Raw genomic sequence first — 288,358 nt, 5'->3', positions numbered from 1 at the left:
ATAAAAAGATTAATGATCAAATAATATTATAAAAATAATTATTTAAGAACCAAGAAATATCCGAGAATTTACTTCATGGATAGCAAAACTATCAGTACAGGAGTACTTTTTATGAAACTGTACAATTTTTTAGGACATTACATTATGTTTACTTACACACAACAAATTACCTTGTCTGTAAAGAAATTCACTAAGTTATTTTGTCTTCTGTATCTTCCTCTAGTAAAATTGTTGTCAAAGACACAGTCAGTCTGAAAAATAAGGTAATCGTAATAACATGCAAGAAAGTAAAGGACTGTATAAGGTTCAGCTGATTTTGGGGTGAAAAAGTATGTTCACTTCTCACTTTTTTACGAATTAGAGATGATTAGAATTTTTCCCGAGATCGTACGCTATGCAGATCAGCACAAAATTAACCAAATTTCTGGCAACAAACTTCAAAATTTATTTTTAAGTCTAAGTAAAGCTAAACAACTAAATATCAACAATGTAGGAAATATCATTCATCAAAGGATCAGATACAACGCATCTAGCCATAACTAAAACATTTACTTACAGAATGTCTGTGTGCCATTACTGTTAAAATGTTGGCCACATTACACCTAAATGTTAGTCAAAGCCAAAAGAAAATAACGAAAGACAAGAGCAGGAAAGGAAATCAAACGATTTTCCTTCGCCAACATAAACAACCAGACAATGAATATTTAACTACTTAAATATTTTAACATGTAAAATTAAAAATTTATTTCGAAGTTAATTTACTTTCAAATTCTGCTGGAAATAACATTCCATTTATCTGTTCTGCACACTTTGTTTTCAATTTCGCGTAAATATAAAAACCTAGCATCAAATCTTTTTTTGCTTCTGGTTCTATACGCTCTAATATTTCCCATGATATGTTCTAGAAAAACTATTCCAAATCTACGCACTGCAAATGCCACCACCATTCATAAATCATAAATAATTCAAATTTTGTCATGATGTATTTTAACAAGTTTATGACGTAGAGCCTTTGTTGTGTTTCCGAGATAACCCACGATATCAGTACTGCCTTGTACTTCAAATGTCCCCAACTAAGAGCCGCCATTTAAATCTAGACTAGTAGTATATAATAGTTACTCCGGCGCGAGGCTTCAGGCTGAGTAACCGAGCAGCCAACCACCATCTTTGATTGTGCAGCTTTCAGGATGCTGAGTTGTTAACAGGGAGCTGTGATATTTACAGGGAGCTAGGCTGTTTAGCAGAAGCTGAGATGTATGCAGGAAGCAGAGTAGTTAGCATGTAATTGTGGTGTTGCAGGAAGCTCAGCAGTTTGTAGGGAGCTGTGCCAGTTGCAGGGGACTTTGCTGTTTATATAGAGCATAGCTGTTTGCAAGGTCCTAAAGTATTTGCATGGAGCTGCCCTGTTTGCAGTAAACTGGACAGTTTACTGGAAGCCATGATGTTTACAGGGAACTGAGCATTTCTTAGGAACATGTGCTGTTTACAGGGAACTAAGCAGTTTGTAGTGAGCTGTGTTGTTTACATGGAGTTGAGCCTTTTGCAGGGTGCTTTGCGGTTTGCAGGGAGCTTTGTGGATTCTTGCATATTTGACGACCAACCTGGAATCCACTATAGTGTTTTCATTTTCTGTCATTGTAAGAGTGCAAATTTTGTGCCAGATTTTTTTTTGGATTGAATTTGTGGCATATATTATATAAAGATATTTGTTGTAGGAAGCCTACTATTAAAATAATATACTCATTTTTTTGGCCACTGATACTTTTTCTCCAGAAAAAAATGTCTTAAGAACGTTGTACGAGTTTTTGTAGTAAATAACATTTATCATTTATAATTGTTTATAGCAAAGTGTAATTAGGATGCAAAATTTCCAGCTTGTGAACCCCCGTGTCACTTCAAGTAATAATTTCTTTCTAAATGGTTTGTACAGTGCCGACGCAGTCACATGCAAGGTGGTCGTTGTGCGTGCTTGGAAACTTACTTAAAGATAACCGGTAGAATCGTGACCATTCCCGAAAACAAAATACCGCTGCAATAAATCATTTTAAAAAACCTGAGTTCACCTCTGTATCGTATTTATACGCTTAACCTTTACCTTGTCATCCAAGAAAAGTCTGATACACCGTTGCACGCTGTGCTTTATTTAGTTCTGTAGTTGATTTTTACCAGTAGATCTACAACAGCTATAGGTCAGTCACGACAATTTAAACATCACTTATTTACTACAGCCATAAGCATCAACGTGTTCTCAGAAAATATGGTGTCACAATAAAAAGCCAATGTTTTCATGTTCAACATGTACGCGCTTAAATGAAATTCTGTTATTTAAAGAAGCTCAACATAGTTTTTAGATATTACAAATAAAAGTATAAACAGTTTTTGTAAATGCGCTATTAATTAAAATTTCTTTAGGTAAAATAAAAATAAGATAACACTTAAATACATAGTTATCCAAATAATATTTAATATAAATGTGGGAACACTTCAGCCAAAACTAAATAAATGATTATTTTGCATTCCAGTGACTAATCTGTTTTTTGATAGTATACAGAAAATTAAATTGGGGTTTTAAGTGTGGTTAAGGGCTCCATGAAATATTGCGAAAACTAAAAATTAAGGTAACGTGTATTAAAATGCTTATACACATTTATAAATCTGGGAAAAAAATATTTACGTACTTTTAGAGTCAATACATTTATTAAAAAAAAATAATTCTCAACCAACAGTGACCTAGACTTGTAGTATTAATTCAACAAAGTAGATGTTTGTAAGTTAGTGGTTATATTTATGAATCACTACTATTATGTGATGTATGTCTAAAATACAACATGGCTCAGATTGCATGTTCAAATAAGGTAAATGCACAACGTCATAAAATAAACATCAATTTCTGACGGCCAAACTGAGCGTGGAGATACTAAATTCTGGTCAGAACAATCAAACACAATTAAGTGTTGTTGGTCAGTGGTGAGTCAGCTTTTACTGGCTAGAACTCAAGTGGTTATTACCATTTTAATAAACTTTATGATATTCGTATCAGTATCATTGCAAAACATAAACGTCAATTGTTTAAGAAGACATCATAATGAAAGCTTGATAACAGTATTAAAGATGCTACGTAGACCCAGAAACGCAGCTAAATTTCAAAAAAATTCGTGTGAACCACACAGAGAAAAATACACTTAGTTTGCACCAAAAAATATATTTTGTAAGAATTTGTTTTAAATGGTATTTATTGTCCGTTTTAGTACACAGAAAATAAACAGTGTTCTTGAATGTGTCTGATAAATTAGCTGAATGCTTTAAATCTTTCAAACACGTGAAATATGCAAGTTTATTTTGTGCTGAGGCAAGCGTAACCTGTCTTAAGACTAGCAATTATTTTATGCTCCCCATTGATCTTATTACCGAAATTAAACACATATTTCACTGTAAAACCAATATAGCAGGATGTGTATGAATAAAACATTCCGTGCAACATAAACATTTATGTTGAATACTTGGGAGCCTGTAGACACGCATTCGCCTCTCGGGTTTGCGTCAATGAATTTTCATACAAATAAATTTTATAAAGTATAATTACTACGGATATTTCATTAAATGAGCACTGCGCTCAGAGTTTCACAGCAAAATTGATTGCCAGATATATCTAGGTTACATCTAGGTTAAATATTAGCAAAAGTTCAGCCAAATATTCGTTTTTAAAGTTTTAGCTTAACTAATTGCGTCGTGGTCGCTCACCACACTTACATTTTCTGGTTCCCGCGGTTGATTAAAGCTTACAGAGCTGCTCCCAGTATCTCATTTAGGAAATCTGTATTTGGGAAGAAAACGAGACGGGAGTAGTACATATGTATTGGCCGGTCCTGCGGCAGAGTTCGTCGGGAGGAGCCAAGGAGACGGTCGTCATCTTGGATTGTGACGTCACGCCGCCATCTTGGATGACTTTGACCTTGACCCTTTACCATATTCCCAAATGTACAAGGGCTTCAAGTACATGTTGACGGTCATCGACGTGTATAGCCAACTCGCTTGGGCCAGACCTGTGTGACTGATGCAACCCAGACCATGGCAGACGTGTACCGTCGCACTTGCAAACGGATCTTGGCAATGAATTCTGCAATGAGACCTTCAAGGTTTTGAAAAAATAAAGTTTTGTATCGAACAGTGTTCTACATTTAGTAGCGTCAAAGCCTCCGTTGACGAGAGGTTTAATATGACTTTGCGCACCAAGTTGTGGCATCAATTCAAGGCTAACAAAAGTTACAAGTAGCTGGATATCTTACCGAAACGAATAAGCAAAAACAATTCCACTTTGCATCTTGTCACGCAAATGAAGCCCAAATATGTCAATTATGGTCGCCTGCTTCGAACAGTGTTTCCCAACAAGAAGAATAAATATCCACAAAATCCTAAAACTTACGTTGGCAACATTGTGTGGATCTCATTGGAATTATTTTCCAAATTTTTTGGTTAATAATTACAGATTTTCAATATGACAGCCAAAAAGTCCTACAAGGTGGTGGAGTCTACGATAGCTGATGATCTGGTGACTGACACTAATGCACTCTAGCGGATAAAAAATAAGCCAAGATGGTTGAGGCACCCTCTAGCAGACGAAAACAATATGGTGGAGCTAAGATAACAGCCATGATGTCATACTGGTTGGAGTCATATTCTTTGGCATTAGTGGGGGGAGGGGTCTACCAGCAGCCACTATGGAGGAAGTACCTATCATTTTAATATAATGACCTCGTCGTTACCAATAATTTCAAGGTCAATGATGTGTGTTTTATATATATATATTTTAAATTGTAATTAGTCTTTTTAAGAAATTTTACAGTTTAATCTAATATTGTGAGTTATAATCACGGATTTTTCAAAACTACGAACATTATGCCATTATTCAAAATGGCAGAACTTTCTAGAAAACAGTTAGTGGAATCCAAGATGGTGGAAAGTTCTAGAATTAAAAATGGTTGTGATATTATAACTCAAAACAACGGAATCAAAAATAGCGGCTGGTGTATAGGTCATCCTAGCGGGAGCTCGGGGTCAAGGTTAAGGATCAAAGTCATTCAAGATGGCAGTCGTGACATCACAATCCAATATGGTGGCCGGCTCCTTGGCTACTCCTGAAGAACCTTGAAGCAGGACCAACCAATACATACCACTGACCGGTGTGGACAAGATTTTAACCACAATACGAAATGTCGAAAAGAGCGAACCTTAAAAGTGGTGGATAGTGATGTGACAAAAGAATGAGTCGGCTTGACCTTTCAGTTCAAAAAACCATTGTTTGCTGGGTTCGCGTTGCCGAGGTTTTATTCCCTTCTAATCCACTCGCCGCAGGGAAGTCTTAAACGGTAAAACAAAAACATTTTGCTCCCCGCTGCCTCTTTTTTTTTCTTCCAGTGCACACGCACACGTGAAAACCCACACACGTATAAACTTAATACGTAAGCCGCTTTTGTGTAGCGAAGGATAGGGTGAAAAAAAAACTGTTTTCCGTAACACAAGAAAATCCTGTGCTACCGGGCATTAGAGTAGCTGGACATATTATCTGAGCGTTGTTTAATACCACCCGGAGAAGAAAGTAGGTATAAGCATGTGCGACATACAAGAAACGCTATGTAAGCAACGGAAAAGTTTATGTAAACTCGTGAACAGGATGCAATTAAAACCACAGACAGGCTTCTGGCAGTGGTAATGGTTTAAGATGTAGACCTAACTTGCAAAGATAAATAAATGAGCAAATCCATAGCTTATCGTTGAATTGTTTTTTTAATGCATTTTCTATAAACATTTTTGTTTCATTATTTTGCATAGCATTAGAGTTTCAGCTCATCACAAAACTAAACCTTTATATTTCCTGGTTTCTACCCGTGAAACAGCGCAGAGAGAAAAGCAAAATGGTTTGAAATGGTTAGCGTGCCACCGCTCATTCTTTACAGGCTAGCCAATAACCCCAATCAAATAACGATTCAGCGAGTTTCAAATTGGAATACGAAACTAAATCAAACGGAATTTCTTCTGGAATTTGTGTTTCATTTTCAGTTATAAAAAGAAAGTTTGTGTACATTCATAATTCATTCTGATTTTATTTGCAAAGCAAATAGTTCTGTCATTTTTTATTGTGCAATTATTTAATATTTATATGTATTTAGCTTTACATTCAATTTTTGTTTCATGACTTAGCATTAGTTATATTATAAATAACTATTCACATGGGAGACTACAATTTTCATAATACATTAGTTCACAAAAAGTTACATAGAAAAGTTCACAAAACTAGGCATTAGCACTTCCAAGTCCATAAATGCAATACGAATGCTTTATTGGAAGCTGCAAAAAACGTTTTAAGCATTCAAGAATACGCTAGCTATTTTTGAGTAGCACCTGTACGTTTTACCGTTGATTCTTCAAGAGAAATAAGACGATAATATTATAGTCTGCTTCAACTTTTTCTGAAAGGGAGCTATGCTTTCTTAGAAATAAATAATTCAAACACTTTATTTAAGAAATTGTAATATCACAGTATTACATAGTACTGAAACTTTGCTTATTTGGTTTATTTACGTTTTCAATCGTCATCGCTTAGTTACGCACGTCATAATGTGCTTCTTTAACAGTCCCTGAGAGTTTGTTTACATACTGTGTTATAGTTTTAAACGTAATTTAAAGACATTTAAAAAACTTTGCCACTAGAATATTTTTTAAAATTCTTATTTTATTTACATTTCAATTCGTTCAATTACTTTTTAGTTTGATTTCTTGGACCGTGCCTTGTGATTGCCGGCGCCTCCAACGAAGCTCCTGGCGCCAGGAATCACGAAAAAAAAAAGTTTTCAGACCGCTTGTCCTGGTGCAGCTTCCCGTCAGAAGTTTCTGACAGAAGCTAATTTTACAGTTTAAATTGCGTGCGTGGGCACTACGGTGTTATAGTGTCGGTCCGCGATATCACCACGAACAAAGTCTGATATAAATTATCTCCCAGCTCACCCACAATCGCCTACTGTGAGTAGTGAGTACATTTGCGTATGGTGCAGAGACAACATCAGGTAGGCCATATTGAGAAAATTCGTTGGTAACAAATTTTTAGTGACGCCAACCAGATTTAGGCCTATCAACACTATTAGGCAAGTGGAATTTCATGTGTATTGTGCGGCCTAAAGTACAAGCTACTATTTTCAAACTTTGTTTTTGTGCCCCAAGGTCAATTTTTATTAAACAAATACATACATTCAGACGAGCACTTACAGCCATTGGCCAGTAGTCTTGTTAGTACTGTCTATTTAACTACCGAATTGAACTAGCCATAAACTTTTAAATCAAAACCCTGAGAGATATTAAATTTGTTATAAAATTTGAAATTTTTAAAGTGAAATATGTAAACTTTTAAAAGAAATTCACTATTTTTGCATATAGTTTTTTTATCTCTCTGCCAAGTTTATGTCCGCGAATATGTGGTGGATTGGTCTTTGGTCAGTTTCAGTAATATTTTAAAATTGCAGATAGTAAAATTTTTCAATTATTTACAATTTAATATTTATTGTTACTGTATGTTTATCTACCCCTTACACAGTCATATTGTACTAATTATTTATTTTTATTTTCACGGTTTATTTTATTTATTGTCCAATCTTAACTTCTGTGTATTTCCTGTACACTATACAGAGTGTATTATTGCAGAAATAATAATTCACAGAGGTGTGAAATAAGTGGTGCTAGTTAAGATAGGGTATAACTATTCTGTGTGGGGCATTTCAATATAAAGGCAATAAATTTTTTACCAGCTGGGGAAAATTCTAGTGCAAAATGTTGAAAAATGATATCCTATACGTTTGAAACAATGTTTCATAATAGCTTTCCCCATCCCCAATAAAATGAGGAGTCTTTTTTTGCTAATGTTTTTTGATAGCAGTAAGCTACTATCAATTTTAGCAAATACATCGATATCGGGAAACCTTTAGCACGCCATTCTTACGAACCGCCAACTAAAGTGACAGACACTAACATTGAGTTGCCTGACAAGCAGGTAACAAGCACTAAAAACTGTTTGCAATGGTTGTAATGAATAAAGCGCACGGACGTGAAAGGCGACAGCAAACCTACATTCCGTACTCACAGCTTCACCGCGATGTTAACTGCGGCGCGAACAGGCATGGCTCGCATGCTGCGCCGTGTATCAGCGGGGCGACATGTCGAGCCTACACCCTGTGCTCGCGTGGCCTTGCGCGAGAGAATATTACGTGACTGCAGGTGGCGAGCACCATCTGAATCTACAAGCAGCCATGCACGTTGTGGTACAACAAGGCTGAAGAATACTGAAGATATTGTCCTGTCATAATCGAAGAAGTCTCCCTGAGAAATACCTCGTTAATGCCTCCTTTTCTTTTGGTAGTAAGTGTGGTTCCAAGGAAACTGTTAACAACAAAACTGTACCACACAATTAGTAGATCTTACCAGTTGACTGGACAATCGGTATCGGTGATCGTTAGAACTTACTGTACTTCTATTTATCAACTACGACACATCCTTGGTTCGTTACAATAGTAGTTTAACATGTGAAGTGCGTTTTGCCTACATGCCAAACAATTCAAATATGGCGTCTAACATTTATGCATAAATTTCGCTGCAACGGCGTGCTGAGAGTTTTCAGATGATGAAAACATTTTGTTGGTCATTATGGACATACTTGTTAAATGTATTCCATTGAAATACATTTTCGATGTAGTATTTTCAAATTTTTGGGCCACATTCAATCGTAAATATTGAGGAACGATATTGCACATACAGTTTTCACAGATATTTATCGCTTATGCATCTCAAGTTGTTTCCGATAGTTTTAATAAAAAAAAATTGAATAAGAAGAATAAGGGGAGAGAAATATTTTGAATACCACTTAACAGAAAATTTTTAAAAGTGTTTTTTTTCTTATTTTCTGGTAAGAAATCATATTAACATGTAAATCTAATTTAATTTAAGCATATCTAAATTCTCAAGGATAAAACGAGTTTTCAATTTTATTTCTTAAACAATATTTATGTATATCAGTCTTGACTTGTAACAAAGTAGAAATTACTATTAAAAGTCCTATTTTCTTTAAAAAAAATTAAACTTTTTCTGTATTAAAAGTGAGATCTCTGTCAAAACTATATTTTAGTAAAGTTTTTCTGCTTAAAATATTACTTTTCATATTCTATGATTTAGAATTTAATTTTTTTGTCACAGGTAAATTTGGGGAAAGTCGCAAGAACCAACCATTGATAGTTATCACTCCTGAAAATAGGTAGCAGCACTTTGAAGGCGTTCGTGAATAACTTTTACCTACATAGATCTTAGGTGACTGGTATCTGTGTTCAGAGTTTTGGAAACTATTAACAATTGAAGGTGTTAGTTTGCATTTCATGGATGATAAGTTACTTCGACGAAGGATTGTCTTGTAATCTACGTAGGGCAACATTTTCTGTTTCTTTTTGGCATCTACTTAATCTCTAGAGTATCATGTTAAATAACATGATATCAGTTCACTATATTACTTAAGATAAATAGACACATGGAATTAACGTTATCACGTTCCTGTCGAACAGTATCGACCACGCAATTGTCCAGTAATAACAAATAAAATTACTACTAAGAACCACATGTAAGCTCTTTTTTATCAGAGAAAATGGCTGAAAATGAGATACGTAAGACAGTAAAATGGACAGAAAACTTAACGAGATTGATAATACAATAGGTTATTTCAGACAAAATGACACAGCGTCAAGCAGCTGAGTGGTTTTCTGTTTAAAAAATACCTTTGGAGATACTTACTGAGAGACATCAAAGCTTGTAAAACCGTTAATCACAACTGCCTAAGTGGGCAGATTTCAAGAGACTTTTGATAGCAAAATGGAAGAGGAAGTTGTTTCATATGCAATATCGGGACAACAGATTCATGCCTCTTAGTAGAAAAAAATTTACAAAATTTTTATTCGATTTGGCCGAGGATCTTACCAGTTTAAGGAAAACAATTTTTCTGGGAAGGAGTTTTCTTATGACTTAATGGCTTGTCATCCCACCGAGCTTTCTTTATTAAATCTGCATAGTCTACAAGCTTTCAGAGAGCTTAAGGCTTGACCAAATCTTAAGTATAACTATTTTTTTAGAAGTACTACGAGCTAACTTATGAATACAATTTCTCAGCCAAAAGAATACACAACTGATATAAAACTGGGGTTTCTATTGTTAATGACAATGATGTCACAAAATGGTAAAAAGCAAGTAAGCATGATTACATCAGAAAAGTCACACTTTTACTTATCATTAATGCTGTTAATGATTTTTCCCCCTCCGCTCGTGGTTTCTAATAAACAACAAGAAGATATTGATCTGAAAAAAGACGCTCCTCAAGGAAGTAATTTTTCAGCTAACGAAAGTTGCTGGATCCCTGCTAAAGAATTCTTGAAATAGTTGAATATGTTTTTTGAGAGGACTCGTCCTCAGTTCACCTCATTCTTGATGTAATACAGGCAAATGGTAGTTACAAGTTGCAAAAAATCTAGTAGTCGGTTTTATTATCATTAAATATGTTAGTTGGGGTGCTGAATCCGAATCTGGAGTTATCCAACAACAATTACTAGTGCGTTTTGTGATACTTGAAAATAACAGCGAAATTGTCACACTTTTTTTTTTCGCTTATAATTTCTACAGTAGGTATATGGGGTAGTGAAAAAATAATTCTTGTAATTTTTAAAGTAAACAACATTTTACGCAATTTTACACAATTTGAGCTCAATTGAACAACATGTACATAAGGTAAAAATAGATATCTTATATAATTCAAGATATATTACATATTCCTATTTATAAATCACTTAACAAGGTAACAGTTTGCTGTCCGAAAATACGATATAGTTCTACCTAACTTAGGCTACCATTAAATACTTAAGTGGTTCTGTACTGTAAGACTCTCCCTAATTGTAAGTATGTTATTTTTAAGGCAATAAGTCACTCTCACATTTTATAAAGTAGACTGCTCTACGAATAGAAGTCTCACAACAATATAATATAACATAACTTAATAAAAAATAGAAATGGTGACATTCAGTCTGAAATCATTATATTTCGCAACTAATACCAACGTTGGTTTTTCCACTAGGTTTCAGTGATAGTTAGCTTTTCTTAATTTCAACTACATCTTGTTCAGAATGTAAGAAACCTTTCGATTATGTTTATGCAGTCAGGTGTTTTTCTTTGTTTCCACAGGGGTTTCGATTTGAATGTTTGTAACCCAGCACGTCCTCTTCAATGAAAGATGCAAAGAATCCTGAAGGCATTATTGTACGCTTCGCTCTGCGGCGGGGAGTCGAGCCACCGGAGAAGCCAGGCGTACACGTGTGTCCTGGACCGCGGCAAGAGCGGGGCAGCAGGAGAGGAAACTGCCGGCTGGCGCTTCCTTCTCCACGCGAGTGCACTAACCCTCTCTGTCACTCTGAGCGTGCAAGAGGGCGCTACGGTCGTAAATCACCAGCTGACTGATATTGTTGGTGATGATGATGGTGTTGATTACTATAACATAGATCGTGGTGATAAAGATAAATCATCATTGCCTAGTTTCTGTCAGTTCCTGGACTCGATGACGTGGGAACAGCGACTCGCGTGAGATATTCTTGGCAGTGTGAAATCGCACTTGCATTTTTAATGCTGCTTTCGACGACACAAAGATGAAAGGGCAGTGCTGGCCTCATTCTTAGAGTCAGAAAATAAGTTTTCCCAAATTTAAACATCTGTGATCCAGCAGAGACCAAATCCATGAACGTAAACACATTCAATTAAGATTTCTGAGCACTACATCACAATGGTAGGTGTTTTAGAAATCTTATTTTAGAAAAATAGAACTTGGATATTTTATTATTTATAGAAATTAGTCTTCTAGATATGCAATGTCGGAATATAAATCTAAAAAAAAAAAGTTGTTCTCTTTTCAAAAAATAAACTTATACGTTAGGATGATTCGTAAAAATCCCACTATTTCGCAATAAAATTTTAAGTGAGTAGCTACTAGTGTTGATGGCCGGTTTTAAGTATTGTTACGAATGCGAGAGACCAGACCGTGATGTCAGGTTCGGAACTGGCTGGCGATCCCGCATGGTCAATGACGTCACGCGCCATCTTTGACGTAAGGAATACCACGCATGCCTAGCCGGATTACAAGGGTCGTCACTAACCCCTCCCCTCTCCCGCTTCCTATGCAACGTCCTGCCTCGGCCCCGTTATCAATCGCTGAGCGGCCTTGGGAATTCCACTGGCCACCGCGTGAAGTCACTTTTGGGGCCACGGTATTCTCGAGGCTTCGGGCGTCGGGTCGGCGCGGGATGACGCGACTGGCCCCAGTTGCACTCGTGAGTTCTAGAAGGGCGCCAGAGATTACTTAAGCTGGGACGCCAGCCTCCGCGAGGGGTTTTGTGATCGTGAGTTCTTGGGGCGGCGAGAGTCCTGCGACAGTTTTGGTGGCGAGAGTGCCGCGGGTGCGGCGAGAGTTCGGCGACTGAGTCCCGCTGTGAGTTCGATGACAGGTTTTTGGCGAAAGAGTTCCGCAGGGTGTGCCGCGTGAGTTCCGTGACGAGTTCCGCGAGGAGTGCGGTCCAGTGAGGAGTGCGGCCCAGTGAGGAGTGCGGCCCAGTGAGGAGTGCGGCCCAGTGAGGAGTGCGGCCCAGTGAGGAGTGCGGCCCAGTGAGGAGTGCGGCCCAGTGAGGAGTGCGGCCCAGTGAGGAGTGCGGCCCAGTGAGGAGTGCGGCCCAGTGAGGAGTGCGGCCCAGTGAGGAGTGCGGCCCAGTGAGGAGTGCGGCCCAGTGAGGAGTGCGGCCCAGTGAGGAGTGCGGCCCAGTGAGGAGTGCGGCCCAGTGAGGAGTGCGGCCCAGTGAGGAGTGCGGCCCAGTGAGGAGTGCGGCCCAGTGAGGAGTGCGGCCCAGTGAGGAGTGCGGCCCAGTGAGGAGTGCGGCCCAGTGAGGAGTGCGGCCCAGTGAGGAGTGCGGCCCAGTGAGGAGTGCGGCCCAGTGAGGAGTGCGGCCCAGTGAGGAGTGCGGCCCAGTGAGGAGTGCGGCCCAGTGAGGAGTGCGGCCCAGTGAGGAGTGCGGCCCAGTGAGGAGTGCGGCCCAGTGAGGAGTGCGGCCCAGTGAGGAGTGCGGCCCAGTGAGGAGTGCGGCCCAGTGAGGAGTGCGGCCCAGTGAGGAGTGCGGCTCAGTGAGGAGTGCGGCCCAGTGAGGAGTGCGGCCCAGTGAGGAGTGCGGACTGTGGAACTTGACAGACACTGAGTGCCTTCAGAATAAACATTTTTAAGTGCGAGTAATTGGTGATTAAGCACTTTTAAGAAAGATTATTTATAAGTGATATAAATATCGGTAATCAATAAAACTTTGTAATAAAACTTGATTTGGTTATACCTTACGAACCCAGTAGTTTATTCCCCACATTATAAATCGTAACAGTATGTTAATATATGTTTTATTCGGGGGAAATTTGACTGGCGTATTTTATTGAAAAACTTAAGGACAAAAATATGTTCGTGTTTCTTACAATTATTCTAGATTTGTAGGTCAACAAAGCTCGTATAAGAGTTACTAGACGTAGTCAAAAAGATGGTAAGTCATAAGCAATTTTCCCTAGAGCGTTAATTCTAGCCTTAGCTAAACATACAACAAATCTTTAAATTCTACTTGTTTGTCAACCCTTAAATTCTACACGTATCCAGCAACATCTCAATATGGTATTAAGAAACATACATGTTAGCCAGTTCTTGTTTATAAAATTTAACTGAACTATTAAAGTGAAACTCCATTTCTGAGGGGGTTACAATTTTCGAGCATTATAAAAATTCCGATCGAATGAGGGGAATAGATAGGTAGGTGGTGAGGGAACTAGTAAAGCAGGAGAATACGTTAGCGGCGACGCCACTCCAATGCATGCGTCAGAGGTCGAATGGGAAGATGACAACGGAAGGGGGAGGGGATAGGTTCTTATCGTAGTTTGCTATATGCTTGTTGTAACAGCCAGAAGGATATACGGCAGCAGATATGTAGAAATGACGCAGAATTTATACTACGGAATTCTTGTAACGCGCTTTTCTACTCCGCAGTTTTCGTAACAGCTAACGAGCGATTAACGCTACGATATTTATTTTATTTTACTTAACGTACCTAACAACAATTTATTTATTAGTTTGGAAAAGAGTTACTGATTCTAGCAATCAATTTTATGAGTATAATTTATTTTTATGGGAAAAGTGCGATTGAAAATGTAAAAACGTCTTATCGACTTAAGAGTTCAGCTGTTCAGTATGTGAAAACTGTGATTTGAAGTGTCAAAACGATTTAAAAACTTGCGAGATAGACATTTTAAGTGTAATTTGTAGAAGTTGGGAGGTTTTTTTTGGTTCTTTCATTTTATTTAGATTGAGATCGTGATGTGATATAATACCTAAAAATATAAAAAGGCAACGTGGGAATAAACCACCAACATAGGTGCCAAAAAATGCCAGTGAACAGATGTAAGAGTACAAAGCGCGGAAAAGAACATTTTTTTTATTTAAGATAATGTCCGCATTCTTACTATTCTCAATTATTATCTCGTGGTCAATAAAAATACAAATAATTTATCTATATCTAATAAGCAATAAGCTTCACTTCTTTCGGAGGTGCACACCCCACACACATTTTTAACTAAAGAATGTTTTGCTCCACCTCCGGTCTTAGCTTTAAACGTGTGAAATTTTCGTGACCTTGTAAAAACATTAAACACGTCAGATGCAAAAAAATATGATTTTCGAATGGTTTTGTTATAATTTAAATAAGTTCCTGACAATTAGAGTATATATCTATAGTAATATTGGAATTAATTTCATACTTTTATTTTTATGATAAAATTTCAACAGTACCTTGCATTTACGCGAGTGAAGATGTGGGTTATTGTCTACAGTATAAATAAATTTATATATATATACATACACACACAAACCTTTGCATATGGAAAGCTAAAATTAACAATAAACGAAAAATTGAGACCTTGAACCTAACTTTAATATTCGTACGTGCACTGGGTATGTTTATTGCCAGTAGCAATACAGAAAACTTAAACTTTTTGGGCTACACACACGCGATAGATAATGTTTACTGCGCAAATGAGCAGAAGAAGAAAATACAAGTGCGTTATAGGTCTTGAAGAAAGCAGTGGCCAAACTTCAGTTCCACCATTATAATCATCTGTACACCTAACATTCTAAACCTTGATAGGTTTCAGTAAATAACATATGTTGCGCGAAAAAATATTATGATAGCAAAAGCAGATAAGATTAACGTAGCTATATTAACAGTCTATTGGTTGTGGGATATCAAAATTTGGCTCCATAAATAATAATTATTTTTTTTCCTCAGGGTGCGCAGCCGTGTAAAAGCCTCTCCCACTGCAGTCACTGCACGGGGCCGAGCACAGACTCGTGCGATTCAACCCCCCTCCATCCTCCCGGAACTTGACAACCCCCTCCACACGCTGTCCCCTCCCCCCCCCTTTCCCTGAGGGGAGGGCCCGCGCGTCCTGGCGCGGAAACCACCGAGGGTTGGGGAAGAATGGTTCGATGGTGGGGGGTGTGGTGGGGGGCTAGTTGGGGCGGAAGGGTACGCCGAGTCGTGCGGGAAATACGGCAACGAAAAAAAAAAAAGAGGGAAAGAACGAGAGATGTGAAGGGACATCCAGGAAACGAAATGAAACACAACAACCTGTGCTCGCGGTGAAGAGGCACACTGTTAAAAATGTGTCTGGACCACCGTTGCCAAAAAACTTTCTCGAGGTATTCGGAAAGCACTTTGGGTGCTCTCTCTCTCTCTATTACACAGTTCATTACTGACATAAAGTTTTATTGCTTGTTTATATTTTGGATTATTTAACTTTTCAATATAATTTTAAATTTGAGCCAATTTTTGTTTACATATTATGACCCCACGTAGGATTTTTGTAAATTTTCTCAAGCTCTCATAAATTTTTAGAAGAGGGTTTATCCCTCTATGTTATTAAATATTTTTATATGGTGTTATTTAAGGAAGCAGAAAAATATTAATAAGGTTCATACAACTTTTCGCACACGTAATTTTGCAGGTTGCGTTTCCACATATTTGATTCTCAATAATTAAGGAAAAAAAACTGTTTTGTAAATCTCTGCCACCCATTAAATTTAATACGATCGAGTTTTACACCTGCGACATGTAATAAAAAATAATTTTCTCTAAAAACCTTAAAATTTAGACTTCCTAGTTGAGGCTGGTCCCATCTGGTCCCAAACACTAACTGCAAGCCCTAACTCTTTTACCACCGCACAGATGGGGCCTAACTTGCATATTAAATTAAAAACATCTCAGGAAATAACCTAAAAGCTGAAAACTTTAGAAGGTAACCAAACATTAACAAGTCCAAATAAGTAAGCTAGGAAAAAAACTTTCCATTAACAATACACAAATAATCAGTCTGATCGTCATTAAATAATGTTTAGGTATAATGACGTTATTTTTATCACAGCAATAACAAAAAATAAGTTACCTTAAAAGTTAATTTCATCTAAAACCTATTTATCTGAAATTCATTCACAACAATTTTTTTAAGGGTTAAAGCGATAATATATTCAACCCTAAGAAATAAAACAATATACAATTATAAGTAACTAGCTGCAGTACCCGGCTTTGCCCGGGCTGAACACCGGGTGATATATTGTCCGCGAGTTACAGCAAAATGGATAGTGGTGGACATTAAGAAATGACACACAATTACTTTTTGTGTATCTGTGACCTATGGTTATCTGTTTACCCATGGCGATCGGTTGAAAGGTTTAGAAGTTGATGCGCTACAGCGCCATCTAGCGGCGAGTTACAAAAAAATGGTTAGCATAACATTCATAGCATAACAATTATAGTGGCAGATCACTTTGCAAAAATGAGTCAAATCTATGAAGACCTTCATCTAGCAAGTCATCCTGAGCGGATATACAAACATGGATGAGAAAGGTTGCCGCCTGACGATTCACCATCAACAGACAGTGCTGGCACAGAAAGGTGCCAAACGTGTACACTTAAAATCATCGGAACATGCAGAAAGTGTCACCATTGCGGGATGTGTAAACGCACTCGGTACTGCAATATCACATATGGTCATCACAAAATGTCGAAATTTTGAGGCTTTGTTCCCAGAGGGGGGCGGGGGTTCGAGGACCCTGAATGACTCGAAAACACTTAAAATCGAAAGAGATAGATTTTTAAAAAATTTTAAAATTTCGAGATTTTGGGGCTTTAACCACCTGGAGGGGGGGGGGTTATGTTGAGGACCCCGAATGGCTCGGAAACACTCCAAATCGAAAGAGATATAAAGGAATATAAGAATGTAGGCATTTACTGTACTCCTATCTACCATAATAACAATACTGACAAATAGAAAGCTTATTACCTACCTATGAATAATTATCTAAATAAATTAATAAATAACTGTATGTTTCAGAATTTACGTACATACATAATATTAAACTTCAAACTATACACACCAAAAAAAAACTAAGGATGTTTGTGAAACTATTTTTTATTTGTCAAAATGTTTAAAACATTTGTAGGATTTGTTTATATGTAAAACTGTGGTGGCAATATTCCGCTTATCCAAAGGAGCATAGAAATCAATAGAGATATCACTCCCTGTAAACACCAAAAATCTTTGAATAAAGTAAAAAAAAGTATAAATAACAACTAATTTGACAAAAAAATGTATACAACTGGAATGACAATGTAAACATCCGCCTGAAATTTAATAGAAGTAGGTAGGTAAGAATAGGTATATAGCCTATAAAAGAAATTAAATTAAATTAAAACATACATAAATAAAATTATCTCACACTCAACCAAACATAATGTTTAATATGAAATAAAGGAAGATGGCAATTACAAGTAACTATTCTAATAAATAAAAAAAATCAACTTTCCTGAAATAGTAAAATTAAAATTTTTCAACAATATATTACATAATTGATAAATATTTCTGGTCTTCGGTCTCAGCAGCCCTAAGACTCTTGACGCTCAGCAGATAAATTATAAACACTAAACCAAACTCCTTGCAAATAAGTAGGTACTGTAAAAAAATAACAATATTGACAAATAGAAAATATTAGTAGGCCCTACCTACCTATGAATAAATTTCGAAGAAATTTATAAGTTTAAGAATTTATGTACCTACATAATATTAAACTTGAAACTATCCACACAATAAAAACCTAAGAATGTTAGTGAAACTATTTTTTTTTTATTTTTCATAATACCTAAAATACGTATGATTCCAAAATGAAACAAAGTATAAATAATGACCAATTTGACCAAAAAAAAATTGTACAACTCGAAGACATTGAAAACATACACGTGAAATTTAAAAGAATTATAAGTGCCCTAGGTAGGGAGAAAAAATATATATAGAAGAAATTAAATTTAAAAAATGGGTGCGTGTACTTAGGTACGCGCATGTAAAGTTATACTTCTTTGGCATCATTAAAAAATAGTTTTTAATTGCATGCAAAAATATTGCGTGGAGTCCCTCCGCGTGGAAGATGTGAAACTTCGTAATGTGGAAATGAAAATAGGAAGGGGTAGAAATTGATTTTTAGTGAAATCATATTGTATAAAAAAAACTAAAAAAATAAAAGAAATAAGTTTGTAACGATTCATAGATTGATCTTCAGAGAGAGAGAGAGAGAGAGAGAGAGAGAGAGAGAGAGAGAGGACACCTATTCACTGTATATAAAACTAACTTTTTTATGAGAGCAGATTTTCATGAAATATATCATTAAATCATTCAACGATAAAAGCTGTTTATTTAAGTAAGCGGACGGGTTCGCCTGAAGGAGAAAATTGACGCGGCGAGACCTCGTGGACATAGAGAAATGGCACACACTCACTATTTATGTGTCTATGAAACATGATTTTTTTCTGCAATTTAAATTGTAATATACAAAAACGGTATTGAAAATTGAAACAAATATGGCGACACTACAAACTGTCAAGAGCTTTTTTTTTCTTACTCTCTACTTAGTTCCTTACAACAGCAAAACGTAACGTAATGGCTTGAAAGCTATTGCTCGGCAGACATAAAGGAATGACACTAACAGTTTGTATATCTATGACACACATTACATAAAATTAAGATATATTTTTTAACCCGTTTAAAATTTATTTTTTTTTAGACAAAAGATAACCTATGTCCATCCCCAGGATGTAATCTATCTTCTTGCCAAATTTCATTACGATCCGTTCAGCCGTTCAGCCGGGAAAAGGTAACAAACAAACAGACAGACAGACAGACAGACAGAGTTACTTTCGCATTTATAATATTAGTAAGGATTTCAAGGCTTTGGAGAGATAAGTTATTTTAAATTCTCTGAAAATATATGGCCGCTATAGTAAATATCAGTTAGGTGCAGAAAGTGCAAAGAAGTGTCGAGAGAAAACCAACTAGTTATTGGAACACCTAAAACTAACACTTATTTTAACTTTACCACATGCATCATACACAAAAATAAGTCCAAGGAAATAGGTGTTAGAAACCTTAGTGAAAAATACAAGTATCATTACACAACAATAGTCATTCAGACTTAAAAAAAATTACTGACCACTAAAGAAAATTAACATAAGACTTATACTTAGCTGTCCAATTACCTCCATACTCTCGTACCCCTCCCCTTCTTTCTGATGTCATCGATTCATGTTGGTGTCGTCTTGATGGTCCTTGCTGCTCCATTCTGAACTACCGCCGCCCATCCATCATACTGCCATCCGGGGCATTTAGTGTGTGCGAGACCAGGTACCGATGTTTCTATAACTCGCTTAATGCATTGTAAATCAGGTGCACCCCACACCTAAAACCCCGAGTAATTCTACCCTGATTTTCTTTCCACTTCATGAAAGCCTCTCAAATCCTCTGGGATATAACAGAATGTCTGGGACGGTTACAGAAAGTTCTAGAAGGTTCTTCAATGTAGTCCAAACAGGTGAGTCTTCCGGTTGTATTCTACTTCTTTCTAAGATCTCGGTTGGTACCCCTGAGTTTAAAACTGTTTTGGAAGAAACCCTCATGATTTTTCTTGAAGGATTCAGTTCTTAACAGAACACAGCAGTAATCTATATATGTCTTGTGATGCCACGAGAGTAATGATTCCACATGGTAAACAGGTATGGTTATTTTTCTCTCGTGCCCTTAAATGTTTTTGATGTAAAATATTAAAACGAAATGTTTCGTAACCAAACTCACGTTCACATAGTTATGATAACATGGCATAACAAATTATATTTTGCAAATACTACAAAATAATAGTAGAAAATGTATAATGTGATAAATTAAATCTTTTGGCAAATAAATTTTCCAAATATATTTTTGAAAACACACCATTAAAAATATTTGTAAATGAAACAAAAAAAACACGAATAAGTGTGGTTAATTGAAAAAATTTGCTAATGGAATTCAATGCTAACAATTACTCTTAAAGGGATAGTGAGTTAAAAAAAAAATGCAGATGAAATAGATTTCCGCTCATTTAGCCAAAATCATATTTTTATAATCATCAAAAATTATTAAGTGAATAACTGTAAAATTCAAATATATAAGAGAAATAGGTTTTTCATGTGATAGATTGCGTGAAAACACCAAAAAAGTAATAAAAGGTCCATAATCTGATAATTTTATTTATAACTTAACTAAAATTTCTTTGAGTGTGATAATAAATAACACTTATAATGGGTTGATTGTTTTACTATAGCACGGTAAAGAAATTGTGCTCATTTAGCTTAGTTTAACTTTTAAATAATCTACACGTTCTAATTTAAACCTATGTTACTGAATACCATCTATGGAGCAAATAATATATTTCAGGCATTAAAGCATATTGACTTGTCCAATTAAAAGCATAAAATGAAAGAATTGGGTAACCAGTAAGTTTAAAGTTTTTGAGGGGAAGTTTGATAATAACATATGGGAATAGCGTCATACTTGTATGTCAAATTAGAGTTTTAAAATGTGCATGTGATCGTCGATTAGTTAAAAGTTATGATGAAAACCATGGCAGCCATGACTTTGACATGTAAGGAAAATACACACTTGGAGAAAAGAAAACAATAGCCTACAGAGTGAACTGTAATGGGTTGTTTGACAACTGCTCGTACGCTAGTTCGCGCTGCTTGTTAGCTTGGGTAATACCGCTGACCAGTGTAACTTTTCGTCCGTCATCCCCGTCATGCTAACAAATAATTTTTCCCTTGCTGCTCACTCGCTAGCTCTCCTCCATTGCCAGTCATTGAGGCTTGGTCGTGGAAGTTTAAAAATAAAATAGGAGAATGTTAAACTGACTTCATAATTTTTTAGTTTTGAAATGCAATCAATACTTCTATACACATCAGAAAAACATAGTTCATCATTTGAATATTTCGCACCTAATAAAACTAAAACAAATACATTTTTATTAAACTATTTGTTTTTTATTTATTTGTATTTTTACAGCGATTCCAAAATATTTTCTTATTATATATCCCTACTGCCGGAAATTTGAAAGCTAGGAAAATAAAAAAAATATATAAAGTTTTTACTAACTCCTCTTTGATAGCATTGTAACATATTTTATTAATTTAAAATTTTTAAAAGATTATTTCTTAAAAACTATACACAAACTTTAGATGTATATAATTATTGATAATATAAATTAATTTAATATTACGTAACTGTAAAATCGAAAAAAAAAATTGTGATGAACAGAAATTTGAAGCGTAATCATTTACTAAAAAGAGAACACAATGAAACACATGTAACACACAAACAATGTAATTCATTCCGAGGACGCAACCTAACGCAGCACCTCTAGTCTAAATAGCCAGAAGTTCCAACCTGACCAGCTTCTGCACAATCGAGCTTGGTGAACTAGTCTTTTCAAGTTTGGTCATGAAAATTGTGCTAATACAACCCCTTGTTTATTTGCGTTAGGCACCTATTTGAGTACGCCCTAGCGTTGCTTATCATAAATGTTGAGGATAGCACATAAATTCTGTAGAACTGATACTTGCTATAATGCCTGTTTTCTGTGGCGATCAGTAATAATACTTGGATGTAACAATAGTGAGATGTTACGTAGCATATACAGGTAGGACAAATGAACATCCTAAAATAACAGCTATGAAAATAAATATCTGGCACTACACAATAAATAATACTGTACATATACGGTATCAAAGGATTTTATATATATATATATATCACATAACAAAATAGAGGAACATATGTACTGCAAATCACTGTTTGCAGTGAAATATATAAATTTTGGGCTAGCTTAGATAATTTAAACTTTAGACATAAATATAAACTTTTTTTTTTTAGTGAAAATCGTTAAGATCTTGTTAATCAAATGGATATTGGTTGGGCAACTCCGAATTCAAATGTCTGTATAACTATGCGATATTCAAGGTTCAGCTGTAATTTCACAACACTATATGTTTTGTGATAGTAAATTACTTCAGGCCAGCTAGATAGTTCAGTGGAGAGTATGAAAAGTTTGCACTTAAGACCACTGAGCTGTGGACTGTCAATCACGAATTAATGGTCAATTTATATGTTACTGTATCAATATATGTTTAACAATGTGTGTAAACCGTTTATATTTGCTAATGCACGTGAGAAATTACGTTTTAAGAGTTTAAATTCTATATACCAATTTGGCATCCGTTGGGAAAATTCATCATGGAAGCTATAGAAGAGCAATGACTTACTGTGTGTCTTCGATTGGAATCACTCCTAAAGACCACACGTTTGCGGATTACCCTTATTCGTCTAGATAGCTAACACATTCATAAGCGCCTGTAGGATGAATACTATCTGGTTGACAGTTATTTTCCACACGAATATACGGTACGTCGCACTGCCGTGACGTCACGTTCCAGAACTTCTTAGCCTATTAAAAATCTTAAAAGCGTAAGTCTTAAAATGGCGATCTCTGATTGGCTAATTGACATAGGCACCACGGCACCTCAAACAATTACTGCAACGTACCATTATTAAAATGTAAACAATGTTCGTAACTTCACTATATTCCAAAACATTAATTTTGGTGTAGTTCGTGTCCATAACAATAATCCAAATAAATAGTTTATATGCTGTTTCATTGTGCCCTAAAGGGGTCACGTTCACCTCGTAAAAATTGTTGGACTGCCTATAGTATGATGACTTTTGTTTGTTATGGCCAGTATGTTTCCTCATTAGGTTATCAAAATAAAATAAAAATAAAAACATTCTTTATTTCATGTATTCTTTGTTAGGTAAAATATTTTAACGTGACATTTGCAAAATTGATTATGTATTATATTAAATTTTTTTTTCGAAAACCAAGGCCCAAACATACGCGTAAAAAAACCTCACCGATGCTCTGGCATTGCGTCAACTGAATAAACATACTTGAATTGAATAGTGTTTTCTATGTACTTCTAGGCATGTCATTGCCTCTAAAACATTTGCATTCATGGAACACAGAAACAGTGATTTCTAGACAGCGGCAGCAAAAGGGGTGGGTTTTGTACGCCAGTTCATAAACATTACTTAAATTTATAAATATCCATAATATCAGAAGGTAAACTTAGTTTAATGCATGGATATGGTGCACACAATAATTATTTTTAATAACTGGTGTTGATTAATAACTTTCCAGAAAATAAATATATCTTAAAATGTGTCTTGTATTGAAAGAATCTATAATTATGTTGACAGAAAGTTTTTTAAACTGAATTTCAATTGAGCTTGGCAGTAAGTGGCCAAAATACAACTCATCCATGTTTCGATAGTAGTTCTAAAAACTCACTGAAAATATTTCAGGAGGAATGAATGTACAGTCATTTGATACTATATTATTCGTGTGAAAGAAATACTTATTTTTATAAAGGAAAATTAGTTTGCTGCTTTGCACAACAGCGATTGGTTCGCTTCGTGAGATTATTTCCAGGGTTTTTGCAAGTGAGGTTCCCTGTGATTCTGCGCACGCCAGCATCGCTTCATCGCCCAGCCAGGCGGCTCATCCCGCAAGGAAGCCTGTCTCTTGCGCAGAGACACGTGTCGAGAGCCCGGGCAGCCAAGCCAGGAGAACTTCGTCACAAGATCTGCAGGGGAATAATAATCACCTATCAGGCGGCGGCTTCAAACATTCTTCACCAACATTACCAAACAATTGTCAAGCGACCGCGAAACAGTGCATTATATTTTTTTAACGGTGTATTGAGTGAGGCAGAGGAACAGCGAGTGTTACCTCCACGGAGTGATGGGAGAGTACCTGTATTTTGCCGGTGGCTCTAGACGTGTGAGGTCCCGAGAGAGTCTGTTGAGCGAGAGCGAGAGAGAAAGAAACAGAGTCGTGATAGCGCTTTCACGTGAAAAACGTTCCGAACATCTATCCACCCACCTGCCAATTTCGCCCCTCCGCGGCAACGACGCCGGGCGCTTTTATTTCGCCTCCCTTCAAATCGCTCTTCGCCTCCCCTCGGGTGACACTTCCTGCTCTTCTCGCCTCGTCTCCCGCGGCGCGCAGCCTGCGCTCGGAGCTCGGGCTGACGTGGGTGGTTCTGGCTTTCACCACGTGCAAGCGTGAGGATGGCTTCTTGTAATTTGCCGCTAAAGTTCACTTACACTTTCAGATATATGGATCTTATTACTCTACATTTAAGGGGAAAGATGGTGTTTTTTTGTTTGCTTTTTAGACTGTTGGCAGGAAACCATATGAGTATTGAGGTATCTACCTCTACTTCTCTAGATACCATGTCAATCACTGGTCATTACGAAAGAAGTTATATCTCTTTACTAAGAAAAAAAGGTATGTATCTACTCCTATTATTAATCCCTTTCAAATTCAAGTCAAAATACGAAAATAATTTGTTTGACTATCGTTTTCAAAATAGTAAAACCATGCAAAACAGAATACGTTTATGAGATGACATAAAATAATCTTTAAAGTTTAATAACAAGGAAAAATATATTTTTACGGAACAAAAATCATGCAATGAAATTACTCTTCATGCACAAGTGTAAAAGTTATTTTATTGGTGACTGCAATTTGTTGTTAATATTAAGTTAACTTTTTTTGTAATTTACTTATTTTCAGCACAATACTGTAATTTTAAATAGGTTGCTACTTCTGATCCGTGTTGTACTGACTGCTGCTCGCGCACCTTCTTAGTCCCTAAGAAAAACTCTCGCGAGTATAGGCTCGCACACAATGTCCAACTCCTCGGCTATAAAATTCATGACTATTGATTTCCGTTCACGACAGTAAAAAAAAAAAAAAAAAAAAAAAGCCCTCCAGCACCTCGGTAAGGCTCGCCCTGAGTGCGAGTGTGCCCAGTGAAGTCCCGGAGAGGCCTGGTGCCTCGGGGCCGGTGTGTGGGGGGGGGGGGGAGGAGGGGGAGTGGACGGCGGTCTGCGGCGAGCCCAGGGGCAGGGGGCGGAGCAGGGGGTGCTGAGTGCTGGGGTGCATTCCAAGGCTTCTCTGATTGTGCCCGCCAGTGCCGCGCCTGGGGCAGGGGGTGGCAGGGGGTGGCTGGTGGCAGTCTCCCGCCCCGCTGCGCACTTCCTCAGCGACTTGCTGGCACGTCCTCTGCGACTTGCTGGCACGTCCTTGAGTGGCGTGCATGGTGCCTGCTGACGTATTACATGCTATTACTGCTTTCATATATATATAGAGAGTTTTTTTGCATAGCTTAATGGGAATGTCGCGTGCAACAAAAACGTAATTATAACTTTTCCATAAATAATATTTTTGACTTTCATGTTAAGAAATTTGGCACACTAGCTGAGTTAAAAAAATATCTTTAAAAGACAATAACTGCTTTATTTCCTAAGGAATATTGACCTCTAAAAGGAAAAAAAATTACCTCGGAAAGTTGAACGACACTGGGAAAATATATACATTGCTAAAAGTTATATCAGTAGATGTTTTTTCATTCCTTAGAACAATTAAATAAAAAACACATGCAACAGGTAAATCCAATTGAATTTTTATAAAATACAGGGGAAAATTACACCTATTAGAAATTCAACACAAACCCGATCAATCAATTAGCCATTAATTTATCCTTAGAACTGACATCATAGTTCACATGACATCTCAAATACAAATATTACATATCATACACTGAAAAAAATTTAAAATTAATATTAAAATATGCGTTAAAAATAATTAACATCATCTAGTTTTGCGCAAAATGTAGAAATTCCGTGAATCCATTTGACACACTGCAAATATTGTTTCAAGCCTATTACTAGTTATTTAAATGTAAAACCATTAAAATCATCATGACGCCACTTAAGATGAATAAACATAAATATTTGCAAGTTAAAGAAATAAGTATGTTTTAAATATTTACCTTATTAACTGTACAGTACAGTATATACTCACTACATCATAATATTTTGTTAATGAAGGTTTTGCTTGTTTATGTTTACCTCTACTATTTGATTGTTCGGGTCGTTGTTAAATTACTAAGTTGTACTTATATTTTTTCGTGTGTGTGTTTTTTAACAAACTTTTGTCGTGCCATACATGTGTTTTGGTAAAATCCTGTTAGACAATAGAAAACTAATATTTAAATTCTAATAGCAGAATAATTTCATTTTGGAAACATGTCATTTCGTTCTCAATAGGAGAATGTATATTTAATGTTTAAAAACTTTATTTTCATAAATATTTATTAAAGATATTCAATACACATTATTTTCTAAATATTATCGTGCAATTTATGACCATTTAATATCCTCCTTTTTAAACGATGTTTTATTAAAATGTTAACTGACAAGTTCAAAGTTCCAAAGTGGACATAATTAGATGCAAGGCCTATAACCACATGACTAAAAAAAACTATTTTTAACGCAAATATAACATGATGCTGTTCATTGAAGAAAAAATTAATTCAATCAGAATTTTATTCTTATAAGGTTATTCAATATGAACGAAATCTACAAATAATTTGAAAAACTATGGCACAGAAAACGTGAAATTTTTAACGTATACTACTCTCTGTTCTGGAAAAAACCTATTAACCAAGTTGTTAGAGTTTGAACATGCGCTTTCTAAACACAGGTTCCTCCGCACAACAATACGCAAAGTTTAAAATGAAAGAGATCGAATAAGGTAGTTCACGAGCTCATAGCAAATTAAGTCCTTTATCTAGCTCAGCCTATAACGTCCTTCACTAATACGCGAAGATCAGATATTTTTAAGCCGCAGTAAGCTCTTTCTGTAAGTTTTCACTCACTTCCAGCAGATTTCTAATTCCAGAGATACGCAAACAATAAAAATTTAATGTTCTTGCTTTACTCGTAGCTTATATATTTATTTTCGTACTGCAACCAAAATAATAGTAAAGAACTTTTAACGTTATGTGTATTATAAATCAAGATACAAAAAGTCTGGAATATTGTAATAACTCATTTAATTTCCATCTACCCTAAATCCCGAAATATTTATGACGAAAAATTTACATGCGTGGATTATTCATTGTTTTTACAGTTATACTTCTTTAAGCGTGTTATGAAAAAATTATAATAGTGAATTTTCACGATGCACGCGCACCATGAAACGAAATTTTCACATTAAGAAAAAAGGCTACATAAATAAAGCTACATATAAATAAAAATTATATATGTGCTTAGGTTCTATAATTCATTTGCATATTAAATTATAAATTAATAAATTAGTCTTTGACATTAATTATTAATAATAAGTATTTAATATATTTGTAAATGTAATATCACTAATCGAAATTCATCTGGATTAATTAATTAAATTAAGTGAATAATTTTATACATCTATTTATTTAAATAATGAATACTGAGCAGTAATTTTACTTTTTGAGTTGATTGAATTTACACTTAACTAACCATGTTATAGTATCTATCACTCTAGTCCTTTTATTATTTCATTTCCATTAAATATTTGCATGCAAAATTTTAGTTTTCTTTTTCCTTACGCAGAGTAAGTAAATTTTCTAACGCACGTAAATAAGTACACGCACCCAATTTTTTTTTCCAAACTAAAGAATCAAATGGCCGGGAGAAGTTCTGTTTCCGCGGAGCGCGTCGACGCCTCGCCGGCCCGGGGACTGCGGCCAGGTCCGGCAGCCCTTGGAGAGAGGAGAGGAACAAGTCTGGAAGTGGCTGACGCAAGAGGAATAGGTGAGAAGCGAAGAATGCTGGGGACGTCGGGCGGGGGTCGGGAGGGGGGCTGGTGAACTGAAGGGAAAGGAAGCGGTTGGAATTTATATTGTGTTTCCGGGGTGGGGTGAACGCCGGGCGATGAAGGGATGAGCCGGCTATGCGGGCCGGCTGCAGGAAGTGGCTGCGCAGAATGCCGGGAGTCCTGCAAGGCAGTGATGCCGGCAGTCACCTCCGGCAAGTCTTGCGCGGGACGTTATTTGAACAACTCCGCAGACACCGCGCGGACAGCCCTCCCCGCATCACCTCCCCCCTCGTCCTGGCCAGCTGCCTTCTGGACCCAGGGAAAGAATTCGCTCACCAAAACAACTTGCGCGGTCGTAGCTACTGTAAGACGACATCGTAAATCTATCAACTTTTGAACTTAACATGTAGGGTACCTCAAAATAAACGTGGTATGTTGAAGGAAGACCACACTTGATGTTCCAGGATAGTTATTTCATTTGCCATAAATTCATGAACATCAGTCGTATATAATAGTATGTCCTGGGTCAGGGGTCTGAGCTGATCTCCGCCATCGTGGATTGTGACGTCATGGCTGCCATTTTGGTGTAAAAAAAAAATTACCTCAAAATTCCTCAAAGATAATTCAAAATTCCTTAAAATCTTTAGACATTTTCCTGTTTCGCGACAAAATTACCGTTTTGAGAGAAAATATTTCATTTTATTCCTGAATAATGTAAACGGCTTGCAAATTCCTAAAAGCGGCTAAAGACTCCTAAAAGAAAGCCGCCCTAAGCCTCTTGTATCATGACCTCAGTCGTGATTGTTGCACTTTTCGTTACGGCCGCCATATTGATTATCTGTATATACTATCCAATTTCAACGGATATTTTTAAATGTAATTAAATTAATACTAAAATTTTAAGATATAAAACCTCCGCAATTTTGAAAAATGTTCGCCATTTTGATAATCCGTAATTATTATACGATTTTAATTGGAAAAATTTTAATATTAAAAATAATTAATTACAATTTATTAATTGGAGAAGTGACTTTTTACCCTGACCTTTACAATTAAACTTGGCCTTGATTTTTGTAACTAACCCTTGACTGACCTTGATCTAAGACTTTTACTTTGACCTTTGACTTCTACATTGACCTTTGACTTTGACCTTGAACTTTTACGTTGAACTTGACATTTGACCTTTAACCTCAAACTTAAGGTTTGATCTTGATATTGACCTTGGCCTTTGATCTTGAACTAACACTTGACTTTCGACATTTACCATGATCTTGAACTCTGATCTCAGATGTCATCTTGTATTTAACCATCTTCGAACCGAGCACTCCAATCCTGAATGTTGCAATTTTCGTTACAGTCGCCATCTTGAAAATCCATGATTATTATACGATTTTAATGGAGTCATCCGTTCGAACCCACCGAGGGTTATCGATTACAATGATGACGGATCCTTCCTCCACAGAAGCCACCGGCAGACTGATCTCATGCAACTAATTTCAAGGCAGACATTATGTCTGCATGGCGGCCATCTTGTTTTCGTCTTCTAGAGGTGGCTGCTGACATTGATTTCGTTTGATGAAGTGTGGTGCTGCCATATTAGTTTAATTTCTGCCCGCTACAGTGCAAAACTCATTTATTATCAGGGCGCCCGCTATCTTGAAATTTGGCCGCCATTTTGAAAATCCATAATTTTGAGCTAGCAATTCAGAAAATTTTTATTTTTTAAAATAAGTTAAGCAATTTATTTACTCGTTGATTTAATCACCACAGTTTGATCCTTGACTGGTGCAAAAAAGTTAATTTTTGGTAAAAAATATATGATTGCATTAAAATTACCAAAAATGCCAGTTTTAAGATAAAACAACAAAATTACAAATATAACATTAGTCTATTACATAAATTCTTTAAGTACAAAATCAAACAAAAGTACAAATGTTTATCGATGTCTACAGTAGTCCTTTGCATGACTTGACATGTGTTTTAGCGCATTTCCACATGTAAGTCGATTAACCCGCTGTGTCCAGTTGGTGACCATGCACATCAGTCGGTTGGCCAGACACGAACGACAAGTCGGATGGAAAGGCTATCACGTCTAGTTGGTAGACAGGTGCCCAGTAGATGGTTTCGACGATAGTCGCCGAACATATTAATCAGTTCATGTACTATGTTAGGCGTATAGACCAAGTATCTTCGAACCAAGAGGTGCTAATTGCCGATACGCGACCAACATTTTACACCGGTCATGTTCAATGTCAGGCATATAGACCAGGCATCCCTGAACCACGAGATCAATAATGGCCTGACTAAAGTCTTGACGATGCACATATAAAAAACGGAAGCACATAAAAAAATGAAGACTATTCAAAAAAGGAAGCACATTAAAAAAAATAAAGCACATTATGGAAGGATATTTAAACCCAAGGACGTAAATTTGGTGGAAAATTCAACTCAAAAGGATATGATCTCGTCGCCAGGATACGATAAAATAGCAGGGATACGATCTCATTGGAGGAATACATGTAGGGATACGATATCATCATAAGGATACAGCAAAGGGATAGATCTGATCGAAAGAAAACTATTTCATCGAATATATACGACACAGGGATACGACTGATAGGATACTATGACAACCCACTTTTAGCTAGAACTCTAATTATGAGAATAGAACAATCATATTTGAAATCCCAATAAATAATTTTTCTTTTTTGTACATAACATGGTAAATAAGTTTATTATTGTATGTAACTTGCATTTCTTAGTTCTTTGAGTTTGGTGACTACTTTTTTGAGGTGCGAATAGTTTCCTGCACTAAGCGAAGCCATTTGTAGTCTCAGACTATCGATCAATATGTTAGGATCTTCCCATAATGTGTAATCGATCTCTTATTCTGATTTTATCTTCCTTCCATATTTATTTCTTTAAAATAAATTTTTAATATCACTATCACCCCAGTGATCATTGTAAGATTTATTAGATTAATAATTTTTATCACGAATCATTTTGGTTTTAGTACATCATTGATATTTTCAATTTCTTGTATATTCTTCTCATTTTCTGTAATGTCGGTGTTGCTGTCCTGGTTTCTGCTAAAATAATTTCATCCTTAAGCTACTGTAATAGAAAATCCATCAGAGAATTCTGTAGGAAGATCAAATCCTTCATGGCTCATAATTGGAAACTTATCATTTTCTTCCTGTAGTGCTGTATTTTGCTGCCGTTTCATCGATACTGCTATGTCATTACATTTAATTTCAGGCGATGCAGATACCCAAGTGTGATAATTTTTGCCAATTCCACAAACATTCGTTCCATACGCAGACTACTTTTCAGTGGACAAAAAAAGTGCACCTTCGCAGGTTTTTATGTGTTATTTTTTTTTTAATTTATCACTTTGTTCAAACTGAAATTGGCCATTATCGCAACACACCACTTTCTGTAAATGACTCTGCACAATTACCTTTCTCATGACGTCGAGCATTGTTGGTTTTTGTGAACGAAATGCCGCAGTACCGACATTTATATGCCGACGATGACATTGCTGCTTTTGGAACCACGTTTTTTATATTCCATCAAAATCATCTTCCATATTTTAAACAGAATATTACCCAGCCAGTAACTAATACACTCATTTTCGAAATAGCTTCTGTGACTAACATCAGAAGTATACTGAGATTTTTAATTAGAAACCGATACTTAACAATAACTTTTATTATTTAATCAGCGAACATTAATTTGCAATTTGAAATACTCGTGGCTTAGAAGTTCTGCTTTTCAACAACAGATGTCACCAAGTGTTGTGTAGCGATAAGTTTTATTTATTTTTTATGTGGGATGCAGGATGCTCACTCACAAAACCCAAATTGGAGTGCTTTACTATACATCAAGGCGAAGGAAGTTAGTCTTGCATTATAGTGATTCTCAACCATCTTAAGGCATATTATATGAAAAGTAATTTTTTTTGTTTGAATTCCATCTAAGAAAAATATTATAAGTGCTGATTTAGTAACATAAATTCAATAGTATAATGTAAATCTGAATGAAAATTAATTTATCATTAATTTAAAAAATTTCACGCAGAGATTGAGTTCTCAGAAATAACCGATCACTTGGAGAATATCAGCAGAAGTCTCGCCTGGAATAACCAGGAGCACACGGAGAATACCAACAGAAGCATCGCCATGAATGATCATAAGAACTTGGAGAAACCAACAAAATGTTGACAGGAATAATCAGGAGCACATGGAGAATACAAACAAAATATTGTGATGAATAATCAGGAGCATACGTAAGAAAACTAAAAGACAATTTCCTCAATCAAGATCGGATTTTTGACACGCCCTGAAGTAGTCGAAACCAATAACAAACCATAAGCCACTGAAAGATCAAACGGTACCAAAATTAATTTTCTTGATGGTGGCACCCAATAACAATTTTTGGATGTTATCTAACATAAAGCACCATCAAATCTAGCTTACAGTTATTTGAACACTTGAAATTTACGCGTATCTACCCATGGCTGTAACATAAAAAAAAATCTATAACTTACATTCTATCCTGCAATGAAGCTCTGAAGAAGGTGTGAAGAATGGTGGTTGGCAATGACGAGGATCATAGAGAGACAGATTTTTTTCGTGATAACTATATTAAATATTTCCAGTCAGTATCAGAATATAATTGACCATTAAAATAATGAGTTACGTAGTCAATACATTTATCGCCAATATATTTATTTTTACTTTATTACGAACAAAACACATTACAGTATTTAAAAAAAAAAAACTTTTATTGATAGTACTTACGAATGGGTTTAATAGGGTCGAAGAACTCATCTAATATTTTTAAGAGAGTCCGAGTTCAATTTGAAGTTATAATTTAGCGTTTCTCGAGTTTACACGGGATTTTTCAAAGTTATGTGACCTGAAAGCTTTAAAGTAAGCTGCAAATTTTATAATTCCTGTGGAGCATCATTGTTTAAAGCATTGTGTAGAAAGCCGAACAGGGAATGTAAACAAAAACATTCTCTGATTGAGGGTGACTTTTCAGACAGAGAGTCTAACCGTAATCGAATACCATTATACAAATAGGTGCATAATATTTTCCTTAACGAAATTCTCAAGAGATCTAAGCACAAAAAAATATTAAAAAACTTGTATCAATCAAATGGGGAAGAGATATAATGAAACAAAAAACAGGACTTATTAGGAAATAAAGTGTATCATGATTACCTAAACCATACACTTTTAAAATAATCTATAGTTAATACTAAATTGCCTAACACAGAAATTCTAAAATAATACTTTAATAAATCGTCTTAATCAGAACTAGTTATTTTTTAAATCTCCAAAACATATCACATGTTTAATTTTCAGATAAAAGGAAAGAAATATAAAAAAAAAGATATCGTTAGTTAGTGACCATATGAATATCTTCTGTTAGGTTTATGATTACTGTATGTGCAAATTAAACCTTAGTTTTCTTTTAAACTTTATTTTATAATAAGCACGCAATTCTGGATAACTTATTTTTAAGGCCACTGCAGTCGTGCATGCATATAAAATTTCAAGGAAAAAATAAAATACTCATAAAAAATATCATGAGTTTGGTTACATCTAGAGCATGTTTATTATTATTTTAAGTTTTGAGTTATCTTTTAACCAGGCAATTTCAGGTGGATACTTTACGTAGCCAGTAACATAGCGGTATTGGCCAAGCAAGGAAACTCAATTGGACGAACTCTTTATTCTTCTTATTTTAGCTGGCTGGAATGGAATGTCAATTAGTTCGTTGCTCCTTTTAAATGTGTATTGATAGATTATTGGTGCGCCAATAAACCATATCTCAAATTAAAGCCACAACATTAAAATACGCCTGATTATAGGAAATGTAAATCAATAACTGTATTTTTCCTAACATATAAATTTTTCCGTCCTTGTGTAAAACTTCCTACTTAGGTGTTCTTTTTCTTCGCCTTAAAACTACAGAAGTCAACGGCAGATCCTGCAGAATCACTACGTTATTAATACTCAAGTTGCGATGTGATATCCCTCACTTGTTGGGAGCGTGATTAGACACGAATATCAAGTAATCATCATTACCACACATTTGGTAGTTTCCGCAATTGTTGTACATTATTTAACAAGTTATGCACAATTTATTATTTTCTCTTTATGGAAAATAGAAATATACAAATACCTCCGGTTGGGCGATATATATTTTCACAGTTTTAGACAAATTTTTAAATTACTCTGTTTCCCCGTTAATCTGCATACTAACGGGTTTAACTGACAGATATATGCAATGATATTTCCGTAGTCACGAGTTTCCTGTTTGTAACTTTACTTTCTCGCAAATATTTAAACTGACGTATGACTGCATAAATCCCAAGAGTTAGGTAAAAAGTAATCTCGCGCAGGAAATGGCACCAAAAAACCACTCACGCCACAGCCTCAGATTACATGGAACTTAAAATGGTTGTAATTGCGTGTAATGCGGCGTAAAAAAATCTGTGGCGTAAAAAATGACTTTAATTCACTGAGTACGTGACTTGGAACGCGAGAGCGAGTAAATATCAAGAAGTCTTGGCGTTAGCTACTCGCTGCACGCGACACCTATGTTTGCAAAGGTTACAGGTTACAATGGCAAGGTCAGGTCACCTGGGAGGGGAAGGTGACTGCAGGAAGTCCCGCAGCCAGATAGGGAAGGGCGATTACAACATATGTTTATATATATATATATATATATATACCTATATATTGGTGATTGGCTTCTGGTCATTCTAGAGTATCGAATATACAGTGATCCAGTGAGTGCCGAAGTGTAAACACTCCTGTGTTCTTTCCGATCACTAAATAGTAACGTTTATTTTTCATAACTATTTCCATTACTACTAGTGCTTTTATATGTATTATAGTGATTTAAGTATTCTAGTGAATTAAGGACTTAACATTGGGAGAGTAGCCTTCGTAAAACCACTGACGAGTTGACTTCGCCAGTTCCATGTGCAGACCGCGTGCTAATGCAGGTCCCGTTGTGGTTGTATGTAGAAGGGGTGGAGTGGTGAAATTCTTGAGGGGGTGTCAGGAAGTCAGAGAGGGGGGTCGCTTGTGAAGAGGGGAAGCTTGCAAGAAGGGGCAGGGGGGAGGCACCTGCTGGACCGAGGCGCAGCGCTGCAGGTGGAGGTTAATATTAGGAGTGTTTGCTGCGGTCTATAGTGCAACTGTTGCTCCCAGCTCGGCTTAATGCCGAATGGTATTTGTGACTTAGGTACATCGAAAAAAATTTTTTTTTTTTTATAATTTACAAACCTGACATGTAATAACAATTATGTTAATGGCTATTGTATTGACATTGAAATATATGCCTATATTTTGTTGTTTTGTTTCTGAGGATGCCAGTACCTTGAAAAAAATCCTTCCCCAGTTTGAGACCTTATGTGAGCCACGCCACGTACTCTTACAAGCTTCCTCGAAATAAAAATAAAATTGCATGCCACACTTTGCAATCTAAACTGTTAACATTATAAAAGTTTTAAATTTAATAGGAAAAGGCATTTCCTTGACATTATAACCTTTTTGAAAAAATGAAACTACTAAAAAACCTTTTTTTGATGCACAATAGTTCACAAAATTAAGCATTTTTGCCACTGGTCTAACAAACGAGCTTTAAGAAAAATTTCTCAAACCAAGAATGAGGAATGAAATATACGAAAACTCAAAAGAAAATTTGCGTGCATCACTAACACTGTTCTTTGGTAAAAAATATATATATATTTTTTTCTACAAAAGGCAGAATGCTATTTTCCAGCCAGAATCATGATGGAAAGGAGTATGATAAAAAATCTGAATATAAATATAAACTCATTCAAATATCTTCGATATTGAGAAAATTTACTGTTCTTCCTCGGTTTTCTCGCCATATGAACGTTCCCAGAGGCAATAAACTATAATTTATGACTGTTCCCGCACATGCACTCGACGCGGTTCCATTTACTTCCAAACTAACACTTCTGAAAGTATTTTTATGTCGATTTATAAATCAGAAATTTCTTTTGCTTTTCCTTTTAACGTTTTTTTAATAGCTGTTTTCAAACACCATTGAATTAACAATTTTAAAGAAGAATCAAAGTTAAACTTTATAGCATACGTTATAGCAACAATTAATCAAAAGCTATAGTTTTAGCATAACTATTTTTAAGGAGTTTAAGTATTAAAAATCACTTCACGAAATCGTACATATTTTTAAAATTGAAAAATATATAAATTTCAATAGAAAACAGACATTGCAATGAATAAAAGGCAGAGCCTATCGTAATCAATGCATATTATAGAAGAAAGTTCTCCCGCGCGTCTGTCTGTCTGAACGCCATTAGTTCAAAAACTACAAAACAGATTTTCACGCAGTTTTCACCAATGGACGGTTGGATTCATGAGGAAGGTTTGGGTGTATAATTCATTAAGGTTTTTTTTGTAAATTGGCTTTGAATGTGTAAATATTTTTAATGCAAGATTGCCGTCTGGTATGCATACAACCTGTAAGTGTAATTTCTATACGGCCACCAAACCATTATACTTTTTTGTATCACTACCCCTTCAACGGTGGTTATCGCAACTACACAAAGAGAAAATAAACCCAGCTAAGCAGATTATTCTCTGCTATGACGATGATTGTTGACTATGTTGACTGGGATTGTTAGTTTAATTTTTAGCCGAGCGGTAAATCGCGCGTATCCCTATAGTAAACTGACTTTCGTAGCGAGTGGACTCATCGCACGTGGTCTATCTTTGAGTATTACACATGAATTTTAATATTCGCTGTTGGTTACTATTATTGTTGTATGCATTATTTTTTTTTATAATTAAGAAGTGGTGGAAGTAGTTTTTTGGTCTGTTGTATTTAAGTAGACAGGTACTAATTATAAGAATAAAATTTTTAATTTTAAACCTCCTTTTGTTTGAGTAAATTTTATCTGATTTTGGTTTGGTAATATTTTTAGGTTCACACGAAGTAAGCATGCCTCCACGAATATCGAATATAGGACGCAGTTATTCAACTGCCAAAAGACTTAGTTTGTTTCGAATTAACGAGAATGATGAAGAGAGGGAAGACCGCTTACCGCTGGACCGTGAATGACATGCTTCCCAAAGAGTTCGAGAGTCGTTTGTGGAACGTGACGTCCATTTATCCTTAGACCGTGATTGGCAATTTTCTGAAGTCTTACTCCGAGTAGGTGATGGCGAATTTCATCCGTAAATGTCAAGTTCAATCTTAATAACCTATGTGTTTTGGTGCAAACTGTGGAGGAATTGAATGAAAATGTATATCACAATATTAGTAACTTAACCACTAAGACAGAATATTGGTTTCAAGAAAGGGCTATACTATCACCTACAAATGAGCTAGATAATAAAATTTATTATTTAATTCTTTCAAAAATTAAAGTATTATCACTCATCTACTATTCAGTTGACACCGTCGTGAATAGGGAGAAGGCAGTACACTATCCATCTGAATTTTTGAATTTTTTGACGCCTCCCGGAAATTCTTCCTCACAAATTAATATAATAAGTACGTTAACCTATTATATTACTAAGAAATTTAAACTGCATATACTGTTCAACGTTACGAGACTGAAAATAGTTAATTTAAGAAATTTTTCAATCGAATGTAAAATATTAACTGGCTACGGAACGGGTGAAACTGTTTTGATACCAAGAATACCTATCAATGATACCCTAAGAATTTGCCTTTTCAGTTCAAACGGCTCCAATTTCCAATACTAGCATTTGAAATGACTTTTAATAAAGCACAACGTTATAATTTGAAAGTTGCTAGAATTGACTTAACCACAAAATGCTTTACACACAGCCAATTGTATGTTGCCTTGTCATGTGTAACATCTATACATAATATGTTCGGGTTTACCCATAATACGGCAGACGTTATCAATCTTAATATTACCCTAATGCTCAACGCAACAGGCTGATACGACACTACGACAGAAAACAAAATGTAAGCGTATATGCTCGGCTACCCGTGCGAGGCCGGGGAGGGTCGCTAGTGTACACTAAAACTGGGTTGCCGTGGTCTAACTTCTGGGATGTGCAACGTCATAATAATTATTTTCTTCCATTGGTTATGTCCATTATTTCACAAACAACAATCACCACTGAATCATTTAGGTGTATCTGCCACACAATATTTTTTTGTTGGATTTTACAGCGGTATTTTTTCTGTGTGTACACTACTTTCGTTACCACTAACAAAAGGTTTTGTGATAACTTAAGAACCATTCCTATTTCATCACAAATATTTTGCAAGGTTTGATGTCATAAATTATCTTGAAGCGTCAACCAATCTGTTTTATCGGTGAGGTATCGGGACCCATGTCGCATCGAATTAGGTTTGCATCGCATGAGAACCAGCGTGTGTTTCTGCTGCCACCCTGTCACATAAATGCTGGTGGATGTAACTAATTATGCGCTAGAAATTCCTTTCCTAACGGCCAGAAAGCTTGATTTTTCAGCAATAAGGATAGTAAAAATACATCAAATATTGGATAGGTAAATCTCTTTCATCCAAACAACATTAGGAACATTAACGAAGTGAGAACCACATAAGTAAAATAGTTCTCTATTGGAGAGCAATTGTGCTAAATTTTCAGTACGTACTTTATGCACAGTAGTCATATTTAATGTGTATAAAAATAAAAAAGTTAAAATAAAAAGCTAAATCAGATAACTTTCTTTAAAACAGTTAAAAACATATTTTAGTGTTAAGTTAAATAACTATTCATTTAGTAATTTCAGTCAAAAAGTTCCACGTGTCTAGCATTGTATTATATTGGTCACAATGAAATCTAATATCATGATTAAAATTTATTTATGCATGCAAATTATAATTTTTTCTACCTGAGTAGCCCCGAACTAGATCGTTTCTTTGATTCATAGGTTTTTCTTTTTAGCCAACATGAAAAAATAAATTGACGAACTCAAGTCATTTGAAGTGAAGTAAAATTAATAAATAATAACCTTAGCTTTAACGCATAAAACATCCATCAAAGAACCCAATTTTGTATCCGATTAAACTGCACAAAAACTAACTTAATTTTATTTCCTTAGTGAAATGCAAACATAAAATACATGGCATACAGCCGGATAATCTTTTAGTGAGAATGTGTGTGTGTGTAAGGTCATTATACAGATGTTGCACTATATTGCAAATACTTTTTTTAACTTCGTCCATAAGAAGGTATAATTGGATTAATGTTATGAACGATTTATCGTAAAGAGTAATTTCATGTCTTTGCCGGGAAACTGTCTGGTTGGATTGGCTTCGCTTTGAATAGAACTTGCTCCATTAAGACTCTTATAAAATCTTTTGTAAATTTTATTCTAAGGCACTTTTAAGGCTTAGATACTGTGACCACCACGTTAATAACTTTACATTTATTTATACTAATATAATTACATTTTAATGAATAATACTATACAATAAGGAAACAAATATTATTATGTAATTCAATGAAAAATTATGTGTTGAAATATTAAGTGTAATTAGGGCAATTGAATGTTACAATTTTTTTAATGGTTTCACTGGACTTTACACAGAGTACGTAAGTTTCTGTAAAATAAATTGTTAGATTGCGCATATAATATAGTATGTCCATAAAATAATGCTCCAGTTATAAATCGTAATAGTATCAACTGTAAGCGTTGTAGAGTTTTGGTTCAAGGTCACATTTAAATAGTAACTCAAACAGTTTTAGATAAGCGCACGTTCGAGTACTGCTTTGTTGTTTTCTCTCCTACAGCGCCACCTACGCAAAATGGTGACTCATGAGCGTAAAGCGTTTCTTCTTCTGCAATTTGCTGAGAGCGAATCTGTAATTTCAATTCAACGTGCTTTTCGTTTAAAGTGAAACTGTCGAAGTGTCTGACCTTTGGATTGGTCGTAACGGTCGGGACCATAAATCTTTTTTTTTTTTTTCGTTGGCTTTCACGTTTACCTGATATAACGCCATGAAAATTTTACATTTGGATTTTTATAAAAGATCGTGTATGCGTTCCGCCGCTACCTAATTATTTTCCAGAGTCGAAACAAATACATTTAAGAGTCTATTGCTTCCGTTACTACGGACTTGTAAACCAAAGTGTGGGAAGAATTGGACATTAGGTTGGATGTGTGCCGTATAACTAAAGGTGCATATTGACAATTTGTAAGAAAAAATAGTTGAGCTACCATTCGGTTTGATGTATGATCTGTTGTAAATAGTCAAAATTAAAATTTTATAATAGTTACTTTTGAAATTTGGACATTTTTATGGACATCCTATATTAATTAATTTGTATAATTTTTAAGTAAATCAATGCTTGAGATTTAGACATGTAGTTATTCAATTTGTTTATATTCATGGGAAATGGTTTGCATAGCAGCTGTGGACATACCGCAGGCTCCAGTTCGTGCGCCCGGCATCGCGTGTTCTTGTGCCGGGTGGAGTGACGCGTGAGAAGCGTCAGTTGACGGTTACGTCACATTATTTAAGCGTGCTTTCATAGTGGTTGAAGGGTAAAAGAAAACCATTACAAACATCAAACAGCCTTCATCTTCAAAACGTTTTTTTAAAATGATTCATGCAATGGGTAATTCTTATTTCATACCATTTCTGGGACATACGCCATTGCAGTTTTGCACTGTTTGTTTGTCGTGGGAAAAATTCAATAACGCAATTAAAGAAATAAAAAGGAAAAAGTAAACACTCAGTTTGTGCCTGATGACGGAAACAGGTGCCAGTTCCCTAAATGTCGTTAATGTTTTGTAATAGGAGAACCTACTGATTTCGTCGGTTTGTCATCTTTGTGTTGTCCATAATATCTGTTTAACTTCATCGCTGTGTTCATATATTTGCAGTGTTGACCATATGTTGTGTTCTGCCAGCATTTACTCAAATGTTTGGAACTGTCTCTTTACTAGCCCAATGTGTCCGTCTGAGCTGTTAATATATTTTTTTCATGTCTAAATTACTTCTACGGAATTCTTGTGGTGTGATATTTAACTTTGAATGTGTTAGTCTGTGCTATCATCCTTTTGTTGTCCATTATATATATTTTTAGGTTCATCGTTTGGTCTATCTGTTTGACATCAGCTTATGTATACTTGTTTTCTGTTTGTTTATATTTTCATTTTATTTCATATTTTGAGTTCTGGAATTTTTTCCATGACAAAAAGTGCAAAACTGTAAAGGTATATGTCCAAGAAGTTGCATTAAATCTTTATCTTAAAATCCCTTAAATTACCGAAAAATATTTCCCATGAACTGGTTCAGGCCTAAATTAAGGTTATTTTTTCAGAGGGATGTAATGCCGTTAGCCATCTCCCCAGACAGAGTTTGCTATATATACGAGTTTCAAACGTTTAAAGGCGGGGAGTGAAGGGAAGTACGCACATGTATACTTTATCGCCAATAAATCTACCGAACCACTGGGAGTATCAGTGGCTTTGTTGCCGAGTGATTTATTTACTTCTATATTAATTTTTTTGCTGAAGAAAAAAATTCATTTCACAATAAATCACCACACGTTATTTCCCAACAAAAATACACGTAAGAGAAAAAGTTGAAGCATTTGCAAAAGCTTACGTGTATCACAATTGGTCAACAGTGATTTACTAGTCGTTGGTTGTGCCGATGTTGTAGCGTTACGGAATCCCTCTGACACATTCTTTTACAAAATGTATAAACCAAGAGTTTAAATTTTTTACAACCATCAAATATATTTAACGAAAAAAGGATAATGAATAAAATAGTTAAACATGAGCCCAATTATCTTGCTTCATAATAAAATTCATTGAGTACATTTATGTTTCGTATTTTCAGCCAACGATCATTATAAATGCAGAAAGAGACACTAAAAAAAACTAGCTGACTTTTTATAATGAACCAGAAAGATATAATTGTTTGTAATAATCATGCAAGTAATTCAAATTTTCCTGGTTACATTTTACTGTTCACAGTAATAAGCTTACTTTTGAAACGAATGCCTTAAAATGGGTGTTTTAGGATGTTTTTAATCAATTATGAACATTTTAATAAGTATTTAATTTTTTAATGTAAAATTAGTAAATAATTTTAAAAATATCAAACACATTTTTTATTCATAATTTTGTTCGTCTTTATTAACCAATATTATTTCTACATAAAACAATTCGTAATTTTTTTAAAATTACTATTTATTTTTTGTAAAAAAATTATATAATGTTTCATTAATGAAGACATTTAACAGTTGAATTTTTTGTTGTGGTTGGTAACTATGTGTGTCAGGTTGTGTTCCTTCAACTTCATGCTGCGGAAGGATACGCGAGCGATGAATTCATTCGATATATTTATTTGTAACCGCTTGGAATTTTTTTATACAAAAATACCTATTTTTCTTATTATTTACAATTTAAAATTGAATACAATATTTTTATGTATTTTGAAAATATTGTAGTATTAAATTATTTTATTTACAATATAAATTATTTGTTACGAGAAAAAATAAACTTTCTATTGTGAAATAAAACAAAGTAATTGATTACTACAAAAATTCACATATTGAAATGCTATTAATATTCTAAAAGTGAAAGTTTGGATATTGGATGTTGAGATGTTTGGAAGTTTGAATGCTTGTTACTTAATTACACCCAAACCGCTGAACGGATTTGGATGAACTTTGTCACACAGCAAGATTATATCCTGGATTAACACATATGCTACATATAATTATAAAATTCCATACCTAAATGACTAAATATTGGGTAGGTGCAGTTTTATAGTAGTAAATAGTAGGAGGTAAGAGATAAACAAATAAACAGTGTGTGTGTCATTTCTCTTTGTCCACCACAAGGTCATATAGTAAGGTATGTAAACTTTATATCCTCATTGCCAAAACCCATTCGTTTAGTGAAGGTCGCGGTGGGTAGCGAACAAACAGCGCTAATAACAGTTTAGTTTTGAACTTGTAAATAAATGGCTTTGCAATGAAATCCAAAAGTGCTATCGTTTAGCGCATCCGTAAATAAAATAAACCGATATTAGACGTGTTATTCGGCGAATCGAAGATATGGCCAGTGACAACAGTACGGTTTATCACGTGGAATTCCTGAACTCATTAAATTAACAGGTGTACTTACCCACAAAATAGGGCTGATACTAAACTCGATACATCGAGATTGTGCAGCGGTACCAGGCTGAGAATCACAGAGCTTGGGAGAAACATTTAAAAACGGCGACTTTTCTCTCGGGGGAAGCTAAAGGAGCGAACGTATTCATCGCATCCTAATAATTCCCAATGATTTGCCATTACAATTAAAGAGGCTGCGATTCCCGCTAAAGTAAGTATTTAGATTGACGATTATAAGTCCCAGAGGCCAAACATTAAAAGGCAGGAAATAATTTGTGTAGTCCACGCTTCTCGCATGGTTAGCTGTATGCTGGTTATTTAGGAGTACCGAGTACCCAAAACTAACACACACACTGTTGGAAAATAATAAATCATGTAATGTTGTATACATAAATATATAGTCTTAAAACATAAGTGTCATGAAAACAACTTAATTTCAGCGTCACTGCCATGTAAATGAATCGCAAAACTGCACTACAGAACAGACTCATTTTTTGTTTTTTATAGTTAATTTTCCCTCTTTATTCATTCCCCTCTGGGACCAGTCCTCAAGTCCTCGCGGGCGAAGTCGTAGGAAATAAAGGCGTTTTAAAGAGGCCGAGGTGACATGGTGTCTGTCCTGATATTAAGGGCAACGCCAGAGACTGTCTTAAGAGCACTGAGCCCAGGACAGCGGGCAGTAAAGCTGCCAGGCCCAACTGGTCGAGACGTGTAGCTCGAGACATCTCAGCTCCACCGGCAGGTTTTTACAAGGGTAAGTGTAGAGCGTAGCTCAACGAGGTGCCTATACTTGGCAACTCCTTGCAACTCCCTCTCTGTTATTGATAATATATAACCCATACATTGTTTTTGCGAGTGGAGAAAACGGGTTCGTAAGAAAAGCCCAAATAATTTTATACAGATTTTTTTTGTGATGAATATTTATATAAATAATTAAATCACAATCACTAGATAGCCGTCAATTCCACAGTTCACACTCCTCACTGGAGCTAGCTCGCGCTACTCAGTCACACACGCACTTCACTCACTCGCAATTTCGGAACTCCCGCGGATACCAGCGTCACTTTTTATATACCCGTTGGCCGTCTTTCTGGAACTGACTAGAATAGTTGTGACGTCTCACGTCATCCCGGGCCGACCCGCCACTCGAAGCATCCAGAACAGTGGCGCTTATTCACGCCATTATACGCAGTGGCCTGTGGAATATTCAGGCCGCTTAGGGATAGAAAAAATCGCTGATGAAGGAGGGCACTGTAATGGGGGGGGGGAGGCAAGGCTACTCTTATCCCCGAAAGTATGCTTGCGTGACGTCAGTGGCCGTGAGGACCTGTCAAGCACAACCCGGGTACCTGGCGCGCGTCGCGCCTTGCCTCCCACGTTCGTTACAATATATTGTATAACATCCATCCGTAGTACAACGATGTATTTATTATGATTCTTATTTACCATATAAAATAACGAAAACCTCTGTGTGTTGCTTCCTCATAACATGCCATAAGTTATAAGCATAAATCATTAAACATAAACATGAAATCTTAAAAGCTTGTTATAAAATCTAATACTTAGTAAGTATATATTAAAAATTGAAAAAAGGCTTCCGCATAGCGATTATAGTAAGTATCATTCTTAAAAGTTTTTTTTTTTAAACGGAATCATTTATACACCTGACAAATTAGTTAAAATGTTGGGAATTGTTCATATATATTTTTCACAATGGTGAAATATAATAATACCTGCCAAGCTAAGAGTTAAAAACTAGTATAAAATAGTTAGAAGCATTAATGACAGCGGTTACTATTATTTTTTTTCTTTTTTGATTGTGTTAGATTTTTGATTACCTTATTTTAACTGCGTGTTAGCAAGAAAAAAGGCGATTTGATTGTTATTTGAAATTAACTAGAGGCTTTTGATGACAAGACGTTATCGTTTACAATTCAAACAAACTGTGCTTGAAACAAACATAAACCAATAAGCGTTTCGACTCTTGCGTAAATTATTCATTTGTAAAACTTGTCGATACCCCATACTAAAATAATTTTAGTTGAATCGCCTTTTTTACGTTGCTCAATTTTTGAGGCATCAATATAAGTGTAAACGATTCTGACCTCAAATTTTGGTTAAGTAATATTTAATATTCCCTCGCCACAACTTTAAGTCCCGGCCACGCTAATGTATCTCTAACATTTGTTCAATTTTGTTATTTTTGAAGTAATATTAATATAAAAATAGTAGAAGCTGTTTTGTACAAAGTTTATACTATGTAAGTATAAGCGATGGCCCGAAAACCATATACTTTATTTAAGAATTTATTGGTATAGTTTGTTCTCAGTTAAACGAAAATTACATAAAATGGAATTCCGCTAAGAAAATAAAAACCAAAATAGTTAGAATTTCTCTGTTCTGACCAGCGAGCGTGTCTACGATCCTGAACCAGACTGAAAGCCGTCAGCATTTAATATTTGGTCCACGCGACGAGAGATCGCGCGCGAGTAGGTAATTCCCCCTTCGTTCGCGCTCTTCCGAAAACGTTACGTTACGTTCCGACGCGTATTCGCCCCGGTTATCGATCTCCCTCCCACTCGCGCGCGGGCGCGTTCCAATAATAGAATAAGTTATTCACGCCGTCGCGATTGCGCGGCGCGGTATAATGTTTGTCGGTGTGGGTTTGGCGTGGAGTGATCTAGGAGGGGGGTGGGGGGTTGCGTGGATGCGGGTGAATCATTCACGCGGCCTTCTAAATGGCAATATTCCCAAATATAGTCAGCTGCGGACGACCACCTGCCACCCCTCCCCCGCCGACATGGCCCAGTGAGCACGGTCAGTGCAGGACGGCGATATTTCAGCCGAGCGAGTAGGCGCGGTGTGACGGAAACGAACGCCCGGGAGCCGACATGAGTGTAGGGGAGGGAGGTTTGGAGCCTTTTCATCGTTCAGCTGTTCGATCCTCAATACGCGCGGCAGCGGGCATGGGCATAGAACAGATGCAGAAGTGTGGCTCTTACAGTTGAAACAGTAACAATACTATTGCGCGGAATGTGACGCTATCTGTAGGGTGGGCCCTTAACTACAAAACAAAAATAAAAACTTGTGTTAGAGGTTTGAATAAAAAAATTTAGGTTTATAATGTTAATTTAACTATTTAAAGTCTAAAAAGATTTGAAAAAGTGCGAAAAACACTTAATGTCTTTTGCAACAAAAAAGGCAGGTTATAGGCTACATAAATGAGTAGAAGATCAAACATTTCTGGTATGTTACACCACAAAATATATGGCAACCAAAATAAAGTTTATGTATTATTTCTCACAGATAATATAGCTATGTTAGAAATATATTATGAATGCTACTATATAGCGGATGGACCCAAAGCAACTTCAAAAAACTATGTCTGTCTCGACAATTAGAATTTCTCCCCCGTGGGCGCCGGTTCCACGGGGCAAGTCGCGCCTGATGTAGGAGAGATGGCATGAGCTTAATCTGGTGAATGTGACATTCTGTGATAGTGGCACCAAGGCGAATTGGCGGGGCAGTTGGCATGACACGTCACCAGGTTTCACCATCTCTCAGAGACTCAAGAGTCCATTCACATCAGCTCAGCGGCACGGTACTGACTTTATGAAAACGCGGAAACATCGCAAGTAAAAATTGTTGCGAACGTGCCAAATTGTTTATTGGAGTAGGTACTCCCACCCCCCATCAAAGCATTCCCAAAATAATTCATTCTCGCATTTCCTCCTCCTAATCCTCCTTAGAGACCACCTTTGTCAACGAGATATGAAGGCCCCTGCCTACCCGGGCACACACACGGTGTGCGGTTACAGAATAAAACCACGCTATTTAAAAACTGCTCAAGATATGCGAGTGGTGTCTGCTTTTCGAAAAGCATTTAAGAATAGGCACACTGAAGGCGGATGGGTAGTTCTGTTTCCATATTATGTTTCTAAACTGTATTTTTGTAAGAGTGAAAATGAATAATTTTTGGCTTCAAACGTCCGTTAAAAATTCTTAATTTTTTTGAAAGGACTTGTAGTAGGCCTACACCTTTATTTTAATTTCCCTGCCATCAAATATTTACTCAAATGACTTGCATTACAGCTTTATCTTCATTTAATTGCCATGTAATGTTTACTCAAAGGTCTTGCATTACACATTTATCTTCATTTCCCTGCCATAACATGTTTTGGTTACCGCTCAGATCTCATATTTGCACTGTACACAACCAGAAGACTGCGCGCCAGTTCAGAGCCTTGCGCTTAGAGGCGACACCGCGCCAGAAGCACCAGCGAGCCTCGCACTTATCCCGCCCTAACTAACACAAACACACTCCTAACTAAGCGGGACCCGTACCACTGAATTCACTAGTCCTGTACAGCATCTAGCCGGACTGACTTAAGAACGCTCTATTGCGGAGTAATTTGTTGCCGTTTTGAAACACTGGTGAACAGGACTAACGCATTACGGCTTTAGCCAATTTTTCCAAAATCACGAACGAAATAATTAGAAAATGTCCGTAATTAGAATCAATAGCATTTATAACACGTAAGTTTTCTGTTTCTTGTGATAACTCTATCAGCCAGACATTTAGGTCATTAAAAATTATCATATCATGTCAAATATCATCTAATAAGTATGCCAAATAAACACAAAATTTTTATTCATATTACTTACCATAAGTATCATTTTTAATAATTTAATTTTTTTCTCATAAATTTTTGATCGCTTTACATTTCATTTTGTTATTGGCGTTATACTTCAAACTCTCTTACTAAAACCAAATGCGCACGGTTTCTAGAGTTATATGTAGACTGCGTGCATGTTTTGAGGTCAGTCTCCTCTACAGCGGGTGGGGAAGTTGAGCTATGACTTCGTTAGAGAATACAGCATGCGCGTATAAGTAACAAAGCTATCAGAGCTAACGAATATTGCTTGACGTCATGGGATGTAGGTTATCGTCGCCATGTTTGTTATAATTATGGTGAACATTCCTTTATTCTTTATTATTTGATTTCATCGTTTAAGAGATATATTGGCTATTTTGAAAAGAAACATCACAGCTGGTAACACATAGTTTTGTTTGTTCTAATTGTAAGCATCCATTTAGAACGTTCTTTTCTTTTATTTTTATTAAAAGTAGTATAATTATGACGATTCGATGACAGCTATAAGGCTGATTATACGAGAAATTGACCACCATACAGAATTTTGACGTTACGACGGCCATCTTGGATGACCTTAGCCTTTGACATTGACACAGGCCAACATATTAGATATGCCATTATCTTTTCCGCTATCTTGGACCCCATTTGGTTTTCCACCAACTTGGATTCTAGAACTTTCCGCCATTTTGAATTATGACATCATGGTTGAAATTTTCGTAATGATCGCCATCTTGAAAATATTTAATTATTATCCTACTTTTATGAGAAAATAATTACAATTTACAAAAATAATAATTAATTTAAAAAAGGCTCTGCCATTTTCTTTTCAACAAATTTAAATAATGATGTTATCGTTGCAGTTTTCGTTATGACCACCATCTTAAAAATCTGTAATTTTGATTTAATTTAAAGGGATTTTTTATTTATAAGAAATTAATTAAATAAATTGTAATGAAAATGTACTTGTACCAATGTTATGTACCCTTCGGTTCGAACCCGGCGAGGGAACTCGATTCAAATGGCGACGGATCCTGCCTCCACGGGAGCGACCGGCAAACTGATCTCACACCACGTTAATAACAAAGTAGAAATATCGCCAGCTAGTACGATTTCATGGCAGCCGTCTTATTTTCGTCTGCCAGAGACCACTATCTTGGTTCCGACATATTTTTTTCGTCTACTAAAGGGCACTGCCAACATGTTAAATTAACTTTTACCCACTATAATGCACTAATCATTTATTGCGAGGGCGCCTACAACCATTAATAATAATTATCATCTTGGAAATTTGTAATTATTTAGCTAGAAATTTGGAGAAAATTCCAAAATTTATCAATAAAATCTACAATTAATATACTGATTGATGTGATCGGTTTCTGCTCTTGGTTCGAAACTTGTATGATGCAAATGAAATTAGTTTTATATAAAAATTATTTATTTCAATAAGTATGGTGGAAATTCCTTAAATAGGCTTAAATTCCCCCTTAACCAGCCTCCAGTAAGCTCATGATGACATATTATTCGCTAAATTGGATATTTGTAATTATTAAGATAGAAATCTGAAAAATAACATTATAAAAATCATTTAAAAAAACACCTCATTAATTAACTGATTTAATCGACGGTTTCCTGTTCTTGCTTTGATAGTTAGTAAAAGCAAAATAAAATGTACTTAAACAAAAAATACCACAAACATAACATTTTCAAGAAATAAAACATAAAAAAAAAATTTACATAAATTCTCCACTACTACAAGTAAAAGAAAAAATACTAGCATTTCTCGATTTTTACAGTTTTCTTAGAGAATTAACCAAATACTTACATGTCTTGACTCTTGACATGTCTTTTCAGGGCAGTTTGACATGGCAGTTGATTACCACATTTTTCACACAGCACAGATTTCTCAGTTTCGGTAAATGGATAGTGATATATTTCATGATGCCTTGCATGTTTTATGTATTCAAATGTCTTGTCACAGATAATACATACAGATTTTTTATGATGAATTCTCAACCAGCCTGTCACAATTACTGATGTGTCTCTTTAATCTTCCGTAGAATATAAACTGACTCCTACAACACATGTTACAGTGATATTAAATGCGCTCAGAGTTATTATTATAAGAATCGTGTATTATGTAATTGCGAATCTTCAGGTTTTGGATGCTGTCACCGTACGTACAGTAGGTAATGGACCACTATCTGTTTCTGCCTCCTTAGTTATTGATTTCACTGCTGCTGAATACACTGCAGGAATTAAAATCTCCTGCTCTGCTGTAACAGAAGGTGCAACTGCTGACGCCACTGCCAAAAGGATCTGCATCGTCGTCGTCATCGTTGTCATCGCCGATGCCAACGGGATGTGTGTCACCGTCGTCCTCGCTGCCATCAGGGATAACGATGTCGATGGTGAAGTTTACATTGAGTTCATATTTAACTATGATAATGATGCCATCGAGGTCTTCAACTTACAAGTCCGAGTACCACTGCTAGTAAATGTTCTCACCCTTCCACAAACAAAGACTGAGAGTCACGCCCAAGGCAAGCTAGTTATATATTTATATGCAACAATCGTGTGACACTTTATAACCAATCATATTTCAGTTTGCATATTTACAGTACTCGAAATGAACTGTAAAATTTTCAGGTCATCGGTGACAAATGTAACGACGCATTCATTGGACAGTTCAGTTTTCATGACGCCTAGCATGCTGTGCTATAACAAAGGTTTTGCCACAGTATTTGCTAACCGGTTATTGCTTACACTTAACAGAACATGTGCCGATTTAATAATGCTCTTCTGAGCTATCTAGTCGTGAAATTAATTTATTGCATTTGCTGTACTGAAACAATATTCTTTGTTCGTTATTTGGACATCCACTTCTTACATGAGGACGGGCAGTTGATGGATTAGTGAATGAAGAATTATAGTATTTGCATAGGTGCGATAAACAGCACCTGCTGATTTCTCTTCTGCGGGTGAAGCCACTGCCGGAACCTCTGCAGATAATGGTACAGATGATGGGTTGTATAAGACCATCGGCGACACTGTTATCAGGTTCTGCAACGTTGATGGTAGACCATTCATAAAAGCCGACATTGTAACAGCTACTAAATCTTACAAAACATACTGAAGAGAGCCGATCTGCACTGCACCGTGGTCAGAGGAGTACTGAGGGTTTTGTCCGCTGCTATTTGCTTATATTGCCACGGTTCTGGGTATAATACGTGAGTCAAAACAACAGCTTTCTTTAATAATTATATATTAGGTTAAAATGTAGGTATCTTAAAATCTAAAAATAAAAACACATAAGTAAGAAATATGACAAATTAAATTTAAAAAATACACCAAAACATGTTAGTTTAAGGCATTTAGCAATTTCGTAAGCAAAGTCTTTAACACTGCACGGAGTGCCTGGTCGACTCCAGGAACCGACCCATTGAATCCGGTTTCATCTGGTTCACTGGTCTTGGGCAAAGGAACACGCGTATCCAAATAGTCATCTTCTGCGGCGACGACTGCTTTAGTAAGGCATGGACGACGACGTCTGAGTAGTATAGTTTGGTGGCTCCGGGCGCACGGGTCCTGGGTGTTGAGCTGTGTGTCCGGTCCACCATCTTGGATTGTGACGTCACGGTGGCCATCTTGGATGAGCGTAACGGGACACAGCGTAACGGGACAAGTAGGACATTGACCTTTGATTCTCAAAATTCGCCAAAATTGGCCAAAAATTGCCCGAAATTCCTCAAAAATCGCCAAAATTTACATTTCTTAGGAAAAAAAATTCTCAAAAAATTCCACAATCCAAAAATTAGGATTTCGAAAATCCTCAAAAGTCGTTTTGCCCTAGAAAGAACCCAAATTCCTAAAAACGGCTAAAGCATCCATGTCTACAGCCTCTGGTAAGCCATTTCTAGGAATAAGGATACCATGACCGCCATCTTGGATGATGACGTCACCGTTGCAATTTTCGTTACAGCCACCATCTTTAACTTTTTTATTTATTATCCGATTTTAATGAAATTTTTTTAAAATTTATAAAAAAATGCAATTAATAAAAATTTAATAAAGTATTTATAGAAAACAAAGATTTACGACACGGAGCTCGGAGTCCTCGGTTCGAACCCGGTGAGGGCAAAAAATAAAAATGGCGACAGGCTCCTTCCTCAATGGTGGATGCAGCAGACTGACCACCACCACTTTTTTCAAAACATATATATCGTCACCTAGCATGACGTCATGTCCGCCATCTAGTCTTCGATGCTGGAAGCCATCATCATTGTATCGTCGGCGAGAGTACGCTGATGACATGTTAGTTTAATTCTTATCCGCTAGAGTGCAGTAATCATTTATTCCTGAAGCACCCGCCACCTTGAAATTTGGCCGCCATCTTGAAAATCCGTAATTATTTAGCTATAAATTCGGGAAAAGTTCCAAAATTCATTGAATAAATCACTCATTAATTTACATATTGATTCGATCGATTCCCGTCCTCGGTTCGATACCCGATCGATGCAATAATGTTTAATTTTATGTAAAAAATAATAATTTCAATAAACCATGTTCAACATTCGTAAAAAGACTCTAAATCCTCTACAACCATCATCCTATCAGATGTCAAGACCACCATATTGGAAATGCGTAATTTTAATGCTAGAGATTCGGGAAAAAGTTCAAAATTCATTAAATAAAATTGTAATCCATATCATGATTGATTGGATCGACTAAGGTCCTTGGTTCGATCCCTGGCCGATACAAAACAACTTTAATTTAAAAAAATACTAAAAATTGTTAGGTTTGAGAAAATTAAAAACACCACAAGTTCTTTTAAAAAAATTTTTTATTACATACATACTACACTACTACAAGTATTAAAAAAACACTGACAAATTACTAAAGCCTTTTGGATTCCTCGATTCAAACAATCTTCTTATTGCACGGACTAAGACTTTTACATGACTTTAAATGTCTATCCGATCCGTTCATCACCGCAGCCAGAGACGGACTGAAGTTCATATACCTTATATAGTCTCATTAGCCGGTACAACACATGAGTCAAATCAATAACTATGTTCATTATACATCTCGGAGCCCTTTTTATAATGACGATGTAAGCTATCGAGATGTGAAATTCGTTTATTGCACTTATTGCACTGAAAGTGCATTCTTTGAACATTATGAGAACAACTGCTTCTTTCATGTCTGCGAGCATTTGAGGTGATAGTAAATGATGTGCCACAGTATTTGCACTGATTCGAAGTCCGCTCTTCATTAATTGAAGTATTCAATGCTGCTGAAAATTCAGCTGATGGTGGAACAGCACATATCGAAGTCTCCTCCAGTGTTGTCAGAGGCGTTGCCAACGGGATCTGCACCTTCTCCGTCGTAGCTGTCGTAAAGGTTCCCGAAGACGATGGTACAACCTCCGAGTTCGACTTTAACGTCGGTAAAGATGCCATCGAAGTCTCAAGAACAGGCAATTACACGACTTATGCACCAGAAGAAACAAACTAGGCGATCCGTACACCATCGACGACAGTACAAACAGAGCGTCCTGCTGTCTAGGACACGTTTATATACATGCACCGGATGGAATAATACGCTAGTGAAATCAAGAACAATTTACTAAATTACTAGAGTCAAAACACCATTTAAAAAATAGAAGCACCATTAACAAAAAAAAGGAAGCACATTTGGAAGCACCATCGACGAAAAGGCAGCACATTTGGAAGCACCGACAACGAAAAGGCCACACATTTGGAAGCACCGACAACGAAAAGGCACACATTTGGAAGCACCGACAACGAAAAGGCAGCACATTCGGACGCTGTATCGAAAGAACATAGGTGTAAGTTTTGCAGCAAAGAATTTATCTTGAGAAAGAATGGAAGACAACACGAGAAGTATGACTCTGTTAAAAATCCACTACGCAATATGATAAGTTGTGTTCGATGTAGCAAGTCGTTTACGCAGAGAGAGAGCTTAAAAAGACATGGTAGAACTTGTAACGTCAAGCCTGCGTACAAGCTAGAGGACAACGATGAATCTACTAGACTACGGAAGAGTGATCAGCATTACGATAATAATGTTCCTGGCTCTTCCGATCTCGACAAAGGACTTAAATTGAAGGAGGTTGATGATTTATGGAAGAATTAAGACAATGGAAGAATACTTAATGTGAAAAGTGAGACTATATTCCAGCCGAATTCAAGTATATCTTTCATACTTTGTAAAAATGATGGACTCCTAAAAAGGAAGCATGAAGACGAGGAAGACACTACGACATCAGCAACATCGAATTCTTACGGTAATCTGGGTGAAGACGATGTCTTCTACGGTGATTGTAATAGTGACTATGAGTCTGTTGACAAAGACATAGACTGTGATGAAGCACCTAAAGCTGCCAAGATTGAAGAATGTGTCGGTGTCCTGAGACCGAAACGATGGAAACGTCGTGATATATTAAATAAATCTGATCAAGCTTGTGATGATAACTGTCTCGATAATGAAAGTTACCCTGAGGTTGGTGTTAAAACAGAAGACACAAGAGGTTTTAATATTTATAATAACCAAGCAAGTAAGATCGTGGTAAAAGAGATTGATTACACATCATGGAAAGATCCAAACACATTGGTTGACTGGCTAAGACTTCTACATGGCTCGCTTTGTGCAGGAAACTATTCGTGCATCAAAGAAATATCCTTCATACTCAAAGAACTGAAGAAAGCTGGCTACATACAATAATGACTTGTTTTACTTGAATTTGTTTAATGTAAAGAAATAAATAATTGTAATTATAAAAATTTAATGTTTTTTTTCTTGTATTCTGATTTCTAACTAACACTTAGTTCACGTCACTTGTGCTTTCAAATGTGCTTCCTCTTCGTTGATAGAGCTCCCAAATGAGCTTCCTTTTTTGATGGTGCTTCCAATATGTGCTTCCTTTTCGTTTTCGGTGCTTCCAAATGTGCTGCCTTTTCGTTAACGGTGCTTCCAAATGTGCTGTTTTTTCATAGTCAGTGCTTCCAAATGTGCTGCCTTTTCGTTGTCGGTGCTTCCAAATGAGCTGCCTTTTCGTTGTTGGTGCTTCCAAATGTGCTGCCTTTTCGTTGTCAGTGCTTCCAAATGTGCTGCCTTTTCGTTGTCGGTCCTTCCAAATGTGCTGCCTTTTCGTTGTCGGTGCTTCCAAATGTGCTGCCTTTTCGATGGCGGTGCTGCCTTTTCGTTTTCGGTGCTTCCAGATGTGCTGCCTTTTCGATGGCGGTGCTGCCTTTTTGTTGTCGGTGCTACCAAATGTGTGTCTTTTCGTTTTCGGTGCTTCCAAATGTGCTGCATTTTCGTTGTCGGTGTTTCTAAATGTGCTGCCTTTTCGTTGATGTTGCTTCTATTTTTAATGTTGTTTTGACTCTCGTATTTTAGTAAATTATTCTTGATTTGACTAGCGTATTATTCCATCCGGTGCATGTATATAAACGTGTCCTAGACAGCAGGACGCTCTGTTTGTACTGTCGTCGATGGTGTACGGATCGCCTAGTTTGTTTCTTCTGGTGCATAAGTCGTGTAATTGCCTGTTCTTGAGACTTCGATGGCATCTTTACCGACGTTAAAGTCGAACTCGGAGGTTGTACCATCGTCTTCGGGAACCTTTACGACAGCTACGACGGAGAAGGTGCAGATCCCGTTGGCGACGCCGATGACAACACTGGAGGAGACTTCGATATGTGCTGTTCCACCATCAGTTGAAGTTTCATCAGCATTGAATACTTTAATTAATGAAGAGCGTACTTCGCAACAGTGCAAATACTGTGGTGCATCATTTACTATCACCTCAAATGCTCGCAGAAATGAAAGAAGCGGTTGTTCTAATAATGTTCAAAGAATACAATTTCAGTGAAATAAGTGCAATAAACTAATTTCACGTCTTGATAGCTTACATCGACATTATAAGAAATGCTTCGAGAAGTATAATGAACATAGTTATTGTTTTGACTCATGTGTTGCACCGTCTAATGATACTTTATAAGTGATATGAACTTCCGTCCGTCTCTGGCTGCGGTGTTGAACGGAATGGATAGACATTTAAAGTCATGTAAAAGACTTACTTCGTCCATTAAGAAGACTGTTTGAATCGAGGAATCCAAACAGGCTTTAGTAATTTGTCAGTGTTTTTTTGTACTTGTAGTAGTGTATTGAATTTATGTAAAAAAATTCTTTTAAAAGAACTTGCGGTGTTATAAATTTCTCAAACCTAACACTTTTTTAGTATTTTTTTAAATTAAAGTTGTTCTTTTTATTCGCCAGGGATCGAACCAAGGACCTTAGTCGATCCAATCAATCATTATATGGATTACAAATTTATTTAATGAATTTTGAACTGTTTCCCGAATCTCTAGCATTAAAATTACGCATTTCCAATATGGTGGTCTTGATGTCTGATAGGATGATGGTCGTAGAGGATTTAGAGTCTCTTTACGATTGTTGAACATGGTTTATTGAAATTATTATTTTTTAATTAAAATTAAACATTATTGCATCGATCGGGTATCGTACCGAGGACGGGAATCGATTGAATCAATATGCAAATTAATGAGTGATTTATTTATTGAATTTTGGAACTTTTCCCGAATTTCTAGCTAAATAATAACGGATTTTCAAGATGGCGACCAAATTTCAAGATGTTGGGTGTCACAGCAATAAATGATTACTCCACTCTAGCGGGTGAGAATTAAACTAATATGTCATCAGCGCACTCTCGCCGACGATACAATGATGATGGCTTCCAGCATCGAAGACAAGATGGCGGACATTACGTCATACTAGATGACGATATATATGCTTTGAAAAAAAGTGGTGGGAGTCAGTATGCCTGCAGCTACCGCGGGGGAAGGAGCCTGTCGCCATTTTTTTTGCCCTCACCGGGTTCGAACCGAGGACTCCGAACTCCGTGTCGTAAATGTTTGTTTTTTAATTATTTTTTATTAAAATTTTATGAAATGATTTTTTTACTAAATTTTTAATTTTTTTCATTAAAATCGGATAATAAATAAAAAAGTTAAAGATGGCAGGCGTAACGGAAATTGCAACGGTGACGTCATAATCCAAGTTGACATATTCCATGATGACATCAGAGGCTTATCGGAGGCTGTACGAATGGATGCTTAAGCCTCTATATGGAGATTTCTAGCCGCTGGGATTTTTAAGGACTAAAAACGGGAAATTTTCCCTCGAAATGGGAATTTTTCCCTCAAAAAGAGAAAAGTTTGAATTGAGGAATTTTTTGAGATTTTTTGGCTGCATTTTTTCACACAGAAATGGAAATTTTGGGCAAATTTTGGGCAAATTTTGCCCAATTTTGGCGGATTTTGAGGGTCAATGGTCAATGTCCTACTTGTCCCGTTACGCTGTGTCCTGTTACGCTCACCCAAGATGGCCGCCGTGACGTCACAATCCAAGATGGTGGACCGGACACACAGCTCCACACCCAGGACCCGTGCACCCGGAGCCCCCAAACTCTACTACTCGTCTTCAACCACGGCAGCGACTTGGATTTGGCTCAGTGCTAGTTGAGAAAGGAACACTGACACAGCTACGGCGAGATGTACTTATTGTGGTATTCTGCATAGATGCATCTCAGGCCGTAACAGGTTGTAACACGTTAGCGTTTGGTAAAACACATGCAGACGAGGCGACTACCTATTCAATGCTGGCTGAAAGTATCGTGTGCGATGTTATGTGATACATGGAACATTTTCCAGGTTCACAGCAATCTAACAGTTCATGAGTCGGTTCGCAGGACACAGGAAAGTGCAAAAACCACCCGCGCTGAGCACCTCCATTCTAGTAGCTGTACTCGACACTGCTTAAGCTACGTCTTACGCTCACATATACGTTGGCAAGATGGAACGAAAACATCATCTTGCAGGTCGGAACACAACTGCGGGACCGAACTATTGCATGCATTTTATATAACAGGCTCAGAACAGTCTATGCGCACCCAGAAAACCATTTCCACATTAGCTGCGAGTTTGTACAGGCACACACTCGTTCAAACTTGTCGTGTGGCTGCACGCCATACTTTGCACAAATTTTGCGCAAGGAAGGACAGCTGTAGTCAGCCTGAAGATCAACAATTTTTGCTGATGCTTCACACAACTTGCTTAACCATTTCTTTTGCTCAAGTCCGGCGACATAAATTACCAACCACATGAGAGAAGTTTCTGCGTACTTCTTGCAATATGTTTTCCATCAGTACAATGTCATACTTGGCCAGTGATCTTCATCAAGCTTTACAGTCTGTTCGTGAAAAATATCTACTTGCATGTGCAATGTTAAATGAAGATATATTTAAACCAATCACTACGCGTCTCCACAAATTTAAAAATAAGGAATATCTACAAATCATAATAAAGACAGAAGTTGATTACGAAATGCCAACTGAAAAAAAAGGGAAATATGAGCTGGATATATAAGAAGAGGACTTTACGAGTACAGAGTCTATGCACAAAAAGAAAATTATGGAAACGAGGATACCAAGTAAATTCAATGGTCCGGCCATACCTGAGAACGTTTATGAGTCGAAATAATGACCCGACCTCTGGAATGTACAGAAATATATGTGGTTCCTCGGTGCTAAAGAAATAGACTTTATACCAGGAATTATCGTGTGCATAAATGAGTTTAAAACTCACGGGACACGAGGTCTGTACGAATTGCTGTTTAGCAGGGAACCTAAAGGCTATTCCCTTGAGGATTTGCAAGAGTACAGAAGTCTTCTAGAAATAACTTATGCACATTATTGCGATAACGATCCAGAAAGTGGAATTTATAAAGTTGAAGATCATGAAAAAATCTACATTCTCGCTAATCTCTTCAATGAACTAGCAGTACATGGTGAAGGTTTAAAGAAACTAGAAAGTGGTCAGAAATTTGGTTATGAGTATTAGGACGACCCAAACGAATTGTTCAACAGGTTAAGACTTCTACATGCTTCGCTTAGTGTATGAAACTATTCACTCATCAACGAAATAATCTCCATACTCGGAGAACAGAGGGGAGCGGGATACATACAATGAATCGAACCGGAATCGTTTGTGAAATTCGTGATCCTGCAAGACGGAAATATATTCGGCACAATTTCATAGTCTGTGAACTTGATCATTTATTCAAGATGTAGGCCTACCTTTTTGAGTAAATAAAGGCCTTGAAGTTTATGTTGCGGTCATCGATATAGAAAGTTCGCTTGGGCCAGACATGTGACATGGAAGACTGCAACAGACATAACCAAGACTTTGACCAATATTTTGCGTGATGTATGTGTACCATCGCACCTGCCAATGGATCTCGGCAAATAATTATACAATGCAACCTTTAAGAATCATACAATGTTGATGAAACAGTATGGTATCAAATACTACTCTACGTTTAGTAATGTTCAAGCATCCATTGTTGAAAGGTTTAAAAGAACTTTACGCGCCAAGATGTGAAGACAATTCACAGCTAATGGAAATTACAAGTTGCTTGATAACTTGTCGAAACAAGTAAGCGAATACAATTCCACTAAGCATTCTACCATAAAAATTAACCCTAAAGACGTAAAGGATGATCACCTCCTTCGAACAGTGTTTTCAAAAATGAAGAAACATTATCAACGAAAGCATAAAGTTAATGTCGGTGATATTGTGCCAATCTACAATATCAAAGGCATAGAAAGACTTCGCTGCGAATTAGATTCCCGGACTTTTCAGTGAGACATATGTTCGTGAATCGGAGCCTAGGACCTACTTCTTCGAAGATGTGGACCTCAAGCTTATACGTGGTGGCCTCTATGCCGAAGAGATTCTGCCTACGATATATCGCGATACAAACTTACTGGAAAAATGTTTCAAACGAGAAATGGTATACCCTACGTCAAGTAGTGGGGTTTCCTACCTCGGTTTAAATCGTGGGTAGCAGATGCAGAAATCTATAAATGCTAGTAATTAGATTTTTGTTATTGCAGTAGTGTAGAATTTATGTAATAAATTTTTTATTTGCAATTTGGAATGTATATTTCTAGAAAATTTCACTTTTGTGGTATTTTTATTAAATTAAATTTTTTTGCAGTGACCAAGGATCAAAGAAAGGACAGGGAATCACCGATTCAATCAGTTAATAAATAAGTAATTTTTTTAATGATCTTGGAAATGTTTCCGCATTTCTAGCTACTTTATTACAAATTCCCAAAATTATGGTTAATTTGTCATCATTGGCTTACCGGAGGCTGATAAAAGTGTAATTTAAATCTATGTAATTACTTTTCACAATACTTATTGAAATTAATATATTTTTACATAAAATTATTATTTTTGCATTTATCAAATATCGAAACAAGGACAGAAACCGATCGAATCAATAATTAAAAAAAGTAGATTTTTTTATAAATTTTTTAAATTTCTCCGAATTTCTAGATAAATAATATCGTCAGTGCCCTCTAGCAGACGTAAACAATATGTCAGACCCCATATGGTGGCCTCCAGCAGACGAAAACAGATTGCCGCCATGAAATCATACTAGCTGGCGATATATCTACCTTTGTATTAGTGGTGGGAGGCCAGTTTGCCGGTGGCTTCTGTGGAGGAATGATCCGTGCCATTTTTAATCGATTGCCCTCGCCGGGTTTGAACCGAAGACTCCATGACATTATTACATTTATATTAAAAGTTATTTCATTTTTCTTTAAATGTAATTTTTTTCCAGTTAAAATCAGATAAAAATTACAGATTTTCAAGAAGGTGGCCGTAACGAAAAGTGCAACGATGACCTCATAATTCAAAGTTGTGAAAAAAATGGCAAAACTTTTCAAATTAAAGTATTATTAATAAATGTTTTATAAATTTCAAAAATGTTTCCATAAAATAAGGAATACTTACGGATTTTCAAAATGACGGCCGTAACGCAAATTGCAACGAAGAAGTCATAATTCAAAAAGGCGGAATGCTCTAGAATTCAAGATAGCGGAAAACAAAATGGGGGATTCAAGATGACGTATACAAGATGGTGACAGGGGTCACGTTAAAATTTCAAGGTTAAGGTCACCTTAGATGGCTGCCATGAAGTCACAATTTAAGATGGCGGTCGACTCCATAGCTCCTCAGCCTTAAGCCAGTTTTCGTATTGGCATATTTATATTACTATTTAAAATTTTGAAATATTTCTTTACTGCCAGTAGCACAGATGGCAGAGGTGTTAAATTTAATGTATGTCATGCAGTTTTATGTACTTTATGGCTGTTGCTGTAATCAATGTGCAACGACATAAATAATAATAATAATATTTTATGGCTGTTTGAAGGTTTTATATAGATTATACTAGTTTTGAATGACTCTTGCATGCGCATAAAATTTTATCAGGCCATGTGTTCTCTTAAGCCGTGTGAACGTTTGGTTAGGTTAGCATTAATAATTTATGTTTAAATGGTGTGAATGAGTGGATAGGTTAACGGCGTAATTCTGGGCAAGTAAATAATTCTCAAAAAAAAATAGTGGAGTTTTTTTTACAAAATAGCACCTACTCTATATAAAAAAAATTACCAAATAAACTAGTGTTTAGGCCCAAATTAGACTTGAGCAAAGTTAGTTTAAATGAAATATTTCTGCAGCTGATAGAGTAAGTGGCGCAATGAAATCAGTGTGTTGGAATCGAAAAAATTTTTTTCATTATAAAATTTACTTATTTGTGCACTTGCATATTTATAGGTACTTGCATGTATGCTTACTCACGCTCTCTTTCTCACACACATACTTACTCGCATACTTTCTCTCTCGTATACTTATTGACGCAGCATTCTTCTAATGATTCTTATACATTCTCCTACATCTGTCGTGTGAAGTTTTACATCTAGCAAGCAATCCAGCCACGCACCCAATGTATTTTTTTATTATATAAATTAGATTATATTAACTTACATAAATTCGAACACAATACTCTAGTTGTGAATAAAGTTCACTGATAGAACGAATAGCGAATGAAGACACAATTTTTATAGCTTCTGTTGTTAAAAACAAAAATTCTGCACGAATTTGATCGCTGTCCACACCACACTACAGTCCATGAGGTTCCCAACCAACAAAAAAGGTATATTTTAATTGCTAATTATTTCGTTCTTGGCCGCTGCGTATTTCCACTCGCCCTAGTTTGCCCGGGTTTCACGCGCCGCGGCGTCCGGCTACATTAACATGCCATTTCCATGTCAAAGTGAATATCACGTTTGCTGCAGGATTTAATCATACCCGCGCGAGCGGTGGTCTTTGTGGCCAGGACGTCTGACCGGCGCGGGGCGGGCGGGGGGCGAGCTGGGTCGAGACTACAAAAAAATAGGCTGTCTTAAATTACATACGCAAATGTTAAGGGATTTCACATTTTGGTTCCGTGATTTAGAATAAAGATATATAAGTTATGTAAATTTATATAAATATTTATATAAATTTAAATAGTACAAGTACATGCGTCTGTTACATATCGTATATATATATATACCTATATGTAAATGATCGTTTGTACAAAATCTTAAATTTCCGAAAGTTATTCACCGATTGCTTTGAAGTTTTGACACAACGTTGCATTAGAATACGCGCGTGTTTTTATAAACATATGTCACAACTGTGACAGGTAAAAAATATATAAATTAATAGATAGGTAAAAAATATATATAAATGAATGTGTCTTCTGTTTTGTAAAGATATAGATAGCATATTATAGACTAGATATATATAGACAGAGGTATAGAGATGCATAGAGATATAAAGGTATATAGAAGGAGATATACAGATAAATAGCGATGTAAAGAGATAGAGCGATGGATATATATAGATAGATATATAGATAGATCTAGAGAGATATAGATAGGGAGGTAGATTGAGATCAATTTAGAAACATAGATACATAGAGAGATAGTGTGATATGGAGGGATATAGATAGATATATATATATGTATAAAGAGCTATAGAGGTGTATATATATGCTTTGTATAAGTGTACCTACTTTAAATTAAAAAAAAATGGAAAGTGACAGAACTATGTTTCTGTCTGTTTATCCACTTGTTCTATTAAACCACACAACGGATTTTGATACGGTTTTCACTAATGGAAAGAGCGTTGAACGAGGGAGGTTTGAATGTATAATTTGTAGATATTTGGTACAAAATAACAATAAAGCTGCGCCTCATCCTATAGCAACCTACGATTAGTAAATATAAGAAAAAAATCCAATTTTGTTATTTATTTACTATCTAAAATATTATTAATAAAAGTTTGTGTATATTTGCTGTCCCTATTGTAGATAATCCTAGTATTAGTTCTTTTTTAGAAGGTAGTTAAGTTGAGTTTATGTTTTTTTTTTTGTTTGTTTACAGCGTCTAACCCTATAGTAACGAACTTTTAGTAAAGATAACACGAATTCTATTTTTTTTTTTACTTATTTACTCTCTAAATATAATACAAATGTCACTGCATATTTCATTATCCCTGTTATGCATATTTCTTGTATTATCACTCGAGTATTAGCTCTTTTTTTAGTACGAAGTTAAGTTGAGTTTATGTTTTTACTTTTCTTTTACTTCCTTAGTAAATTTTGATTATTTGTGGATTTAAGTTCTTTTCTTACAATGATAATTTTCTAATTTTAAAGTTATAATTAAAAGTTAAATTTAAAGTTGTAATTTTAAAGTTATTATTTTTTCAAATGTAATCATGCCATGAAGAAGTCGTCCAAATATAGTTCGTTGTACCAGAGATAGAAGCAGAAAACGTTTATGTCTTAATGATAAACCCCAAAAAGAAAAGGAAATCAGGTTGTCTAATAGAAGAGAAAGTAATTCTATGATAAGAAATAGAGAAAAGTCTGTTGAACGTGAGTTACTTCTTAGTCTTGACAGAGATAGACATAGGTCACAGAGAGCCACAGAATCCTCCATTGAACGTGATGTTCGTCTAAGTCGTGACATGGATAAATATAGATCTCAGAAGGCGATTAATTTGTGAACAAATGAATTGAATTCAGCTAAGAATTACGACTCTCATATTGAATACAAGAATTATCCATTGGTTTTAATAGTTACAATGTCTGTTTGTGAATATTGCTCTTCTTTGAAATGGAAGGATGAATCCAAAGGCCTGTGTTGCTTACAAGGACAAATAAAATTAGAGGAAATTCTTCCTCCACCCGAACCACTACACACTCTACTTAATGGTGATCATCCTAAATCGAAATCATTCATTCACAATATACGCCGATATAAAAATGCTTTTCAAATGAATTATTTTAGGAATACACAGGTTTTGAGCGAGGTTTTATACCTACATTAAAAATTCAGGGTCAAGTATATCATTTAGCAGGCAGTTTGCTACCATATCGGCCCGATGATCATACATTTTTGCGGATCTGTTTTATTTCAGATTCAGAAAAACAATCATCAACGCAGTTGAATAGTGTCGTACAATCAATTGATAATAGTTTGGTAAGATCTCTACAAGATGTGTTACATTCACATAACAGCTACATTCAGTCTTTAAAAACTGCTATTGGCAGCGTTCCACCGGGCATAGCCGACATCAACGTCGTAATCCATGCAAATAAAGTGCGGCTGGAGAACACAACGGCCGTTATAATGCCCCATCCACGAGTGAAGTAACAGTTGTGACAGTTGGTCAACAATTTCATAAAAGAGATATTTTTTTCCGCAGCCGTGACGACAACTTGCAGAAATTATCAGAACTGCACCGATCTTAGGACAGTTTACAGTATCATTTGATGCTATGTCGGAAAGAATATGGATACACTATAAACATTTCTCAAATTGATCCGGTTATTGGAGCAACTCTACCTAAAATGGTTTCATGCAAGATCTATTCTTGCTACCGCATAATAACAAGGCATTCTAATTTTAACACCCTACTTAGTTATGGAATGCTAAAAATTCAATACTTAGTCAATCAATATGCAAAAATAGAATCGGAGCGATTTCCTTATATTCGGAACCATCAAACACAATAGAGAGTAGAAAATTAGGTACATCTTGATGATGCTTTACACTCGAATGAGCACAGCAGTGACATTGTACAATTGTTTATAATGCCTTCATCATTCACGGGTGGGCCTCCGTATTTACATGAAAAATCGCAGGATGCCATGACTTATGTCAGACATCACGGTAAATCTAACCTCTTCATAACTGCAACATGTAACCCGAACTAGGCAGAAATCAAAGACATTAACTATTTTTATTCAAATCCACAAGACAGGTACGACATTGTGAATAGAGTATTCCATTTAAAATTACAGAATCTCCTACATATCATAAAGAGGGCTCCCATATTTGGTCCACCCCGATGCCACATGTACACTACAGAATGGCAGAAGCGTGGAATACCATATGTACACCTGCTGGTATGATTATTGAATAAAATTAAACTGGATCAAATTAATAGCGTTATTTCCGCGGAGTTACCAAATAAAGAAGAAGATCTAACATGTACGAGATTGTAAAAAAGCACATGGTCCACGGCCCTTGTGGAGCACTGAATACTATTTCTCCATGTAAGCAGGCAGGCAACTGTTCCAAAAAAGTTTCGAAGTCAATCAATAGCCAAACATCTAACAATGATGATGGATATCCTAAATGTCTTCGACGATCTCCAGAAGAGGGTGGACAAGCTGAAACTGTGCAAAAACACAAGATTGACCACCGGTGGATCATTCCCTATAACCCATTGCTTACAAAAACATTTGAAGCTCATGTCAATGTTGAGTTGTGCAGATATATTAAATCAATACAATACGTCAATAAATATATTAATAAAGGTACCGATCAAGCTACATTCAGTATACAATCACCAAAGGAAGTAGAGGAATATAAATGTGGTCGTTTCATTTGCAGCTCCGAAGCAGTTTGGAGGATTTTACCATTGAACGTACATGACCGAGCACCTACAATTACCCATCTTGCCCATCTTTTAGAGAATGGACATAGCGTTTATTTTACTGAGGACAATATTAGAGATGTTACAAAGCCGCGAGATACAGTTATGTGTTCAAGACGATTTTGCAAAAAACTTGTGAATATAAGTGATAAAACTGGGTTCATGAAATTTTTCAAAAGTAGTTTGAAGTGTGTTTATATAAATGAGTTTGTGAACACGTATGTATAATATATTTTCATTATAAATATAAAATAAATTATATTAATATGCAACAAATAATTGTAATTAATAAATCAGTATTTAAATTCAGAGTATTGATTGCTTTTCATTATTAACTAAAATATATTGTGATTATTTTACTAATATTAATTATTAATATTATAGATGTGTTCTTATTATTTTGAATTCTGAGTATTTATTAACATTTTTAAATTTTTGAATTTATACTTTACGAACCATATTTAAAATATCACTTCAGTCATTTTATTATTTTATTTATATTAATTATTTGCATGCAAAATTAAAGTTAGTTTTTTACTACGATGGGTATGTTTGACTTCTAACGCGCGTCCATAAGAAAACGGGTCTATTTTTATTACTTGAATATCTCATAATTGAATCTTCAGAAATATTTTTAGAACATGCTCCTAGGGCCGATGCGAATATTATTTTCCTGAACTAATTTTTTTGCTATTTTAAAGCTTAACAAAAGTTGTTTTCATAACGTTATAACTAAAACGTCCAAGAAAAAGTAAGTGACAAACTATGTAATTTGAAATGACACGATCCCTCCCTCCTATGTTCTGTAACAATTAAAATGTGCGCTTAAAACAAAACTATTACGTATCGTCCCACGTCCGCCTGTCACCAAGGGCGAAGACGTGGATAGTAATAGCGTGTAGGTCGACCTTGTGGCTATCCTGCTTGGTGCAAGGTAACGTGCTCTGCTCACTCTGCCGTCTCTCTGAGGCAGTGGTTGAGTGATCAGATCACTACCATGTGTGCATCTTTGTGTGGTTGGCGTGAGCAAGTGGGTCTCTTAAGGGGGTGGCAGAATAAATTATTTTGCTTCTAATATTGTGGCTATTTTCACACGCATTTTAATAAATTTATAATATAGCCATATTCAAATGTTTATAAAGATTTTTCTACTAACAAGTATTTTTTTAATGGTTTTCATGAACTTAAAGACAAATGCTATGTCAATCGTAGCAAGTACTGGGAGTTTTAAATCGTGTGGTATACAGTTTTGGATTAACCGTTCGTATGTAGCCTTAATTTACAAATCATTGTTTTTAATATGTCATTCATTATATACATAAAAATTGGGTTCTCAAAAAATACTGGACTCTATGGGTTTTTTTAGGTACTAGAGTAATTTATTTGTGGAAGCCTCTAAAATTTTCTAATGCGAGTTTTTAATCAGTTGGCTAAGATAAAAGGGGAGAGTGAAGGTAAATGGTAGCACGCTATTTTTGATATCACTTAAGCTCAGTAATAATCTTCTGTTACATTTCTGTCAGGTTCGGCTAGCGCCTAGGGACGAGCTATCGATGCACACGGTTGATGCTGAACCGTTGCATGTTACGACTGAGTGTCTCGAGCACAGGCCACGTCGCGGGGGTATCAGCCATGACGTCCCGCTGCTTGCCAAGGCAGGATGATACTGCAGTGGTGTGCCCCTTGCCCTCCGCGGGGTGAAGTTGAAAGGTACCTACATCTCAAACCCCCAGGTCTGAACCCCTCGCATGGCCCACCAGCCACCAGGCGCGCTAGCCACTAACCGAGTGGGCGGCTTGATGTACACTAAGGCCGTCTTGCACAGTCGTGACGTGAGGCCAAGTAAAGTACTTCTCCATTTGATTAACCTGGAAAGTTGTTCTTAGACTTTACTTACCTGACTCTGCCAGCGGCCCTAAGTGTGTCATATTTCATGAAATTAATATGCGGGGAACGTAGGCCAGAAATGCGCTTTGAAATAGTGCTCAAGAAAGTAATTCTTTCGTCGTACAGCCAGGGTAGGACAAAGGGTGAGTATCGGTTTTGAAGGGCTATTTAAAAAATGGAGCAACTTCTAGAAATTATGTTTATTTTAATGGAATCAGAGTACATCCTCATTTCTTTTATTAAGTTCTGAAGCTGATATCAGAAAGATGGTGCCCATGAGGAGCGATGCATTGGTGAAGGCGTATTTCGGAACTCTTCGACAGCTCTTCAGCACATTTTGAGAAGCATAGCGGTGATTTCTTCCCGAATTTGCATCATAAATTCTTGCTAGTTGTGAGGACGATGTTTGAAAACCTTTTCCTTGTGGTGACCCCGCAGGAAGAAGTCTCAAACGCTCCAGTCCGGTAAGAGCGCCCACGACCCCCTCAGAGAAACAAAGTGCGCAGAGAACACCCGTCTAAGTTTCCCCATTGAAACACCAGCGGCGTCAAAATGGTAGAAAAATATGTAAAATGTGCCAAAAAGTGGCCTAAGATTTCCGAAATAGCCTTCATCAATGCATCGTTGCTGATTTGATCTTCAAAAATTGAGAGTAAAAAAATGGGGATATATACTGATTCCAGTAAAGTAAACTTCGTTTCTGTAAGTTGCTCTATTTGAATTTTTTATTAGACCTTGAAAATAGTAACAAACACATTGATCCATCCTGTATAAATCCTTTTATTTTCCTAATCGGTAGGTACGGTAAGGTAACAACCTACTGATGTTACAGAAGGTCTTCGTGCGGTCCAACTAGTCTGACGTTAGAAGCTGCCCTGACCGGTCGTGTCTCGCGGCGTCTCACCAATAACGTTAATTCAGGAGAGATTATGCAGCGCTTGCTGATCCGGGTCAAGCCGCAAAAAACATTTCCGGAAATATGATCTAACGTTTGTTTTTGACGAATGTCGGCTTTCGAGACCCACAGCGACCGCGGATCTTTCATGCAGCAATCGCCCCAGTGACCGAATACCTGGCTCGCACCCACTACAATGAAGCAGCGGACCTTCCAGCTGTTTTATTTATTTAAATACCGAAAACCCGTACAAAAAAACTTATTTTAAAATTTCAGAAATTTTTTATTAATTTATAATCTAGGGTGATCAAAATTGCAAGTATGTTATAAATTTGTATTATGTCTGGTTGCCTGGTAGTGCCAACATATAATGAATAAAGCCTGCTCGAACATTTTTGTGAATTTGCCACATGTCAGTAAAATGCTCTTGTGTACTCTAATCTGAAGTGTATATGCATAAATATACACACATATAGAACGAAAAGGAGAAAGAGAGAGAAAAAAGAAGAGAGATAAATTTAAAGTCAAGAGCAAAACGGTTGTATTTATCTATAAAATTTCAGTTAACTCAAAAAAGAAGCTCGTCGCTATGGAGACATCAGAATACGACTCAGAAATGTTTAAAGTTTAGTTTCACTGAACTGTGTTTTATCGTTTCAATTGGCCGGTGTGATTAATGATGTTCGCTTTACGCGTTATGTTCTGCTGCGGTGTTAGAGGCGGTGTATAAGCGTTGTCGCAGAGTTTTTCTTTGAGGCGGACACAAAGCCAAAGAGAGAGAGAGAGAGAGAGAGAGAGAAAGAGTGAGTGAGAGAGAGGCGTAATGAAAGAGTTCAATGCCGTGGTGATGGCGAGAAAGGGGGTTGGTCTTTGTCGCGGAAACAAAGCGCGTCCAAAAGAAAGAAACGCCTCCTCTCTCCAGAAAAAAAAAAAACTGTAGAGAACTTTCACGCAATCTTTCGGCCCTCGCTCGCAGCATGTCTATGGGAATATCTTCCTTTTTTTTAAAGCGGTGATTGGCAACTCGCAAGGGTTCTCTCGTAGCACCTTCCGTCTTCCTCTTCTCTTATTCTCGTGCTCTCCATTCTACCCGCCTTCCTCTGTCTCCTGATCTGGCCGGCAAACGAGAACTATAATGGGGAAGTTCCATCAGGACGTACCACGGAAAACGTTCCACGAGGCCCCGTCGCCTTTTGAACGGCCGCCTGGTGAAAATGAACAGACCGTAAAGCGGTGACAAAGAGGAGGCAAGTGAGGACGGCGACAGTCTTTGGCAGTGCATTTCCACGAGACTCCTTTCACGAGAATGCTCGAGGCAGTGGCATTTTCTAGCTGGCGTAACACGTTTATGAGCGTGGGCAGCGGGACCATGGAGTAAAATGCAGTAAATGGTCTCCATAAAATCTGCCCAATGGAACTTGGGATAGCTTTCTTAGAATTATTCTTGCAATGAGGACGATTGATTTAACGTACCTACGCAATTTATGGTTTCAGAGAAAAATAAGTTCTTTAATATTGTTACATTTTCTGTAAATAGTTAATGTTTTAAACTTTTCTATCCATTTAGTGCAGTGAACGGTTATCAAAAGTGTCGTTTTCGTAACAAAATTTCGGAAGTTTTTTTCTCAGCGTATCAATATGATTTTCGGGGTGCTAAACCCGATTGTTAAGAAGTTGTCCTCACAACTAAAAACGCAAAAATCTCACATTTTTGTACGTTTTTCAGTTTTCGCTTGTGTTTTAAAAACTATGCGTTTTTTGAAGATGGTCACTCTATACAATATTAAATAAGACAAAATTTCCTAACAAATAACTTCCACAGTCAATTTTCAGTTTCTGACGAATGTTTTCAGCTCTAGAGCGCACTGATAAACAAATATTTTTGGCCCTACTGGGAAAACCTCAATAATGTTTACTCCCACCCCTACAACTCTAAAAACAGACATGTTATCAACAAAAACCCTTTACACCACGTGAAATAACATGAAATTCGCCCTCATAAACGGTGGCGGACTTGCCTTAATGCCGACTGGGCCCAGGCCTAGGGTGGCCAGATATAAGGGTCGGCCAATCGGCACGATACCTGTTCGGCAATAGTGAGCTCTCAGCGATATAGCTCAATTAATGTTAGTTAAGTCAATAACTCATTGATAATGTTTTGGCACAGTATAATAATATGTATAAATAGAAACACCAAATGGAGAAATTAAATATATGAACAGAATGCAATGGTTACTTAACTTTACATTCACACAGTCCACCTCTCCTCCTAAAACGTAATGGCGCATTATTCCCTTATGTCCGAATATCTGTGAGCCGAGTCAAAGTGCACTTTCCTGTCCTCCTCTGTCTGTTCCGCGCTAACCCAGTCCCTTCCTCCTAATGGTGCGGTCCTTTCATTTCTTTGTTGCTCACATTACTCCAAGGTTCTCCCTTCCAGGCCCTTTCGAGCATCTCGCAACCCATCTGCTTTTGTCGATGGTTAGTCAGCTCTGAATAACCAATGTTTCGAAGTCGAATCGTTAAAGCTTCAATATTTTCTCAACATTCAGTGGCTTTTCCAGGGGTTATTTTGTTATGTGTGTGTATAATGTCTCATTTGGAATGTTAATTTGTAACAAATTGTTAGAAAATGGGATACAAATGAGTGTTGCGAGAGAAAAGTGATTGAAATCTTTCATTCAAACCAGTACGAAAATACATGAAAGTTAGTTTGTAATATTTAGGAGGAACACTGAAATTGAAGTTCATAACAAGTGCAGGAATAATTACATGACAGAAAAGTTTATAAATCCTCTTATTTGAAGAGGGCTAAAGAAAATCCTGAATTAAAACCGCTGCGTTCAAGTATCCCTGACTTTACCTTTAAAACTCACTGTTCTTTATTAAGAGAGGAGGAAGCCAAGAAAAAAATTAAAAATCCTCTCTCAAAACGCAATTTGGTATACCCTGTGAGGAAATTAGCTGTTAGAGAAAATGTGCTCAGAGCGAGAAACCGAAATTTGTGCAATCTTTGGGCAAAGTATAGTACAGCGTGTAAAGCCAGTTACTGACTTGGTAGCAGCTGATTGGCAGCACTATTTTCTGTGCATGAAAATTCTGCACCAGCCCCCACGGACTCTTCATGAAGTTTAGGTGAGATCAAAGATGTTACATAAGCAGATTACAGTTTTCTATAAAATGGTGACGAGGAATGTCAACTTACCATGGAAGGTGATTTCCGTCCGCATCCGAGCCGTATCAGAAAACAAACCCTTCAGAAATGCGACGACGATATTTTGGTAACAATAGTCAAACATTATGTTGTATGTTTCAAAGCTACTGGACACAAAATCATTTATGAATCCTGGCATAGAGAAGTTCAGAGCCTACCAGAACAAGAAGAAAAGTGTGTCATAGTTGAAGCAGCTGCTGCCATAATTGAGGAAGACATAAAATCGCAAGTATACAATTTGAATTAATATCCCCCTTCAAAACGATATCTAGATGAAACTAAGGATCTTATTCCCGAGAGACTTTGAGATTTTATGGAAGCTCTGGTGCTCAGAATAATGCGAGGACATCTGGAGAAATGAAAGAAAATCAGCAGCCTTTGTATAAAATGTTCTTAGTGCTGTGCGACCTTTATCACTCCTCTCATATCTTCAATTTGGCTTAGCAGCATTTCTTTACAAAATATATTATGGTCCTCGCAAAATGATATATGTCCTGTCTTCCATGGAGTTTTGATCCTCGTACAATGAAGCAACTCGATATAAGTATCATCAATTTTGCGTCCTTCCCTGGGTGTTATCTAACCAGCATTCGCCAGATAGTCTAGTAAAATAAATGGCGATTTCAACATTCCAACTCTGGATGAACGAAACGCATTCCACACAATGATCCGATGTGTCACCTCAAGAAATTCTGTCGTTCTGTGCCAAAAGGTTGCAGGCCTGAAAGATGTACCATCAGCATAAATCTTTGGAAGCTTAAAATCTGTACCACTGAAACATTTTGAAAAGAGAAACAATATCGGCTTAGCTGCTATTCGCATCAATGACCTAAGCACATCGTTCCCTCATACGCGTTCCATCAGTACCACTCCTGCTGTGGCTGTACAGCCGTTGTAAGTATAATTTGTTAATATTTTCATCAAATAGGCTTGGCCATTAGTTCATTCAAAACAACCTCTTTTAAGCGTAATACATCGAAAGAATAGCGCCGATGAGTGATAGACTGGTAAGAGGTTTCGTTTTGGCTGTAAGGCGCAGAAGGCGTTAGTTGTAATGTTCACTCTCCCCTTATGAGAAAAAATTATATTAAAGACGTCTATTGTAGGAAATGTAATGTACTTTCATGTGGTATAAGGGTTTTGGTTCATAAAATGTATGTTTTTGGAGTTGTAGAGGGTGGGAGTGGGCATTTTTGATGTTTTTGCAGAAGTCAAAAAATCGCTGTTATTCAGCACGCTCTAGTGTTGAAACCAATCGCCAGAAAATCTAAGTTGACAAAATAATTTTGTAGGAAACTTGGTGCACTTTAATTTTGTGTAGGGTGTTCACCTTAAAAAAAAGGCATAATTTTTCTAGATAAAAGTGAAAAACTGAATATCAAAAGTGAAAAAAATTATGAGATTTCTGAAGCCGACCTTCCTACATGGCAGAAAACTTAAAATTCAAATTCAGCAGCCAAAAAAAAAAAAAAAAAAAAAAAAAAAAAAAAAAAAACATATAGACCGCTAAGAAAAATCCTTCCACAATTTTTCTAATGAAAGTCCATCATTTGACTGGACTTATACCTGAGGGATTTTCTGTGAAAACCATCGTAAACCAGCGATGGCGTTTATCAAATTTACAGACTGTCAATAAGAGAATGTCCCCGTTTCAATGGTATATTATAACAGTTTAATTTAGACAATTTACAAAAATCATAATCAAATTGAAGGCAAACTTAACTACATTTTTTTTAATAAATTTTCAATATGTAGGTAGACCTTTGGTTATATGGCACACATCTAACCTAAAGTCCGATTCTTCCCACACTTTGAATAACAAGTCCGTAGTAATGAAAGCAATACCCTGTTCAATTCTCTGTCTCAACTCTGAAAATCATTAGGTAGCGGCGGAACGTACAAGATAGTTTATAAAAAATCGCATGTTGTTATGTCATGTGAACGTGAAGGCCAGCGAAAAAGAGCTCTGTCGTCTCGACCATTACTACGACCAATCCAACGGTCAGGGACTTCCACGTTTAACCATTTTTGTTCAAAGAGATTCAATTGGGGAGGGGCTCCAACTTACCAAACAAAGTTTACAGGTTCACCTTCTTCTAATTGTTGAAAGATCTATTCTTTCACGCTGCAAGTGAGAAAACAACAAAACAAAAATCGCGCATGCAATTATCTAAAACTATTTGAGTAACTCTTTAATTGTGACATTGAACCAACACTCATCAATACTTACAGTTGACACTATTTATTTTTATAAGTGGGACATTATTTAAGGACATATTGTATTAGTTTGAATCAATGTGTAGCATGTGCTTTCCTTGTAGAGACAGTACAAACGCGAGTCGCCCTACTGTAGCTACACTTGAAGTTTTCCCTAGGGTGTATTCGTGGTTTGTTACTTGAACCCACTCCTACTATCCAGTGGCATTAATACAAACTATAGTCTTTAAAATTGGTCATTTTACCAGTGTGCTGTAATCTTGTGGGAATGTTATAGTTTTTAAAACTATTTCTTATCATAATATTGCTAGTGTAGAATTTTATTTACACGATGTGCATTCTTTAATTGTATTAGTGGATATGATATGTGTGTGATAATTAAACCAATTGTTTGGTGTAGCAGTAAAGGTGAGGCGATTTGTGTCTTCAAGCTCAGCTATTTTTTAGGGTTTCCACACGTAGTAATGCTAAAACTTATATATATATAATTTATCGCTTGTTGCTGGATATTATTTCTTAATTCATTTCCGTTGAACGTGCCTTCGACAGAGAGGTCGCTGGAGGCGACAACACGCCGCTACACTGAACAAGGATGCAGAACGGGGGTGGGGGGATAAGCCATGGACTGTTGTAAGAAGAACCATCCCAGTATGTGCCTGGGCTAATTTCAGGAAACACTGGATCACTGAAATAGCGATAATTGAACTGTGAATTTAACCCGAGTTCTCTGGAATACGAGTTCATTCTCTTGGTCCTACAGTACACCACATAACCTTAGGTTTGGATGTTAAATCGTGCCGTTGATAAAGTTATAATGGAGCAGCCAACTTGAGTGGCAAAAATTACACAATTTAATATCCTATATATATATATTTCAGCTTATGCTCAACAATTATTATTTTATTACATTTTAATGTAAATATTTAGTCAGTTAAAACAAAATAATTTTAACAAAAATTAAATATATAAATGTATAGTCAGAAAACATCTACTGACACTTTCTTTTACTCTCACACTATGTCGCTCTCTTTCTCTCTCCGTATAACTTATTTTCCTTTCATTAGAAAACCTTATCACCACCTCTGGTTATGGACTAAATATATTTGAACAAATTTTGCTTTATTAAGTGCACTACTCACTAGAAACAAACAAAATAGCCTGTGTATTTGATATTTTATAATACATTTGTCTACAAAAAATTATTTATCGGGGTGAAACTAAATTTTGTTACTATCGGAAAAAAAAAAATTCTTTAACATAAAGTAACTGGCTCTGATCGAAAAAAAACTACCTTCTACTACTTAAACATGCGTTGTAAAAAATATTTATTCTGTCTATTAGATGAAGAGAAACAAATTAATAAGGCTATACTAGTTGTACATTATTCTCTTTACAAATAAGTAAAAACGTATTTTTGACATGTGAATATCGAAAAATAAAAATATTAATGAAGATATATATATGTGTGTGGATATATATATATGTATGTATATATATATATATATATATATATATATATATATATATATGTCTACACACACACACACACCCTGCTATAAAACGGACCAGTGAAGACACCGAAAAGCTATAGACTTCTCTGTGTGACCCAGTCCTATGCAACATGGCCAATATAAATCGCTCAATAGTTGTGCTCGAGACCACGTGCTGTGCTGTGGTCCATCTCCGCCAGTCTACGACTGCCAAAGACGAGCCGTGCGAGGACACCCTAGCGCAGCGGGCTCTATGACATTTCTTCGACTCGTCAGCTGTTCGACCGTTCCGCCGCCTGCACCCCCACCACGTTGCCCGAGGCCAGCGTGTCGGTGGCGAGGAGCGGACCTTGTATCGGAGCGAGCGGCGATCAGCTGAGTTCTGTGTGACGGTTAATATCTACAACTAGCGACATATGAACGTGATAGGATTCTTAAATGTGCTTTATAATGTAACAAATAATGGTATAATCTGTATATAGAAAAGAGAATTTACGTATTTTAACACAAAATCTAATAAAAATTATCTTACAAAAACATTACATACGCCAGTTTTTAATCAAATTAAGTTAAAATACTAGATTAAAAACGTTTGTAACTTCTTCCTGTATGTATGCATGTATATATATATGTATATGTATATATATGCGTGTGTGTTTGTGTGTGTGTTCATTTTTATGAGGATGTTTGGACTCTTATCACAACTTGACTAATTAAATGTAGGTACTATAAAATACTAACATTGAAAAATAATAACGTATTAATTTTTAATTTTAGAATAGTTTTATTTAGTTTAAAGGGAAAGCCAGATTTTTTAGATTTCCCGAACTTAAACTTAAATCATATTGTTTTAAATAATGTTTTCTTACTTACAACAATATATTATAATAGTGAATTAATAAATACACGTATATTTTACACAAAAAATTTTAAATATTGTTTTTATAACAAAATGACATATTCTATAGTATATTTTTAAAACGTTTCGTAGGTATGTGTTTCACATATGAATTTAATTGTATTTACAAAACTTTCTGTTGGCAAGCAATTCAACCAAGTTTGTTGCTGAAATTTAATAAATTAATTTATGCAAAGTCACTTTCCATCTTAATAATTAATTTTCTTTTTGTTTGGCATTACTTAACTTCTGTAAAATAATTTTCAGAAGAGTGCACACGCGAATATTGGGGGTTGAACATAGAATGGGTTTTGGACAAAATAACTTCCAAAACAACGCGCAAAGTAGTAAGCAATAGTGACATTGCTCAATTTATTCAATATTCTAGCAACTTTAGTTTTGTTACAGATTGAATATGAAATTAAGCTGGAAGATAATGTTAAAAATGTCTGTATATATTTTAGTATTAAGTTAAAATAAATAAATTGAAGTCTCCATTTCGATATTATATTATACTAAAAAAATTATTTAGTGGCATTTATTTAACGTTTCATAAACAGTTGAAAAGGTGTTAAGTAAAATGGTAAAGTATGACGGGTAAATTGCAGGGGAAAATAATCTGCCTCCTTTTAAGATTTAGTATCTCCTTATGGTGAAACACGATCTCGTTGTTACTGTTCCAGTTAGATATGCAAGGATTTATGAGTTTTATTTTCTCTTGAAACATTTGTCAACTTCAATTTTAAAAAAAAACTTCTAGAATCTCAATAAAGTAATTTCTTTCAAGAGTAACGCGTAATAACTAATAAAATATTTCCTTTGTAACATAGGCAATGGAAGAAATATTATTACCTTTTGGAACAGATATGTATTAAATATTCTATAAATAATATAATTCGTGGGAGGAGTGATAAAATACTTGCGAAGCAAGAACCGAAATGTCACAGATATAAATGTGACTGACTATCCTATTTTATCTTAATTTCTCAAAACCATTACGTTCAATATAACTGTAGATTTTTCTGAAAATTTTATGTTTGAAAAATTTCAATGTCATACATAATAATAGTAGATGGATCATGTTTATGGCAATTCTCATTTTAATGATCGCATGGTTACAATTTAAACGTAGAATAATCGTCCTGTAAATAGCTACACATGATCTTACTAAAACTTTCCCTATCATAATTTACGATTGGGTTAAGTTAGCTCTAAGACATTTGTTTGGTTTAGCCTACATAATAAAACGGTTCTAAAATTCAATTACTTTCTGAATTTAATTCTATGATACAAGTTTGTTACTTAATTAAAATTAAATAATATCTGAAATTCTGAAAACTTATGAATTTTAAGTTACATTGTAGTAAAAGTAATATTTTATAACAAATTTATTAAATTATAAATTTTTACGTGGATTTATGTATAAAAAAATACGAATGAATTAAACTATATGTGTGAACACCAAGGAAATAAAATGTTTTAGACATTCCACACTTGGGGCAAATATACTTTTAAAACCAAAACTATTTTTTTCTTTATGGTTATTAAATGCTTTGGCTTACGTACTTTGTGTTTTGAAAGAAATCCATGTAAGACAAAAACCCACGCTCCCATTTCTTAAGAAGTACTAAAGTCCTAAAATATCTAACCCATTCATACAACTGTGCCATGAAGTCAGTTTATAAGTATGTACTACTCACTACTTCACTCCAAAGACAGTATTCTTCTATACTTTCGTTTTATTGTTTCAATCTTACCATAAATATCATGTTTTGGTTACCTACAATATGCTTTAAAATACTAATCATGGATCAAAAAAATAAAAGACGATTAACTCATAAAATGGAAGATTTCCCGCATACAATTATTTTATCAAGATACGTATAGATCCATAACGCTACCGCTCAGGGCTTTGCTACTAATACGGCGTCCATGTGTTTTTAGACCACTTCGCTGTGCGCTTCCGATTACGCGTGAAAATATATATTCTCTCTTAGTCTCTCTCTCTCTCGCGTATTAAACTCAGTTCTGTGATAAAATAAACAAAAACGTACGTAATGAAAACATTAAACCTTTTATCGTGCGTAATAGGACAAGAGATTGCAGCATAAAAGTGTGAAAATCTAAACACATTTTTTATAAACTATTTGCGTGCATATGGAGGATATATATAGCAACATATTTATTGTACATCCACGTAGGGATTTGGAATTAAAATAAAACAATCTAAAATATACACGGGAATTTAAATGCACAGTGGATTTATTGGCAGTTTGCAGCAGACACATACAATAAAAAAACACGATGAGAACGTGATATAAATACGTTTTTACAGAAAACTTTAACAAAATATTAATAAATTGGTTCAATTAAAAAAACTTGATTTCATCACATTTTAAAAAAAAAAAAACTTCAATCCAGGCAATAAAGATGGCAGCATAAACTTATTACACATAAAAAAAATATTATTTGCATTCATTTTAAAGACTAATAAAAATTAATGGAATGCGTTAAAGGAAACCAGAAAGATTTATAGTGCCAAATAATTAGTTCCCTTATCTTAAATACCTAACGCAGCAAAGAATAAACTGGTAAACTAACCAATATTCACTTGAAATATTTTCGAAATAGTTTCTATATGAAAGCAAATTTGGTGTTTTATTTTAAACTATAATTTTATACCGATGAGCCTGACAAGAATATAAAGACCAGAGAATAAGTTTAAAAAAAAGTTATATCATAAGGAAAAATTAGTTTTTTTTTTAATTTAGACATTTATAATTCATAAAAAAATTCTATATTTTTAACGTTGACTCTCTCTTGTAATAATTGGTGTCTCTCTCTTAAATTAAGAGCTTAAGAAGAAGTTGTTACTTTATTCAGGAGAGTAAGAATATTATAAATATGACAATTTATTAACTTTCTTGAACTCAAAAGTAAAAGCTGTTTTCCTGCAGAAAATTATTGATAAAATACATTACTATTTAAGAATACTAATTTATGCTAACTAAAATGAAATATATATTTTTAAATCAAGTTTAATAATTAACCAATACCCTTTAATAAAGTGTGTTTATCTATAAGGATTGTATGTTAGTTGATTAAACACTAATAAATGTTACAAATAATCATTACTAAATTCATTTGCAGAGCCAAACAACAAAAGTATTAGGCTGCATGTGAATAATTCCACTTTTACAGCATTTACGTAACTATCATTAACATCTGGTATTGTATAAATCACAAACAATTTTCAAATGACTAACAAATTTAGTATCAATACCTACATGTGCTTTTTACACCATTAAAAATATAAATGTCTTAATACTAAATCTGACTGATTTAAACTCACCTTATATTGTGTAGCATAATGATCGAGAATAAGGCCAAACTTTACCTGAAACAACAGAAACACTTGAACTAATATTTTTACAACGTAGATAAATATTCTTAGGACTATTCTTAGCAAAAGAAAGGTTTTAACATAGTATATTATATATTATAAAATATAACACAAAATAAAACTCAAAAAAAATTTTCATTTCTATCGTAGCACTCATATGAAAATAAACTTTATTTCATAAATTTATACATCATACATTTTTGTCATGTGTGTAGAAAATAAAGGGTTTTAGTGTAAACAATTTTATAAATATTTGGAGGGCAAAACTTACATTTATAACGTAAAAATTGTGACATTAAAAACCGGCATGATAAGTTCTTAAGTCAATTAATGTATTGGATTTGAATAAAAAAGTAGAATATTATAAAATATTATTTATCAGAAGAGAAAGTTATTACAATTAATAATTTATTTACTAAAAAATTAATAATGCACTTAAAGATATTTCAAATAGACAAATGCATACTTAGTTAACTACTGCGTTTTGACTTTAAAATTTATGCAAAACATTAAAATAAACAACTAATAAAATGAGTCATGCCTTTAACTTTATTATTTCCTCTCATTAGTAACTTATTTGAAACAATTGTAAACATGTTAACAGTCTTTTTCCACACACAGACATAGTTTGTAGTATTTTTACCATTGTAACATTTATACATTTTGTAACATTTGAAGCATAACTTATATTAAATTGAATACAATGCATTATTTTAAAGTTTATAATTATAAGCAATATTTATAAACTATTACACGTTTTAACAAGAATTCGAAAAATCCCTGTCGACACAGCCTACAGGCGTAGGTAGACTTTGAAGAACCTATTTCTGCCATAAATGATTTGGAAACTTCTTTAAAATTCAGAAACAAGTTATGAACTTAATGTAAATACATACCGCACTATATGTTGTTCAATAATCAAAATAATTGGTTAAATATTTTCTCATATTCCATAAGCAAAAATGTTTTGAATATTTTTAACTTACTGTATCCAGCATAAAAAGCTTTTAAAGAATGTCATATTATGCACACTAAGGTAGTCATGAGTTGTTTTAACTTCAAACACTAGTTTTCATTCTTGGCACTGATACGTAACCGTATAAGAATTTGCTTTGGACCAAAGTTTAAGATGAAATTAAGATGGTTTAAAATAAATTCGAACAAATTTTATAGTTGGGTATTTTTATTTTATTTATTTTAACACCTATTTTAACGCCTTGAGAAATTATGTTAATCGTCATGAGAGGACTGAGTGAATATTTTGTCTCCTTATCAAAAACCATTAACTGAAACAGGTATCAGACATCATTTAGGCATAGAAATATCATGAAAAACCATCGTAAACCTACACAAGCAAGATTAATGATGACGAATTACTCAACGATGATGCGTCTACTAAATCAATGAAGGTGAATGAAGACAAAATATTAGACGAATATTATGTATGATATTGAAAAATGTGAAATGCTGATGCTAACAACACTATCCAAGCTCTCAATATTTTTTTTTGGAATTGAAGGCTTACGACGAAAGAAGCATCTTCAAGAGAAAGAAAAAAAATTATAACAACAAATTTTAGTCGCCTCCGTGAAATTTATAAAAATTTAGAACTGAAGCTGACAAGACCGAAGACTGAAAAAAAGCTGTGGGGCCAAACTGGTGGAAATGTTGTGATAAAATATATGTAAATAATAGTGCTAGGAGTTGTGAAAATGATGATAAAATGAAGCTTTTATCTAAAAACAGTCATGAACTTGAGAACAATATAGAAAGATATAAATTATATAAGACTAAAGAATTTTGTGAAGATCTAAGACCACAAATGTGCAAACAGCGTGATAAATTACATTTAAATAAAATTGATATTTGTTATAACAACTATGTCGATGATGATAACGATGATGATGACGATTATTATGAATATGAGTCTAGTGATAGATATGAAAACTCTAAGGAATTAAAAAAAAAATGAATGCAGATGAAAGGGTTAATTACAAGTCGTGTGGAGATCCACACGTATTGGTAGACAGGTTAAGAATTCTACGTGCTTCGCGAAATTTTGAAAATTTATCGATCATAAGAGAAAGATGGAAAATATTTAATAAATTAAGAAAAGTTTGATTGATAAAAATGACTGTTAAATATTGTAGTAATGTAATTAAAAAATTTTAAAAGATTAAAAAAATATATATTGAAAAAGCAATTTTGGCTTATTTTTAGAAACATTCCTAAATATTAACAATCTAGTAAAAACTAACTCTTCGTTCGCCCTAGTGTGATTCCTACTATTCACTTCTACAATCTTGATACAAACTGTATAACTACAATTGAAGTGGCTATCAACCTCAAACTAACAAACTTACAACACACGAAAAAGTGTACTAGAAAGAAAAAAATTGCTCGTAAGAATGCTAAAAACGAATTAAAAAACCACGAGAACTTCTTACAAGTAACTAGGACTGTACGCAATGAAAAAAAAAAACAGATTTAATAAATGTCGGAGATAATTAATAAAAAAATACTATTTTTGTGTGAAAATTATTTGTTAAATTAAACGTTATTATGGTAACCTAATAGTATTTACTGTGTATGTATGTGTTCTGGATCTAAATAATGTTTAAAAGAAATCCGATTTATTATTACTTCCTAGCATGACTTTAACAAGTATTAACTCGCAGTTTAGCTGTGAGCGAGTCATGTCTACTGCCGGAGCGCCACTTGGCAACACGAAGTCGTGAATTAACACCCTGTGGGACAGGCTCATGCTCTCAGACATTCTTGGACGATGGGTCGTGATACTACAGTACCTAGCCACGTTACCTCTAATCATCTTGGTCATTATTTGTTTAGACTGTTTAAAATAAGAGCATGTTTGATAGTGTACATGGTACAACAATTTTTATTTTGTTTACTTCCCACCACTGTATTTTTTTCAAAAAACCTTGTAGGGATAATTCTTCTTTTCAAAAATTGTTTCAGAAAAAAGTTTAAATTAAAAATTATACTGTTTACAAACAATTTGAACGTATTTTATGACGTGCATAATAATAAGATTTATTTTTTTGTCTTTGACACCTGTTTTTTCCCACCCTTTGCAATATGGTTGGTTATATCAAAAATTGTTTCAGACAAAGTTTTAGATAATATTTATAAAGTTAACAAACGATTCTGAGGGATTTGATATTGTGCTTACTTATTTCAGACAAACGTTTTAGATAATATTGTTACGAGGGTTACAACCTGTTGAAATAGGATAGTCCAATATTTAAATACATTTAAATTTATTAATTACTATTTACACTAATAATAAAATGAAAATGCATAAATTGACTGTCTAAAAATTAATCGCTTATTTATTTAGTCCACAGATTACTCTCCCCTAACCTTAAGTTAGTGCGGCAAGTCCACATTACAGGAGTATTATATACGTTTAATAAAAGCTTATTTTTGAGTGAAGTCAATAAATGTGTTGTTTGAACCTTTTGTGTTTTGGCACATGAATACTCTCGCATATCCCAAATCCCGATCACCGTAAGTGATAGCATAGATACTTTTTGATGGATACTAAGCTGACCTGGCCATATAAAATAATCATTCAGCCACAGTTTTAGGTGAATCATCAATTTAACTGCCGTGTAAATTACAATAACATATACTAAAAAACCTTAGGAAAAATTTCAACTGTATTTTAAAATTATCATTACCATAACATGTGATTGCTAGTAGGTGAAACACATTGTGATTGATTGATATGGTATACATCAAAATTATGGTTTCGCAGATTGTACTTTTTGATTTATTTCGATGAATAATTTATTTTGCACTGCAACTCTGGAATTTACGGGCTTGACGAGCACTGTTATGGAGGTCTGCAACTGACACGATTTCGAGTGGATAAAAAAAAAAGATTCGCGATCCAGTCATCGTTTTGATTGGTGGGCCAGACGCCCTGGTGGAGTACGGGGTCAGTGAGACGTGACAAGGAGGGGGTGGTGAGGGAGGGATGGCAATGAGGTGTAGCGAAATGACACATCAGGCCCACCCCAGAAGTAATAGGAGCGATAACTTCCGCATGGAGAACCCCTTTCCCCGCCCGCGACAGTGAAATCTGGAGAAAGGTGGTGGTTGAAAAGAGAAAGGGCCATCTCGGCGGCGAGGGTGAGTGATGGGCGATGAAGGGCAGGAATGGGGGTGGAAAGAGCGGAAAGAAGAGGGCACTAGGGCGTGTTAGAGGGCCAGCGACCATCCATAAACGTCGCTCGCGAGTTGTGTCGCGACACGGCGGAAGACAGTTTGTTAATACGCCTGTCACTTAGGACGGACTCCCCCAGAAGGGAATAGCATCTTCTAGCACAATGACCGAAAACACGTTCCCTTTAACCGACGTCGCTGTTCTAGTTAAGGAGAAAATACCTCCATTTCTTAAAGTAGAACACGGAGGACGGTTTGACAAACAATTCGGTCACGTTATTGCATTGGTCCATCACATGTGACTTGACTGCCTTGTGCACAGGTTGATGTTCGATGATTCAAGCTTAAACACTAAAATTCAAAACCTACATTTTTATATCTTCATTACATTGAGGTATTTTTGCAAAATTTGGAAATATATTTTAAAATCTGGTGTTATTATTTCTTTGTTTTACTCGATAAATTTTACATTTAGCTTCACCATCCATTACCTAAAGCACCTCACGTTCATCGTGATCCCATTAGGTGGATGAACGAGAGTATTTCTTCTACGGGTATGTTTAACTTTGTCTTGCATCACTTGTTCGTCCCTGCGCTTAGGTTCATTTGCAATGTTGTGAGACACTGGGAGTTTACTGAGACATCTATGGCATAGACAATTTTACTTGAAATTTCTGCATTTTTAAGTAGTTTTATGAGATAATTATGTGCGGAAAAATTAGTATCAGCATAATATTCTTCTTGTAAAAGCTATAATCTGTGACTATTACAATTGTATCTATTTAAAAAAACTTATTTTGATTTTGGTGTTAAATTGAAAAATGACTGAAGATGACGAAGAATGTAAAAATGATAATGCTAAATATGATATCCCAGATCTCGCTAATTATTTAAAACTGAAAAGTATCGAAGAAGTAGCATCTTCATAGGAAATCAAAATATGTTTACCCCAAATTTTAGTGGCTTTCAAGAAATTTTCATCAACGGAGAAAGACCTTAAGCGAACAAGAAACACCTGAAGCTTACAAAATCGAAGACTGTGATGGCACTTCTAAGGCTGACACGATCGAAGACTGTGATGAAGCATCTATAGCTGGCAAGATCGAAGACTGTGATGTAACCCTGAGAGAAAAACGATGGAAACGTCGTGATAAAATAAATTATTCGGATAAAGCTTACGATGATCAATGGAACGATAGAGATAATAAAAAAATATTAGTAACAAACATTCCAAGAAGATAACAGCAGAAGAGATTGATTATACGTCATGGGAAGATCCTTGCATATTGATTCATCGTCTGAGAATACTAATGGCTTCGCATAGGGCAGTAAACTTCTACGAAGTAGCCACCATACTCATAGAACTGAGGGAAGCTAGCTACATACAATAATGACTTGTTTTACTTATATGTCAATAAAATTGAAAAATTAATTGTGATTTAGATTTTAAAAGTGATTTTTCTATTTCACGAAATTTCATTTTCAAGCGAAGAATGAGTTCTTGTAATTCACCTTCTAACTTAAATATACAAAAATCATTACCAATGACTAACTAAATGGAAAGTAATCGTGAAGTCGTTCCAGCAATCGGGGAAAATTCTATCAAAATGCAATTGGAACATCTAAGCAATTGTACCTTTGGAGCATTTGGAGCATTGGGAGCTTTGGGGAATTTGGAGAATTTGGAGCTTTAAAACACTTGGAGCTGTTGGAGCTGGCAGCAATCTCGAAGAATTCAACAAACGAAGGACATTCATCGTGCCAGTGCAAATGCTATGGTACATCGTTGACTTCTACTTCAAATGCTCGCAGGCACGAAAGAGGTGGTCGCCGGAATAACACACGAATACTGTTTCACTGCATCAAATGTAGTACACTACTTTCACGAATAAACCGACATTATTAAATCTGCACTGGGTCATTTAAGTGCAAATATGAACCTGTTGTTAAAACTAAACTGCAGATGTTTTGACTCGCGTCTCAAATCTGTTGCTGCGAGTATATAGGCGAGGCCCAGGCGATGAGACTCTCATTCCACATCTGGCAGTGGCGCAATGCGGATCGGTTTGTTTGACTCATCTCACATATCAGTCCGGTATCAGATAATTCTTGAGAACTTGGTGGCATCATTAATATCATCATTGCAGACCCCGATGGCAGTGTTGCTGACAGTTTCAGAGATCCCGACGGAGGTGACGATGGCGACGACGAGGCAGATCCTGTTGGTAACGGCGTCAAAAGTTGCCCCTACTGTTCCATCAATGCAGTGTCTTCAACAGCGGAATAATGGATTACAACAGTGTCATTGACATCCATAAAGGATGCTGCAACTATCAGTGTTCCATCACCTGACTCTGCTTACTGTAACAACATTAATACTTGAAAATTCGTGATTACATAATACACAATTGTAATAATAACTCTGAACGCATTAAATGTCAGTGCTACTGGTGTTGTAGTCATTTTATACACTACGGACGATAAAAAAGACACAACAGGAATTGTGACAGATTCGTTGCACATTCATCCGAATGAAACTTTACATTCTGCGGCAAGGCATTTGTATGTATAAACCATGCAAGGCATCATGAACTATATAACTTTCCTTTTAACGAAACCGAGAAATCTATGCTTGGTAAAAAATGTAATTGCTCTGAAAAGACACGTGAAGACATACATAGGACTTGCTTTGTACTCTAAGACTGTAGTAAGCGGGAAATGATTATGATTTTTATTGTTCTTTTAGTAGAGTAGAAATTCTGTAACAAATTTTTATTTGTAATTTTGTTGTTTTCTTCCTCAAAACTGTTATTTTTTTTGTAATTTTATATAAATATCACACAAATTTCTAGCTTAATAACTACAGAATTTCTGTATGGCGGGTGCCACAGTAATAAATAATTACTTTACTCTAGCTGGTAACAATTTAACTAATATGGTGGCAGTTCCCTCTAGCAGACGAAAACAATATTTCGGATACAAGTTAGTACAAGTTAGTGGCCTCCAGTAGACGAAAACAAAATGGCCACCATGACATACTTGTTTACATATATCTTCCTTGGCATTAGTGGTGCAGGAAGTATCCTCATGCTATATTTTAATCGAATGTCCTCGCTGGGTTCGAACTGAGGACTTCATGAGGTAAGTGCAAATATTATATTAAAATTGAATTATAATAATTAATTTTTTTTCCAATTTTTTAGCATTAAGAAGACAAATTTTTAAGACAGCGGCAAAAACGAAAATTACAACATTGACTTCATAATTAAAATAGCGAATTTTATATTAAAATTTTATTAACCAAAATTTTTATTTAATTTAAAACTTTTCTGGCAAAATCGGATGAAAATTATGGATTTCTAAGATGGCAACAGTAACAAAAATTACAATGTTAATAAGTGGAGCAAAAGATGGCTTGAAAGTTTTTATTAATATTTATTTTATTTTTTAATTTAGAATTTTTCCCATTAAATTTCGATAATAAATACATATTTTCAATATGAAGGCCTTAACTAAAATTGCAACGCTAGAGATTAGGGCGCTCGATGTCAATATGGCGGAATGTTCTAGAATTAAAAATGGCAGACAACAAAATGGCGGAATCCAAAATGTCCAGAAAAAAGCGGATCCAATATTGCTACCGTGGACAAGGTCAATTTCAAGGTTAAGGGCATACAAGATGGTCGCCGTGACGTATCAACCCAAGATGGCGGTTGGCACCACAGGCACCACTTTCTGTACCCTGTGCCAGATTCGCCATTTACACACTGCTGTAAAATGTTGTATACTTGCCTAAATTACATGAATTTAGATTAAAAAAAAGCGCGAGACTTAAAATTGTTTTGAAAATAACCAACGAACGTTACATGTATTACATTTTTATTTAAATTAAAAGATAAAATTATTTAAAAAAAAGTACAGATGAATAAGTGTTTAAAAAAAATAACCACAAATACTTGTGAATTTATTTGCGTGTCTGAAGAGAAATTCCCTTATCACCACTGGAAATTATTAAATTGGATCTTATAACGTTGCCACTGAAATTCCACACACTTTAGTAGGAAATGATTTGTATTAAAATTGGTTTTTCTTGAGACGGAGCTAATTAAAACTAGGAGGAAATCGAAAATCCGTTAATTACTGGAGTATGAAGGCAAGATAGGAGTTGGCTGTGGACGGGGTGATAGATAACAAGGAGTGAATTCTCGGAAGAGAGTAGGGTTTCTTGTGCCCGACTCCCGACTTCGGAAAGGAGGGGAAGATGAAAGGCAGAGTGCGTGGACTTGTGAAAGTCACCCTTATCATCCCCTTGTAGGCTGCAGGGTAGAGAGGAAGTTGCCGCTTGCGAGTATATCCACCCCCATTGCTGTCTCCTACCCCAGCCCCGGGAGCATTGTTTCAGCAAAGTGATCATAAGCGATGCCGAACTTGACTTTGCTTTTAAGTGATTATTGATCGCGGACGACGTTGACTGAATGCTGCCAAGCACTTCCCCCAGCCATCAGGCACGGCCGGGCCACGCCTCTTCCTCCGCTCCCAACGACAAACAATCACTTCCGCTTTCCACAGCCGCGGAGTGATACCGCCAGAGGTGTTCCACCCCAGCTCCTCTCCTGCCGCAGCTACCAGGAGCTCACTCTTCACTCCCGCGCACTGGCAAACAACACGAGCACTCTCGCGCCGCCTCGGGCCGTGCCTCTGCGCCCGGTAGTGACGTCACAGGTTTGCCCCACCACACGAGGGACGTGCCTCTGCGCCCGGTAGTGACGTCACAGGTTTGCCCCACCACACGAGGGACGTGCCTCTGCGCCCGGTAGTGACGTCACAGGTTTGCCCCACCACACGAGGGACGTGCCCCTGCGCTCGGTAGTGACGTCACAGGTTTGCCCCACCACACGAGGGACGTGCCTCTGCGCCCGGTAGTGACGTCACAGGTTTGCCCCACCACACGAGGGACGTGCCTCTGCGCCCGGTAGTGACGTCACAGGTTTGCCCCACCACACGAGGGACGTGCCCCTGCGCCCGGTAGTGACGTCACAGGTTTGCCCCACCACACGAGGGACGTGCCCCTGCGCCCGGTAGTGACGTCACAGGTTTGCCCCACCACACGAGGGACGTGCCTCTGCGCCCGGTAGTGACGTCACAGGTTTGCCCCACCACACGAGGGACGTGCCTCTGCGCCCGGTAGTGACGTCACAGGTTTGCCCCACCACACGAGGGACGTGCCTCTGCGCCCGGTAGTGACGTCACAGGTTTGCCCCACCACACGAGGGACGTGCCCCTGCACTCGGTAGTGACGTCACAGGTTTGCCCCACCACACGAGGGACGTGCCCCTGCACTCGGTAGTGACGTCACAGGTTTGCCCCACCACACGAGAGACGTGCCCCTGCGCCCGGTAGTGACGTCACAGTTTTGCCCCACCACACGAGGGACGTGCCCCTGCACTCGGTAGTGACGTCACAGGTTTGCCCCACCACACGAGGGACGTGCCTCTGCGCCCGGTAGTGACGTCACAGGTTTGCCCCACCACACGAGGGACGTGCCTCTGCGCCCGGTAGTGACGTCACAGGTTTGCCCCACCACACGAGGGACGTGCCTCTGCGCCCGGTAGTGACGTCACAGGTTTGCCCCACCACACGAGGGACGTGCCTCTGCGCCCGGTAGTGACGTCACAGGTTTGCCCCACCACACGAGGGACGTGCCCCTGCACTCGGTAGTGACGTCACAGGTTTGCCCCACCACACGAGGGACGTGCCTCTGCGCCCGGTAGTGACGTCACAGGTTTGCCCCACCACACGAGGGACGTGCCTCTGCGCCCGGTAGTGACGTCACAGGTTTGCCCCACCACACGAGGGACGTGCCTCTGCGCCCGGTAGTGACGTCACAGGTTTGCCCCACCACACGAGGGACGTGCCCCTGCACTCGGTAGTGACGTCACAGGTTTGCCCCACCACACGAGGGACGTGCCGCTGCACTCGGTAGTGACGTCAGAGGTTTGCCCCACCACACGAGGGACGTGCCGCTGCGCCCGGTAGTGACGTCACAGGTTTGCCCCACCACACGAGGGACGTGCCCCTGCGCTCGGTAGTGACGTCACAGGTTTGCCCCACCACACGAGGGACGTGCCTCTGCGCCCGGTAGTGACGTCACAGGTTTGCCCCACCACACGAGGGACGTGCCTCTGCGCCCGGTAGTGACGTCACAGGTTTGCCCCACCACACGAGGGACGTGCCTCTGCGCCCGGTAGTGACGTCACAGGTTTGCCCCACCACACGAGGGACGTGCCTCTGCGCCCGGTAGTGACGTCACAGGTTTGCCCCACCACACGAGGGACGTGCCTCTGCGCCCGGTAGTGACGTCACAGGTTTGCCCCACCACACGAGGGACGTGCCCCTGCACTCGGTAGTGACGTCACAGGTTTGCCCCACCACACGAGGGACGTGCCCCTGCACTCGGTAGTGACGTCACAGGTTTGCCCCACCACACGAGAGACGTGCCCCTGCGCCCGGTAGTGACGTCACAGGTTTGCCCCACCACACGAGGGACGTGCCCCTGCACTCGGTAGTGACGTCACAGGTTTGCCCCACCACACGAGGGACGTGCCCCTGCGCCCGGTAGTGACGTCACAGGTTTGCCCCACCACACGAGGGACGTGCCCCTGCGCCCGGTAGTGACGTCACAGGTTTGCCCCACCACACGAGGGACGTGCCTCTGCGCCCGGTAGTGACGTCACAGGTTTGCCCCACCACACGAGGGACGTGCCTCTGCGCCCGGTAGTGACGTCACAGGTTTGCCCCACCACACGAGGGACGTGCCTCTGCGCCCGGTAGTGACGTCACAGGTTTGCCCCACCACACGAGGGACGTGCCCCTGCACTCGGTAGTGACGTCACAGGTTTGCCCCACCACACGAGGGACGTGCCTCTGCGCCCGGTAGTGACGTCACAGGTTTGCCCCACCACACGAGGGACGTGCCCCTGCACTCGGTAGTGACGTCACAGGTTTGCCCCACCACACGATGGACGTGCCTCTGCACCCGGTAGTGACGTCACAGGTTTGCCCCACCACACGAGGGACGTGCCCCTGCGCTCGGTAGTGACGTCACAGGTTTGCCCCACCACACGAGGGACGTGCCTCTGCGCCCGGTAGTGACGTCACAGGTTTGCCCCACCACACGAGGGACGTGCCCCTGCGCTCGGTAGTGACGTCACAGGTTTGCCCCACCACACGAGAGACGTGCCCCTGCGCTCGGTAGTGACGTCACAGGTTTGCCCCACCACACGAGGGACGTGCCCCTGCGCCCGGTAGTGACGTCACAGGTTTGCCCCACCACACGAGGGACGTGCCTCTGCGCCCGGTAGTGACGTCAAAGGTTTGCCCCACCACACGAGGGACGTGCCTCTGCGCCCGGTAGTGACGTCACAGGTTTGCCCCACCACACGAGGGACGTGCCTCTGCGCCCGGTAGTGACGTCACAGGTTTGCCCCACCACACGAGGGACGTGCCTCTGCGCCCGGTAGTGACGTCACAGGTTTGCCCCACCACACGAGGGACGTGCCTCTGCGCCCGGTAGTGACGTCACATGTTTGCCCCACCACACGAGGGACGTGCCTCTGCGCCCGGTAGTGACGTCACAGGTTTGCCCCACCACACGAGGGACGTGCCTCTGCGCCCGGTAGTGACGTCACAGGTTTGCCCCACCACACGAGGGACGTGCCCCTGCACTCGGTAGTGACGTCACAGGTTTGCCCCACCACACGAGGGACGTGCCCCTGCACTCGGTAGTGACGTCACAGGTTTGCCCCACCACACGAGGGACGTGCCCCTGCGCTCGGTAGTGACGTCACAGGTTTGCCCCACCACACGAGGGACGTGCCCCTGTGCCCGGTAGTGACGTCACAGGTTTGCCCCACCACACGAGGGACGTGCCTCTGCGCCCGGTAGTGACGTCACAGGTTTGCCCCACCACACGAGGGACGTGCCCCTGCGCCCGGTAGTGACGTCACAGGTTTGCCCCACCACACGAGGGACGTGCCCCTGCGCTCGGTAGTGACGTCACAGGTTTGCCCCACCACACGAGGGACGTGCCCCTGCGCCCGGTAGTGACGTCACAGGTTTGCCCCACCACACGAGGGACGTGCCTCTGCGCCCGGTAGTGACGTCACAGGTTTGCCCCACCACACGAGGGACGTGCCCCTGCGCTCGGTAGTGACGTCACAGGTTTGCCCCACCACACGAGGGACGTGCCCCTGCGCTCGGTAGTGACGTCACAGGTTTGCCCCACCACACGAGGGACGTGCCTCTGCGCCCGGTAGTGACGTCACAGGTTTGCCCCACCACACGAGGGACGTGCCCCTGCGCTCGGTAGTGACGTCACAGGTTTGCCCCACCACACGAGGGACGTGCCTCTGCGCCCGGTAGTGACGTCACAGGTTTGCCCCACCACACGAGGGACGTGCCCCTGCGCTCGGTAGTGACGTCACAGGTTTGCCCCACCACACGAGGGACGTGCCCCTGCACTCGGTAGTGACGTCACAGGTTTGCCCTACCACAGGAGGGACGTGCCCCTGCACTCGGTAGTGACGTCACAGGTTTGCCCCACCACACGAGGGACGTGCCTCTGCACTCGGTAGTGACGTCACAGGTTTGCCCCACCACACGAGGGACGTGCCTCTGCGCCCGGTAGTGACGTCACAGGTTTGCCCCACCACACGAGGGACGTGCCCCTGCGCTCGGTAGTTACGTCACAGGTTTTCCCCACCACACGAGGGACGTGCCTCTGCGCCCGGTAGTGACGTCACAGAGTCGTCCGCGCCGCGTCAGGGACGTCTTCTAGCGCTCGGTATTGACGTCTTATGTTTCTTGCGCGGACATTGCGAGAGTCAATGAGCTGCATGTGCTCCTCCAATTGTTTCCTTCTCCGTGTGGTACGTGTGTGTTCCACAGCGTGATAGATCAAACATTGCTAAGTTATGTTTATGCATGAAGAAAAGTTTCCATTAATTTCTTCGTTTCGTATACATATATACAGTTTTACTTAGATTGCTATGAGATTTTGCACACTTTACCTTCGAAACCAGAGGAATTTTACTGTCTACGTGAGATTTCGGGAAAACTATCCCTTAAGGAATAATTTTGACATTCCATGAAGAAATTTGTCTTTGAATTGTTGATATTTTCTTCGCATCCTGACAACGACCATTGCACAGTTTTAGTTTTATCCGTATACTGGATAAGTAAACACTCATTTTAGACTTAATGTTTTAAGATGGAGATAATATGGTGAAAAAAGTGTTTTTCTTTATCACAATGTAAATTTTAAAAAATTATTCAGTACCAAATTTATGTGTTCAATGTTCAATGTTCAATGTTTTTTTTTACTTACCTACAACCAAAGTCATACATATTTTTAACTTACAAATTTGAATATTCTCAATACACAAATGGCTACCATAAATTAGGGGAAAATGTACGAGTGAATGTCGTCACGCACCCTCTATCTCAACATATCACTACTTAGTCCACACAGCGAGGTAGTACACTCCCCGACGTCGAGACTGAGCGAGAGAGATCCTTCTCAATGAGTTCCACACGAGCAGCGCCTCAGGCAGACGGAGAGGAATGTTGGTATATCGTTACTCTATGGCTACTTTACATGCCAAAGAGAAAATTATTTATTTTATAACCCCAGGAGGGTAGCAAAAAAAAAAACCCGTCAAATTTATAGGTTTTCTGTTACTTGTTTCAAATTAGACAGGTTTCAATAAATGTACTAAGCATACCATGTATATTTTTAAAAAATTGTTACGCGAAAAATTTTAAATAAAATTTTGACAGGACATAGTTGGTAAAATGCTACGTAGTCAACTGATAATAATTTGAGAACATTCTTCATTAAGAAAGTTATACACAACACATGTCAAATAGAGTTCATTATTTTTTTCTCTTTTGGATACTGCGTGTAGTCTGAAAAACATTACTCACAACTCAAAATGCAGTGAGATTTTTTTTTACTTACAGGAGTGATAAAACCTGATAAAATATTTTAAATCACACATTTATATTATATTTATATCTAGCAAAACAGGAAATATATCACTATCAAATTAAGTAGAAAATATTTATAATATCACCATAATTTGCATTAAAATTTGTTACTTCAGTGTTATTCTCTAGAGGCCCACAAAAATCCAGAGTTTCTGTTATCAAAGGTCATTGTGAATGGCTAATTTTTTTTATGGAGAATAAAGATTTACAATAGACAAACATGTTTTTTTGGCAAATTAATTTTTTTAAATTTTACTAAACATAGGTATATATTTAAAACCGTAAATTCTATTTAAATTTAAAAGTCTCATAAATTATATATATTCGTGATTTTACCTAAAGCTGAAGACTATCTTTAGTATGTTTTTTAGTATATAAACACAAGAAGAAAGAGTGTATTAAAAATGTAGCTGTGAAGTTATTAAAATTAGTGAATTCTATGGCGAAACTTTCTTTTGTAAGACTATGTACTGCACTGGATTATTTGGCATAAAATTCGCGACACGCCTGAACTTAGGATATCTCTCCTATGTAAGAAGTTCTTCTGGCTAGTTTCATACTTGCAGGCGTTGCACTGACACTATATTATAAAGCGTTAGAAAAGAACACTTAACACTTCTGCCACAAATTTTATGAATGAAGATGATGTTATATTATACCCAGATATCATGCGGTTTCTTCGTCCCAATTAAAATTAAAACAACTTTATCTGTAGATAAATTTTCTCTAGTTACATACACACTTTTAATTATTTTGTTTTCTAGAAATCATAGTAAATTTCCGAAAAAGACATTTTTGTGTAATTACAAGAATGGCTACAAGCACTCCATATATGATTAATCCTAGTTGGTCCGATATACATATGTATTTCTTGCCAGAGCTTCTTTGTCAGGGCATAACTAAACTATTAAACTCAAGAACAGATCCCCGTTTCCAAATTAAAAATTTATTGGAGTTTTCTTGCTTTTTATAATTGAGAATTAATGCATATTTAATGATTTATATTAGATAAATTGTTATGAATCCTATATTTCAACTACCAAATTTAAAATGTAAAAAAAATTATAAAAAATTAAAAATTAACTGATAGTCTAAAGTAGCTTGTATAAACAAATACTTATGGTTGTATATTATTTTATTTTGTGACATTATTATAGTTATTAAAAATTTTAAAAAAATATATTTTTACTAACTTTACAGCGACCTTTAAAGTCGCATGGACATAAAATATGTCTTCAAACATGTCTACGCTTTGTACAGCTGCAGAGTCGGAAGCGAAAGATACTTGTGGATGTTAAATCTCTGAAAAGGTAGAGGATTGATCCTTTTAAATACGGCCACTGCCAAAGGCCCCTCTGCGGAGGCGTGTCCCTGGGGGATGGCAGCCATCGCCACCAGTGCCGTGACGTGGGCGTCTTGCAGCCGAGCTGACGCGGCGCTGGACGCTGCACTGGACCCCTCTTCCTCGGCCTGAACCCCAACCCCCTCCGTGGTCATGTTGTTTTAATGGCTCCATCCACCATTTCCCTAATCGCCGTAATTTCCGACTTGGAGGGGATATCTCTCGCCAGTCTCTGGCCGCCCGCCTCCCTTCGGCGAGGCCTCGTCCGACTTCCGGTTCCTGCCAAATCCCCGCGGACCAGACAGTGACGTCCCTTCCGCCGTGGGTGCGCCCCAACTTCCCCTACCCCCTCCCTTCCCCGCCCTGCTTTCCCGGCCGGCGGCGGGGGTGGACACGCGTCCTTCTCTTACGAAACATTCAGACCAGCTCTTAAACCTGTTTGAGATCAGCAATTAGTTTCAGGTAACTGGTGAACAGTTTTCCCCGTTAACACAGAGTATACAATGTTATGGAATGCTTTAAGTTGATTGTTTATTGAATGTTAGAGATAGATTCCACTGCTTAACTATTGGACTATCAGATATTTAATTTTATAAATATACTTATTTTTGCAGTCATATTTACGGGTGCTCTCAATGTTAACAAAGGTGAATATTAACTAATTAACCATAAAAAATGTATTACTTAAAATTCGTTGAAATTAGTTTAGTACAACCGATACATTATTATGATTCATATTTCAACCATAATTACGTTTTTTTGGGGCTATCTACATAAAAAAAAGTACAACACCCAAACAAAATTCATTTCCATTGCTAGTTTGAACGTCGTTACCACAATTATTGTCTATTGTTATTTATTTTTTTTGCGCAGACCATTGATATTTTTCATATTTTACATTGACGAGTTTTAGATCTACTAACTTTATTAAAAAGGCAGATACTATTTTTTAAATATATATTTATGTTTGTGGAAAGATATAAATAAAAAACCGATAGTTCAGCATATTTACAAATTTTATTGTGTTCTTTATAAAAAAATATAAACCGGCATCTCCTTAACATATTTTTTTATTATATTTAAATAAGGAAGTAATTTTTGAAGAAGTTCACAAACATTTTTTTAGAATATATTATTTAAACGTGCGTAGCTAAAGAAGCATAAGATTAAAGCTATACAATTAACATAAGTTTTATCAATTACACATGTTGTCACACACCATGTGTGTGTCCATTTGTGCCTAGCAAAATATTAAAGCGTCGAAAGAAGTCAAGGTTCTGTTATATTACAGAACAACTGGCTATTAAATAAAGTTGATTAAAAACGGCAAAAAACATTAAGTGCCACACTCATTGTTGTCTTTAATGTTTCACAAATATGGGGAACAGAAATGTCAGTTTAATAAGGAGAAAAATTAAAGTATGAAAATATATTACATGAAATTGAGTTGGGACACAAAATAATTATCTACTGATGGACGAGTAAAAAAAAAAAACACCGGAGAGCGTAGTTAACAAGTTACATCTTGGAACTCAAATAATAAACTTAATTATATTTTAATACATAAATACACGTTTACGTCATATTTAATACAATAATACTAGCATAGCTATATACATTTTATGCATTTGCATATTTGTAAAACATATTTGCGAGGCATATTATTCTACTATATATATATATATATATATATATATATATATATATATATATATATATATATATATATATATATATCGTCAAAATTTAACATTCACGGAGATATATTTTCAAGACTTCTGTTGGTTTTCTTAGAGTGCTCCTGAATATTCGTGACAATATTTGGTTGGTTTTATACGTGTGCTTAAGTTTATTTCAGGCAAGATTGTTGATGCTATTAGCGTGCTCCTTGTTATTTTTGAGAAAATTTTCGCTACATGAAATTGTTTCGTTTAATTGGTGAATTACTTTTACCAAATCAGCACTTGCCATATTTTTATAAATTTTATTTTGAGGAATTCAAACAAAAGTTATTAATTAGTGATTCCATTACTATGTATGTCTTGAGTTGACTAAGAAACATAATCATGCAAGACAAATTTCCTTCTCCTTGAGGTCTACCAAAGCCCTACTTCTCTTACTATCGTGAGTGAGCATCCTGCATCTCACATAAAAAATAAGTATTTACCTCAAAACAACATGTGGTGATATCTGTTGGAAAGAATAGGAACTACTTACGACATTTTTTTGCAGGAGATATATTGACTCTCGCTTATTAAATATTAAAAATTATATTTAAGTAAATGTTATAGTTCTAAAACTCTCAGATGAATATGGTATTGGTTACAAAAGCTAATACGGATACCGGTTCGATGCCTGTAGCATTATCGAAAGGACACCCATGTTGGTACTGCAGCAAGGAGTTTACCTTGAGAAAAAATGAAAAACGACTTGAGAGGACTGATTATATTTTAGGACCTTACAAAATAAAAAAAAATAGTTACAGTCAGTGTCAGAAATCCTTTGGTCGAAGATATTTCTGGAATAAATATCGTAAGATTGTACAACTAAACTGACTATAAATAACGACGACAGGTCTGCAACACAAAATAAGTGGAATGATGGCAAAATATCAGTCAACTATAATGACGAAGAATGAAAAAAATGCTATAGCTAAAAATACTATCCCATATCTTGCTAATAATTAAAAATTTTTAACTAACAAATAAATAAGCATCCTTATGGGAAATGAAAATATATTTACACCTAATTCTAGTGGCCTCCGTGAATTTGCAAACAACAGAGAACGACCTGAAAGATCGAATACTGCGATGAAACACCTGAAGTTGCAATGATCGAAGACTTTGATGACACATCTGAAGCTGACATGATCGAAGACTGTGACGACACATCTGAGGCTGACACGGTCGAAGACGGTGATGACGTACCTGAAGCTCGCAAGATCGAAGACTGTGATGAAGTGTTGAGACCAAAACTTTGGAAACAACATGTAAACATAAATTATTCTGATCAATATTGTAATGATCACTGGGTCGATGACGAAAGTGACCTAGAGGCTGGTGTTAAAACAGAATACTCCAGAGATCTTAATAATATTTATTATAAACATGCAAAAAAAGATGACATCAGCAGAAGAGATTGATTATGCATCATGGAAGATCCTAACATATTGGTCGACTGGTAAAAAATTCTACCATGCTTCGCTTTGTGCAGGTAACTATTCGTCAATCCAAGAAGTAGCCTTCATACTAAAAATAACTGAGGAAAGCTGGCTACATACAATATTGGCCTGTATTATTTGCATGTGTATAAGTAGTATAGGAAAGTATTTCCGGGGACAGGCGCCAGGCGGTGGAGCCGAGAGCCGGCTCCGCCATATTGGATTGTGACGTCACGGCGGCCATCTTGGATGGTTGTGACCTTGACCTTTGACCTTGACCTTGAATTTGATCCTCAAAAATCGCCAAAATCCGCTAAAATTGGGCAAAATTTGCCCAAAATTCCTCAAAAATCGCCAAAATTTCCATTTCTGTGGAAAAAAGTTCCGCCAAAAAATCTCAAAAAATTCCACAAATTAAAAATTTCTCTTTTCGAGGGAAAAATTTCCCGTTTCGAGGGAAAAATTCCCGTTTTTAGTCCTTAAAAATCCCAGCGGCTGAAAATTCCTAAAACTGGCTTAAGCATCCTTAACTCAAGCCTCAGTTAAGCCATTTCTAGGAATAAGGATACCATGACCGCCATCTTGGATTATGTCGTCACCGTTGCAATTTTCGTTACGGACGCCATCTTTAACTTTTTTATTTATCATCCGATTTTAATAAAAAAATTAAAATTTATTAAAAAAAATCCAAATAATAAAAATTTAATAAAAATATTTAAAAAGCATACTTTTTCGACACGCAGCGTGGAGTCCTCGGTTCGAACCCGACGAATGCAAAAAAATAAAAATGACGACCGATCCTTCCCTCGTGGTGGGTGCTGGCAGACTTGACTCCCACCACTTTTTATCATCATCTAGTATGACGTCATGGCCGCCATCTTGTCTTCGATGCTGGAAGCCATCATCATTGTATCGTCGGCTAGAGTGCGCCGATGACATGTTAGTTTAATTCGTATCCGCTAGAGTGCAGTAATAATTTATTACTGTGACACCCGCCCTCTTGTCATTTGGCCACCATCTTGAAAATCCGTAATTATTTAGCTAGAAATTCGGGAAAAGTTCCAAAATTCATTAAATAAATCACTCATTAATTTACATATTGATTCGATCGATTCCCGTCCTCGGTTCGATACCCGATCGTTGCAATAATGTTTAATCTTATGTAAAAAAATAATTTAAATAAACCATGTTCTACACTCGTAAAGAGACTCTAAATCCTCTACGACCACCATCCTATCAGACATCAAGACCACCATATTGGAAATGTGTAATTTTAATGCTAGAGATCCGGGAAAAAGTTCAGAAATCATTAAATAAATTTGTAATCCATATAATGATTGATTGGATCGACTAAGGTCCTTGGTTCGATCCCTGGCCGATACAAAACAACTTTGATTTAAAAAAATACTAAAAAAGTGTTAGGTTTGAGAAAATAAAAACACCGCAAGTTCTTTTAAAAAAAATTTATTACATAAAATCAATACACTACTACAAGTACAAAAAAATACACAGACAAATTACTAAAGTTTTGTGGATTTCTCGATTCAAACAGTCTTCTTATTGTATGGACTAAGTCCTTTACATGACTTGAAATGTCTATTCAGTCTATCAAGTCGACATATTGGTACACCACAATTTTCACACAAAGACGAATTATCGACTTCATTAAAAGGACAGTGATATATTTCATGTTGTTTTGCACTTCGAATAGTTGCTAATGTTTTGTTACAAAATATACAGCTTTATTCTGATGAATGTACACCTAGTCTATTACAATTCCTGAGGTGTCGTTTTAATCTTCCATAGTGTATAAACTTGCTTAAACACCTGTTGCACTGATATTTAATGCGTTCAGAGTTACTACTACAATTGTGTATTACATAATCACGTAATTTCAAGTTCTTGATCTTCTCGCAGTACGTGCAGTCGGGTGATGGAACACCGTTGGATGCTCCTTCCTTCATCAATGCCACTGGAACTGTTGACAACCATTGTAACACTGCTGACAGGTTAACTTCTGAAGCCGTTGAGGTCTGCTCTGCGGAAGATGTTGCACGCGTCGAAATCTCCTGCTGTGCTGAGAGAGCAGGTGTAGCTGTAGACGTCGTTGTCATCGTGCTCTGCACTGATGATGGTAGACCTTCGATCCAGGTTGGTGTTGATACTGGTAATGATGCCATCGAGTTCTCAAGAATAGCTAGATACTGGTCTATTATGTTATACAAGTCTAACTATCCGAGCCGTTCATCACCGCAGTCAGAGACAGACTGAAGTACATATCACCTGGGGTCTCACTTATATAGTCTCATTTGCTTGTTCAACACATGAGTCAAATCAATAACCATGTTCATTATACTTCTCGGAGCATTTTTTATAATGATGATGTAAGCTATCGAGACGTGAAATTAGTTTATTGCACTTATTGCACTGAAATTGTATCCGTTTCAGTATATTATTCGGACAACTGCTTCTTTCATGTCTGCGCGCATTCGTAGGTTTAGTAAAAGATGCGCCACAATATTTGCATTGATGCGCTGTACGCTCTTCATGAATTGAAGTCTGGAATGCAGATGGTGAAACTTCAGCTGATGGTGAAACAGCACGTATCTTTGTCTCCTCTGCAGCAGGTATCGGGATCTCCACAGCTGTCGACACCTCAGCCATTGAGCTCTCCGCTGCCGTGGTCTCCTCTGCAAATGGTATCGGAATCTCCGACTCCATCATCATTGCTGCCATCGAGGTCCCCGCTGCTGTCGGTAAACTTTCTATTCCGGTCGACATAACTAAATCTCACGAAACTTACTGGAGAGAGCACGTCCGTACTGCACCGCGGCCAGAGGTGAACTGCGGGTCCAGTCGTCTGAACCTCGCTTATATACCCGTGGTCCTCTGGTATACTACATGAGTCAAAATATTGTCTGTATTTAAATTTTTTTATTAGGTACCTAAAAATTGTAGAAATAAAAACACACGAGTTCAAGTTTTACACATTTATTTATAAAAAGTACACAAATACATATTAGGTTAAGGAATTAAGCATTTTCACAAGCAAAGTCTTTAATGCCGCACGAACTGACTCGTCGACTCCGGTTCCAACTGGTTCGTTGACTCCGGTTCCAACTGGTTCGCCGGTCACGCGATCAGGAACACAGGTTTCCAGCTGGTCATCTTCTGCGACGTCGACAACTCCGACAAGACATGGTCGGTGACGTCTGTGACCACGTCTACGCCTGGGCTTAGGCTCAGTGCTAGTTGGGACAGATTCACTGCCTGAACTGCGACGACGAGATGCACGCCGTTTGGAAATCTGCGTAGAAGCATCACAGGTCGCAACAGGTTGCAACACGTCCATGTTTGGTGTTGCACGTGCAGACGAGGCGACTACCTCAGCGATGCTAGCAGGAAGGATTGTGTGTGGTCTCATGTGATAGACGGCGCAGTTTCCAGGTTCGCAACAATCTACCAGCTGCTGAGTCGGTTCGTAGGACACAGGAAAGTGCGCAAACCGACAATGCTGAGCGCCTCCATCGCAGGTTTCTGTATATGTACGTAGATACCCGGAATCCCAGTAGCTGTACTCGACACTGCTGAAGCTAGGTCTTGCGCGCACGTACACGTTAGCAGGATGAAACGTAAACATCTTCTTGCAGGCCGAACGTCAACTGAAGGCACGTACGGATGTAGACCATTTATATATATAGGCTCCTACTAACACTGTGTGTGCCATTTCTGCATTAACTGCGAGTTTGTACAGGCACAGACACGATCAAACTTGTCACATGACTGCACGTCATATATTGCACTAAGCTTGCGCAGGGAAGGACAGCCGTAGTCGGTCTGTAGGTCTACAATTACAACTGACGCATCACACAACTTGCTCAGCCATTTCTTCTGTTCAGGTCCGACGACGTAGATTATTTCGTTTTGCAGTAGTAAATCTTGAAGTGTGTTTTTGACTTGGTGGTACGGAAATTTTCCTTCGTCCCACTCTAGTCCATGATAATATTTACATAGCCATGCATTCGACCGTTTACTTTTTTCGTCTAGTAGTTTCCACGGATACGGAGGTCGGAAAGTGCGTGTTCGAGTCCGGCCGTCGTGAGTGACGGCAATTTCCTTGAGCACGAATCCGTTTTGGCTCTGGAAACCTTGCAGGTTGCAGTACATATTGTGGCTAGCAATGCTCGGTCGTAACTAAATTATTATCGAAAACGAAACAGTATTTATGTCAGAATTTTCACAAGTTTGTCTAGACAATTGTACGATGCAAGCCGATCGTGAAGTATCAGACAAAAAGCATAGGTGTTTGGCGGAATATTTCCGCTAGTCGTTATCTCGATTCTACAGTCGATGATGTTTGAATTTAATCGATCATTCTGTTTGGAAACGTCAAACACCATTAACGGAGCCTTGTTCTTGAAACTGTCGGGACTCAGTATCGGTGACTGTATCCGCCCAGAGTAAGCTTGCTGAAACTTGGCATACATTTGATATGCGAGAAGAAATCTTCCACTTTCAAAGTCCATGTTCATATCAACGTACGGGTAACTTTCGCTGTTTAAAAATATTTTTACATTACGTAATTGACAGTTATCGAATAAGGAACGACTTACTCCTGCATTGAGCTGTCTTCCGGTCTGAAGCCCGACGATGATGTATCTTGGTTTTTCCGTAGCGAAGCTGGACTTTACTATCCAAATGATACGCTGACTATGAGGCAAGCCAGGATAAGTTTCCAGGCTCCAGGATCGGAATGGCACATCGAAGTTCTTGCCATTTTCTATGTTCTTCAACATCTTGACTCGTTCAACGGTGCTCACTTGGATGTGGGGCAGCATCCACTCGATAGACTGTAGTGTTAGCGAGACATCTTGAGGGTTTTCTGCAGCGGCGACAATTGCATTAATGTGCGTGTTGGCTAGAAGCAGTACGAGCTCTTGTTTCGAATTAATGATTATATGCTTGTAGTCCTCAGCGAATCCGAGAAGCATGGACAGAGGAACACAAACTTAGAACTTCCCTTCGGCATAAACCGGAAGTTTATATTCATCCTCGAGAGCCCAACCGGCCATCTTTGCAGCAGACAGTTCATTTGGCGTGAGCGAAAGGTAATTTTTCATAGCAGATGTTATGCCTACATCTCTCGTCTGGTCTACCTCGACACCATTGAGTACATAAGTAATGCGCTCGATTAGGTGAAGAATACCATTGCAGGATATTGATGTCGTTGTCGGGTGCGTACCATCCGCTTTTGTCAGCGTGCCTCTTATACGTAGAAATGACTGCGAAGGTAAAGTACAAATATCTTGGTGCTGTACAGCAATGCGTACTTCCGATGGAAGTGCGTACGGTCCGAGCAGGAAAGGCTGGTACTCGTGCAATTCCATTTTCGTAATGCTGTCATCAAAAATGACCGGATCTTCCACGTTGAGGATTTCGTCTTCCATATTTATTCGGCACTTGTCTAATACTAAGGAGATACTTTATGTTGTCGGGTGTTAACGCACCGATGTCTGGTAGAGAACTGTTTTTATTCACGACAATACGATTTCTTTTATAATTGTTCGGTGTTACGAACTTTATGCCCATCGCTTCAAGTGCAGACGTAATGTAATTTCCTCGTCTTGAAAATTCACCAATCGTCCTCGCTGGTCAACGATTCGGACGACGACTTCATGTGCGCACTTCACGACGACTGGAACGTAAATGATACTTTGCGGTACTTCTACCAGTTTATATCCTGGCGGGACCATCGGCGAAAACTCGTGCAGCATGTTGCTTAGTCTTCTGTTGAGATACGTTCCACTTGCCAAATTACAGTTTATTCTTATGACATTCACAGGCAAAATGTTTACTGCGCGCGTAGATTCGTACGTTCTTCCCGTATCATACACCTTTGATTCGAATCCGAGCATCGTACCTATGGTCCCAGGTTTCGTAAAGTCGACATTTTCACTGCATGTTAGAATGCTTTTTTGAGTGTTTGGATTTCCACGCAGTTGAAAGTCTACATCCTGTGGTAACATATCCCTGATGTAATTTGCAATGTCATCTATTTCGTAAGAGCCAACAGGTAACCGTATTTCATGAGCGGTCCCATCGCTTTTCAGGAAGCAGATCTTGCAGTTTTCCTCGTCGATGTTCGGTATGGCATTATACGTTTGAAAATCTACGAGTCCGATACACCATTCTCCGTCTAAATCCAGAGGCGGGAAATGAACCGCCCGCAGCTCAGATGCGTGACCTGTCAAGGTAAGTGTTATCGACATGACTAATAAATTATCGTCACTGCACAACCTTTAAGTAGCACTTTTTATTGGTCAGCTAATTTTTGTTTGTTAAAAAGCGAAGACACAAGTGTCCGCAGTTTGTTTGATTAGGCCTCTGTTCCGTTTCGTAATTGTAAAACAACGTAGTGGTCCGGCCCAGGTACTGTCGCAGTTCGGGCGGAGGGCGTAAATTACCAAAACTATCGTAGTAAGTTGCTTTTTTTCCAGACTTTATGTACGCCACCCAGTGCGTGCCGCGACCCGCCGACGTGTCTAAATTAATTATAGCGCACTCACGTGTGTTTGGCTTGCTGGGAAAAAGTGTCTCGCATAATCACGCCACGGAAGTTTGGTATTTTAAGTTTGCGTGCGTACTTTATTAAATCTACGTTGGTGAGCGGTCGTTTCGGTAGTGAACTTAGGATTTTCTCTTTACTCGTTTCTTTTTCATGCCTCGGCCTGATTTGTGCGGCCGTAAGTACAGTCCTGCACCGTTTTTTTTACCGATGGCAATGGCTTCCATGCTGGCATTATGTCGCTGTGCTTCTTTTAACTGCTTGCGTTCATTCTTCGAAGTGTTGACTGCCCGCACTATACCGCTCGTTGCACCGATGAGGCCGCCGAGAGTACCCAATGCAGGCAAAAGCAAAGGAAGAAATCCTCCTATAATCTTCTTGTCGAGAGTCTGTAGTTTTTGCTTGGCTTTTTGCACGCCTGCACCAGACTTGCGTTTGGTCTTGCGTGAGTTAGTCTTTGACTTGATGGAGCTGGTTCGACGAGCACCCAGTCCTAATTTCGTCTTTGCCTTCATGATTTTAGATACGCCCCACGCTGCGATTTTCTCTCCTAGTCCCACGTCCGGCGATTTGCTTATATCTTCGGCTTCCTGTGCCAATGTCTCGTCGGCCCGGTGCCTGGATTCCGGATCCTTGCTTAATGAATATGCGATATCGTGCTGCTTGCACTGTTCGTCCAGAGAATTAATGCCCACGTCACCGCGAGCTAACCTTTTCGCTAGTTTAGTCCGGGGGCCGCAAAATCTGTAGCCGGGAATGTGTAGCTCGAATGGTAGGTTGTTTATCAGCGAGTTTACGAGTCCTGCACCGATGTGTTTTTTGTTCTTACCTCTTCGAGTCATTACGCACAACTGACCAGAAAGTATAAATATGCTTCTTTTATACAATTACTTTAGTACAATGCAGGTCGTCAAGCAAGACGTGTGTTTGCCCGTGCGCATTACGCAAGACGATGTATTTAGTGCGCGTGAATCACGACATGGCTTACTGTTGCCTTCTGCCGTACGTTGCATCATATCGGGACCGTCAAACTGCGGCAAGACGTGTGTTTTACTGAGTTTACTGGAGGAGCCAAACGGTCTTCGGTTCGAGAACGTCTACTTGTATTCCAAGTCGTTGCAACAGCCAAAGTACCGGCGCCTAGCTACTGTTCTACGATCTGTGGATGGTCTGGAGTATTTTCCGTTTAGCGCTAATACCGATGTTGTACCCCCAAGCGAAGCAAAAGCCAATTCCGTGTTTGTTTTCGTTGATGTAATGTGCGAGAAACAAGGCATAATACAAGAGTACTTTTCCATGGGCAGACACGCCAAGGTAGACTGTGTTTACCTATGTCAGACGTACAGTCGTATTCCAAAACATCTCCTACGAGACAACGCAAATGTCATAGTTTTGTTTCGCATGGACGAACTTAATTTACGCCACGCTTATGACGATCACGTAAACACCGACATGACGTTTCAGGAATTCAAAGACATGTGCTCCTTGTGTTGGAAAGAAGAACACGGATTCCTAGTTATAGTCAAAGACTGGCCTCTATATAAGGGCAGGTACAGACAGGGTTTCGATCAGTTTATCGTCAAACATGAATCATAGCATTTCTAAATTTGGACGCAGCAGTCGAGACTTAGGTACTGCTCTCAAGTCTCATGACGACGTTATCCGCAAATACATTTCGCTACTGGCTCAAAAAGTAGACGGGGTGAAAAAGGAATTACTTGAGTACCTCGTAGCCATAGACCAGCGCGTGGAAGCTTCGGATTCTCGCATTCGCGACATGATCGAAGTATCGAATGCACAAAGACGCGACGATCTGAGGACTTTTCAAAGTAGTCTGAAAGCATCACTATCTCAATCGTCAACAAATTCAGATTTGGCCAAACACAAGAAAGAAGTTTCTGCGAACGAATAAAAATGTATATAAGGAGGTCTTGCAATAAGTTTTCAGCCAGTACAATGTCGGACCTGGCCAGTGATCTTCATCGAGCTATACAGTCTGTTCGCGAAAAATATTTACTTGCTAGACGAACCAGACTTGCACGTGAGATGGAAAATGAGGATATATTTAAACCAATCACTAGTCGCCTCGACGAACTTAAAAACAAGGAAGAACCAGCCTTCATTGTGAAGACAGAAGTTGAAGATGAAATGCCGACTGTAAAGAAGAGAAAGTATGAACCAGATCGAGAAGAAGAGGACTTAACAAGTACAGAGTCCATGCACAAGAAAAAAATACCGAAAAAGGGACATCAAGTTAATGCAATGGTCCGACCATACCTGATATCGTTTACGAGCCGGAATAATGACACGACCTACGGAGTGTACAGAAAACATAATAAGTGGTTCCTCGGTGCTAAAGAAATAGACTTTCTACCAGGAAACATCGTGCGCGTAGCAGAGTTCAAAACGCGCGGGACTCCGGGTCTGTACGAATTGTTGTTTCGCAGGGAACCTAAAGGATATTCTCACAACGACTAACAAGAGTACAAAAAACTGCTAGAGCTAACCAATGCACATTTTCGCGATAACGATCCAGATAGTGGTGTATATAAAGACGAAGATCATGAAAAAATGGACATTCTCGCTAATCTCTTCAGTGAACTAACAATACACGGAGAAGGTTTAAAAAAGCTAGAAAGTGGTCAGATATTTGACTATGTATATTGGGACGACCCTAATGAATTAGTTGATCGCCTTAGAATTCTACATGCTTCGCTTAGTGTAGGAAACTATTCGCACATCAACGAAATAGTCTCCGTACTTGAAGAACTGAGGGAAGCCGGCTACATACAATGAGTCGAACCGGAATCGCTCGCGAACTTCATGCTCCTGCTAGACGAAAATACCTTCGTCGCAAAGTCATAGTTCGTGGAATTGATGATTTATTCCAGGCGGACCTTGTTGAGATGATACCGTATTCCCGATTGAATAAAGGTTTCAAGTACATGTTGACAGTCATCGATGTTTATAGCAAGTTCGCTTGGGCTAGACCTGTAAAATCAAAGACTGCAACTGACGTAACCAAGGCCATGAACAATATTTTGCGTGATGGACGTGTACCGTCGCACCTGCAAACGGACCTCGGGAAAGAATTCTACAATGCAACCTTCAAGGCTTTGATGAAGAAGTATGGCATCAAACACTACTCTACATTTAGTAACGTCAAGGCCTCCGTTATCGAAAGGTTTAACAGAACTTTGCGTTCCAAGATGTGGCGACAGTTCACGGCTAACGGAAATTACAAGTGGCTTGACATCTTGTCGAAACTAATAAGCGAGTATAATTCCATGGTGCATTCTACCACGAAAATGAAGCCAAAGGACGTAACGGACAATCGCCTGCTTCAAACAGTGTTTTCCAACACGAAAAAGAAAGATCCACGAAAGCGTAAAGCTAACGTCGGTGACATTGTGCGAATCTCCAAGCAGAAAGGTATCTTCGAGAAAGGTTTCACTGCAAACTGGAGTCCCGAACTTTTCCGTGTGACTCATGTTCGTGAATCAGAGCCTAGGACCTACTACCTCGAAGATTTGGACCACAAACCTATCCATGGAGGCTTCTATGCCGAAGAGATTCAGCCTACGTTGTATTTCGATACGTACTTGGTGGAGAAGATTATAAAACGAAGAAATGGACGGTCCTACGTCAAGTGGTGGGGCTTTCCACCTCGCTTTAATTCGTGGGTGGCAGATGCAGATGTCGAGAAATCCACAAAACTTTAGTAATTTGTCTGTGTACTTTTTTGTACTTGTAGTAGTGTATTGAATTTATGTAATAAATTTTTTTTAAAAGAACTTGCGGTGTTTTTATTTTCTCAAACCTAACACTTTTTTAGTATTTTTTTAAATTAAAGTTGTTTTGTATCGGCCAGGGATCGAACTAAGGACCTTAGTCGATCCAATCAATCATTATATGGATTACAAATTTATTTAATGATTTCTGAACTTTTCCCGGATCTCTAGCATTAAAATTACACATTTCCAATATGGTGGTCTTGATGTCTGATAGGATGGTGGTCGTAGAGGATTTAAAGTCTCTTTACGAGTGTTGAACATGGTTTATTTAAATTATTTTTTTTACATAAGATTAAACATTATTGCAACGATCGGGTATCGAACCGAGGACGGGAATCGATCGAATCAATATGTAAATTAATGAGTGATTTATTTAATGAATTTTGGAACTTTTCCCGAATTTCTAGCTAAATAATTACGGATTTTCAAGATGGTGGCCAAATGACAAGATGGCGGGTGTCACAGTAATAAATTATTACTGCACTCTAGCGGATACGAATTAAACTAACATGTCATCGGCGCACTCTAGCCGACGATACAATGATGATGGCTTCCAGCATCGAAGACAAGATGGCGGCCATGACGTCATACTAGATGATGATAAAACGTGGTGGGAGTCAAGTCTGCGAGCACCCACCACGAGGGAAGGATCGGTCGTCATTTTTATTTTTTTGCATTCGTCGGGTTCGAACCGAGGACTCCACGCTGCGTGTCGAAAAAGTATGCTTTTTAAATATTTTTATTAAATTTTTATTATTTGGATTTTTTTTAATAAAGTTTAATTTTTTTATTAAAATCGGATGATAAATAAAAAAGTTAAAGATGGCGTCCGTAACGAAAATTGCAACGGTGACGACATAATCCAAGATGGCGGTCATGGTATCCTTATTCCTAGAAATGGCTTAACTGAGGCTTGAGTTAAGGATGCTTAAGCCAGTTTTAGGAATTTTCAGCCGCTGGGATTTTTAAGGACTAAAAACGGGAATTTTTCCCTCGAAACGGGAAATTTTTCCCTCGAAAAGAGAAATTTTTAATTTGTGGAATTTTTTGAGATTTTTTGGCGGAACTTTTTTCCACAGAAATGGAAATTTTGGCGATTTTTGAGGAATTTTGGGCAAATTTTGCCCAATTTTAGCGGATTTTGGCGATTTTTGAGGATCAAATTCAAGGTCAAGGACAAAGGTCAAGGTCACAACCATCCAAGATGGCCGCCGTGACGTCACAATCCAATATGGCGGAGCCGGCTCTCGGCTCCACCGCCTGGCGCCTGTCCCCGGAAATACTTTCCTATACTACTTGTATAACATTAAAAAATTAATTTTATTTTGGAGATCAACCGTGATTGATTTATTTCTCGTTATCTGATTTCTAACTAATACCGAGTTCTCGCAATACAACTTATAACTTAAAGATGTAAAAATCATCACCAATGACTGATAAAATGGATAGAAATAATAAATTTATACCAGCAATCAGGTCAAGTTCAATCAATCCAATTGAAATCAATTGGAGCCAAATGTAGTTGGAGCAGTTTGGAACACAAAGAGCGATTGGAGCATTCGATCAGTTGGAACTGAAGGAGCATTAGAGCACTTGGAGCTGGTAGAGCTTTTGAGCTTTAAATCACTGGAACATTTGGAGCCTTGGAGCATTTGGAGCCTTGGAACAATTGGAGCATTAGAGCTGTTGGAGCAATGGAGAACTTTGAACTGTTGGAGCTTTAGAGCACTTAGAGCCATTGCAGCACTTGGAACAATTGGAGCAGTTGGAGCTTTAGAAGTTTTGAGCATTTGGAGCAATTTGAGCAACCGGAGCATTGGTGCACTTGGAGCTGTTAGAGCTTTGGAGCTGCTGGAGCTTTGCAGCAGTTGGAGATTTGGAGCTTGAAGCATTTGAAGCAATCGGAGCAATTGGAGCTTTGGGGGATTGGAGCATTTGGAGCCTTGGATAAATTGGAACAATTGGAGCATGTTCGTCATTTTCGTTGATTCTGGATCGTTAGGTCTGTAGTTAGGTAGATTGGTCTCGTGATTCGGAGACGTCTGGTCTATACGTTTGACGTCCTACACGACTTGTTTGAAATGTATGCTATGTATAGAAAAAAAGGCATCTTGGCTACTGACTGTATGTACCTATCCACCAACTGGATGTGGATGGCAACCAACTGGTCATGTTAGCCTGACTAAGCATAAGCAGTTGGTTAGGTCTGGTCATCTAACTGCGCGTGCTTTTTTGTTGACTGTACTTGCCTGGTTAATTGACTGTCATGTAGAACTGTCCTTAAAAACATGTCAAGGCATGGTAAAAGTCTCGCTTCGCCTTCTAAGACCTTAGAAAACAAGAAATTCTTACGACTTTAGTAATTTTTCTTGTTTGTTTGTACTTATAGAAATTGTATTATTTTTTTGTAATTTTATTGTTTTATTATTTGAAAACGTCACATTAATATTAATTTTAATTAAATTCACTTTTTTGCACTATCCAGGGATCGAACTGAGGACATTAATAAAGCAAAGTACATTATTAGTGATTTACTGGTAATTTTTTTGGGAGATTTTGTGAATTTCCAGGTTAAATATTAACCATTTCAAAAATTGTGGTCAATTTATCATTATTGGTTTACTGGAGGCTGGTAGACTAGGAGTTTAAGTAAAAATTTAGGGGTTTTTACCACAATTTTTTAATAAGTGATTTTTTCTAAAATTATTTGTTTTGCATCGTCCAGGGATCGAACCAAAAACAGAAATCGATTTAGTCAATATTTATTATTAAAAAAATTTTTTTTATGAATTTGGGAATTTACACCAAATTTATAGCTTAATAAGTACAGATTTACAAGATGGTGGCCAAGACACCCGACAAGATGATGCACGCGCTGGCATTAAATAAATATTTACTGCACTCTAGCGGGTAAAAATTAAATCAATATGGCAGAGGCGCCCACTAGCTGATGGCGTGTGTACTATGTGACACTAGCACGCCTATCAATTACTTAAACAACATGGCGGTAGCTCTCTCTAGTAGGTACTGTGAGTTAATTACCATTTCTGGTAGCACGTATTAAAAAAATAAATATGGCAGATAGGTCTCGTATTGATGATAATAATTTTTATTCCTTCAAATTAAAAAAATACAATTTTGGATATGTGCGTTATTTATTTATATACATTATTTAATCTCAGTCTGGTAATTGTCTCGATGACCGTGCGGTTAAAGAAGTATTTTTTCTAGCCCAGAGATCTAAGCTGTGATGGTTAGAATCATAGCGCTCCGATTTATTTTGTATAAAAAATTAAATTAAATATGTCAATAAGGATTATAACAACATTGGTATTTAATGGAACATCTACATTATGGGCATGAGACAGAGCGATGCTGGCGATATCTAGGAACAAACACCAAAAATAAAGCTGATGGATTCCAAGATGGCGGCCTCCAGCACAACAGAAAAAAAAAACAATTTGGCGGCCGTGACATCATTCAAGAAGGTGACCTCTAGTAGACTGAAACAAGATGGTGGAGATGATTTCAGAATCGAAAAAAAGGTCTGTAAATTCATATTCACGAGGTGAAGGTCAAAGGTTCAATGTCAAGGTAAGGATCAAAGTCAAAAGTCAAGGTTAAATGTCAATTTCCCAGGTCAAAGTTCATCCAATATGGCCACCGTGACGTCACAATCTAAGATGGTGGACATCGGCTCCCGGCTTCACACCCAGAACCCAGATGCAGGTCCTACCAATCTATACTACTATAATACATTCCCTTGATTATAATGCCTATAAATTTTATTACATGTAAACTAAGCTCTTGAATATAAACGACTTAAATTTAAGGTATCATCCATTGGCTTTTAGGTTAAAACCAAACAAAACGAACTTCTGCTTACTTTCATTAAAAATAATTACTGGATCCCAAAAATCACTTTTGAAAGAACTAGCACTTGCTTAAAGATCAAAATATCTAGGAAACTAATATTCTTGATTTAAACACGCATTTAATAATTAAAATATTACATGCTTTCTTATGGGAGATCCCAGTTTGTCTGGTGCTCGCATTCTCAACTTTCAACTTTAAAATGACAATTGCGGCCAAGATACAAGTATTTGCTATGCATCGAACCCCTACAATAAACTAAAAATCCTAAAACGTAAAATAAGTTTTCAAAGAAAGAGACTATTTAAAAAAACTCCCCTTTTATACGAATCTCCCATTAAAAATTACGTTAAGACCGACTGAACTACCGCTAGCACCGTTAGTTCGCAGGCCTCCGCAAGCTTCACTAAGCGGATGGAATGAATGTAAGTTGCTAGACCTGTCTATATTGCCTTGGTCATGACGATCACTGCAAATATTTTAAAAATAAATAAGTGACCAAATTTAAAAATGTATTTACTGGAAGAAACATAAATAATTTTCATAAAATAATAAAGAAATAAATAATATTTTTTCCCTCAAATTGTATGTACTACATTCTTTGAATTTGGTTGTAATTGTCAAAGTACATTTTCAATTCGTCAGTTTCCTTCTTTCCCTGTGTTTTAAAATTTAATAACGCCAAAATTGAATTATTATAAAGGATATATTTACCATAATAACACTGTAATTGTTTTAGTACGTGTGAAACTTTAGGTGACAAATTATTTTCGACCGTTTTAGTATATTTCAAAATCATGCTGCTTAAACTATCAGAGTAATTTTATTTAAATTTTACAGTAGACAAAATTTATTTTTTTTCCAGGGAAAAAACTATAAATTGTCGTATTTGACACAAAAACGCAAAGAAAAAAAATATCGTTGGTAAAAATCACAGTTTCATGTAGTTCTGTATTTGATTAAGAAGTGTTAATATAAAATTTTACAAGAATGTTAACATTGTTTTTTCTTCTATTGTCCATTGAATTAACTAATTTAACATTTATAATTAGTTTGTTAAAATTTCGGTGAGCCTCTTTATAAGATACTGCTATTTAATACATAAGCTTATTCCTGGAAGATATGCAGTCAATAAGAGTCAACAAGTTTTTGCAAATATTTTTTTTTTTTTTTGGAAACTGGAATATGTTACGTAAATGTTTCACTCTCTGATGTAACTTTATAACCACCGGGGGTGGAGTGAAACATGAGCTGAAGATATTCCAGGAAATAAACAGCGTTTAAAGCTTTTTAATACGAATGATGTGAATTCAGTGGGTGACATAGAATAATGAGTGAAAATATTATAGACAGTGGTTACGAAAGCAGACTTTCGTAATGGTGTCAGTGGGTCAAGAAATTTAGGTTTCCTTACTTGGTATATAATGAATAATATATGGTAAGAACTATAAGAAAGTTTAAACCCTCAAAATGTGCGACTTATAGCATAGAATAAAAAGGATATGTTAGATAACTTAAAGTGGAAAAATCATCAGAGCGAATGACAAATGTATCAAACAAAGCTGGGTACTGATTACATGAACTTTTTATGGTGCAATTTACCTCATATTTCCAAGTACAAAATTAACAAAAACATGTTCCCATGCGAATTTAGTGTTTCACTTTTATAACTTTTACCTTTAAATTTTACAACGCACAATGGTTAAATAACATCCAGTGAAATTTTCAATTATCTTTGTCAAGTAACAGGAAGGGTGTGTACTTCATTTGACCACAAAGTCACTAGTCATCCTGGAGAACCAAAAATCTCAATAAATTGTTAAGTATCTAGTGAAAAACCTCTTTTCTCTTACCCTTTCATGCCCTTATGTTGTCAATGAAACCATTAACTAAGAAGATATATTGTGGCCTATATTCAACAAAAATACAATTATTTCTAATTTATATTATTTGCATTATTTGTTGAAAAGTATGTAATTTTAAGAGTTTTTTTTAAACATATCAAAAAATACATTAAACGTTGTTTATTTTAATCCTCATAGATAAGGTGAGGGTTTCCTCTGCTCCAAACGATGTCTTATCCGTCAGCACAGAGCATGTTCCCGCAGCAGACAACACTCGGATCTGTTATCGCGCGCTCTGCGAAGTGTGAAGTGTAAGAGGACGGTCGTTACCGGGGGAGCAGCCCGGAGTGGGAACTGCGAGACACAGCGGGGTCGGGGGAGGTCCCGCTGGTTTGCTTGTTTCGACTCGCCCGGGGCTGGCCGCAGAGTTCCCGCCCCGAGGACGCCGGCTCGTCGTCGCTAAATGGCTGCAGTTTGTTCCTCGGCGGCGGGAGAGGGCTGGCGATAAACCAAGAGGGCGGGTGAGGGGGAAAAAAGAGGAAAACGTTCGCGCGAGTCGTAACGAGGTTTCGGGACCCCGCATGCAAAGTGCCGACATTAGGTTCGGGAACAAACAAGGAGGGATGGGAGTGCTGCAGTGAGTCCTAAGACGCCACGTGAATAATTTCTAATTGGCTGGGACCATGATATAGACCTAGCCTGGTCCTCTGCGCGTCACATCGTTATATGTCAGAAGAACGATCTAAACCAGCGGATGTAAAAGTTAACATGTGCGTTTGTTTACAAATGGCAATCGAATTAATTCAGGTTTTCCCTTGTAGAAAGTGGTTCGAGGTAAAATAGTATGTTAAGCAGTTCATTATATAAATGTTGTTCTGTATTTTGAGGTGCCGTTGACGACTCTAGTTATCTGAGACATGATCAAACAGGTCCACGGAAAGGGTGCATCGAAGAGAATGCATATCCTCTCGGTACTCTTGGCAATCATCTGCCTCCTCGTACCACCGGTATGTGACGCTAAATAGGACTCCTCCTGACGTATCCCTGCCTAGGACATCCTCAGGTGTCTGAATGGTAACTAGAAATGGTGAACGGGCTGAATCTGCGAGCACCAGTTATTGCGATTAAAACCTTTCTGGGGGGTTCGACTACGGAACTCTGGTGGCCGTCTTGTTCCGAAGGCCAGTCTCGCTAAGGCTAGTGGGTCATAGACCTGGGTGCTGGGCCCTTAATCGGCTGTAAACCCTCTGGGCCGAGGTATAGGGACTTAAGTGAGTGGCCGCAGCACGCGGAGATCTTCCTGCATATCTGGCAATGGCTCTGACTGTTAGTTACAGCAAAGCGAACAGTCTGAAGCCTGCTAGCGCCACTGGATATTGGCGTAGGACCCACACTTGGCCTTGGAGCCAGCTCGTAGGGTTCCCTGGTCCAGAGAGGAGCGGCAATACAGCTTCGGTTACTAGCATGGACAGCTAGGAGAGTTTGGATATGTCTCCACCGACCCACGGGTTCCCCGGGTGACTGAGGGGTCCCAGAATGAGGTGGTATATCGGGGTGGGCACCAGCAGTACTGATAAGGTCTAAGGACAATGTAAACTGTCTGGTGAGATGAGTGAGCTAGGGAGTTCTTTGTCTGGATAATACTGAGATAGGTGGAACTGACGGCTTTCCCGATTACGTAATGTAAGGCATCGGCTAAGAGCGTTGGATTACGAAAGAAAAACTTAGATAAATCCCTGGGATGGATTACACAGCTTACATGTATTTATATAACTAATTTACATATTATCAAACACTTAACTCCATTAATACTGGGACATGCTAGTCCATGAATGAATTTATAAACTCAATTTTATGTTATCATCGTCCACCGTCACTCATGGTTTGAAAGTTCTGCATTTGTAAATAAGCTCGGCCTCTGTTACTAAGTCGTGTCTCTGATTACCCTGCTAAACTCCACATCCTTACGCACCTTCGATATCGGTAAACTGTTCATTGACATAAGTTATTTCAAAATGCCATATTTCACCTACGCCACACGGAATTCCGTATATTTGCAGCCGAATATATTTCTATCACGTACAAGAAGTTTTTTGACGCATGATAAATTGATAAAAGTTCGTACATCTGCAGGTGGCATGATAAAACGTGAAATGATATAGTCCCTTCATAAGCCGTTTATTAATGGAACTACAAAATATGTTATATTCTAAATAATTTATAGAGGGAATGTTATACGCAGTGGCCAGAATTCTCAGGAAGCACGAAATATACGTAAATCTCAAACCTATAAACAATATTAATGGGTCCCTGACATCAGTGAAAGATAAAACTCCAACCGAAAATCTAGCTGGTGTGTACAAGGTTCCATGTTTAAGTGGAAAAATATACATATGACCAACTGGCAGAGGAATAATCATTATTGTAAAAAAGAACATAACAGCAATTATAATACTGAAAACTTTCGATCAGCTATAGCAGAACGGTCCTTGGAAACTAGGCACAGCATTGAATTCAAGCAGTTCCACACCATACCAAACATACCACAAAACAAGAAAAGATACATTCAAGAATCAGTAGAACTATTATAACACTTATCGAACATAAATAGATATGGTGGAGACAAATTAAGTAGATTATCGAAACCACTATTCAGAGATCCTCAAAACTTAGCTCTGCATCCAATAACGGACAAATAACCTCTGGTTGACCAAATAACCCAGCCACCAGAAGAGAAGAGGCCATTAATTGGCCAACACTCCCAGCCAATCACAGAACCTCAGCTCCGATTAGCCTAACCAACAGGCCAACCAGAAGAAAGGAATTCTCTGATTAGCCTACAGCTGCAGCCAATCGGAAAACACTCCTCTCTCAGGCGAGAGTATTAAAAGGCAGGATAATTTTTATTAACCTATATAGGTAACTGCTCGTTGATGATGGCGACTGCAACATTGACCGAAACATCGGTGACATTTTCACCTTCGACGTGGCTACAACCCAGAAGCCAAGCAACTCCATATTTGTATAAATTCATTATTTTTCGTTTTGGTCGTACGTGTGTAACAGGCTCTTGTGTGGCTACGACGTCACCCGCAAATAACCAACTTCATTGCTAAGGGGCGTTCTAATAATTGTTGTATGATTTTCCGAGATGTTGAGTTCGCAAATAAAATGTTCGGTGCATTCATCCAACTCGAAAATTCATTTCCATTCACCACTACTACACAATCACCTAACAAACCTTTTACTTACATAACAGCAATAAAAAAATACGTATACGCACGAACGCGCCATTCGGAAGTCCGACTCGGGGGTCAGTGAGTAGGTTTTCCTCGTGAATATCGTCTCTTCGCCAGTCTAAGGTCGGGCCGGTGGTGGGGCGGCGACCGCGGAACTCGATTACCGCCTCCTGCGGGGCACCCAAGTGCGAGGTTGGTGGCCCTGCGACGGCACTCCCGCGCTGCAAAGTCACGTGGGCCATGGTGAGTTCCAGCGGCGCAGCCCTTTGCGTCGACCCATACAGCAGCTGCGGTCACGTGGCGCTTTGAGGTCTCCTCACCTTCGGCCTTCGTGCAACATAGTGCGACACGAACTGTTCGTCAGCAGCCACTCTCTCTGCGTGCTATAACCACTCGCCTCCCGCCGAACCGGACTTACGTCAACGTGTGATCGAAACTTCGCGAGAAAGAAACGCGGCGGACTTTGCATCACTTTCCAGCGCATTCTTAGTTCCAGATGGCCCTATCTACTTTATGAGCCATTCATCACCGATGTTGGAAGAAGCTGTATCATAATGCATTATTTATTTCGCATTAACATTACACTGGGAGCTACAGCTTCACATTAAGGACATCCGGGTTTGATTTACAGATCGTTGAAACCTAGGTTCTTCTTTATGGGTAAAGTAATGGATATGACCTAGGGCCTATGTCAGAGTCTCTTACTGTTTGCCAGCCTGCTGCGTCTAAGCGTGGTATATTATCACCATTACCCTAGGTTACCAAATTGTTGCTCTACAATGAATTTTTTTTTGTAAACCTGTTGCTGAATTATAATTTTTTTAATATACAGTTAGAGCATTGATTTTATTACAATACATTTCTGTAAAGCTTATCGGCAGGATTTTTTTCACGACAAAATCTGAGCGGTTATTTGACCGAAATTTAGTATCCTCGTTCCAGTTGTTTCTACCTTTTAATTCCAGGCCGTCAGCAAGAGAACCTGTTGTCTTTTTTCTTCAAGACATTTAGGATGCGTTTGTGAGCTGACAGTTGGCATTGCCTGAAATAAGCTCAACCAATGTCCAAACACAGACGTTGTTACATTATATTTACATAAAGCTAGACTAGAAATAGTTCATAGAAAAACACATGACCCTACTTACACATTGTCCGAACTAGAAGCCTCGTTGGTCTCCGAGATTATAATAATTACGGAGTTAGCAAGAATAATGTCGTATGTTCCGCAGCAATAACCTTGAAATTGTAACATAACAATAATAGTGTGAATACGTTTCCGAAGGCTTCATAAACAAAAACCAAGGTTTTACATTGAAAGTCCATTTAGAATGACACGTGTATATATCGCGAGCGGTTTATACAATCTTGGGGTGGCAGACTGTGTTTGAACTCGCGTGCGGCAAAATATTTTGAAGCACACTTTAGCAATGTTGCAATAACATTAGAACGTTTGAGAGAAGTGGCGTTACGTTTGTTACGTGTAGGCACTTGGAACGCTGCGTGCTGCGCGGGCCGACGTCGAGGGTCATCGCGGGGGAGGGGAGCGCTCCACCCCGTCCCTCATTACCCGGATCTCCGCCAGGAGCGCTGCGAGCGTCCTCCACTTCAGCGATCAAGCGGCGCCGACACCGAAGAAAAATATGTACGTGGAGTCCACGCGAGTCATAAATGAAAATTCTTGCTTATTATATAATTAGGAATAAGAAAAATATTCTCTTTGGCTTAGTTCGCAGAGGAAAAATATACGTATATGCAAAAATGCAAGCACTAAATTATGTTATTGCGCAAGTATACAAGTGTGTAAGTGTACAAGAGTGCAAGTGTGCAAGTATGCAAGTGTGATGCGTCATTTCTACCTCTTCGCTGCCGTCTCCTGCTCTACCGGTTCCTCCCACACATACCTTAATATTCTCCTCATGCGATCGGAATTTTAGTAACGCATATACGTTTCACTTCAATATTAACATTTTTTGTATCATTATGTAACATTAATTGAAAGATATAAATCATTATATTTGGTTCATGAGTTTCCCTTGAATCTATCATCGAATAGACTACATTTGATTAGTAAATTTCCCGTACAATTATTAGGTTACTATGAAACATTAAAAACCCAACGTAAAATATTTTGAAAGTGTTGGAGAACCCGAAAATGAGGCGTGTAAAGTTACGTATGGGAGAGTCCAAACAAGATACCTGTCCCACGAAATAAATACGTTGTCGCTGTGCTACCATGGAAGTCGAAGTCTAATTTTTCGATACTTCGAATACCTTCCAACAAGGTATTTTACAAAGTTAAGTGTGTAATCATGCGTCTCCGAACCAAGATATATATTTCGATGGCACTCGAAAAACCTTTTGAACAGACCCTGTCCAATTTTAGATATTAAGGCCAGATATCTCCAAACAGCGAGGTCAATCTTGACCTGACACATATTCAACCAAAACAAAGAACACACAGTACACAAAATGGACACACAGTACACACACAGGACACAGCACACACACACACTGGTCACACAATGAACACATAGTACAAAAAATTACACATAATAGGCACACAGTACATGCAATGGACACACAGTACACACACTGGACATGCAATGGACACAAAGTACACATGCAATGAACATACAGTACACACACAATCAACACAAAATACATTCATACAGGTCACGCATTGGGCACACATTACACACACAGGACACGTAATGAACACACAGTACACTTGCGGTGAACACACAATACACACAGGACACACAATGGAAATACAGTACACACATTGGACACGAAATGAACACCGGACACGCAAATGGACATTCAAAACATACACAGGACACACAATGGACACACAACTCACACATAAAATGCAATGAACACAATACACACACTGGACATGCAACAGACATGCAATAGACACACCGAAAACACAATGAACACATAATGCACACATAGAAAATTCAGTCTCGAGAAATCCGTTTAAGGAATCAGAAATCGGAGAATAAAACAATTATTTCTGAAAGCCAATATATAATTTTTTTTATTTTTATACAAATGCAGGTTAAAAGAGTCATTATCGTATTTAGCCAGCTTTCCTCAGTTCTTTGAATATGAAGGTGCAAATAGTTTCCTGCCCTAAGCTAAGCCATCAGAAGTCTCAGACGATCGACCAATATGTTAGGATCTTTCCATGATGTATAATCAATCTCTTCTGCTATCGTTATCTTTCTGAAATGTTTTTTACTTATATTTTTTAGAGCACTTTTGTTATCATTCGTTTTTTGAATTGCCTCCCACTATGGACGCAATTTTAAAGATGTATTCACCTCAAAACGAATGATAACGAAATCGGGGGATACAGTTTGGTGTTCCAGCTACATATCTATAATCTCCATCCAACATTTAATTATGGGGTACACATCGTTTGCCCTACAGGCGTTTGCCCTAAACGTAGGGCAAATGCCTGTAGGGAAAACGACTTTAGGGCAAATGCCGTTTAGTGCAAACGACTGTAGGGCAAACGCCGGCAAGCACTTATGTTTTGGATTAACGAAACCATGCCAACTTTTAGGGCAGACGCGTGTAGGGCAAATGCCTGTAGGGCAAACGACTGTCGAAAAACTTATTTTAGGGCAAATGCCTTTAGGGCAAATGCCGGAGATTGGTCCGAATGGGATTATCAAACATTTTGTGCAAACGCCTTTAGGGCAAATGCCTGTAGGGCAAACGCCTGTAGGGCAAATGCCTTTAGGGCAAACGCCTGTAGGGCAAATGACTTTAGGGTAAACGAAGTTTAGGTTATTTTGGGAAATGTAGGTTTTTTCAATTATGTATCTATTCAAACAGTGTTCTTGTAGTTTATATTTCCTCCGCAGGTGGCAGTACCTAAATAAATGTTTTCCCTCTAAATGCAAAGTTTACAAAACCGTCGCTAGATGGCACTTATGTAAGCCTATATCGAGGTTTGGTGGGAATTCATGTGGTATTAACTTCCTAGATTTACCAACAGATGGTTCCCTGCGCTAAGTTCAATGTTATCGAATATTTTTTCTGTAAAATATTTCGGAACATTAGGTGATGTAAGGTCTTCGACCAAAAAAAAATCGTATAATAAAAAAAAACATTATTGGTGATTTAACAAAAATATTGCTGGAAAAAGGTTCAACTTTTTTTCCGGGGCTTTGCTTATTTCAATTTCAGCTGTCAGACGCGCATTACGCTATGATTACTTAAAATATTACGAGCATATATAGTTAAATAATGCGAATACTAGCTGTTAATTAGCATAATAGAACTAATGCGGTTAAACTCCTACATATTGTTCATACTATTTTATTCTGGAATGTATACACAACACAGCTGAAATACACAATGAAGAAGTACCTATTCCAGTTCGTTTTGTTCTGGGTTTTCCATAATTTGCATTTAGTTTGTAATGTTTGTGTTAGATCATTTTGACGTTCAGTTATAAGAGTTGGCCGATAATAGTCATTGGTTGGCATGATTCTTAAAATAAGCTATATCCGTAATATAATATATATTTAAATATATCCATAATATTTCCCATATTTCCATAGTGGATTCCACTTATATTCCCAAAATAAAATAATGAAGATACGTAATGGTATTTCTCAATAATAATAATGTGACTTTAGCCCACCGCACACAGAACGACTTTCCTTGCGGGATTGTATGCATATTTTTTGTTCCACAATATTCCTTCCTTCTTCCAAAGTGACTTGCAGTGACGCGATGTAATGTTTACACTTACTTAATAGTTCATTTTCAGGAAGATCACACCCTTGTACATCAGTAACTTGCCCTGATGAGGATCCATAGTCAACATTTGGTTTAGTCGATTGGAGTTCACGCCGTTTTAGTTTCAACCTACTATCTTCTTGGTAAGCCAGTTTACGCCGAGTTGTGCCGTGTCGAATCTTTTTACGAATGACTTTCTTGTTTATTGAACCAGGGCTCCTACCTGACATTTTTTTGAAAGGACTCTTCTCACAAGCTAAACCTTTTTTGAATCTTGTCCTGCCATGTAACATTTACGCTGAAAAGAGCCTCGCTGTGTCTGTGTGTAGGTAATTTCTTATTTTGCGTCCATTAAATTTGGCAACGAGGCTCGTATAGAATTCTGCCGAATTACTATTTTGTTTTCTTTGAGATATCTGTCACAAAAAATGTCTTATTAAAAAATTAAAAACCTTTCGTTTGAACAAGATTGTTTTAGATATGAAGCGTCTGTGTGCATAATAGTGTGAAATCATGTATCCCATAATTATAAATGAAAAATCCCCGATGGCAGCCAGTCGGAAAGGTAGATTTCGCCGTGCGGCCTACCAATATAAAAATAAACTTTCTGAACAATTGCATAAGTTTCAATAACTATGTAAAATCTTATGAATATTTCTAGAATATCCAATGTAACAATAAATTGCAATTTAATTGTTGGCTCAACAATATGTATGGGACATAAATCCAATCCAACAATACATTAGACATTCATATTTACCTAAATTAGAAATTCTGAAATTCATAGGACTTAGATCGGAGAAAATATCGTGATATTTTCTGTAAGTCACTCTGCGAAATCTACCTAAAAACGATCTCAGGAGAAAAAAAATTATAGTCACGTACAAACTTAATTTGTGGAGAAGAACTGCGCGTGCACAACCAATACTATTTTTGATACATGATTGTTATACTAACAGTTTTTGTTATGTTTTGCTGTCCTGTAAGCCCGCCCCACACGACGCCCAATTTCTGCTTTATATTCTATTATACCCATGGGTATAAAAGTGGGTATATAAATTTCATTAGCAGAAGTGAAGAAAGAATTCATTACTCCATACACACGATACCCAGAGTTCTAACAGAGAAAACAGCCAACATATTTGCCGACCAAGGCTAGCAAGTCGGGTTGGATAAACCTATTGCGTACATTTAACCAAATACTGAATATACATATATATATACATATATATCGTGCCCACTGTTAAAGTCGTAAGACTGTGGGCATGTGACAAATATGTAATTAACTAAAATTGCAACAGTTTATATTGAAAATTATGTAATTCGGTGAATTATTTTTTTAAATATTTATTTTCTAAGCTTCACTTACAAAAAATATAGAGAAGTTTATTCAGTGTTTAAAAACAAGATCATAGCAATTTTGAAACTAAATTTTTTTGAAAATATATTAACTAAAATTGCACTTTTTTTGCTGATTCATTAGCATCTGAAACAGAGTTATATTTAATGATATTTCTTTGTGTATTATACTTTTACGTAATTCATTATTGTACATTCCACGATATATCAAAATCGTTCCTAGTTTACACTCATACCTATGACATTCATTCAAATATTGTGGCAATATGGATGATATGATTAAATGCATTTTGAAAAGTTGTACATTTAATTGGCTGTCACACATAAAATCAGTCTTTATTATAGTTCACTTGTTCCCATAAAACTTATTAGGGGTTAAGCTATAGATCTGCTGGGTGAATTAGCAAAATATGCACACTCTCGATGGAAGTATTTTCACCGCATTCTACAAACATATTAATAAATCGACAGATTCAGTTGGGCACATGGTATATAAAAATTGAAAATAGGCATGAAGGACTCGGAGGCTATTTTAACAGTAACTTTTAAACACTGAAAATGTTTTTATAAATGCATATGTATAATCTTCTGCCTTAAATTATTTTAGGGTCATCGTTTTTAACACGACTTTAAGTGAAAATTCCAGCAGGCAAGGATAATAAAATTTAGTAAGCTCCTTTTGTTAACGCTTGTTTTTATATATAGCAGCAATATTAAATTAAGTTAATTCGTTCGCTAGTTAACCCCCCCCCCCCCCCATCTTGTAAAATATTACATCAACCTCTCTGTTAAAAAATGATTTAAAAAGTACAATCCAGTCACTGAGATTGGCGCACCATCTGTTGTAAGGTTCAATTACCAGCTGAATTCTTAGACTTCAACGTTGGGAAAGCAAACCGTATGTGCTGCCATCTAATTTGTGAATTTTGTACTTTGTACTCATTTGGAGAATGGTTCCAACATTTGTCAACAGGGGCGACACACGTAAGGATTTCTATCTTCGAAATGGTTCGTAGGGCAAACACCTGTAGGGCAAACGACTTTAGGGCAAATGCCTGTAGGGCAAACAACTGTAGGGCAAACGCCGGCAAGCATTCATTTTCGGATTATTGAAAATTCGCTAACTTTTAGGGCAAACGCCTGTAGGGCAAACGCCTGTAGGGCAAACGACTGTCGAAAAACTTCTTTTAGGGCAAACGCCTTTAGGGCAAATGCCGGAGCTTGGTCCGAATGTGATTATCAAACATTTTGTGCAAACGCCTTTAGGGCAAACGCCTGTAGGGCAAACGCCTGTAGGACAAACGCCTGTAGGGCAAACGACTTTAGGACAAACGCCTGTAGGGCAAACGCTTTTAGGGCAAACGCCTGTTTGGAATGAGGAATGCGAGAATATGCTTCGAAAATGCGTTTAGGGCAAACGCCTGTAGGGCAAACGACGCACTCCCTAATTATGTACATCACTGGATAGCTAAAGTACCAAAGAACTTCTTACGTTAAGTGAGGACTGTGACGCATCGCACGTGGTGGACGGGGAATCCCCGCCATTTTGAGGTCATTTTTCTGCGTTTCGATATTGCCATTTAGTATAACTTTTGACTCGCAGAAGCTACGACGTACATTTGATTTTAAATCGTCAGTTCTTGTAAAAATCTATCGATTACATATATAAAACAATAGTGTAAAATAATTACAGTGAATATATATGGTGTTAAAATAAAAAATATATAATCCAAAATATATAATGTCGCCCTATACGCGTCAAGAAGCCAAATCCAAATACAGAGTTCGTACACGGTTGGAAAGGGCTTCCCAAAAGCAATCGAATGATACAATAAAACACCATATGACCGAGTGAAGCAGTGCCGGGAACGTAAAAGAATGATTGCGGCCGAGCGGATCAACGACGGTGCCAGTACATCTGCAGCTGGGGCGGTTGAAATTATGGAAGTGAATGACGACTTCTTAGAGTTCAAACGTGATTATAACATACATAAAATAGCGTATTTTATATTTTGTATAGAAAATATTACCTGTTACGTACACGTATTTACGTACAACACACAACTGTGTCCATGGGACAGCAACACCCCATTTTTTTTGTACACCTATGTCACATCCTGTGACAGTTAAAAATATAGTTAAAAATATAGATATGTAAAAATACCGATAGTTAATATTTTCATTTGCTACACAGATAAAGGAATATAAATGAGAGAGATATTTGAGATATAAATATATAGATAGAGAGAGAAATAAAGAGAGATAAGAGTTAGATATATATAGAAATGTAGAGAGATAGAGAGGTAGAACATTAGAGGGATAGAGAGATGTTTTGTATATGTGTACATACTTAAAACATATTACAAAAAAAAAAAAAAGATTGTGATGTTGCAACGCATCCCGGGAATTAGGTAGTACGTACACAAATTTCCGACGCTCCCTTGACAATTTGCAGCCGGGTCCCGAGGCGACCTGAAGAGACCGCGCAGATGTTCAAGGAGACGTCGACCAGGAGGGAGTGTGTATGAGCCAGCCGCCTCGCCGCGCCGTAGTTCACAATTAGCCGGGCCCCGCCTCGCAGTCTCTCCGCTCATTACCGCTTAATGGCGACCAGGCTCGCGAAATTATGTACTTCGCTTCCCTCCCCCTTCCCCCTCCCGCTAACTCAAGATGAAGAACCGTCGCGCTTGCCGAAACTTCCAGCGGGAGGCCTGCTCGAATAATCCTCGACGCAGTCAAAGTTTTCACCTGAAGGCAAAGTTTCATCCTACGAGTATTTTTAGGCCAGGCAAACTACTTAATAAAAAATCTGCACATGAAATTTTAATACTAAGTTAACAAAAAATATTCAATTTAAATCTTAGGGACCAAAATATTAGCAAAACATAGATGCGTGGTCTGTTATCCATATGTTACCAGTAGCCTTAACACAAATATGGTGGAGGGGGAGAGAAAATAACAGCTTACGCTCTAATTTACTCCTAAACATAAATCAATATGCACCGTCACATATCCTGATTCAGCAGTAGGTATCTCAAACACTGAACAAATATCCTGTTGAAGTTGGCAGACTCACCAACCCATCCCACCACAGTGGTCAACCGAAAGGTTTTTAAATGTGCGTTAGATTTTTTAATGTCAACCCGATTCTTTCTTCGTATTTCCTACCATGCCTACATAAACATTGATGAAAAAACTGTTAAGACAAAAGGTTAAAAAAAAGTAATTCTGAAGTAAAACTATTTTTGTTTAAAATTACATATACATATATTTAAATAATGGTGTATGAACATATAATCGATGGTTTCATAAAGTAATTATGTAACCATTTATAAATGAAATAACCTAATATATATTTAAATTTAAGATACAATGCATGAAAAAATTAGTAGTAGGTAACTGCTCCATGATGATGGCGATTGCAATGTCGACCGAAACGTCGGTGAATTATTTGCCAAGGACACGGCAACAACCCAGAAGCCAAACTACTTCAGGAGTAAACCTAGGTTTATCTGGGTTAACTTAACGTTATTCAAGGTATTCAGAATAATCACTAAAATAAATTTGAATCTGGCGATTACCCGTGTAAACCTAGGTATACCAAACGCTGGTTGTGTAAAGCTAGGTGTTGCATCATTTTTAAGCATGGTAGGTGAGGTTACGTTTAAAGATTATTATGACATTGGAGTTGCAGTTGGTACAGAACAAGGTCTTGTTGAGCCTAGTTAAGTGATAGGTTAGTTTAAATATCATTGAACTGAAGTTTTGTTAATATTACCCAGCCAACGTAGGATTATGTGTACGCGGTTAATCGCAAAATTCAAATTTATTGAAGTTGTTATTCCAACTTTACCCAACAAACTTGGATAATGCTAAGTTAACCCGGGAAAACTTAGGTTTGCTTGTTCTCCTAGTATCACTCGTAACCCGCACACAACACAGCCTGCCAGCACGTCACGGCCGCGAGATTGCACTCCCGCTGAGACAAGGTCCTCGTGTTGAGATGACGTCTCGTCATTTTGGAGCAGGAGAGGGTAGGGGAAGAACATCCAAGAGGTAGGTCCCCTCATTGCCCAGGACTTGTGTGCGTGGCGCCTTCAGTTCGGGTGTCCCCCCAGCTGCAGGGAAGAGAGGAGTCCGTGGAGGCGGGCACATCTAACACCACCGACACTCGGCGAGAGCACTGCGAAGCTTCCACGCGGCGCCCAGAGAGAGCGCTGCGCGACGTGTGACGCTGTCTTGTCAGGTGGGCCCACATATTCTGGCAAGGAGGTTCAAGTCAAAAGTGTTAGGTTTATACTATTGACTTAACTACTTGAAGACGAATTGCTTAGTAAAAAATCCGTAATTCTGTTTTGTAAAAAAAAAGCGTTTCAGTTATGTATTAGTAGGATACTTATAAAAATTTCTGGTATGCCACACCCAAAAACATGTGGCTACTAAAATAAAGTGAATTAATTATTACTGGTTTTGTTTTTCCAGAAAATAACTTATGCAATACTTCTCACAACCAATATAGCTATGCTAGAAATGTGTTAAGAAAGCTGGTAATCTAGCTGGTAAGCCCAAAACTACTTCAGAAAACTAGGTGTGAAGTCTCGGCAGTTTGAGCTTCTCGCCCAGGACAGCGCGCCTTGGTGACGCCGCGCACAGCGTGTTGCTGATGTTTAGGTGAGGGGAGGACAACTTCCCTTCTCTGCCGCGTGCCCCGCATGGCAGTGTGCAGAGGATCCTACACCCCCCCCCCCACCCCCGGCACCAAGGCGCTGGTGTACCTCTCCGCGCGATGTTTGGGGAGACGTTTCCCGCTTCCGCGGAGGACAAATAGTTCCTCCCTCCTCTTGTTCTTCCCCTGTGGCTATGACGGAGCGCGCATAGTCAACACAGGATAAATATTACGGCCAGAACTATGGCGCTTAAAAATATTCGACACGTTGTTGTAACTTCTCAACATAAAGGAATCATATACTAAAATTTAAAAAAAAAATTAATCTGTACATATCAAATAGGATGATGGTATGTATGCATGAAATTGATGAACTTCGACACCAGTTGACTGATCACAATGAATGTTGGAACATCGAAGTGTTTTTTTTTTTATTGGGAAGGTTTTTATGCTATCAATTTTTTGTAACTCGCCACTAGATGGCGCTACAGCGCATGAACTTCTGAATATTTCTACCGATCGCCATGAAAATTGGTATAGTGTTGTTTAATGTCCTTAATCCTCAATAAAAACAATTAGTGATTGTAACTACGATAAATGAGTTTAAAATGGAATAAAATTACAATAGCTTTATTGATTCTAGATTACAAACAAACCATTAATTTAATGTATATAGTGGTAAATAAATAAACACTGGCAGGACAGCGTCTGCCGGATTCTGCTTGTATATATTTTTTTACGATTTGTATAATGTGGGGAGAACTGGCTTTGTAAGGGATAGCCCAATTAAGTTCCATTACAGTTTTATTGATTACTAATATTTACTTCAATGGTAAATAATTGTACTTAAAAAGTCATAATCACCAATTACACGCACTTAAAAACTTTTATTCTCAAGTCAGTCAGTCTCTGTCAAGTTCCACAGTTCGCACTCCTCACTAGAGCTAGGCACAACAGTGGTTCGCCCCTTACCAGACGCCTGTCCACACACACAGTCTCGCGCCACTCAGTCGCACTCTCAATCCCGTCACTCAGGGGAGGGGGGGGGGGGTTTATCTAACCCCTTCTGATGTCGCACTTCCCCTCACTCGCGGAACTCTCGGAACTCCGAAAATGTCACGAAACTCACTGTCGCGGGACTCCGTCGCCCCAAGAACTCCGTCGCCGAATTCACCGCAGAACTCCGTCATATTCGAAACGGTCGTGAACTTAATGGTGATATAAATTTTAATGATATGTAAGTATTCCACTTACCAACTACGTGGGCACGGCAGACGTACTCAAGACATAGGAAGCAGAATTAGATGCAGCCCAGGAACACACAAAGTTGCCATGTAGGTGCAGAACACAAAACACACACACACACGTGAGGTTCCGAAATTAAACTAGCAGACCAGTAAAACTACTTAAGTTGAAGTATAAAGTATTTTGGGTGAAATTCCCGCAACTACGTGACTACGTCGTATTTAAGAAGATAGAACATGAGGTCTCGGTGTCTCGGCGGGAGCCAGAGGACCCCGACCACGCACAAGTCCTTCCGCTTGAGGGCGAAAGTAGTCTGGAACATAGTGCAGTTCAAAATATGCAATTTGAGGATGGATTATCCGTAGAAATAAAAAAAAAATCCTTTTCGGCACAGCGTACAGGCGTAGGTATATTTCGAAGTTACTATTTATTCTGAAAATATTTTGGAAAATTCTATAAACTTCGGGAAAATTTTAAGAACTTAACGTACAAAACAAATTTAAGGTTTCCAACATTAGAAAATGATCGATTAAATTTTTGCTTATTTTCCGCGCAAAGAAAATATTACGAATATTTTTAACTCAATGTGTTCAGCATTGAATAGCTTAGAACGAATTACATATCATATGCCAACTAAGATATTTATTTAATTTTTTGGCAGTCAAACACTATTTTTCATCCCTTGCACTAATAACATGGTGGTATAAAAATTTGCTTTGCACCATGGTTTAAGATAATTTTATGTTGGCTTTAAAAAATTTGAAGAAATTCTATACTAAGAAAGTTTTTGATTTTTTTTTTAATTTCAAGCCCTGTTTTTACAGTAATAATTCGTTTCATCAAAAATTGTTCCAGCCAAAGGTTTAGATGAAGTTAAGGATTTATACAATAAATTATAACTGATTTTATAGTTATACATATTAATAAATAATGATTTTTTTTACTTTCAAGCCTTGTTATTTCCATCCCTTGTAGTAATGGTTTGTTAGATATAAATTTATTTTAACAATATGTTTATACAATATTTATAAAGTTAAACCAAAATAATAATCGATTCGATAATGTACATGCTAGGGAAGTTTTATTTATTTTCTTATTCAAACACCAGGTTTTTTAACCCCTTGCAATAATGGTTTGTATTATGAAAACATTTAGAGACAAAAACTCTAGATAAAAATTATACGATTTACAAAAAATTTGAATGGATTCAATGGTAAGCCTACGAATATAGTTGTGATTTTTTGGTCCTCCAACCCTGGTTTTTCCACCCCTTGCAGTTAAAATTAGTCGTAGCGAAAATTATTTAGACTAAAATGTTTGGTATTACTCCTTAAAGTTATAAAACGTTCAAACGGATGTGATGTTCAATAATTTATTTGAGTTATAGCGATTTGTCTTTTTCACAAAACCTTCCCCATTTCTAACCCTTTTATCGGATATTGCCCAGTAACGAACTGGGCCGAGATTTTCAATCTTTATACATTGTTTATCAATTTGGAAGTGATTTGTGTAAGATTATTTCAGTTATTTGTGTCCAAAATAATGATATATATTTATATGTATATGTATAAACTTTTTAGTTGACAATGGTTTTGGGGTCTACGAACCAAAAACTGTAAACCATATCTAAACGTATTCCGGAAGTTTCACCATGGAAACATCTAGATAGATTTTTTTTCCTTCTGCGAAATCTACCTAAAAATGAGAAATCGAGCGGAACAATACTTGTGCCAGAGCAGGGAAGCTGCATAATTGTGGAGAAAGAGTAGCTGATGCAGAGTGCAAACTGCGTCAGCAATAAGTAGGCGGGAAAATGGCGTGATGCTGAGGCTTGGTAGGACGGGAAGTGCCTACGAAGCGCACTGACAAAAAAAGAATCAAGAACTACCAACGACTAGTCAGGCTGACCTAATGTAGGATGCAACTTTCAGATGAAACGACTGGAAATAATAAAAGTTAAAATACCCGAATTAAAAATAAAATAAAAATACAAATTAAAAAAGGTTAAAATCAATGAAACATTAAAAACTATAAAAAACAGTCATAATATAATCCTAAACGTAGCGAAGTTGCTTAAAATCAATAATTTTATAATTCTATACTGGATTAGTTATATTTTAAACAGCTTTTGAGATCAATGAAACTTGACAACATAAATAATACAATAACAATAGCTTTAACATGTGGTGAAGTAAGGAACTGGTAGTTAATACAATTTTAACTAAATTCACACGAACGATTCATTCGAAAAATTTAACTTCTTCGAAAACGCTTTGAAAATTTGGCCACTAAAACCTGTTGACCTACGATTTGTACTGAAAATATTTGATTTATAATGAACAAATGAAAATTCCTAATGTGCCGAGTAAACTAATAGATTATCGAGTCCACATAAACTAAGAAATTCTAGCCTAACTTTTAGGCCTATCAAACAAATACACACCAATATTAATAAACTTGTGTGAATAACACTTGTAAACATAATGTCTAAAATTTGATTTTCCAACAATAATCGTATGTTAAACAATATAAATGTTTTTAATATCCGTATGAATTTTTGCAGTTACCTGGAATTTGTAAATTTACTGTGACGTATGTTATACACTTTTGCAACGCCATAAGATTATTTAAAAAAAACTACAGCGTTAAGGTAGAAAATATAATTACTATAAAATATAATTTATTGCATTAGGTAATATTTTTAAATTTTAATTCAAATATGAGATTTTAAAAAAAAAGTCATTGTAGTTAAAGTTTTATGTTTTGTCATTTAAGCGATGGTTTAAAAAAATTTAGATTTTCTGTAGATATTTGTGTTCAATTACAGAGTTTCTACTAATTTTAAAAAAACTGAATTTTTATGTACCTATTACAAAACATTTTTATGGTTATTTCTACAAAATATTTTTACAGTGCAGGTAACCAAGTGCATAAACTGCGGCGTCGTGAGAGGAAGATGTGAGAAATTAAGAAAGACCAACACGAAACACTAGAAAAGAAATTTATTTAGTTATCAAAAGTTTATTAACTTGTAAATATTATACAAATTAATTTCAGATACTTGAAAGTTTATAATTAATTGGTGTGTATCATTCCTCTCTGGACTTGTACATTTGTACGCTATAAACACGGACAATTGTAAACCAGCCTGGAACTGAACGATACAACCCAAAGCTTGTAAAACGAACTTCGAGAAACAAATTACATGCCTTGCGTGGGCACACTGCAAGGCCACTCACCGCCTTGCGCATAGAGGCGACTAGCCGCTTTGTGTAGTGTGCCGCAGTCGCCCTTAGCGCTTCCTGACATCTGTCTCGAGGCCAACGCAACGTGACGTTCTGCAACAACGGTCGCGTGCGAACTCCTTGTTGGTTTGTCCGCGGGGCAGGAGGTTAAGCCCTCCGTCCGAACTGAAGCATGTGTGGAGTCTCTGTGAATGTTTACAACCGCAGGCAGCGCGTCTTCGTTGTCCGCTGAACCCGTCCGCCTGCTTGGGAGAAGTTTCCGCGCCCTGATTAACGGAACCCCCCCATTCCCCTTTCTCTAGCCTCGAGCACAGAAGGAGCTTCGCCGCCCAGCCAGCGCTGTACCTGTCGCTGTGGCGGAGTTGCCTTGCGAGCCGCGAGCGTCTCGAGGGAAGCCGGCCTGTGTCTGCCGTCGAGGCGCGACTGCCCGGGGCTGCTCGGCGCGTTTCAAGCGCGGAAACAAAGGAACAGCGACCGCGTCTTCCACGTGCCGAGCCCCGAGACCACCATCGTCATCACCATCATCGTCACTGCAATCCATTCTCAGCAACCAAACACTGAAATGTATGCACATACGTTTTATGCGAGTTTATTTGAAATGGTAGCTGTTTAGTCGTGACTTACAACAAACAGTCAAAGTTTAGAAAAAAAATTGGTTCAAAATTATTATTCCACAATTGAAGGCTTTGCCTCACCAGGTTGTGATATTGGTTTCCCCCTCCCCTTCTATCACAGTTAAATTATTAAGTCTCTATTATTGTTTCACTTCATAAGGATTACATAAAAATACTGTGGTAAAGGTTTTTTCAAGATCAGCTCTGCATCACACAAGTTATTTATAAAATTAAAGAATGATTTATGAGTAACATGTTATTCTTGTTTAATGGCTGCTCGTGATTTATTTTGAAAAAAATTTCTTTGTTATTAATCCTGATAAATTATTATTACGACTACACTACTGTAGAAAAAATTTTAAATTTTGTTTTGTAAAAATATGAAAAGTGCAAAAACAAATCTTACATGGCCTTAAATATATCGTCTGTGTTAAAACTATTTTAACTCAGTGATGCACGTAAAAGCAAGGAGTGTCATGTCTAAGGAAGATTGATGACTGGAAGAAAACACCTTGCATTAACTCGAAAATGTTCTGGTTGGTTGCAATGCGCACTGGGAGCCGGAACTCTCTCTTGGACCTGAGGAACGAGAGCGAGGGGAATGGAGGAAGCGGGCGGACCAAGGCCACACGTGAGTGAATGTCTCACGCGCTGATCTCCCAGGATAGCCGTCTGCCGGCCAAGTGCATGGACCTGCTTCCCGCGCATTAGCCCGCTTGTCTGCGAGCCTTCTTTAACACCAAACTATTGGTGTCCGTAGAAAATTAACATCAATATCATTCATTACTATTTATATTTACATTACCGTGATCTTAATGTTACACTGAAATGCTATACTTGATGCTATTAGTTTATTTCCCCTGAACTTTAGAAATTAATTGGTTGAAAGTATTGTTTTAAAAAGTGAATTAATACTTTTTAAATGCAAACTATAACCTTGAGATTCTGAAATATTATTTGGCTATACGCAAATCCCTAAAATTAAATTTACTTATAGATAGCTATTTATAATCCAAATATTTAATGACATAATATATATCACATAGTAATTTGTACTGACAACTATTCAATATTCTAAGAAACTGCAGCAGCATTTACCATGATAAAATTTGAATCCCACTTTTAAGGGGAAAAAACTAGAAGCGAATGCACATCTTATAAAACGGTAATCAGACTTGCTTCCGTTAGGTTACAACGAGTAAATCTAGGTTGGACTGAACACAAAAACAACAGTGCACTTTGCAGTTTTGTTTCTGGAACAAAGAGAAGACATAGGTGAACAATGTGAAGAAGGAGGTAAACAATGTAAAGAGAGAGGTTATTATCGAGAAGAAAGAGGTGATCAACGTAAAGAGGGAGGTGAGCGACGATAAGAGGAAGCCATGACACAAGAAGAGGGAGTTTGAAGAAGCGAAAAGGGTAGTAAACAATGATAAGAGTAAGGTGAACAACATGAAGAAATAGATTAACAGCGAGAAGTGGACGTTACAAAGAGAATATGGAGGTGAATAACCAGAAGAGAGAAGTGAGAAATAATAAGATGGAGTTGAACAACGAGAATATGGAGGTGAACAACAACGAGAATACGGAGGTGAACGAAATGATGGAGGTCAGCAACGAGAAGAAGGAGGTGAACAACGAGAAGTGGGAGGTGAACAACGAGAAGAGAGAGGTGAGCGGCAAGAAGAGAGAGGTTAACAATGAGATGCTGGAGGTGAGCAACAAGAAGAGGGAGGTGAGCGGCAAGAAGAGAGAGGTTAACAATGAGATGCTGGAGGTGAGCAACAAGAAGAGGGAGGTGAGCGACAAGAAGAGAGAGGTTAACCATGAGATTCTGGAGGTGAGCAACAAGAAGAGGGAGGTGAGCGGCAAGAAGAGAGAAGTTAACCATGAGATGCTGGAGGTGAGCAACATGAAGAAATAGGTTAACAGCGAGAAGTGGAGGTTACAAAGAGAATATGGTTGGTGAACAACGAGAAGATGGAGGTGAACAACAACGAGAAGACGGAGGTGAACGAGATGATGGAGGTGAGCAACGAGAAGAGGGAGGTGAGCGACAAGAAGAGAGAGGTTAACAATGAGATGCTGGAGGTGAGCAACAAGAAGAGGGAGCTGAGCGATGAGAAGAGGGAGGTGAACAGCGAGAAAAGAGAGATGAGCGATGCGATGCGCAGCGAGCACAGGCGAGTAATTCCCCGGGTACACCAGCCAGCTCTGGCAGGAACTTCTAACAACTGAAAAGCGCACCACCCGAATCTCCCATGGAGTCGCGCTGCGAAATGTTGAAGCGAGGGCGTAATCTGTTTTCACAACTGCTTCTCCGCGCGCGTTTTAAACGGCTCGCGGTGGATATCGCGGGAAAGGGGGGTGGCGGTGAGGGGGGAGACGGCTTGAAAAGGGTCGCTGTTGCAGACTGCCCGCCCACACTCAAGGCCACGGAGGGAGGGGCTCGCGGTGAGAGTGAGCGAGGGTAATCTGCTTATCTCAGGCGGGCGTGTTGTGTGCTCGTCGGCTCATTGGGAGCGCGGCCGCAAGTTCGCAACAAACCATTACAGAGATTTACAAACGGTTGTGCGAGTGGGTCGTGTTTTTTCTATTTCATTCTAGACCTTCCTTCTCCTCTTCGCCGCCCGTGAAACCCTTTTTTTCCCGCGTCCTCTCTTCACCGAGGCATGCGCGCCAGAAACACGCCGCTGGCTCAGGCGATGGGAACAAAGCTAACAAGTCCTTCACCAAAACTCTCAATCCGCAAATAGACTCCAAACCACCCGGAAAAAAAATCAGAGCTTGGGTTTACGCCACCTACGCGAAACACATATCCACAAAACTGCCGTCTCAATTCCTTGCAGCACAACCTTACATCAATTCACTTTAGTTATCAGAAAATCAACGCAGAGGAAAAAAAAAAGTTATTTTTTACACGTAACTAATGTATCTGAGCTCATGAAATATGACTGACCAATACTTGAGCAAAGAGAAATCTCTCATTGTGTATCAAATAATAAGTTAAAGATAAATGGAGATAAAGTGATTGAAGAAAGTGATTACTACTTTAGTAAGAGGAAAAGAAGCAATGACGCCATATTGGTTACAAATTAATTTAGACAATAGCCATTTTGCTATTGTTTAATATTTAATATAAGGTTTCGTTATGCCAACATTAAATTTAAATACATTTTCAAATACAGTAAAATAGTTTCTGTGTATAGTGTTATCTCAGTTGTAGTCATTCTTAAATAATAATCATTTATAACTAAGCTCAAATGACTTCATACAATTAACTATTTTAGCAGCAGTCCCTGTTAACTTCAGGCGCCCCGTTAAATTATGTTTTATGGTTTAATAAATCCATATTTACTATGTTAGACTATCTAAGTGTAAATGATTTAAATATGCAACGGTACGCAAGAGCCAGAACATAAAATTATAAAATTATATGTTTATTTATTGACACGCTCCACAAGGCGACACTAACATACAATTTACTCCAAATACAAATGACATTTTCAGCCTTGCGGATTCTGAATATTACTTCACTATTTCAAGGATTTTTAAGTGGATTTTTATGAACATAAATACAATATAAGTAAAAATAAAGTTTATGCAAAATTAACTTTTAAAACACTTAGTATGAAAAAAATAAGCATCGCTTATTAACAAAGGGTGCTGGACCCTTACTCCAGTTCATACATCATAGCGATATAATTCATTATAAATTGGCTCCGGTATAACTGATATATATTCAAAATTATTAGTTTCAAAATTCTCATAATCAGTTAAAAGAAAATAAATTCTACATTACCGTTTTAATTCGTATGTGCCTGCGTACATTACAAACAGAGCTTAGCACTATGGGATTGCAATTTATAAGCGAATATATATCCTTTGTACATTGCAAAGAGAGCTTATAACGTTATAACGTTTGAACAAAATAAAAAAGTTATAGAGGATAAGACCACCACCGACGTAACGTAACTACTCGCCTCAATCTTATCGGGGCGTCTGATGTTCCCGCTTTGACGTCTTCTCCGACGAGCGCCGAACTCGCTGTCTTACACGCTGCAGGCGCGAGTAGACACACACTTCAGGCCACTGTAATTCTGCACAGCTGTTGTGGGCATGTGCTCACCTTTTCTTTCATTTGTTTTATTTTTTCATTGCAATCTGGTCATCACTCTGTAATATCTTGATTTATTTTATTATATATGTATAGAATGTAACCATAATTATTACTGAATGTTTATTAATATAAATAAATATTTTAATTTAATCAGGGAAATTTTTAAAGTTTTCATAAATGATGTTAGGTCATTGTAAAGTGTTTCATTTGTGCATCAAGAAACTTTATATGTGGACAGAAGACTGTTGGTTAAAAAAAAAAATCTTACTGTTATACAACTTTTAAATTATTGTTACTGATGTTAGAGGAATATGATTTGCTCATAAATATTATTAAGTTTTGTCGCACATTCCTCTAGGAATCATGTTTTATATGTTTCATTTGGCCTGATGATTAATATTTTGTTATTTTTTTTTTGTCAGTTACTGTCCAAGACCCTGGCCATCAGACAGTCGTGGTTAGTGGACACCACTAACTTCTGGACTGTGGATTTTCCTCTCCTACCTGCTGTCATGGTAGTCCGTGAAATTAACAATCAGGAAAATAAAACAAACTGGAATATTTTACTTTTAGGCATGCAGTATGAGTAGTATCAACTTCATTTCCATGGCCTCTTTCAATTACGAATCTACTTTTGTGACATTTAAAATGCGTTGTTAAAGAAAATAAACTTTCGTTAAAAAAAAGTATAAATTTTTTTTATATACCCTAATGTTAAATTAAATTATTTTGTAAATGTTTTTTGCTACCTAAAATAAGAGGCTCGTACTTATAAATATTTTGTGTATTTTGTATAATAATTAGGTATAAAACTCATTGGCTTTTTTTTCGTTACTGAATTTTAAATAAATAGGACGTGCTAATTGGTGATTGAAATTCAGCATGTTAAAATATATTGTTTTAAATAAAGTTAAAGTTTAATCATTAAATATTTTTGATACAGCCCTTAAGCATATTTTTGGAATCGTCTTTTGTAATAGCCTATGCCCTTTTCCAGTAGGTTTTTTTTAAACGTTTTTACCCTGCGCTGAAGGATGAGGTACCTTTGAGCCTTAGGATTTGGTAGCTTCCCTTTGTGAGGGGAGGTCGCCGACTGGTCAGTCTGTCACCACCACCTGGATGTGCTCGCCGTCCTGCTGGTAGACTCCCGCGGGAACTCGCACGGAAAGGCCTAAGCCAATGCGAGCTGGAACCGGGCAGTATTCGGAGGTCAGTAGCTCGCTACTAGTAAGCCAAGCGAGTGTCGTTAGTACTTGATGCGTAGCTACAGCTCGGCCACAGTCTGCAATGTGGCTGGGGCGGACTCGTCTTCCTCGACGTGGTCATGGTTACTCGCCGCCATTCGTGAATGGTTCTGCGGTCGCCAGGTCGTCAATACTAGTATCCACGCTCGTCAAAATAGTGCGACCATGCCATCTGGACGTCAACACAGTTTGTGGCAGCTGCTCGCCTCTCTCTCTTGCCTTCATTTCGCTCGTCCACGCACTAACTAGCTAGACAATATTCCCAAGTCCTTACTCGCCGAGCGAGTATCTTCTTGGTGTCGACTGGACTCCCACCTGCGACCCATCATACGGGTGACGTCACAACCAAACCTCACACGTGGTGCGTAGCCTACCCCTACAGCGGTGATGTGCATCGGTCGGCGCGGCAGGTAGTAGAGGGCTGCACGATGTGTGAAGCTCGCTCATGGGGTCCTACTGTTCTCGTTGATCTGCGTTTTGACGTGTCGCTTCACAAGGGGAAGGGAGCCCCTTGTACACCCAGCAAGTATATGCTGCTCGCCCCAAGTGTGCGGGCAGCCTATGCATCAGGCGCGAGTTCCGGTGCCACGTCGAGGCCAAATAAGCGAGGAAGTTCTTGGAGAACCTCGCTACAGCTCCACGGGTTCCCGAAGCCACTGGCAACTTGAGGAGGCTCGGGCATGAGTGCTGCAGGTTGAGTCCAATCAGGGTCACGTCACGATACACATGGAAGAAGCGTGACGGGTCTGTGAAAACAACACGTAACCACTTTATTAGGAGGAAAAAAAATTACATATACTGTCTGACATGACGTCTTTTGTTTCCATCTCCCTTGCTTACACGCTGAACTCTGATTTGTTGATGAACATGTAGGAAAGGAAAACCAGCTATATGAGGGTAGAGATAGAACCAGTTCCTCAATTTTGATTTAGGGCAGATGTGTCCTAAAAGCTGTTGCCTCATTCATCTAGCAGAAAGTAGGGTTCTCGAGAAGTTAATGCGCGTCATATGCAGCTAAAAATGTAGGTGGTAAAATTTCCAGGATATCTATAAGAATTCATTTTCCAGAATATTTTTTTCCCCCTTAATAAACATATATTTCCGTTATTCAAGAAATGTTGATATTCATTAAACGATACTTAATTTTCTGTAGATATAAATATTTACCTTTAAACAATAAATGTTTTGTTACTTTCAGCTGGAAAAATATTGGTCTAACCCAAATCCCAAATGTTTCCAAAGACCAGTGAAGTGTTAATTCGTTCAGTTTATAACACTCGTAAAATTTTACGTCATGGAATTTGAGAAAATGTTAACAAAATAAGTGTGTCTTTAGGGGATGTAAAAATACATAATGTCGGTTTTTATTTGTTTGTGTTTGTCTAAAAAAAATGAGATAAGATTTTTCTGTGTGTTTTTGTTAATGTTTAAGTCGTTGAAAAATATTTTTTTTCCCAAAAGTACGTTTCCTGAAACCTTTCATATCTATTTGCAGCTCAACTTGCGCCGTAGGCTCATTTCTATTGAACCTCGGTCAGGAAACATTCAGTGAAAGTAAGGTTGCTGCTTCTGTAAGCACATATCGTAAATTGCATTCGAGAGTTTACAGTGACGTACATAATTACATTTGGCCGAACGGAGTGTGTATCGAGAGCTCGCGAGAGGTGGTTCAGCGATCAGAAACACGTCTCTTCCCCAAGCTCATCAGCATTTTCCATGTCACAGCGAGATTCAAGGTCTTGGTTTTGCCAGTTTTTTTTTTATATATTTTAACTTCATCGCGGCATTAATATGCAGGTTGTGTCTGAATACGACCGAAGACCTTTGGCTGCAGATTCATTACAATAAGTTTAAACATCTATACAACTTATGGTATAATGTGCTTTCCCAACAGGTACACGACTTTAAATTTGGAGCTGAACAACAATTGTATTGTAATATAGTTGATATGCACGTGCGTCGCTATGGAAAGCTACAAATATAACAGTCTACAATGCTCAATATACATGCATGGGGCGAAATAACAGTGATTATGTGCCTATGCTATCTATTAAAACATTTTTTTGGATATGCCGTAATCAGTCAGTGATTAAAATTCCAAGCTTAAAGTCTGCACTTCTTGTGGGTGTGCCATTGCCCTTCCTCACACGTCCACCACTTCCCCGCTACATCAGTTCCTCGTGGATACGTCATTGCTGAGCTTGTTAAGTCCCCTTATGCTCCTTCTCGTTGCTGCACGCAACATGCTTACACACTCGTGGGCTGTACCACCTCGTTGGTACGCCACTGTCCGTTCTCGTCGGGACATCGCTGTTCCTCCTCGTGGATACGTCACTGCCAAGTTTCGGCCCTTTCCGCACACCGAATTAAAAAAATATATCAAAATTTAAAATCAATTTTATAAACAACAAATATATTTATATTAAGAATGACTTGAATAATTATAAATCCAAATATGCTCTCTTGGTTATAACGTATTAAGGGTTTAAAAATATCAAGCTAATTATTTTACACATTTGCCTTCGTAAAGGCAAAAAGAACGCACTAATAATTTACACAAAAATTATAAAGAAGACATATTTAAATATAGATTGTTTTATTTCAAACCTTTATGGAAACTGCTTTGTTACAGCCACCCACGACTGCTGTAGACACTGATGTGTTAAAATGAAAAATGCCGCATACAGAAATTCACAATTGGAACAAACATGACAAAGATGAACCAGCAAAAAAACTGACATTTGTTTCTTTACTTAAAGCCTTGCAATGAATATTTAGAGACAAAAATTAATACTAATGGGCAAAAATTAAAAAAAAAACATGTGTGCGTGGAGTTGACGCGCGACAAAAGTGAAACTTTTTTCTTATTAGTTATAGATAAATTAGGTACTAATATATTTTTATAATAGAAGGAGAGACAATAATTGAGAATAGAATGGACACGGGTATGATCTCAAATTAAATAACTTTTTTCACACGAATAAATAAATTATAAATTCTTTCAATAAAATATGTACAAAATTTTTTCTCGTACATTTAAAACAAACTTTGATATTAAAATTTTTTTAACTCTAAGTTTAGCCGATAGTTAGGTAGTTTATGCCGCTTAACTAATTGTGCAAATGGACGTGTGTAGTCTGAGGTAGGTATCTGACATATGAAAGTGACAACATTCCATACGAATATGACTTAGCTCAATGCTACTTAGTTGACCCACAGTCAGCCACAGCTACACTCCGATCAAGAAATATTGAAGCCATTTAGTTGAACATAACATATTTACACACTCGTGGGCTCGTAACTATGACGCGGTGAATTATTTAGCTAATCAAATAATAATTCATGCCAAATGTCAAACTAAAGCGTGAAATTCATTATACCAGCAGAAATATTTAATTACACAACTAAAACAATACTCACATAACACTGTTTAGCAATACCTGTTTACTAAAGTATTTAAATTAATAATGCATACATGAAAGAACCATATTTTCTTGGGAATATTGCCCGTGGCGTGGTGCACAACAATAAGCTCGAACCCCGTTGTGTTGCTCTCTGCCCAAGCCGGGTGGCGTCAGGCGCTGGCGGGTCCCTACCGGCGCGACACGCCTATCCCTGCAGCATGGCGGGATTCAACCTGAGCCGCACGCCGCCACGTGGAGCCCGCTCAAGGCTGCTCCAGCGATCACCGAGCGCGCTAACGGCCCCGGAGTGGGGATAGCGCGACCCGCCTATCCCTGCAGCATGGCGGGGTTCAACCTGAGCCGCACGCCGCCACGTGGAGCCCGCTCAAGGCTGCTCCAGCGATCACCGAGCGCGCTAACGGCCCCGGAGTGGGGATAGCGCGACCCGCCTATCCCTGCAGCATGGCGGGGTTCAACCTGAGCCGCACGCCGCCACGTGGAGCCCGCTCAAGGCTGCTCCAGCGATCACCGAGCGCGCTAACGGCCCCGGAGTGGGGATAGCGCGACCCGCCTATCCCTGCAGCATGGCGGGGTTCAACCTGAGCCGCACGCCGCCACGTGGAGCCCGCTCAAGGCTGCTCCAGCGATCACCGAGCGCGCTAACGGCCCCGGAGTGGGGATAGCGCGACCCGCCTATCCCTGCAGCATGGCGGGGTTCAACCTGAGCCGCACGCCGCCACGTGGAGCCCGCTCAAGGCTGCTCCAGCGATCACCGAGCGCGCTAACGGCCCCGGAGTGGGGATAGCGCGACCCGCCTATCCCTGCAGCATGGCGGGGTTCAACCTGAGCCGCACGCCGCCAAGTGGAGCCCGCTCAAGGCTGCTCCAGCGATCACCGAGCGCGCTAACGGCCCCGGAGTGGGGATAGCGCGACGACCACCGCCAAGAAACACCCACGCACATGAAAGTTTGCAAGTGCGCAAGTGCGCGAAAGTGCAAGAGAGCAAGAGCGGAAGAGCGGAGGTATGCTGCGTCATTACTACCTTTCCCTGCCGTCTCCTCTCCTGGTTCCTGCTATTTCCCCTCATGCGACCGCAATTTTTGTAACGATCAAAAATAACCATTATTGTTACCTCCTCAGCAAAGAAGTTTTACTTTAAAATAAAATCAACAAAACTCAGTCTAATATTGAAAACATCCCTTCGAGGGGCAAAAAAATTTAATCTCCAAATTTCTGGGCTACGCGTAAAACAGACGGACAAAAATGTTCCTTTATTATATAAATAGCTATAATAAAGTCTTTAAGATAGTACCCTGATCGTCTGGTTTATGTTTAGTTGAATGACTTTTTACAACCACCGTAAATTTGGTTGCTGTAGCAAAATTCGTGGTGTTTGTATAACTTCGTTCAATTAAGCATATTCCAGACACTCACTTTTTCAGTTAAAATTATTTCTCGGCTATTTACAACACAACTGTTGTTCAGCTCCAACTTGAAACCGTAAGTCGTATAGATGTTTTCAACTTATTTTGTCGTGATGAACCTGCAGCCGAGGTTTGCCGGTGGAATCCAGACTCATTTTGGTTACATTTTTATGACTTTAAAATATAAGTTTTTACCAACTGAAATTAATTAATTTCTTTGGAAAAGGGAATTGTCAATTAAAATTGAAATTTGTAATTACTTCAAAATAGTTTAAATAACCAAGAAAAGCATTCTTGTTTTAACTTTCTTTAAATGTTTATGACTTTATTGTTTTTGTATTTAATAACTAGTTGTGCTACCGGCTTAACACCAGTAGATAATTAATCTTAGCAAAGCTAGTTTATATTAAAATAACTATAAATATTTTTATGTAAATAATGTAATGTTTTAACTACGTTCTTGGAATCTGGCCTTCAAATTCATATTGTATTTAACCAATATTGTTTTGATATAAAGGCAGAAATGGTTTCTGAAGACAGAAAGATATGCGTATGCGTTACGTGATGGCTCGCGCAACAGTGCCGGCGCTACGTGGTTATTTCGTTATGTCTGTAAATATTTAATCAGGGCAAATAAAGAAAGTTGTTAGTCAAGTAAATTTGTCTCCTCTTTTAGTTAAAATTATTTATATATCTATAAAAGAAACTAAATAAAAAAATTGCTTGATTCCATTTGATATAATTTATCTCTCTGAGAGAGAATTGATATATTAAATTGTTATTGTGATTTTTGAATGTACCTCTCACAAAAAAAACTCATATTTCTGTTATGTTTAAATATATTTTAATATGCTATAGTTTTTCACAAGCATTTATGAAAATAAACATGGGAATAGAAATGGTATGAATAATAATCGTCTTACCCTTTATTGTTTTCCCGTGTATTCAGTTGAAAAACTTGAAAAGTGTGATCAGTGTCGGGCCTCTAGGTGCGCAGACCACTGGAAGCTGCTCACGAAAGTGCAGAAAGTGTTCCGCGTCTCGAACATGCCCGGGCACTCGCCGCCGCCGAGGCAACTTGCGGCCCGCCCGGGCGGAGCGAAATAATTACCGGCGACAGCCAGGTCTCGCCCCACGGCATAAGGATCGGGCAGGGGCGGGCGGAGAGGGTGGCGAGAGGAATTACGCTGTCAGTCAATAATTTACCGCGCGACCCACTTCACGCTTCCGAGAAACGTCAATAGCAGGCTGTTCGCCATTCTCTCTCTCCTGGGGCCAGCGACCCGAGGCAGCCGCTGGGGCGCCCTCTGCCCGCGCTAAATGTTGCACGGCCTTCTGGCGAACTCCACCCCGCCTCCTCCGCCGTCTTTCCGGCGAACTTCGCCCTCCGTCCTGTCAGTAACGAAAGGGTATTAGCTTTTCCCCGTGGAGGGGATGACGGGCAGCAGTGACGTCTCATTCGACTCGACACGTCAATGTTCGCTTCTCACCCCCCCCTCCTCCTCCATCACTGACCGTCGTACAGACTCGCTCCAGGTATAGACAAGCGCTCGAGCGATGTCACTTGGCCCGTGTGCTGGCGTGCGCTTGCTTCCTCCCTTCCGAGCTGCCCAGTGAAGTATGTCCCAGTTATAAATGTCAAAAGTATCAACTGTAAGCGTTCAAGGTCACACTTAAAGACTAACTCAAAGATTTTTAGATAAGCGCATGCGCAAGTACAGCTTTGTTGTTTTTTCGCTTGCAGCGCCACCTCTGTTAAAGGAATGGCTTTTCCCCAATTAGTGGAGAGTGAACCTGTAAACTTTTTTTGGCAACACGATGCCGGCCCTCCCCACTGGAATATCTTTGCACGTCGATGTCCCTGACCAACGACAGACCTCTTTTTAGCTGGCCTTCACGTTCATCTGACATAACACCATGAGATTATTTTCTTTGGGGCTTTATAAAAGATCTTGTCTAAGTTCCGCAACCTACCTAATTATTTTCCAGAGTCGAAACACATATATTAAGAGGCATTTGCTTTCATTACTCCGGACTTGTTAATTAAAGTGTGGGAAGAATTGGACTTTGGTTGGATGTGTGACGTATAAGAGATGCACATACTGAACATTTTAAAGAAAATCTAGGTTAGTTAACCTTCAATTTTAAGTATGAAATATTTTAAATAGTTTTAATGAAACTTTTATAATATACCATTTAAATTAAGTCATTCTTTTATGGAAATCCTTAATTTCTTACTTGCCAATACCTTCAGACGAGAACAGACTCATATTCTACCATCAGCATTCCAGTGCACATATTTACGAGATGTCGCGTCTCGAAACAACGTTCCCTCGCCACATGAGCATGATGTAAGCAACCGCAGACAACAAGTACCCTTTTGTAACATGTTGTGTGCTGTGCCGGGTCTCACTCTTGTGTGAACCGAGGATTAAACCTCACGCAATTTACAGCTGGCCTCAGGGATGATGATTATGGAAACACACTCATTCTAACTAAAACAACAATCAATGGGAACTGTCTCTCTAAAAGACTATTTTTTTTTCTTTCTGAGGTTTTGCCAGTAGCATTTAGTAAGCTGTGAGCTCCACAAACAAATTGACCACGTAAGTGGGCCACAACAGTCTCTTACTAACGGAGTTTTTTTTTTTCTAATTTTTTTCTTTTCATTAATTGTTTGTAGGTAACTTTAATTCAAGTTTTAATACTAAAAATAAGTTATAGTTTTTGCTTTAAAGAACCGTTTAAACCAATTTCTATTTAAAACTGAGCATGAATTTTGTGCATTAAATTGTGTGTAATATAATTTTGAATTATCTTTTGTGTGTAACAAATAACAAAACTTTTTCGTTAAATCTTTAATTCATTGGTAAAATGTTTTTTTTTTTACAAAACTTTGAATGTTTGGGTTTGTTGGCTTTCTTTAAACCAAAATATGTTAATTTATGAACGGTGTCTTGAAACTATATAGTTTTACGTCAATCGCTACCTACAAACATAAAAAACTCTATTTTTCAAAATAACATCCTTTTCTTCATGCTCGAATGGGATGTATACTGGCCGTAAGTCTCTTAAAGTTATTCATTGAAGACCTTTTTCAATTAATAAAACTATTTAGAAAGCAATATTATATTTTTAATTTGTTTACAGACTTGAGGAAAAACACTGTTTATGGAATCGTAATAACTAAGAATACTATCCACTTAACCTGATCTGACAATATCCTTTTACGTAACAGTACAGTTTGTAACGTTGAGCGCTTATCTTGGGGTCAATATCTGACACCATGTCTCCTTACACTTTCGCTTGACTTATTTGATCCTTTCGTTGACACCCGTGGAAGCATTCACTTTTTTTTTGTATTTTAAACAGGCCGGATAAAATTTGTTTGTTTTTCTACGTATTTTAAATAATAGGATAAATATTTGGCAAGGAATATCCTTAGTCTCTTAAAAAACGCAATCGTATCGTTTACTTTACTGTAGTAAAAGCTTTAGCAAATTTGTTCGATAAATACATTTCGCGTTCCATTTTATTGGTAGAAAGTAGTCTAAACTTGGTATGGTTTTAGTAATCTTTTGCTTTTTAGCCATATGGAGGACACCGCATTTTAAAAATTTAGGTTTTCGTAACGACAGAATAAATTAAACCAACTTCCTTCGTGAATGCCAATTACCAGTGTGTGCATATATATATATATATTAATTCTGCAACTCTGAAGTCACGCTAACACGAGGTGCAGTGACCCAACTGGATAAGGTTTACACCCAGACGACAGCATTACTAACAATTTATAAGAGTCTAGCAAAAATTCAAATTCATGTAGGTAAGTCTTGAAGGTCAGAAGGTTTCCAAGCCTTTCTCTGCATAGCCATAGGAAAATAGGAAATAAGTATTTATAGTTAAACCAGCTACTTACTTAGATGCAAAAACTTCCACTTTAGAGAACCAAAAAAAAAATAAATGTTTGAAGATAAAAACAATTGGCGTATTGATGACATATCTTTTGATAACTGCCACTTATTTTATTGTTTAATTACTAACAACTGACGAGGTAATGTACTAAAATAAGGCTCCCAACACAATAATTTGTATCCACGCCTCAGTGAATTAGGGCATTTTAACTAGAGGGAAATCACCGAGGTAGAGGATACCAATGGACGAAGTGATTGTTCTTATTTCCATATTTCCCACCACTGTCGCGTTCCGAAGAAGTACATCTGTGAAGAAGTCAAAGTTTATCTTCGGTACTTCAGTAATGAACTATCTCTGAACTTGCTTGAAGCCATTTTGAAGTACCAATTTGCGGAATTCGAAATAAATAATTTTAATGTAGATAAACTGATTTACCATTGTACCACCTGTGTAATATAGATTTTTGATTCAAATAAGCTTATCGATTCTCATTTATAACAAGAACTGCATGCATTGTGTTGGTTCCACGTGAAATGACCTCGCCATTGAAAAGAGACGTAAAGTGACTATATAAAAAAGAGCGCGTGTAATTGATTACACGTGATAGAAGTGAAACTTCTTTGGCAATTCAACCCTTAACTCGTAAGTATATCGTAAGGGGTAAAACGGCACAGAGAGAGAGAGAGAGAGAGAGAGAGGGAGAGGGAAAAAATAAATGAAAACAATTTTAAAAATCTTAAAAAATAAATAGGATTTTAAGAAAGTAATTAAATGATCAAAATGAAAACATTATAGTCAAACAATCTGATAAATTTTGGAATTTATTTCCTCGATATTTACACTAACGTAGCAACCGTTCACAATGTTTACAATATAACGTAGCTAACCTAACCTAACCTAACCATGTGTTTACACATATATAGAGTACTAGCTGCCCGACCCGGCTTCACACGGCTATACTAATGGAAAATAATTAAGCCACATCTCCCATTTACAGTAATGGTAAATAAAAAAAATTCAGTGAAAATTTATTACAATGCAGTTTGATGTACCGGAGAGAAAATCAATAGCACCGATGGTTTCCCGACTCGTGCACGCAACGTACAACTGATGTACCCGTACTTCGCTACGGCAGTCTACAGGCAGATCACTCTTGCGCCGCTCATTATACATGCCCCTCCTTGTGGGTACGCCACTGCCGCGCGATGCCCGTTGCCATGGAGACACAGAAGGCATGAACAATGCAAAATCCTGTTCTCATGCAGACAAAGTATCTACTGTTGCCTGGTTTTAACCACCCATGGGATCTAATTTTCGGAAAATGTCATCCTGCGTAACATAAGGAACATTACTGTGAAATTTCAAGTCTGTAAAATATATATATTTGAAAAAGGGCAATAAAAAACAAATTTAACACAGAGAGAGGGAAAAAAAACAATATTTTAAATTTGCGATTTAAAGTGATAAAAAGTATTTAAATACTAATTGAACTCTTATGAGGGTACTGATTGCTTCGTTGTTAATATCACACGGGTGTTTTTTACTTGTATGGGAAAATTAAGAATGATAAGGCATCTAGTGCGTGGCAACAATGATAATAGGCAATAGGAAATAAACTTCTAGCGCCTGCGGCATTGTCAACACACACTTCGTACGTGTACTGCATGTTGTATCTAACCCCCTCCAACGCATTTGATTCTAAATTGGACTTTTAGTAAGGATCCTTAATGTTATTGATAATATAATATAGCCTATAGTCTTCCTCGATAAATGTACTATCCAACAGTGAAATAATTTTTTAAATCGGACTAGTGGTTCCTGAGATTAGCGCATTCAAACAAACAAAGAAACAAACTCTTCAGCTTTATAATATAAGTATAGATTTGAATTGTCACTAACCTAACATAATCAAATAATTAAACTCTATATTATAGGTTTACTACTTAAAATATTGAATTGCCACTTAAAACTATTTATTAGAAACAATTTAACACAGCGTGGTTTTTTTATGGCTTTCATTTCAAGTTTAAAATAATACTAACTTTTATATTAATTAATTATTAAACATGTACTTACAAAATTATTAATCACGTCAAAATAACTGTTTAGGGTATCTATTAGTATTGATCAATCAGTAACGTTATAATTAATTAACAGTAAATATTACTCACTGTTGAAATACTCACGCCAAAAAAGAAGAAAAATGTGCGTGTAACTATTCCTTCAAAAAATTCTGCCATTTGGAATACGCCAAATTTGTGAACAAAATATGACACTCAAAACATGTATCGCTATCTGCGGGAAATGCAGGGACTGTCTCAACAGCGCTCTCTACGCTGATGGTTGAACAAGGATGAACTAGAGCGGGTCGGTAGCAAATATAAAATTCAAGGCATCCACAGCTGACTGTATAGGATAAAATTATCTATAATCTGAAAACATCAAATGCACACACGCTTTGTAGAATTATTCTTTCGTTAATCTAATTCTCTCGGTTCTATTTTTTATGGGGGGAGGGGGGTGAATCATCGCAAAAAGAGGAAAACAAAAAGAGCTCAGTCAACGTTTATAGTGTTGCGAACGGGTTCGTAAAGGATAGCCCAATAAAAGATCTTACTATCACACAGTTTTATTTATTCTCACTATTTATTTCATTAACAAATAATATAAAAATGCCAAATAAGCAATGGCACTTTAAAATGTTGCTTCCCCAGTCACTCGTTTTTACACACCGCACACCTCGCTGGGACGCACCTCTGGCGCAACTCTCGCCGCAGCACACCTCGTGGACCTCCGTCGCAGGACTCCGTCGCAGGACTCCGTCACTTCACTCCGCCATCGCCGTTGCACCTCCCTTCACTGAGGACCCACTCGACGCCTCGCTCGGAACTTCGCTCGGAACTCCGCCGCACCCGCGACATTATCGCCCAGAACTGAACTCTCCACCTGGAACCTTCGTCCAGGGACTTCGCTGCTCTAGCCCGGTACTCCGCCGCGGGAAAACTCCCGACTCCACCGAACTGATCCCTGCCCTGGAACCTTCATCCAAGGACTTTCCGCTCTGACGCACTCGCGGCACTATCACCCCGGAAGCTCCGCCGCGGGAACACTCCCAGCTCCCAGCTGAACTCCATTTGAAGGCCGGCATCCTCGGCTTATATATCACAGGCGCCACTTATAGAATTTAAGAGCGCGGCTGGGGCCAGTCGCGTCATTCCGCGCCCACCCGACGCGAGAAATCTCTAAACACGCGTCGGCAGCTGCCTGGTGGCTCGCGGAACTCCCCAACTGTCAGGTGTCAAGTGTCAGGTTATCGGCGCCGCGCGAGGAGTTAGGAAAAGTTAGAAGGGGGGAAAGCGGCGCCCCCTGTAAACTATAGACGCGCAACATGTCTCACGTTACGGCGGCCACATTATGTCAGCCAGCTTGCATCTGCGTGCCGCAGCTCTGATTACGTTCGTAACAATAGCATAGTGCTAGCTTTATATATTTTCAGCCAAGAACCTATTCTATGTCTTTTTTGTGTCAGAAAAGTTGAAATTTTACGCTTTTTGCGCCCAAAGAAGTTTCATTAAATTCTGAAATAATTATTAGTTTTAGGTTGTTATGAAATACAACTTCTCTTAACAGCATGCATTAATAAGGATTCAGGAAGCTACCCTACCGTACAACGAAAAATTTTTGAAGACCAAGCAATAATGTTAAATTAATGCTTTATGATTTTTTAAGGTTGAGCATCCTACACCATAATGGGTTTTGGCATGTTCGGGCCATATCTGCAAGACAACGTGTATTTGTACTAAGTTATGCAAACAGGAATAACTCAAAATTATTATATGTATAACTGAGTCATGAACACTCAAAATAAATCAGTTTCTGAGTTTCTCAAAGCTGGAAATTACCTACGTGTTGATGTCCAATTTTTATTTTTAAGTAACTGATTCTTTATAAAACAATCTGTAATCAACGCATATACTAACATACCAGGTGAAACCTAACCTTGAGATATGTTTCCACCGAACTTTATCATTTAGTAAGAACTCCCTGGTTCGATTTTTTTTCCGGAAGTGAGGTGCTTAGGCGGTGATGGAAAGGGAATAGCATTCACACAACGACGAGTGGTCGGTGAGAAGCCCACGAGTGGCAAGAGAATGCCATCCACACAGCGACGAGTGGTCCCTGAGAAGCCCACGAGCGGCAAGAGAATGCCATCCACACAGCGACGAGTGGTCCCTGAGAAGCCCACGAGTGGCAAGAGAATGCCATCCACACAGCGACGAGTGGTCGCAGAGAAGCCCACGAGCGGCAAGAGAATGCCATCCACACAGCGACGAGTGGTCCCTGAGAAGCCCACGAGAGGCAAGAGAATGCCATCCACACAGCGACGAGTGGTCCCTGAGAAGCCCACGAGCGGCAAGAGAATGCCATCCACACAGCGACGAGTGGTCGCAGAGAAGCCCATGAGCGGCAAGAGAATGCCATCCACACAGCGACGAGTGGTCCCGGAGAAGCCCACGAGAGGCAAGAGAATGCCATCCATAGAGCGACGAGTGGTCGCAGAGAAGCCCACGAGCGGCAAGAGAATGCCATCCACACAGAGACGAGTGGTCCCTGAGAAGCCCACGAGCGGCAAGAGAATGCCATCCACACAGCGACGAGTGGTCCCTGAGAAGCCCACGAGAGGCAAGAGAATGCCATCCATAGAGCGACGAGTGGTCCCTGAGAAGCCCACGAGCGGCAAGAGAATGCCATCCATAGAGCGACGAGTGGTCGCAGAGAAGCCCACGAGCGGCAAGAGAATGCCATCCACACAACGACGAGTGGTCCCTGAGAAGCCCATGAGCGGCAAGAGAATGCCATCCACACAGCGACGAGTGGTCCCTGAGAAGCCCACGAGCGGCAAGAGAATGCCATCCATAGAGCGACGAATGGTCGCAGAGAAGCCCATGAGCGGCAAGAGAATGCCATCCACACAGCGACGAGTGGTCCCTGAGAAGCCCATGAGCGGCAAGAGAATGCCATCCACACAGCGACGAGTGGTCCCTGAGAAGCCCACGAGCGGCAAGAGAATGCCATCCATAGAGCGACGAGTGGTCGCAGAGAAGCCCACGAGCGGCAAGAGAATGCCATCCACACAGCGACGAGTGGTCCCTGAGAAGCCCACGAGCGGCAAGAGAATGCCATCCACACAGCGACGAGTGGTCGCAGAGAAGCCCATGAGCGGCAAGAGAATGCCATCCACACAGCGACGAGTGGTCCCTGAGAAGCCCACGAGCGGCAAGAGAATGCCATCCATAGAGCGACGAATGGTCGCAGAGAAGCCCATGAGCGGCAAGAGAATGCCATCCACACAGCGACGAGTGGTCCCTGAGAAGCCCATGAGCGGCAAGAGAATGCCATCCACACAGCGACGAGTGGTCCCTGAGAAGCCCACGAGCGGCAAGAGAATGCCATCCATAGAGCGACGAGTGGTCGCAGAGAAGCCCACGAGCGGCAAGAGAATGCCATCCACACAGCGACGAGTGGTCCCTGAGAAGCCCACGAGCGGCAAGAGAATGCCATCCACACAGCGACGAGTGGTCGCAGAGAAGCCCATGAGCGGCAAGAGAATGCCATCCACACAGCGACGAGTGGTCCCTGAGAAGCCCATGAGCGGCAAGAGAATGCCATCCACACAGCGACGAGTGGTCCCTGAAAGCCCATGAGCGGCAAGAGAATGCCATCCACACAGCGACGAGTGGTCGCAGAGAAGCCCACGAGCGGCAAGAGAATGCCATCCACACAGCGACGAGTGGTCGCAGAGAAGCCCACGAGAGGCAAGAGAATGCCATTCATAGAGCGACGAGTGGTCGCAGAGAAGCCCACGAGCGGCAAGAGAATGCCATCCACACAGCGACGAGTGGTCGCAGAGAAGCCCATGAGCGGCAAGAGAATGCCATCCACACAACGACGAGTGGTCGCAGAGAAGCCCACGAGCGGCAAGATAATGCCATTCACACAGCGACGAGTGGTCCCTGAGAAGCCCACGAGCGGCAAGAGAATGCCATCCACACAGCGACGAGTGGTCCCTGAGAAGCCCACGAGCGGCAAGAGAATGCCATACACACAGCGACGAGTGGTCGCTGAGAAGCCCATGAGCGGCAAGAGAATGCTATCCACACAGCGGCGATTGGTCGCAGAGATGCCCATGAGCGGCAAAAGAATGCCATCCACACAGCGACGAGTGGTCCCTGAGAAGCACACGAGCGGCAAGAGAATCCCATCCACTCAGCGACGAGTGGTTGCAGAGAAGCCCACGAGCGGCAAGAGAATGCCATCCATAGAGCGACGAGTGGTCGCAGAGAAGCCCACGAGCGGCAAGAGAATGCCATCCACACAACGACGAGTGGTCCCTGAGAAGCCCATGAGCGGCAAGAGAATGCCATCCACACAGCGACGAGTGGTCCCTGAGAAGCCCACGAGCGGCAAGAGAATGCCATCCATAGAGCGACGAATGGTCGCAGAGAAGCCCATGAGCGGCAAGAGAATGCCATCCACACAGCGACGAGTGGTCCCTGAGAAGCCCATGAGCGGCAAGAGAATGCCATCCACACAGCGACGAGTGGTCCCTGAGAAGCCCACGAGCGGCAAGAGAATGCCATCCATAGAGCGACGAGTGGTCGCAGAGAAGCCCACGAGCGGCAAGAGAATGCCATCCACACAGCGACGAGTGGTCCCTGAGAAGCCCACGAGCGGCAAGAGAATGCCATCCACACAGCGACGAGTGGTCGCAGAGAAGCCCATGAGCGGCAAGAGAATGCCATCCACACAGCGACGAGTGGTCCCTGAGAAGCCCACGAGCGGCAAGAGAATGCCATCCATAGAGCGACGAATGGTCGCAGAGAAGCCCATGAGCGGCAAGAGAATGCCATCCACACAGCGACGAGTGGTCCCTGAGAAGCCCATGAGCGGCAAGAGAATGCCATCCACACAGCGACGAGTGGTCCCTGAGAAGCCCACGAGCGGCAAGAGAATGCCATCCATAGAGCGACGAGTGGTCGCAGAGAAGCCCACGAGCGGCAAGAGAATGCCATCCACACAGCGACGAGTGGTCCCTGAGAAGCCCACGAGCGGCAAGAGAATGCCATCCACACAGCGACGAGTGGTCGCAGAGAAGCCCATGAGCGGCAAGAGAATGCCATCCACACAGCGACGAGTGGTCCCTGAGAAGCCCATGAGCGGCAAGAGAATGCCATCCACACAGCGACGAGTGGTCCCTGAAAGCCCATGAGCGGCAAGAGAATGCCATCCACACAGCGACGAGTGGTCGCAGAGAAGCCCACGAGCGGCAAGAGAATGCCATCCACACAGCGACGAGTGGTCGCAGAGAAGCCCACGAGAGGCAAGAGAATGCCATTCATAGAGCGACGAGTGGTCGCAGAGAAGCCCACGAGCGGCAAGAGAATGCCATCCACACAGCGACGAGTGGTCGCAGAGAAGCCCATGAGCGGCAAGAGAATGCCATCCACACAACGACGAGTGGTCGCAGAGAAGCCCACGAGCGGCAAGATAATGCCATTCACACAGCGACGAGTGGTCCCTGAGAAGCCCACGAGCGGCAAGAGAATGCCATCCACACAGCGACGAGTGGTCCCTGAGAAGCCCACGAGCGGCAAGAGAATGCCATCCATAGAGCGACGAGTGGTCGCAGAAAAGCCCACGAGCGGCAAGAGAATGCCATCCACACAGCGACGAGTGGTCCCTGAGAAGCCCACGAGCGGCAAGAGAATGCCATCCACACAGCGACGAGTGGTCACAGAGAAGCCCACGAGCGGCAAGAGAATGCCATCCACACAGCGACGAGTGGTCCCTGAGAAGCCCACGAGAGGCAAGAGAATGCCATCCATAGAGCGACGAGTGGTCGCAGAGAAGCCCACGAGCGGCAAGAGAATGCCATCCACACAGCAACGAGTGGTCGCAGAGAAGCTAATGAGCGGCAAAAGAATGCCATCCACACAGCGACGAGTGGTCCCTGAGAAGCCCACGAGAGGCAAGAGAATGCCATCCATAGAGCGACGAGTGGTCGCAGAGAAGCCCACGAGCGGCAAGAGACTGCCATCCACACAGCGACGAGTGGTCCCTGAGAAGACCACGAGCGGCAAGAGATTGCCATCCACACAGCGACGAGTGGTCCCTGAGAAGACCACGAGCGGCAAGAGAATGCCATCCACACAGCGACGAGTATTCGCAGAGAAGCCCATGAGCGGCAAGAGAATGCCATCCACACAGCGACGAGTGGTCCCTGAGAAACCCATGAGCGGCAAGAGAATGCCATCCACACAGCGACGAGTGGTCCTTGAGAAGCCCACGAGCGGCAAGAGAATGCCATCCACACAGCGACGAGTGGTCCCTGAGAAGCCCACGAGCGGCAAGAGAATGCCATCCACACAGCGACGAGTGGTCCCTGAGAAGCCCACGAGCGGCAAGAGAATGCCATCCATAGAGCGACGAGTGGTCGCAGAGAAGCCCACGAGCGGCAAGAGAATGCCATCCACAGAGTGACGAGTGGTCCCTGAGAAGCCCACGAGCGGCAAGAGAATGCCATCCACACAGCGACGAGTGGTCCCTGAGAAGCCCACGAGCGGCAAGAGAATGCCATCCATACAGCGACGAGTGGTCCCTGAGAAGCCCACGAGCGGCAAGAGAATGCCATCCACACAGCGACGAGTGGTCCCTGAGAAGCCCACGAGCGGCAAGAGAATGTCATCCACACAGCGACGAGTGGTCCCTGAGAAGCCCACGAGCGGCAAGAGAATGCCATCCATACAGCGACGAGTGGTCCCTGAGAAGCCCACGAGCGGCAAGAGAATGCCATCCACACAGCGACGAGTGGTCCCTGAGAAGCCCACAAGCGGCAAGAGAATGCCATCCACACAGCGACGAGTGGTCCCTGAGAAGCCCACGAGCGGCAAGAGAATGCCATCCATACAGCGACGAGTGGTCCCTGAGAAGCTTACGTGCGGCAAGAGAATGCCATCCACACAGCGACGAGTGGTCCCTGAGAAGCCCACAAGCGGCAAGAGAATGCCATCCACACAGCGACGAGTGGTCCCTGAGAAGCCCACGAGCGGCAAGAGAATGCCATCCATACAGCGACGAGTGGTCCCTGAGAAGCCCACGAGCGGCAAGAGAATGCCATCCACACAGCGACGAGTGGTCCCTGAGAAGCCCACGAGTGGCAAGAGAATGCCATCCACACAGCGACGAGTGGTCCCTGAGAAGCCCACGAGCGGCAAGAGAATGCCATCCATACAGCGACGAGTGGTCCCTGAGAAGCGCACGAGCGGCAAGAGAATGCCATCCATAGAGCGACGAGTGGTCGCAGAGAAGCCCACGAGCGGCAAGAGAATGCCATCCACACAGCGACGAGTGGTCCCTGAGAAGCCCATGAGCGGCAAGAGAATGCCATCCACACAGCGACGAGTGGTCCCTGAGAAGCCCACGAGCGGCAAGAGAATGCCATCAACACAGCGACGAGTGGTCCCTGAGAAGCCCACGAGCGGCAAGAGAATGCCATCCACACAGCGACGAGTGGTCCCTGAGAAGCCCACGAGCGGCAAGAGAATGCCATCCATAGAGCGACGAGTGGTCGCAGAGAAGCCCACGAGCGGCAAGAGAATGCCATCCACACAGCGACGAGTGGTCCCTGAGAAGCCCACGAGCGGCAAGAGAATGCCATCCACACAGCGACGAGTGGTCGCAGAGAAGCCCATGAGCGGCAAGAGAATGCCATCCACACAGCGACGAGTGGTCCCTGAGAAGCCCACGAGCGGCAAGAGAATGCCATCCATAGAGCGACGAGTGGTCGCAGAGAAGCCCACGAGCGGCAAGAGAATGCCATCCACACAGCGACGAGTGGTCGCAGAGAAGCCCACGAGAGGCAAGAGAATGCCATCCATAGAGCGACGAGTGGTCGCAGAGAAGCCCAAGAGCGGCAAGAGTATGCCATCCACACAACGACGAGTGGTCGCAGAGAAGCCCACGAGCGGCAAGATAATGCCATTCACACAGCGACGAGTGGTCCCTGAGAAGCCCACGAGCGGCAAGAGAATGCCATCCATAGAGCGACGAGTGGTCGCAGAGAAGCCCACGAGCGGCAAGAGAATGCCATCCACACAGCGACGAGTGGTCCCTGAGAAGCCCACGAGCGGCAAGAGAATGCCATCCATAGAGCGACGAGTGGTCGCAGAGAAGCCCACGAGCGGCAAGAGAATGCCATCCACACAGCGACGAGTGGTCCCTGAGAAGCCCACGAGCGGCAAGAGAATGCCATCCATAGAGCGACGAGTGGTCGCAGAGAAGCCCACGAGCGGCAAGAGAATCCCATCCACACAGCGACGAGTGGTCCCTGAGAAGCCCACGAGCGGCAAGAGAATGCCATCCATAGAGCGACGAGTGGTCGCAGAGAAGCCCACGAGCGGCAAGAGAATGCCATCCACACAGCGACGAGTGGTCCCTGAGAAGCCCACGAGCGGCAAGAGAATGCCATCCACACAGCGACGAGTGGTCCCTGAGAAGCCCACGAGCGGCAAGAGAATGCCATCAACACAGTGACGAGTGGTCCCTGAGAAGCCCACGAGCGGCAAGAGAATGCCATCCACACAGCGACGAGTGGTCCCTGAGAAGCCCACGAGCGGCAAGAGAATGCCATCCATAGAGCGACGAGTGGTCGCAGAGAAGCCCACGAGCGGCAAGAGAATGCCATCCACACAGCGACGAGTGGTCCCTGAGAAGCCCACGAGCGGCAAGAGAATGCCATCCACACAGCGACGAGTGGTCGCAGAGAAGCCCATGAGCGGCAAGAGAATGCCATCCACACAGCGACGAGTGGTCCCTGAGAAGCCCACGAGCGGCAAGAGAATGCCATCCATAGAGCGACGAGTGGTCGCAGAGAAGCCCACGAGCGGCAAGAGAATGCCATCCACACAGCGACGAGTGGTCGCAGAGAAGCCCACGAGAGGCAAGAGAATGCCATCCATAGAGCGACGAGTGGTCGCAGAGAAGCCCAAGAGCGGCAAGAGAATGCCATCCACACAACGACGAGTGGTCGCAGAGAAGCCCACGAGCGGCAAGATAATGCCATTCACACAGCGACGAGTGGTCCCTGAGAAGCCCACGAGCGGCAAGAGAATGCCATCCATAGAGCGACGAGTGGTCGCAGAGAAGCCCACGAGCGGCAAGAGAATGCCATCCACACAGCGACGAGTGGTCCCTGAGAAGCCCACGAGCGGCAAGAGAATGCCATCCATAGAGCGACGAGTGGTCGCAGAGAAGCCCACGAGCGGCAAGAGAATGCCATCCACACAGCGACGAGTGGTCCCTGAGAAGCCCACGAGCGGCAAGAGAATGCCATCCATAGAGCGACGAGTGGTCGCAGAGAAGCCCACGAGCGGCAAGAGAATCCCATCCACACAGCGACGAGTGGTCCCTGAGAAGCCCACGAGCGGCAAGAGAATGCCATCCATAGAGCGACGAGTGGTCGCAGAGAAGCCCACGAGCGGCAAGAGAATGCCATCCACACAGCGACGAGTGGTCCCTGAGAAGCCCACGAGCGGCAAGAGAATGCCATCCACACAGCGACGAGTGGTCGCAGAGAAGCCCACGAGCGGCAAGAGAATGCCATCCACACAGCGACGAGTGGTCCCTGAGAAGCCCACGAGCGGCAAGAGAATGCCATCCATAGAGCGACGAGTGGTCGCAGAGAAGCCCATGAGCGGCAAGAGAATGCCATCCACACAACGACGAGTGGTCGCAGAGAAGCCCACGAGCGGCAAGATAATGCCATTCACACAGCGACGAGTGGTCCCTGAGAAGCCCACGAGCGGCAAGAGAATGCCATCCACACAGCGACGAGTGGTCCCTGAGAAGCCCACGAGCGGCAAGAGAATGCCATCCACACAGCGACGAGTGGTCGCAGAGAAGCCCACGAGCGGCAAGAGAATGCCATCCACACAGCGACGAGTGGTCCCTGAGAAGCCCACGAGAGGCAAGAGAATGCCATCCATAGAGCGACGAGTGGTCGCAGAGAAGCCCACGAGCGGCAAGAGAATGCCATCCACACAGCGACGAGTGGTCCCTGAGAAGCCCACGAGAGGCAAGAGAATGCCATCCATAGAGCGACGAGTGGTCGCAGAGAAGCCCACGAGCGGAAAAAGAAAGCCATCCCCACAGCGACGAGTGGTCCCTGAGAAGACCACGAGCGGCAAGAGAATGCCATCCACACAGCGACGAGTGGTCCCTGAGAAGACCACGAGCGGCAAGAGAATGCCATCCACACAGCGACGAGTGGTCGCTGAGAAGCCCATGAGCGGCAAGAGAATGCCATGCACACAGCGACGAGTGGTCGCAGAGAAGCCCACGAGCGGCAAGAGAATGCCATCCACACAGAGACGAGTGGTCCATGAGAAGCACAAGAGTGGCAAGTTAATGCCATACACACAGCGACGAGTGGTCGCTGAGAAGCCCATGAGCGGCAAGAGAATGCTATCCACACAGCGGCGATTGGTCGCAGAGATGCCCATGAGCGGCAAAAGAATGCCATCCACACAGCGACGAGTGGTCCCTGAGAAGCACACGAGCGGCAAGAGAATCCCATCCACTCAGCGACGAGTGGTTGCAGAGAAGCCCACGAGCGGCAAGAGAATGCCATCCACACAGCGACGAGTGGTCGCAGAGATGCCCATGAGCGGCAAGAGAATGCCATCCACACAGCGACGAGTGGTCGCAGAGATGCCCATGAGCGGCAAGAGAATGCCATCCACACAGCGACGAGTGGTCGCTGAGAAGCCCATGAGCGGCAAGAGAATGCCATCCACACAGCGACGAGTGGTCGCAGAGATGCCCATGAGCGGCAAGAGAATGCCATCCACACAGCGACGAGTGGTCCCTGAGAAGCACACGAGCGGCAAGAGAATCCCATCCACACAGCGACGAGTGGTCGCAGAGATGCCCATGAGCGGCAAGAGAATCCCATCCACACAGCGACGAGTGGTCCCTGAGAAGCACACGAGCGGCAAGAGAATCCCATCCACACAGCGACGAGTGGTCGCAGAGATGCCCATGAGCGGCAAGAGAATGCCATCCACACAGCGACGAGTGGTCCCTGAGAAGCACACGAGCGGCAAGAGAATCCCATCCACACAGCGACGAGTGGTCGCAGAGATGCCCATGAGCGGCAAGAGAATGCCATCCACACAGCGACGAGTGGTCCCTGAGAAGCACACGAGCGGCAAGAGAATCCCATCCACACAGCGACGAGTGGTCGCAGAGATGCCCATGAGCGGCAAGAGAATGCCATCCACACAGCGACGAGTGGTCCCTGAGAAGCACACGAGCGCTGCAAAAAGAAGCTGGTTCTCTGGCGCGCTAAATATTGACGCGGTGAGGCGAAGTTAGTTCTGTCGGAGGCACGCCCCCTGTTTGCCGATACCAGGGTCGCTCGCTGTTCGTAAACAAGCGCAGGCTCCGCTCAGCCGCCCGCTGATGGAGGGGGGTGGGAGGCGGGAGGGCGCCTCGGTTTGCGAATGGGGCTAGTAGAGTGAGGGGGAGGTTACTGATCGGCAGGTAAATCAGACCGCCTTGCCATGCACACAAACCCCGGTCGTGAAACTTGAAAAGGGTGGGCAGGAGGTAATTTATCACAGCGCACCTCCTCGTCCAAACACCTGCACCAGACTTCCATGGGTATAATGCCTCAGTGGTGTAAAAAAACTTTACGTACACTACTTTCCTGCTACTCTACGTAACTCTTCCCGAAAAATACGCAATTATAATAATTATTTCAAGCTCATTTTAAATGTTTCTTTAGTACAGTTTGTCAATAAAGAATGTCTCAGTTTCTATGGTATATTATAACAGATTAGTTTTAACTATTTAAACTAATCGTACATCAAATAAAAGATAAAATAACCTTGTTTTTCTTTAAAATGTTCAATATTTTCACCTTTAGTTATACGGCACATCCAACGTAATGTCCAATTTTCCCACCCTTTGGTTAACACGTCCGGAGTAATGAAATCAAAAGCCTTTTCAGTTCTGTGTTTCAACTCTGGCATAGCGTTATATCAGGTGAACGGGGAGGCCAGCGAAAAAGAGCTCTGTCGTCTCGACCAATACGACCAATCCAACTGCTAGGAACCTTGACTTTCATCTACTCCCGTACAAAGAGGTTCTAATATGGAGGGGCTCCATCATGTTTCCAAATAATGTTTAAGGGTTCACCCTCTTCTAAATTGGAAAATTACGCCAGGGGTCACAATTTTGTTGCATGCTAGAAAACGACAAACTGTTTGAGATACTCTTTGATTGTGATCTTTAACTAAAACACTACAACGCTTACATTTAATACTATTAAAATTTATAACTGGGACATTATTCTTTGGACATAATGTGTCATGAAGACATATTTTTTCAGTGTGCCTACTGAAGCTTAGTTGAATCTATTCAGTTTCCAGTGTGAAAACTATGGAAATATTTGTTGAGAGTAGCCTTGACACAAATGGCAGTCCACGCGAAGCACATATATGGCGAGCAAGTCAGCAAATAAACATTAAATATCACGACTGTATCGTGAAGTATTAATAAGATTTCTATTTCAATTCTACTAATTTTAAATAAAATCAAAAACGCAACATGAGGACAAATTGACAGGGAAAATCGACACAATATGCATGCTGAAACCGAAAAATTACTTTCAGATCGTGCAAATATATCTAAACATCGAAGTCACAGTCAAGTACAATTGAAAGTAGTGTACTCGGCCATGTAGAACATGACACCTGTTAAGTGCATAATAAACTAATGCCTTGCTGTATAACACAATTTATGCACATTTGTGTTGAATGTTAGGCCTCCAAGTTTGCTGGTGACTATATAGTGGCATAAAGAGACCATTCTATCTGTGAACAGACAGAAAATTATTCGCTAGAGAGTCGAAAATAAAACCTAAAGTTTTTATCTATATATATAAGTCCATTTTAGTGCATTAATGTAAAAATTAAACAATATACATATTATACGAGATTGATTTCTCCGTCCAATATATTATTAACATTAAATATTACTGAGTATAATGTTAATATTTATTCATGAATACTAGTAAGGATTGGAATATGTGTTCAAGTTCTTTGTATTTATAATATATACTTTCGCGCATAAGAAAAAAGGCCCATATTATTGTGCTTGATTCATCATGACAAGCCCAAACACATATTGATTTCATAACCATGTAATTCATCAGCTGACGTAAATTCCAAATACAAATATATACTAGTATACTGCGTGGACCAACGATGTCAGTGGCACATGGTTTCGCTAATACAGAAACAATAAATGTCAGACAATTCGAAATAAATTATAAACTAATGTTTCCAGTACATTTTTTGTTTCAAACGATTTTCCCATATATTGTAGCATATACAAAGTAGTACGATAAACTGCATTATTCGCACTAAACTACTTAACCATACTAAACGTCGTGTGTTTCTTATTACCCTCGCCCTTATCAACAAACTCAGACAAACCTGTGAAATATGAGTAAATTTTTTCTTTACTTTAATTTTCTTGATACTCTATGATATGTTTAAGAGGTTGAATAACAGAACATGACTTTTAGTTTCCTTTATCGTCATAGTTCTTTGGTATTTCCATTTGCCGTTAGTCAGACCGGGACAAGCTCTCGCACGGGACTTAAAAATTTCTCCGTCTGTGCTACACTAATAACATATAATTTATAATCCAAATAAATTTTACATTCGTGAACATTATCTCGCTTATTTAAATATACTTTAAAATAAAATAGAAGTATTTGATTTAAAAGCTCATGTACTATTTTTATTTGTACACACCCTGTTTTTATCATTTAATTTTTGTTGCATTGTGCAAGCACATAGTAAAAATTCACTCTCGTAGTTTATTTTCATAACGTGCCTAAAGAAGTATTACTTCAATAAACATTATTCTGGGAATTAATTCCTTACGGAAAAGTCTTGCATGAATTTTCACTCCATGACATTTGCAGACTGGCAAACGAAACATGTCACGGTCAGGCGTAGCGAGTGACCACGGATCTCGTCCCTTCGGGTCGTGTTACCCTTTAGCTGTGATTGCATCCACAGTTGGATAGTTATTATTTTATATTTTATTTTATTTTACGAAAACCCCGTTAAACAGGTTAAAACTGAAGCATGAATTTCCACCTTTATAGCAACAGGTAGGTTCCTGTTATACCGGCGTGATTCGCTCTTGGGTAATACTTCGTGTAACTTGTGGAGAATAGTTGACGCCATAAAACATTTGCATTCGACTAATATTTTTCCAGGTGAAATATCCCAACGTACAAAGCGCGCTTTGAACTGGCGCAGCGCCGGTGAGAGTGGAGGTAGCGTGTGCGTGTTATCGTCATGCTAGCTATCTCACCTTTGGAGCCTTTGTTGCAAAAAAAATGTTCTGATATGCACGTCTACTGCAGTATGTTTCAATATGGTAACCAAAGCTATGTATTTTTACTTCTGGAACTACGATTTGGTGGTGGATTATTGTGGTGGATTGCCAAACGTAAGTATTCGTTTGTGTTCGGGGGTGTCCTGCGCTCGATGCCTATGATCAGGGGGTTGGCGGCCATTTTATATGACTCCACATCCGCCATTTTGAATTCACAATTTTTGATAATCTGTAATTATTTAGCTAGAAATTCGAAAAAAATTCCAAAATCATCATAAATTCGTTTATTAATATTCTGAATGATTAAATTGAATTCCTCCCTTGTTTCGATACTTGCTAGATGCAAAAAAAAAATGTTATTTTAGGCAAAAAAAAACATATTTCAGATTGACAAGTCCCTATTTCCGTCTACGTTGTAGAAATTAAAAATAAATATATATTTTTAATATATAAATGGAACACATGATTACAAATAATAATTGTTTAGAACAAAATGAGATTTTTTTCTGAAAAAAAATTGACCAGGGCCATGACAAAAAATAATAATTAACGTATTTATGATTTTTTATTTAATTAATGGTTATGACTTTCCAGTGAAAAGATCTTCGTTAAGACAACTATGACTTTCTGATAGTCTTTATGTCATCTGGACAATCAGACAAAATGTTCAAATGTAGTCATTTACACCGTTTGAACACTTCAGAAGTACATACTACTTAATTATGTTATTTGAATTCTCAAAAAAATTATACACATTAAAAGCCTGGACTAAACCAAAAAAATTGCAACTTGAGCCATCTCTATTATATAGTCGTTTCCTCAAAATAAATGCGTGCGTGCGCCAATCAAAACGTTTTCAATAATCACGAATATGGACAACTATTGTTCTGATAATATTGTTAACATTTTTCATTAAAACTCTTTAGTATTGGAACATGTGATCAACTCTCGTGTACTTTAAATATTTACTTTCATGCGTAAAAAAGAGGCCCATATTACTGGGCTTGATTCAACACGGCACCCTTAGCATTTACTGAGAGTTGAATACGTACCGTGATTTGCATCGCGCATGGCTGAGCACATGGTCATCTTGGGCTACTGACAAATAGTAGGTATGTATTGGGATAAGATAGGCTGTCGTGTCATGGTGTCATTTGACGCAGGTTCCCGAATAGTAGAAACCTTGCAAGCCAACATTTACTGCATAGGTGAAAATCAACCGGTTTAGATCTAAGACGCACTTTAATTGACAAAAAAAAAAACTTCATTTTGTAGAACCTCATAAAAAATATTTAAATTTTTTGCTTTTAATATCATATATTTTCTAATTGATTTGGAAAATAACATTTTGTTTGCCTATCCCGACAAATGGATGAATTTGGGGAAACTTAATATATTTAGAAAATGTGTGCTGAGCTTACACAATTTATATCAATACTGTAACGAGCACAAAATACTGAATAGCAAACATAAATGAAAGTAATCTTCTTGCTTGACAATAATCATAAGCTGAACAAATATTTTTACGATCGCAACATATGGAGGGTGATGTAACACACAGAATGTTTTCATTATTACCTAAGCAATAAATAAAACATAATTTTATAACACATAACCCAACATATATGGAATTTAAACTAAAGATATGCAAAATATATTTCAGAATAAAATTCTAAATAACTGGTACTTTGCAAAGATAAACAGTTATTTAAAACATTAGAAAAAAGAATAACATTTGTTTCAGGTTAACAGCTCGGATTTTACTTAATAAAATAAAATTTATTACGTTTATAGAAACAAGAATTATATTATTTACAAATTATAAATATTTAACTTTAAATTATTTCCTTTTAATTTTTTTCTCTCAGTCTCTGAGTACACACTCATACCAATGACTAACTTGATTTGGCCGGTAATCCAAAATCACCAAACGTTCATCATTAAAAAAGTTTACTTATCGAATGTAGCTGAAACTCTGATGTAACCAGGTGCGAGAGCGAGTCCCACTCGCTGTGTCTCGCAGAACTCGTGCCGCGCCTGAGCTGTTCGCGGGCGAGTTCGGCAACGAGGAGATCTGCTGTCTCGATCTCTCTGGGCGAGTCTTCCCCGTGCTTCACGTATCCTAGCTTCTCCCGCTGTTACGTTGCGTAAGGTCGAGCTGCCACGCAGACGTAAATGTAAGCACATGCATTTATAACACATTTAATTTCGTAACATCTCGCTCACACTCATTCATCGTCATGTACAGCAAAGCGTACGATAAATGCATCCAGCGTATCTTCTGTGCAGTCGTGTTCTTTCTGGGACGAGTGCCTCGTAAGATCGTAACCGATTGTAAACACTGTATCTGCAACCTGGAATTTTACACAAAGAACCATATTTCCATTAATGCCCTCGTGTCCTGGTAGATTGCAAAATAGAGACTTTCGGTATACGTAAGCGTAAAACCTGTTACGCAACATATGTATCTTTACGTATGTCCACAGTTTTTTTCCTACAAATAACTAAGTAAAATCCAGGGTAATAGCTGCCCAATGCATCCAACCACCGACAAGCTCTACGACATCAACCACTTTCTGATGTACATACTTCGTCAAAGTACCTACGTAAATACGTATACGTAAAGTCCCTAGCCGTGCTGTCCATAGAAAAAAGTAAATGTTCCAACCGGACTTGGAATAATTTCCATCTCTTCCTGCAGCGATCCCGTCTGATAATAGTCCATCACCAAACTTAGGTTAGCTTGAGGCGGTCATACCAGGTCTGAAGTTCCAGAGACGACGGGCAGCATGGCGTTGTGTGGCGAGTCGGGGCTTCTAGGCGGCATCGCCATCTTCTTCCGGCGGGCGACTGCTGCTGCTCCTCGGAATCAGGCCCTTATATACTCGTCTTGAGCAGCTATCGAGACAGCCTAGCACATTCTCCTATAACCTTCTGGTTGTTCACGACAACGGCGGACTTCCAGTTACGTATAATCGCTGTTGATATTGGAGGATATTTATTTCCTGTGACAATTTTTTCTTGGGTGTACGGTGGATTGCCTACACCGTAGGCTTCAGACTTCCGAAGCACCGAGTGGTGCCTACACCGCAGATTTCAGCATCACTAAAGCTGGAACTAGCGACACAGCAGAGGACACATCCAAGCATGTTAGGCGGGGAACACTATAACGTCATCTGTAAAGATGCAACAGCAAATTATTTGATTCAATACAAAATGTTTATTTCGCTACTTCACAAATATTTTGTGAGATCTATATCAACAAAATTGGTGTAGTCACAGAAACATAATCTCACCTAGTGCCGTTCTTAACACATTTGTTCTGAAGTTGTTAATTGGTCCGGGAGTATGAGAGGCTGTCGAGGCCAGGAGTCACCCGGGGCAGTAGCGACAGCGAGGCGGCGACGCGAACACTCCCTGTCGGCGTAGAGGCGCACTAATGCACCGCGCGGGCGGATATTACAGCCGGCGGATCGCTTCTCATTAATTATGAGCGCTCGCGAGGAAATAAGGGTTCGCTGGCTCGGCTGAGGGTCGAGGGAGGGAGAGCTGTCTCCCCTTCGAGCCCCTCCGTGGATAACGAAGACGTTACACTGCGCCCTTTCCGACCCCTTCGCTTCCTGTGCACGCGCGCCTTCCACGGCGAGATTGATCCTAATCCACGCGAGAAATAATTGATGCTATCCCCTACCTCTGTAGCCGGGGAACAATGGGAGTACCTGGCAACATCACCCAGGTACCTCCAGCAACTTCGCCGCTGCCTCCACGGCGACACCCGCCCATGAGGACGAGACCTCCGAACAACACGCCTTTGTTCTTCCCGGCACAACCGACCCCCGACCTCGCTGTCCTAAGCCTGTCCCTCGGATAAGTGTTGGCCCAGGGAACAACGGTTTCAAGCTGTCCAAAGCTGACTTTTTGTGCAGTGGCAGTCAACTAAGTTTATTCACATACGGAAAGTTTACCGCTGTAGAGTTTGTGCGCATCACCGAAAACGAAGTAAGTTCTAGATGAAAGTGACTTACTGCAGTGCATTAAAACTAACCCCATTTATGCAGTTTTTAACGCAGTCTCTCCATGATTTTATCAAAATAATATAGATATATTATTATTTATACTTACTTTGAATAATATTCCGATTATTAATTTTAAATTTAAGAATTAAATTAATTAATTAACGAAATATTTTTTTAAATATAAATAAAGGACATAAAATAATTCACAAAAAATTAAGCGACCGAAGTAAGAATTATTTTTACAAAAGTTCTTGCATATTTTGTAAGTTTTAAAATGACATTTTTCAAGAAGCTAGTTTAGTTTACTGGGTCGCTAGGGCGTTACGAGCGTAGCAGTGTTGTATACGTACTGCGACAGAGCTACATCATTAAGCGATAGGATGATTTTCGCTCACAGGAAAACGAAATTTTTTAATATCTGGAAAATTTACTTTAAACTAAATTTTTGGACAGTAGTAATATCAACGTTTTCTAGTAACACGTGCAAAGATTACCTCCGCAAACAAAGCGCGCTACAATGGAAACATGCAGTTAAGTATTAAATATAATAACATTTTGAACGTTCGAAAATATTACATTTCTTAAACTTTATTAGTAGTATATAATAGCCGGTCCGGAAATAAGCGTCAAGGCTGAGGTGTCTGTGGGGCCAACCGCAATCTTGGATTGTGACGTCACGGTGTCCATCTTGGATGACCTTTACCTAGACCTTTCGCCTTGACCATAACCTTAAAATTTACCCAAAATTACATAAACTATACCAAAAATTTGACAAAAATTCTTCAAAGTTTGCATAAATTTTGAATTTTTAGAGAAAAATTCCACCATAAAACCTCAACAAATTTTGGGGAAAAAATTCCCAATTTCAAAAGAAAAATTAAAGTTTTAAGGAAAATATTCCTTTTATAGTCCTCAGAAAATTTCAGACGCTTAAAATTTTCCATTGAGCCTCCAATAACACTCTGAAGGGAAGCTTTGACCTCGATTTAACCTCGGCCGTAACGTTTGCACTTTTCCTTAAGGCCGCCACCTTGAAAATACGTAATTTTTAAGCTATAATTTTGGGGAAAACTTTAAAATTTATAAAAAATAATGAAACAAATTTAAAGAAGAATTTTCGACATTTTAAAAACTGTCCGAAATATTGAATAAAACGTAATTTGTATCCGATTCTAATGGAAATTTTTTTAATTGCATTATACATTAATTAATTAAATTTAATTAAAAATAATTAAACTTACACCATGGAGTCTTCGTGTCACACCCAACGAGGGCAAAATAAAAAACTGTGTTGTATCCTTCCTTAACAGAAGCCACCGGCAGACTGACGTCCCACCACTAATTCCAAGGCTGATATTACATCAGTAAGTACATCGTCATTGCGGCCAACTTGTTTGCGTCTGCTGGAGGCCTCCATTTTCTTTTTATCTTCTAGTTCGCACTGCCACCATAAAAGTTTAATTTTTGCCCTTTAAAGAGTTGTATTAATTTATTTCCAAAACACTCAGCAATCTGGTACGCCTTATTGAAATTCTTTAAATATTAAGCTATAAATTCGCAAAAAAAAACCAAAATTCTTCAAAATAATCACATGTAAAAATAATGATTCATGCGATCGGCTTCTGTCCTTGGTTCGAGAACATGTATTACAGCGTTAGTTAAAATGATTAATTTTATATTAAACAGTCGAAGGTCCGGGATACAATAACAAAAAAAGTAATATTACATGAAACAGGTAGTCACCTTAAGTGCCCGCCACTTATGTAGTTAGAACCACGCATTCATTACATATCAGTCAACTTTGTATTTATTTTTCATGTCTAGTTTAGAAAAATAAATTCCAATATTTGATGTTAAAATTATTCACGTATGACCTTTCAAAGTACCTAAATTCAAGCATGTTTACCACATAGTTTTTAGATAATTCTCAAAGCTAAAGGCTCGTCAAGAATCGTCTACCGGCGCGTGGGGAGAGATTCACAAGCTTGCAGAAGTGCGGTTGATGATCGTTGGAGCAGCCTTCAGCAGGATCCATGGGGTGGCGTGTGGCTCAGGTTTAACCGTACAATGAAGTAGGGATAAGCAGGAAGCGGCGGTAGGAACCCGCCTGTGCCTGACGCCACCCCGACTTAAGGGAGTATTTAGGCAGATGGCAACAACGGGGTTTGAGCGTAATGTTGTGCACTGCAACAGGGCCATATTTGCAAGAAAATATTTTTTATGTACGTATTAGTATTTAAATTCGTTGTATAAATCAGTATTGTTAAACAGTGATATGTGAGTATTGTTTAAACTGTGTAACTTAAATTTCAGCTGGTATAATGCTTTACACACTTTAGTTTGACATGATTAATTATTTTTCAAGAATTATTATTTGTTTAACTAAATCACACACACCATATTATAGTATTGAGAAAATAAGCGTGTAAATATGTTAAGTCCAAACTAAGATGTGCGAATATTTCTCGATCAGAGTGTAGCTGTGGGTGACTGTGGCTCAACAAAGTAGCACTGAGCTAGGTCCGGTTCGCATGACATGCTGTCACTTTCACATGCCAGATACCTACCTCAGACCCCAAACGTCCATATGGAGAATTAGTTAAGTTTCATAAACTACTTAATTATCAGCAAGCCTTAATATTAAGAGTTATTTGAAATCAAATTTAATTATATTTTGCGCAAGTATGTTTTAAATGTACGAGAAAGAATTGCTATTATTTTTTTAAATTTAAATAATCTACAATGTATTTATTTGTGTTGAAAATAAATATTTCATTTGAGATATTACCCACATCCTTACTATTCTCAATTAATTCATATTGTTATATAAAAAATGCCGATAATTTATATCTATTTATAATTAATAAGCAAGAAGTTTCTTTTCTGTAGCGCGAGAAATCAACGCACTCATTATTTTAACATAATTTACTTTAAGCTGTATTATGTATGTTTATAGATTAATATTTTATTAGTTTTTAAATAAAGATATAATGTGCAGTGCTGCATTATTTAAATGTGAGATAAAAACTCCTTTGCTACTTAATATTATAAGTGAAGAGCAGGTCCCATTTGAAAAGTTACATTTCATTAATATGATATTTTTGTGTCACATGTACGGAGGAGATAGTTAAAAATAGTTAAAATAGTTAATACCTATAGATATGTTTATAGATTATTTAAAATATTTTGTTTTAAAGTGTTTTTATTTAGTTTACAAACGTTACAAATAGTCACAATTCTAAATTACTGACGGGTAGATATGTTAGTATATTTATAATTGTGTTTTAACACACATCATTTTTAAATGTTTTACAAAGGTTTATTAGAGAATTTGAATTTTTTTTACCCATGTTGTAACCCTGCGGTGTTTTACATCAAAAGATTTTAACAATGTGATAATATGGGGCTGTCCTGTCAATTTTCGAAAGTATTTCACTTTCGCCGTTACCATAAAACTTGGAAAAAAAAACTGACAACAAGTGAGTGTAAGCTAGGCCTCGCGCAGTTACGCTACAGTCCAAGAGACCGGTGGACGTGGAGGAGGGGTTGGAGTCGCAGATATCGCTCTGTGAAGCCGTGTCCCGTGTCCCGTGAAGCCAGCGCCACCTGTGGCTCCCCGCGCCTGGCGGCCGGTGGCTATGCCATCCCGCTGTACCGCGGTGCGAAGCAAATAGCCTGTTCGCGCCTCTTCGAGGCGGCGGTTCGCGGCAGCCGGCGCCGGATAAGCTCGTGCCTTTCAGGGGAGGCGCTGGCAGAGGTGAGCAGGAGTGGTATGGGTAAAGATGTACTCCTCTGCTGCTCCCCTGACACGCTCGCAACAAGACATTCTTTCCATTAACCACCCGAGAGTTGGGGGCGCGAAACGGTCGGTGTTCCCGGAAGGGGGGAGGCGGGGAGGCAGTACACGGCAAGGATGTCACCTGGAGAAGGGGGAGGGAAAGGAAGGGGAGAGGACCCGTGCGAGAAGGGCACAAAATTAAACCCGTAAACAACGCGACGGGGTTTTCACGGCACAACTAGCGACGCCTCCGGTGACAGGGTTTCTCATTAAATGCGCGTGTCACGGACAACTCCAGTTTGTGCCTCTTTTCATTAAAATGTGGCGGGAGCAAAAACCTCACAAACGTGAAGGGGTTCTTTTTTTTTTACAACACCACATCGGCGAAAACAGCTCAGTCCTCAAATTGTTCGTAGTACAACCGCGTTCACTGTGTCCCCCGAGGAAAGATTCTTCCGCGTTTTATCCCCAGATACCCGAAATGTCGGTGAAAACAAACCGCAAAGAGAGAAAAAGGGACGTTAAAAACAGACGCCACGTTGCACGATAAAGTCACAAATTTAAAACACACACGCGTGAGTTATTATTATTCTGGCGAAACTTGTTTGTGTGCCCTGAAATTGTTTGCGTCAAGTAATAACCCTGACAACAGGGCGATAGCGTGCCACTCTTCAGTTCTTCTCAAAGTACTAACCCCGAGCCATCTGGATCTGGATGACTAGGGTCAACTAATGTTTTGTGACTGGAGGCACCGTAAATTCAGACTAAGTAATAGAAAAGCAGAAACGTGATACCTAACATTTTTATGATTTAAATGTTAGAGGGTTAAGGACTAAATCAAGTATTAAAGTATAAAAAATTTTTAGCTTCTAATATCTCCTTTATTTGTTTAATAAAACTAGGTTAAATGAATATTAATAAATTCGCATTATTTTATTGATAACTATAACATTTTCCGTTAGTATCGTAATTACGATGCAACAACAATCAAAACAGAGGTAGAAGCATTAATAACTGTTGACAAATTTAATATATTCAGCTAGAAATTTTTTGTGATGCCTATAAATTTCTACCCGAAGAGCATCAATTTCAGGAATATATAATCCATTTTATAGTAAACTCGAGGTCGTACACGACATGTCGTCCGACCATTTCCCTGTTCACTTACATTTCGACAGTGCAAACACGGAAACCAACACGCCTCGTAAAATTCGGGACTACAAACACGCCGACTGGGAAGGATTTTAAACTCAAGTCGCGCAAAATTTGTCAGACATCGTGGACATAAATAATAGTGAAAGTTTAGACACCGCAATAACTAAATTTACTGCGGAAATCCAGGATGGTATAATCCAGTGCATCCCAGAAAAGGAGTTTAAGTTAGTGCACGACGAGCTGCCAGTATACATACGCGACTTTATATCGTGCAAAAACAGACTGCGTCGTGAATACACACGACGACGCACTATCCAAACAAAACAAAGAATCAATGAATTACAAATAATTATTTCAGACAAAATTTCACTGTGGCGAAGCAGCCAGTGGGAAGCAAAAATCGCTCGTTTAAATATTCAGGACGGGAGTGCTTGGACTATGACGAAGCGATTTTTAAATAAATCTAAAAAAATTCCGCCCCTTCAAACCAATAATGGCCTAGTCTTCAAACCCCTCGACAAAGCACAAGCATTCGCAAATACACTGGAAACAGCCTTTCAGCCAAACATAGTGCCTTGCGATAGGCAATACACAGCGCAAATTTACCGCGAATTGCGCGAAAAATTGCGCCAGCCCACTATTTCTGAGCCTCTATTAACTCAGGCACAGGAAATCAAGCGAGCTATTAGGAAAATGAAGCCGCGTAAAGCACCTGGGAATGACGGCATACAAGCTCTCGTTCTCAAACAGCTCCCAGATGTAGCCCTGGAATATTTAGCTGAATGCATTAATGCAATGCTCAGGCTCAGTATTTTCCCCTCCCAGTGGAAGGAAGCTAATGTAATAGTTTTCCACAAACCAGGCAAAGATAAAAAACTGCCCCAAAATTACAGACCAATAAGCCTGCTTAGTACTGTGTCAAAAATAGCCGAAAGCATAATATTGCATCGACTAAATTGCCACATACACGAAAATAACTTGCTGCCAAATGAGCAATTCGGCTTTCGCGGTGCTCATTCGACCGTTCACCAGCTAGTGCATCTCACTGAAGAGATTACTAGTGCATTTAACGTGCAAGACTATGTTGTCGCGACGTTCCTAGACGTAGAGAAAGCCTTTGACAGAGTGTTTCATGCAGGGCTTCTCTATAAATTATACCAAGCTGATTTCCCTGACTGCTATGTCAAGCTAATCACGCCATACCTAGCAGGCAGAACCTTCAGAGTATCAACTGAAGGAGCCACATCAGACCTAAAACATATCAGAGCAGGAGTGCCACAGGGCAGCATCCTAGGCCCTGTTCTATTCAATGTATATGTGCGTGACATGCCACGCCCCGCACATAGACTCGTCAAGTTAGGCTGCTATGCGGACGATACTGTCCTATATAGCAGATCACATAACCTACAGCTGGCCACGACTATGCTGCAAGTTGCGCTCACTGAAATAGAACAGTGGTGCACAACGTGGCGCATTGAAGTGAACACAACGAAGTCAGAAGCTATTGTGTTCACTCGTAAACACCTCCAGCTAATAGACCACAGGCCGCAACTGAGTCTGTTCAACGAACACATCCCGCATAAAGATGTGGTTAAATACTTAGGTGTATACATGGATAGGAAATTAACATGGCGCCATCACATCGACACTAAGCGAGCACAGGCTCAGACTAGACTGTGCTCCTTGTATCCAGTTATGAGTAGACGATGTGGCAGCAGAGTCAAAACCGGCCTACTGCTCTACAGAGCCCTCATACGACCAATAATCACGTATGCAGCCCCTGTATGGGCCACTGCAGCAAAGACACACTTAATAAAATTACAGCGAATTCAGAAAAGATGCATTCGAATCGCCACAGACGCCCCAGTGTAGGTACTGCCCTGTCGAAGCATTGCATCGTGAAACCAGATCGGAAACTTTGCAAGACTTTTACATTCGCACAACTCAGACTTTTTACGATAAATGCGTAAATAGTCTGAATCCACATATTACTTCTCTAGGAAACTATGATCCGGACGTAGATCAGAAGTATAAACGACCAAAATCACTCCTGGTGCACCGGCCGCTGTAGTGGCCTGCGATTGGCTGGAGGCTCCGGCCAATCACAGCGCAGCGCGCGCGGCCGAGGCCAGACCCCAACACTGCGGTTGCGGACTGGTGAGAAAATTCTGCCTATGCTGTAGCACGCACAGAGACACTCGTATTTCTGGCAGCTCGTCCAATTTAATTTTAAAAATATTACTATTTTCAGAATATTATTATTAGTTATAGCATTAAGTATTAATCAACAGGCAACCTGAAGCTATGTCCTCTCCAGAGTGTGTCCCGACTCATCAATTTGCGGGTAACACAATTTAAATTAATTATTCGTAGCTTCCTAGAGTAGATGTTGCGGCTAGGGTCTTGCAATGACGGATCAGATGGTTTCTCTAACTGCCGACTGCCCTTGCTGGCGACTGGCGATATGAGCTGTGTCTGTTCTGGAGCATGACCCAGTGCCAATACTCGCGATAATTAATGCAATTAACAACATCGTGCGTACACTACAATTACAATACATCCTTCCTTTAGTTTAGGTACGCGAGCTGACTGGCAGCTTGGTGGGAACAACAATATGTTGCCCCTAAAGACCAGTACCAACCAAACCAAATGCGGACAAAATGTCCAAGCTCCTGCCCATTTGCATAGTAGCATTTCTACTCTGTCCAGCTCTTCTTCCAGAACCATCCTTCTGTTCCTGTAACCAACCTGCTTGTAATTAATGCATTAAATTTTGCATCCCGCATGACAGTGCCCAGGGTTTTCCCTGTGTCTATGCAGGTTTTACCTGGGCCCATCTTATCTAGTTATAGTCTAGAATAGTCAGTGAGGGGAGTTAGTCATGGCTAAAGTGTTGCCATGGCTGGCCAATCCCCTCCTAGCACATGATGCATGCTTCCTCTCCTGCATGGTTCATAACATGCATGCTTAGAGGGTATAGGCTTCGGCCTGAGACGCACTTAGAGTCTTCCCTACCCAGACCCCGCCCAAATACACCTAGTAATTAGTTAGGTTAGGAAAAAAAACAATGATCACATATGCAGCCACTGTATGGGCCACTGCAGCAAAGACACATTTATTCAAACTACAGCGAATTCAGAATAGATGCATTCGAATAGCTACAGACGCCCCTTGTGTACTGCCCTGTTGAAGCATTGCATCGCGAAACCGGGTCGGAAACATTGCAAGACTTCAACATCCACACTACTCAGACTTTTTTACTATAAATGCGTAAATAGTCTAAATCCACATACTTACTCACTAGGGAACTATGATCCGGACGTAGAACAGAAGTATAAACGCCTGAAGTCACTCCTGGCGCACCGGCCGCCATAGTGCCGCGTGATTGGCCGAGCAGTCTGTCGGCCAATCGCAGCGCGCGGCGCGCGACCACACTACAACAAAACTAGTTCCGCTTCCCGCGCGGAGCTAGTTATGGGAACGTAATAGTTCCCGGTATCGCTGTCACACGCTCCCGGCCGAGCATATGAGGAAACGGCGGCGGCTGCGGCGGCGCGGAGCTCAGTGGCCCGCTAGCCCTGGGCGCGTGTACACGCGCCAGACCCACGCCAGTCCGCAAAAGAATCGTCACGGACTGGCGGAAACATATCTGCCTATGTGCTTCTCCCAAGGAGAGGCAGTGTGCGTCCAATTGTAATACAAAATAACATGCGCACCACACACATGTATGCTGGCAGCTCAATTAGTTTAAGCTTTATTTCTCTTATATTTAATTTAAGGCCCCCCTCACCCCAATCGTCCCGAATATTTTCACACAACCGTAGCCTACGATTGCGTAGATGCTGAGGCCAGGGCCTCACGATGAAGGACTGGATAATTTCCCTAACCGACTTTGGTCAACCTGATTCTCTATCCACTCCTGAGTGCAGGCCCGATGCACCAGCTCGCGAAAAAGCACGATTAAATTAAAGCTACCAAACTAAACATTATTTAATGTTTATTTTTATGTTAATTTAATTTTTCTTTACATTTGCTTAAATTCAACATCGTACACGTATTTTTCCCCTTCTTAACTTAGTCTAGGCTGGCTGGCAGCCTGGTGGGAAACGACAAAGTCGCACCCGAAACAACCAGTGCCACCAAACCAAATGCGAACAAAATGTCCAAGCTTCCGCCCATTTGCATAGAAGTCTTTCTACTCTGTCCAACTCTTCTTCCAGAACCATTCTTCTGTTTCCTGTAACCAACCTGCTTGTAATTAATGCATGAAATTTTGCATCCCGCATGTAAGTGCCCAGGTCTACGCAGGTTTTACCTGGGCCAAACTTATCTAGTTTTTAACCTAGAATAGTCAGTGAGGGGAGTTAGTCATGGCTAAAACGTTGCCATGGCTGACCAATCCCCTCCTAGCACATGATGCATGCTTCCTCTCCTGCATGGTTCATAACCTGCATGCTTAGAGCGTATAGGCTTCGGCCTGAGACGCACTTAGAGTCTTCCCTACCCAGACACCTCCCAAATACACTTAGTTATTAGTTAGGTTAGGAAAAAAAATAACTTTTCACAACAATGTTTCACTATATCGTTGCAATAAACGTCGGCTTTGAAATTTTACTCCCATCGTGCCCAAAGAAGTTCCACTACAAAAATACACAATTTGTAAATATATATTTAGTTGCTAAATGTTGACTGGTATCACATAAAGGTTTAAGGAATGTGGGAATCCTTCTCATGCGTGGTCGGCCTGGCATACGCTATAACGTGAGTTTGTTTATCCGGCCCTCAGACTTGCCGGTGGCTTTGTTTCTGAAGGATCGGAGGCGCAGTTCTGATCCGGCCCAGCGGGTGACGAGTACGCGGCAGTGACGGATGCTGACAACCCAATCTCTCCCTCGATTCCATTTCCTCGGGCCGCGCGGCGGGACTCCAGGAACACGTGATAGGTCCGAGCAGCCGGCCCACCTCGTGCTGAGGACGAGGAGACTGTATCACTGTATCACAATGCTGTGATTTTAAAACTAAGGTAAGTGCAGTTAAAGAAGTCATATATTTATCCTCGCCAACGTTTTATTTTTTTTATATTACGTTGTTATTTCAGGAAGAGGAGCGAGGTATGAATTGAAGTTGTTGCCGTTCAGTTATTTGTACAAAGATAGCTTTTCTCGGCCTAAATTAATTGGTTGTTTACAACAAATTATTTAGTAAAATTTTTAACTTTTTAAATTAAAGGTCATTTAATAAATTATTATAATAATAAATTATACATAAACATATTTCTTTTCATACATCCCATTTAATAGCGGATAGTCAACACGGTTTCGTACGTGGTAAAACTACGATCACAAATTTATTTGCCTTTTTTTAATTATACGTACGGCGAAATTTTATCCCGCTAACAAGTGGATGCTATATATTTCGATTTAAGTAAAGCATTTTATACATGGAAGCACTCTCTAATTGTAGATAAATTAACTAGTTTTGGTTTGAATACCTCCTACACTAATTGGTTCTGTAACTATCTAAATAAAAGATCCTTTGTTGTTCGTATTTCTGTAGCACTTTATCTTCATCTTTTAATGCACCGTCAGGAGTGCCTCAGGGTGGAACCTTATCACCTTACTTATTTGTAATTTTTATAAACGACATAGTTAATGTTATTCAGCATTCGAGAGCTATGCTCTATGCGGATGATCTAAAAATATATACAGTACCATTAGAACACCAAGTAATTGTATATTGTTGCAAGAAGATATAAATAATGTAACTAAGTGGTGTCAAACTAAAGGAATGAAATTAAATGTAAAGAAAATTAAAATAATATCATATTCTAGGAAAACATATACAGAAAATTTTAACTATGTAATAAACAACATGATACAGAGAACTTATTGTATGCGTGATCTAGGTATTCTCTTAGATTCAAAATTTTAATTTAATCACCACGTGGATAATTTAATTGCAAGTGAAAACAAAATAATAGGGCTTATAAAATATTTAACTTATTTGGCTAGCTGTCTTGATTCTGTAATTAGTCTTTATTTACCTTAGTAAGATCGAGATTAAGTATAGCTCTGTCATCTGGAACTCTATAACTACCACTGACTCAAATAGACTTGAAAATATACAAAAGAAATTGTTTTGATACAATTTTAACAAACATTTAATAGATGATAATTCAGAGAATTTTAACTACGACTTAACCCTTGAAACCCTGAACACGCATACACTGCAGTTTAGAAGGAACGTTTCTGATACTGTTTTTGTAATAAATTGTTTTATAAATGTTTACCACAGCACTGAAATACTAAACAAAATTGGTCATCGAGTTCCTTCATTCAATCATAAAACAATACGACCCTTTCGAACGTATCACATAAAAAATGAGCTATCAAAAGGGTGTACTGATAATTGTAATGATATTTTGAAAGATGTAGACCCTTTCCAAAGGGCAAAAATCTCAATGAAAGACATTTTGAATTCTTAATTTTCTTGCAGTTAAGATAACTTCTGATGTAAATAATGTATCATTGTTATTTCATTGATAAGAATTAATTTAAAATTGACAATTTAGTTATTATAATGTTTTAAGTGTCTTTTGTCATGTGTTTATGTTTGTGTTGTCCCATTTTTATTGTTTTTATCATTGTGTTTTGTGTATATTATTGTTATTTTTATGTAATATATGTTAAGTGCTCATCTGTTAAAGGGTTTGACTGTTGGTAGGCACTCAAATAATAATATGGAAGAAAACCCACACGTTATATTTTAATTCTGTATTATTTACAAAAAAATATAAGTAAACTAGGCATATTAACGAAGATAAGCCAAATGCTATAAATAAAGCCTGTAAAATATTTCTTCACAAATGTATTCAAGTCGTATTGGTTAAGAAGGCTATTAATCAGACTTTTATCTAAAGCGCAAACATTCAGATACGTCAACTTTCCAACTATCCGCTCACAAACTTACTTACTTCTTAGTTTTATTTATCATTTAACAATGCAAATTTGTTATTAATAAATTAACTATATTTGCTGAAAAATTGAATAAAAACTTTTAAACCATAATTGAGAAAATTATTTTCATTCCTAAACGTCCGGATACGAAAATACGTACGTTTGATGTGTACAGATTAAATACGTGTAGCCTACACCTGCCTTAGTTAAGTATATACTTTGGTCATTAAAAAGAACGACTGGATTACGAAGTAATTGATGGTGTTCTATATTATTTATTTACGGATTTCGGCTTAACGTACAAAGTGCCTTATAAAAATATTGTAACATAAATTTTACGGGGTTAAAGCAAATAAAAAAGAATTTTTAAAAAAAAATTAAATTTTCATTCAAATTAAGCAAAAATAAAACCAATTAATACTACACGTGTCATATGTTAATTGTTCGTATTATATTTTAACAAAAGCTTCAGCGCTTTTAATATAAATTTCACTAAATTATCTGTAGTAAAATTCTAAAAATATGTGAATTTAAATTTAATGAAACAAAAGCTTTAACACGCCCCATATTTTTGGGGCCAGCAGTTATACGCAACAGACAGCATATCACATAAAAGATTAAAAAATGTTGTTAACTGGCTCGGTGCACTCCCGAGATACACACGTCACAAGAGGCTATGGACTGTAAATTATTCAACGAGGCGTTTACTTGAATCAGGTTTCAAATCGGTCGCTGCATAACGGAGAATTCCCTCTCGTTATGGCCGCTTGAACGATCAGTTTCACCCGGAGAAGGGAATCGAACATTTTCCGGGACGATCTCCTTGCTACATCAAGCATCGACACAGCGACATGTTCATATACATTTTTAGTGGCTTCTGCCTGTTACTCTTTAGAACTTATAAAATGCTAGAGCTCGAATTTTGCAGGAAAAAAACATATCAATACAGCCATTTCGAAGTCTTTCACGGCAATACGGTAGCGGTTTTAGAAGTTTGAAATAGCAGCGAGTTATATGAGTTACTGATATTTAGCTTCACTATGGTCAAGCCATTGGTCTTAAAAAATTGTGAAAAAACTGACAGTATTTTAAATTAATAAAATTAACATATTTAAAAAGTACGGGAAATATATATTTCAACACGAAAAATAGATAGATAATACCTTTAAAAAAATTAGTTTCAATGAAAAAATTATTTTAACTTTTTTATTAGAATCGAGTTAAATTATATTTTGAAAAAGCCAGAGAGCTTACGTTACTGAAATCGCATGCACTCAAAAGTTAATAAACGTTCAAACTAATCAACTTATGTTATAAAACAACGAAATTCCAACCGGAGTACATTTTGAATGTTTCGCATGTTTTGAATGTTTCGAAACATGTAAACCATGAACTACGATATTTACCGCTTGCATATTGCACAGTTAGGCTGTGGCTACGGGACGCTCCAATGAAGAAACATGAGTGGACATGTTTGAAGCGACTAGCACAGACCGAGCGTGGCTGAGCCGGGAGCCAGTGTGGCCAACCTATGAACCGCACGTCGCGAGGTAATGCTCGCAGTGTTGTTGTTGTGGTCGTGCAGGGGCGACAATGACCATGCGGTCGGAAAAGTTCCGCCCATTTATACCGGCTGTGGTCTGGTCACTGTTAATCAGTGGCCGTGTACCACTTAAATCATTATCTAAATCTTGCACAATTTTTATGTGGCTAGGATATTTCGTTGTCTGACATGCTCCATAGAGCTGTGGTTCCGGGGTTTGTGGTTTAGTGTACATGTTAAGATATGGGTTTTAATTTAAGTGGCCTTAAATTTGGTCAACACTATGTCAAAGTCAATTCAACAATTAAATGTTAAAATGTCGGGTGTAAGTAAAAAAAATTGATTATTTACTCATTTGCAATAAAAGTTGCTATCATCCGGTAAGATATTAAAATTATAGAGGATTAAGCAACTTCATGTTGAGCAAATGTTTTTTCCAGTTTTAATTTTCAGTCGTATCGGAGAATTTCACTAGTAATTAGTTTTCCTGCCTGTGTTATGACTGGATGATGTGCAAATACTCGGAGCTGTTTTATAACTGGATTCAAGCGGTTGCCCAGAGTTAGTATATAGTGAAAGTAAATCGGAAAAACGGAGCCAGTGCTGGCCAATTGTGTATCACCAACGCTAATATCAAAGTGTAGTTATCTACAAGTACTATATAATAGAGGCTCCGAGGACTGGCTTCTGGCTGTGGTGACTTGTGCCAGGATTCAGTCTGTTGATCGTGAGGTGACGGTGTCCGCCATCTTGAATTGTGACTTCACGGCGACTATATTGGATGAACATGACCTTGACCTTTGACCTTGATCTTATAAATGGATCCACCATTTAGTTTTCTAGAACTTTCCGCCATAAAACATCACTTCTTAATGTTGCAATTTTAGTTATGGCCACCATCTTTCAAATCCGTATATTTTATGCTAGAAAATCGGCAAAGATTTCGAATTAAAAAAAATATTAAAAAATATAGTAAAATAATATTTCAAAACACCATTGAAATTTTCGTTACTCTTGCTATTTTGATAATCCGTATTTTTATGATTGAAAATGGGGAATAAATTAAGAATTTACTAAAAAATATCATTAATGAAAATTTTAAGAAATATTATTCAAAAACATGGTTACAAATTACGTTACAGTCACCATCCTGAAATACAAGATAATTATAAAATAAAAATAATAATCAATCAAATTTTGATAAAATGTTATTTAAAAATTAGTTGCTCATTTCGTTACGGCTGCCATATTGGTTTCTAGAAACGTTGCAAGTTTCGTTACATACACATTATTGGATGTGCATGGTGGCATCGATGCATATTTCGTTACAGCCGCCATCTTGGAATCTACATTGTTGCAATTTTCGTTACGACCGCCACTTTGAAAAAAACTATAATTCTAATGTTAGAAAATCGGGAAATATTTTAAAAATTATAAAAATATATATAAAAATTCAAATATACTCTTCACCAACTATGATTATGACATCATGACAGCCATATTGAAAATCCGTTATTATTATTAGTTATTCATGGGAAAAGATTTAAAATTAATAAAAATTAATCAATAAAATGTTGATAAACCATTATTTTAAAAACGCACTTCCGTCCTCGGTTCGAACCTGGGGAGGCCAGAAGACACCGACATACTGACATCCCACCACTAAATCCAATGTACATATTTCAACCAATAGTATGTCGTCATGTCCGCCATATTGTTTTCGTCTGCTGGAGGCCGCCATCTGGTTTTCGTCTGCTAGAGTGCACTGCCACCACATTAGTTTAATATTTACTCGCTAGAGTGCAGTAATCATTTATTATTACTGTGGCGCCCGCCATCTTGAAATTCTTATTCTATCTTGAAAATTCGTCATTATGTAACTATAAATTTTTTCCTAATTTCTAGCAATATAATAAAATATTTCCAAAATTGTGGTCTATATGTCATCATCGGCTGACTGGAGGTTGGTAGATGAGGAATTTAAACTTATTTTAGGACTTCGTACCGTATAAATTGAAATTAATGTTTTTTACATAAAATTAAAGTTTATGCATCAATCAAGTATCGAATCGAGGAGGGAATCGATATAAACAATCAATTTTTAAACAAATTATTTTTTAATAAATTTGGGAACTATCACGATTCTAGGTAAATTAAAATAATATGAGAATTTCAAGATGGCGGCCAAGACTACTGACAAGATAACGGGCTCCAAGAAAATAAATTTTTGCTGCAATCTAGCAGGAAAAAATTAAACTTACATTGCGGTTGTGGACTCTGGCAGATGACATAACATTAAAGCTCCTGGTAGAAAGTACAGACAATAAAATTGTCTGCCTCCAGTAGACGAAAACAAAATGGCGGACGCGACATACTAGCTGTCATAATATATGCATTGATATTAGTGGTGGGTGGGCAGTCTAGCGGTGGCGTACATGGAGGAAGCATCTGTCGCCATTTTTATTTTGCCCTCACTGAGTTCAAACCGAGGACTCCGAGCTCCATGACGTAAGTGGGTTTTAAAATAAAATTTTTTATTAAAATTTATTTAATGTAATATTTTATAAATTTTTAACTTTTTCCCAATTTTTTTCTGACAATAATCAGAGATTTCCAAGATGGCGGCCGTAACGAAAATCGCAATGGTTGTTATAATTAAATTGGCAGAATGTTCTAGAAAACAAAATGGCAGATGTGATATCATAGTACAACATGGCAGAATACAATATGAGGATACAAGATGGTGGATCCAAGATTGTCGTCGGGGTTAAGGTCAAAGGTCAAGGTCAATGCCATCCAAGATGGACACCGTTACCTCACAATTAAATATGGCGGACACGACACCCACACCACACTCATACTTCTGCCACCGAACATATTATTATATACTAGTACTTACGTTTATACATTTAGGTTAATAAATAATAATAGCATACACAATTAAATATTATCTCATTAAGTTTTTTATTACTGTGGTAATACCAAACCATTAAAGCAATTTTTTTTTCAAAACAAGTAACCTACAGAACAACTAATATCTCACTCTCTGAAAGTGTTTAAAGACTAAAAACCACGTAAAAATCTTTTGATCAAAAATCAATCAAGACATTCGAAAGTGTGACAGTTCATGTGAGAAACGTAGTCTAAATGAAGAGTAAAATATGTATATTGCAACACTGATGTTAGCGTTGGCGTATACCGCTGAATATACGCAATTGGCCAGCACTGGATCCGCTTTTCCGATTTCTTTTCAAGATAAACAAATAGTGGGTAACCACCTAAATTGATTTTTTGATAAATCTAGGGGAAGTGTGTATTCACTCGCTCGCTGAATGTGTCGCGATCATCGTAATGGAAACCCGTGGCCGGCGTACCATTCTGGCAGTCAGAGTCAGACGTAACGGTTGAAAAAAGAAACATAAATTGCCGCACCCGATCCACACATTGAGATCTGTACGAATATTCATCTCCTCGACCTGCGACATTGCTGTATAAACACCAGAATGGCTTACAGTGATGTGATTAGAAGTTTTGTCGCTAAACTAACAGTTATAAAAAAAACAGCTGTTTTAAATTCTTATTGTTTGGATATCACTTTGGTTGAACGTTTATGTGCGTTTCTTATAATGTTTATGTGTATTATGCTGTATACATACATATATATTTCTTTAAAATATTACGGTACAATTTTAAAAAACAGATATTATTCTATACTAAAAATTAATAAGGCCTACGGAAAAATACTTTAAGATATATCAATATTAAACGGTTTTGTTATTAAAATATATGTTATGCTCCTGATAATTTATTGTAATTTTTTTATTTAGTAAAAATGTTTGAAATAAACCACCAATTTTTCATTCAATAGTAAGATATCGGCAATACCATGAAATTGCGTGAGCGGAACTGCGGGTTATCAGTTAGTATGATTACAAGTAGTAACAGGAAGTTGTAAACGCAATTTAGCTGTAATTTTATCATCGTCCTTCTTCACTGTTAATGCAAGTAGTGTAACTACGATGATACTGGAACTGTGTATTTAATGTGGGACAATAACGTGAAGCTTGAGGCTTTAAGCTTACCTTTCGTGAGGTTTCGGCCATGTTTTGGCGTGTCCGCCGCACGATGCCTATGATCGCGAGCTTGCTTTTGGCCTCATTGGTCCTCTCAGCTGTATTCAACTACTCAATTCACATCTCTCCCGATAGATTCAATGACTGTGTACTTATAAGGATATGCTGGTGTTTCTTGTAGGGTGAGCTACTGTTGTAAGCACCCATATATAAAAATTTTTAACACTATTGGCTAATAGTTTCACCAACATGGTTTCATATTAGACCTAACGTGGAATTTATTGGAAATGTATAAAGGGATTACATTTTTTTATTGTGGAAAAGCCTGAAATGTGTGTAACCGTAATTTGAAACCAGAGACATTGGCTTAATTTTTCTTTTATTTCCCAAACTTGTAAATCCAAAGCCAATCGGACTTGCAGCTTTGGTCATCGACTATATCCATTCACTTGACTGATATTTGATATCAATTCCCCTAGGTTTATTTAATACGTGAATATTCCATTAAAAATGCCACTTATTGTGAAAGCAGAATTGTTCTGACGAATTCCATCACCAAAATGCAATGTTCAACACGGCCTAAACATGCAGAAATCTGGAGTAAGACTTGTCAAAAGTTCAACTGGGCAAGCCATGTAGTGCTAGAGCTGGGCGGGCCCAGTGGTGAATTTAACAAGTGACAGCAAATACAAAGCGAATAAACCCTTAGCAATATATAGAAGCATGGAAACCTGAAAACAGAAGTACCTAAATAAAGTTTTAAATATATCCTTTTTTATAAGAATTAACTACGTATATAACAGTACCTCTGAGTCTTGGGTGCTGGGTGAGAGCTGGAGTGTCCGCCATCTTAGATAGTGACTTCACTGCTGCCATCTTATGAACACCTTGACCTTGACATTTGATCTTGAGTTTCAACATTTTCCAAAATTAGCCCAAATTTACTCAAAATGTGTTAAAGCTGGATGAAAATTTCATAAAATTACTCAAAATTTCCGGTTTTTAGGAAAAAATTTCGATAAAAATATTTTAAACAATCTAAACATTCAAAAAATTCAATTTTCGAGGAAAATTAACTGTTTTGAAGGAGAAATATCCATTTTATTCTAAAAAAAAACGAGGGGGGAAAATACTAAAAGAGGGTTAAATTCCCCATATACCGGCCGCAAATTGGATCTGGACCTTGACCTCGGGCACCCTATTGAATGACCTTGACCTCGGATGCCATTTGGATTCCACCGTTTTGAATTTATGTGGTAACTTGTACCTACCATTTTATTTTGAGAATTTTACTACAACTTAATTCCGCCTTTTTTAATTCCACAAATTTGGATTAAGATGTCACACATGCCATTTTCAAGTTCCGTAACATTTTTATCCAAAAAAAGTGTCCGTGCGAAATAAAAAAAAAACTTTTATTTTGAGTGCAAATAATCAATAGAAATAGAAAAAGGACTGGCATCATTATATAAATATGCTTCCGTGTAGGAGTAAAAGATAGAGAGAGATAGTCGGTGAGTGATTGCTCGATGGCGCAATACACGAATATTTCTCGATGGCGCGGGGTTACTGACGGCAGCAAGAGCGTATGATTTCATACACATTAAAAATTCTTTTGTAAAAGTTTACACACTTTCTCAGACTTTTGCATACTTTTACCTACTTTCACATACTTTGGCAACTCGTAATTCGCCACTATAAACTTTTAACTCTGAGGTCGTATCCGATGTTAGCATTAAAATTGTGACAGTATGTATAGTCATTTACAATAGGGTTTTTACTATTATTTTAAGTTTTCTTAAACCATCTGATTCATTCTTAGATTCATTTGAAGACATGGACGAACACAAGTAAAATTTTACTTTTAACGAGTGTTTCAAATATGTATTACTTACAGTAGCCTAAATATTTCCTATTCGTCTTAATTGTGAAGTTGTACTAGTGACGCGCGTGGTGGCTACGAATCCATGTGGTTTTAAGAATTTCAAACTGACTTGTCAATCTTCACAAATTATCATATTGCCATCATAATATATACTTTACAACTGCTCGGTACTCACACACACACACACATATAAGGGGAACTGTAAATAATCCTCGGGGGAACAGTTCTTAATGTGGTAAACACACCTCCTAAGATAACTAATATAAAGTTACACGCTCGGTTGAGCTGGTTACGAGCACAACTAATTGCAATAAAATGGTATTATGTCGCATTAAAAATTAACTGCCAACTGTCGTCCTCAGGAGCAACTTCCATATTGCATTGGCCACATTTTGCCCAGCACTTACGGAAATTATTTTTATTGAATTTATACTTCAGTAATCCTATTTATGTATAATTCCAGTCCTGTTATAATTTTACTTATATTAATTATTTGCATACAAAATTAAACTTCGTTTTTTTATTACTCAAAGCAAGTCATAACTTCTAACACGCTTACATAAGAACACGCACCCATTTTTTTTTAACCCGCGAGGGTTCCGTAGGTTCAGCTGTTGTTGCATCCATCCTCTTGTCAGCCATCCTAATCGCAATTATGAAATTTTTTAATTATCAATAAAAAACTGCAAAACATTAAAACATTCATTAAATATTTTAACTTCTAACATATTTATTGAGTCTATCGGTTCCCGCCCTTGTTTGATCATTCGACAGTAATGTTTGCATAAAATACTTATTTGATTCACAATTACGAAATGTCTTGACAGCATCAAAAATGATTCCTGCCAGCCACCAAGGCGCCAACAAAGTCAAATTGGCCGCCATTTTGAAAATTTTTCATTATTTACATAATAATTGGAAAAATCAAAAACTCATATGCAACTATAATTAGGTCTTATAAGGTTATAACTGCCCGGCACATCATGCCTTCCATTTTGATATTTGACATAGCTTTCCACCAAATCAATTCCAATATCAAGAATAAAGGTCAAGCGTCTCCAAACCATAAGACATTATTTTTCTTTATTAGACATAACTTTCAAACAAACGATGACCAATGTCAATCACATTGGACGAGAATCACGGAACTGCGAGACCCACAGTACAGGCACATCATATGGTTTTAACGAGTAATTTAAGCTGTATTACAAGCATATAGACAAAAAAAATACGAGTTTCAGGACTGAAAAATTTATTAATATTCACAAATCACATTTTAAAGTTGCTACAGAGCTCTAATTGCTCCACGTGGCTCCAATGGCTCTAACGCTCCAACTGGTTACTGTAGCTCCAAATGTTCAAATTGCTTCAACTGGATACATTGACTTCAACTGTTTAGCCAGTTTCTCCAACTGGCTAAAATGGCTGAAATTTATGCAATTGCTCCAACGGGTCACAATAGCCATAAAAATGCTTAAATTGATCCAACTGGTCACAATAGCCATAACAATACTTAAATTGCTCCAACTGACTACGAGCACTCCAATTGCTCCTGTTACACTAACTAGCTTCAATTACTATAATTGTATATAGTTTCAATAGGCTTTATTAACTCCAATCGTTCCATTTGATTCAAATTGAATTCTTCAACTAGCTTAAATTCCGATAGTCATTTTTGGCTCCAATTGGCTACAAGGGCTACTTATTATTTCAAATGCATTTTTGTTTTTACTGGTCTCAATTTCTCGAATAACTTTAATATAATTGTCCATTTCGTTAGTCATTTGTGTCAATTTTTTACATACTTAAGTCAGAAGATGGATTACGAGAAATAAACTTTAAGCCATAAGTTAGGTTACGAGATATAAAACAATATTTTTTAAATTCAAATAAAAGATTATTTAATGTTATACGTATGCAGGTTATACATGTCATTCATTGACTATCCTGCACCTCTTAGTTCATGAAGTATGTAGTCTTATGTTTCTTTGGTATTAGATAAATTTTAGGCAATTTGCACTCACTGAGTTCAAACCAAATACTCCAAGGTCAGTGTTATAAGTGTTTTTCTATAAATATTTTATTAAAATTTTTATTAAATATTTTTTATAAATTTTATTTTATTTTTTCCTATTTTTATATTAATTATATCTTCCTAAGGTGGAGGGCGTGATTTCATAGTTGATTTCATAGCTTAATTCCAAATGGCAGTGAGATCTTGAAAAAATGGTGGTTTCCAAATTGGCTTCCAGGGTCAAATTCATTGAAAATGGCGGCTGGGTTCAAGATCAAGGTCAAAGTGAAGAATCTTACTGGTTGCTGGTAGATGTGGATTTCAACCCTAGGGCCCTCTGAACTTTTTAAGGAAAAATTGAAAACTCCGCTAAAGAAATTTTTTTTTACTTGGAATATATAATTTTAAAACAATTATCTTTTTTTAGTTTTATGGGTAAAATTCCTCTTAAAAAAAGAAGTTTTAAGTCATTTTGGCGAATTTTGAGTCGAATTTAGAAAATTTTGAGTAAATTTTGCAATGTTTTAACTGGTTTTAAAGGTGAAGTTCAAGAAGAAGGTCAGAGGTCAAGGTCTTCCAAGATGGTGGTCTTAGCGTCACAATCTTCGATGGCGGACATCGGCTCCATCTACTCACCCAGCACACAGGGCTCGGAGGAACTATTGTGTAGGGGGAGTCCCCTAGTGACGGACACCTACGGTTTGCAGAAAATAGAATAAAAAATACTTCGAGCAATGTAACCTTATTTGTGAATAAATAGGTCAACAAAGTTTAAAATCAAAATAAATGAACAAGAATGCAACTTCTGCATAAACATATTTAGAAACTTAAATTGAACTTTGATTTTAAAAATTCAATCATTTCAATTGGCACTTAGTACCGGACAGACTGAACTTCGAAATCCAAGTGTCGGACATTTTCAAAACATACTGCACCGATCGCATGAGTAGGCATCTGAACATTCAGGAATGTCTGTACAACCGTCATAAATCCCCCCCCCCCCTCCTTTTCCAACCCTCCTGCGGCAGCTGGAGCACTTTGTCCAGTCTTCGTCGTGGTTCTCTCAGCACACTATGCAAGTAGTCCTTCCTATCTCAGATATTTGAGTTAATAAGTACTTCATTTTTCTTAGCTTTAGATCCACTTTTTCCTTTGGTCTTCATGCCTTTTGTTTATTACCCTTTCTTTTCTATTACTGTTTTGAACTTAGTTCTCAGTCTTTTCTTTTTCTTCTTAACGATCTTTTCACTCTTGTTTTTGTATGGTGAAGATGTTAGAATTTCAGTTCTTTCACATTTTCTCTACCGAGCCTCTGATTTTTTTTTTTTTGGCAGCATCTGGCAATGGCGACCATTTATTGACAATCTGGACAACACCTGGATGAAAGCTCTCCGATGGCTTAGGACTGCCGATTGTTGGTTCGTGAGTTAATTCTTTTGGAGGGTCCGTGGCTTTTCGTGAGACCAAATTGGTCTGCATCGCTGGTCATAGATGAGCTACCAGCAAAGGCTACTCAGTGGAAGACACGGAAACTTTCCCGCTGCAACCCGGTGCGTTTGAAGACGTTCCTGGCTCTTCTAGTAGAAAATAAACCACTTTTTCACTGTCCGGTGTTAAGGGACAACATTTTGTCCGGTACTGCAGGACAGGGAATCGCCAAATTTACATGTTCCATACTAAAATTGTTTTGGAAATCAACAAAAGTTTCACAGTCCACGAATCATAATAATGGGAAACTTTCTTTATTAACAATTACCATAAACACTTAAACACAAAAACTTAGCCTTAACCCTCACCTGAATCTATGTGACGCAGTGTCTTTCTGCCAAAAACAGAAATGGACTGTTCGTGCCATGGCCTTTTGCGTCACTGGCAAACCCCGTCCCGCAAACCTGTATCACTACGCTTCCCTGCGCCCCTTCTAACCGTTTTTGAATCGAATGAGTTGTGACTTGCCGATATAGTACAAGTGTCCGACGCTAGGTGCCGTCTGGCGTAACAGGACTTCCCAAAATACTTTTAGGATTACCTCGATTTGAGTTCAAAAAGGTTTTGAATATCTCCTTTATATTGTTGTCTCCGTTTGTTATTCCTTTTTACGTGGTCATTAGTGACGGAAACACACAATGACAACACAAATAAGGGATACTGGAGATAGAATCCACCACGTCACTAAATGATCTTTAAAAATTATGTTCATGATGGCCGGATTAGGATTGGAGTCCGTGTCTTACCACTGTGATACTTGGTTACGAGAGGATCTTCAACACCTACTATCGTCCTCAGCTAACGTGGGATGTCACTACTTTCAGGTAGAATGGAGCAGCGGCCGGCCCAATGATGCTGCTTAGGGCGAAGTGGAGACTTCAAGTCGCATCATCAATTAACTGCAACTTCGTTTGTCTACTGCTCCTCTGCGCCTTGCTTCTCCCCTCTGCCCATCCCTTCCCGTGCCGGAGGCGGCATTAATCACACCTCAGAGCAGCGGCGATGGGGAGGGTCATTGTTCCCCTGCCCACGGTTCTCCAGCAGCTAGTTTGACGCTCGTTCGCTTGAGACGTACAGCCACCTCGCCGTACCTCTCAACACGGCCCGCTTGCTTGCAATAACAACCATGCCAGTTACATGGTACAGTGGAGTCTCAGAATGAAACGAAAGTGTTAATACAATTTATGGCACTTGTCTGCCAAACTGTGAAAACAACTCTTCTCCATTCAATGAGGAACATATGATTGCTTACGATTAAATACTCGATGATTATTAGTAACTTTTCACGTTCTTGTACCAATTCGGATACCCATTCGAGAGTTTTCGGTTACTGTCACAAGTCACATTACTGGACAAGTCGGTCAAGTGCAATATAGAAAATAAATCAATTATTCTAAAAATTTGCTCATAATTTGACTAGGTATTTCTTACTATAAAAACCTCAAACACAAAAACCGACTACGTTTTTAAATCCTCAACTATATTAATATATATATATATATATGGTGGTAATATTATCGATACATTCAGTTGTACCAAACTCACTGAATTGTTGGCGATTTATTAGTTTTCAAATATTTACTGTTTTAATTACATTAGAGCTAGACTTCGCATGTTCTTATAATTTTGTTAATAACTTCAAAATAAGTGAAGAATAGAGTAATTTTTTTTTTCCTTGCCCAAATGTTTGTCATTTTCCCAGTGTATTTTAGAAACCTTTGATATAGCTGTATAAGAAGCACGTACTAAAATAGCTGTAACTAAGAAGATGCAAGCTTTGAGAATTTCGCATCGGTTCCTGCAAAGCAAGGCGTGCTGCGTGATACACAAGCGGTGTTGCCAATTCTTATAGGGTACGTTAACATCAAATACTGAGGGCTGCAGTTTCTGCGTGGCAAATCCTGTTCACGCCAGCAGCTAAACTGTTAAAAATAACACTAAATTAATATCAGGACGTTGAAACGAAGAATGCACATGAAATAAACGGAACGAGTAAGTAGTTTTAGATAACTGAATATTCGTAAAATTCTGTATTCCTGTCTTTTTTTATTTTGCCTTCCGAGTTCGGTGATTAGTTGTAAACACGGTAAACGTGCTTGCGAAAGGAACAAGAGTGTTTTATTGTAGTTTAAACATATCTCTAAAAATTTTCGTTATCACCTCAGTGTAATTCTTGTTAGTTCGTGTTATAATTATTTTACCTGGACATCAATTTGTTCACGAGGGTCCGTGGATATGTTGTAACATGTACTATTAAAAAATTTAGGGTGCCGAATTTTAACTCTGCAAAGCAAGTTTCACAGCTGGCGTGAAGACTGTCCCGCTTTGAGAGTCTTCCCAATGTGATATAAGCTCTCCTTTCTGTTATTCACGCCGCCATTTCAAACCTCCTTCACTTCATTTCTGAACCATAATCTATGCTAGGCAGTAAAAGGTTTTTTCTCTCCCACACGAAAGTCAATTCGAAATCACTCTTAGGACTTTCTTATTTTCTTCATTTTTTGTCATTTCATTTTACGTTATATACTCAGAAAGCAATTTGTTGTTTACTAGGGCTCGTAACCATTCTTTTAATAAACTCTTGTAACAATGTTAAACATTTCTCAAAACTCGAAAAAAACCTTAATCTCAATTTAATTGGCTGCTGATAATTTTATTGCGAAGTTTAATAAAATAATAGCAACTACTTGCAAATCATCTTCCGCATACAAAACATATTTATTTATATTTATAATAAAATTAAATGTTTTATAAATAATGTTACAGAAAAATTAATTAAAATATGTTTGCATGAACGTATTGTAACCAACTTACATTTCTACATGTAAATTAAAAGTGTTTTGGAATATCATGAATGTTTTTTTGACACAGTGCCTTTGTTCAATATTATCGAGAAAAATCTGTGTAAGAGACATGCCAACAAAATATAAAAAAATTAAATAATCTACAATCATTGTAAACATTGTTCTGAGCATGGAGACAGTTGAGAGGTCTACCCTACAGTTGTATGATAAAAAGGCAACTAATTTTCAGACTTTTTGAAGCACAATACTGATGGTAATTTTTGATGTAGTCTAAAATATTTTTTATGTAGATAATACGATCACTCGAAAGTGTAATTACAACATTCTATATCAACTGAAGTTGAGGTTAATGAAGTTTTTAAGATTCCACGGGACTCTTTGAAAACCTGCTGGTTATTTAAATCCCTAAATGGCACGAATAAGGCCAAATAAGGCTATGGCTTCTCTTGCAAACGGCTGTCAATGAACGTTCAGATTTTTTCGCGATAGTGAATTTTGAGTCAAAATATAAGATAAAATAAAATTTACCAGGTTTATTATGCATTTTCTTAGATGCTATATGTTTTCAGGCATAATTTCAGGTGATTAAATGAGAATATGATATAAAAAAACAAGTTTAAAAGTATTTTTAATGTTCGGGTTGGGTTATATAGCTATATTAAAATAGTCACTTTTTGACTTTTTCTTTGCACTGTTGATTCAGAATTCAGAATTTTCTAGCGATCGTGTCGTGTGTTTGCAGGCTCCGTGGATGTTGGTCTTTAAACCGCGCTTCTGCGCAGCCCCGCACTACGCTCTGCCTCTAATCACTCTTCGGGCGGCTACCACTTTCCTGCTTGACGAGTGAGATTTCTGTGCGCGGGGTCTCGCAACGGAACGGTCCAGCAGAACTTCCCTGCGTCCCTCCCCGCGCGGTCCTGCTGAAGGATTTGCCGCCATTAGTCAACATCAGGGCAGTGGATGAAGAGGCAATCACGACCTCCGCCTCCCTCCGGCCGCGCGATAGAAACGTAATTAAGTTTGAAGACTCGCGAGAGGAGAGCGGCAAAAACATTCCCCGCTCTTCCCGGAGGCGCACAAAGGGGCTGACCGGCGTGTTTTCTGCGGTCAGCTGAAATCGGAACACTTCTCGCCTGTTCTCGACGCGCCAGGGTCGGCCGAGACGAGCGCGCGTGTGATGGAAGGCAACACGCTCTCCAACGGCCGACATCAGCAGACGCTCCACGCTCGCCAGTTCCCAGGTGATTGATTTAGGGCGCGGTCACACACAGTGTAAAACACGTTTCGTTCGAGATCATTTCTCATTCAACCCAAACAGGTCGGCAAAGTAATTCAGAACGACATCTCCTCTACACAAGTATCTGATTGCCTTTTCAAAGTTGGGAGTATTTAAACAGTCCTTTGCGCAAAACACAAGATGAAGAATGTTACATGCATAAGTTCATGTAATAGAGCACCGACTGAAACAGAAACGATCAACAGGTAAATACGTTATTGTTTTAAAATTGATTCTGACGGCAATTCTCTTACAGAGGATCTACAACACATTCATTCGATGACATAAGAAATTCGGCTTTGGAGATGAACACACTTTTATACCAACTTCCGTGTAACCATACATTTCCGCTTTTGTAAATATGTTTTCTTAAACCTGTTCGCCTTATGAAGTTTGGCGTTCGGTATCACCACGCTTTTAGGCAGGCACGTTTAGTTTCTATAGTTGTGTGAGAGTTGACGCAAACATCACACTCTCGAGAGGATCAGACATTGCGCATGCGCTGCTTAGTGTTAAAACATCTCCCCGTGATTACTCATATCCTCAACAATGAAACTAGGATTTATGTAGCATTTTATCTATAGGCCTAGCTCTTAATTCGATAAATGATATGTTTAACATCATTGGGTTCCTCTGCCTGTCGCTGAGTTGTCGAAGCTTGTGGTTTTTCTGTATTTACTGTTTACGTGGCCCTAGTCTCGTCGCTGTCAGCTCATTGTGTTCGTCTATGCTGTAAATATTTTTCTGAGTAACTCCTTCCACGGAATTATTTGTGCTGTCTATACATTTATAATGGGCTGATTTTGCTTGTTTTCTGTGTTTGTGTATTCAATTTTCTTTATCCGTTATTCGGGTTGTCTCTAATACATACAGTGAAAACGAGCAATAAATAGCGTAAGCCCAAAATAATGTTTTAAATCAAGCTACTTGTTTTTCGGATTCCCTTCCCCCTTTTTCACTTTGCGACTTTTTCTCATTACTTTCAAGATCCTCAAAAAGACTCATGAATTCTCAAAAAGCCACAAAATTTCCTGTTAACATAAAAAAATTCTGTTTTGTGCAAAAATTTCCAATTTACTTCTCAGAAATGTCATAGGCTTAACATGCATCAAAAAATTAAAAGAAGCCTCTATAGTCATGGCCGTAATACCTGAACCTCAATAAAGACTGAAATATGATACATCAACTGAATTTTGACACCTCAATACCATTTTTACCTAAAACTTCAAAAAAACTCATTGATTTAAAAAACTTAAAGAAACTAAAAAATTAATAAAAATAATTTTGTACGTAATTGATTTTAGTTTGATCCCGGAAAGTAAAATTTAATAAAATATAAATAAGAAGTGCAAAATAATTATAAATTATTTATTAAACTACCTTAATGAATACCGCACTTATGTAATACATTTTAAAGTCTTCAAATAGATTCCAGGTAGGTACAATTTAAAATAATTCTCAAATCATTCTTCCTCAATATTCCCAAAGCAGCTAACTCCCATCACTAATAAAAATGCATATATTAATTCCACATTATGATTTCACGGCAACCATCTTGGAACCGCCAACTTGTTTACCTTTGCTAGAGTGCACTACCACTATAATGGTTTATTACTTACCGCTAGAGCGCACTAACTTCAATCACCAAACAGCTATTGTAACGTCCACTTTCTTGTCAACCTTCTTGGCTGTCATATTAAAAATATCAAATTATATACCAAAATAATTCTGAAAATAATCCCGAAATTATTTAAAAAATTACGTATTAATATATTGTTTGACTATACTGAATCCATTCCTTGGTTTTATCCTTGGACAATTCGAAAGTTGTAATTTTTAGCTCAAAATCATTTTATAAATTAATTATAATCACCAATAACATGGACTCTCTTTAAGACAACTGCCGCAACTGAATATATACGTTATTATGACTATGTCAACCATGAAGGTCGTATTCGGTGCAACTTATGACTAAAGTGTAAATTACAAGCATTTAGCCCAAACATCTACGAACCAAAATGGCTTCTTCGTTGATACTTGGTACATATTTCAAATAAGTCATGTCCAATAACAAGATATAAGCTAAGCATCTCCGAACCAAGAAACCTTCTTCGTCGATGCTTGGTTTGCCTTTGAACTAGATCATGTACAATGTCAGGCTTATAAAGCCAAGTGTATCCGCACCACGATGAATTCTTTTTCAATACTCGTAATACCTTTCAAACAACGCATGAGTTATTTTCAGCACACAAGACAAGAGTCCCAAACTGCAAGACCTACATTACGGTGTAAACCTAACGTACTGATGATATTTATAAGGAGTATTGCAAGCTTAAACAGAAAAAATATTCTAATCATAGAAAATTAATGATCATACACTATTCATATTCTGACAAAATGGGTTATAGTAACCATACCATTATTAATCTGGATATAGAAACTATAATAAACCTAAAAAGAAACAACCAAATCACTAATAAATAGAGGCACATTACTTAGCAAACATCTACATATTCTACTCATTCTGACATCGTATCAAGCCTTTCGTATCCTACAAAAAGTATCCTAACCGATCGTATTCTACCACATCATACTAATCGTAAACTGCCAGTCATATTCTACCAATCGTGTTCAAAACGTTTCAGACCAGCTGTATCCTACAATTATTGTATCTTATCGTATCCTAACAATCGTATCCGAACGATCCTACCCTACCAAGCATATCCTGAAAATCGTATCCTATCGTACCAAAGAGTCTTATAGTGACCATACTCATAGTGCCTAAGCTTTATATAAGAACAATGAAAGACCTAAGTAGAAACCACTGAAACAATTATGAGTATAGGCACATTAATTTACATAAATCCACACATCAATGATTCTAACATCGTATTCAGCCAATCGTAACCTGTTTTACCCTACCGTACTGATATCAAAGAAGCATTATATCTCCGTATTCATTTTCTCGATGTATCTAACTAAGATTAACTAAGAAACGTAAAATTTTGATCTTCTCTTATCGTATCCTACTGATCACAGCCAAGCGGTTTATTCCGAAAATCCTTAGTTCAATTCATTGTATTCCACTAACATCATTCAAACAGACTATTAAACAAATACTTATATATTCATATTTATTTGTTCATTTAAACTATTACAACCTGGACTATTATGTGATAACATGCATGGTATTACTTTTTTTCGAATATTGACAGTAGTATATAAAAGGGGCTCCTAGCGCAGGTGACTGTCCGGTCTCGTAATTGTTAAACAATGTAGTGGTCTGGCCCAGCTACCGCCTGAGTTCTATCGTAGTACTATGCCATTTTCCCAGACTTTATGTACGCCACCCAGTGCGTGCCACGACCCGTTGATGTATCTAAATTAACTATGGCGCGCTTACGTGTCTTTGGTTTGCTGGGTAAAGTGTCTCGCATAAACACACCTCGGTAAATTGGTATTTTCAGTTTTCGAGCATACTTGATTAAATCTATATTGATGAGCGGACGTTTCGGCAAAGAACTTAGGATTTTTTCATTCGTTTTTTTTCTCATGCCTCGGGCTGATTTGTGAGGTTGCAAGTAGAGTCCTGCGCCGTTTTTTGTACCCATGGCAATGGCTTCCATGATGGCATTGTGTCGTTGAACTTCTTTTAACTGCTTGCGCTCATTCTTCGAAGTGTTGAGTGCCCGCACTATACCGCTCGTTAAACCGATGAGGCCACCGAGTGCACCAAATGCAGGCAAAAGCAAATGAAGAAATCCTCCAATAATCTTCTTATCGAGAGTCTGTAATTTTTGCTTGGCTTTTTGCACGCATGCACCAGTCTTACGTTTGGTCTTGCGTGAATTAGTCTTTGAGTTGATGGAGCTGGCTTGACGAGCACCCAGTCCTAATTTGGTCTTTGCCTTCATGATTTTGTAAACGCCCCAAACCGCGATTTTTTCTCCTAGTCCCGCGTTCGACGATTTACTTATAGCTTCGGCTTCCTGTGCCAATATCTCGTCGGTTCGGTGCCTGGATTCCAGATCCTTGCTTAATGAATATGCAATATCGTGCTGCTTGCCCGAGGATGAAACTAGCTGTCGTGAATTGCGTCATGGCTTACTGTTACCTAATACCGTACGAAGCATAATGGCAGGTCCGTCCAACTGCGGCTAAACGTGTGTTCTACTGAGTTTGCTGGAAGAACTAAATGGCCTTAGGTTCGAAAACATTTACCTAAATTCCAAATCGTACCAGCGACCAGCTATAGTTCTACAATCGGTGGATAGCCTGGAGTATTTTCCATTTAATGATAATGCAGATGTGGTACCTCCTAGCGAAACAAAAGCCAATTCCATTTTTGTTTTCGACGATGTTATGTGCGAGAAGCAAGGCATAATACAAGAGTACTTTTCCATGGGCAGACACGCCAAGGTAGATTGCGTTTATCTGTGTCAGACGTACAGTTGTATTCCAACACATATCTTACTAGACAACGCAAATAACAAAGTACTTTTTCGCATGGACCAACTTAATTAACGTCACGCTTACGACGATCACGTAAACACCGACATGACAAAACAGGAATACAACGACATGTGCTTCTTGTGTTGGGAAAAAGAACACGTATTCCTAGTTAAAGTCAAAGACTAGTCTCTATATAAGGGTAGGTACAGACAAGGTTTCGATCAGTTTATCGTCAAACATGAGTCATAGCATTTCGAAATTCGGTCGTAACAGTCGAGACTTACGTTCTGCTCTCCAATCTCATGACGACGTTATCCACAAATACATTTCGCTACTGGCTCAAAAAGTAGAAAGTGTGAAAAACGAATTACCAGAGTATCTCGTTGCCATCGACCAGCGCGTGGAAGCCTCGGATTCTCGCTTTCCCGACATGATCGAAGTATGTAATGCACAAAGACGTGACGATTTGAGGACATTGCAAAGTAATCTGAAAGCATCACCTACTCACTTGTCAACAAATTCAGATTTTGCCAAACACAAGAAAGAAGTTTCTGCGAACGAATAAAAAAGTATAAAAGGAGGTCATGCAATATGTTTTCAGCCAGTACAATGTCGGACCTGGCCAGTGACCTTCATCGAGCTATACAGTCTGTTCGTGAAAAATATCTACTTCCTTGACGAACCAGACTTGCACGTGAGATACAAAATGAAGAGATATTTAAAACAATCACTAGTCGCCTCGACGAACTTAAAAATATGGAAAACAAGCCAGAAAATGCGAAGACAGAAGTTGAAGATGAAATGCCAACTGTAAAGAAGAGAAAGTATAAATCAGATCTAGAAGAAGAGGACTTAACGAGTACAGAGTCAATGCACAAGAAAAAAATACCGAAAAAGGGACACCAAGTAAATGTATTGGTCCTACCATACCCAATATCGTTTACGAGTCGGAATAATGACACCACCTATGGAGTGTACAGAAAACATAATATGTGGTTACTCGATGCTAAAAAAATATACTTTCTACAAGGAAATATCGTGAGCGTAGAAGAGTTCAAAACGCGCGGGACTCCAGGTCTGTACGAATTGCTGTTTCGCAGGGAGCCTAAAGTGTATTCTCACAAATACTTCCAAGAGTAAAAAAACTGTTAGAGAAAACCAATGCACATTTTCGCGATAACGATCCAGATAGTGGTGTATATAAACACGAAGATCATGAAAAAAATCGACATTCTCGCCAATCTCTTCAGTGTACTAACAATACATGGAGAATGTTTAAAAATCTAGAAAGTGGTCAGATATTTGACTATGTATATTGGGATGATCCCAATGAATTAGTTGATCGCCTTATAATTCTACATGCTTCGCTTTGTGTAGGAAACTATTGCACATCAACGAAATAGTCTCCATACTCTAAGAACTGAGGAAAGCCGGCTACATAAAATGAGTCGAACCGGAATCGCTCGCGAACTTCATGCTCCTGCTAGACGAAAATACTTTCGTCACAAGGTTATATTTCGTGGAATTGATGATTTATTCCAGGCGGACCTTGTTGAGATAATACCGTAATCCCGATTGAATAAACGTTTCAAGTACATGTTGACAGTCATCGATGTTTATAGCAAGTTCGCTTGGTCTAGACCTGTAAAATCAAAGACTGCAACTGAAGTAGCCAAGGCCGTGGACAATATTTTGCGTGATGGTCGTGTACCGTCGCACCTGCAAACGGATCTCGGGAATTAATTCCACAATGCAACCTTCCAGGCTTTGATGAAGAAGTATGGCATCAAACACAACTACATTTAGTAATGTCAGAGCTACCATTGTCGAAAGAATTAAGAGAACTTTGCGTTCCAAGATGTGGTGACAGTTCACAGTTAACGGAAATTACAAGTGGCTTGACATCTTGTCGAAACTAATAAGCGAGTATAGTTCAACAGTACATTCTACCACGAAAATGAAGCCAAAGGACGTAAAGGACAATCGCCTACTTCGAACAGTGTTTTCCAACACAAAGAAGAAAGATCCACGAAAGTTTAAAGCTAACGTCGGTGACATTGTGCGAATCTCCTAGCAGAAAGGTATCTTCGAGAAAGGTTTCACAGCTAACTGGAGTCCCGAACTTTTTCGTGTGACACGTGTTAGTGAATCAGATCCTAGGACCTACTACTTTGAAGATTTGGACAGCAAACATATTCGTGGCGGCTTCTATGCTGAAGAGATTAAGCCTACGTTGTATAAAGATAAGTACTTCAAGTGGTGGGGTTTTTACCTCACTTTAATTTGTGGGTGGCAGATGCAGAAATTGAGAAATGCTCAAGACTTAAGTAATTTGTGTGTGTTTTTTGTACTTGTAGAAGTGTAGAATTTATATAATAAAATTTGATGTTTGTAAAAGAACTTGTAATGTTTTAATTTTCTCAAACTGACACTTTTGTGGTTTTTTTAAATTAAAGTTTTTTGTATCGCCCAGGGATCGAATCAAGTATCGATTCAATATGTAATTTAATGAGTGATTTTTTCGGTGTATTATGGAATTTTCCCTGAATTTCTAGGTTAATAAATACAAATTTCCAATACTACGGCTTACTGGAGGCTGGTAGTACCTATAGGATTTTAAGCCTCTTTAACAATTTTGAAAATGATTTATTGAAATAATTATGTTTACATAAAATTAATTTTTTTCTTTGTCCAAGGATCTAACCAAAGACAGGAATTGATCTAATCAATCAGTATCTTAATAAGTTTTTTTTTTTAAGAATTTTGAACTTTTTTCATTACAATCGGATAGTAAAAAAAATTCTAGATGGCGCCCGTAACGATAATTGCAACAGTTGTGACTCAATACAAGATGGCGGATCTGTCTCAAACAGGTAGTGCTATTATAACTTAAAATTAAAAAAATTTAAAGTCCGAATATGCATGTAATTGTTATATATATAGCTATTATTTAATTCTTGGTCTGGTAAATGTCTCGATGGCCGTGCGGTTAAAGGCGTATGTTTTCCAATGTAGAGATCAGAGCTGCGATGGTTCGAATTACAGCGCTTCCACTGTATTTTGTATAAAAATTTAAATTTAATATGCCGATAAGGACCATAATAGCTCTGGTAGGGAATGGAACATCGACCTTATGTGATGAGACAGAGCGACGCTGGCGCTCTCTAGGAACAAACAGCAGAAACAAAGTCGACTCTATCCAAGATAACGGCCTCTAGCGGAGCAGAAAAAATCAATACGGCGGCCGTGACGAAAATTTTATCATGAGTGAGTGGGGCGCTTGATATAATGATGGCGGATCCAAAATGGCTGTTGGGTAAAAGGTCAAGGTCAAAGGTCAAGGTCACGGTCAGCCAAGATGGCCGCCGTGACGTCAGAGCAATCGGTCGTTGACCCGGCTCCAGCTCCACAGCCTGAAACCTGCGCTCGGAGCCCCTTTTATATGCTACTATTGACTTTTTTCAAAATGAGTCTAACTGTTAAATATAAACGTTAATTATACAAACGAGATGTGTTTATACTCCATGGATGCTTTAGACATCCAAAACTTTATTGTATGTATGTAAGAATGTTAATAAAAAAATTAACAATTTTTTAAAATTCTATTATTAATTTTTCTCAAAAATTATATTTTTAAAACCAATTTTCTAATTTTCTAATATTTTTAAAGAAATTTTATTTTTTAGTTTATAAATCACACTAGTCTTAGGTCTTCAAGTATAGAGGATACCACATTTTACATAAAAATTATAATTTATTTTTACTTTAACACAACGTGTAGCAATATATATTGGAAAGATTCTGAACTAATTGCAACATATCTCTTGCATAAGATAAATTAATCCTCGCTGACAAAATACCTAATCGTGCACACGCAAAAGCCTTAATATTGAAGAATTTTTTTTTAAGTAGTAGTGTTGGAGCTTAGCTAGATAAATTATTTCTGTTTGAATTATGAGATAAGTTTATAATGATACTTCAAGTTTAGTGTGTGTAGTTCCAAAAGTATCAGTAGTGTCATCGTCACCATATATGTGTTGGTACTGTGGCATTTAGTTCACTAAAACTAACAATGCTTGAGGTCATGAGAAGAGCAATTGTGAAAAAGCACTTTGCAGAAAATTTTAAGTTGTGGGAAGTTCAACTTTCAGTTTGGACGAAGCGATGTCTTTTTTCTAGATAATTACCATACATTTCTAACAAGCCATGACCTATTTATTTCAAGCACACCAGACAAGATTCCTGAATTTCCAGTCCTAATGTATGGCCTAAAACTGATGTATTTATCAATTACTATAAGGTGTATTACAAATATGTGCAACAAAAACTTCGAATTAAAGTAAACTTTATAATTATATACTAATTATATCCGACCAAAAGTCCTAAAGTGACCAAACTAACAATGCCTAAGCTTTTTGAAACATATATTAAAAACCTAAGTAGAGACTTCCGAAACAACTCATGATTATTTAGCATTAACACATTAATTAGCATTAATCCACAAACAATTTATTCTTACATAGTTCCTGCCAATCGTATCCTATTGTACCCTATCGAATCCTGCCAATCGTATCCTACTGAATTATGACAATCATATCCTACCATATCCTATCCATCGTATCCTTCCACTCGTATCATATCATATCCTACCAATCGTATTCCATTGTATCCTACCGAATGTATCCTTCAAATTTTTGCTTCGTCCAAGGATCGATCGAAGTATGGGAATCAATACAATCTACTGATATATTATGAAGTTATTATTTTAAATTTTTGGAATTTTTTCCGGATATTTTTATGACAGTTACAAAATTTCAATATGGCGGCCAGAATGGTCGATAAGACAGTGAACGCTACGATAGCTGACTGTTTGGTGATTGATGATAGTAAGCTCTGGCGGGAAATTAATGAACTAATTTGTCAATAGTGTCCTTTAGCAGTCGTAAAAAAGATAGCAGATTCAAGATGGCTACTTTGACGTCATAATATTGAAATAACATTTGCCTTGGTATTAGTGTTTGGAGTCATCTGCTTGGTGAATGTTGAGGAAGAATGATTTGGGAATTTTTTAAAATTTTACTCATCTGGAACCGAACTGAGGACACCGAAATTTATAACTATGTGCGGTTTTCTTTTAATATTTTATAAAAAATTTCTTGCCGCGATCAAACTGAGGATCGCTAACTTAATGAAGTACAAAATACCATTTTTAATAATTTTTTTTAATTTTTTTCAAAGTTTTTGAAATAAAATAATTAATTGAGGTTTTATATAAAAATGGAATCAAAGTATCGAAAATCAGTTGATGTATCATATTTCCGTCATTATGAGATTCAGGGTTATGATCATGACCTAAGAGGCTTGGAATTATTTTTTTCTAGGGGCGTTAAGTCTTTTTTAGTACTCTTCAGACCTCGGAATTTCAAGGACTAAAATGGGGGATTTGCCTTCTAAACGAGCATTTTCACCTAAAAATAGACATATTTCTTGAATTTTTGAGGATTTGTGAGTTTTTTTAAGGACTTTTGAGGAAATTGTTTTGCAATGAAGTCTCAAATCCAAGATGGCGGTCAGTAATTAATCCGCGCCTCGCCACTCAGCTTGAAGCCTGCGCCAGACTCATCACATACACTGCTGCTAGGTGTGCTGCATCTGTTTCAAATCTAAACAAAAATATTTCCTTCAGTTAAAAATGTTTCACTTTAATCTTTGGACTCTGCCGTATACTTTAGTTAAAAAAAATTTTTCACTGATATTTCAGTTACTATTACTGTAAAACAGTGTTTTTTATTGCCTCAGTATAGATTTTAAGTATAGTTACATAGTTTTTTCAATCCGTAAATGTTCGTAAGCTGATATTTTCCATATTTTATTGACAAAACACCTGATTGAGATTGTGTTTGTTTGGCGTAATGAGAAATTTCATTAACACAAACATACACACTTATGTAGTAATACTTATGTAGAAAAGAGATTCTTAAAATTATATTACCTTTAGTAATTCATTTCAAAGAGGCTTTACTCATTTCCACCTTTTCTTTTCTTATGCACTGGCTCCCAAAAGCGCCGTGCAATGTAAACTACGAGCGCAGCCTACAGCACGGTCGTGGGGGCACAGCGGGTCTTTCAAACCAGCGGCGCACCAGACAGCAGTCCAGATTTATCGCACCATAATTCTAATTTAGGCGTAAATAACGCGCTTACCAACACAAGTCAGAGCGGCCGCGCATTTGGTCACAAGTTAGAATGTAAATCTCGGTGCTCTTACATTGAGCTTATGATTGGAACGCAGTTGTATTGATATGTCTCTCTACAATAGTGGGCCAGTAAATAGCTACAGTTACCGAAAATGTAGGTAAGTTAATCATGTACATGCCCACTAAACTAACTAAAAGTAAGTATTATTAAAATAAATATTACCCAGTGGGAAATAAAGAAGCGTATATTATAATCAGAATTTAAATTTAAGCGAAATGCAGAGGTTGGAGCAGGAAAATATCGGAAAAAATGAACTGTTTATTACACTCCAATAATGTAGACCAGTACCAGAGGTTTCTTAATAGTAGTTGACGGACGCTGCAAGAGAAGCCATTGCTTTACTTGGCCAAGCCATTCGACAAACGTTTGTCTCCAAACGAAATTGCTGTGATTCGAGTGCTGACAGCAGGCATGTTATACAGTATTTTAACACACAGCTTTTTTTTTTTTCCGCGAAAACATCATGGCCCTAGTAATAGGGTACACAAACACATTCTGTTAAAAATAGTGTAACAATGTTATTTTTTTTTGTAAATCTACAAATAAAACCAAGAAAATGGTACTCTACATTGTGTAATTTATACATAATTTTATCTTAGAAAACAAGGGTTGCAGTCTCGAAAATTTTTATAAGCACGAAGTTAAAACATATATTTTGTAGGTCACGTGCAAGTGATTTAGAAAATTTACATATTATTGCTTGTATCACTCCAATGAAATATATTTTTTGACCACTAGTTTCCAAACATACTCCATCGTGAAGCGCTTAAAAAAATGCTTGAAACGTCCGCTCGCATGGAAGGATTCGCAGCTCTCAGGAATCACAAGAACTCGAACTCGAGACTTCCACCGCCCTGTGGGAGGAGCCGTCTAGTGACGACGCGGGAAAAGTGGCGTCATTCGTGAGCAATGCCGGGACGGGGGGGGGGGGGGGGCGCAGAGACAACAAGAATAACAACAAAGCGCCGCGGGAATAGCAAACGGTATATGGGGGAAGTAGGAGCCGGGGGGATGGCAAAGAGGAGATGTTGGTAACAAAAAAATATACATATGTATATATATACTGGGAGCAAACTACCGCCTTGAAGACCCATTTACGGTCTCAATTCGATCTGGTGGGAAAACGCACTCTCTACGTCTATCTGTACCTCACACAGCGCCGTGCTTAGCGCCGGGAAACAAGGCTGAGATATTATTGAGTGCGATGCGCCCGCGCTGCGACGCCATCTTGTGGAAGATTGTGTTTAATGTGTGGCCTCGTTTACGTAATGTCGGCGCTTTGAAAGGCGCAGAAGAATGTGGAAAGGGAGGGGAGGATTGTAAGCGAGAGAGAGAGAGAGAGTGTTGAAGACGCGACTCACAGCATCGTAGCCCTCTCGCTTGCCGCCAGGCGGCGCTGATGGCAAGCAAGGATATAAAAATGACGTCGGGTTATGAGATGGGTGCTAGCGGCCGTGTTAAAGGAGCATAGAGGATGGTTGGCGAAGGAAGAGGGGGTGGAGTGGATGGAAATGATTATTTTTCATTGCGTCTCGCTGTTGTTGGCGCATTTCGCCTTGTGCACACAAAGCGCCTTGCAGGGTGGGTAGCCTCGTCTGTGAAGAGACCCGGGGATAATTACAGCCAAGCAACGTTTCCGAAGTTAGAATCCTACAACAAAAAGAAATAATGAGCACGTGAGCGTACATTTGCCTCAATACCGTGGACCGCAATGGATATACTTGAACTATATTGCTATTATTTTTTACGGTAAAGGAGAAAAGGAATATTTCTTGAACTTCACTTTTAATTGCAACAATCGATCTTGTTCACGCACGACTATTAACGCAAAGAATACCTCTGTTCCTCAGAATTTCCGATTACTTCACCATGTGCACTCACGTGACAAGAAGATTCGCGTATTAACCACCCCTTTTCTCTATCATCACGGTGTTATTACAATGTAGGTTCTTCTCGAGGCGCTTGCGTTTCCACCATGAATGCAATTCATCTCACCATATTAAATGATCGAAATTTTGACTAGAAGTTATCTATCGCAGTTATGTTAAGGCGCGTAGATAAAGAAAATTACTAATTCTAAGTATATTCCAGCAGTACATACTAAGACAGCAAAGTGATCAATAATAACTTTGAAACATTCCGTAAAACTTCATACTATACACTGTGGTAAATAATTTCATGGTGATTTAATAAACTAGACTTATTTAATAAACTTTTAATTTAATGTAGGCTTACACAATTTTCCAAAGTGGTAGTAGTGTCAATCAGTCTACATAAAATTCCCATAATTGTTTTTCATTCTGTAATAATACATGCTTTAAAGAAATGTAATCATAAAAAGTGAGACTTTCAGTACTCTCCAGTGTTGTACAAAAATTCTAATCTCGGTAATGAACATGCTCATGTGTTCACAAATGGTTAATGATACAAATAAACTTGTAACACGAAATACGACACAAAATTTAATGGATTATTCTTTAAAACAATACCGAGTGAGATAAATAATTTGATAACTAAAATAGTCACTTTTCAAATACCAAAATTTGTGAATGCTAATCATACACGCTCTTTCTGCGTTCGCCGCTAGAACTTGCTGTCTGAGTTTTAAATGTTGCTTTCCACCATCAAAAGCAGATAGCAATCAGCAACACGAACCAACTGGAAATTTTAACTTTGGACCTGATTGTCGACAAGGAAATTAAATCGTGTTAAAATTCACTAAAAAGTTAATACTATAAAATTTCCGCACATGTTAGAAGTGGCATTACTCAAATATTTACCTGAAATATATTAAAACACCTATTATAGCACAAGGGAAGGATCCGATCCGGGGCTCACCGATTTGGCTTAATCTGTGTGAGTGGAAGCAGGTAGCTGCCCATTTCAACGACCTGAATAATCAAGCCTAGGAAGCGAGTAACAGGACTTTAAAGAATTTAAAATAGTGTTTTAAGGCTATTTTTAATATATTTCAATTCAGCGGTGTGGCGCACTGGTTAAGCGCATTGTCAATCAATCCACCAGCTCGGGTTCGTCTTCCCCTAGTACCATTTTTTTGGTTTTTCATTTTAATTTGTTTTTATATTTCACAATATGTAATCTAATCACACAAAATAGATTTCAGGTCGGTACCACAACTCCAAATACCTGAAATTTCAAAACTAAAAAAAAAAAAAAAAAAAAAAAAAAACACTTATTTTTAAACAGTTCGTATCTCGAAAAAAAAGTTTTCAGTGTAACCAACTAACAATAACAAAAACTTATCAACTGGCGAAAACGTGGACAAAAACCATATTTTAAAAAAAAAATGCACAGTTTAAATTAAATAAATGATTACTGCATATTTTGCAGCATATAAATCACAGTAGTAGTAGTAAAATGACGGTTCAAGGCAGCTGTTGTAGTGTGGGCAGTATGTTTAATGGGGTGGCGGTGAGTTGGGAAGTTCGTCCGCTGTCAATACTTTCAAGCACTCCTGAACGTTGCTCTTCCCTTGACGGGTCGTCACCATCGAGCAGCCCGCTCGCGTCCCTCATCTTAGATTCTAAATTTCTCTTGCTCTCTTTTTTTTCAATAGTTTTATATAATCTTGAGTGCGGTGGGTCGAACCCTATTAATAATAAAAGGAATGGTTGTAAATCATATACCATTATTCACTTTTTTTCGATCATAATTTTTGTGGATGAAAATTAATACTAAGTCATTTTGAGTATGAAAAAAAAAATTAAGTTTGTTGGAAAACCGAACCCAAAATAATTCCACGCAGCATTATACCGCACCGTAAAGTTACCCTAACCATTTATTTTGAAAAACAGTTTTATTTAATTAATTGATTTTCAATTTTAAACATAGATATATATTTATTACCTGTTTGACAACAAATTACACGCTTTTCATCGGAACAATAAAAACCAAAATGATTTTTAAATAACTAAATACGAAAAAAATAATTAATTTTAGCAATTAAACATTAAAAATTAACAAATAAATAAAATAAAAATAATAAACCTACATCATGAACATATAAATAAAGAACTTTTTCCAGTTCTTTATGTAGCCAAGCCAGGTTAAACATGTATTTTAAAAACGAAAATAAGAAACTTCCAAACCGTGTTCAAAGTAGTGCCCGCCGAGCCATGTTCCACTGCTCCTGTCGCAGGACTTGCACGGAGTCGCTCTTCTCTTCTCTGACGGAAACACGCAGAGCCACATTGCTTAAGACACTCGTCGCTGACATCTCCTTGGCCATCGTTTATTAGTCTTCGCACTTGTGAGCGACACCAGTACCATATCGGCACAGCATACGTGAGTAGTATAGGATAGATGTTCCTGCTACTGGTTCCTGCTTGAGATGCCGAGGTGCCTAATAGTTCCAACGGTTACAGGTTCACGCAGGAGGTGTCGGCCACCATAATGGATTTTGACGTCATGGCGGCCATCTTGGATGACATTGATATTTGACCTTGATCTTAGGAAATCTTGTATCCGACATCTTGCATTCCGCCATATTTGTTTTCTACCATCTTGGTTTCTATAATATTCCACCATTTTTAATTCTAGAACATTCTGTCATCTTAGAATTGATTGCCCCACTCCCTATCATTACACTTATCGTTAAGGGCACCATCTTGAAATACCATAATATTAAAAAAATCGGGAAAAATTTAAAATTCATAAAAAATTAATTAATAAAACTTTTAATAAATCCACCATTTTTCAATTCATCCACCATATTGAAATTTCGTACTAATAAATAGTATTTCAAAGGAAAAAATAAAAAATAAAATATGTATAAAAAATATTAATACAATTTTATTTTAAAAACGCACTTACATCGTGGAGCTTGGATTCATACTACTGACATGTGATGGTCGGTAGTATACAAACAGAAGAAGAAAAATTATGTTTGGTAAATTTTACTACTTTACTCAGTGTTTTTAAGATACTTCACGCTTAAGGGCATCTACATGTATAATGAAAACAACAAAAAAGGTTGTTATAGCGAGAAATAAAAAATTAATGAAGTCCAATCAAATGAAATGTTGTACATTATTTCATACCTATTAAGCTATATGAAGATGAATTACAAAAATTAAAAGTTTTTCCACTTTTTCTGTTTACCGAATTCATTAAATAAATAATAGGTCAAATACATTTTATATTTAAAATTTAAAAAGTTGCCAAATTCATAAATTAAATAATTTTTCAAACACTTTATGATTGTAAGCAAAAATATTAGGAAAATGAGAAAATATAGATTTACTGAACTCTAAATAAGCATCCCATCAAATTTGTGAAGAAACTAAAACACATTTTTAAGCCCTTATGGAGAAAATCCTGTAAGAGCACTTGATCGCTTACAACACCGTAAATTAATATTTATTATGTTCTTTTCACAAACAACAACTGGACTAAAAAATCATTAACTTAATTAGTCCTCTTACAATCGAGAGCCTGTTGACGTTAAATTTTCCTGCTGATAAAGTTTTTTTACTATGAGAAATAAATATACGAAAAATTTAACTATGGACTTACAAATTTAGAGCATCATTAAACATAAAATTTACTTTTGTGCCTTTTTATGTCCGTAAGATACTATGCTGTCTATCTTGTTGTGGGAGTACATAGTAGTGTACAAAATACTTATGTCAGTGTGTCGTTAGCTTACGCCCCACTTGGAGTGCCACCATCCATTTCTACGTGCTCACCGTACACACACTCTATATTTACCCTGTACCGAGCACTGAGCACACGTTTCTTTTGGGTACTGTATGCACAATTTACTACTGCAGTAGAAAATTACTGTTTGCATTCCAGTAGCTTTATACACTGCAATAGGCTTATGTCGTTCGTTGTGACGTTAGACGCCACGTTTGTCTGAGTCTATTATGCCTGCAAATATGTTTACTTAGCAATCTAATCTTTTACTGGTATATGTTACTCAGGTGGTACATGTGAAAAAAAAACTACACTGTAGAATTGCAGACTAACACATAGGCCGTTCTTATTCAGAAAATTAGAAAGCAGTAGGCCTACTTTATAAACAGCAGTAGTTATAAATAGGGATCCGGCATCAGGAGTGGAATTGTGTGAATGAGGAATGGGGTTTTCTATCTGATATTGTGACTTTAGGCGGCCATTTTGGATGACTTTGACTTTTATCTTTGTACTTGACACCAGGCCATCCTGTCAACCATTTTTGGTTCCGATGTAATGTCCGTCATCTTGGATTTCACCATCTTTTATTCTCCCATTTTGTTTTCAAGAACTTTCAGCCATATTGTATACCACCATTTTGATCTGTGGCGCCCTCGTTGCAATTATCTTTACAGCCGCCATTTATAAATTACATAATTATTACGCTAGAAAATCACGAAATTTTTTTAAATTTATTTAAATAATATTATTTAAGAGATTTTTGATACTTTTTGAATAAAATACGCACTTACGTCATGAAGACCTTGGTTCAAACCTAGTGAGAGCACAAAAATGGCAATGGGTTTCTTCATTCAAGAAGGCTATCAGGGCAAGGTAAATATTACTTCAGCCAGTTTTGAATTATATTAGAGTCTTAGGAAATAGGTTGTACCCAGGTTTATGTATTCATGCCTTAAGAAGTCTTTAAAAAAATGTACAGGACTGACTCGTGAACTTGACGTTCACGCAAAAAGATTTCACATAGTGTTAATGCTTTTAGAAATATATTCAAAATAATTATGTTCAATCAAATATATTACTAAACTAACTTGCATGGCTTTTCTCAGAGAGAGAGGGGGGGGGGGGGGGGGGGAGAGAAAAAATCTCTCTAGCGAATTTTATCATCATAATTTGCACACATTAAATGTCAGTACGTGTTTGATACCAGAGAACTTAAGATTACCTTGTTTACTGTGAAGACGTTGGCGTGGGTAGCAATGTTCTTCCACAAAATGGCGTCGTTAACGTTATCAGCTTATGCACACACTGATTCACTGGTTTAGCTTAAAATAATCAATACCTTGACGTAAAAATACGTATTTGTGATGCACAAATACTAAATCAATGAATACTGACAAATTGTAACACTCGATGACGTTTTGAAACGGTAATTTATTGCAATTTAACTGTAGCTAGTACCAGCCTCTTCTTTTCCAGCTATACTTGTCCAGCATGTCCTTATTTGAATCGCTCAAACAGACTCCCATTGCGATGTCATACTGTCAAACACAACGGTCCCCTGAAAGAAACGCTTATAAATCAAAACAAAACATAATTAAAGATCACATTTACAAAAGGCTGTAAGTAAATACTCATGTTGAAATAAATATTAATTTAATTTAATAGTTTATCGTGCCCATATATGGCAGCGGCTGTCCGAGATGAGTTGCTAAGCAACAGAATGTAAATAAACCATATAAATACATTTATGTGGCACCTGTCAAAGACACATACATTATATTACCAATAGTTGTTGTGTTTTTGTAGTGTCTGCATGGTGTCGGATTTATCCTTTATTTTAGGGCACATTAAATTGTCCTTTTTTATTAGGACACTTATATTTACATAATTAATACTACTAGTAGTTTAGACTCAGTGCTTTAAAAATTTATATATTATTAACACTGTTGATTTCAATGAAACTAAATATCAGCTATCTAAGATTTTAGTTGGTAATATAAAATTAAATAATCATATACCATTTTAATTTTATTTTATTAAATGTGCTATACTCAATGGCACCAAAAGAATACAAAATAGTTTTATTAAATTGTTTATTTTGTTGGAGACGGTTTCGGTTATAAAACCACTGTGTTAATAAAATTTTAACGTTAGATATACATAGTTTTGCTTACCAAACTACGGGGCCATAAAACTTATAGTATTTTAAGTAAACTTGATATTAATTTATAGTCACCGGTTGGTTACAAATGTGCAAAAATTATTAGTGTGTTTGATGTTTCAAACTTTTTATTAGTCAAATTTTTGTGACGTTTAATGATTGATTTTCCTTTATTTTTTTTCACGACAAAATCTAATAGATATTGTTACGAACGTGAGCGCAGGTTCGGAGCTGGCTGGCGGCTCCCCACGGCCACTGAGGTCACGTGATCGCCGCAACGTGAGATGTGCCGCGCGCGTCTGGTAGATTACAAGGGTAGTCGCTTTCCCCCTCCTTACCTCCGCTCACCTAGCGATGCTCTGCCATTGACACGTTAACCTGACACCGGACACCTGGCAGCTGGGGAGTTCCGCGCGCCGCCATGCGAGTTGCCGACGCCTTTCTAGAGATATCTGGCGTCGGGTCGGCGTGGAATGACGCGACTGGCCCCAGCAGCGCTCACGACTTCAATAAGTGGCGCCTGGGCCTATATAAGCCCAGGAAGCCGGCCTCCGGGGGAGTTGAAGAGTGGAGTTGGGAGTGGAATTGATCCGGGCGATAGTGCCGCGGGTTCGACGGAGTTCCTGGGCGAGGAATTCCTAGGCAAGTGAGTTTCTCGGTTATAGTGCTGCGGGTGAGGCAAGAGACCCGAGTGAAGTTCCGAGCGAAGCGTCGAGCGGACCCTCGGCGAAGGGAAGTGCGACGGTGGCGGCGGAGTGCGGCGACGGAGTCACGCGAAGGAGGTCCACGAGGGGTGCTGCGGCGAGAGTTGTGCCAGAGGTGCGGCCCAGCGAGGTGTGCGGTGTGTAAGAACTGAGTGACTGGGGAGTAAATATTTTTAAGTGTAATTGATTATTAGGCATTTTTAGAAGATTACATGTTAGTGATGTAAATATTGACGATAAATAAAACTGTGTAGTAAAATATTTCATTGGACTATCCATTTAAAAACCCAATAGTTTTCCCACAACGATTTATTTATTACATTTTAATAAATCGTAACAATATGATATTTAGGTTACCGTAACACATATTTTATGTGTCACTGCTAATATTACTCTCATTTAACTTGACTATCTTAGACTTAAAGAACAATGATTGAACAAGAATATTAAGAATATCACACTGATCATCAAACCTACGTGTGTTCTAATAGGTCAAAGTACTGTCGTTATTTGAGGGGAAAAGCAACATATAAATGTTTAAATAAAAGAACATTACAGATATCATGAATTTATTTATACTTAGGTCCTTGCTGAAAACATAAAATAAACATAATTTTAGTATCAATGAACATAGTTTACTGTAAAAGTGTGTGACTAAAGATCGCTTTTAAACTAGAAATGTAATTTGCTTTGAATGTAGTACATTTAAAATATAACCTTTAAACACAATACCTAAAACAATAATTTTTTATTGCCAAACGACTACTTTTGTATATAAAATGCCGGATATACGTTTGACACACTAAAAATAGCAATCGTTCATTTCAATTTAGGCCAGTTAAAAATACTTAGAAAATAAAAACACACTGTTAATAGTTAAATGATATATTTTAAGTAATGGGGTTCGCGTTGACTAGTTGTGTGTGTGGAAAAACCAAAAATTACAAATAATGTTCAGTTTCAAAATTTGTTGTTTCACTCATAAAATATTCATGTTAGATAAGTCTTCTTGTTGATAGTCACGTTCTAACTGTGTTCTATGATCGCGAGAAACTCATACACAAGCAATATTGTTTATTTAATTAGTGCAACATGTGGATAATTGAGGCAAAATGTGCAAAAAAATGTACTCACGGAAATTGTCTCTCACTTTACACTATCGCTGATAATAATGTTTTACATATCAAAACACTTAACTACTTAACTAAAACACATCGATATTGAGGTTAATAGTCAAAATCCTTGTTTCATATAACAATTAGTGGATTTAAAACCACATAATACCCTAGTGCCACTACATATTGGATACTAAAATATTCTTTTTCAATTATTTTAAACTTTCTTAAATTAACAAAATACTACTTCAGATTGGAGGGAAAGCGATGAGATTAAACGTTTTCCCAAATCATTATAACCTTATAAACTCTCAACAGCCATGAGATAAGTGTTAAATAACAAATTTAAAATAAACACATAGTTAAAGTGTAACATTTAATAATATAAAACTATTTCAGATTACAAATATCATGACTTAAAGTCCTGAGAGGGGTCTGTGCATTGCGTTGACATTCGAAAAACAATAGTCATAGAGTTCTTGGTTTCGTAGATATGGATTAAATTTCAAAGCTTAATACTGTATATAAAGTCATTAATAATAAAATGAAGGAAGTAAATATTTAAATTATTAATTTTCATATGTGCTAACACTTGTTTTAGTACATTAGTAAAAATTTACTATTTTCTTCTGTAAACGTAGTTTGACAATCACTATGCTTTGCATAAGCTACGAAAATACAAAAAATATATACATAAATAAATACATAAATACATAAATATGTCTAAAATTATGGATTGCAAAGTTTTAAATAACAGTAAATGTAAGAAAGGAGTATATTTTTAAGTACTTTTATAAATTCTCCCATTTTAGGTACATGATTTAAATTTGTTTAATTGTATTCTCTACAAAAGTTTCGTAATTTCAATTTAACACTATATAAATTTTTAACTTAAGCTACAGATTAGTATTATATTAATAAATAATAGCTATATTTAATTATATTTTAAAATATAACTCTTTTAGTTCAGATGATTAGTAGAACATCTCTTTTTTTTAAGTGTTCCCAAAAAAGTGTTTAAATATATATAGTAAGTTTTATAAATTATACACTGTAAAAAATTCCTAAAATTTAAAAATAATATCAACCTACTTATTATAATATTAAATTTCATAATTTAGTTTTAAAAAAATTTCAATGAAAAGTTTTACATATAGAAAACAAAATAGAAATTAAAAAAAAGAGTTTATTACACTAACAGTTTTGAAATTTTTGTCACAAAGGACCAAATATATCAGATAAAAAAAATTGCCCGCAGATAATACGCGTTATGGTAATAGCAGATTATTCTTAGTCATCATGATAAACGTGAACTAAAAAACGCGAAAAGATTCGTTTATTTTGTGCTTTTTTACATTTATCTTCAAATTTATTGCAGGAGGATATGATTTGCGATCAAGCATAGTTACAACTGAGGTCATTATTTTTCTTTAGCACAAAAATTTAAAGCGCTGGAAAACTAATATTACTTTACTCACCGAACATCTGTATTAGAAGCTATTTATCTAAATGAGCGTGAAAGAACGCACTGAAAGTTAAGCATTTCGCTTCGTCTTTGTCAGTTTTGTAACCAAATCCATTAAGGTAGTGGCTTTGGATAGTGGATTTGGATATTTTATTACAGGTTTACAGTTATAAGTATTGCTCTAGCGAATGGTCTCGTTTTCTGAAATTTAATCTCCTAGGTAGCCGTTAACGTCAATTAGTATCAACTTTGACTTATTGGTGTTGATTTAAAGTTGCAAGTTCAGCAAAATTTCCAGCGTAAGACTTTTACTTTTCTTCAGAACAACTTTCGATTTTAAAAATATACTCTTAATTACGTCTTAAACCAGCGAACCGAGTGGAAGACGGCTAACATTATAACATAATCAGTAACTTGTCACCGTTCTGTTGCGCAAAAGCTTTATTTATACCTTAACCGGTTTGATAACAATTTTTTTTTACATGCTTTATATTAGCTTCACCTGTATGTCTGTCCGTCTGTAACTCTTTCGACTAAGAGTGAGTGACTTATCACTGTAAAATGTCCCACCCAGTTCATTACGTTCGTTAGCCGAGCGGTCTAAGGCGCGCGACTTCTGTGACGTCAGCTTTCGGATTCAGAGATCGTGGGTTCTACTCCCGGCCACGCCGAAAAAAAACATTTTTTTTTTTCCCGGTAAATTCTAATATTATATCCATACATCTAACTGCAAATGATTCAAAAAATATGGCACAAAGCGCCTCAAGCTTTTTTCTCATTTATACTAGTATTGCTTATATACTATTGTCATAAATTTAATTTTAAAATTATTTTTTACTTTTTAGTTTGATAATCTTTAAAAGCATGTTTCTTTAGTTTTTTAAACTATATTTATTTTTAACTTTTTAGTTTGATATTCTTTAAAAGCATGTTTTTTAGTTTTTTAAACTATATTTATTTTTTTGTTCTGAAGATACAAGTGAAACCATTTCGGTTTGAACTGTGATTGTGATAACTCAATAAAGCCTGATTATAATGACTTCAGTTTGTATGCTAGGTATTTTTTAACCTAAACTAATCAAGTAACCGGCATGGATATGAGTTAGTTCAAAGAAAATTTGAAGAAATTTCAGTCAAACTACTGAATATTAAACATGTCTAAAACATTACGACATTTAAAAGAGACGCAACCTGAATTACACATTTAATACAAAAATAATTAAAAAAGATGTTTAGTATTTAAAGTCTTGTTTTTTTAATTTTTTTAAAAATAAAACCATTGGCAACAATTCGAAGTGTTTAACTTAGCTGGACTCCCCTACAGATACTGGTTGTTCAAAATGAGTTTTTTAAGCCACGTTCTGGCAACACGGTGTTCTCTACCCTCCCAGCTCGCTTATAGCGGTAAGGCTCGCGGTTTTTATATTCAATACAACGAGATCACTAAAAGTCATAACTACTTTAAATTATAGATATCCCACCCCACAGAGTCATAACCATGCGACGTAACAAACTATATAAAAACCTTTAGCACTTTCATATACCGAACGATGCAAAAAAATAAGTTAACAGCAATTCCAAATGTTGTATAACTAAAGGAACATTTTGGCTGTACCAAATAATATTTTTAATGAATTCTGTTTTTAATTCGCCAATTCGTTGTCACTTAATTATTACATACGTATTTGAAGGATTTTTGTTATGTGGTAGTCCATACTGTTTAGAGGTGTAAAAGTAACGAAAAAAGCGTACCCGTATGTATTCGTTAGTACAACAATTAGTAAGAACTCGTTACTATCGTATCGTTACGTTACTCGTTACTTCTGATACCGCATCACATGCTATGTTATGTTGCAGCAACGAATCGAGTCGTATTGCGTACGCGTACAGTATGACGTCACGTAAATAATAATAAATAGAATATTGACAATTAACAATATATGATAATTAACAGTTTTTGTTAACCAAGAAACAATTAAAATCTCATTAGAGCGGTTTTATTATATTAGTATCTCTTTTAAGATAAAAAAACCTGAAAATACGCGATGATAAAAACAAAAACATACATATTTCTAATATGTAAAAAATAATTTCTTATAAACAGTAAAAAAAACTTGAACGACGAATTTCCAAATTATACTTTACTTAATAAACAAACATCGTTCTTTGTAACGTAAATTCATCAAATATACGCGCGCATGCGTAAAACATTCGAAAAATGCGAGTAACGAAATCCAGCCGTGTGTAACGTTTCGTTACTCGTTACTAGATGGCGCACCCGATACTCAGTACCAAATACATACGGTTTGCTACAGCTCTAATACTGTTTGGTAGAAAGTCTCCGTCTCTTCCGCAGATAAGAATTCCTACAGTTGTCCATGAATTTAATATAAATTGAAACCACGCTGCTAAAACTGTTACTGCTCAAATCTGAAAATTGGCTGGTTACCTCATTATGTGGTAGAACAAATATCCATGCTTTAGTAATTAGTAAGAGTATGTTAATTTTTGCGAAAATATTTCGTTACAATCTATGGAATAAAAATACTGTAGCATCGTTGTTGCTCCGTGATTTGTTGGGTCTCTTTCAGAGACACGCCTACTGTCAGCACACGAAACAAAGTTATTCTGTGAGGGAGCAAGCACGTTCTGGCTTATCTTGCAAATGGCCTACAATTAGTAGGCTGAAACTCCTGGCAAAAGCATACTTTATTGCAGTAAAAGGAACGTTCCGATTTTTTTCGCCAAAAATACCTGCCCTCGTAGTTGAATATTCAGCGCCTCCCAGCACATTTAGAAAATACCGGTTAATTCTGCATTTATAACCATATGTTTAATGACAAGTTACTTTACTAATATTACAATTAAATTCAAGAGTTTCTTTCTGTACAAGAAACCTTCAAAAAAGGAACTTAAATTATGTGACATAATTGATGGCAAAAAAAGCAGCAAGTCACAAGGTATTGATTGTGCAATGGTCTGTAATTTAAACACTGACAGTAGTTTCTCTACCGCACTAGCCTTAACATTTTGGTTACAAAAAAAAATATTTATTTGGTCATAAGTCATGTATGTTGACACAACTTAAAAATGGAACACTGGAATTTTCAAAATCGTCAAATGAAGAAGCGAAAATAATTGATTTATTTTGACACAAAAATTTGATAATTTGGTAGTGATTTATGCTGATTTTCAATTTGATCGCCAATTTGTTTATCCAAGTAAATTTTACCGGTTGGTTTCTCAAATGAAGTTACAATTACCTGTGTGATGCGGCTTGTCGAAACATCAGTAGCGACCCGAAATATTTGCGTTGTTGTTTAAAGAGAGGGTTGAATGTACACCAGTAAGTATACACTTGTACTGCGTTATCATAACACCACAGGTTGTTCTGACACGCCCCGAAAGGCAAGAAACTAATAACAAATCTTACCAATTAAAATAATCCTATGGAAAATTGGCACTCAATAGTGTAAGAGAGTGTGGAATTCAACCAGCACCAGAAAATATGACAGGTTTTTATTAATAACATTGTTTATGCTAAGGGAGCACATGTATATGAAAAAACAGTTTAAATGTGAATAGCAAATTGTTTGTAGTACGAGAAATTTCGTGGATTAATTAGAGAATAAGGTACACTACGACAAATTTTATTTTCTTTCATTTGACTTGACATGAGTCACATGTGTTTCGAAACGCCCTAATATTCTAAACGAATAACAAATTAACAGTAATTTAACAGTCGAATACGTGACTCTAGACGTAACACTAGAAATACCTATCACTCTAGACTGAAATGCCTTTAGTCTAAAGCAGTAGCCAATGAACTAATGATTGAAATTTATGAGAACTAGGCGTCATAGAGTCTAGCTTGAAGGTCATTTAACTCGTGAAATTTCCGTGTCTTCTCTTATTTCAAACGGATCATTGTTCCCTTCGGAGCAGCCAGTTTAGTTTCCTGAAAGGTGACACCTAGCAGGCGGGCCGTCGCTAGCACCTCAGTAAGGGCGTGGCGTCCCACGCGACCAGGCCCTGCCATCTCGGGGAGGGGGGAGGGAGGTGCTGGCGGGGCAGGGGAGGGTCGAACCTGGCAAGGGGAAAAGTTACTTTCGGGACCAAGATTTTCAATTTTCTTCTTTCCGGAGCGGCGAGGCCACTTCGAGAGCTGATAAATTATTCCTGTTTGCTCGGAACCTTAAACTCGCATTAATGTTTCATAAAGTAAGGAAACCTCTTTTCTCTTCGCGTCCGTCTTCGGTCCTCCTTGCCGCCGATACACTCCCCCCTCCCCTGGGCCAGGGGTAGACACCCCTGCCTGGGGGAAGGAAATGTTCGTCCAGTCGCGAGCTAGTGACTTGTTCCGAGGTGCAGCAGTAAGTAGCTCCGTTGTTGTTCCCGAGATGCAGATGTTCATGCCTGGAACGCCAAGTGTTCCCAACTCTTAAAGAGGCCCTACTCGTCACCGCTGTACCTGTGTCAGGCGGGATGATAAGCGCGACGCCCGCTGGGATTTCTAGCGCGTTATCGCCTCTAAGCTCAAGGCTCTGAAACGCAGTCTTCTCGTCGTCCATAGGACAACTACAAAATTTAAGCGGTAACCGTAACGTTATATGGCGGAGAAATGAAGATAAAGATGCAAGGCAAATCCATTAAGTGCTTTCAAGAATATGTACTGGTTGTTTTCTGCCAAAAACACGCATTTTAGTCATTTTATTTCTTACAAAAATACAGTTTAAAGACTTAATCCGGAAACCAAACTACTTATGGGCCCTCAGAGAATTATAAAATGCAGTTCATTAACATATCCCACTCGGTTATCTTAAACAGTTTTCAAATCTCGTTGTTTTTCTTGAAGCTCTGCACACCGTCTGTGTGTCCAGGTAGGTGGGGCCCTAAATGCTTTATCAACAAGTCTCAAACTTTATGTTTACACTGTTGCATGACTTATCTCAAACATGACTCCTCAAGCATGCTTCCATACTACAATACTAAATAATTTCATTCAAGGTGACACTAAGAAAATGTAACAAAATACAGTATCAGCAACCAAATATACTAAACCTTCATGGTTAATTATTACAAAACTTCTTAACTAGAAGTAAATTTTTTTCGTGAAAACATCTAAATGCTTAATAGACTGAGACAAAGTATTTCCTTACCAGCGGTTTCTTTATTGTTATTGGCGGCCGTCTGCAAGTGAAACCATCGCCTTGTTTGGCCAAGCCATTCGGAACGCGTTTGATGCACTCTGTGATTCATGTGCTAACAGTAGACTGAAAGAAACTCAACCAAACACGAAACACACACGATGTTACAGTGTTTACGTAGAGTTAGTATTGTAGCAAAACCAAAATATAACTTTCAATATAAACTGTCTACATACTTGGGATTGCGGATACCAGAATTTTATTTGTTCAGCCTTACTTTTTTATCATTGCAGGTAACGTTTATTTGTGTGTATGTAAATCCCTCGTAAACTGATTCGTATAGTGCGGTGCATTATAACTAAAATAATAAATACTTTTCAAAAGGCAACCTAAATACATTTAAAAACATACATCATTTAATTTCACTGTTTATGTGTTAGAGTAGTTACTCATAAAATGAAGCATTTTCTTATAAACGTTTAACCTAATTTACGATATCAACTTAAACAAAAAATTTGTACTGACTTGTATTTTATTTCAATTTTTTTAATGGCCACTTTGAGAACGATTATTATATAACAGTCGGCTTCTCCTCACGCTCCGAGAGATGGCGCAATATTTAAACGTTGGTCTCGCATTCGAGAGGTCTCGGGTTCGTTTTCCGGTCCATCGAACTTCATTTGTTTCCTCTCACGCACATCCCGAGACGCCAGACAAATTCTGGGACGTTCCTTACATATGGCTGTGTTCGATACATTCCCTGACCTCGCTGTCCATGCAAAATTAAACCCAGTTCCTACTATAACCTCACCCTAAATCGCTTCACCACTGACGAATACGATTCAGTCTAATAGTAGAACGTTTGTATTGTTGCTCAGAGAAACTAACTTGGCTGTGGTAGTAAACGTCTTCTCGTATAAAACACAAAAAAAAAATATTTTCATCCCCAAACAAGCAGCAGTTGGAAATGGAACTAAGTGAAGACGATCCGTCTCCGCCTGTCTCGTTCAAGTTGCGCACGTGTATACTGCGAACTGTTTGTAAGGTAATGCGATAGGCATATTATTCTGTGCTGATACACCTGCTACCTACAAAGACCTTTCTTAGCTCGTTTTTCTCCACCGTTAACAACTTTCATGTTGCCAGATTTTTAAAAAATATTAATCAGTTCAGACCCTACCAATGTTTTGGTGTATCTTCCATCAAACTGACATTCATGAGTGTTTTTCCTCTTTTTTTCGAAATTGGTTCAACGCTAAATAATTTTATAAGCATTTAAATACTTTAAATTAATTACAAGCAATTAGGTGTTGTGAGAGTGAATTCCATGTAACTCTAGTCAAAGGGGAAGATGGAATCCAACACTTAGTTGTGAGCAATAGGCAGTTGGTAATTTGCCGTGTATATTACCAAGAGAACAAGTCATTACATTTGGTGTACAACCTAGTATTAAGGATAAAAATTTTCTAGACTACATGTTACTCAGGGCTAGGGGCGTCAGAACACAAGTAGACAAGCACACGTCCCTGCACAATGTCTGCTCGGAACTCAATGGCAGAAGCGCCGGACGGCAATCCACAGCAACCGTTGTAATTTGTGCTGTGCGTCTCCATCGATATGGATGGGCATATGAATCATGAGACGACCGACATATGCAGAATGATCATAAAAGAATGTCCCAGTTTCAATGGCATATTATAACATGTTACTTTGGACTATTTACAACAAATCACACATCAAATTGCATGTAAAATAACCTAGTTTAAGTTTAAAAATGTTCGATATGTTCATATACGGCACACATCCAACCTAAAGTCCGATAATTCCCACACTTGGTTAACAAGTTCGGAGTAATGGAAGCAATAGCCTTTTCGATTATGTGTCTTAGCTCTGGCAAATCATTAGGTAGAGGTGAAACGTAGACACGATCTTTTATAAAACCGCAAAGGAAAAAAATCTTATGGCTTTATGTCAGGTGAACATGAAGGCCACCGAAAAATAGCTCCAGAAACACGCTTGGCAGTTGCTAGAAATTTTCAGCGATCAAACCAACAACTCTGTGAAAAGAGACTTTTGTGAATTGCAGGCGGAATTGTGGGCATGGCAGGGGATGTAACCTGTCATTTCGCATCTTTATTCTTGTTTCTCTTCATTTCATAACACATCACTTGCGACGCACTAGCGCTTTACCGGTTGAGTTTCAAGAACACATGTGGTGGTTTGTGCTAGTCAAGTTGTGTTCTATTACCGCCTAACATATGTACACTGTAAACTTTATTTTGTGAATGTAACAGAAATATTAATGTAAAGTGTTCGCAGTAATATTGGGTTCAGATTTTTATCGGCGCATTTAAAGTTCTTTGTTGTCCCAGTACCTCAGATAGTTTAACCGTTCACTGAATAGCTTTCTGGAATTAACTGCGCATAATAATAAGCATAATAAAACAAAATAATGTTCAATTCGTGAATATCTTTCTATCATTTCCATGGTTCAAAAAACTATGCTTTAATGAAAAATCAATTAAAATATAAAATTATGCATTTTTTTTTCTTAAATCATACTCAGTATTATCACGAAAAACATATTTTAAATATGCGATAATAACCATAGCCATGTGTTGTACAAAGTTACAATGTATGTATTGCAGCTTTACAGTCTATTTCATGGCAACTGGTTTCCAAATGAATCTTTGGTATTAGTACTGAAAATTTTTGAAGTGAAACTTTGCTGAAGTGGCTACAGTTTTCTACGTTAAAAAATTCCGATCCCATGAGGGGAATAGTAAGGTACGTGGTGGGGGAACCGGGTTAGGAGGGGGCGGCAGGGCAGAAGTAGAAATGGCATAGCATACTTGCACACTTGATGCTTCCACGCTTACACATACTCGTAAACTTGCACACTTGCATAATTGTACACTCGCATACTTATCACTTGCACACTTGTACACTGGCTTATTTGCATACTTGTATTCAAGCACACTAGCATACTTGAATAGTTACATAATTGAATACTTGCACACTTCAGTGCTCGCACACTTGAAGACTTGCATACGTACATACTTGTAAAAATGCATACTCGCGTTCTTGCATAACTGCGTGTTTGCATAATTGCATGCTTCCATTCTTGCACACTCGCATACATGTATACTCTCACATTTGCATACTTGCGTAATAACACAATTTAGCGCTCGCATATGATGATTTGTTGAGGATTAGACAAACTCAACGGGTGTGTTGTTGGGCCCATTTATAAATACATATTGAGCAAAACGCCCAATTGATACACTATTGTTTGTTATAACTTTTTTTTTACGTTGTACCGAAATTTGACCTCTTAATCCCTATAGCTATTTTGTTGTGTATTAAATATTTTATCTTTTTATTTCCTTTTGTTCCCTGATGCATCCCTCTTCTATGTAAGGCTGTGTTTGATGCAATTAACGACTAGAGAATACTTTCTGAACACATAGTAAGAAAAATGGAAACAAATAGGCAAAACCGGCAATTTTAACTTAATTTATAAAACTAATTGTGTTCAAAAAGTACAAATGTTTTCAAAAATCTTCCCTATGCGTTGTTTATAAGAACTGTGTACTAAATTGGTTTAAAACTCTATCAGCTTGAGTAAAATTGAGTCGTAAATGGAAAATATAATGAAATTACAAAACTAAGTGTTTTGATTCGTTTATGAAAACAATACAAATCTGACTCGTATTTTGCGCTCTTATTTCTATTACCACAACAGCATCCTACTTTGACATGATTTGTGACATTTGTTTTAAAAATATTTTTATTTTGTTTCCTATTTGCGCTTGATTTTTGATTTTCAATATCATTTTTTACACATGCTGATAGAGATTTGTACGAATATAGTATGTAGTTTTAACGAAAAAAACCTAGGTAAATTTATTTAAGGTATTTATACTTCTTGAACGCAATTAGTTTTTCTTAAATTATGTTAAAGGTAACATTATTTTTTTTTTTGTTTTCATTGTTTTGGATTTATGATTTCAAAACTAATTCTTTAGTCGTCCATTGCATCTAACACTGTCTTACATAGACGAAGGATACATCTAAGAAAAAATTTTAATAAAAAGATAAAATTTTTCACAAAACGGCAAAAAGTCTATAGAGGTGAAAGTTCAAATTCGGATAAAAATTAAAAATTAATAAAATAAAATAAAATTATAACAAAAATTTAAAACCCCTAATGCCTTAACTGTTCAATAGTATTTCATAACTGGGTCTACCAACACGCCCATTTCTAACCTCTAAAAATATTCATGTATAATTTTTTTTTGTTCTGTGATCTCAGCTAAATACAATTAATTCTTCTATATTTAATAATATACTGAGCAAAAAGTTTCGGTTCTGTCACACGTAAACACTTTTTCTTTGCTAAGATTGCAAGGCTCTGAACATAGAGGAGTTGAGTTCAGCCCGCAGCGTTAGGAACCCACGCTACAACCAGTGGAGGCCAGCTTGGCAGTGCTGCACCGCGAGCTAGCAGGGTCAGTGAGTGGGTGGGACGAGCTAGCAGGGTCAGAGAGTGGGTGGGATGAGCTATAAGAGTCAGTGAGTAGTTGGGTTGAGCTTGCGGGGACAGTGAGTGCGTGGTGACGAGCTAGTAGTTCAGTGCGTGGGCTAGGACGAGCTAGCTGGGTCAGTGAGTGGGTGGGACGAGCTATAAGAGTCAGTGAGTAGTTGGGTTGAGCTTGCGGGGACAGTGAGTGCGTGGTGACGAGCTAGTAGATCAGTGCGTGGGCTAGGACGAGCTAGCTGGGTCAGTGAGTGGGTGGGACGAGCTATAAGAGTCAGTGAGTAGTTGGGTTGAGCTTGCGGGGACAGTGAGTGCGTGGTGACGAGCTAGTAGATCAGTGAGTGGGTTGGACGAGCTAGTCGGGTTAGTGAGTTTGTGGGACGACCTATAAGAGTCAGTGAGTAGTTGGGTTGAGCTTGCGGGGACAGTGAGTGCGTGGTGATGAGCTAGTAGATCAGTGAGTGGGCTAGGACGAGCTAGTCGGGTCAGTGAGTTGGTGGGACGAGCTATAAGAGTCAGTGAGTAGTTGGGTTGAGCTTGCGGGGACAGTGAGTTCGTGGTGATGAGCTAGTAGATCAGTGAGTGGGCTAGGACGAGCTAGTCGGGTCAGTGAGTTGGTGGGACGAGCTATAAGAGTCAGTGAGTAGTTGGGTTGAGCTTGCGGGGACAGTGAGTGCGTGGTGACGAGCTAGTAGATCAGTGCGTGGGCTAGGACGAGCTAGCTGGGTCAGTGAGTGGGTGAGACGAGCTATAAGAGTCAGTGAGTAGTTGGGTTGAGCTTGCGGGGACAGTGAGTGCGTGGTGACGAGCTAGTAGTTCAGTGCGTGGGCTAGGACGAGCTAGCTGGGTCAGTGAGTGGGTGGGACGAGCTATAAGAGTCGGTGAGTAGTTGGGTTAAGCTTGCGGGGACAGTGAGTGCGTGGTGACGAGCTAGTAGATCAGTGAGTGGGCTAGGACGAGCTAGCTGGGTCAGTGAGTGGGTGGGACGAGCTATAAGAGTCAGTGAGTAGTTGTGTTGAGCTTGCGGGGACAGTGAGTGCGTGGTGACGAGCTAGTAGATCAGTGAGTGGGTTGGACGAGCTAGTCGGGTTAGTGAGTTTGTGGGACGAGCTATAAGAGTCAGTGAGTAGTTGGGTTGAGCTTGCGGGGACAGTGAGTTCGTGGTGATGAGCTAGTAGATCAGTGAGTGGGCTAGGACGAGCTAGTCGGGTCAGTGAGTTGGTGGGACGAGCTATAAGAGTCAGTGAGTAGTTGGGTTGAGCTTGCGGGGACAGTGAGTGCGTGGTGACGAGCTAGTAGATCACTGCGTGGGCTAGGACGAGCTAGCTGGGTCAGTGAGTGGGTGAGACGAGCTATAAGAGTCAGTGAGTAGTTGGGTTGAGCTTGCGGGGACAGTGAGTGCGTGGTGACGAGCTAGTAGATCAGTGCGTGGGCTAGGACGAGCTAGCTGGGTCAGTGTGTGGGTGAGACGAGCTATAAGAGTCAGTGAGTAGTTGGGTTGAGCTTGCGGGGACAGTGAGTGCGTGGTGACGAGCTAGTAGATCAGTGCGTGGGCTAGGACGAGCTAGCTGGGTCAGTGAGTGGGTGAGACGAGCTATAAGAGTTAGTGAGTAGTTGGGTTGAGCTTGCGGGGACAGTGAGTGCGTGGTGACGAGCTAGTAGATCAGTGCGTAGGCTAGGACGAGCTAGCTGGGTCAGTGAGTGGGTGAGACGAGCTATAAGAGTCAGTGAGTAGTTGGGTTGAGCTTGCGGGGACAGTGAGTGCGTGGTGACGAGCTAGTAGATCAGTGCGTGGGCTAGGACGAGCTAGCTGGGTCAGTGAGTGGGTGAGACGAGCTATAAGAGTCAGTGAGTAGTTGGGTTAAGCTTGCGGGGACAGTGAGTGCGTGGTGACGAGCTAGTAGTTCAGTGCGTGGGCTAGGACGAGCTAGCTGGGTCAGTGAGTGGGTGAGACGAGCTATAAGAGTCAGTGAGTAGTTGGGTTGAGCTTGCGGGGACAGTGAGTGCGTGGTGACGTACTAGTAGATCAGTGCGTGGGCTAGGACGAGCTAGCTGGGTCAGTGAGTAGGTGAGACGAGCTATAAGAGTCAGTGAGTAGTTGGGTTGAGCTTGCGGGGACAGTGAGTGCGTGGTGACGAGCTAGTAGATCAGTGCGTGGGCTAGGACTAGCTAGCTGGGTCAGTGAGTGGGTGAGACGAGCTATAAGAGTCAGTGAGTAGTTGGGTTGAGCTTGCGGGGACAGTGAGTGCGTGGTGACGAGCTAGTAGATCAGTGCGTGGGCTAGGACGAGCTAGCTGGGTCAGTGAGTGGGTGAGACGAGCTATAAGAGTCAGTGAGTAGTTGGGTTGAGCTTGCGGGGACAGTGAGTGCGTGGTGACGAGCTAGTAGATCAGTGAGTGGGTTGGACGAGCTAGTCGGGTTAGTGAGTTTGTGGGACGAGCTATAAGAGTCAGTGAGTAGTTGGGTTGAGCTTGCGGGGACAGTGAGTGCGTGGTGACCAGCTAGTAGATCAGTGCGTGGGCTAGGACGAGCTAGCTGGGTCAGTGAGTGGGTGGGACGAGCTATAAGAGTCAGTGAGTAGTTGGGTTGAGCTTGCGGGGACAGTGAGTGCGTGGTGACGAGCTAGTAGATCAGTGCGTGGGCTAGGACGAGCTAGTCGCGTCAATGCGTGTGGGACGTGGCGTGGTGCCGATGTACGCACTTCTGCAAGGCGCGGTGCGTGTCGTACTTGGTTATGGCGACGTGCGAGCGCGGCCCGAGGCCCTGGTTGGTCGATATCTCCGGCACGGCCGCCCTAACCAGATGCCCGAGCGATAACCCGGGCACGCGGTGTGCCGCTGCCATTTGCAATTCACGAGGCCCGCATGCTGCGGAACTGCAATAACGGCTCGCGGGAATTGGCGGTTTGCGGCCCCGCTGTGTTTATTCTGCAGCCCTCAGCATCACAACCCGCCAATTCGATATCACGACTGCGAGATGGTTCATGACATACTGTCTACTCTCTTCGGTTTAATAACACACCTCATCGTCGAGGAAAAAGATTGATCTAGATAGTGCCAAGTAGATTATCCGAGAAAACTAAAGCCATGGTTCTTTTAATATGTTATTATATCCTAATAAGTAGGGCCAGTATTTTTGGGGATAAAATTGAACGCTCGTTATGCTGTTGTAAAGCATGCCGTTGCCAGAGATTTCTTCGTTGGAATTGGTGGCCATCTGCCAAAAGCCATCGCCTTATTCAGGACGTGTTTGCTATCGCACAGATTCCCTGTGATCGTTGTGCCGACAGCACACATGAGAATGAATAAAACCGAGCAAATTACAGAAGCACAGATTATGCTACAGTTTCTTTTAAACGCGTGCCCCTACCAATGCGGATTCCACCTTTTGCTCAGTAAAGACGGAAGATGGCGAAGCTAAAACTTGAACTGGAAGATGACTCTTACGAAGATAATATACTCTTTAGACCTCTCCCCCACTCCTGCCATACTCTCGCAAAGCTGTAGTGGGTCGAAATGACAACATGCGGCCAAATATTTTCGAACGCCGTGCAAGATGCTCTGGAGGCGCATCACTGAAATAACATCTCCATACTTCACCAAAAATACTTACAGAATGAGTCAGAACCATCTACAAACTTCGGCACCCGGTTCATCAAATAAAATGAGTTAGAAATATTTAGACGACTTATGGTCTAAGTGCTTCCCAAGGCTGAAACATGCCTTTTAATTTGGAGCTAAACGATTTTTTTTTTCAATATAAAGAAGTGGTAAGCATCAAATAATGTTTTGATAAATAAAGTTCTAAAATTAATACAAAACTTCTAACTGTCATAAATTATTACATGGACATAAATAGGGGTAACACATTTATTTTCCACTCATTTTTCTGACATGTTATAACACCTAATTATTTCAAAGATAACATTTTCGACAGTGACATAATTTGCGGTAAGTGTAAAAAATGCCCAAAGAAAATTTTTTAGGCTCAGAGTGTATCATCATAATTTTTTTTTTCCAATATTAAGACAAAGATGCATAAGGACGTATACCAACCTAGCCATGCACTTTAGACAATGCATCGTGTAAACGTTTTCTACTTTATTTCTTTTCGGATCTGTAGCCGAAGTTTGTTGTTCGAAAATTTTTGAAAGTTGTTATAAAGGTAATCGTTTGAATATTTTAAACGCATGTAAGAAACACTAAGAGATTTCTGCGGGAAAATTCAATTTGGCATTGAAAAGAAAAACGTACACAATTAGGAAGTTAACCGTGTGTTTGTGTTATTTTTTGTGCTCACGATTATAAATTTACAATTTAATAGTGGTATATGATGGGTACATTTGACTGTTAGTCGTACGTCAAAACAGTTTTATGCTTGCAGCATTTCTTTATTTCTTAGCTGAATCTGACTGACAAATGAAGTCCGTCCCACTCTTGACTGGGTCAATAAAAACAAAGATGCTGTGTCATAGAACGTCACTGACTGGCCCGTTTATAACTATGATATTGTAATGAGTGGGAAAAATCGTGTGTTTATGCACAGCCCAATTAATTGCATACGGTTTTAAAATTGAATAATATTACATTACTAATTAAATCACCTGAATTAATGTCAGTTCAAAAATCACTAATTATCTGTCCTATTCACAGTTCACACTTCTGACTGGAGCTAGCCTCTTACCTCGCGCCACTCGGTCGCACTCGCACTTTGCTCACCTCGGCTGTTGGCCGGCGTCTACGCTTTTATACCAGTTGGTCATATTTCTCGAATGGACTGGAGTGGTTGTGACTTGTCGTGGCATCCCGGGCCGATCCTACGCCCGAAGCATCCAGAAACAGGTCGGAGTCACGTCACTCCAAGCGGTGGCCTCTGTCAGCCCGCGGAATTGTCCAGGCCACTCAGAGATAGATGACAGCGCGGAGAATGTTCGGGTGGGCAGGGGGTGGCAAGGCCCAGCCGCCCTAAGCCCCAAATGGAACGCTCGCATGACGTCAGTAGCGCATTGGGGCGCCCCCGGGCCCGCCTACCGCTGGAAGAACTGCTCAGTTACCTGACACGCGTCGCGGCCCTGCTTCCCAGTTCATAACAATATATTAAGTACAAAATATCTATAAACGGAAACTTTTTTTTTAATTTAGGTGGTGCAGAACATTTTTGTAATAAATCACCACATTTACTCACAATGAATATCCTTATTTTTGATTTGTGTCTTACTTCCTGTCTGAAACTCTCAATGATCAAAGTAATCTACTTTCATAGTCAAAATAGTTCAATCGTACGTTGTTTTCTTTTCCTAATTTTTCCACTCATGAAAATACTTATTTTTGATTTTTGTCTTACTTCCTGTCTGAAACTCTCAATCGTACGTGGTTTTCTTTTCCTATTTTACCCACTTATTATTTTTAATGTGTTACATTTTCTTGAAATTTTAAACCAATACCTCACGCATTGTTTGGACTTCAAATATTTAACAGCGTAGTTACAATATTCAACAAAATATATGTACTGAAAACAAAACGATATCAATTAGGATTATTTATACCATCTTTTTTTAATAATATCAAGAGCTTGCTGCATTCTAATTATTAAAATTTTACATCACTTCGCTGAAAGATGGAATATATGAACCTTGCACTGTCCCAATAATTATAGCAGAATATTATTATTACCAGTAAGGAATTTACAAACGCCCAGTTCGACAAAACCTGGCCGACCCTTAGGTCTCAGAACAGGGCATTGTAGATTAACCCCCCCTCCCACCCTATTTTAAGGTAATACATCCTGGTACACTGTAACATTTTAGATCGCTGTATGTAATGTTCCAAGATTAAGTTATCATGGGTCGCAAATGAAGGTGTTATAGTGTGTCCATAAAAGAATGTCTCAGTTTCAAAGCCATATTTTAAACAGTTTAATTAGACTATTAACAACATATCATACTTCAAATGGAAGGTAACCTAGCATAGTTTTTCTTTTAAATGTCCCATGTGTGCGCCTTTAATTATACGGCACACATCCATCCTAAAGTCTCTTCTTCCCACATGTTGGTTAACTTGTTCGGAGTAATAAAATTAAATTCTGTTTCTCAACTATGGCAAATAATTTTGCAGCTGCTGAATGTAGAAATTATCTTTTACAAAGTCCCAAAGAAAAAAAATCACATGGCGTTATGTCAGGCGAATGTGGAGGCAAGGGAAAAAGAGCTCTGTCGTCTCAACCATTATACGAAGGGTCAGGGACTTCGATGTTCAACAACTCTCGTAAAAAGAGATTCCAATGGGGAGGGCTGAAATTACATATTCACTCTTAGCAAATTGCAGAACACAAAACGCTTTACGCTCAGGAGTCATCATTTTGCGTTGGTGGCGATACAAGTGTGAAAACAACAAAGCAGTACTCGCGCATACGCTTGTTAAAAACTGTTTGAGTTACTTATTAATTGTGACCTTGAATTAACACTTTACAGTTCATACTATTAAATTTTTAATTGGGACACTTTTTTATGGACATACTGTATTGTTGGGCTTTTCCAAGATAGCAAAGAGAACACAATAAATAAAAATATTGACGGAGGACAGATGTTTGCTAGAGCAGTGAAGATAACATAACCAACATAATGTCAAAATAATATATATGTACAAAGAGGCATGCATTTGAAATATTTTATCACAATCTATATTAAATTAGTGGTTGCGTCGCTTTCAGACACATGTCTGCTACCAGCAGACAAATCACAGCAATTCTATACGGAAGCAAACGCATCTTAATGGCATGGCCAAATAGGGCAATGACCAGTAATTACAGGGAAGAAAACACTGGCACTTGATAAACTGCATTCCATTAAGATATAAAAACTGGTTCACTAGCTTAAATTACTGAATCAAAGGCACTCTGGCCTTTATCTCATAATTTGTTGAGTCACAGTAACCACAAAAATGGTTTTTAAACTACAATAAATATAGTATTCATTTTAGGGGCATTTTTGTTCTATATAGTTACATAGCATTAATACCTTTCTGAGCAATTAATACCTGCACACTCTAAATGAATAAGTTGTATTATACACATCACTATTTTGGATAATGTCAAGTATTTAACATGAAACTGGTATCTAAAATAATTTGACTGATATTTTACAAAAAAAAAAATATCTTTAAAATCGTGCAATATATCTTTTAATGTTCTCTAATAGTAAGCATTATTATGAACAAGGTTATTCCCTACCACATATCTTGGGAGAAATGTGGTGCTGTAATTCAGAGAAGGGAAACAGCTTGGAGAGGAGTAAGCTATCCATCTGCACCACATGAACGTTTTTGAATTACGGCTGCCAGTGCAATACGGCAGGCATAAGAACCACTCGGTAGGAACTGATTGCTATTCCTGGCTCTCCTATATCTTTGCTTTTGGGAAGGAGAAGGGGTAGGGTAGGGTGACTCTGCTTTTTGAGTCTAAAACCTATAGGTTAATAAGCCTATTACAGAAATCTCGTGCGTATGTCACGTCGTAAGGCCGCGTCACTATTATTTTTTGAGAAATACAAATACTTCCAAAATTGTTGTGTGAATTACCACAACATCCTTGCTTATCCATATCACATGCAAGGTGCACGGTTTTTTTATTTTACGACCACATACCAGAAATATTTAATGGGCATGTAGCCTTTTGAATGTAAGAATCCTCGGTCTTTAAAAGCTTAAATATATTTTCGTTTGCCTCCAGGAATAAGAATAAATTTACTGGAAACATGTTCTCAAACTGTTTTAAGATAAAATTAACTTAAAGTTTTAGAGATTATGATTTATGGTGAATAATTTTTACTGTTAGTTTTCAATACACAATGATTATTATTTTTGCAGCATATTTTCCTATGATGAAAGGAGTACATTCTCTACTTGATCAAATCATTGAAAATAAAGTTATGTTAAAGAACGTCTGTGATAAGCCGGAAAATAACCAGAATGTGATAACAGTAATTATTTGAACCAACAAAATACGAAAAATTACATTTTCCCCGAACAATTTTTGTGCAAAACGTGTCAACGATAAATAACCATCTCTAACTATTATTTCAAAAGCATAGCATTAGAGATTTTTTTAAAACCTGCAATAACAGCAATTTTACTTAAGACGCTACTAAAGTTACTTTTCAAAATATAAGTATTTAGCTTATTGGCAGGTACAAACATTCTTCAAGGTCATAAGAGTAGATACTTATTTTAAGAGACGGCCTATCATTTTTATTTTTATTAAGATAATGCCTGACATGCATTGCAATTGCTCAATAGTTTTTTTATAATTTGTTTTGAAGTAAGTACATATTTACAAAGCATATCTCTATCTTTCTTATTCTATATCTCTTTATCTCTTTCTTTATGTAGGTTTATCTATATTTTCTCTCTATATTTCTCTATCCCTGTATATCTATACATTTCACTGTATCTTTATATAATTCACTCAAAAAAATGGAAATATTATAAATATATGTTTTACATATCTATATTTTATCTATCTTTTTACCTGTCACAGGTGTGACATAGGTGTATACAAGCATGCGCATATTCGAATGCAACGTTGTGTGATAATTTCAAAGCAATCAATGGATAACTTTCGGAGATTTAAGATTTGAAACGAACGGACATTTACATGTTTATTTATATCGATTCGTAATTTATACGTTTAGTTCCCGAAGACGTAGTCCTGCTCCTATCGAGATCAGTGGATCCGCTGCACACGCCAGTTGGCCCAATAAGAAAGTAAGGGAGCGGGCTTTCTGTCGCGAAAGGGGATAGTTCCTCAGGAATGAGCGGAATAGGTTTCCGCGCGAGGCAAAGAAGAAGGCGAAGAAACCCGCTGGAGACGGCGGAGGAAGAAAAAAAAATTCAATTTGCGAACGAAAAACTAAAATTGGAAAGTAAGAAGAGGAAGCTGGCTGACGTCCGTCGTCACTTCCATTCCAGCCAATGGAATGCCGGAGACCTCCACCCCGGAATGTGAGTTCCCGCTTTCCTCCGGGGATGTGGAGATATTTCCATCTCGTTCCGCCGCATTACTTGATTGCTGGCAGGAAAAAAACCTTAATAAGGGTTGAGTTACTTGAGATACGTCCTGGCGACGTCTTTAAACGAGTACGGAAGAATATATTTCTAGAATAATAACATCTCAAATAAATGGAATACTAAATTTTACAGAGTCGTTTGGAAACACATATTCTTTACTTGAGTATCGTTAGGTTTAAAACTTGAGATTCATAACCGATCGGTCACCTAATTATGTAAGGTCCTGGACGCAGTAAACCAGTTTTATTTTGACCTGCGCTGTACACAAACAAACTTTTGATTAAAAAGAGTAATTTTGGAATGGACCTAACATGAGGCGTTTGTTTATGTCAGAATTCGCAGTATAGTTATTTACCTTTTACGTTCAACTTAAGCTGCACAAATGAAATAATCACTGATTTTCTCCTACTCTGTAAAACCTGAGAATAAAACTTTTAAAGATGTTATTTATACCTAGTCGTGCCAAGGATAAGTATTTCACAACAGCAGTTACAACAAAAAATTCACAACTTCAAGATGGCTGAATATATTACTCCTTAAAATGATTATTTTATATACCTGGTCTCAACTCTTCTTCGAAATAATTTTTTATCCTACCACGTAACATATAAATAAAGTGAGCTTTGAGACTAGTAATTTAATTGTAAATTGACTTCTTTTACTGTTACCAAGAGAAGACATTAAGGTATTGAGAAGCATTAAAGTGATTCCAACTTCCAGTCTGTGGTTTATCTGTTCGTTGCTTGCTGTCATGGCAGAAAGTGATCAGATATTGCAGTTGTTGCTGTCTTGGCGTGTTTTAGGACCCGTGAAAGAAACTATGATCTAATATTATAAATAAATTACCATGTGTATGATCGATTCTAGTTTGCTAAACACATACCGAAATTTCCAAATCTTTAATCATAAACCAATTATGTGTTATTACAATTCCAGTGGTTATAAAGTTATAAATACAAATATTATATGATCGAATCATTTTTTATTTGTGACAATAATAAAAAAAATTGGAAATCCAATTTTGCGTTACTGTAAATATATATAATTATTGATATTATATATATATATTCTGTTACTTTATACCTAGTGCTTCATTTCCTTGGTTAAATATTCATATATAATTCACTGACTCACTGACTCTGTAATGCCAAAGAGAATTGTATACCTTGGAGACAAGCGTATCATGAAGGAAATATATTATTAGCCTTCTCCACAGAGATGTGTATAAAATAGAAAATCGAAGTGGAACAATATAGAAACATTTGGAATACAGTTGCATAGGCGAAACACAAACTAATTATTTAATTAAAGTGTCATTTTTCAATGGGTGCCTTAGGCGCCTTACAAATAATTATGCTTATAAATGGTACTAAATAGGCTTATATCTCAGAAAGTTTAGCTTTAACGAAAAACAATAAAAAAATTGGTTGTCTGTAAAGTCGGTTTACGGACGATAGTTTAACGTGACAACGTCATAACAAAACAATGATGAAATGATTGATCCAGAAGAAAATGAAATATCAAATTCGGCCTGAGACTGAGCCGTAATAGGTTTTCGCAACCAAACCATTTAGGCATTAAAAATATGTTATTCTTTGAGGAAGTAATTTTTTTTTAATTTTTTTATCTTTTGTATGATAAAATCTACCTCTGCATATTTTTATGAATAAAATTGAATCATTTTTATTGAATTATCACTATTTTGTATGGATACAAAGAAGGAGTGAAATGAAATCTACAATTTAAATTATAAACTTACTTTTATTTTCACTCATTAGTTCAAATATGTTTGTTACTTTTGTAGTGTCACGCTCGCCGTATTTACTTTTACAAGTACAAAAATGGGAGGTATCGCGGCGGCGGGGATTCGATCCGTCAGTCAGCGATGCTAACCGCACGGCCACGAGGCTATCTTTGAAATAATAATATCAGATGTTGTGGGCCTATATATACTTATAAAAATTTTGTTTTGTGTTGTGGAAGTTTTAAAAACGTATGTAGTCCACCATGTTTATTTCTTATAGTGGTAAGCGGGAAATTTAAAATATATTGTCGGCTGCTAGTCGGCCGCCATGTTTATACTAACTTCAAGATCGTCCAGAATGTTTTACGCTTTTTCGCAATTACACATTGAACGACGAAGTTTGTTCGTCGTGAAATTAAACGTAGAATTTAATAAAAATTCCCTTGCAGTTAATAAAATATGTATTAGTAAGTTTAAGAAAGAATTTCGGCTTTAATCTCCAACCCAGACGCTCGTGGTGCGCTGGGGCCGAGATTAAAATTTGTCGAGAATATTTTACGTTTTTAAGTCTTCCAGTGCTCAAAATGATATGCAATTGTGGCCCCGGGCACGAAATTTTATATATAATTCATTAATAATAACGCCCCTCGCGATAATATGTATTAACAAGTGCCTGGTTGCTGCGGAAGACAATGAGCGTAACGGGACACATCGTAGTGGGAAAATGTGCGTTACGGGACACTTTTTCGTGCGTGCAGCAGGTATTCATTGATTTATTAGACGTCACGTGAAAATTTCGGAAATCCAATTTTGCGTTAATTTAAATCTTTTGATGATATTTATAATTTTGTACTAATGCCCTTTCGAAAAGTAAGTTTTAATTTTTTAAATATGTTTTAATCTTTGAAGTTTATTATTTTATTAAAAAACCCTTGGTATTTTTGTCTTTTATTTATATAAAATATGTATGTATTCCTAAACATTTTTTTTTTCGAATTTCTTTTTTCTATATGCGCCCTTTTAAATGTTTATATTATATTCTTCTTTTGTAGTCACTTATTTCTTGTAGCTAAGATTATCGTTAATAGCATAGATACACTTTATAAATAATATATATATTTTATCATTTCATATATATCAGAAATAAATTTCACTTGCAACATTATTTAAATAAATAAAATTTATAATTTATAGTTCGTGTGTATAAGATTTAAGTGTTTTTATTACATTCATTATTTTACAACGGGTGCCTTCACCGCCATACAACCTCCTAGTTGCGACATATTGACATTGCATCCGCGAAGATACAAGTTCATCACGACAGCCCAGGACCATGATAGGTGCTCCACGGTCTGGCGAGCTGACGGCAGGCAGAGGTGGGGACGGCCCCGCAGTGGACGACAAGCAAGCGTCGCTGCTGAAGGCGCAAACTGCCTCGCCTTGGGCGACAACAGGCAACACTGCTGAAGGCGCGAGCCAGGCCGTGTTGCGCTCGGGTGGCCGAGCAGAGAACAAAGGAGTGATATTTGAGCTATTGAGAATTCGTCCACACTTTGTGTGCTGCAAACGTTTTGTGAATACTCCGGCTGTTTGTTTGGCGTAAGTCATTAATTACAGAACATTATATAACTTTAAGGCAATCTCAAACCACACAATTGCACAGATGAGGGTTGTTTCGTATAGGTACTCTGGTCAACCGGTCATGTAACATTTTTGAAACAGTACCTGAATAAATGAAACATCTACCTATAGGATTTGAATTAAATATGTTCCCGAAAAAATTATATACAAAAATTAACTAACATTAAAAATCTATAAGCCAAATCAGTGTCAGTGTTACCACACACTACAGAAGTACCTAAATTACAACATAATAAGAAGAGCAAATTAATTAGGGTAAAGAAACTCTTAAGAAAACTTTAAACCAAAATTTCTTACAATTAAATATGTGTCTTCATCAAAACATTCGGCAGGTGTCTACAAATACCTACATGGCATGCTAACAGTGACTGCACGTTAATAACACATTGGCGATTTCAAAAAAGGACCATCTAAGCATTCATCGTCAATATTTATAGGTTCCCTTGACAATACGGAAAATTTACTATTAGGGATGCAGTATAACTTATAACACATTCTAAAATTTAAATATATATAATGTTTTTAATCAGATAAGAACCTGAGCAAATCTATTTACAAAAATGATATAAACCACAAACAACAAATCAAATAACACCAACTAACCAAAACGGTAGTCAACGAGCCATTAGCTTGGGGCTGAAGCCAATGTGAGTCTCCTTGACAGCTATTGGCCACCACATGAGCCAGTGAACGTTGCCATTTCCCCGCTGACTGACAGCCGTGAGCTCTGGACGCATGGTTTTCACCGTGACGGTGCCGACCGCAAGGATGCACCACAGCGTGGCTCCGCCCCTGAAGGCCTGCCAACGAATGCATCCGGTAACTTCTTTGCAACGGACACGAGGGTGTGTTCCGAACAGCGCCCGTGTGTTTCCCCGCCCGCGCGTGCCGAGCGCAGCCCGCGGCGGCAAAGTTCGGCCGACTGCTGAATATTTCATCTCCGGGGAAGGAAATTTTTTTTGTGTTTGTCCGGTTGGCAGCGAGGAGTTTGCGAGCGGCGAGAGCGAGGAGGATGAGGTTGGTATTACATGCGCCTGTCGCCTCACGCCGGGCGGTAATCCAATATTTAGAACTCTTTCCGGGCGAGCGACTAAAAATAAGTGTCGTGACGCGTCGCTGCTGCCACACAGGCCCCTGCCACCCCATCGCCCGGGGCCTCGCAGGATGGATTATTAGCGAAGCCAATTACCGTCGCCCCCCGAAGCCTTCTTCTGGGAGGCCTGCAGGCCGGATTCAATTACACCCAGAGACAACGTTCAAGGAAATTATGTGAGCAGCTCACAGTTTTGAGTTTCGTTTGGCATTCATTATGCTGTATTATAATTTCCCTTTAACTTTGTCCACCTGATTGCCTACACGTGAGTCACACGAGAGATTTGTACTAACTACATTTGCAATGCGATCATCATGTAGGTATTTCACCAAAAATAACGTTCATAGTGATTTACGATAGTTGTTTTATTATTGCCACAAATGAAGTAAAGTACTTTAAAATATTTATTTTGATTTTTATATTCTGCAGTACTATAGTTTTCCTAATGCGAAAACTACGGTAAGGATTTACTGATGAATAACAGACAATTTATCATCGCTTAAAAATAATTATTTACACATTTGAAATCTCTTATATAAGTTTACTATATCAATACAAGAGACTCATTTCATGTTAATATTCAATGTACAACCTGTTTCTCCCGGTATGTTAATTATAAATACGTTTATCAATTATTATGCATTTTTATACAAGCCAAATATAATAGCACCATTTTCAATGACTGAACAGCACATATTAATAAGAGAAATAACATTAATATTATACGTACATAGTCATATATTCTACCACAAGTGCTGTTATATCAATATGTATAAATATTTGTAGCCATTTACTGATGAATCAGTATAATAATATGAAATTATTGATCAGAGCTTTAAATTATACTTGTAAATTACTTTAATCTAAAGATTGGAAATGTTTTTGATGTCAAAGAACTAATCAGCATAGCATAACTGATTTTAGCGAATATTTTTTCGCACATTTGTACGTAATAGTAAATTTATTTATATAGACATGATGATACTTCATTTGAATGTATAAAGGTACAAACATTTAAAAAAAATTGATTTAAGTTAACGAATACGTAAATACACCATTTAAATTTGTTTTGTTTTACAATCTGTAATAATTATTAAGTGTTAAATTACTTTACTTATTAAAACTTAACAATACATGACATACTTTACTCAAGTAACTTGATGATATACAACCCTCCTAAGTTAGAAAAATCAATTTATCATAATAACAGACATAAATTCGCATCTAAAACCAAATATTAGCACTTCCAGTTTATCAAACATTACAGAATACGTTGTAGACTGCACAAATTTTTAAAAAAAAAATTAATTCGAGCATCACACTTCTTACATAAAACTGAAAAGTTTCTGCAAACAGTGATTTTTTTCTAAATATAACTTTTTTAACTTGTCCATAAATTAATTATTTATCAGCTGTTTGAAACAGGAGGTATTCCGAGTTTCGCTTATGTACAGAAATCATCGCAAACCTCACATTTAGACTGTTATAATATCGAATATAACGAAAAGTTTTTCATGCATCCCTCTTCTTATAATAAATAAATAATTATTTGTAACAGCTATATACAATTGTTTGGAAGTAATGTTTTTTTTTTTTGCAAATAATTCTTACACAACTGAAGTAATTTGGTACGAGGTTAATTAATTCTGAATGTTAAGAAATGCTGAAATTTTAGATAAGGCGAAAGAGAGAGAAAGCTTCTTTGTTATAAACTTTAAACAAAATTTAAAATGGCATTGGCAGTAACGAGACATTATTAACTATTCCAGTGTCTAGAGACGTTTTCTTCAAAGCAAGTTAAAGTAATTTGTTACCTCTGCTCGCTAAATACCAGTTGTCATCTAACTAACCTCCAAGCTCGCAACCTTTCTACTGTATATGTGTTTCACTTTTTAAAGGTAAAGATACCTTCTGGTAAGTTTAAAAGCGTCCATTTCTTCTTATATCAATCTTTCGGGCTGTTGTTTTGATGATAATGAACAGCATAATAATATATATATTTATGACAATATGTGACTGCATGTCAAACAAACAGAACTGTGGAAGATATAAAAAGCACTCGCTCTAAGTCTAGACTGTATTATACTGACCATGAGAAATGGTTGGTTCTCTGACAGAACAATACGATTATTTGACGGGTTATTTTCACCACCAGGCTACAATCAATAAATGTCAGAAACGTTTCATACTGAAGATTGGGTCGCACATGATTGGAAGAGACCTTCAGCATTCGAGGCATTTCTTGGCAGGCTAGACTCCACACTATCGTACAAAAATAAGTCAATGTACTGTTAGGGGCATGCATATTTCGTGACACGATTCCGAGACTAGCTGAAAGTTAAAACACTATAGCATCGACAGTATTTGGTGTTTGGGTCTGTGTTTCTTTCAGGTACATGAAGATTGTTACAACACCAATCGCAGACATTCAGTGCGGAAGCAAACGCGTCCTGAGTGGCTCGGTCAAATAAGGTAACGACTTATTTCGTAGACAATCACTAGGATGAAACCATTTGTGCGGGTATATCTTGTTGCAATCTGAGAGGCGTTCAGAATTTTTTTTCCCCGCAAAATATGCCTACCTCTATTTATTTTCATTATTAGATGCTACAATTTACGAGTTTCGGTATTTTATTAAGAATTTGTGGTTTTTGTTGGTTGTCAGACCACCTATAACCCAATTAAAATGCCATTCAAACGTATAATGGTATACATTCCAGCCTGTATCCAAATATTAATCAGTGAAATTTGAATTTTTCTAATGATTGGTAAACACTTCTAGCTGGCCTCGTCCAGGGCGTGACTAGAGTATTTGGTTCAAACTGTTGAAGAAAATCAGGTGTATATGTGCAAGTTAACTCTGCTGCCTAAAGACAAGCGTGGTTGACGGCAACTGCAAGCCTCCGTCAGCTCGTCTCGGGCGCAAGACGAACTCGAACGAGTCGCAGTTTTCCAGGTCACGTCACATTACAACTACAAGAATTAAAAACAATTGCCAAACCAGCGAGGGCTAAACAAATCATAAACATATCCCAATTTGTTTTGGTACACTACAGAATTATTTAAATGAGAGGAGATTTACCAACTGAACAAAGTTCACACGCAGAGAGTGTTATTTTTAATTTTGCTAGAATAAATATAATTAGTATAATTTTGATTGTAATACATTCATACGAGCTTTCAAATGTTTAAGGATTAAATAAAGTGATTCTTCGTAGTCAAATGATTGAAGTTACTTAAGCAGTATTTCTTTTATTCCAGCAACAGAAATAAATTTTCTTCATATCAGATGGTCATGGAAAATGCGTTGGACAAAATTTCTTTACAAAAGGCAATGACGTAAGGATGACGCATTGATAGAAAACATTCTTGGATGAACGTAAGTACCCCGAGAAAACACTCGGAAACGTACACCACTTTTTCACTTCCAAAAAATTCCGGGTTTGGCATCCCACCGGTATTCGAACCCGAAAGGAAGTTGAATGATCTGAACATCTAAAATCCAACCCCCCCCCCCCCAATTCGACCCCACGAACAACCTAACAGCAACAGTAATGTAAGACATTGACTTTAAAGAGAATCACCACTTAAAGTCAGCCCCTGTTATGAGAACCACAAGGAGCTTATATGTAAATGTACCATATACTTTCTAAAGACGGAACCAATTAATAAAGTTAAAATTTGGAGTTTCACAAGCCGTGTATGCTCTTCGTCGCTTCCGACACACCAAATACACTTCTTTGGCTCACGGCCAGACTCATAACTCATTGACACAGATTTTGTTAGGTATTTTAAGAGATATGAACCAGATTAAGTGCGGGTTACGTAATTAATAAAGGTAAGTTAAACAACCTTCATGCTATATACTAATATGTTACTGACATGTAATAAATATTTTTATTACTAAAAAAAATATATTTTGGAAATATTTGACTTTTTTTTTAAATCTACCAACAGAATAGCGTGCATGGCACAAAAGTTCTGTAAAATTTACAAAACTAAAGATTTATCTGAAAAATGTATTTCCCCAAATTATGATAAAAATGAATTTGAAGCATACCTAATCATTGTATGTTCCAAAACAATGTTTTTTTTTTTTTAAATTTAAAATACTTTACACGTAGAACGATATTAATAATTAGGCAACTTATTTATAAAAAAGCCTTGTAGATAGTTTAAAACATTTTAAAATCGAGTGAAATCCATGCAGCGAACGTTGCGTCGCTTCGAACACGTTTCGAGCGGTTTACAAACCAGCACAGGCACGGCAGCGACACACACTCGCACACATGTATGTCACGTGTATTCCTGAGGCTCTGGTGGCCTGACAGCGATGACCTTATTCACCCCGCCCTCCCACACCCACAGCCAGAACATTCCTATTTTTAGTCAAAAATAAAGCTTAAAAAATCAACTCTAGATAGCATTTAATTAATAAAAAACGAAAAATATATATTTGGAAGTGTATGATGTGCTTCCCTTTTGTAATCAAACAGTCCAGTCTGCTGGGTATATTCTGAACGAAAGGAATTAAGAAGTGCTTATTTAAGTATCACATGAATTAATATTTTGCCGTTCTCCGAGTACATAATTTTAGATTCGGAACCTACTAATTGGTATTTAGTCACTCTTGGTATAAATAGTAACCGGGTCACAAAAGTTTTATTATACTACTACAAAGAATTTTTAATTTTTATTTAAATACAATAATATTTTCCAAAAATTAGTATCACTGTAATTGAGTGGTTAGAGACCACTAGAATTTTTGCTGAACATAGACCCTACCGTTGATGGTATGATTTTCCACCAACTCGTTGCCCTATTAGCATATAACATGATTTTACGTATTATATACCTAGTAACTGTGGACTAGCTAACTTTTTGAATTACTTACTGAATTAGGTCTTTAAGTCTAAATATTTTGTACATCCACGATCGTTACACTTCCAGATATGAGATATCAGAATGTTACTAGTAAAGTTCTTTTGCTGTAATTTTCTTGGAAAATAAATGAAATAACGTGTATTTATACAATATTCCTTCAAGGCGTAAGATGACATTTTCTTTCGTAGGCGTACGAAATGTGTTCTACAATTGTACTAAAAAAAAGAAAAGAATAAAAGTTTCTGTCTTTACGTGATTAAATCTCGGTAATGATACTATCTTATGGATTACCTCATTTATACATCTTACGATGTTCATTTTGATTATTTATTCATGTTGCATTTGTATTATGGAGATTTGCAACCTCATAAATACCATGTCTATCGTCTTAAAACTATAAAACCAGTGTTCCTATACAGGTGAATGGTGGAATTAAAATTTGTAAAATGTATTATGTTTGTCAACAAACCAATGAATAAAATCGAAAGAATTAATTATAATACCATACAACTGAAAAAGATGTAAATGTTTCAAAATTATTTTTTATTATGATTCCGTTTTAATAAGTACTGTGCAAAAACAGTAGCATCATGGGTTGTGATTTGACCTCTTTTAACTAACACTACACTCTTGCACGGTCCCTCTCGGTTGTGAAGTGGAATTTACCTGGATACAGGGTGCAGCCTGCTGTCACAATGCGCTCTTTGACCGCGTGTGGAACACTTAGGAAGTGGTCACTGTTACCCTCGCATTTTCTGCTCCCTCTTGTTCTGTGAAACGTCTTCTTGGGGTCAAACACTAGCATGAGTTGTCATGAGTAGCTTCTACTGGTGATAGTAAGAAAATATATGTTACATACAGCAACTTGCAGTACATCTTCCCTTCTGTGAATGGGAAATGCCCATTATTTCAAGATTATTAAAAAAAAACCTTTATAGATCATTATGATTATGACTGAGTTTGCTTTCACATCTATAAATGTCATTCTTTTAAACCTTTAAAAAAATCAAACACTTATATATGCTTACGATGAAAACTAACTTTCATTGTGTACACAATATTATAGCACTATGCAAGTAACAGTATCATTATCGTTCCAAATATAAGAGATAAACGCAAATATTTCCGGTAAACAATTTTTTTCACCAAATGTTTGTTAAAGGTTACATCAGTTTTAATAAATTGGCTCGCAAATACGTTACATTTATTAGGGGAAAACGTTTTGCGTACAACCCACTGATTCCAGAAATATATTGCGTTGCATGTCCTAGGTTCCGAAAATGTATTAACAATTTTAACATGTTAGCCCTTTACATTTTGTCATAAAATACATATCGTCAATGTTGTTACGAACACGAGAGACCAGACCACGATGCCAGGTTCGGAGCTGGCTGGTACCCCACATGCGGTCCGCTGACGTAAGGCAAGCCAAGCGCGCCTGGCCGGATTACAAGGGTCGTCGCTACCACTCTCCCCCCCCACCTACCCAGGAAACCCTCGCATCATCCTGCCTCGCGCCGTTATCTATCGCTGAGTGGCCTTGGGAATATCGCGGGCCGCCGCGTGAGCAAGCGACGCCACCCTTCTCGACTGTTCGGGCGTTGGGTCGGCCTGGGATGACGCGAAGGTTCAAGAAGGGCGCCACAGACTACTTGAGCAGTGACGCCGGCCTCCACAACAGTTTTGGGGTGACGGTGAGGACCGGTGAGTACCGCGAGTGTGGCGAGAGTGCGGCGAGAGTTCGGCGAGAGTTCTAGAGTTCCGAGAGTTCCGCGAGCGAGCGGAAGTGCGACATCGGAAGAGAGTGAGAGACTCCCTCGAGAGTGGAGTGACGCGGAGCGACGGGATCGAGAGTGGACTGAGTGGCACGAGACTGTGTGTGAGGACATGCGCCTGGTAAGTGGCGAACCACTGTTGAGCCTATTGCCAGTGAGAAGTGCGAACTGCGGAATTTGACAGATATAGAGTGACTTGAGGATAAACATTATTTTACGGCCGGTGATATGAGATCGGCCATTTTTTTAACACAAATATTTATTATTAATGTTGAAGGCTTCCATGAGCTTCATAGGAAAGTGTCAACAGGTGAAGTACATTCACGTGAACCTTCAACTGCGTGTAACACTATCCTTAAAAAATACTAAAAATGATTAAGCTGAGTAAACAGTGTTCAAAAGGGTAATCTAATAAATTATAGCCAAGGATGGATGCAAAGGTTAAATTAGCAAGTAATGAAATTAATACATTTCGTTTAATCCTGGGCAAAAGCCTCACGTAAATCCTTGTACAAATTCATCATTCTTTCACATACAAAAGTAATACTGAGTATTTATTAATACTGATAGCAAGAAAAAGCAGCGGTACAAATGTCACGGCAAAATACGTGAACGCATATCTAAGTTTTCTTTAGGATTAAATACTTGATAGAATACATGATAGAAACTTGATAGATACTTGATGGATAGAAGTTTTACAATTAATATAACGCTTACACACAGGGATAATGAATGTCGTTAACACAACAAATGCCTCATTAGAGAATACAAAAACGTTAAATGAACATGCAGGCGACCGCGGCCTGACCTACACTAGGCGGTATAAAGCTTACTGTAAAGCATGATAAGGCATGATATAAAAAGAAAACTCACAAATTAATACATTAAATACATTACGTAAAAACAAGAGTGAAGACATTACGGGGAGAAACGTCAAACAAACTATACGTGGTATTAATACAAAAACGAGCAAGGTAAAAAAAAAGAAATGCCAAATAGAATTTAGAAGGTGACGGCTGAAATAAGAATTTATAGTACAGCTATTACCAAGTACCGATTACTTGACTGTAAGGGTCACCACCTTACAAAACACTTACGTGCATTCTCCCCGCTGTCACACTCTCTCTCTAAATCAATTAACTGACTACATGCTTAATTCAGCACCGCACGACCAGCACCGACTGAGTGCTAACGAACAAGAAGAGCCTTCAAGGCAATACACCTAGTTTTAAGTAAGAAAGAGGGCGCCACGCGCATGCGCGGACACCTCACGAGGGGAAGTCAGACACAGCACTAGACGCAGAGAGGGGGGGGAAAGTAGGAAGGGAAGAGCGCCGAAGTCCGCCGCGCGGCGCGAAGTTCAAATGACGCGCACCGACCACTTCAATGTTAATATCAGTTTTAAGTAAAACTGTTATAAAACGTAATTAGACTATTTCTTGCGAACCCAGTTCTCCCCACATTATCAATCGTAACAATATTATGTATAAGTTTATGTTTACTGTCATTTTTATTCTGTAGACATTATTAATAATTTATATTCACAAGAAATATATTACGCTTGCGTATTTAAATTGGCATTCATTCATTTCCTTAACAACGAGCTCAGACAGAACCAAAAAAATATATATCATTTAATTATTTTGTTTGAATTGTACCAACCTGAGAGGTTGAACGTCGTATGTTTTGTTCAATGAAAACGCTAGCAGTTACCTACTACTCTTGCGTGGTTTACTCCCGTACTAATCAAAATCACACAAAATCTACCAAATATATAAACTAGTTACTAAATGACTACGATGCGTGATTTGTTAGCAACATATTCATCAAAGCGAGAAATTTTTTACAAAAATAAATTGGAAAGTTTAGTCTACTTTCTGGCATACAAAGAATTTTCATAAATTTATGAGACTGTTGGTTTGGTTCATTAGCATGCATATTAAATATTTTGTCACGGTTTAGAATTGTTCAATTAAAGTTTTCCTTGGTTCTGACACTGATTGGGTGTAGTAGCTACGGTGACGCAACTCGGTAGCGCTGGCCCACTGTTGTGCTGGCACACCACGTTCCCATGTCCTGTGTTACAACATTGCGCCCACCTGGTGCAGCACGTGCTGACGCATAAGTAGTGCGGGTTACGCCCTCTCGCTTGCTACAGGAGCACCAACTCAGCGGGCCCGAGCCAGGCTTACAAAATTTGGGTGGGGCGTGACTGAAACGTTCTGGAACGAGACACAGGTTTATAAGCGGTCGGGAAGTATCACTCTAGGGGTAGGTTATACTTCTCGTAAAGAATATACTTAATCGTCACGCATAGGCCTACATGTCACAGTCAATACCTAGAGGTGATAGGAGAATGGAATTTCGTGTTTTCTATCGACACAACAATAGAGCTAAGCCGAGGTACAGTTTCATAAATTAAATATTTAAATAATAAACCATATTTTATCAATTTTCTACGATTTATGAGTGTGAGAACATGCACCATTATAAATTGAACTGTATGAACTATTGTTAGTGACATATGTGTGCAACCTATTTACTGCTTGTTTTAAGTAAATAATTTATACCACCTGCCAAACCAGAATATTCAATATTATTATTTTATTAAAGTCTTTCTTTTAATGACATTTTATTTTTTTATTAATCAGTCTTGCGCTTCTCATACCCATAATCCTTGTCTTTCGTTTAACCTACATAATGAATTCAAGGTAATATTTTTTATTGTTGTTGTTTTCATTTGTGTTTCTTGTAACAAAGTGTATATGTTTTATGTGTGTCACCACGTCCACCAGGTGTATATGCATAAAGTAAAACTGGGCCACATACTCAATACACTGACTCCACATAACTAATAATGTAGTGGCTATAATAAAGACCACTACAGAGAGTGGCTTTAGTACAGTACACTATTTAATCCGTTCTTTTTTTTTAAAAAACTTCTCAATATTGTCTAAAATAATTGTCTTAAATAAATTTTTGTATAACCAATGATTACTTTAATTGGTTGATATAAAGAGTGTAAAGAAAAAAATTCATAACTTGTTTAGAAGGCATTCTATCAAATCCGTTAAAAAATATTGCAATAATCCAGAACATTAACTAAAAGCTTTGGCTGAAATAATTTTGTTTTAAGAAACTATTGCCTTAAAAACAGGGGTTAGGAATATAAAAACAATCAGTACTATCTTACTATCAAATTCGTTCGATTTTATTTTAAACCATTTTAACATTATTTAAGCCTTGGTCTAAAGCTGATATTTATACGACTACACATTAGTGCAAGGGATGTAAAATAGTTTTCGAAGGTTAGCAAAATTCATAACTATGTACCTTATACCTTCATAGGTATAATATGAAATTCGTTCTAAACTATTCAATGCTGAATGTATTGAGCTAAAAACATTCCGAATATTTTCGCTGCATAAAATATGAGAATTTTGGAATGTTGAACAACATTTAGAATGTCATGAAAATTTAATTCTTAAGTAGTTTCTGAAGTTTATAAAAGTTTTCAGGACGTTTTCAAAATAAATAGATACTTCGAAATCTACCTACGCCTGTAGGTTTTGCCAAGAGGGTATTTTTAAGGTGGATTTCAAAGAAATACTTCCTATTGTAGACGTTACCATGGTGCGACTTTCGGAAAACTTATGTTTAGATTATCGTTTCATCGTCCATAGACCCCAAAACCATCGTCAACTCAAAAGTTTATATATATATATTTACATTTATATACATATAGTGTATAAAAGGGCTGCTATAGGTTCCTGGCTGAAAATTACTGATTGTCAGTCGCCATCTTGGAATTTTAAGTTATAGTAGCCATCTTGGATGACCTTGACCTGTACCTTCAAAATTTACCAAAAGTTAGCTATAATGATTCAAAACTCCTCCAACTTTTCTCAAAATTCCCTAAAATCCACCAAAATTTCCGGTTTTAAGGGGGGGAAAAATTCCGCAAACACATCTCAAAAAATCGGAAAAACAAAAAATTCCCTATTTAGAGGAAAAAATTCCCGTTTTGAGGGAAATTCTCCCATTTTATTCCTGAAAAATTTCAAAGGCTTAAAAATTACTCAAAACAGCTTAATAATCCTAAAAGCACGCCGCCCTATGTCACTGATATCAGGGCCTTGACCTCGGGCGACATCGGTGCACTTATCGTTACCGTCGCCATCTTGAAAATCCGTAATTATTATACGATTTTAACACAAAAAATTTAAACTAATAAAGAATTTAATTAATAATATTTTAATATAAGAAACCTTTGCCATGTTGAAATTCGTCCACAATTTTGAAATTTGTACACCATATTTAAAATGCGGATTATTATAAAATTTTATTGAGAAAATATTTAAAGTTCTAAAAAAAATTACTCTTATTAAATTTTTATAATAAAATTTATAAAAAAGGTTTTGGGTTCAAACCCGAAAAGGACAATCGAATAAAAATGGTGACGGATCCATTCTCCACAGAAGCCACCCGCATATATATTACGTCAGTCAGTATGATGTCATAGCTGTCATGCTGTTTTCGTCTACTAGAGGGCGCTACCAACATATTGGTTTAATTTTTACCTGCTAATGTGCAGTATTCATTTATTGCTAGGGCGCCCATCATCTTGAAATATATCCGTCACCTTCAAAATCTGTAATTTGTAAGCTAGATATTCGGAAAATATTACAAAATTCAGCAATTTATTTACTGACTGATTCAATTGTCTCAGTTCAATCCTTAACTGATGCAAAACCAGATAATATAATTAAAATTACCAAAAATAGACAGGTTTGAGAAATAAAAAAACAAATTTACGATTAAAAAATTTATTACCTAAGTTATATCATCTCTACTACAGGAATACGCGAGAGTCGGCAATATAATAAAAAATTAGTTCTGAATTGGCGTGAACTGACTAATTCTCAGCTACAATCGGTTTACTGAAGACAGAGACCAGCCAGATACTTATTGACATAATCTTCCTCTTCCTGACAGAGTTTCTCGATATTGTGATTAAAAGACACTTCCACGTAGTGTGATTGGTAAAGAGAAGTTTTCATAGTCTTGGTCCTCGAATGGATACGGTTTACCATACACACAGTCCAGGCACAAGTTATATTTTTGAAGGTCCGTATGTTGCTACTTCATCAGTAAGCTGATTGACAATGTTCTGCTCGATATCGTCAAGACAAGTACAAATGTGTTTCGACTCACAAAGTGTATTTAAATAATTTTAGTCTTTCAACATTATATGAAACGCAGATTTCGCCAAGTTTAATCCATTATAATTAACCTGTAAAGCACCGAGCACAGTCATGTTTTTAATTTCATGTCCAGGCGTCATCGCAAACGGTTGCTGAATTCCTGCTTGTGTGCTTGTACGCATACGAGTCTTCAACCGAATAAGAGGAGTCGAAATGTCTGCAGGTAGTACCACAGCAGGCACATGGACTTCACCTTTAAAGTTTTTCGCGTGTCGTCTCAAACTGTCAATACGTGTGATCCAAAAATGACACTTATCACAGCGAAACTTTATACAAGATTGATTCTTCGTACATTTACTTCTTTCGTGTCTTTGTGTATCATGGGAAAATGCGAACAACATATCGGAGTAGCCGAAAGAATGTCTAGTCGACGAAAACGAACTTTACAGACCCAAACCAGATGCTGATGTTACTGCAGTTGTACCAATTTCCGGGTACTCTTATGCACATCCATACATCGTTGTAACAGCGAAACATTTACTTTCTGTCGTGCAGAACGCCCTCTGCATGTCTTCAAGTGCTTTTTCATATAATCTTTGCCTGTAAATTGCTTATGACATTTCTCACAGCCAAATATATTGCGAGGTGGATTCTTAGCTCATCCTCTCCTCTCGTGTCGACGAGAATTACTGTTGTTGGAGAATATCTTCTCACAGTAATGGCTTGGATGCTCGTCTCCTTCATCCATTACTTGTAAGGTTTTCCTATTAATTATAATGACAATAGTATTATAATTGTCGTCTTACACGGCATGGAGTGAGATTTTTTTTATTTTTTTTTACCGTATTCTCTAAATAAATAATTACACAATATTAAGTTTTTTACGAATTTACTTTCTATACATATAAAGAGAGAGTGTATATATATATATATATATATATAAAGAGAGAGAACAGAACAGGTGTGCTCTAAACCATTTTGTCATGTCCCAGCTGGCAAATAATTCTTAAACGGAACTGTAATTTGTATGGAAAAACTTGCAACGAACGGTTGGTTTTCCAATATTTATGTCATGTTATGTCACACTCGTTTTTAAGTCATCGTAAGCACCACCATTTATTCGATTAATGTTATATGTAAAAAAAATTCCTCTGCCTTCAGATAAAGTTCGGGTTAGTCGATTACGTTTGTGCGAACACGCAGGTACTTACTGAAATGATATTCGAAAGTAATAATAAGAACCTTGCACAATTCCGAAATTATGAAGATTTATAGTATTGTTCAAATTTGAAACTCCTTTTTTTTATAAACATCACATACTAATTAACGTACTCACCTACAACTCATGTTTTGCTAAGATGTATGCCAAACTGGAAAAATAAAATCAAGTAAAAAATACACTATGATTATTTAAGCAAAATTATTAATAGTTCTCTTTCCTAGAACTTCAGCAACAAACTATTAAAATTTTTTTTTTTTTTTATAAAATATAGGTTGTGATGATTTACAGTATTCGCAAATCTGGAAATCTCACTATACGAAAAAATGAACTTTATTTTGCATTTGTAGCTATTAATACGAATAATAAACACCTTGACCAACTTGAATATCGTATTTTCTAATTAGTAAACCCAAAAAAAAAAAATAACAAACTTGAAATCGTCAAGTTACCTAAGTATCAATTATTTTTGCCCAACTTGTAATTTGACTAGGCTTCACATAAATACAAGTGAAACGTATTACACCTTATGTGGAAATGATAATACTAGCGCAAAATGGATGGTATGGAGAGTTGCATTACCTACACCTTTCTTGCTGGCTCAAGACTTGAATAAAGTGAAAATTCAAGTGACAGTGTTGAATGTTGTCTCTACAATAAATTAATTTATTATTCTACTTAATGCGATTGTAAAAATAATTATTTTAGTTACATGAATCAACCGGGTGTCTTTTATATGTATACATCATCATTAATGATTGCGCAAATATACAATTTTAAGCAGAGTAACACTTTGTAGCGATGATTGTTGATTTAACATGATGTAGATTGCAGGTTTTCGCTGCCATTGTCAAATTAACTGTGTTGGCTTTCGAGGCTAAGCTGCATTGAAGTGGTAAATTTTAGCAACGTTCCGTTCTACATAGCAGCAGGCATCTTCAGGGTTGAGAAATCACCTGCAGCAATACAGGGTGTAGAGCGATACCTCGGTACAATCTACTAAATTACTTCAACACGTCTCAACCTCGATAGCAAAGAAAGTTTATTCATCGAAGCAATTCTCTGAAAATGTATTGCTTAAATCGAGCTGCACAAAGTAAAATCATACTTTTGTTTTATGATTGTGAAAAAGGAGAAAACGCAATGTCTTATTCGTACCCTCCACCTAGTGTCGCTTCAATACACTGCACATCTGCATCCCTCTGCGTCTACTGCTACCTATCGGCGTGTCCCAAAGCTTTTGAAGAACGTATCGGTGTATCAGTCAATAACATACGTTTGTAATATTCTAAAGCCATTTTTTATTAAGTAGGAAAAACGCGAGTCTACTTTCCAAAAAAAATAACACAATTGCACAACCACAAAGCAGCGGGAGACAATAAAATTATTTTACCTTTGTATATAACCTCTTTATTATTAGTACAACTAAATTATTCAGTATAATTTAATTAATTTCCTTGTATCTTTTTGTACCAAAATGTTATTCTTAAGAACCGTTCTATGATGACACAGAATCGGGGGCGGGAACACATTATTTACAATTTTTTTTTTTTTGTAATAAAGGTTTGGCTGGCCCGTGATTTTTCGTCACAAGCCAGCCAAACAACCCCATCCCCTTTTTATTTACTTATTATTACGTATAGTTTGACAATTTCGTGTGACAGCTTCATTGACTTCGACAAATTAGTGACAATTGTAAACACAAATTTACACCGATGCCTTACCCGGGAATCGAACCCAGAACCCCTCGCACCGTAAGTTAGTTGTTTTTTTTTTTTTTTTCAACAACAAGAATATCGATTGTTCAATCTTTACTTTGTTGTTTATTTTTATAAACTGGCTGTGTTTTGTTATCGGGTCCAAAACAAATTAATGTAGGCTAATTAGTTTTCGTCTTTAATATGGTTCCATACATTGTAGAAACGACATGCGGATAGTGAAACGTAAATATATTGCGTGTCCGGATCCGTTTCCTTATTTTAGCCTACGTTTCTGTGTCACTGTCGTACGGGCCTAAAAACATAAATTCATTGTAAATGGTAACTGCAAACATAATTTTTAATAATGAATTGTTTGAGTTGATCTAATAATGTCGTCGATTCGAATGTTTTGCGAAAAAAGAACTCTTAATTTTTGGAATAGGTAATAAAGGTAGGTACCTATACCTATTAATTTTTTTACTCAACAGAATCGCATTATCAGTAATTAAGGGATAGTTCAATAAAACTGAATGGTTGTGTGGAGTAATAAGTAGTTGTGGAGTAAATTACGTTAAGCTACTAAAAAATCCTTACAGTTAAGTTATTGCTACATAAATTTCATCGACAGGCAAATCCACGTGTATTTTTTCGCCAAGTCGGTGTCTGTATTGGAAGGAATGGTGTTCTAGCAGAGGAACAGACATGTTCCAGTCTGGGGAAAGCGTGAAAGGTGTGATGAGGCGTGTTTGAACTACAAAAATATTTTATTTATTTGCGTTATTCAACCCTTAAGGGGTGAAAAAGGAGTAAGTATGTAATGTGATTAATAATTATATCTCCGAATTCAAATAAGCGTAACAAATGATTTCGGATACCAGTATTCAACTTACGAATACTAACCACCACAATTTTAATATTTTGCGTATTTCAATCCCTAGGGGGTGAAAAAGGGTTAATTATGTTTTAAGATAAATATTTATATCTCTTTATTAATTTAAAGTTAGTAAATTATATAGAACACCATACAATTAATATTGTGTACCATATTGGGAAACATACAAAAACTACCAGTAACAATATATATTTTTTATGAAATTCAACCCTTAAGGGATAAAAATGAGGTAGGTTCACTTTTAATATTAATAATTATATCTCCGAATTTAACCAAGCGTAATAAATATTATTCGTTCGTAATAACAAACATACAAAAACACACACACAAAAACGTTTTTTTTTTATTTTTTCCGAAATTCTAACCATAAGAGCTGAAATATGGGTATGTATATTTAAAAGATTAATAATTATATTTCCAATTTAATAAATGTATTAAATAATTTTTGGTGACAAAAATAAACATACGAAAATCACCAACCACAATTTTTATATTTTGCGAAATGTAACCGCTAAGGGGTGAAAAAATATAAAAATACTAGCTGCCCGACCCGGCTTCGCACGGCTATACTAATGGAAAAAAATTAAGCCACATTACCCATTTACAGTAATGGTAAATAATAAAAAAATCAGTGAAAATTTATTACAATGCTGTATAATGTACCGGAGAGAAAATGAATAGCACCGATGGTTTCCCGACTCGTGCACGCAACGTACAACTGATGTACCCGTACTTCGCTACGGCAGTCTACAGGCAGATCACGCTTGCGCCGCTCATTATACTTGCCCCTCCTTGTGGGTACGCCACTGCCGCGCGATGCCCGTTGCCATGGAGACGCAGAAGGCATGAACAATGCAAAATCCTGTTGCCTTGTTTTAACCACCCATGGGATCTAATTTTCGGAAAATGTCATCCTGCGTAACATAAGGAACATTACTGTGAAGTTTCAAGTCTGTAAAATATAAATACTTGAAAAAAAGGGTAATTTTTGATATTTAGATACCAGCTAAATTTCAACGGTGATGAGGACTGCACTAACAATGAAATGGTCGTTGTCATAGAGACGAATGAAGCATCAACAAAGCAACAGCCGTTGCCATGGTGATTTCCTACCAAAAAATGGAAATTTTGATATATTACCCCCCCCCCCCCTCCCCCCTCCGAAACTCCCCTTGGGATCGGATTTCCGCAGAATCCGTTCTTAGTGAGCGTCTACATCACAAAATGAATAATTATGCTAAATTTCAAGTCAATTGGGTTTATAGTTTTAGAGATCTCGTGATGAGTGAGTCAGTGAGTGGTATTTCGCTTTTATAAATCGCAATAAATTAAAATTGTGACTATAATTTGAGATTTAAACTATCCTATCTCTCAAATTGGATCTAACTGCACATGGTGTGCAAATTTTATTATAATCGGTTAAGTGGTTTAGGAGTCCATTGAGGACAAACATTGTGACACGAGATTTATATATATTAAGATTTTTAAGATTAGTAATTATAACTCCGAATAAAATTAATCACCATAAATTAATTTTGGTATCAATAAGAAAACGTAAAATTTATTCACCATAAGTTTTCCATTTTGTGAACTTCAACACCCAAGGGGTGAAAACGATGAAAATATGGTTTAAAGATATTATTATTTATATCTCCTAAGTTAACCAAGCATAATAAAAGATACAAGGAAACAATAAAAAATACACAAAAACTACCAACCCCAATTTTACAATTACGTGAATTTCTAGCCCAAAGGGGTGAAAAAGGGATGAGTATAGTTTTTAAATAAATAAATTTTACTTTGAATTCAACCAAGCATAATGAAAAACTTGTGTATTAACAATAAACGTATGAAATCTATTACATCTCTTAAATAAATTAAGCATAATAAATTATTTTGGGTACCAATAATAAACTTACAAAAAGGATTAACCACAATTTTACCAGCTTGCGACATTAAAACCCTAAAATTGGTCAAAGGGGTAATTACGTGTGTTTTTAAATCCAAAAACTTACACTTAATATTCAATTAGATGCAGACTAACTTGCATTTAGAGATACGTATTGCTTATGTTTTGCTTATATTAAAATTCGTCTTTTAATAGGAGTCAAAACGGCGTAGGTCTTCATTTATTTTTTTTAAAAAAACTTGTACCTATGAAACTATTTAAGTAAGACATAAATTAATAGCAATTTAATAAACCATAAAATTATTTATTATGTTATTTTCAGGATTCTGCCTCTAGGTGCGGTAAAGGGGTTAGTTTATTTAAAGAATAAATTCATATTTCTAAATCTCCATATAAGATCTAAGGGTTGAAATTTAAAATGAACACCAAAGATAAAGAGTTTAAAATTATTTTTATTTTTAAGTTTTCTGGATTTGGTCTTATAAGGGTGTGAAAAGAGAGTAAGATTTGTTTTATTAAAAAAATTAATATGTTTATATCAAACCAAGCTGGATATAAGAATTTCAGCATAAATAACGTAAATAATCAATTACGTAGAATACTTTATTCTTTATACGTATACTTTATTTTTTATACTTTATACGTACAATACGGTATTCAACACCAAAACCAGTGAATCAGGGGCACGTAATCAATCATATATCCAATCAAACTGTCACGAAGAAAACAAACTGAGCAAGAATTACAAAATAAATTTAGATTTAATATCATATTTAACCCTTTACCATTTTTTTTGTATATTCGACCACAAAAGGGGTGAAAAGGCAGTTAATTTTTAAAATAATAAAAGTGACCGCAAAATGGGTGAAAAGGTGGTTAATTTGTTTTTATTATAAAAGTCTTATCTCTGAAACTAATGAAGCATATTGTAAGTTATGTGATTTGATTTATAAACATGCAAAATCTACCAAATATTTTTTTTATAATTTGCTGAAGTTCTACTTTTAAAAAAAGGTTAAATATTTTAAATATGATTGAAAAGTTCAAAAAATCTTGTGATAAATAAAACTTATTTTAAGATACCTATTGGAAATGATAAACGAACGTAATTTCAACTACATTCTCTTATTCAACGCTCTCCGAAATATCACCTATTAAGTTGTAACAAGGGTTAGAATTAATTTTTAAAAAGTTATGAAATCTATCACAATTGATAAGATAAATTTAACATAAATATGAGTGTTCTTTATTATTTACCAATTCACATCTGCGGTAAAAAGCAAAATGTGGGATGAGTTTTGTTTTTGTTGGGTTAACGGATATTAACATATTTACTTAGTACTGAATTTTCAAAGTAACGCGTGTGAAAAGAAGAGAGGAAAAAAAAACTCATGATTATGTTTAATAAATACTCAGTAAAATAAGAATCAACTAATATGTTGTATAATAACTTAATTTAAAATGCGATTGTATCCAATATCCTTATATAATGGAAGATATTTGTAATTAGGTAAATTAATTTAATTATTTTAGAATTGCTTTAACCATAGTAAATTAAAGTGTTTGTGTAACTGATGGTGTTAACATAATTAAAATTAAATATATTTGTGTTTTGCCCTTTTAAAAATAATCTACCTCATGAAATGAAAACGAGGTAAGTGTGATTTCATCAAAGTAAAATATATACCTACTTGAAAACTCTAAGCAGAAGTTTTTCAGCCAGGTACTTGATCTATACTAAAAATTATAAAGGCATAAGCATATTTACTTTTTAAAAAATATTAAATTATTTTGTTATGAAATAAATCTTTTATGCACCTGACAAATTTATTGTGTCGATCTATTTGGTAAAAATATTTGGAATTAATAACATACTTCTCTTTCGATGTTACCATTTCAGCAATACTCTGTAATTGCTTTAGCTAAGCCGCGGGTTTTAAGTTAGAACTAAATAAGTACAATTAAATTGATACATTTCCGTATCTTCCTGTAGCAGACCGCGAAAAGGGCGGTAGCTTTGAAAGTGCTCCCGGCTCATTGTCTGCGTGATTTGCAGCGGCGCTTACAACTGGAGCACAACTTCCTGCTCGCAACACCGCGGGAGCTGGTATCGGCAGCGCGCGTCCTGCAAACTGAACCCGGTGCGAGGCCTCGCAAATGTTTACGCGCACCAAAAGTTCGCGTGCACGAGAGCGAGCGAGGGTGTGGGGGGGGGGGGGGGGGTGCTCCAACCGCGAGCAGCAATATCAGGTGAGTGGAGCCCGGCGCGTATTCAGTTGAACACAATTCAAACTAATTTATACGGCAGTTGCCCGGGTTTGTTCGAGTCGTGGATAAACAAGGGAATTACAAAGCGCACACGCTCGCGTTTGCTACAACGTAAAAAAAAAAATACTTACGGATAACAAACCAACTCTAGGAATTATTTGCCAAAATATTTTCTCGTAATTTGCAAGTGTGTATATATATATATATATATATATATATAGTATATATATATATATAGTATATATATTCTACACTTAAATGTGGAACATACGAATCTTATGACGTAGTCCACGTTAACTACAATATTTTCGTTTTCAGAATAAAGGCATATTTATTTAACGAATTATATTGTAAAGTTTATTGGATTGACTGTAGGTTCTGTTTTACCGTGATGAAATATAACTTTCATTAGCTGGTGGCGATGAACAACAATCTCTCGTCAACACCTTGCGGAATCCACATCTTCTCTAACTACAACACAGAGTTTGACGTCAAAGAATGAATGGTTCACTATCTAGAGTTTCTAGATGTCAAGTGACATTTACACACACACACATACATACATATATAAACACATACACATACACACTTGCTGAAGTACCCGGCGTTGCCCGGGCTAATAACATCATACTATGTAAAGAACTTCATTACGGAGTCGTTAGGACATACACTGGAAAACAAATTTTATTATTAAAACGTCCCACTGATTGCACAATCTCAGTGCTTCAAGGCTACGCATCAGCAAAACCGAGACGCCACAATTCAGTTTCATTTTGTGGGAAGTATGTAACCCCTGGGCAAGACGTGACGGACGCAACAAACGATAGCGCGTTACAAATTCCAGGCAACGCTATCTATTGACGAAGTTCTAAACTAAACAGTTATCAGAGCCTTTAGTTCGCAAGCAGCCGCCAGCTTCATTAAGCATATGGGTTACGCCAAGGAGGTCACGATTTTGCCCGACTATATGACCGTGTGGCGGACATAGATAAATGACACAAACTCACTGCTTGTTTGTCTATGAACCTACCTCTTATGATTTTCTATTATAAAACTGAATTTAACACTTTTCCACTCCCGTAAAGATGAAACATCATAATTACATGTAGTCTATGTATGTCAGATTCCGGCACATAAACTATTTACATGCAAAAAATCATATCGATGCGTTGCTACGTTGCTACACGAAAGAAGGAAAAACAGACAAACACACTTTCGCATGTATGCAGTTTTTCTATTTTTAAAATAAAATACTTCCAAATATTAATTTTAATTTGGAAACCAATCTAGAAAAACTTATAAACTTTTAGGATACGAAACTGCAAAAAAAAAAAAAACAGTCTTTTAAACTCAAGCGTTTCCTTATTTTAATCGTGCGAGTCATCAATGTAATATGTAACATATGACTAGGTTTATAAAAACCTTTATCAAAAACTATAGTGAAAAATTTTTAACGGCTCGTCGACAGGAATTACCACGGAGAAGAACACTCACAGATGAAGTGAAACATAGAGTGCGGAGCAGGAAAAACTAACCACGCGCTGTCGTAGGAAGCCACTCCAGTATCAGTTTGCCTGGAGTGGTCTCAATAACAGCTAAGGTCAGGGTGGTCGAACCAGGTCTCAGAAACTATGGACAGCTGAGTCAGAGTGGTTGGACTGGGTCTCAGTAGGTACCTAAGGACAGCTGAATCAGAGTGGTTGGACCAAGTCTCAGTAACTAACGACATCTGAGTCAAAGGTTAGTTTGACCAGGTCTCAGTAACTACGGACCGCTGAGTCAGGGTAGTTGGTCCAGGTCTCAGTAACTACGGACAGCTGAGTCAGAGTGGTTGGACCGGGTCTCAGTAGGTACCTAAGGACAGCTGAATCAGAGTGGTTGGACCAAGTCTCAGTAACTAACGACATCTGAGTCAAAGGTTAGTTTGACCAGGTCTCAGTAACTACGGACCGCTGAGTCAGGGTAGTTGGTCCAGGTCTCAGTAACTACGGACAGCTGAGTCAGAGTGGTTGGACCGGGTCTCAGTAGGTACCTAAGGACAGCTGAATCAGAGTGTTTGGAACAAGACTCATTAACTAACGACATCTGAGTCATAGGTTAGTTTGAACAGGTCTCAGTAACTACCTTTGAATATATATACTGTATAGAAGTCGCCAGCCCAGGTTAAAATTTCTAATATGGTTTTGAGGTAGTTGGTTAATTCACCGCCGCAATCGCCACCATCTCTAGGGCATCGACTTGTGGTGGTCCCTAGCGGACAAGTGCCGAACTCTTCAAACACCCCTTCCCCCTCCCGTAGAACGACCTTGAGCTGCAGTGAATGATGAATGAGGGGTGCGGGGAATGACAGCGGGCGACAGTGCTGCATTCTAACGTGTACACAACAACTAAGTCGATACAGGGCGTTACGGCAGCGCACTGCAGCGGTGAAGTTCCCAAGCTGCTCATTTTACACTCTTGAAAAACGTAGAGTAAATCCTATCCACTCGCGACTTCTATACAGTATATATATTCAAAGGTAACTACGGACCGCTGAGTCAGGGTAGTTGGTCCAGGTCTCAGTAACTACGGACAGCTGAGTCATAGTGGTTGGACCAAGACTCAGTAACTAACAAACATCTGAGTCAGGTTGGTTGAAACAGGACTCGAAATCTGCGACCTCCAGAAAGTGAAAATAGCGGTCTGTTGTAGTTGTATTAACCTCTAAGCGACTAAATAAAAATATATCTTTGTTACTGAAAACTAGTTAGATGTAAAGCATCTAAGGCACCCGTTTTAAAAATGGTGACTATAGCACACACTTAAATTTAATAACTATACACGAAATACTTATTAAACATTGTTTTAATATTCTGCCAATAAATTTTTTTCTGACATATATATATTTAAATTTGAAATGATAAAAAAGTATTTGACGAAAAAAAAATCTGTTATGAAGAACCTCTCGAAAAACTGCATTTCGTGTTGATTATCTCTTATCATTCAATAATCTTCCTAGCTATGGATTCAATTCAATATACACCAGGCTAGGCAACCATACTGGCAGAGCGATTCATATGAATGTTTACAATTAAATAATGTTCGCAAAAAAAAAACATGCTACAATTCAAATGTGCCTTAATATATATTCGCGATCAATTTAATCCTAAAATTTTCGCTGGAAAATTGACACTACTGTGGTTGGTGGAATGATATTGGTAAGTGGAGACCAACATAATGAATTATATTAAACAGATAAACGCGGCCGAAACGTCGCAAAATAAGCCACGGCTCACTTATATATATCTGAAGTAATAATAATAATGATGATAATGGCGGCGAATACGGGCGTACCGCCGAATGCACGGAGTCTATGGCCGGACACTCTGGAGGTCCTCGCAGGACCTGAAGTGGAGCGGTGCTGGGTCCCCACAGCGACTCTCTGCCATTTCGCGTGTTCCGACTCCAGAGTGACAGGCGCAGCTTCTGCTACCCATGTGTGTCTCTGCAAGGTTGTAGGTCTTAAACATCTTTCAAAGCTTGTGGCGATAATTACAAATGCACTATGTGGCTTATTCAAAGGCTTCAAGCATTAAGAGAGACGGTGAAAGTCACGTTATCATATGGAGACAGTCCAAGATGGATACCGTTAAATATTTAAGCAATATTTGTATTGAACCAAAGGCCGTAACAGAACGGGAAGCAACGGAAATCCAAGACCCAGGCAAATGAAATCCGAATAAAAGGTAGAATTTGGGTGCAGTCAATGAATGTAGGACATAAGTTCGTATATGTTAAAGTGTGTGGATCTTTCCCTAACTCCAAAAAAAAAAACTTATTTGCTAGATCTATAGGCATAAGTGATGATAATTGAAGAAATGAAAGCTTTTGAGAAAGTGCAAGGCATTTGTAGTATTTAGCTTACTGGAAAAAAAATACCACGAAATAAAAGGCCTACAAAATTTGATAGTAAGATTACGCGAAATCTGACAATCATCACGAAAAAATATAACTGTTTCTAAAAGTCTTCAAACCAAGTTATACTCTCTCCCGTCATTCTTGACTGGCTAGGATAAATCATAGAGTAACTACAGTATTGCAGAATGTCCGTGGAAAACATAAGAAGTATATATGTCATATCTTCCATCTTTAAATTCGTTCTTCCATTTTATTGTAAAAATTTATATCTGGCAAAACTTAAAGCTGTCGATTAAACATGTTTCACTTTGTTAAACATGTTTATACAGTGGGGAAAAAATATATCGTAATATTTAAGTAAAATGTGTGTAAGAAAGTGGTAATATTTCTACATGAGTAAAAATATCAAGTTGATTTTTCAGGTCTTAAACAACAATTTTTTTCCGGCGAGTAGAGCATCACATGTTACGGCATAGGACAGCACGTACATTATAATTATTGCTTGCCAAGAATTTCTCTACGAACTTGTGTAAAAGTGAGAGTTGTTATGAGCGTATAAACATTGCAAATGCAGTCACAAATAACAACAGACCTGCTAGCGGAGAAACAGAAACCGACTCTCCTGAAGCAGCGATCCTCGGAACCGGCGCTCTGAGGTCACAGCCCGCTCTCCCGCTCCAGAGTCCTCGACATTAGTTTACAAATCCTCCACTCGCGCTCCGACCGCTTCATTGTGCTGAGAAACAAAAAGAGGAAGAGCGGGTATCGCATGTTACGTGCCCCGAGCGGCTAAGTGAGTATTGGTCATTTCACAACAGCGAGAGGGACAACATTTGGTATGTCATAAACAGTTGGAGGTAAAAAAAAAATTAAGAACTCTTATTTAAAACTTTAATAACTTGAAGCACAAGATTTCACCTTGGGAAAATTCACAAAATGTTGCAAAATCTCCCCCTCTTTGGTATTCTAAAATTAAAACATTTATGCTAACCACCCCTGAAATTGAAAATTTACATACTTTAATATTCTGCATCCGAAAATTAAGCTTTGGCAACCTAATTCAACGACATTTTTAACTGCTATAAGATACTTCGAAAACTTAAATGAGAAAAATTACAATTATTTTAAAGCCACTAGCAAAGACGTAGTAACACTTTGATAAATTCACTATCGCAGAAATTTCTATAAGTGACAACTGTTATAATTTTATTAAATTTATGAAATATTTAGTTCAAAATAAAATTGTTCGTTATTAACACAAGTGCTATGGTTATGTCTAGCTAGCTGCTATACAAAGAAATTGAGCTATGAATTGGGCTAAAGATATAAAATTTTTGTAGATTTGAACTCTCAAGATCTTTACTTAAATCTTCGTCTTTGGTTTAGAAATGTGCATGTTTTAAATAAATTTTAATGTAGTACTTAAATTTTAGCCTTACATGAGTCCAATAACAATACGTAGTCCTATAATAAGTAAAGTTTATTCATTTCTGCAGTTATATGCAAACCTATTTTTTTAACCAAAGAGTTTTACTGATTTTACAAAGTCTGTACAACTATAGTTCCATACTTCCGGCAGGCATTTTAGATGACCTTGACCTTTGACCACGGTGGCCATATTGGAGTAAGCTATTTTGTTTCCTAGAATATACCACCTTAATGAACTATAATATCAAATTCACATTTTGAAAATCCATAATTATTAAATTAGAATTAGAAACATTTTTAAAATTTATAAAAATTATTTAATAAAATTTTTTATTGAAACATTATAACATCATCATCGAGTTACCCATAATTGGGAGTTGAACTTTTCGTTACGATAACATCATCGAGTACTCCCCTTCTGTTATTTGCACTATTCGTTATGCTGGAACCACCACCATCTACTGGAGGAAGCCATCTTGTTTTGGTTTAATGGAGACCGCCATCTTGATATTATCTGATGGATGTTGCTATCATTGTTTATCGTTTTGTTTCCTAAAGTACATCAGTCTCGCTATTCATCATGCATGTAAGGTAGAGTTTTTTTTCCTACCAGTGTTTTTATGAACCTTATATATCAAAAATATATATTGTTACGAACGTGAACAAGGCAACGTCACGCGCAGGTGCAGAGCTAGCTGGGCTGTATCACATGCCGCCGTAACATGAGATGTGCCGTGCGCACCTGGGTCGCCGCTTTATCTCCCTTCAGCCCTCCGCTCCCCCCGCGCGACACTGTTAGTTTGATATCTGAAACCTGACAGCTGCGGAGTTACGTGAGCCGCCGACACGTGTTTTCGAGAGATTTCTGCCGTCGGGATGACTCGGAATAACGCGACTGGCCCCGGCCGCTCTCATGAGTTCTGGAATTGCGCCGGGGCCTATATATATGCCCGAGGAGTCAGTGGAGTTCAGAGAGTTCAGGCGGCAGCCTTCCCGCGGCGGAGCTTCCGGGGCGATAGTGCCGCGGGTGCGGCAGAGTGGCGAAGTCCTTGGACGAAGTTTCCAGGGCAGGGAGTGAGTTCAGTGAAGTCGGGAGTTTTCCCACGGCAGAGTTTCCGGGCGATAGAGCAGCGAAGTCCCTGGACAAAGGTTTCAGGGCGAAGAGTTCAGTTCCGGGCAATAGTGTCGTGGGCGCGGCGGAGTTCCGAGCGAAGTTCCGAGCGAGGCGTCCAGTGGGATCTCGGCGAAGGGGAAGTACGACGGTGGCGGCGGAGTGCGGCGACGGAGTCCTGCGACGGAGGACCACGAGGGGTGCTGCGGAGAGAGTTGCGCCAGAGATGCGGCCCAGCGAGGTGTGTGGGTTGTAAGAAACGAGTGACTGAGGAAGTAACATTATTTTTAAGTGCAATTAATTATTAGCCATTTTTAGAAGATTATTAGATTATTTGTAAGTGACATAAGTAGTGGCCATCAATAAAACTGTGTGTGATAAAAATCTTTAATTGGGCTATCCTTTACGAACCCGCAGTAAATCGTAACAATATTTAAAAAAATTTACAACATTCACAAAATCGACAAAATTCACAACTATTTTACGATAGTTGTTGTGGCCACCAATTTTCTTGAAAATATTGTCATATAAAATGTAAATGTGTAGATCAGATATATGTTATCATATGTAAATTCACAGTTTAATCGTTGTGGATTCGATGGTTAAATAAATAAATAAATCTTAAAAAAAATAACTTTTCTTCCCAAAAAAAAAATATTTACTTCATCCTAGGCCTTACACTGTTTGAGACCAGGCGTTTTTCTGAGTCCTCACTCACAAGTGATATTTTATTCATGTTTCTTCTAAGCATGATGTTTAAAAAGCCTTATTGAAGCAGATATTTTTAATGTTGGCGTATATATTCACATTTCACTCTTCTATGCAAGAACATGTTTGCATTCGTTTTTAAAAAGCTTCATGGAAGCAGATATTTTGAATGTTTACGTACCTATATATCCATTTCCATAAGGATTTTAATGAAACAAAAAAAACACATGCAGCCTTACTCGTGGACGATAGATAATATTATGTTACAAACAAATATGACGATTCATATTTGTTGGGTATAAGATGTGTTCCCTCTCCACGAGAGAGACCCCATGTCCAAAACATAATATCTTACATTTCGCCTTTATGACTTTAATTGCCAAAGTCAAAAGTGTTTGTATTTGGTTCTTGCTGTACAGGTTCATCTTATTTGTTGTCAGGCTGCTAACATATTTTGTCCCCTAAACGCTTCAAAAATCACAGACCTGCATAACTCGCAAATTGTTTTGAACACCTGCACATGAGCCAAGTTGTTAGCTATTTTTTTTTTTTTTTTTTTTTTTTTTTTTTTTAAGGTAAGGTTGGTTTCAAACAAGGTCTGCTTTATGTTAAATTGAGGGGTAGTATGATTAGTTGTAGTTTGTTGGTTTAATTAATGTATTTCCTTTAAATGAGTAGATTTGAGGTTGTGTTTTTTTTTTCTTTTCGTGGGCGGCTATCTACATTATCTTTTAAATATATTTTTTTTTTAGTTATCAGAAGTTTGAAATTTTTTTCTGCTAGCTACATCTGTGTACTTAAACTTTTGTGTTAAAATTTAGCTATGTGTATTTTAAATATTTTTCAAATTGATGCTTCTTTATACATAACATTTATATGGGAAGGGGTTTATGTGGATTTTGAATATTTTTTCAGGTACACGTTTCTCTGTACTTAAACATTTGTTACGTGAGGGGGTTATGTGGACTTTGATTATTTGTCAGCTTAAAAAATTTGTTTTGATTTAGTGGATTGAGGTTTTTAAGTAGTTAACATTTGTTGGCATTTTAGTGAAATTTAGGTTAGTTTCAAGCAGGTGGTGCTAACTAAATGATTAGTTTGACGACGTTGTAGTTTGTGGGTTGAGGTTATGTATGTAAGATTTTTCATGTAACAGCAAGCTATATATATATTAATTATTTTATTTTAGTTTTCAGTATTTAAGGTTTTCTTAGCATGTTCCGTGAATCGAGTACAGACTACCGATTGTTGCGATCACATCTACTGTACAGAAATGTCGTTTCTGTCATGCCATGTTTTCGCTGAGCCACAGCTGCTACCATCACGAGCGCCAGTGTGCTGACAACTTGCAGCGCGACCTCCAACTGTGCAACTCATGTAGCGGGATGGTTGCTTGCAGCGAAAAGATACAGCAACATCTGCATCATGTATCCGAGCTGTCCTCACGTAGCTTTTGTTACAAAAAATTCAACTAAAATAGCGGAACTATTAAAGAATTATGAATCAGATGGATAAATTTCCTTTTTTTTTTTAATTAACATCGCTTTTATCACTTTTATCATTTTCAACCCTTGCCAGTATCTTTAATTATTCAATTGTTTCAAATCAAACTGAATCACAACATATCCGTGGTATAGACCTACCGGGGAAATCACATTTAAAAAAAACGCGTTTAGTACACTACCTCAAAGGTGGCGTGGAAACGTGTGCATTTTATGACGATTACAACTCTTTCAACTTTTTGAATCGTTATATCTTAAAAACGGTGGCTCTTAGGAAAGAAAGTATTTAGAAATTTTTTATAGATAATTATCTTTAAAAAAAATTTTTGTCTGAGATAATTTTATAATAAAACTTGCCATTTAGCTGAAAATCGCGAAAGACCCGTTTATGTGACCTTTGACCCCGAGTAAATTTTTTTCCAGGTGTCGTATCGATCAGAACCTTTTATATTTAATTTATGATGGTATTTTGAACAATCCTACCAATTTTCAGCTGGGTGCGAATTTTTGTACCCTCGGATGTCTAAATTGACTGGACTACTAACTGTAAAATGAATTCATGTGAGAACTTTGTTCAATAAGATCTCCAGAGCTGGCAGTTTGTGAGCACAAGCCAAAGTGTGCAAGGGACCTTCCCCTCCCCCTCTAACCCTGAAGCAAAGTATAGCTGCGCTCAAGCCCGGCACTTCAACTAACTGAACAAAGGTTGTGATCGTGGTGGGTTTGGTCAACACCCAAAGCTTCGTCATTGGCGAAGTGGTATTCCGAGGTCATTTGAAGATGTTTGTGGCAAGAAACAACTCCAGATATGCCAAGGATATATGCTCATACCTTGGCTCGATAAAGGCTAAGCTTATAAGCCAACTCGTGGAGGAAACAGAGGAGAATGGTCCGCTCAAGTACAATACAGTGCTTGAGTGCGACTACGAAAAGCTTATGGATGCAAGTGAGGACAATAGGTATTCAAAACCATGAATGTTTCCCTCTACGCAGTTCACGAGGTGAAGGATGATGTTGCCGAGTCCATCGCTAAGAAATGCGAGGAAGAGGAGGAAAACACGTGAAAGGGGTCTGTATGGACTTCGTCTGTCATTAAGCGACTATAACTACGTATTAAGGCCATGGTTCACGATTTTTGCAAATCAGCGTGTTACGTTATCAAAATTTGAGCGAAAATTATTTAAGTTATAGCCTATATATCAAATTACATACCTTAAAGAGGAAAGTCCAACCTATTTTATGCGATATCGTTGTACCAATGACAATTTTTACAAAATTTAATTTAAAATGTTAAAAACCAAGCATTTTTAATAATTTACTTCTTCCGTGAAATTAAAGAAAACATAAAGTGCGTTTAATTTATAACATATCATCAGTAATTTTACCACCGACCTGTTTGGTTAAGCTGATGATTACTTTGATAATTTATTTTAAATAAAAATTTTCAATACCTGACATAAATATTTATCAGTAAAAATATTTCTTTTTAAGATGTTTTAATGTTTATATTTGGATAATCGTGTATCTTACTTAAGGAATAATGTCATCTCTTGACATTGGTGTAACAACGATTGAAATCCGAGCAATAGACGCGCCAATGAACGAAAACATACGTTTCCTCGTATACGGCAAGGTTAAAGGATAGTTGTCAGAAGCGCCAACAGAGCGCAGTACAATGCTCGCTGGCCGCGTGGCTCACCGGCGCGATTGAGTGCAGCGACGCCACGTTGTTGATATTTTTCAGTTTGAAATCACCTGTAGTTGTGAAACATTGCGCGAAATTTTTACGATGGTGTACATATAATTAAACCAATAGACATTCAGTGTCCAGCGAAATATAGCTATGGAACTGCTGAAAGGCAAATGTTGCCATTTAAACTTAGTTGGGCATCTACCACGTATAAAATGCAAGGCTGCACTATTTGGAATCGCGTCACTTTGCTGTCGGACAGGCTTATGTAACTCTTAGTCGCATAAAGTCGCTGGATTGCTCTAAGATAATAAGAAAAGTTCAATGTAATGCAGACGCATTAGCTGAAATGACTAGATTAGACCTACGTGAACATTAATGACTAATTTTAAGTTCAATGTAACAAATAAATACTTTAATCATTCATATTTAGTATTTCCAATTTGTTTCAATTATTTATATTTATAATTTTATTTTATTTTGAGACTAAAAAGAATAAATTAAACATATAGTTTGAAAAAAAGCAACACCCCTTTAATCGTAGAGTAAAATAAAAAATTTAAAAAATAAAATTTTTATTTTAATTTTATGTCTATAAGCAATAAAGAACCACAACTCTGTATAACTAAAAGCGTAGGGTTCTCTCTTTCTTTTCATTTTCATAATGAATATATCCTAAAATTAGTGACAGAAAATTTAAGAAAAATTTTATCAAGCACCCCCTGTCTTATATCCTGGGGGGAGGGGGAACCAGGGGTCCCGGGCCCCCTGTAATTAAGAAGCCCCTCACTAATAAGGGGGGGGGGGAACTGCCTGCATTTGCAAAAGTGTGACTGTGAAACATGTTTGATGTCAAAACTATGTATATTTTAAAGTTTTCTTCTTATGGCATGCATGTAAGCCAAAATATGGGCAGTGTAGAGCATACGGCCACTGCATCCAGATCTGACTTGTCGGTTAAACCCACGTGCAAAATACTCTGGCCGCGCGAACCACCCCCCCCCCCCCCCCTCCTTTCCGCTGGTCATCTCTCTTTCGCAGTAAATATCCACGGGCCCAACTTGCGAATCCAATCCTACTATTTGCGCCCCTGAAGCATTCCATTATTAATTTTACGTTAACTATTGTTATTAAGTTCATATAATCATTTTCGTAATAACTATATCCAACATTTTCGAAATGACGTTATCCTAAAATTTTAGTATTAACTATTTCATAAAATTAGTGATAGAACATCTATTACAAATCATATTGTTATTACTGATTGAAAATTTAAGACATATGATATCAAGCTCTCTACGTTTTTAGTTATACAGAGTTGCGGTGCATTATTTGGCTGTTAGACAAAAAACATTAATTAATATTTATTTTTTAATATTTTGTTCATTCAAAAATAAAAGCTGAGGGTTTTTTAGTTTTTTTGTACGAAAAGTTTATTTTTATAATTAAGAATGTTTCAACATTTAACATTGAATTCTGACAATGTATATATGCATATTAACACTGATGAGAATTGAAAGAGATGATAAAGAATACTTGTTTATTATCGTAACATTGATATGGTTCTTTATTTTCTGACAATGGTTGATTAAAGCGAGGAATAAATAAAGATAAAGTTAGGGTTTTATTAGAACTGTTAATTCACCGATAATGCGATGATAAGCATATATAACTTAAGTTATTATAGAAATTCTTCAAACCAATTAGCGTTACGCTTGTGCACATGTTCACCAAGTGTTTCTGAGTACTAGATACATAATGACTCAAAAACCAAATCGTCCATTTTATTTTAAAACAAATATACATATTTACAGTTTTTGAAATATAACATAATTTAACACTGTAGTTATTTGCGCTAAAAAAATGCGACGCAACTTCATTTAAAGTTTTAAACGTTGAAATATAACAAATATTAATAATTTGGTATACCTACCTCTAAAACGTAAATTCGTATTTATAAATAACGGAGTGTAAATTCCATGTAACAGTACAGTAAAATCTTTGAAAAAATTATTTTTTGAATTTATATATTATTATAACTTATATTTCACACATAAAAACTATTTGACGATTATATTATACATATAAGTGTTTAGTATTTATTTTAAAAACATTTCTTATTGCTAATATTGCAATACGATTTTCCAATTTTCTATTTATTTGAGGTGCATACGAATCACATCCAAAGTTAATTGTTTTATGACTCAATTCATATGTATTTGAAACTTCTAATATTTTTAATTTATTTGAATTATAAAAATGACTAAAAGCAACATTAATTTAAATAACTTCATTAAATAAAACTGTTTATTAGACATTAAGTAATTAGAACTGTAGTATGTATTTGTATGGTTTTCTTTTTTTTACTGCTTACAAATAAAGAAAATGTGTCAATTTGACTTGCACGAAAAATTAATTATTCGACAGATGTGCAGGGATAAATATATGTAACTCCACGTTTGAGAAGGCGACTTCACTCTTCAGCTATTTATAGCAAATGTCCTTGTCATTTGGAATAATTCTAGTGGAGTGTCAAGCAATATTTTATTCAACATAAGTTCAAGTTGCACCATGCGGTCATTTAAGACATTTTAGAGACAGTAGAAAAGTTTATAGCGCCATTCCATCAGCAAACTTTTCGATTGTTTCTCTGCTTGTCCACAGCCTCTGTACTGTAATGACTCAAAATGTTGACAACTGCAATTTTTTAATCTATGTATAAAAATGTGCTCTAAAGTGGGTCTTCCAAGTCATTTGATTACACTGGTTCGTCCTAAATGAACTATTTCGGGAGGCGTGGTTTATCTCTATGTACTTTCAATATTCTTCTGCCATATGTCAAAATAACGTCGCCAAATAAATGTTTATATATCTACACTGCAACACCCTTCTCTTGTAAACAGCTCATTAAGTTGTATAAAATTCTACTACACACACAAACACACACACACCTATACACACACACATATATATGTATATATATATTGAACTATGTATGAATAACATACTAGTCTAACCTTATAAATTTAATTATGATTCTATAGGCATATTCAAATCTATACACATAATGATAACGAATTTTATACACGTATTCTTGCATACCATATGACGTGAAATATATGAAATTTTTAATATATTACACAAATAATACTTTTTTGTAAATTAAAAACTATTTCATTTAGACATCCAGATTACATCAACTCCGTGTTGTTAATATACTGGAGTAAAGTAGGGCACATCGATAACAACAGTCCTTAAAGTTCATGTATCGGGATTTCGTTTAAATTATAACTTTGCGAGTTTATAAGTAGATAATGCTAACGTTGTTCATTTATTGTATTATATCTGTCATTGGGATAAATATGCGGTGTACTGTCGAATACGAAATTGTCTGATTATTAAAATACGCGATAACCCACTAAAACAGAGAAAAACATGTTAATCGCTCTTCGCTTGTGGAACCGAAATTCCTAATAAGTAGAATCTATGTGTCTATGCATGTTGAATAATAAAACGTATGTTTAGACTTGTATGATTTCTTTAATATTTAAATTGCTGTATAAAGAGTGCTATTTTTTATCACAATGAATGTTTACTGAAACATTACATGTGTACTCATAAATTTAGGTTCTGCTTTAACTGTGTTTTTAATAAACATTGACATTGTTCTTGTTTTTTTTATGATTCATGACTTCATCATAAGCCACTGTGTACCCGTCTACCATAATTATGTTTGTGAAAGCTACAAAACATTAACATTATAGTATTTACTGCAAAGTTACTAATGTCTCGAACGAGCATAGCCAATGACTTTACCTATATAAATGATTTATATATATGTACACATACATATACATAGTTTGCTACAAAAATAAAAGTTTATATTATTACTTTATTTTAATTCTTCTTGCAAAAGTGTTAATAGTGTTAAGGGGATTGGTGCACCAGCATCGTATTAAAAAAAACAATATATTTATTAATGATTCAGCTGCTAGAGAAGATTTGAACCATTCTGGTGTAAAATTTATTTTTTTATTTTTTTATTTTAATTAATTTATTGCTGATTTTCGGGAATTTTTTTAATTCAAGCTTTATTAAAAAACTATAAAGAATTCAGTGGTAAAACTTTCTCAGATAAATTTTCAGACACGGGATATATGACTGTGACCATTATTTTATCTGTAATCATTATTAATTTAACGTATTTACAATTTGAATTTTAATAACTGAGCTGCTACGAAATTGCGTGATATTCATTAGCGAATTTAATAGCATTCGCGTTTTAATTTGTAATTCAAACGCCCACATATATTTCGGCTGAATTATTGACTTTATTTTAGTCTTTAGCTTATTGCAGTCGGACCTAAAGTAAAAACGTAGCTGTAGAAATTCGAGCCGCGTGCAAGCTCGGATACGAGGAATTATGGAGCGCGCTGGACAGTAGTGACACCTTGCGACAGTTTTCCAAACTTTTTGCAGCTCGTTCCCACTCTGCCACAGCTGTCTGCTGTTTACGAAAGGGAGACGGGATTTCGCGGTAAAATTGATATGAAGGTCAACGTACTCATTTTCAGTAGATAAGAGAACGTGTTTGGTTTAGCTCGGCGTATAATTGAATGGTTATTCTCTGTTATTATTTAGCACAGTGATTTAGCTAGATATTTTTTGTTGCAAGCGTAAGATTTATTCAGGAATAAAATGCAGAAGAAACCTCCACCAAGCAGAGTACACAAAATAACAAAACTATCGAAAGCCATTAGAGCGCTTAGAAAAAAGAATAAAGAAGGATAAGAGATTATTTTATTATAGCTTTTTTTACCATATATTCATTTTTCAGAGTTGCGTATGTACAACGCGATGGACGCGATGCGACAACAAAAAGATGTGTAAAATTGTAAACAGGTTTTTTTTTTCAGCAATGCGTGAACCATTCATAAACTATACTCAACATATTGTATCCGTATAATTACGTTTGAATTTTTTTTTATGACAGGCATCAATGTTAAAAAGTTTATTAAGTCACAATAGACTTTTTTCAGAAAACTAAGTGTAGCAGAAAACACTCAACATAGTCTCACACAAAATCAGTTTACATGAATGCAGTTTTAAGAAGTAAGCAACGTAAATAATAGTTAAACATTATTTAATATCTGCTGGTAACGTTTCCAAAGTATCAGCTTCGCTTTCATTCACGAACAATATTCGTGAGCTTATTTATGTATTTTGCTGGCTATTCGTTGGTGACTGTTAGGACTGCAAAATTAGTAAATATTTTTCACCCTATCCTGAGTTAAATCTAAGTGTGCGCGGTTAGATGAGGACCTAGATGTGTCTCAGGCTTACGCCTTTACACTCTACTCATGCGGGGTATTAACCATACGCGTAAGGGCGCGTTGCCATTGACCTGTAGGATAGTCTCAACAATCCTCTACGGACTCGAAAAATGTCACCTGCTCATTGGCTACTTGACTTGTGACAACTGTTTGTTGTAATGCCTGTGATTCATCGTTGATTTGGTTGAGGAGTTTTCAGTGATTAAGAGCCTCCCATTTAACTGTGGCCGAATTGAAGAAGCAGTACACATGTTACATGCTTGAATTCATAGCGAATGGAAACAACAAATATTTACTGATGTAGTGGTTGTTAAAAAAATATATTATCCGTATCGCGTCCATCGCTTCGCGCCAAGTTGGCTCCTATATATATTATATGGATTTACAAAATATAACGATTCATTTACGACTCTTCAGATAAGGTGTGTAGGATTTTAAGAATTCACTTGAATTATTATTTAAGAACATATTTCAGGATAACTTGTGAAGACGCTCGTACAGACGGCACCGGTTGTGATGACTCATTGTTACCAGAGCAGGGGCCATCTCGTGTACACGAAGTGGCATGTGAAACCTCAACACAACTCGAAAATCACTTAGTGTTACATTGAAATGTGTCCGCTACAAATGTTCAGGAATTATAATTTTGAAATCGAGTAGAAATATTCCTGCAATTAGCATTAGGTATATTTTAATAGACATTGAAAGCGAATCATTAAGTAGCTTCAAAATCCAAATACCAGAATACAGATAGTCTGTAACAATACAGACCTCACCGGCTAGATATGGTCCAGATTGTTAATACTAACACATTTGAAAAAACTGACTAGTTACTGAATATGTTGAAATTTTTTAAACCTGTTACTTTAGATGATTGGTGATGTAATAATGTCTCTTGGAAACTACATAAGATTTTAACTGCTTTTATTTCTCCATAAATTCGCAAATCACCATGGCGGCCATTTTACGATCACGATTTAGTTCTTAAATTTTAAATTAGTTTATTTGTTTAAACCTGGTACAATGTGTCTGACCACTAAAGCGATCCGAGCCGCGTAGTGTATACTACTTCGAGGTTGCCGAAGTAGGCTCGGGTCGGGACGAATTTCGCTGTGAAGAAACAAAGGTTTTTAATACATGGAAAATTATCCCAAAGCCGAAAATTTGTACAGTAGTAGAATGAACATTTCTTAGCAACACGTCAAAAGTTTACCGATGAAACCTTGTGATCACACCAATAATGAGCAGTTGAGTCTTTAATGATAATTTCTACAATGATCCACAAAAATGTTTCGTAAATTTAATAAATATAATACTTTTTAAAGCCGGTTGTCATTATGGCACCAAAGTAATATAAAAGAATGTCCTACATGGTAACTGTGATAAACACCTCAAAGTTTAAACGTCCTATTATTAAATTGGTAATTTTAATCATAAAAGGTAAGAAATATATATATTTTTTTTTATAGAAATTTGACTACATGTTACATTAATATGTTGTGCGTAGCGTCAAAATCACTTCATAAATATTGTCTGTGTTTTTTATGTAAGGTTTAAATGTGTATATTTTGAGTGTCTGGTACAATAGTCTGACCACTGATGTATTTCAAGCTGCGTAGTGTGTGTGTGCAGCAGTGTAAGTCGCTCGTGCTGGGACTTTTTTGCTCCAGAAAACTAAGGTTTTTAATGCATGGTAATTCCAGACTGAATTTTACTCTGAAAGTATAAAAGTTTCCTAACTGCAAGTGATTTTTGCTGCAAACGTAGATAAAAATCTTCCAGGATGCGATTTGCTTAGGTAAAAATATTAGTATGATCGACTCTTTAATTTCTAAATTATAAATAAATAACAACAATAGAACTTCCCGGAAAGTTGTGATAAACTGACGATATTACGCGAGTAGCAGACCCGTACGTGACTACAGAGAAAGGCTATTTTCCTTGACCGTAAGGATTTCTGGGACGAACACCCTCTCACAGCTGGGGTCATAAAATACGGTCAAACTCTTGCAAAAACATCCACCACCGCTCTTTGCCACTAGCAATTCAACGAAGTAAGCTAGGCGCAGCACTCCAATGAATTAACTTAGAAAAAAAAAACTAAATATGTAATTCTATCAATACATTTTACAACACAACTTATGTTTTATTTATTTTCTGGAAAAAATTAATATTATCATACGAATTATGTTATAAAAGTGACAAAACTCAATAAGTACATTTACGGTGTATCGTTTTCTTCAATTGTAATGTAGTAAATTAATTTCATACAATTGAATATATATATATATATATTATAATATAGGCTACATTAAAATTTTGCACAGTTCTGATCTAAAATAATATACTTAATGTATTAGAAATAAAAAATAATTATATTTTTTGGTATTAAAATAATTTTTAATAATACAATTTTTGTAACAAAATACGAACACACATATATAAAACCAGAGGTCCTCTAGAATTTTGATTTACAAGTTCCAAGCAGAAATTGTTTATTGTTAATTTTATTGTATCAAAAATCATTCATATAAGAAAAAAGAATATGTATATCTCAATAAATGTAACATGAATACACCCTATCATATGCATTAAATATATTTTAAGTAATCCCTAAATAATACCAAGTTTATTGAGTGTCGCAGTACGCAGCATGTTTCAAAGCCCGCCGGCCGTGAAAGATCAGTACGGCCGCAGTACACTGCAACGCTCGGGCAGCTTTAATGAGGCAACTAATTATGCTTGACTCTTTATAAATATACTATCTTAAAGCTAAAAGTATAATTAAAAACATTTATTTAGACATTTTTTCGCATTGGGCTCTTCAAATAGGTGTAAATCGTATTTTTATCTGGGTGGCAAAGATAAAAAAAAATATGTCATGAATTAATCGCTTTATATCATATCTTAAATATTAAAAATTGAAATTTTTTCTAACATTAATGGGTGTATTACAGTTTCTAGATTATTTTGGTAAGTTTACGGACAGTCAAAATTAAAAACTGTATAAATGGGTAGCATTTTAATGTACTGATGCAAGTTGCTGTCACCTAGGACTTAAATGCAAATTTTCGGTGATAACGCACAAGGTCTACAGCGGTAAACTTTCGATATGTTATTAAGGATAGTCAACTCTACCACAGTACAAAAATTCAGCTTTGGACAAATTTTTCACAGTTTGTCTTGGTTTCCTGGAGTAACACGAAAGTCTACGCGGGGAAGGGCGGCTACCTGATCCGAGAATGAAGGATAGGGCGAGATGGGAAGCGAAGATAAGAGCTGGTTGGGTGTCCGTGTTGGAGAGAGAGAGAGAGAGAGAGAGAGAGAGAGAGAGAAAGGCGATATTGTGGAAGACCTTCGAAAGATACCCGCTAGATGGCAGGCCTCAGAGCTGCAATCTTCGACAACCTCCCCTCGCGGAAGCTCTCTCGCCACTAACTTGCCAAATCTCACCCGCTAGCTTATCTACGTGCTGGCTGGCCGTACAGTAGTAATAAACAAGCATTTATAAAACACTTAAGCTCATTTCCAACAAATTCTGGCGAATGACTGTTTTTTGTCCTGCACCAATCCCCTTAATGTAAGCGAGAAACTTTCTGTTATTGAAAACTTCGGATGTAAAAATCATTCTTCAACTTTGTAATTATTTTAATTTTAAAAACATTTCGTTATATTAACTTTTTTCTACTTTACATAAAGCAAACTATCGTCCAATATTAATAAATATGAGTGCCATTTAAAAGGAACATAATATAAATTTTTCAGAGATTATTACATATATGTATGTACATTTTATTTTTATATAATTGGTTATATGTAGCACCATCGGTATTTTATTTTCGGTAGTGTAGGCATCTGCATAACTCGCGTCACTTACTTCTAAAAGTTTATTGACATATAAATGAATAAATTACATTAGTTACATCTAGAGATAGCTGGTTATGTAACTTTAAGTATACATAAGCTTTATATAATTTAATCAGTAAAATATATGTTCTATTCATCTTCTTTAAATTCTAAAACACGGCAGTCAAAAATTTGCTGTAATGCTTTCATATTCATAGTGCATTGTTTGACGCATTACGCTGACCAGATATTTTTCGTTAAATTGGTTATAAACTTAAACTCCCGTACTCGCACAGCACAGCACAGCACAGCGCTTTTTCATCAATGCTTTAAATTACTGGTAGCTTTAATTACGCTGGCAACGTATTTTTGACTAATGCTAAAGTTATCCATTTCTCTAATAGGTACAACTAAGTATAACTCATCATCAAGTAATAAACACAGATTAAGACACACGTTTTTCAAGTTCAAATAAAATATAAAGAAAAAAGAAGCGTATACATATTCAAATGTTCGTGATTGTATGACTTTTTAACTTTCCGACATGAAAAAATTTAAAACGAACTTGTTTCATCTAAACATGTTTATGATTTCTGTTATTATAAAAACATTACAATCATGTTCAAATTGAATTCGAGATTACTTGTCATAATTTGTGAATTTTTTTTTTTAACTTCTCCTATAGCCTTTTCCAAAAACCTTTAGATTGAAAAATAAAAATTCTAACACATAGCCGACAAAAACCAATAACAACTAACTATAAAAAAATGCTTGAAATTCTACTAAATTTTGAAATAATTATATAAAATAAAAATTAATTAGGAAGATTTTTGTATCGAATGTACACACATATTGTTTGTACGCGACTGTGCTCGGTGGCTCGCGGGAGCCAGGCCGCGAGCAGAGATGCCTCCCACTCCGCTGCTGAGAGCTCGCATGGCCGGCTTGGCCTCCGAGTTGGGCTAGGGGTACGAGGGGCAACGCTGACGCTCTTAAAGATCTGCGCACAGCCGTGGGTGGGCAGAGGAAGGAAGAGACATTTAAACACGTGTTTGTCCCAAGTGATTGGAGTGATATACCCTCCTCGTATGAATGACAACTCGCAACTAACCGCTTCCTACTGCCACCCAGTTTATATACAGACCAGCTGAGTGGTGGGGAATGTAGTGTTCGACACCCTCTACCATAATACATCAACGAAACTAATATTTGGGTGACAATTTTCGGTGGGTGAACCATCCCCTTAACAAGCTTGATCCACTTCGCGCTAGTTCCTACATCGAATTACCTGCCTGCGTCGGGTCTAAACATGCGCTTATCTACATGTAATTCTAAGATGAGTACACGCATTTTAAGTGTGATATCCTGGTCAAGTTTGAGGTCATGCATCTGAGCATGATAATAAACACTACTGTGATATGGAGGGGAAGTTAAACGTCGCTAATATCGAGTTTCCTACTCCACTTCGTCAGATCCATCTGTTCAAGAAACAGAATTCTAGTGTCTCCGCCAACATCTACAGCATCGATCAGAACCAGAAAATTGTACCAGCATAAGTCGCTCTAAAAGGGAAAGAACGTCACTTCAAACTTTTGATCTTGGTCTTGAAATTTGTAGATTATTGTCTGAAATATGTGTATCAGAGTTTAAAATATGTAGATTATGAGGATTTTGTAGATTATGTGAATTAGTGTTTGAAATGTGAGTATTATTCTTTAAAATATGTTTATTATTGTTTTTAGAATGTGTGTGACCATTTGTAAAACCATCATCGATATTCGTATAGAGGCATGTTTCTGTTTTAATAATAGGCTTTTAATGTAATGTGCTTCCAGTTATTCTTAAGTCATTAATACTCCACTGTTTCTTTTATATCAGACTTGTGATATATTGAGAGATATCTATTTGCATTGTGAATTCCTGATAACCAAGTCAGAAATTTTAACATTTTAACCAGGTGGCACTCGAATAAAAATATCCATTGCGCATTCGATAACTATATTAAGTACAGCTGAGAAATATATGATTATTCTCCTCTCCCTTGATGTTTAACAAAGCCCTCTATCTGTAAAACCAGGTTGATTAATAATAAGAAGGGCGTGTCTATAACAGCAAGGAAGTTAAATTATAGCAAAATATTAGGCGACTATAATAATCACGAAAAATGTGAAAAGGCTGATTCTATCAGCATTATCCTAGATGTTGCTAAATATTTGGAACTTAAAGCTAATGAATAAAATAAAATATTAATGGTAAATTAAAACAATATTACACCAAGTTCTAAATGCCTCCATGAAATTGAGAAAACTGTAGAACAGCATGAAGCTGAGAAGATCTAAGACTGCGATGAAGAACTTGAAGCTCACAAGATCGAAGACTGCGGTGAAGCATCTGAATCTGACAACAACAAAGATTGTGATATATAATTTGAAGCTCACAAGATTGAATATTGTGATAATGTGCTGAGGCCAAAAATGGAAACGATTCATTAAAATAAATATTTCTGATCAAGCTTGATGGTCACTGAGACGATGACAATTTTAATGACTTTTAGGCTGGTATTAAAACAGGAGACTTCAGATATATTAAAATTATTAGTAATAAAAATGTATGAAGATGACAGAATCCGAAAATATTTAATACACAACATGGGGAAATTCTAATATATCGGTAGACAGGTTAAGACTCGTACTTGCTTAGCAAAATTGATAAATGACGAGAAAGAAGATCTTGTGATGGAAGAAGATGAAGAGTCTGGGGAAGACATCGTGGATGTACCTGTGAACACCTTTACTCCGATTGAGAGGGATATTGCCGATGCGGTGGTAGTGAGTGGAATATTAGCCACGTATGCCAAACTATCGACTTTGGAGCTGTGTTTGCAGGTAGTTGTGGGAGCAGTGCATTTGATGGATAGATTGGAAAGTGCTGCAGATCGGGCTATTATGAAGGGGTTCGGTAATTCCCTCTTGAATAGTATTGTGTTAGCTAGGGGAGAATATGGTGTTTAGGTGTATGTGTTTTTTGTTAAATAGTTTTAACTTTTTTCGTATTTTATTTACTTTCAATTCTAGTCACATATTACTAAAATATTATATTCTCATGTGATGTGAAGTGCATCTCTGAGAGATGGTAAAGACTATTGTAACTGCATCATATACATTATAGCAATCAGACAAGTCGAAACGTAAAATGTTGTGTGTTGGATATGGTCCCTCGGAGAAGGAGCACATCTAATACTCTACAAATATGATATTTTTGTAGCCTATATTGTCGTACACGATAACGGCTGCATGTATATTTTTTTTCTTTAATCAAACAAACTAATAGAATCGGATATATGAAACCATTTAAAATTTCTGCTTCCATACGGCTTTTTTTTTTACATGAATATGCTTATATGATCATGTTTAGAAGACATATTAATAACATATTACTTGTGTCTGGCCTTAAACAGTATAAAGCCTAGGATGGAGTAAATATTTTTTTTGGAAGAAAACTTATTAATTTTGTTAATTCATTTTTTAAAGTATTATTATTTTACTTTAACCTTCGAATCCACAATGATGAGATGGTTGGTTTGATGAATGATAGCATATAAATGTGAGTCTACAAATAGAAATATAATATATGATTATGTCTTTAAGAAAAAAATGTTGGCTACAACCACCATCATAAAAAAATATAGTTGTGGATTTTGTGGATTTAAAAAAATATATAGATATTTTTGGTCTACAAGGTAGGTACATAACAACACTGGTAGAAAATATAACCTTGACCTTACATACATGATGAATAGCGATACTGACGTACTTTAGAAACCAACACCAGAAACAAAAATGGCGACATCTTTCAGATTAAATCAAGTTTTAGTCTCTACTAAACAAAAACAAGATGGCTTCCTCCAGCAGATGCTGGTGGTGCTAGCATAACGAATAGTGCAACGAACAGGTTTGAGGTATTCGCTGATGACATCATAATAAGTGTAATGCACAGTTATGGGGTACTCAACGAGGCCATCATTTATTCATCTAAAAATTTATTATATATTTTTTATAAATTTTATTCCTCTATTTTTTAATTTTCTACGTTAATAATTACGGATTTTCAAGATGGTGGACGTGACAATATTTTACAATGTTGTAATGGTCTAGAACACAAAATGGTAGAATCCAAGATGGCCTCGGGAGTCAAATGTCAAGGTCAAACTCATTAATAATGGCTGCTGGAAATAATTTACTCCAAACTGGCCACCAAAGTGTAATCCAAGATGACTTATGTAAATGACGTAATCCAAGATTGGTGCTGGAAATGACGTAAACAAAGATGGTTACCTTTTTATGTCATCATAACGTAAAGTAATGCACAGGAGTGGGGTACTTAATGATGATGTCATTGTAAAGAAAAATTAAATGTTAAGGAGTGGGTTACTCGATAATGATATCACTGTAAATAAAAGAGCAATGCACAATAGTGACTCTCGATAATGTAAACGTAACGAAAAGTGCAACGCACACGAGTAAGGTACTCGATTATGATGTAATTGTGTTTTTAATTAAATTTTTTAAAAATATTTTATAAATATTTTTTTTTAATTTTTCAGTTTATAATTATAGTTTTTAAGATTGCGAACGTGATGTCATAATACACAACTGTAAAATTTTCTAGAAAACATAATTGCAGAATATTCTGGAAAACATAATTGAAAAATATTCTATAAAACAAAATGGCGGAATCAAAATGGTCACTGGTTCAAAAATCAAGGTTAAGGCCATCCAAGATGGCCTTGGATGTTTGCCGCCAGAAGTGATTAATTCAACACGGCCGCCGGAAATAATGTAATCTCAGATGGCCACCGGAAATGACGTAATCCAAGACGGCTGCCATTACCTCCATATATACTAAACTTCCCTACTTACCATGCAATAACCACCAACATTGCCTTTAAACCAAAACATTTTCAGATATTTATTCCTTTTAGTTTTTATTATCCATATTCCACAAAATTGTGAAAAATTCAACTTTACCAGTTAATTAGTCTAAAAGTATGAACTGTATATAGCTATATATATTTTAGTTTGTTACAAAAAGTCTAGATATTTAACCGTGTTAGACGTTAATATAAAATAATAACCCGGAACGGGAGATATATATTTAACAATCGTGTGAAGAGCGCTTACGTAATGTTCCAGATGTAAGCCAGCACGAGTTATAAGTGTGGTTGGAGCGTCGCTCTGGTAATGGAGCGTGCTGCCGCAGTTCTGCACCGTGACCGGTTGTGGGCAAAAACCTCTCTTCCACATGTTTAGTAAACACTGAATAATTTTAACCTAAGGACGTGATCGCAAGTCTTGTGGGAAACACGTAAATAGGCAAGACATAGGCAAAACGTAGATTTCGAGTTTCAACATGAGTTATAATGACGCTAACGTGTTAGTTGTACATGTCTGTCGTTTGGTTACCGACCTCGCTGAAAGCGAGAAGTACGTTCTGATAAAATAACAAACAGAAACAACTATGTTTGAAGTTAGCAAAAAACTACAGTTAGAAAGACTAATGCAATACTGAAAGAAATTGTTCTGAACCAACCCATCTATTACTAAACAAATTCGAATAATATTGTGTACCATTAGATAAACTAAAAATTTGTGTAAACAGATAAAGATTCGTTTAAAACGATCTCAGGTAAAACAAGAGCAATGAGCCATGTTGAAAATATCGGTGAACGAACAAAATTTTTTCTTTGAAATAATAAATATATTTACGAAAAGTAAATGTATGTTTGAAAAATACCTGTCGATTATCGATATGTTTTATGCGACGTTTAAGAATTGTCGTACCATTGAGAAACAGCGATATGATACTATCACAAAATTTAAGCCAATTACTTGACATGAGATACTATTTATAGCAGCTAGTCACTATTACATTGAAGCATTCCAGAAACCAATTTTTATTTTTTCTTAAATTTAACAACGAAAAAATGTCATGACCCATAAACTGTTGAAATCGAGATGGCGTCTTTCTGTCATTTTATCTCCCCTCTTAAGAGTGTATCTAAAACTAATTTCAACCCACGGTTAACTTGCAATTATGGTTAAAGTAGCCATAGCTTCGTCATTTCAATAAAGAAATTGAATGACTTTACTGTTATGTACACTGCTTCTTTGAATGTCCTCACCTGAGGATGTTCAGACAGAAGTTTGTCTGGCATCCGACGCTTCTGTTGCACTGGCAAAGTTTCCCCCTAAATGTATTTCGTATATAATACAATCTAATTAACTAAATGACCGAGTAAACTAATTGTTCACAAGATGTCTAAGAATATTGAGATATGAAAATTTTAAATATATACGTATTACGTAAATAATCCACTATTACATTGTTTACCGGTGTATCACAAGTTATTCTCTAATATACGAAACCAAATGGAATTTTACTCCTTGGATAACCAAAGAAGAAATTTTTTCATTAAGTCAAACACCCGAGTACAATGCCGAGTCTAGCCTAGAAGTCACTGGTCCCGTTAATGTTTTCAGTCCCCTGTTATGCACGAGCCATTTTTTTGAGCTAAAATATGACTGCCAAATTTTTAATTTGTTCCAAATTTCTTCGTTCATCGGCTTTATCCGTTGCGAAGCTGTTGCCCGTCTTACACGCTGCAATAATAATGTATTTGTACTTGGACTTGTAATATGGTATGTGTGCACTAGAATTTTATTTCCTTGTAATTTGCGTCCATCTGTAAGATACGATATTGCTTTTTTTGACGGAGCAACTCAGGACGCGTTAGTTTCCGCACTGAATAATTGTAATTGGTGTTCCAACGGCAAGCATGCACATGGAAGGAACACCAGCAATCACGATAAAAAAAAAAAGGGTACTACAGTGTTTTAACTCTGTGCTAGTCTCAAAGTCTTTTTTACAAAATTCATTTCTTTAGTCATTGACCTAAAAATTAACTACAATTGTGAAGATTTGTTTAACCAAATAAAAATTTGAGAATAATAAGAGTGCTTTGTTGCATTTGGAAAGGCACGATTTAAACTGAAGGTGTGAGGTTAACGCGGAGTAGAGCACAGTTTTATCGGAGTGATTGAATTTACGGTGATGATGAGTAGTATAGGATAATATTTCCTGAAACAGGCTTCAGGCTGTGGTTGTGGTGTCGGTGTCCGCCATCTTGGATTGTGACGTCACGGCGGCCATTTGTGACTCAAAATTCCTCAAAATTCCTCAAAATTGACTCAAAATTACTCAAAATTTCCCGTTTTAAGAAAACAATTCCCGTTTTCGAGGGAAAAATTCCCGTTTCAAGGGAAAATTTCCCGTTTTAATCCTGAAAAATTCCAGCAGCTAGAAATGTCCATATGTAGGCTTAAGCATACATGTCTACAGCCTACGATAAGCCTCTGTCATCATGGATAATGACGTCACCGTTGCAGTTTGCGTTTGCCCGCCATCTTGAAAATCCGCAATTTTTTTGTTAGAAAATCGGGAAAAATTTTAAAAATCATTAAAAAATTTAAATTATCAAATTAAATAAACATCTTAAAAACCACTGTTGCAGTTATCGTTAAGGTCGCCATCTTGGATTATATAAATGTTGCAGATTTCGTTACACCCACCATCTTGGTTGAGTACAATGACATTCTTACACTTTACGTTACGACCACCATATTGGATCCTATTAATGTTGCAATCATCGTTATGGTCGCCATCTTGAAATTTAGACGCCATCTTGGAAATCCGTATTTTTTATGTTAGAAAATCGGGAAAAATTCCAAAATTCATCAAAAAATTTACTTCATAGAATTCTGATTGATTATATCGATTCCCGTCCTTGGTTCGAAACAGGTGAGTGCAAAAAAAAAATCAGATCCTTCCTCCACAGAAGCCACCTACAGACTTACCTACCACCAATATCAAGGTATATATCGTTACCACCAATACCAAGGTATACATCGTCAGCTGGTATGACGTCATGTCCGCCATCTTGTCTTCGTCCGCTGGAGACCGTCATCTTGTTTTCGTCTGCTAGAGTGTGCTGGCGACATGTTGATATAATTTTCTGTTCACCATACCTTTAACCTCGTCTGTTGACATTGAACTTTGTCATTGACCTTGAACTTTGACCTTGACCTTAAACTTTGACCTTGACCTTGAACTTTGACTTTGACCTTGAAATTTGTCCTCGACCTTGAAATTTGACCTTGACCTTGATCTTTGACTTTGTCCTTGATGCCCATCATGGATCCGTCATTTAATGTTCAGTACATGCTACCAGGAGCTACCACATGCTAGTGGTCATTGCTACCATCTTGTTTTCGTCTGCTGGAGGTCACCATCTTGTGTATACTCGTCTTACCATCATGCTAGTTTTATTATAACCTGCTACAGTGCAGTAATCATTTATTAT

The sequence above is a fragment of the Bacillus rossius genome, chromosome 3, assembly GCF_032445375.1.
Source record: "Bacillus rossius redtenbacheri isolate Brsri chromosome 3, Brsri_v3, whole genome shotgun sequence".
NCBI classification, from domain to species: domain Eukaryota; kingdom Metazoa; phylum Arthropoda; class Insecta; order Phasmatodea; family Bacillidae; genus Bacillus; species Bacillus rossius.
This window is presented reverse-complemented; position numbering follows the sequence as displayed.